A 288,358-nucleotide genomic window follows, 5' to 3' on the forward strand; every position below is an offset into this window, starting at 1 on the left:
GTCAGGGGACCAGACCGCAAATCCTGCGAGCAGGGGGTCCGCGGGAAGAAGCGGCCCCGGCGCCCGCATAGCGGAGGAAGAGAATACGACCGCCTAGATGCCCCACGCAGCACCCTGGCTGGGGTGACTGAGGCGGTTAGATAGCTCCATCACACGTGGGGAAAATGCAGCTGTGAGCGCATCTGACTACTCCATGCACAAACGGAGCCTGACTACCTTGTTAACTGGTTTCCATGTCCTTTTGCAAAGCAAAAGGCTATTTATGTAAAAACCGGAATACCAAAGAGTCTAGGTACAAAATCTCACCTTTAATAAGTCAGGATTAGCTCTATTAATCGATTTGGCAAGAAATCCACTGAATGCTCTCCCAGCAAATTAAAATTGCCCACAAGAAATGGAAGGAAAAATAGATTTCCCATTTAAATGCTCTTTTGGTAGCCAAGTTCAATAACAGGCAGTTTAATTACCCCAATGACTAAACCCTTGAAAACTTCCCCTAACTATGTTTAAACAGGAATGGTTGTAATCACAGAATGGTCAGGGTTGGAAGGGACCTCTGCAGATCATCTAGTCTAACCCTCCTGCTAAAGCAGGTTCTCCTAGAGCAGGTTGCACAGAGTTGCATCCAGGCAGGTTTTGAATGTCTCCAGAGAAGGAGACACCACAGCCTCTCCGGGCAGCCTGTTCCAGTGCTCTGGCACCCTCAAAGTAAAGAAGCTTTTCCTCATATTCGGATGAAACTTCCTATGTTGCAGTTTGTGCCCATTGACCCTTGCCCTGTTGCTTGGCACTACTGAAAAGAGCCTGGCCCCATCCTCTTGACACTTGCCCTTAAGATATTTGTAGACATTGGTAAGATCCCGTCTCAGTCTTCTTTTCTCCAGGCGAAACAGGCCCAGCTCCCTCAGCCTTTCCTCACAAGGGAGATGTTCCAGTCCCCTAATCGTCTTTGTAGCCCTTTGCTGGACCCTCTCCAGTAGTTCCCTGTCTCTCTTGAACTGGGGAACCCAGAACACAGTACTCCAGATGCGACCTCACCAGGGCAGAGTAGAGGGGGAAGATAAAACTCCCTCAACCTGCTGGCCACGCTCCTCCTAATGCACCCCAGGATCCCATTGGCCTTCTTGGCCACAAGGGCACACTGCTGGCTCATGGGCAACTTGCTGTCCACCAGAACTCCCAGGGCCTTCTCCACAGAGCTGCCTTCTAGCAGGTCAATTCCTAGCCTGTACTGGTGCATGGGGTTGTTCCTCCCTAGGTGCAGGACCTTACGCTTGCCTTTGTTGAACTTCATGAGGTTCCTCTCCACCCAACTCTCTAGCCTGTCCAGGTCTCGCTGAATGACAGCACAACCTTCTGGTGTATCAGCCACTCCTCCCAGTTTAGTATCATCAGCAAACTTGCTGAGGGTACACTCAGTCCCTCCATCCAGGTCATCGATGAACAAGTTGAACAGGACTGGACCCAGTACTGACCCCTGGGGAACACCAGTAGCTACAGGCCTCCAGCTGGACTCTGCGCCACTGATCACAACCCTCTGAGCTCTGCCATTCAGCCGGTTCTCAATGCACCTCACTGTCCACTCATCTAACCCACACTTCCTGAGCTTACCTATGAGACAGTGTCAGAAGCCTTGCTGAGGTCAAGGTAGACAACATCCACCACTCTCCCCTCGTCTACCCAGCCAGTCATTCCATTATAGAAGGCTATCAGGTTGGACAGGCATGATTTCCCCTTGGTGAATCCATGTTGACTGCTCCTGATAACCTTCTTTTCCTCCACGTGCTTCAAGATGACCTCCAGGATGAGCTGTTCCATCATCTTTCCAGGAATGGAGGTGAGGCTGACTGGGTCCTCCTTCTTGCCCTTTTTGAAGACTGGAGTGACACTGGCTTTCCTCCAGTCCTCAGGCACCTCCCCTGTCCTCCATGACCTTTCAAAGATGATGGAGAATGGCTTGGCAATAACATCTGCCAGTTCCCTCAGCACTCAGGGGTGCATCCCATTGAAGCAAATGGATTTGTGGGTGTCAAGTTTGCTTAAGTGATCTCTAACATGATCCTCCTCGACCAGGGGAAAGTCTTCCATTCTCCAGACTTCCTGTTTTGCCTCCAGGGTCCTGGAAAACTGAGGGCCAGCCTAGGCAGTGAAGACTGAAGCAAAGAAGGCATTCAGTAAGTCTGCCTTCTCTGTGTCCTTTGTCAACAGGGCACCCACCTCGTTCAGCAGTGGGCCCACATTTTCCCTAGTCATCCTTTTCCTGCTGATGTACTTGAAGAAGCCCTTCGTGTTGTCCTTGGTATCTCTTGCCAGATTTAATTCCAAACGGACCTAGCCTTCCTCATTGCCTCCCTGCATGTTCTGACAACATCCCTACGTTCCTCCCAAGTGGCCTGTCCCTTTTTCCACATCCCATAAACTTCCTTCTGTTTGAATTTTGCCAGAAGCTCCTTGCTCAGCCATGCAGGCCGCCTGCCCCCTTTGCTTGATTTCTTACTCATAGACATCCAGCTATCTTGAGCTTGGAGGAAGTGATGCTTGAATATGAGCCAGCTCTCTTGGACCCTCCCACCTTCCAGAGCCCTAACCCATGGGATTCCTTCAAGTAGGTCCTTGAAGAGGCCAAAGTTAGCTCTCCTGAAGTCCAGGGTTGCAGTCCTACTTATTGCCCTGCTTCCTCCACGCAGGATCCTGAACTCTACCATCTCATGGTCACTGGAGCCAAGGCCGCCCCTAACCTTCACATCCCCAACCAGTCCTCCTTTGTTTGTGAGTACAAGGTCCAGGAGCACACCTTGCTTTCTTGGTTCCTCCTCCACCACCTGCGTCAAAAAGTTATCAGTGCTCTGCAGGAACCTCATGGACTGTGTGTGCCCAGCTGTGTTGTCTTGCCGGCAGCTATCAGGGTGGTTGAAGTCCCCCATGAGAGCCAGGGCCTGTGATTGTGAGGCTACCTCCAATTGTCTGTAGAAGGCCTCATCGACTTCCTCTTCCTGATCAGGTGGCCTGTAGCAAACATCCACAACAGTGTCACCCATGTTGGCCTGCCCCTTAATCTTTACCTATAAGCTCTCAACTCGTTCTGCATCCACCCCTAGGCAGAGCTCGATACATTCCAGTTGCTCCCTCACATAAAGAGCAACTTCACCACCTTGCCTTGCTGGCCTGTCTTTCCTAAAAAAGTACATAGCCATCTATGACAGCATTCCAGTCATGCGAGCTATCCCACCATGCCTCTGTAATTGCAGCGAGATCATGGCCTTGCGGCCACGCACAAATCTCTAATTCTCCCTGTTTATTCCCCATGCTGCATTCATTGGTGTACAGGCATTTCAGAGAGGTAATTGAGCGTGCAGGTTTCCCAGGAGGGGTGCAAGTGGATCCACCATAGCCACACACACCGTTGAGGTGGCTGGTCTTCTGGTACCCATCGAACATATATCACTGCTCTGGTTGCCCTGGCTTATTCCCCAGTTGGATGCAGTGGTGTGAGCATTGCCACTTTGTATGTACACACACACACAGACACAGACACAGACACACACACCCCCCCCACACACACACCCCCCACACACACACACCCACACACCCCCCCACACACACATCCACCCCCCCCACACACACACACCCACACACCCACCCACACCCACACACCCCGACACACACCCCCACACCCACCCACCCCCCTTCAGCTTAAAGTCCACCTCACCAAGCTGGACAACCAGTTGCTAAAGATTCCATTGTGTCTTCTACACAGATGGATTCCATCCCTCCCTAATGGGCTATAGTCAAAGAATGTCCTCTTGTCATAGAAACCAAAACCCTCAAAATGGCACCAATCATGAAGCCAGAAGCTGATGTGCATTATACCTCTATTTCTGGCTGCACCCTTTCCTCTTACTGGTAAAATAGAAGAAAAATACTCTGTGCACCAGAATTTTTCACTTGCACCGCCAGGGCTTTATAATCTTCCTTGGTTCTGCCCAGGTTCTGGCTTGCAGTGTCATTTGTGCCCACGTGAAAGAGTAGCAGTGGATAGTACTCCATGCTCTTGAGAAGTTGTGGCTCCCTCTTGGCAACATCTTGGATCTTAGCTCCTGCAAGGCTTTGTACCTCACACAACTCCCTGTCAGGCTGGCAGATGGGTGCCTCAGTGCCCCTTAACAGAGTCACCCACTACAAGCACTTGGCGTTTCTTTTTGCAGTAACCTTGTTGTGTGTAGTTTCTCCATGCAGACCTTGCTCATGGGTGTCTATAGCTGTTAAAGCTTCATATCTGTTTCTGGTTGTGATGCAAGAGGATGAAGACTGAAGCAGAGTCCTGCTTTTGTGGGTCACTAGGGTCCAAGGTGCCTCATGCTCTGTGGTGTCCGCTACAGAAGCATAGTTCTAAAACTACCTATTTATTCCTGTCTCAGTCCCTCTAATACTGCATAGCCTTTTAACTGTTTTTTGCAACTCAGCCACCTGACATAACAGATCATCAACCTGTGCACACCTTAGGTGCAGGTACTTACCTTTTCTCCAGGATAAGGGTCTGGTTACTCATGGCAACCTATCTCCTGTACTGAAGTCTCCTTCCTTATCAGTTCCATCTGGGTAGAAGCATCAGACATCTCAGGGGCTTTCTCTGTAGAAACACTGGCTTTAACTCTGAGGCAAGTGGCCACCATTATGGCATAAACGTAGAGCACTTTCCTGGGTTGTGCCTACAAGCAGGGTGCAGGGCCCTCCGGTGCAAACTGCCACACCACATGCTGATCGCTAGCGCTCCCTAGGGCCGGTTAACTCTGCCGCGGTTATTCCTGGCAATGCCCAAGCCGCATCAGCATAGCTTGCAGTCACCGTGTTCATTAACATGTGCCTGGTTGAACAGTGTGTGAAAATTTGACCTTATTTAGATATCAGTCCGGTAACGTTGTCCCAAAATGAGGGTTCTTCACCCAGTGTGAAAAAATCCAATCAACACACAGATATTTGCTTTTATATCAGTTCTGCAGAATTGGGTGCCAGGCATCTAACACAGCCAGCACACCCTCTTTCTGATTAATCTTTATATTTATAGTAGCAAGATACAACTGACCGGTGAATAACAATTTCTTTTACCACCCATAATTATACATTTTCATGTTTATGCATTTAACTTTGTGATTAAAGCATTTAGGGAGGTCCCCCAATTAGCATGCTCATTATTCACAAAGGGGGGTGTATTTTAGTATTATAATTACCTAAGATTAGTTAGGGTTCACTCTTATCTGAGCTCTGTTCCAAATTCATGCACATGTATCTAAGTCAGTAACTACAAAGCAGGATTTTGCAGCCTTTCTTATCTTGGGGCTTTCTGTGATGTTCTTCTTCAAGGTTAGGTTCATTCCAGAGTCTTGCATGATTGCTCACTTTGTAACTTTAACCCTGTCCTTTCAACATCAGTAACAGAACGGCATCGGTATTTCATACTGATAAAATTAATATATTTGTATGAATACAGAAAGATTGGATGTAATTGGCATTTTCTTAAATCTAATTCTTTGTTAATCCCCTTCCTGTGCAGAACCATGTCCAGACTGACTCAGCTGGAGAGACTGGATTTAGGAAGTAATGAATTCACAGAAGTGGTGAGTTTTGCCTAAGTAACAGGGCTTTGTATCTTTTATAAATCTCTGTATCCTTTAATCTATTTTTTATAAATATGAAAATGTAAAAATCAGCTTTAAGAGTTTTGCTACTGAGCAAATATTATGTATATCTTATACTACTTTATAGAGCCTGTTATAAAAATGACGTGCATATTCTTATAGATATGAGTATGTGTTCTTCCTCAATTTGAAAATAAAACACTGTGGCATAGTGTGGCTGCATTACTGGTAAAAAGTTAATGGTAATATGTGTTTGAATTATTATAAACATAATCATTTAACATAATAAATTCTAAACACTTATTGGTCATCATGTATTTAATGTTTCAAGTTCTGTATAAGCTGTGCATAACCTACTTTTATTAGTGTGTACAAACTATTTAGATCCAAAGGAAACTATATTAATTATAGGTTTGAATATTATTTAAAATAGTATTTACAGTTGAGGTGCTCAGATTTTTCCCTCAACACGGATCAGCTTGTTTCCTATTCATGATGTCAGACAAATACATCTTCCATTTATAATCACTTAACATCCCTCTGCTGTAGAGGTACTTTCCTGTATAAAGGAATTGAAATAAAGTATAGTGGAACATACTGACCTGCTGTATAACAGTCAAGCCTCTGTGTGCCACCAGTAGGGTACAAATAACACTTTCTGTAAGGATTATTTAGTGCTGTAATCAAGTTCTTAAAAGATTTTTGTATATCTAGTATGTATTTACATTTTTAAAAGTGAATTGTCTGGGTTTTATTTGATGACCCAATGAAGCAATATATATAACAGCTATAAGACATGACTTAAAGTTACAATAGATGAATCATTGAAGTTGTTTTTGCCTTTCACTATTTTTGTATGAAGTTTTTAAAAATTGTTTCCTTTACAGCCTGAAGTACTTGAACAACTGAGTGGGTTAAAGGAATTTTGGATGGATGGTAATAGACTAACACTTATTCCAGCCACCCTTGAGGTGGCTGGTCTTCTGGTACCCATCTTGGGAGGCAGCTAAGGAACATATATCACTGCTCTGGTTGGCCTGGCTTATTCCCCAGTTGGATGCAGTGGTGTGAGCATAATGGAACAGGTTGTTAATGGTTTTGTTATCACTTGACTGGGAATCTATACCATTTAAATTGAGTTTACCTGGAGATACAGTTCTTTAAAATTTAAAATGCTTGGAGAAAATGAGACTGAGCACTATGCATGTGGGAGTATTAAGGATCTAACTGCAGTCTTGCTTAGATGGTAAAGAACTGTGTATCTTGGCACTGAAGGACTTCAGTTTTCAGACATGAATATTTTAGCTTTTAAGACCTTCCATACCCCAAACCTGAACTGAGAAGGGACTGAAGTATTTTTTAAGCTATCTGGGATGAGCAGGTAGGTCAGCTGTTGTAGGATCTCCTTAGATAAGCCTGGGTAGTGCTTCCTTTATTGATGCTTAATATGTTACAGGTATTTAAGTAATTCAAAGCAATTATCAGAGATTTATTTTATTTAAAAATGCCTACGCATATGTTTCCGGTAGTACTTATTTCAATATGCTAATCAGTGCACTCATACTCTTGTATGCTTTTTCTAAGTGGAATACAGATTCCAAAAATACAAGATTTAATATCCAAGTTAAATACTTTCTTTCAGCCATCCTGATAGCTTCTTTATGAGCTTAAGCTTAGAGAAGTTTAATTGAATAATTCAAGATCTTTTGTTATATATTATGCAAAATTAAACTCTGGTATGATTATCTATAGAAACATTACATAAAGATTTTCTGTGTTTTGACTAGTACATTTCATCTGAAGATGGTTAGCAGAGGTGTAGAAGCTATTACTGCTTTGAACATTCAAGTCCTTTCTCCTTGCATCTCTCAGTGGAGGGTACCAGAAAAATGAGCTCTAAAATTCATAAATAGAAAAATTCTGTGCTGTCAGAACTGACTGGGATACCCCACCTCAGGTAAAGCCTTTAATAGTAAATATGAAATTCTGAGCTACTGGTCTCCTTCCCAAAGACAAAACAGAAGCAAAACACTGTTTAAACTTTATATTTGTCAGTCCCTACCACAGGACAAAATTAGCTTGGAAAATAATATGAAAAAAAGAATTTGGATTTCAGAACATCAAGAGAAAAGAAAGAAACAATACCAATAGCTTTGGTTCACACAGGCTGCCATTAAAATGCCAGAAGCAAACAATTAATCTGTTTTAGACAAACTGTTCAAAATTTAAAAGTATTTAAGAGCCATTCCCTCTCCTGTAATAAAAAACAGATATTGAGGAAAAAAAAGTTAAATAAAATGGGTAGACATGCAGGAGGATAATCAATGTACAAGCAGTGCCCTAACATCATCTTCTCTCTAATCAGTGGTAAAAGTGGTGCCAAAACGGCACAGAGTAACTGCTCAGAGATTAATTTTGTCTTTAAGCAGCAAAGGTATTTATTTCGTGCAACGTTGGGGAGCTAGCCGATTCACACCGGACAAACTATCTCCGAAGTTTTCAGTGAAAAGTCAGGTAATTTATACAGTTTTCATGAGAGGTTACATCTTTACATACATATTAATTTGATTTCAACATTCAACATTCTGTTCATAATGGGTGGGATCTAGGTGGAGTAAACCTTTCAACTTTCTTTGTTCAATGATTTCATGACTCATGGTCTCCTTATCTCCTTTAGGTGCCCACCTTATCTTTTCTAATTATTCAGAGTACATTCCTTTACTTTAACATCCTCAGCGGTACATTCCTTAACATAGTCAGTGGAACCTTTTCTTATTATTCAGAGTACATTCCTTTACTAACACAAACAGAGCATCACCCAGAGCACTGTACCAAATTAATCCTGACTAATCTTTATAAGACCTTGCTCTGTTTCAACAGACATGCCTTAACATCTTCTTCCAGGATGCTGTAAGCCAAGAAAAAACTTTAGCTGTGATCTATGTGCTGGATTAATACATGTAGGGGCTTCTTTTCAGTTTTGCTCACCTGTTTTTATAGTTTTAGTAACTGGATTGTTATTAAACAACTCTAAACTGGAACTCTAACCATGATTTCTGAAAGCCCTTTGCAATTGCAGAGTTATCCAGATTTGATGGGGTTCTCGAGAATCATTGCATTAAATTCTCAAAAATATGCATTAACACCTTTCCTGGAAGAGGAAAGTTATTACCTAGCAATTCCTATTCTTAATGTGTAAAAACAGGTGCAAACTATGCTTCGAAGAGAACTGATTTATCAACAACCATTCCATAGTCAAAACACATACATTCCCTTTCTTCTTTTCCTTTCCTTCAAAGTTGCTCCAGAAATTACACTGAGTGGGACTTTGCAATTCATAGGGTTCCCCTGGTGAGCAGTTTTCAGATACTGTGAAGGCAAATGATAAATGATAAACCATCCATGCATCAACAATATGACTGTTCATGAGGACAAATAAGCAATCTTTTCTGAAAACAAAAAAATGGAGTTTTTTTAGAGGTATAGGGCAAATCTCAGAATATGAAGCATTTGCTTGCCCTTACAACAACATACTTTTTTTTTCATTAATCAGCTGAGTTTTTCCTGTGTATAAAAAATAATCTTCCCCTAAATCTGCATCATTCCCTCTTCCTTTTAGCTTCTGAAAAAACAACAGCAATACATTACCCTTACAGAAATCATGAAACTTAAATTCCGTGTTTCCTATGTGTAAAAAGGTAAAGTCTTTAAACAAAGCAACTATTAACCTTTTGTCTAAGATTGTATTTCCTGGTCTTTCCACAAAGTTTAAAAAGGCTTTACTGGGAAATGTTGATTGCAAGTAGCAGTAGAAAATATTTGCAATTCATAAGGACGTTACAGTAAAATGTGTTTTAAATAATCAGGAGAAAAGTCTTTTTCTTTACAAGAAAGTAGACAGTGGGTAGTCTGTTAGAGGTGGACTTCAGTATAGCATTTACTGTACTTCCATGCTTAGGGAATGGAAATCAAATGAGGTAAGATAAAGACAGAAACATTAGAAAGCCTTCTTTAAATGGAGCCTTAAAGACTTCCAAAATAATTTTATCCACAGACCACATATATTTGATATAAAATCAAATAGTTCCAAGTACTGAGCAATTTACAAAAGGTTAAAATTTAACTTCAGATTCAACTACTCCTGGGGCACTTAAAGCTATGCAGCCTAAATACAATGACCATTAGATGGTGGAGTTTGAGTCCTGAGAGGAGGGAACAAAGCAAATAGCAAGATCACAAGCCTGGAGTTCAGAGGAGCAGACCTTTGCTTGCTCATGGACTGGCTTGGAAGAATCCCATAGGAGATAGTTATAAAAAGAAGGGCCCAAGAGAGCTGGGGGTTCTTTAAAGATCACCTCCTCCAAGCTCAGGAACAGTCCTTTCTGATGTGCAGGAAGTCAAGCCTAGATGGTAGGAGGCTTGTAGAAGTAAACAAGGAGCTCCTGACAGAAGTAAAACATAATAAAGAAACATACATGAGATAGAAGCAGGGTCAGATCACCCAGAAGGAATACAAAGACACTATCTGAGTGTACAAAGACAGGGTTAGGAAAGCTAAAGCCCATCTAGAGTTGAATAGCAACAAGACGGCCTTCTACTTACATAGCAGCAGCAGAAGGAAGACAAGGGAAAGCATGCTGCTGAATAGGGCAGGGGTCCTGGTGATTAAGTATATGGAAACAGCTAGAGTACTTCTTCATCTCAGTCTTTACGGGTAATACTTGCTTCTGGAAATTGCAGGCCCCTGAGACCAGTGGGAAAGTCTGGAGCAAGGAAGATGTACCTTTGACAGAGGAGAATCAGGTTAGGGAATATTGAAACAAATTGGACATACACAAGTCCATGGGATCTGATGGGATGTTCCTACGAGTGTTGAGGAACAATGTCACTGTGAGACCACCATTAATTATCTTTGAAAGGTTGTGGTGTTTGAGGGAGGTGAATGTCACCCCTAGATTCCAGATGGGCAAGAAGGAGCATCTGGAAAACTACAGGCCAGTCATCCTCACCTCAGTCCCTGGGAAAGTGACAGAGTAAATCCTCCTGGAAGCCTTTTTCAAACATATTAAGGACAAGAAGGTGAATGGGAGTTATGAGCATGGATTTATGAAGAGAAAATCATGCCTGACCAACCTGATAGCCTTCTACAATAAAATGACTGACTCCATGAATGAGGGGAGAACAGCTGATAATATTTATCTTGACTTTAGCAAGGCTTTTATGACTGTGTCCCATAACATCCTCCTAGAGAAACTGATGAGATGCGGACTAGATAAGTGGTCAATAAGGTGCAATGGAAGCTGGCTGAACTGCCCTGCTCAAAGGGTCGGGATCAGTGGCACAAAATCCATTGGTCAATAGTGCTGTACCCCAGGGTCAATATGGGTCCAATACTATTATATCTTTATTAATGATCTGGACAATGGGGCAGAGTGCAACCTCAGCAGGTTTGCAGATGATACAGAATTCAGAAAAGTTGCTGATACATCAGAGTGTACGTGCTGTCATTCAGAGGGACCTCAAAAGACTGGAGAAATGGGCTGACAGGCATCTCATCTTGTTGAGCAAAGGAAAATGAAAAGTCCTGTACCTGGGCAGGAATAACTCCATACACCAGTACATGCTGGAGGCCAACTGGCTAGAAAGCCAGCTGGCAGAAAAGGACCTGGGAATCCTTGTTGCAAAGAAGGCCAACAGCCCCCTGGGCTCCATTAGCAAGAGCATCATCAGCACATTGAGGATGGGTGATCCTTGCCCTCTACTCAGCACTGGTGAGGCCACATCTTGAATGCTGTGTCCAGTGCTGAGCTCCCCAGCTCAGGAGGCTTCTTATCAATGTGAATAAGTACCAGATGGAAGAGTATAAACAAGACAGCCAGACTCTTCTCAGTGGTGTCCAATGACAGGGCAAGATGCAATGGGCACAAACTAAAATACAGGAATATTAGATATTAGATATTCAAAACCTGACTGGTTGTGGTCCAGAGTAACCTGCTCTAGTTGACCTTGTTTTGAGCAGGATGGGGTTGGACTGGGTGATCTCCAGAGGTCCCTTCCATCCTCAGGAATTCTGTGATTCTGTGAGAATAAAAGGTGCTTTCCTGAACTGAGTTCACTTATTCACTGGGCAATCACCAAGCATATAAAACTTAACCAGAGCAAGTGCAAGATTCTCCACCTGGGAAGGTGTAATCCTGGTTGTACATACAAATTGGGGAATGAGAGGCTGGAGAGCAGCCCCACGGAAAGAGATCTGGGGGGTTGGGTTGATGGCAAGTTGAATATGAGTCAACAGTGTCCCCTGGCAGTCAAAAGGGCCAACCGGGTCCTGGGGTGCATCAAGCGCAGCAGAGCTAGCCGGTCAAGGGAGGTGATTGTCCCACTCTGCACTGCACTGGTGCGGTCCCACCTCAAATACTGCATGCAGTTTTGAGCACCTCAATATAAGAAGGACATCCAAGTATTAGAGAGAGTCCAGAGGAGGGCAACCAAGATGGTGAAAGGTCTCTAGGGCAAGACTTATGAGGAGCAGCTGAGGTCACTTGGCTTGTTCAGCTTGGAGAAGGCTGAGGGGTGACCTCATTGCAGTCCACAACTTCCTTAAGGGGTGCAGAGGAGGGGGAGGTGCTGATCTCCTCTCTCTGGTGACCAGAGATAGGTCATGTGGAAATGATATGAAGCTGCATCAGGGGAAGTTCAGACTGGACATTAGGAAGAGGTTCTTCACTAAGAGGATGGCTGATCACTGGAACAGGCTCCCCAGGGAAGCGGTCACAGCACCAGGCCTGTCAGAATTCAAGGAGCTCTTAGTCATATGTTTTAGTGTTAGGTAGTCCTGCAAGGAGCAGGGAGTTGGACTTGATGATCCTTATGGGTCCCTTCCAACTTGAGATATTCTATGATACTTCAAGGAAAGAGAATCTAACAGATTTTAATTTTTACTGTCATTGCCAAAAACAGCAATGCTTTGCTCAGTTATAGCTACATTGAACAGGGTTTGAAGGAATGTGATCAACAAATGAGACTAGTGTTACTAATTCAAATAGGAGAACAAGCATGAGCAATTTCTTTGTTTTTCTGTTCTCCTATAATAGAAAGGAATAATGGTTGACTTCCACCAAGATGCGATTAAGAACAAACAGCATTTCTGCAATGAAAGTCTAGCTATCAATTGCCTGGTTAATGCTGTAGCAAACTATGTTTGAAATCACTCAGTAAACCATATAAAATGATACTTTGTATTGGCCAAGCAGCATATAGAATATCAAGCATATTATTGTAAACCTAAGTACAACTGTAATATAGTCTACAAAGAGTTTTGCCTTAAAAACCTGTGGGTACATGAGAATCTCAATGTATTTGCATCACTGTCAGCAAAACCAGCTAATCTCAGAGATTTGTATCTGTCAAAGTATTTGCCTGTATGTCAAACTGCTTTTCCTACTTGTCATAATATTTTTCTCAATCACCAGTTATTCTTTGTGTGGTGTTGTAGCACCTGTTACTCACCTGACACTGTAATGCTCTATTAAACAAAGAAAAAAGACCAATAGGTACATTGTTCAGGCAAGAACTGCACATGTGGTGGTAGGATGGCTGTATGACTGATACTCCTTTCAGTGGATGTTTCTTAGCTGATTTTGGTTGTCAAATGACTAGATGTTTCAGTGTAGGCTATTTAAGTACCAACTCACAATATATTTGCAGGATGCTAAATGACACACTGTTCTGTTTTCAGTCAGGCTTTCATAATTCTGCAATTATGCACAGAACTCAAAAAAGCTAGCAGTCTTTAGGGGAAAAAATGTCCAAACATTAATATAACCATTGTATAACCCAGTTTGAATATAGGGAACTTCTGACATCTTATTGATACTTCAATAAAAGTTTGAGTGAATGGTACAAATGTTTAAAATGCTGCTATCATTTAATCATAGCTGGCAGATTTGGGTCTCATTAAAGCATTCAAGTTGTATTAAGTATACTATTTATTTAAGATGGTGAAATTATGTTTAACTTAATCTTTCAGTATATCAGATTAATTTAAATGACATGTATCAATCTGGTGAGGAGATCCAAATAAAATAAAATAAATAAAAATAAAGCCTTTTTCTTCTGAATGTTCTTTCACAAGCAAACTAGAGTGCCATGAAAAGCCAGTGTATGTGTATAGCTTTTGCTACATAAGTTTGTTTCCATACACAATAACTTTACACCCTTTTAGTATGAGAATAATGTTGAAAATGTTGCAGATTGTCTCAAAGTTTTACTGAATCTTTCTATATTTTGTGTTTGTTTGTGAAACAGTTAGCTATAGGAACATCTTGATTTTAAAGAGTTAAATTCCATGTTAGCTATGCTGCTTGTTATCCGAGACTGTGTTACTTGAAGTCCCTATTCTATAGACCATAATAACCTTAGTCCTTACTCTCTAGACCATAACCAGAGCACCTGGGTTCTATTGTGTATAGGATGAGTTATTGGACAACTTGGCAAGGCAGATATCTAGCTGTCCAATTTGGCAACAAAACTTACTTTTAAGGTGTCCTGAAGTGAACTACCTTAATTATAATACTAAAGAACACACCCACAGGTCAAGAAGACCCTTGCCCAGGTGAAGACCCTTCCCCTGCGCAAGCATAGTAACAGAAGAGGATGACACAGCAGATATAATTATATGCAAATTACTAACCAATCATTGTAACTGGGAGTGTATGACCTTGTAATTTTTGTGCATAAATGTAACAGTGAAATCTGCATAGGTGTACTTGATTTGTGTAGATGCCACCGAGCACCCAGCACTGCAATAAAGGAGTGCCTGCTTCTTAATACTGCGTTGGTGTTAAGAGGTATGATTCCCGATTTCGGTGACAATAATACACTGATGTTTTTAGCTGTTGCTAGATAATGTTTATACTAAGTCAAGGACTTTTCAGTTTTTCAGGCCCTGCCAGCAAGAAGGCTGGACAGGCACAGGAAATTGGGAGACGGGACACAGCCAGGACAGCTGACCTTGTTGCCTAAACTCCCAAATTACTGAACTCTGATTTAGTGTTTATCTATAAGTTAAACAAGTATGTGCACAAAGTTTAGGTCAAGCTGACCCACTCTCTAGAGTCCTCAGAATTGATGACTTAAAGGACTTCTAATCAAGGGAGTCAACCTTGTGAAACAAAGAACAAATAATGATAAAAACACCGTTATGTAAATTATGCAGAAAGAAGCCTCCAAGTGAGAAAGTTCTGACAAGAGGAGACAAGCTGATAAGGCGTTGCAACCCACAGAAAATTAGTTGAAAGTAGGACAAAGGTAATTGTGCTAGTGGGAGATCCTGAACTCCAACTCAAATAGCTGCTGCCCCCCCCCCCCCCAAGAAAAAAAATAAAGAGGGCAACCCCCCACTTTGGGAGCACCCGCAGTTGGTAAAAAACTTCAGTAGTGCCATCTGAGGATGTGCACTAATTTGCCTTAGGAGCGAGAAACTTGTAACCAATCCTGTGCGTTAATCAAAATTAATATCTAATGTACTGCGAATATGCAAGTACTCTACTGTATATAACGTCCAGTAACTTGTTGTGCATGTTAGGAGGAAAGATCCCTCATGCACCCAGTGCTGCAATAAACCAGTATCGGCTTTCTAAACTATCATTTGGTTTGGAGAGTTTTCCTGGTTACGTTTCGGCAACAATGTGAACTAGCCAAAGGGATATTCCATATCATATGACGTCATGCTGAGTATATAAGCTCGAGGGAGTTGGCCAGGGCCTGCTGATTGCTGCTGGGGGGGGACGGGAAGCAAGTGAGCATGGTACTTAGTTGCTGGTTGGAGTTAAACCACAAGAGCTAGAATTTGCTTTCATACCTTTTTAACCATCATACCTTTCAGATTTATCAGGTAGCTGCTCTTTTAGTATATGCCTGCCACATTAAGGGGTAAGAGTCTGATGAGTGGCTGGGGGTGGGGGAAGACAGCCCTTCCATTGAGTCAAGAGGGTCGAGGTTCGGAAAGAATCCCCTTGCTTTCTAAACTCCTTCCCAGAGAGGAGTCTAGGTGTGGCTAGATCCAATCCTAGTCTCAGACTTGGTCAACGGGTTTATATCTAAAGGATTATATATGTACAGCCACTCATCATAGTCAACGTTTGCCTGTCAGAGCCCAGTCCAAGGACTTTCACTGAAACAGTTTTGCAAAGTTGATAAAAATAGATGATTTATTAAGGCAACAGATATAACAAATTCAGAATTGCCATTGATGAATGCACTTACTGCAACAATCGAGTTTGAGTTAAGAGTTCAGCGCTTTAGATAGCGATACTTTACCGAGTAACATCCAATGCAGTCAGGGGCGCAAGTCTTACCAAAGAGGCGTCCCTGCTTGGGGAGGAGAGGTCCAGGCCCATCGACCCCTAGAGTGGTTGGGGTTCTCACCCTCAAAACAGAGGATTCTAAATGCCAGATTTATACTCACGGCGAGGTGGGACTAAGCCAATCGTGTGCCGATTGGCCCTTAGAGGTCAGTGGGGCCCGATGGTTCGGCATAGGGCAGGGTATTTGGTACAGATGTAAGGGGATCTTCCTGGCTTTTGTTGAAGCAAAACCAGGCTATGAAGCCTCCGCCCCACCCTGGGCGTCACTCAGTCAGGTTCATTGTTAGACCCGTTTACTGTTTTGTGAGATCTCAAGTCAAACACACACACACACCCCGAAGCCGCTTTGAGTCGATTACTGCCCTCAGGGACCAGAGGCATTCCTTATCACCGCCATTGGTTGGTCTTTGTTACCAAGATAGGGACTAGGGACATAGGGACTAGGGACTGACAGGGACCAGGGAAAGATTGACAGGGGATGACAGGGACCACCACAATGCCTTACTATATTTTGTTTTCTAATGAGACTGTTGTATAGTAGAGGAAAAATTTTACAGAACACAAACTTCTAATTCTGTGAAGTAATCCCTAATCTACCACATCTGTAATCTCAAATATAAATAAAAAGCATTTAAGACCACCTTTTTTCATAAAGTATGAAAGCAATTACATATCCCTACCCAAGAAAATTCTGGAAATATTTGTTTAGCATAAAATTTCTCCAGTAGTGTTGTGCCTGGTTGTTTGTTTTTTCTTTCAGGTGAAACTTGAGTTTGAAATCTTAAAGTCCTACCTGCATTGACACTAACAGATGAACACTGCATAATCAATGCATAGATAGACAATTCTGGAATTCACTGAAAAGTACTTCCTCTGCCTTCAGCCAGAGTTTGTAGGAACAGCACAAGAAGTTTAAATACATTTAGGACATTGACACCAAAGTCTCATTCCTCTAAAGCCAAATAATTTCACATACAGTAGAGAAACTGAGGAAATGGGCCTTTCTATTTTAGTGCTTGACTCCAGTGCACACAGTTCCAGTCTACCCATTATGTAGTCGACTGGCTTGCAGATTAATAGAAGGCCAGTCTGTTATTTAACTTGAAAATTAGACAAAATATCTAACTGTCTACTGAATAGTGAATGCTGTACCACTTATCTAAAGGATGACGCACCAATGTTTAGTTAAAAGTCGGGAAATGTCCAAGGACCCTTATTGCCACATGACGGATGTACAGACTGCTAAGTCCTTGGGTTGGTTATCTTTAGAAGGGACATTTGGTCTTAGATTCCTGTTGTACATGCAACGTGGCAAAGATGGAGACTTTAAACATGACCGCTAAGGAATAGAGTCTGCGCAGAGACAACTCCTCAAGGACATTGCGCAGGCACTAGATATGTAAATGAATTCTCAGAATTGTAAGGAATATGTAAACAATTTCTTGGAAAACTAATGAATAGGTATGAGTAGCTTGTATAAAGGGGGGACTGAAAAGTCCCCTCGGTGTGCATGACTTTGGTGGAGCGATCCCCCATGCACCCAGTGCTGCCAAATAAAGATAACCTCCGCTCACCTGCATATTGATGACTGATTCTTCAAATCAGTTTGGCGACCCAGATGGGACCTGCTCTGCTCGGCTGCGGGACCCATTGAGAGCGGGGACTCCCTAGGGTACCCCCGGGGATTTTCCCGGAGGGGCTCCTCATCTCATCTGGATCACCGCAGGAGCAGACAAGGACTCCATCTTACGGAGCGAAGGTACTATTTTTATTCAAATATTATATTGATTGTAAATATTATATTAACATTATATTTTAAACAGTAATGTTTTGGATTCTGTTCTGGGACCGGTCCATCTGTAAAGCTGTCCATAAGGCGTAAGATCATTGTATGCTTATGCAGGATGGCGTATACTGGGTAGCTAGCACCGCAGGTATACATCTGATTCCGTTTTGTTACCTGTTCTGATATTAAGGAAATATCGGAACCCTGATTCTGTTCACTTTTGGTACCTGTTCTGTTATTAAGTGAATATCGGAACTCTGATTCTGTTCTGTTTTGGTACCTGTTCTGATATTAAGAAAATATTGGAACTCTGATTCTGTTCTGGTTTTGGTACCTGTTCTGATATTGAGGCAATATCAGAACTGTGATTCTGTTTTGGTCAGAAGACTAAAATATATATATATATATATATATAAATTATATACAGGATTAATAATTATAAGGTTACTAATAATTGTTATACTCATTTATGCTGGAAATGTGAGAATATGTCTGTATTAAGTATATTATAAATGTTGGTATGTGGTTATTGTCTTGAACATCCGAGGGGTGAATGTGAACCTCTATATGTTTTAAAGTGTATATGGTGTAAAGAATTATTGTATGTATGGTGGGGACAAGAAATTGAATGCCCTAACTGTAAGGTTTGGACGCCTTGGGATAAGAGAGAGAGAGCTGTAAGTGAAATTAGAGTGGTCTGTGGCTGGGATAGCGATTGAGGTAATATCGGGGGAAAACAAAGTGGTGGAATAGTAAGAAAGAGTCTGTTGGGATGTGTTCTAAGTCACTGGAAGGAAATAGGAGGGCAACCTGGAGGAAGTGTGAATAAGAGGACTTTGGTTAAATACTGCAATCAGTGGTGGCCCCTGTATAAGTTAGGGGAGGGAGAGAAATGGCCCTTAAATGGGACACTGAATTATAATGTTTTATTACAGTTAATGTTATTCTTGAGGGGAGAGGAAAAATGGGATGAAGTAATGTGTGCTGATATGTTTGTGTGACAGAAGGAGTGCGGGATTAACACCACCTGATCTTTGATTATGGCTCTAGAAAAGGATAGGGAAAACCTGAGACCTAAACTAGAAAGATGTTCATGTTGAAATTTTTGTGTAAAAAAAAAAAAGAGAGCTCAGGTTGTGGTTCCTTCTGTGGAGCAACCAGAATGAAACACGTTGTAAGATAAAAACTTGTACTAATGTATGTAAGATCTGAAGCGGGGGGGTGGGGGGTGGGTGGAAAATCAAAGACCCTGTGAAAGTATTGGGGTGAGTTTGTACAAAACCCCGTACCCCCTCGAAGGTGCGGCTGAGTCATGCTGGATGCACGGCAGGGTGTTTGCTGTTTGCCTGCAAAGGCATGATATGTAAGAACACAGACTTAAAGCAACAAGGAGCAGATTTGCATTCAGGGTAAGAAAGAGTTAAAACAGAAGTGCTGTAGCAGAGGCAGGCTTGTGTAACCTGCAGAGCAGGAAGAGCATCTCCTGCTCCAATCTTTCTGCTGGTGAGGAGGAGGGGTTGCTGTTGCTGACAATTGAGCAGAAGGACCTGAAAATGTTACCCCAAGTGCTGCAGCATTTGCAGTACAACAGGACCGGTAACGGCCCCTTTAGGGCAGGCAGTGGGTATGAGGTGAATAAAGGTGGTCACAAGGACATGAATCACCTACAAACCTGCAAGACCACCACATTCCAGGCAAAGGACTGATAAGCTAATTAACATACGAAGCAAGAGTAAGGGGTTTAGGTAACGAATATTTATAGGCATTAATTGAATATTCATTTGTTTTATTGTATAAATGTGAGATGGTTTGTCACTTCCTCACTTCGGGCATGCACGCTTGTGGAGGAGCGATCCCCCGTGCATCTGCGCGCAATAAACATACCTGCTTTATAACTTTCAAGTTATAGAGTCTAATTCCGTACGTCAATTGCCCTAAGCCAGAGAACCAGCAAGGGGTTCTGGTGAACTAGGGACTAGGAAAAATGAGGTGGAATTTTTAGTGAATACAAAAACAATTTATTTGGTGTTCAACTTCAGTGAAAAGAATTTGTTACAGTTGTGGGAGCTGCTGGCCACCAAGAAAACATCCTGAAACCTTTAAAGTACAAACTAAGAAAACAAATAAGAATGCCAAATTCACCAAAATCATTGTTGGGATGAGATTTATTAGAACATCTATACGTTTAAAGAAGGAGAAATGAAACTAAAAGTTAAAAATGATCAATTAATGGAAATATTGAGCTTATCTTTAATTCAACAGAAAAGAGGACCTCCCTGAAATAAAAGAAATCTATAACCAGGCATATCTGGGAATAAATTCCAGGAAAGGTGAAAAATGCTTTACCTGTTACAGTAAAAATGATAAGCGGGAGGCTTACCTAGTTCTGGTAAAAAAAATATCCCTTGGTCAACAGGGCTGTGGGGGATATTGGCATAAAAAAATTGAAATAAAATACACTCTGTAGTAGTTCTACTAATGTAAATCTGTGTGTTTTGCCATGACAGTGACTTGTTATGGGATGTGCAGATGAAACTCTGCATTGACAACGAAGTACAAGGAATAAGGTTGGTCAGGTGCCTCCTACCATAGTCAAGGGCAAGACTGGGTTGGCCTCGGTGTTTGCCACCAAGAAGAATCTTGAGCTCCGCTGCTGGCTGCAACCCAGTAGGCGTTGAGCGGTGGGAACATATGCCATGCCAGACCTTGATGTGAGGAATGGCCCCCTCTGTTATAAGAGGGTCATCCAGGAAGGAAGAACATAAGGTGGCCCATTGAGGCACTGATTTGGAAATTGGAAACCGCCTGGCCGACCATGAGGCCAGACAAGTAACAGAGGAGGTGGGAAAGGAGGAATTATCCTTAATACCAGACAGTAAAATCCAAAATGTAAGTGCAGATCAGGAACCAAACTATTCTAAAGAAGACCTAAAGGTAATTCAGGACATGAATGCTACAATAAAATTAAATAAGTAGGCTTATTTGACAGATGGCCGTATAGTGGTACCATCCAATTTAATATGGACCACAGCCCTAACAGAACATAATAAGACTCACTGGGGAGCCGATACATTATATAAAAGTCTAAATCAAAAATTGATAGGGCGAAACTTATACACTACAATAAAGCAGATGGCTCAGCAATGCGAAGTGTGTTCACGTAATAATCCCAATATAACAAATAGAATAAAACTAGGGAACATTAGTAGAGGAAATTATCCAGGACAACAGTGACAAGTTGATTTTTCTGAACTCCCAAGAAAAGGGGGGTACCAATATTTATTAGTTATGACTGATACATTTTCAGATTGGCCAGAAGCTTTTCCTTGTCAAACAAATAAAGCAAGAGAGGTAACAAAGGGATTGTTAAATGAGATTATTCCCCATTTTGGGGGTACCGGCAACAATCTCTTCTGACAGAGGCTCACACTTTTGTGCCAAAATAATACAACAAGTGAGTACAGTATTGGGAATAGATTGACAATTACACACTCCTTATAGGCCTCAAGCAAGTGGACAAGTGAAAAAAAATGAACCATTTAATTAAACAACAAATAACAAAAATAGGGCAAGAAATAAATCTAACTTGGCCACAATCTCTCCCTTTAACATTTTTAAGAATCCAAACTAAGCCAAGAACAAAGGGAAATTTAAGCCCTTTCGAAATATTATATGGGAGACCGTACCAGTTACAATTTGCTGGAGAAGATCTAAGACAGTTGAGAGAGAATATGTGAAGGCCCTCCAGGCACAATTGAAGGTTATAAATAAACAAATATTGGGAACAAGGGCCAGGGGGTTAGATCAACCAATCCACTCCTTTAAACCTGGTGAATAAGTGTATATAAAGACTTTTTCAGGGAACCTTCAGAAGAAAAGTGGGAAGGACCCTATCAGGTGCTGCTGACAACCTTCACCACCGTCAAGATAAGAGAACAACCAGCCTGGATTCACTATTCTCGGATAATGAAAGCTCCTGAGAAATCATGGGCTGTCACCTCAGCAGGACCCATGAAACTACGATTTATTAGATCATAATTGTAATAGTAGTAATTTCTGTAATAGTAATAATTTCTTTAATTTTAATAACTTCTAGAAACACAATGGACTGTCAAAAGGATCAGAGATATTTTTGTAAAGTTATTCTGATCTTAATTTTAATAACTGTAGAGATTTTAGAAACTGAAGCATGGATAAACAATACCCATCTTCAAACACTGCAAAGAATTGTTAATGCCATGAAAGCTAAGGAATGTTGGGTATGTACCTCTCTTCCTAAGGGAGGCCTGATAACACCCCTGTATGGGGTGGCCTCCCAAAACTGGAATTATCTAGATGGCAAACGGCCTACCTGGCCAGACTTTTGGAAAAAGCCAGGCGATGGTGGAGGATATTGCCTATTTGATAATAAAACATATAAGTTGGGTCCCAGATTTGATTTACAAATATTAAATCTAACCACCACAGTAGTTATGAAAAGTGATAATAACTGTCATTGGAAAGCTCAAACAAGACAGGAGGAGCATGTCCTGGAAACCCAGGGCAAAATACTTGTTCCCAGTCTGATGGATGGAATGATTAAACAGACATCCATAAGATATGGAACACGGTGCAGATCCTGCATGAAATTACTAAAGACAATTTCTCATAGAGTTTTGAAACTATATGGAACAAACTGACTTCGTGGCTACCTAATTTGGAATGGTTAAAGCATGCTTTTGTTATAATACTTATTGTAATAGTTTTAGAAATATTAATATGTGTATTACTTCAATATTTTGTTTGGTGCTGTCAAAGAATGATCATAAGACAATGATTTTTTTGTAGTTGCAAAAGAATTTGCAAAAGATGTTAGAAAAGGGGGGACTGAATAGTGAACGCTGTACCACTTATCTAAAGGATGACGCACCTATATTTAGTTAAAGTCGGGAAATGTCCAAGGACCCTTATTGCCACATGACGGATGCACAGACTGCTAAGTCCTTGGGTTGGTTATCTTTAGAAGGGACATTTTGTCTTAGATTCCTGTTGTACATGCAACGTGGCAAAGATGGAGACTTTAAACATGGCCGCTAAGGAATAGAGTCTGCGCAGAGACAACTCCTCAAGGACATTGCGCAGGCACTAGATATGTAAATGAATTCTCAGAATTGTAAGGAATATGTAAACAATTTCTTGGAAAACTAATGAATAGGTATGAGTAGCTTGTATAAAGGGGGGACTGAAAAGTCCCCTCGGTGTGCATGACTTTGGTGGAGCGATCCCCCATGCACCCAGCGCTGCCAAATAAAGATAACCTCCGCTCGCCTGCATATTGATGACTGATTCTTCAAATCACTACAGTGAAGAACAAGAGAAACAAACTGTTACAGTTGGTGGATCATGGCCTTGGGAGAAGGAATAGACACCATAAACATGTCAAGCTGGGGCATAACAACATAAACTCCAGTAGAACCAAATGGACCAGACAGAGAATTACTTGAACTTTGTGTGAACTATCCTAATGTGATAAACGCAGTCATGATTCATGTTAAAAATAGAATGTACTGTGATAAGTGTAATTGTTGTAGCCTGTGTAAATCTGGGACCTGTATCGCAGTTGTGGTGAGTGGTTATGTGTGGTTCTCCTTTAAGACAATGTGATGGCTTCCCCTTCCCCTGAGGCAATCGCTGCTTGGAAAAGCCCGCCAAAGGAGATAAGGAAAGCGAAACCACGCCAGGGAAGGCCCGTCGAAGGAGACAAAGACCTTGAGATTTGAAAAAGCGTGCCAAAGGAGAGCCAATAGGAGGCGAAGGTGTACCCTAACGGCCCAGTGGGGAAAGAGCAGGACGAACATCCGCCGAGAGGAGATTGGTCAAGATCCGGGGATAAAAGACGCTGCTTTTAGGACTCAGGTGTGCGTGTGGTGGAACTAATTGAGTTCTCCGCGCACCCAGCGCTGTTTTTGCTTATTGTTTCTCAACCAAAATTGATTGAACACAAAATAAAATTGTTTTAATTGTTATCGTTTATAACACTAATTAGCATACTAAGAGATCCACCCTCAAGCAAACAAAGCCCCTTATTAATAAAGCCCCCTCTCCCCACAGAACATGCACGGTGAAAAAAAATAATACTGTACCTTTAAATGGAGACGAGGCTTGTAAGAGACAATGACAATTAAGTGTGTCTAAGCGTAATTGTAAACAATTGTTCTGATATGAAGAAATAGTGTGAAATGGGGACAATGGACATTAATTGTGATTGTATATGTCTGCTCAAGGAATGTGGGTATGGTGACTGGTCATGGGTGTGGTGTCTGGTCACATAGGCACACAGCTTTGAGGAGACGCCTGCCCTTCTTCCTCTGACAAAGGGGCTATTTATAAAAAGGATGAGAAAAGGATAAGAGACATTCCAATGTTATCTAGAGGGAGGGAGTGCTTCTTGCTGGAGAAGATCAGATGGTCACAAGGACATGAATCACCTACAAACCTGCAAGACCACCACGTTCCAGGCAAAGGACTGATAAGCTAATTAACATACGAAGCGAGAGTAAGGGGGTTTAGGTAACGAATATGTATAGGCGTTAATTGAATATTCATTTGTTTTATTGTATAAATGTGAGATGGTTCGTCACTTCGGGTATGCACGCTTGTGGAGGAGCGATCCCCCATGCATCTGCGCGCAATAAACATACCTACTTTATAACTTGCGAGTTATAGAGTCTAATTCCGCACGTCAGTTTGGCGAGCCAGGCAGGAGGATTTCTGCTCGGCTGAGGGACCAGCTGCGGAGCGGACGCTCCTAGGCGCGCCCCGGGAGATTTCCTCGGAGGAGCCTCCTCTTCTCAGCTGTTCACCCGGGAGCAGAAGAGAAACCCCTGGATCCGCGGATAAAACGGTATGTTTAGAAACGGGGCGGCTGGTGAGACGCACGGAGACGTCCGGCGCGCAGCGTAGTCCCCAGGAGGAAAGGTACCTTGGGAGGGGGTTTGCTGACCAAGGGGTGGCCGCTAGCGATCTTGAGGGCAGATCGAGCAAACCCGAGGTTACTGCCAGATCCTAAAAGCCCGGAGGCCTCGTGACGGAAAGCGGGGGGCGGGACGGAATAAGGCGGAATCTCACAGGAACAAGAGGGACCTCACAGCAGAAGTAAAAGGGAAACTTTTGCGTAGGAAAAAAAGGAAAAAAAAAAAAGGGCGAAGCTAAAAACTTCCTTTAGGTTGTCTTAAGAATTGGGGAATTCCTAGAATGTAACAACTGAAATAGCGCTCTGTGTCTTGTTTGTTCTATGTTACATGTTCAAAACTTGGAGTTATGAAATGTATGTTGAAAAATAATATTCTGGTAATTCTAGGCAAATAGCGGAAAACTTAACACTCTGCTTAAGACCAGGAAAAATTTGGGTTTTTGTTTGTTGTTTGTTTTTTGGCAATTGTTCATTGAAATGCATACTTTGTGAGCTGTCAGTGTTCCTAAAAGTTGTACATAAGTGCACGGTACCGTATAACATACTGCTTGTGTGACTGAGGGCTGCCCAGAGAGTGTGAATAGTGTGATTGAGATGCGCATTTTGATTTTCCATGTATAGCTTAATTATTTTGACTGAGTGTGAGTGCAAGAGTGCTTGAGACACGTGTTTGAGTGCAAAACGAGTAAGGAGCTCTATCCGCGTTTCCGACCTTGGGTGGCTAAGGCGGCCAGAGAAAAACAAAGTAATTAAAATTGCGAAATGGGAAATGGAAGGAGTAAGCCCTGTGAAAATCGCCCTTGGGCTGTATATTAAAACACTGGAGGGATATCGTAGGACAGGGTGGCACCGAGGATAGAAGGAAATGGATTAAATATTGTAATCAGTGGTGGCCTTTGTATAAACTGGGGAGTGATGCGAAATGGCCTCAGGAAGGAGGAACGTTAGATTATAACACTCTCCTGCAATTAATGTTGTTTCTGAGAAGAGAGGGAAAATGGGATGAAGTATCATATGCAGACATGATCTTCGTCCTCCGGGACAAACCCGAGTGGCAAAAGGACTGCGGATTAGTACCCCCTCGGGATCCTATGGTACTAGCACTAGAAAGAGTGCGGGATTAACATCACCTGATCTTTGATGGCTCTAGAAAAGGGGGGTGGGGGGTGGAGAATCAAAGACCTTGTGAAAGTGTTAAAGTATTGGGGTGAGTTTGTACAAAACCCCATACCCCATCGAAGGTGCGGCTGAGTCCTGCTGGATGCACGGCAGGGTGTTTGCTGTTTGCCTGCAAAGGCATGGTATGTAAGAACACAGACTTAAAGCAACAAGTAGCATTTTTGCATTCAGGGTAAGAAAGAGTTAAAACAGAAGTGCTGTAGCAGAGGCAGGCTTGTGTAACCTGCAGAGCAGGAAGAGCATCTCCTGCCCTGAACCCTTCTGCTGGTGAGGAGGAGGGGTTGCTATTGCTGACAATTGAGCAGAAGGACCTGACAATGTCACCCCAATTGCTGCAGCATTTGCAGTACAACAGGACCAGTAACGGCCCCTCTAGGGCAGGGAATGGGTATGAGGAGAATAAAGGTGAATCTTTGATGGGAAATTTAGATGTTTGAAAGTTGGTTATGAAAGATTTGTCAGGATGATCTAATAGGACTAGATAAAGGTTCGAGTTACTAGGTAAGCGTGATATAGAAAAGTTGATAGAAGGAACAGGGAACATGTACAGAAGGTAAGAGAAGAAGAGCTGGGTCGTGCTAAACTGGCAGAGACAGGAGGAATGTCAGGCAGAAGTGAAAGAGTGAATCCCTCTCCTATGGGATCGGATCACTGTGCATACTGTAGGGAAAGTGGACACTGGAAGTGAGATTGCCCTAAGCTAAAGAACCATCAAAGGGTTCTGGTGAACTAGGGACTAGGAAAAATGAGGTGGAATTTTAGTGAATACAAAAACAACTTATTTGTTAAACTTCAGTAAAAAAAAAAATAAAAATTGTTATAGTTGTGGGAGCTGGGAGCTGCTGGCCACCAGGAAAACATCCTGAAACCTTTAAAGTACAAACTAAGAAAACAAATAAGAATGCCAAATTCACCAAAATCTTTGTTGGGATGAGATTTATTAGAACATCTAGACGTTTAAAGAAGGAGAAATGAAACTAAAAGTTAGAAATGATCAAGTAATTGAAATCTTGAGCTTATCTTTAATTAAACCGAAAAGAGGACCTCCCTGAAGTAAAAGAAATTTTTAACCAGGTGTATCTGAAAATAAATTCCAGGAAAGGTGAAAAATGCTTTACCTGTTACAGTAAAATGATAAGGGGGAGGCTTGCTCAGTTCAGATAAAAACAATATCCCTTGGTCAGCAAGGCTGTGGGGATATTGGCAGAAAAAGTGAAATAAAATACACTCTGTAGTAGTTCTACCAATGTAAATCTGTGTGTTTTGCCATGACAGTGACTTGTTATGGGATGTGCAGATGAAACTCTGCATTGACAACGAAGTACAAGGAATAAGGTTGGTCAGGTGCCTCCTACCATAGTCAAGGGCAAGACTGGGTTGGCCTCTGTGTTTGCCACCAAGAAGAATCTTGAGCTCCGCTGCTGGCTGCAACCCAGTAGGCGTTGAGCGGTGGGAACATATGCCATGCCAGACCTTGATGTGACGAATGGCCCCCTCTGTTATAAGAGGGTCATCCAGGAAGGAAGAACATAAGGTGGCCCATAGAGGCACTGATTTGGAAATTGGAAACCGCCTGGCCGACCATGAGGCCAGACAAGTAACAGAGGAGGTAGGAAAGGTGGAATTATCCTTAATACCAGACGATAAAATCCAAACTGTAAGTACAGATCAGGAGCCAAACTATTCTAAAGAAAACTTAAAGGTAATTCAGGACATGAATGATAACAATAAAATAAATAAGTGGACTTATTTAAGGGATGGTCGTATAGTGGTACCATCCAATTTAATATGGACCACAGCCCTATTAATAAGATGCATTGGGGAGCTGATACTTTATATAAAAGTCTAAATCAGAAATTGATAGGGCGAAACTTGTATACTGTAATAAAACAGGTGACTCAGCAATGTGAAATGTGTTTACGCAATAATCCCGATACAGCAAATAAAATAAAACTAGGGAACATTAGTAGAGGAAATTATCCAGGACAACAGTGGCAAGCTGATTTTCCAAACTCTCAAGAAAAGGGGGGTACCAATATTTATTAGTTATGTCTGATACGTTTTCAGGTTGGCCAAAAACCTTTCCTTGTCAAACAAATAAAGCAAGAGAGGTAACGAAGGGATTGTTAAATGAGATTATCCCCCGCTTTGGGGTTCCGGCAAAAATCTCTTCCAATAGAGACTCACACTTTTGTGCCAAAATAGTTCAACACGTGAGTACAGTATTGGGAATAGATTGGCAATTACATACTCCTTATTGCTTCAATGTTCTGTTCGGTGCTGTCGAAGAATGATCAGAAAGCATAATGATCAGAGAGCATAATGATAGTTTTTAGAACAGGGGGGATTGAATAATGAGCTACGCACAATGAGTGATGAGTGGTATACTACTTTTTTAGAAAATGATGTGCTTATATATAATTATCCAAAGTTGGGAGGTGTTCAAGGACCCTTATTGTCAACATGATGAATACACCAAGACGCTTAAGTGTCAGCACCACGGATGTACTAGACACAAGGTCCTTGGATTCATTATCTTTATAAGGGCCATCTGGTCCTAAGTTTCAGTTGTGTATCTAACGCTACCTAAACAAGGAATTTGAATCATGCTCATTAGTCTATCGAGGAACAGAGTCTGCGCAGAAACAAGAAGGTAAAAAAAGGTTCACTAGAGGAAGACTCCTGATCTTCATCCTGAAGACCCCCAGATGACCACTCCACAAGGACATTGCGCAGGAGCGAAATATGTAAATGAATTCCCAGAATATGTAAATGATTTCCTGATGGAAACCATAATTGGTGGGATACTCTCTTTGGCTGGTCACCTTCTGCAACAGGAATTCTTAACGCTATGGTACACCCCATTGTGATCGTATTGATCAGTTTAGGAATTTCCTTAATACTAACCATTATGTTATATTTGTGGGTTTGGAGAATGTTTAAAAGGGTAACACTTATGTATGATGCTTTATATCATTCGGGAAGACTGCTTAAGTAAAAGAATTTACTTAGTTTGATAGAAAAGGGGGGATTGATATGGAGAAATAGTGTGAAATGGGGACAATGGACATTAATTGTGATTGTATATGTCTGCTCAAGGAATGTGGGTATGGTGACTGGTCATGGGTGTGGTGTCTGGTCACATAGCCACACAGCTTGGAGGAGACGCCTGCCCTTCTTCCTTTAACAAAGGGGCTATTTATAAAAGAATGAGAAAAGGATGAGAGATATTCCAATGTTATCTAGAGGGAGGGAGTGCTAAGGCTTCTTGCTGGAGAAGATCAGATAGTCACAAGGACATGAATCACCTACAAACCTGCAAGACCACCACATTCCAGGCAAAGGACTGATAAGCTAATTAACATACGAAGCGAGAGTAAGGGGGTTTAGGTAACGAATATGTATAGGTGTTAATTGAATATTCATTTGTTTTATTGTATAAATGTGAGATGGTTTGTCACTTCGGGCATGCACGCTTGTGGAGGAGCGATCCCCCGTGCATCTGCGCGCAATAAACATACCTACTTTATAACTTTCGAGTTATAGAGTCTAATTCCGTATGTCAGTTCAAAGTCTATAAAGTGTTTCACTGTGTTAAGAGGTGTGCTCGCTTTGTGGATTTACCACCTAGCACCCATCTCTGCATAGACAAGCAATAAATGATGGCTCTGTGAGATTGGCTCTGCACACTGGGTAATGAACTCCGTTTGTGAGACATCAGCAACTGAATGAGAATTTCTTTGTAGAGGATTTGGTTCATCTGCTACTGATGGGAGAAAATATAGTGAAAAACTTAAAATACTGCTGCAGACAGAAGCTGCATAGATAACAGAAACATTAACACCTAAGGAAGAGCGAAGCAAAGGGCTGGAGCTGGGCCCAGTTAGCACTTTGAGAAGGGACAATTAGTACCAATGTAGATGAGCTCAACAAGAATGTAAATAATGAGCCTTCTGAGGTGCTAACTGCTAAAAGAAAACAAACCAAGGAAAAATAATTGTGGTAATAGGAGATCAGCGACCTCCTACTCAAATGGCCCCCACCTCGAAGAGGGTGGATCCCCCCGCCCTGGGATCATGCTGCTATAGATTAAAACCAGCCCAGTTGTTACCGATTTGTTAATAAGTTAAAATTGATTGATTTTATTTGATTAATTAATTGATTTTATGAAATCATTTAACAGAATTAAAATATAGAAGGATAAGGGAAAAAAAATTTATAGGAAACTTGCAGCTACGCAGTAAGAGTTGTTATGGAATCTTTTGTACGTCTTGTACCAAGGCTAGAAGAAGGGCCTGGAACTATTGTAATAACTCTAGGGTTGAAAGGTTCCTTTGTATTTAACCAGTCTTCTGTACGCAGAGGTGTATTGAAATGTCAGAATATGAGATTAATGGGAACTGGGGAGAGTCGACTGGAACAGCTTGTAGGTGCCTGCCAAGAAACCGTGAACTTTAGTAAAAGGTAATTCCGGCAGGGGGAGATCGCGACCACCGACTCATATACCACCTACCCAAATCGTACCCTAGACCCATTTCTAGACCTTTCTAAGCTTTACTGTGCATAATCGGATATAGGAGGAGAGTATGAAAATTATTTACGGGAAATGTTATGATTATGCATGAATAACTGATGAATATGGATGAATAAGTTCTATATATGGAATCTGATTTTGGGACCTGGTGTGCGTTGATCGTGAGAGGACTCGCTCACGCACCCGGCCGTCAATAAAGAAGTGTCTGCTTATCTGCATCACATTGGTGTCGATAAGTTTTTCATTCCGAGATTTCGGTAACAGTTTTGGCGACCCAGATGGGACCTCGCTGAAGGAGACCGGAGGAGCCGGGGACCTGATCGGTTCCAGCCGGCACCGAGGATTTCTCGGGGACACCCATCAATCCCCGATCTGTAAGGCTCTTCGCGACATTCCCTGGATATTTGGTAAGACACTTCTTTTTTTAATTGTAGTAAGTGGGTGGGAGTCCCACTAAAGTAAGTAAGTGCACTACAGAAAGTGGGGGGGAGTCCCACTATAATAAGTGTATGGTAAGGAGTGGGATGGAGTCCCACCAGTGGGTTGGAGTCCCACTGAGTAAGTCTACCTGTCAGACGCGGTGAAAGAGCTGCGCAGGGTAGGACTAGGAGTCTGCCCGTAAGACATAAGTGAAAGCTATTGCAGGGTTGGACAAAAGTGTAGACAAGAGAAACTATATGCTATAGTGTTCTCTAAGGTAGTGCCTCTAACAAGAAGTTAGAAGTTTTTGGTGTTCTTTGCTGTTTTGTGAGTTTGTGTATTAAGAAGAAAATTAAGAGGTATAGTATTGTGTTATATGTTTGTTTAAAGTAACTGTGGGAAAGTGTGAGTGTGGCTGTAAGAGTGAGACGTATAATTGAAAACGAAAGCGAGTGTGCAGTGTGGATCTGCGGATCGGAGTGACAGAGTTGAATAATTGTGTATTGTACTGTGAGTAATTATACCATGGCACCTAAGTTAACTCAGTTGTTTAAAAGTAAAAGCATGGGTAATCTTGCTGTAAATGACAAAATCCTGAAAAATTCTTTGTTGGGATGTTTATTGGCACATTGGGGAAATTTACAGGATGATCTGCAAAAGAGCCAGATGATTGAGTATTGTAATAATTTGAGTATTGTAATAATTGGTGGCCTTTGTATATATTGGATGATCAGGAAAAGTGGCCCACGAATGCGACACTGAATTATAACACTATTCTGCAGTTAATGCTGTATTGTAAAAGAGAAGGGAAATGGAATAAAATGCCAGATGTGGATTTGTTTTTTTACTTAAGACAAAGAAAGGATTGGCAGGATGAATGTAAGCTAACTATTAGAGATAATTTGGTAATAGCTATAACTTCTGATAATAAGAAAGTGGAAAAAAAAATGTTGTTTAAATTGTGAGGTTGGGAGTGGATACAGGAGCAACATTTTTTTATTAAATACCTGTAAAGGAAAAACTGGAACAAAAACAGGCCATTCCTGCAACCCCTGGATTTGAAATTTGGAAATAAGATAATTACACATGAATTTTTGTATGTACCAGAATGTCCGATACCCTTCTTAGGAAGAGATTTGTTATCCAAGTTAAATGCACAGATTGTTTTTGACGAAGGAGAACTTTTCTTGAAAATATCTGAGTCAAAAAAGGGAGAAATCCTGATGATACAAGAAAAGGTAAAGGAACAAGAAATTCCACCGGAGGTGGATTTGGCAGTGATCCCTACTGTATGGGAAACAAATATTCCTGGTAAATTGAAACTAGCAGAACCGGTTAAAATAGATTTGAAGGAAGGCGCAGGAACAGTGAGAATTTAAACAATATCCAATCAAACCAGAAGTGAGACAGGAATTGAAGAAATTGATTGATAAATTTTTGGAGTATAAAATTTTGGAAGAATGTGAATCTGAGTATAATACTCCTATTTTACCAGTCAGAAAACCTTCGGGTGAATATAGGCTGGTACAAGACTTGAGAGCAGTAAATCAAATAGTTAAGGATATTTATCCTGTAGTAGCAAACCCTTATACACTGTTAACAGCATTGAGGGAGAATTATCAGTAGTTTACAGTGCTTGATTTAAAAGATGCTTTCTTTTGTATACCTTTGGAAAAGGAAAGCAGAAAACTGTTTGCTTTTGAATGGGAAAATCCTCAAACCGGGCGAGAGATGCAGCTGACATGGACTAGATTACCCCAAGGATTTAAAAACAGTCCAACTATTTTTGGAAATCAATTAGCAAAGGAACTTGAAATCTGGAAACAGGATAAATCAAGACCTGGGCATTTACTCCTACAATATGTGGATGACATACTGATAGCTACAGAAGAAAGACTTACCTGTATACAGGTGACTATTGACCTTTTGAATTTCCTGGGACTAAATGGGTATAAGGTATCCAGGAAGAAAGCCCAGATAGCCTGCCAGACTGTGATATATCTGGGCTTTGAGATTTCAAAAGGACAACGGCAATTAGGAAAAGATCGCAAAGAAGCTATTTGTGGTATACCCGAGCCGAGAAATATTCATGAACTCAGAGCATTTCTGGGAATGACTGGGTGGTGTCGCCTTTGGATCATGAACTATGGGCTAATAGCTAAACCGCTGTATGAGGCCCAAAAGAACTCTCCCTTTGTATGGGGCCCACAACAACAAAAGGCTTTTGTAGAGTTAAAACATGCCTTAATGTCTGCACCTGCTTTGGGACTGCCGGATCCAACCAAAGATTTCCAGCTGTTTGTACATGAAAGACAACACCTTGCACTGGGCGTGTTAACCCAGAGGATAGGAAGCTGGAAACGACCAGTCGGATATTTCTCTAAACAACTGGACACAGTGAGTAAAGGGTGGCCAAACTGCCTTCGAGCAGTGGCCGCAACAGTGATGCTCATACAAGAAGCTCGGAAATTGACTTTGGGAAGAACAATAACAGTCTATGTTCCACACATGGTGATAACTGTCCTAGAACAGAACGGGGGACACTGGCTGTCTCCCAGCCGAATGATGAAATACCAGGTGGTATTGACTGAACAAGATGATGTGATTCTAAAAACAACTAACCTGGTAAATCCTGCAGTGTTTTTAAGTTCCATACAGGAAGAAGGACGACTGGAACATGATTGCTTGGCTACCATCGAGTATGTTTATTCCAGTCGTGAAGATCTGAAGGATGTACCATTGGAGCGACCAGACTGGGAACTGTATACTGATGGAAGCAGCTTTATGGAACAAGGAGTCCGATATGCCCGATATGCGGTAACAACAGAGACTACAGTTATAGAAGCAGGAGCATTAGGGAGTACCACATCAGCCCAAAAGGCGGAACTCATCGCTTTAATTCGAGCCTTAGAGATAAGCAAAGACAAGAGAGTAAATATCTGGACTGATTCAAAATATGCCTTTGGGGTAGTGCATGTCCATGGAGCTTTGTGGAAAGAGAGGGGGTTATTGTCCTCTCAAGGATCAAACATTAAGCATCAAACAGAAATTTTACGATTATTGCAAGCAGTTCAAAAGCCAGATCAAGTAGCAATCATGCACTGTAAGGCACACCAGATTGGGAATACAAAAATAATAGCTGGGAATAATTTAGCTGATAGAATATCTAAAAAAAAAAAAAAAAAAAAAAAGTAGCAAAGAAACAAGCATTGCAAATGGCAATAATTCCTTCTAAAACAGTAACCCTTCCTAGGGAAAAACCGAGATATTCAGAGGAAGATGACAAATTGGGTCAGTTATTAAATGCTAAGAAAAACTTAGCTGGATGGTGGATAACTCCTAACGGGCAAGTAGTAATGCCACCTCTTTTGATGGGAAAGATAATTCAAATGAGACATCAAGAATGTCACTGGGGGGCAGAAGCCTTAGTAACATTTTTACGAAAGCAAGTAATATCAGTTAAGATGTTAGGAATAGCTAAAATGGTAACTGCAAAGTGTGAAGTATGTTTGAAAAATAATCCAGTGATTAAGAAAAAGGTTCAAATGGGTAGGCTGAAGTCTGGTACAGAACCTGGAGATTATTGGCAAGTAGATTTTTCAGAGTTGCCTAGATACAATGGGTACCAGTACATCTTGGTAGGGGTTGATACTTTTACAGGATGGCCAGAAGCCCTTCCCTGTCGCACCACACAAGCAAAAAGAGGTTGTGAAGTGGTTATTACAAGAAATAATTCCGAGATTTGGAGTTCCTATTGGAAATCCTCTGACAGAGGGTCCACACTTTGTTGCTGAAGTAGTCCAAAGTGTTAGCAAAGTATTGGGTATTAATTGGGATTTGCATGTGTCTTGGAGACCACAATTTAGTGGAAAAGTGGAGAGGATGAATCAAACTTTGAAACGACAAATAAGTAAAATTTGTCAAGAAACCAGTCTAAAGTGGCCTCAGGCACTTTCATTAGCATTATTACGAATCAGGGTACAGCCAAAGAGTGGAACCTCAGTCAGTCCTTATGAATTATTATATGGAAAAACATATGAGTCTCCAGAACCAAATCTAAACATACATGTAAAAGGAAAACAAGATGTGTATTTGCTTTTTCTAAGGAAAACTTTGGCTGTGATTTGGAGTGTAGTAATTTGAAATAGACCTTTACCCCTAGAAAATTCAGTGCATGATTTCCAACCAGGAGACTATGTCTATGTGAAGACTTGGACCTCCGAACCTTTGCAGGAGCGCTGGAGGGGACCTTTCCAGATACTGTTAACCACTTTTACAGCTATCAAGATTTCAGAATCAGATGCTTGGATACATTATACTCGAGTGAAGAAAGCACCGTGAAGAAAGCATCTACTCCGTGGAAGATTGTTAATCGTGACCCAGAGACTTAAAAAAATTGACTTTGAAACATGTCTAATTTTTCATATCAGGTTATGATTGGCTTTTGGATTTTCTTTTGGTTGGTAGTGTTGGTGGGATCATGGGCTGACTTGGTGGACAGGAACAAAAGACAAATAGAAACAGAACAAGTGATTGACATTCCCAAACAAATGGCTGAGGAAAATTTGATGGTAGGATTGATTAAAGAATTTGCCAATTTACAAAACGTCACGCAGATCACTGCTTGTTTGCCAATACCGAAGGCAGTAGGTGAATCTATTCCATGGGGAATCTTAACTATGAATTTGACTAACCTGGAACATAAAAATGAAACCACCTATTGTGAACAGAGGCCAGTGACTCAATGGTATGAGCAAGTGAAAGTCACTAGAAAACAGTGGAAAACTCCAGGTAGTCTGGCGGATTGTGAAAAATTGTTAAATCATGTTTTTACCAAAATAGGGAGATTTAAGACTGTGGGATGGTGTTCTTATGATGAACAATTTAAAATCAACGTGAGCAAAAGTGTTATGGAATGGAAGTGTAACGAAACTGGCCAGAGCACCCAATTAGTAGACCAGTGGGACTCTATATGGTCTATGTCCATATTTTCCCATTTTCAGTATATAGCAAGAACTTCTTGGTGTTTTACCTGGGATGGAAAGGTTTTTTTCAGTATTACCCTGGGTAGATGATAGGTCAACTACATTGGGAGAGAAGGAAAATAAAATAGTGCCATAGTGGAAATGTGAAAAAGTGTATGATTGCAGTAATGCAGACTTAGTAATCCAAAGAATTCCTCCGTAGGCCACTGTTTTAAAATATGGTTATTTTTGTCGAGGTCTTAAGAACACTCTCAATTTAACGAGCACTTTTATAGTTAGGAAAGGAACTTTGTTTAGTTGTAGAAAATCTATTATTCGAAGTCCAGGACATTTAGTTTGGGCATTAAGTGATGGAACCTGGACCACACATTTACCATTAGATGGTAAGGTGAAACAAATTATTTTAGGCATGCCAACATTGTGTCCAATTTGAAAGAAATCACCATTTAAAGGATCCTTAGAGAATTTAGAATTGAAACGAATAAAGAGATCTGAGATAAATGATGATATTTGGAATGAACCATTTACAGGAGTGAAAACTGGTTGGGCACTTGAATCACTTTTTAAATCCTATAGCTTCATATAGAAACAGAGCATGGCTCTATCAGTTAACTGGCCAAGTGGAAAAATTGGCAAACGTTAACAAAAAGGGGTTTAAGGAATTGAATATACAACTACAGGCAACTTCCAGAATGACTTTACAAAATAGAATGGCACTAGATATGCTCCTACTTAAAGAACATGGAGTATGTGGATATCTCAAGGATAAACTGGACCACTGTTGTATCCACATTCCAAATGTCACTCAGGATGTGGAACATGATCTAGACCTATTGGGAAAAATTGAAAAAGAAACTGAAACAATTTAAAAGGATATGTCAGAAGATTGGCTTGGGAAAATTTTTAACAAACTGGGATGGAAATTGAGCTCTTGGATACAATCTATAATTAAGACTTTGTTTCTGTTACTAGTTGTCTTTTTGATGAGCATGCTAGTATATGCATGTCTGAAGAAACAGTTTACCAATAGAATTGCAGTGAGTTGTATGATTATGAGAGAAGTACCAACTATTTCACCAAGACATGATCCATTACCCAAATATGTTGAAACAAAAGATATATGAATAATGTGAAAGTATTGAAATAATGATTTTCAACACTTTCAAAGGGGGGAAATGTTACCGATTTGTTAATAAGTTAAAATTGATTGATTTTATTTAATTAATTGATTTTATAAAATCATTTAACAGAATTAAAATATAGAAGGATAAGGGAAAAAAAAATTTATAGGAAACTTGCAGCTACGCAGTAAGAGTTGTTATGGAATCTTTTGTACGTCTTGTACCAAGGCTGGAAGAAGGGCCTGGAACTATTGTAATAACTCTAGGGTTGAAAGGTTCCTTTGTATTTAACCAGTCTTCTGTACGCAGAGGTGCATTGAAATGTCAGAATATGAGATTAATGGGAACTGGGGAGAGTCGACTGGAACAGCTTGTAGGTGCCTGCCAAGAAACCGTGAACTTTAGTAAAAGGTAATTCCGGCAGGGGGAGATAGCGACCACCGACTCATATACCACCTACCCAAATCGTACCCCAGACCCATTCCTAGATCTTTCTAAGCTTTACTGCGCATAATCGGATATAGGAGGAGAGTATGAAAATGATTTACGGGAAATGTTATGATTATGCATGAATAATTGATGAATATGTATGAATAAGTTCTATATATGGAATCTGATTTTGGGACCTGGTGTGCGTTGATCGTGAGAGGACTCGCTCACGCACCCGGCCGTCAATAAAGAAGTGTCTGCTTATCTACATCACATTGGTGTCGATAAGTTCTTCAGTCCGAGATTTCGGTAACACAGTGGGCATGTATTACCTTGACATGTTTAGAGTGGACAATAAGGAAGGGCTCATCCTTAGCTAGCAGATGTTTTACAATTGAACAAAAGTTAGATAATGAATGACATATAAAGAACTATAGTAGATTGAAATTAAACAACAAAGACTTCTAATGTATGCAAAGATAAACAGGAACATCAGGTAACTGCCCAAGAAGGTGAAAAGTACATCTTGAAGAGATGCCAGAGGGAGGAGATGCTGAATTCTTGGAAACCTTATGTATATGCATGACTTTGTATAATAAATATCCGGCTGCTCGTTTAAATGGTGTGCAAGTTAGGAGGAGAGATCCCCCTTTCACCTGGCGCCGCAGTAAACATACCTGCTTTATAACTCTCCTGGAGTTGTAGAGTTCGATTCCGCATGTCACTACCAGTTTCTCTACTGAGACAGTCCTTAAGAATTTATCCAATTTGGTATTTTCACACATCTAGCAAACGAGCAAATATTCCCTCACAGTTTTTCATTAATTTTAATACTTAAACATATTTTTTTCAGCAATTTGCAGTGTCCAACCATGTCTCATGAAACATATATAGTGCAGAGCCATATTCCCTTTGTGTTATGCAGCTGCAAAAATAGAAGTTGCAGAGTACTGTAATTGGAAATGTAATTCCTGATGCTCAAAAGTTCAGGCCATGTAAAAAATCTACATAATTTCAGTAATATGCCTCTTAACATGGAACTGTTCTTGGCCATCTTGGGACCCTTGCTAGCCGAGTCACATGATAATTCTTCTCTTGTATCTTCTTACATCTCTAAAACTTTTAATCAAGTATTCATATAAGTGTGAGTGGCTGAAAGTGTTCTCACTCAGCCATTAAGATACACAAGCTATATGTTGAATCTTTCACAGCTCAATAATATTTTTTTAATAGCTACTTAATAAATTTTTCCCTTAAATGGGATAATTGCAACCCACTTTTAAAACACACAAAATCTTGTGCAGAGTATTTCCATATTTCCAGCACCATATATAATGCTCCTGCTCTACCTGCAGTTTATTGCCTTCAAAGCTGAGGAAGACCTGGGGTGCTTTCAAGCAAAGCATCTGGATAGAGTGACCTGAGCCATGCCAGAAACCTGGAGGAAGCAGAGAGTGATATAGTGGGTGACTCCCAGCTGTGGGGCACAGAGGCACCCACCTGCCAACTTGAGCTGCTAGCTAGAGAAGCTTTTGCCAGGGGCCCAGATCTGGGGTGTTGTGGAGAGACTGCCAAAGTTTGTCCAACTCTCTGAGTATGACCCTTTGCTGTTTTTCCATATGGGCACCAGCAATACCTTTGGAGCAACCAGGAGAGGACCTATCCCCTCCCAGTCTTGGGGGGGGGGGGGGCAAATGGGGTCCCAGGTGCTCTTCTCAATCTTGCTAGAGAGGGCAGGAGGAGGAAGGGACTGATACTGAGTGTCAACAATTGGTCAGCAACATGGTTTTGGTTTCTATCACCATGGGACCCTCTTTGAGGATCAATCCACCTAACTAAGCACTGGTGGGGATGTAGCAACTCTTAATATTCACATAATTAAGTAATCATTTCATTTCTATGTCACAGGTGAATTATTAAGAGAAGTCATCTGCGGCGAATGAAGAGACGGGACGCAGCTTGATGCAAGCAAATGTCAATTTATTGTACAGAAGCACGAGTTTATATACACTTTCAGAAGCTGCGCGTTTTAAACAGATTGGTTCTTGAAGCTAAGCACTGCATACTAGGCAATCCCTGATTGGTGGTTAACTGCCATCAATTAACCACAAGGTGTTACCTTTCCTTGGCGCCATCCTTGGCGCCATCCGTCTCCCACTCCCCTGTGCTCTGTAAACATGCCTCATCATGTTAATTGTTGTCTAGACAAGCTCGAGCACATTCCCCTCAGCTAACTGATTGCCACGTGTGGTCCTAGTTTCCAGCCCGCTCCTGCAGTCATCATTGTGGGATTAACTAAAAGGGGTTTTATTAATGATTAAATGATGATCAAATGGTAATTAATTGATGAATGAATGAAAATCAAATGGTGATTAAGCAATAATTGAATGGCAATTAAACAGTGATTTGAAAATGATGTAAATGATGATTTAGACAGCAGTCATACACTCTACTTACTACACTTCTAATAATTAAGCTATAGCTGGATATATAAATGTTGCTAGCATACAGTGTACTTCTAGGCCTAATGTAAAATGTCACTTACCTCATTATAGATATCAGATGCCAGGTAAAGGGTCTCAACCTCAAGGCATAACGTTGAGAGGGATCCCTGCTCAAGGGGGAGATCACTGCCATGCAGCCTGCTGCTGTACAGGAGAGCTCAATGGGCTCAGATGGGCTACAGATATTTATAAAGTGATTGACTTGTAGTCAACCCCCCCTTTGGTGTACGTGCAAGTATGCAGCCATAGCAGTTTTAGTTTTGTCTAGTCACAGCTCAGGCTGGTACTGTTAGCTCCTGATAAGATGTGGCCTAGGCCCCTTGTCTCCTGAGAAGATATGGCCTAGCACAATTATCAAGGTTTGCACAGAAAGGCTGATTTTAGTCAGGCCTACTTGTCGATGATGCCTGAACCAAAGTACTGTTCACTCAGTCAAAGTGGGTGCATCCATCACACTCTAGCCATCACTTTCAAAACTGTGACAATTCTAGAAATTTAGTCTTTTCCCTATTGGAACATACATCTGTACAGAAATGGTATGTGCACCTCCTCTGTATAACCTGAAAGCTTTGGCTACTGAATGAATAACATGGATAGCTGTAGAAAGCTTAATTTCTTAAACAAAAATAAATTACAAAGACAGCAATATGTGAAATGTGATATGAAATTGATTTTTATCAGTTTCCAGTGGCTTTTTTTCTTATCATTATAAAAGCTTCCTCTCCCTGCCAACAGTCATCACTAGTTTTCTTTAGTTTTCATAATTGTAAGAACCAGATGGAGTCATGTCACAGAAAATTAAATCATGTATTTTATTGCTTACTTGTTGAGGATGAATAAGAACATGAATTACAAACAGTGGGTTCCTTAAGCCTAGAATCAACTGCCTCATAGATATATAATGCTTTTATCAGCTTGTTGCAGTAATGCTTCTGTACACTGGAGATCATTCTGCTTAGTGAAACAGTAACATTTAGCATTTCAGGAAAACTGTCAGTTCAAGAACAAAATTATAAATTCTTAAAGAACTTTCATTGTTATATGGGCAAAGCAAGAACTACGTAAATGACCTCTGCTGTAATAAGTATGCATCGATGCTTTAGCGGAACAGCACATTAGGTTCATTTACTCTTGACAAATGTGAACATACCCATAAACTTTCTTAACTGGAGTGAGAATATACAAGATGTCACTTAAAATACAATTCTGTGGAACGGGTAAAGACAAACCCAGTTTTTCAAAAATCACCTCCGGTGGCAGGACAGGATTTTTTTTTTATGTTTACTTTCAAACCCAAGTCATAAGGCAGAACTTAACATTCATTTGGCATTAGCCAATCATTCAAGTAACTCTTCACTTTCTTTACCACATAACCCTTGTATATCTCATTAGAGCACTCCCAAGATGCTCTTAATTTTAACCCTACTTGACTTAACCAACCCCATCTACTATTGAAACTTCTTAATTTGCATCAGACAAAACCTACTCATCTCTTCAGGAGAGCAGCCACTGGCTGCCTTATCTGATTTCATTGCAAGATTGGGTTATGCACAAAGGTATTTCTTCTGAATAACCTGGTCTTGCAATGAAATCAGCTAGAGCAGACAGACCCCTAGGCACTGAGATACACAGAGCCAGAAACACAAATAAGTCTTTGCTAACAGATATTGATAGAGGACTAAGTTCTACAGAAACTATAGAAGAATAAAATCATGTCATGGAGAATTTCCTATAAGTTAAAGAAGTCAATTACACACAGCTTTAAAGAGCATTAATTTATTATCTATTCTCTGTGTGCTACCTCAGAAACAGTCTAATTATATACAAAAATTTGGAATGTTGAATAAATGCTGATCAATAAAAACATTTCATAGCTGTTGACAAAGTAATATTACTAAACAAAACCAAAATAACTATAAGGGTTTGATTTTGTGTGTTGCTTATTGCTATACATGTGTTCATAGAATGCTTTCAAGTATATACACATTTTTAACTCTAGTCCAAAAAAGAAACTAAACAATATTTACATAAAAAATATGTGGGAGACTTAATCTTTTCATTACAACAATTGAACTGATTCTTTAATGACCTATTAAGAATAGAAAGAATTAACAGAGTTTGCATCAACTCATTGGCATGCTGAGGAGCTTAGGCTGCTGATGGATTTTATTCTATTAAAAATGTAGTTTAAGATGCATTCAAAATGAAAAGTGCTAATATTGTCTCTCCTCCTGTTGTATCCTGGCTGGACTAGTTCAGGAGACATCTTTCTCCTACTCTGCAAAATCATCTAGTTTGACATGTTTACCTTTACACACAGACGCTGAAGGAACAAGCACATTTCAGTCCACTGAAAACTCCAATGTTTACCGAATAATCTATATTTTATTAGATAGTTAATTTGCTAATTTACTGAAGACAAGCTTTGGCCAAGTATTTATATTTTTAAAGTACGTTAATAGCAAAAAGAGGTCAAAGGAAAACATTAGCCCAATACTCGTTGAAGATAGTCACTTGAAAAATAGGGATGAAGAAATAGTAAAGGCATTCAATGTGTTTTTTGCCTCAGTTTAATAATACTGATAGACCTTGGGCTGCCTGGTCCACTGAGTCAGAGGACCATGACTGCAGGGACAGTGACTTTCCATTAGTGGACACTGAAATTGTAAAGGAACCAGCTGTATCAGCTGAATGTTCACAAGTCCATGGGCCCTGATGGGATTCATCCCAGAGTACTGAAGGAGCTAGTGGATGTTAAGGCAGGACCCCTCTTGATCACTTATCAAAGATCTTGGGAGTCTGGGGAGGTCCCTACTGACTGGAAGCTAGCCAATGTTATTGCAATTTACAAGAAGGGTGTGAGGGAAGGAAGACCCAGGAAAGTACAGACCTGTTAGTCTAACCTCAGTACCTGGAAAAATTATGGACATGATTATATTGGGTGCTATTGAAAGGCATTTATAGAACAATGCAATCATCAGGCACAGTCAACATGGGTTCACAAAGGGAAAGTCATTTCACTAATTTGATGGGACAAGGTCACCCACCTAGTGGAGGAATGGAAGGTGGTGGATGTAGTTTTTCTGGATTTTAGTAAGGCTTTTGATACTGTCCCTCACAGCATCCTTCTGGACAAGTTGTGAGATGAGCAGATTCACAGTGCAGTGGGTGAAGAACTGGCTGAATGGCAGAGCTCAGAGGGTTGTAGTAAATGGGGCTGCAGCTGGCTGGCGACTGGTCTACCAGCGGTGTTCCTCAGGGTTCAGTTCTAGGGCCAGTTCTGTTCAACATATTTATCAACGATCTGGATGCAGGAGTTGAATGCACCATTAGCAGGTTTGCTGATGATACCAAACTGGGAGTTGCTTTTGACTCTCTCAAGGGACAAAAGGCCTTGCAGAGGGGGATCTAGGTACATTGGAGCATTGGGAAATCATCAGTGGCATGAAATTTAACAAGAGCAAATGCTGGATTCTGCACATGGGATGGAGTAAATTAGCAATGGTATAAAGTGGGAGAGGAGTGGCTGGAGAGCAGCCCTGCAGAAAGGGATCTGGGGGTGCTGGTTGACAGCAGGCTCAATATGAGTCAGCAGTGTGGCCTGGTAGTCAAGAGGCCAAACTGCATCCTGGGGTGCATCAAACACAGTATAACCAGCTGGTCAAGAGAGGTGATTAGCCCACTGTATTCAGCATTGGTGTGGCCTCACCTTGAGTACTGTGTGCAGTTCTGGGCCCGACAATTTAAGAAGGATGTGAAGGTCCTTGAATGCATCCAGAGGAGGGCAACAAAGCTGGTGAAAGGGCTGGAAGGAATGTCCTATGAGGAGCAGCTAAGGACTTTGAGTTTGTCTAGTTTGGAGCAAAGGAGGCTGAGGGGTGACCTCATTGCTCTCTGCAGCTTCCTGAGGAGGGGAAGTAGAGAGGGAGGTGCTGATCTCTTCTCCCAGGTATCCACTGACAGGATGAGTGGAATGGCTCAAAGTTGTGTCAGGAGAGGTTCAGAGTTAACGTTAGGAAGCATTTCTTTACCAAGAGGGTGGTCAAACACTGGAACAGGCTTCCTAGAGAGGTGGGTGATGTTCCATGCCTATCAATGTTTAGTTTAAGAGCATGCTTTAATTTTTGGTCAGCCCTGAATTGGTCAGGCAGTTGTACTACATGATCATTGTAGGTCCCTTCCAACTATTCTATTCTATTTCCACAAAAAGTACTAAACTTCTTGCTATAAATCTCTACTTCTACAGTTCTACCAGAGCCAAACAGTTGTTGGTAGATTTTTCCTGTGATATATAAATCTGAAAATTAAGTATAAAACTTCTGTTACCATTAAAGGAAAATACAATACTGTATAATTCCTCAGTGATATATTTAAATGTACTGCAAAATGTATACAAAGTCAGTCCAAGATCAATAAAGAATCAGTTCTGCATTTTGGACTTTTCCCCTTCCCAAAGATACAGGTTATGTAGAAGACCAAGTTAATTTAGGACCTGTCTGTATGCATTCCCTTTAAAAGGCAATGTGAACATTTTTCATTTTCAATTAAAAAAATAGAAACTAAACAACAAAAAAACACATCTTAGAAGGGGAACATTGACTCCTGCCATTCTATAGCTATGTTTTTTGTTCTTTTCTTTGAATATTAACAGCACATGGAAAATAAATGAATTTTATCAAAATACAGCACATTTCCGCTAATATATAAAAAAATAATTTCCTATGTAAATATTATCGAAAATCAACTAAAAAGTAGTAAAATATCCAAAGAGCTGCTAAAGGGTTTCAATTAAAATTATTAGAACTATACACAGTACAATAAGCAATAGTTAACATCTTTGAAAGAAGTGCAATAATATTGGAGTTCACTTATTTAAGTACTATCTGTTTATTATCACTATCTATGTATATTCCTCTCTCTTCCCGCTCATTGTCCCAAAACTACAGGAGGCTGGTGGTTTTGCTAGCTTTATTAAAAGCATTTATTTTTGTACACATGGGTTGAAAAAAGTAACTTATACCCATTTCAAACTACCAACTTATATGTAATTAAAAATGAACTGCAATAGCTGAATATTGCTCCAATGACAGGCTAATAATTGGCCCTGATTAAAAACAGTTATTGGTCTTCTATGGCACTTTTCCCTGGTCCATAACAACTGTGTATTAATTATCACTGCAGATTATGCAGTCTATTCAATTACAAAGGAGAAAGAGAAAAAGAAAGTTAATGCTTCTGGTAAACAAAATTAATATAAGCATAATTTAATATTTTATACAATAATAAGGAACAAAGGCAGTCTGTGGTAAATCACTTACATTACTATAGTTAGAAACCCTTTAATGACTCTGAAGTGTCTAGTTCACATTTAATATTACCTGTAGGAACAGCTCTTTAAGAAACATCATTACCAACTGGTAGGTTGTAAGTCCACCCTCCCTTTGATCTCCATCTCACCACAGCAATTCTCCATCACTGTTTAAAGTTTCACAAACTTGCTTTGGTTACCTAGCTCCATACATATGGTTTCCTTTTTGATTAACAAGGCAATGCAAAGGCCAAACAAAATTGAAATGACTTTCATAACCTTTCTTGCATCATTTACTTTGTGTTTAAATATATATTACAGGCAACAACCTTAAAAACTGGCCATTTCAGTTTCATTTTTAAAATCTAGAAGGTTGAAATGGAGTATTTTTTATAAAGATAAGTATCACCATTTGCACAAAATTTGGGATTTCCATGGTAGAGAAAAACCTCTGGGCACAGTTCCACAGTACAGTTGAAAAAATTCTGTATGCAAGAAAACCCAACTAAACATGAATCACGTGGCAAATGAATATTCAATGACTACATTAAGAAAAAATCCTGTAGAATATCACAACTTTGTATTTACAGTCTTCCTAAAAATGTGTAAGCTTTTATTGCATTTTCTATTGGTAGACATACACTCCAGAACTAAACACTTTTTCTTCTTTCTTGATTCCAGATTTAGACAGCAGATAGTTGTTTCACCTGACCTTCATTCTGTCCAACCAGCGCCACTTTCCATCTACCCACTCATCTATACAATGTGCACACAGCAAAGCCAACATTTTGTATCTTCTGTCCATATCTACAGAAGTGGTTTCAGCATAACACATTAATATCTGATGAATAGAAATAAAGGCAATAAACAGCTACAGGACAGACAGTCCTGCCATCTGTCCATTGGCTATAACCAAGGCTTTGCAAAGCATTGAACAAAGTTTAGTGATGTGTATGAATTATCCAAAAATAAACCTACCATCTGTACAAAAAAACAACACAGGTTTGTTCTTGGAGGAGTGATCCTTAGATTGCTACAATGCTTAAAAACAAGTTTATTCACCATATGAATTTCCAAAATGATTTCTTGAACACTCTATACAGTGGCTTTTCCCCCTTTAAGCACAAGTTCAGGATTTAATTTTCTGTACAAATTTTGATCATAATTCTTTTCCAGTTCCTTTTGTGTATAAAACCAGGCAAAATATTCAGTTTCCCATAAGTCTTTCAATGAATTCTGCTGGCTTTTCCCCTCAATCCACAGTATTTATGAAGAAACTTCTCGTACAATAATAAGTTCCACTGCATTCTGGAAAGTCTTTAGCAAAGATACTGCTAGTCCATGATCAATACTGATGAAGCTGTATCCATTAGCCTAAAAAGAAAATTTAAAATTTGAAAATGATAGCCTCATATTTCATATTAGTTTAAGCTTGAACCAAGTTTAAAATAATCAAATTTTATATGAACGCAGACAATAAGACACTGCAGATTTGCAGATTACATTGTTGATGTGAGTTGAACATGTACCTATACGTTACAAGAAATTAAACTATTGTGTTAGCCTTGGAAGAATTTTGCCCCAAAGTTATTGAATATATTTACAAATAACCAAAAGAGAAAGCTGAACTTTAAGCCATTAACATCAGACATTGAATTCATCAGCCTTAATACAGCCATGCCAAAAAAAAAAAGAAAATGCAGTACAAATGATACCTCCCAGTTTAAATACTAGAAATGGCATTTGTGATAAATTAAAACTATTGAGGCCTTTAAAAAAAAAACATTAATGGCATTGGGAGCCATTTTAGTAGGCCTTTACTCCCCTTTCTAGCACTCCCAATTTCTCCCCATGCTTTGAGTGTCCTGCTCTATGTTCCTCTCTATCCTCAAAAATCCAGTACCTTTAATTCCGTTTTAAGTATGTATTTAGAGGAATTCTCACCTTTCATGTGAGGGGCTGATGTCACAAGGAGAGCATGTTATCGTTCAGCAATTAAAGCCAGACAATTTAAACAGGCAATCTGGTAGGAACTGATCCAACTTACCACAAGTCCTGCTACTATAGCTTGGGAGTTGAGACAGTAGTAATAGGAAGTAGAAAAGAGCTTAGAATACTTGTTACTAACGCTAAAACCATTATATTGTGACACACTAATTTCACACCCCCACCAGTCTACCCCTTTGTGGAACACAGTTCAGACTGGATGTAATGAAAATTCCTGTCTCCCTGCCATGTCTAGCAGTGGATCAGATTGCTCTGAGAGGTTATGCACTCTTTGTCCTTAGAAGTTTTCTAAGACCTTCCTGGAAAAATCCCCGAGTAACCTGTTCTGACCTACTAGCTGACCCTGCTTTGAGCAGGAGGTTAGGTGTGAGACCTGAGGTCACCCCCAGATTGAATTTTGCTGTGATTCTAAGCAACAATGTAATTCTTGGGACAGGTTTGGCTTGGCAAATGCAAGCAAGCCCAAGTGGCCTACAAGACAGGGAAAACATGGCTATGGTTCAACTTCTCAGGGTGTATTACTGCTAATTCACATTCTGTCTGGGTGGTAAAATCTTGCAGAATGGCAGATTTGTCCAGTTTAAACTGTTACTGCTTCCAGTTGTGCATCCCACCTTTCTCCATGAGCTACTGCCCTTTATATAGCAACAGAGAGAACTAATCATGCACTCTGCGGCTTAGCTGTGCCATTTTGGAGTTGCAGCTGCTTATCCCATCACCAAATGCTCTTGCTACCAGCTGAATCCTTTGTTGTAAAGGCAGTAATTTTAAATCTGTCTAGGGTTGCAGAAAAAGTTTTACATATAGACTGTTCAGAAAGCAAGTGGGAATAACCCTTCCAAATCATCATTTGTACAGAATGTCCTACTCCTAACCTAATATGCAACAATCTTAACTTACATGCAATTATCTAGTCACTATAATTTAGAATATTATTAGACATGCATTATAATATGTGCCTAATGCATGTTTTACAGAGAATGTTGCAAAATCAAGCATAGCAAAGTCATTTTGTGAGAGATGATACTCAGTCAAAAACTGCAGATGTCTAAGTCTCAACAAGACAGTAGGACTGTCATTACATTGTCACTGGGATTCTCATGAGTATAAAGAACATGCTGTTACACAAAACCCAACACTGTTAGTTATTAGAAATGAAACATGTCTAAGCATGCAAATGCAACTTCTTCAGCTCTTTTTCAAACTATGAATTCCTCATTAAACAAAAAGCAAAATCCAAGCAAAGTGCCAGCATGACAAAAGGAAACTTCATTATAAATGTCACACGGACAAATTAAGTTCCATAAATACAGGAACAAACCATTAAAACTAAAGTTTCACACACATTCCACTCTATAAATATGTAACAAACATGCTGCCAGTATTTTCAAAGGTTTAACATGCTTCTTGTTCCTGTATGGAGTGTTGGAGGGTTCCCCTCCTTCCTTAAGGTTGTCTACATCAGTAAGAGAACTAGGATTTAGCGCCAGCTTTCTCTTGCCCCAATAAGGAAGAACAAGTACAGAACTATTTGCCATGCTCAAAACAAGCTATCTTTTAGTTCGAACAGCTTGATCTTAGTTTTAGTTGGGTTTTTTTTTCTGTGTGCTTGTTGGGTTTTTCTTTTATTGGAAGAATTATGCTGTGTATTCAGTTTGGCTTTGTTTTAGAAAGTTCACGAGGTTGTGGTTTAATTGAGATAATAATGGTTTTTTTAAATTATTTTTTTTTGTGGGTAGTTTGGGTTTTTTTTGAGAAAACAGAAATGCAGCAGAGTTGACTCTATAAGCATTCTCAAACTAGTAATGTGGTGAATAATTAATAATTTTTAACAAGCTCTGCAATTTTAAGGGTGGCTACAGCACTGTTCAAATGTCCTGTTAGCCTGTTTCCCTAAGAAAGTAAGGCTTATAATCCCTTTGCCCATTTTCTTGACCCCTTCCCAAATAACTTATGAGCCCATCAGACAAATTTCAAACAAATCTGATACAATAGAGGTCTGAAAAGTACCAACTTCCTACAGAAAAGAAATGCACAGCTGCAGCCCAGAAGCCATGGCTCCTGAAGCAGATGGAGCAGCCAGGAGGTACATGCTGTGACCAGACAGGTATCAGCCAGTCAAGTAGTAGCTTCTGCCAGTGCTTACACGTCCAGCCTGTCAGATGGGGGAAAGGCAGCAAAGACTAGCAAGAACTGCAGGATGGAGGGGGATGTAAGAGTTGCAGCTGGGGAGAGGGGTTGTGAGAGGCAACTGCTAATGTTCAGACAATGCATTATTCAGGAAACTACATGTGAATAACCACAAGTTAAAAAACTGAATGATAGCAAAGCCTAATGAAAACACTCATGTTCCATCTTGAATGCCAACATTAGGCTTGGTTTTTGTCTTTAAAGTGTGAAAAATGTCCAGAATTTGAAAAATGATCCAGCTGATTAATGCTTCAGCCTGTATCACCTATCCTAATGTTAAGTGGAAGAAATTTAAAAGCATCATTCCAGAATATAAGAATGCTTCTGGAAATCTATATAAAAATTAAATGTTCTGCTCTTAGAAAAGGTGCAAACTAAAAATGAACTGGTATATTACACAGACTAGTTAATTAGATGACTACAGTACCTGAATTATTTTATCTCCGGGCTGCAACAACTTAGATGCTGGTCCTTCTGGTTGCACTCTGGTTACAAATATACCCTTGAAAAACAGAGGTGGAGAACATTTTTAACAACTTGTTTCATAAATACTGTGGTAGCATGAAACAGATGCAATTCAAAACATCTCAATTTTCCATCCTAAGTAGAAGAGAATGCGATATTATTCTACAGATCTACTGGCTTTTGTGACTGCCTTCCTTTTCTGATGTTAAATCCAGGAGAATTGTCTTTAAAAGAATATTGAAGGGCAAATTCTGGTCTGCCTTTGTTTAATTTGGCAGATGTACATGTAAAGACGAATTACCAAGCAGCAGAAATAAGGCTGTAGGCTAAATCATGTTCTCTTTTAAGAGGTTTTCTAATTGTAAACTCCATAATTCACGATCTCAAATCTGTTGACTGATATCTAGAACAGCACAAGAAACACCCAGAATAATCCTCTGCGTTTTTATGTGACCACAGTGGTTGCCTACCACCCTGATCTTCCATAATAATTTGTCAATTTTCTCCCATCAAGCCCTGGAATTTAGTGGCTTGGGTTTGGGAGATATACATGTTTTTTAATTTGGCAAATACTATGAAAAAAATATTAATCAGAATGATTTTAAGACGCATTAGTATAAAATACTCACATCATCTTCAGGTCTGAATGGATTCCCTCTACCACCAACTCCTCCTGATATACTAAATCCAAGTTCTGGATCCTTGTCAATTCTCACTTGGATCTAGTTACAACCAAAGTTAGAACTGGCTGAAAATTTGCATCCAAAGCTACTGTAATGAAATTATTATTAACAAATTCACCTGAACAAAAGCTTTTAAAAAGAAAAAAAAAACTCAAAAACCCCTTTTATCACAATTAGAGAGTATTATATCTCATAATATTAATTCAGAACAAGATTCCAATACAACAACATCTTGTATCATTGTACACAAGTTTTAGTTCAATATTGCTACGATTATAATCATAGTAGTCCATGTAGGCTTTAAATTCAGAGATGTCTAGATATTGTGTAAATTAATTTAATGCCACCAACAAATACACATGTTCATATGAAATAACTGGTTCTTCTTATTTCCTTGCTACTTCTAGCTGAATTTTAAAAATCAAACCTAGTTCCTACTTTCACTTTAAGTTCTACACAGCCAACACTGTCATCCCTTTCTCTTGCCAGAAGAGTTGACTAGAAAACTTATTTTACACAGAAAGTGGCTGTTCTCATTCTAGCACAGAATGAAAACATAGCTCTCAGTATTTCCTCAAAAAAACACAGAAAGTTGCCCACAATGAATGAGCCATTAAATTGTATAAGAATTTTTTTACCCACATCTATCGTAAATAAAACTGATAATTTATCAGGCATGCATCAGATGCGTACACTTTTTTTTAATCTTGGTTTTTGTTTAGGGCTGCACGCTTCTACATTTGCAGGTTTTTGAAACACTCTGGATAGCAACGAATAGATGCAAAGTACTCTAAGTTTGTATTTTTTGCAGTTACTACATCAATAATTAGTTGGTGATCAATAAATGTACATAAGAAATAAATTTCTCTCAGTATAAAGATGCAAGCATAAGTTTCTGGTACATTCTGTTAAGAAACTACTGCATTTCTCTTTTAAAATGTTCACATTAAAAGGAAAAAGCTCAAAACTAGAAGGAATGTGTGATTTCAGTAGGACAGCACTGAGATAACATTGTCTTCTGCTGGAGATAAAGTCCTATATGATTTCTGTAACCATCTACAGAGAAACAGTAATAAATGAAAACAATGTAACAATTCACTGCCACTGACAGACAGATGTCATATATTCAAGTTAGATTTTATCCTTACCTCTTGCTTTGCCAATTCATGGCTTTGTCTGGGGGAACACTGAGACTGGGTATAGGGAGGTTGGTGGGCAACTTTCAACATCAGATAATCAATTAGTTGTTCTCTAGATGGATGTCTTGCTACTGATGATTGGGGAGGGAGATTATGAACTTGGCTGTAGTTTGCCTGAGGTCTTTGAGGCTGGCACATTTGTCCATTTGTAAAAGGTATCTGAATAAAAAATAAATACCTAATATCATACATTTTATAAGCAGCAATCCTCAATGCCTCCTTTATTGTTTCAATATTTCTCATGCTTGATTAATTTTAATTCTAGGAACATCACCAAAACTACTCTTCTGGATCACGTACAATTGCACGCAATTTTCATTATATTCATCAGCTCTGACCTCCTGAGAAAAAAAAATTTAAAACCAAAAAATTACTTTGAGTGATAATCTACTACAACAGACTGGACAAGGTCTTTGTTTTTAGCACTTGCTTCACTGAGTTATCTCAATGATTATTTTCTGGCAGTGCAACTGACAGTATTGACGCTTGGTTTATATCATTATAGTTTGCACTTTTATTGCATAAAATTCAGAGATTTTTGTAACAAACCCCAGTAGATCATACACAAAATAAGAATCCTACACAGCTAGTAGACAGAAATTATATACTCTCTGAGCATCTTTTGGTGACTACTTCACAAGAAAACCTGACTAAATTCACATACAAGCTCAAGATTTTAATATGAAAACTGTAATGATATTTTCAATAAATGATATTTTGTTAAAACATATGTCACTGATTTGATGGGTATAATGATGAAAAACAGCAAGCAGTAAGGTACACAACTGTAAAGACATGCAGCGTATTCAAATAATTTCATTAAGAACGATACTGGAGGTGGCAACATTTCTTACTGAAGCCTCAGAGTTATTGTTCAGCTCTGTGGCTGTATTGAGATGGGCAGCCTTTTCCCTCCTTACCCGTATGCCTCATGCTCTTACCCAGCCTAAGTAGTCACTCATCCATCTGTATGATTCCCACATTAAAAAAATGCTACAGTCTTGAGTCACAGATTTTTCTGCCTACCACCATTATCCCACTAGTTATAGGATACAAAGATATTAAAATACTCTATTTGTCATTATAAATAACTGAAATGTGCAAATTTCAACCTTTAACCATGCTGTGAATAGACACACAACAGAACCTATTCTGTTGATTTTTATGCCAAAATGATTCTGAGAAATGGTAATGTGTGTGCGTAATTTTTTTTAGGTTATTTACAGATCAGATGCATTAAATTTACATGATTTTCTACTGCCTTTTCTGAAAATCTAAAGCATGACAGGAAAACTAATTTTTGTTGCATTGCCAGAGGTAGAGTTTACATAGGTAACATGTATCAACTATGCCAATTCCCAATATCCAGGGTCTGTAGAAATGCAACTGAAATTACTGAAGTTATAAAGATAAAATAGATTGCTGCACCGTAATAACTTACAAGCATCTGTTTAGTTTCATTGTAGTAAGTCCTGCCTGTATAGATGGTTCTTAGAGATGAATACAGAATGTCTCCTACAAATTCTAATTTATCATCAGAATTTCATCACAACAGATTTCAAGTTTGTTTAAAAGGTTTAATCAGCTTCAATTTGCTTTCCTGAAATCATCTGACATATTCCAATTTCCACTTGCAATTATGTCTTTTGCTGCAAATGTCTTCTTTCAAAGCTTCACTGAAGAAAAATGAAAACTATTCCCTTTCATATAGTTAACTATTTTATCTTCCAAAAAGAGGATGCTATTTCAGTTACAACACCTTCAATACCTGGGTGAAAGTCAAATCCTGTTTTACATTTTAAAGAAGCCCCAGTTCCAACTGCTATCCCAGCATATGTTTCTACAAATAATAATAAATATATTCTATCCATGGTGTCATGTAGATAATTACCTGCACAGCTAATTTCTTCATGCTGTCCAGTGGAATATCTTTGAGACTAAGCATGGCAGATGAGTAATTCTGCTGTCCTGAAATGAATACCTCATCATGGCAGTGGTCTCCTGGAGTAGAAGCCTGGGGATGCTTTGAACAGAACAAAGCAGTAAAGAAGAATGTCTTCATATTATTCAAATTTAAAAAATCTCATAAGAAGCCCAGAATAAAACATTTTGAGGCCTTTATCATTCTTTATCTTCTTTGATTAGCTAGTACATTGTTTATGTAGAAAAATCTTACTAGCCAAGACACCACACCCATAAAATATTGCTGGATATTTACAAAAACTAGCAACTGTAGAGGTGTCTTTGATCACCAATACATTGATAAGTCAACAAATGCTAAAGACTGCCTATTCAAGGATTCACAAGGTTAAAAGAAGTCTTCTGTTGACTTTATCCTGCTCACTATGGATACCATAACATCACTCAGGATGCTCAGAGTTAAGGAATCATTTCCTTGCATTTTCTTACAAACTAAAATATTAATTTTCTTGAATGCCTAAAGTATCTTACAGTACAGTTTACATCATCAGATTTTGTTTGGGGGAGGAAAAAGCATAATAAAAATTAGTTCAAACCTTCATCAACCTAGATTAAATTCAGAACAGTAATCTCTTGTTTACATATCTCGTTTCCTTTACAAGGAAACCAGACAGTTTTACATATGTTCAACCATCTATAAAAGCCGATTAGAAAACTCAACTTCATGACATTAAATTGAAAAGCCTTGCAATAAAGTTAAAGCATATGAAGTGAAGGCAAAGTCTTTGATTTAATGCCTATAAAAAAAAAATCCAGCACAGAAATTGTATTCTTTTTATTGAAAGCTTTGTCCATATATAAAAGGATAACTCTATCAATTTAAGGATACCTCACAGTTTATTCTTTCCCCTTCTATATATTGCAATAGCCTCCTGTAGGTACTCACTCGAACAACGTGCACACCAGAACCTCTTCTGTCTGCAACACTCAAGGCAACACTACCCTGGCTGCCATGCAGATCCCTAGAGCTGCCATACTGAAAGCTGCTAACTGCAGCATAATTGGAATTAAAGGACCTAGACAGCATGCTCTGAATAAAGAGGGGACAGATTTAACACAGATTAGTGCAGCATGCATAAACCACAAAACATGTTATATATAGATTAATACAAACACATTCCATTGTCATGCAAGAACAGTGCCACTGTGATGTATAAAACAGTTTACATGCAGAATTACATGTAAATAAAGTAATTAAAAAGTTAACGTATCTGGAGAAACAATAAAGGTGCACAGCTTATCAAAATTTCTAGGTTTTCATTAAATTTGCAATATAAAAAATGTTGTAGGCAGAGAAGCTGGCGGTCAAGATACACACCTGTGGAAAACCATCTAATTACCAGTTATTTTGTCTCACCCCCCCCCCCATTACTGGTACAGTACAAATAAAAATTTACACAGTGCCAGAGATTTGACCGTTTCACTGGGTTTTCTTGCTATTGCAATGCTGTCAACATCCAAAATGCATTCCAATAACACTTCATTCAAGAATGTGAACGAGCCTTATTTAAAGAAAAAGCAGCTGGTAAGAAACCTTGGAGTCCATCCCTGTGCCACTGTAGGCAATCAAACAGGTAACATGAGCTCAAGGACATAAGTGATAGTGGTTTGGATTTGAGCTTCATTACCTTGCAAACCTGACCTCTGCAGCATTGGCAAGGGTAATAGAAAGAAAACAGTAGACATTACCGTCTTGCCACCATGGACTTTTGTAGTTATAACAAAACAAAATAAAAAGACTGCACAAAAGAAGAAAAGGAAAATCTCCCATGTGCCACCTGAGAAATGAAACAAACCTATCTTAAAACAGTGACAAAGATCCATGAAAAAATATCATAGTAAAAGATATACCACAAAGCATCAAAACCCAGCAAATCCAAAGCTTGTGTGTTTTTTTTTTTAAGTTTCTAACTTTTCCAAGTAACAAAAAAGTTCAGAATATATATAATTTGACTAAGATACTGCAGCAACTCTTACATGAATAAATACATTTTGCTTTTTGTCTGTTGACTACACAAACTAATCTGATTTTGAAAATAGTCACTAGTCCTCAGGCAGACATTTGTTCTTTCATAATAGCTTTATCTTGTGAAATTAAAACTAGTTTAATAATCAGTCATATGCCTCTGCATATTCATACTCTTCAGATGCTCTGGTAGCACAGTCATTTGAAATCCATTTGGAAAATAGCATTTACTGACAATACTTGGCTTTTCTTGGTCAAGGCTCTTGGATAACCTCTCACTCAATGTGAGCACAGTGAGCTTTCTTCATGCTCCTCTTCTACACCTATCCTGTTCTCTAATCAAAGTATTTTTCAAGCTTCCAGACAAGTCTCCAGAAGTTTTTGCCCTCTTGGGAGGGGAAAATTATACTCAGCATTCAAGTCTCTCTTTACTAAACATTCTATATAAGCTTACTGCTCCTCTAAGTTTCAGTCCAAACACCCAGATGAAACTGCTAAAGCGAGCTTTCCTTAGCTTCTTAGTGTCTCAAAGCATCTTCCTACAACTCTTCTCAAAATACTCTATATAATTAGCCAGGTGGCCTTTTCCCCACTTGTACAAGCAACTGCCTGAAGTCTCCTTACAGGAAGCTCCTCTCAGAGGCTCCTAAATGTCTACATCTGTAAATGGCAAAAAGACAAAAATAGAAGGGATGCATGGTGAGACTAGAAAGACTTCTGAAAGTGTCTCTAGCAGACCATCTTACTATAAAGATCCTTAGAACTGTTAGATTAACTCTTCTCTTAGAAGAACCAAAAGAGATGGTCAATAAATAGTGACAATCTAAGGTAGATCTGCAATAGGAGGTAGAACTTTCCTACAATTTGTAGAGGCATGAACTTCTCCATAAGGAATTAAGATTTCAGTTAACTCAGTTTAGTGAGCTTCAAGGTAATAATATAACCTGTGAGCAGTTTTATTCAAGGGTTTATAAAATTGCCTTTCTTGGTAGAGATTTTTTCCAAAGTACAAAAACTGATTGTGCAATTGATGTAGGGAAGACATGAGAAGTACTGCAAACACCGTTTTTCTCCTCTACATTGGGCACAGTGTCTTAACACTAAATTAGAAGGAATCCACAAGTAAACTGTATAGAACAAACACTTTTAAATTACATGGAGTTGTAAGAAAGCTTTAGTTTAACACAAGAAGATATTCCCAGTGACAAATCTAGGAAGTATTCTTCCTCTACCTATTTTTAGCTGGGAAGAGAGAAACTGAGGTGTTTGGAGAGTGAACAGTATCCCTCTTAATTTTGCTTCTCAACACAAGCACAATGAAGGTTGTACATTTTCTAGGAAGATTTCTGAAGATTGCTGCACCAGAGAAGACACTTCCAGAAATATGAATATGCAGATGCCACAAAAAAACCCTAATTTGAACTCCAATTTGTTAAAAAATTAAATATGGAATAAATGTATGGTCTAAACTTCAGATTAAATATGAATGTTAATTCCAATTACCAACTGCATTCTTTACATGATTTCCTACAGTGTCTTGGGGCATAGTGGCCTGCAAAAAAATAATTCAAATATTTGAGGCTTGAGAAATCTCATTTCAGCTACTCTAAACTATGTACGCTAACCAATATACATGCCATGTTCCGTTATTTTTTTGTGAAAGCTAAATTTACTAGAACTCAGATATTCAACTGTGAAGAAGACATAATAAAAGCTACAATATATCAAGAAAAAAAGGCTATGTATAAAGTAAAGAAAGTATTTGGCATATAAATTAGGATTTGTAGTCAAAATCGGCCTCTAAATGAATCAGTTTAGATGCAGGCAGCCAGTAGCATAGCTTTGGGGTTTATTTACATTCTTTTTCAATGCTAAGAATCAGAACATATTCTCTATTTGGCAGCTTACAAGAGAATTAACATTTTCAGATTTCAAATGTGTGTCTTTCAGGAAATGAAGCACCTTAAAGCATTTACTTAGGTGCAAGACAATAGTGGAATTTGCCTAAAATAATTTCTATTGGATAATGTTGTAATTTTAAGAGTGGCTGGAGTCTCTCATGGCCATTGATTAAATTTTGGTATAGAAAAGAACTAATAAAATTAAAATATCTGCAGGGAGCAAGACTCTACATTCTACTTATCTTAGAATAGCTTTAACTGGTAACTTAACTTCTAAGCTTAAGTATTAGCCTTTTAAAAATTTATTTATATTACAGTACTTAGAATCAATTGCCAGCTAAAGGTGGACATAAATAATCCTTTGAGGCTATATTAAATGTCTGGAAATCCCTTCACTTTTCATTCCACCCTATCTAAAATTCATTTGTTAAATTTGATTGGAATAAGTTTGCTCAAAGTATTTTGGAACACTTGAAATGCTTAAAATTGATGCTTAAAGCCTCTCTGAATAAAAGCACGCAAGCTAAAAATGCTTTGAAATCTTATAGAATTCTAGTAAGATACCAGTTTATCCCAATGAAGAGGAATCTAAATATTATGAAACTATTCTCCTTCAGTAATGTGGAAGGGGAAAAAAATATTAGGATTCTGGTTCTGAAAAAAAAAAAAGGTATCTTCAGTAAGTGACAGCATTATTATTGAAGAGTTACATATGGAGAATTACATATAATTTAAATTCTACTGTCATAAAATGTGTGCAGGGTCAGAACTTTTGTTTACATTCAAAATAAACAAGAACTGTATTCCTTTTGAAGTGTGATGTATTGATTTCTGAACTCCACAAAATATCATTATAACACATTGACGGTTCAGTAGTCCATTAAAAATGGAGAAACAAAATAAAACTGAAATAAAAATTTAAGCTGACAGCTACTGAATAGATAGCATTCCTTTAATTTATTACTATCAAAATATTCTTCAGGCTATGATCTTACAAACACTTAAGAACTTAATTTTATGTGTGCATAGACCCACTGAAGTAATTTCCCTTGACATATTTAAACAAGCTTAACTTGGAAAGAATCTGAGGCTGTACCAATCAAAATATTTTTCTAAATTAGGTATGTTGAGGAAAAAAAAAATAATCAAACTTTGATTAAAACTGCAATTCTATATCAAGTGAAACACTTTTTTTTTTTTTTTTTAATAAGGCACCATACACTGGCAACTTTGAGAATAAAACCACCTATTTTAATTTCTGAAATGGAAAGTAGCAATCTAACTTTATGAGCTCTTCTCTGAAAACTCTGCCATTCTAGATAAATAGTAGATAAAGTAGATAAAAAATAGAGCACTTAATTCCAGATGAAATTAGAATTGAAAGCAAACACACACCTGATAAACTCCCAAGAGATCCGCAACAACAAAAAAAGAAAATATACATGCAAGGAAAGGATAGAATCAGACCCAGCAATTGTTTCTGCCTACTCAGCACACAGAAATATAATAGATATTTGCAGATAACCATTGCAGACATTTATTATTGCAGTTTATGGATGATAAATTCTACCACACAATAAAATGTGTGCCTCTAGTGTTTTACACAGGCAATAATAGCTTAAATTCCTAAATGAAAACTTTCAACAAGACTACTATAGAACACTACTGTAACATACTGGTTAGTAAAATTGGCAAGTCATACTCTAAAAGAAACCATGTTGAAAAATCTTATTGTTCTTAAAATCTCACATATACACTAAATTTATAAGGTTGGAGGGTGGGGCAAAATTTATTGCATACTTTCCAAAAAGCTTATGTATATAACCAGGGCAGCTTGACATTTAAAGAAGTCCTTTTCACTATTCCACAATAAAATACGCTTTGTATCAAGTAAGAAAATAGTTTCTACTAAATATATGCAAAATTTCTATTTACAAATAGTTTCATGAACTGTTTTCACCTTCAACCAGATGGATAATTTTAGTTGATCAGAGTATGCCCCCTTACATCTTGTCAAAGGTTAAAAATGCTGGTTACTTGGCTGGAATCCATTGTTATTTTTTGCTGGACTTAAAACTATCCTGTATCTATCCTCATGCAAATTAACCTCTTGAAAGTTTGGTTTGTTTTTTTTTTTCCCACCTGTATCAGGTAAAAAGGGCTAATAAAACCCCCAAGAACTAGCTTCTCCAAGTTTGGCCAATAAGGAGACGCTATTTATTTATGTAGGTTCACTGCTCCTCCCTTACTAAATTTTATAAAAACAAACAAGTACTTCAGGACTTTCACACACAAAAAATAGAACCAACAAAACCAACCCCCAAAACTGCACTACACACTCCTCCTAAGAAGCACAGCATAGAAATAATAAATATGATTAAATTCAATAACAGACTCTGAAGAGTCACAGCAAAGGTAATATATACTATTGAGTATAACCACAGGCAAGAAGATATGAATTAAATATTCATCATAAAGCTTGATTTTGTATACCTGTTTTTGTCAGTGTTTTATCTTATGCTTTAAAAAAAGAAACGCCATTTTAAATCCATGAAAGCTTTCTCAAAGCAATTTCCAATAAATGCTTGTTCCTTAAATAAGTTCTGTAATTACTGAAAATTTTTTTCAGACTTCAAAACATTTCATAAGTCTCGTTTATATATTAAACTGCCGCCCCCCCCCCGCTAATTTTTAATTACACCCCCACGCCCCGGCTAATTTTTAATTACAAACAGAAAAATCTGAAACCATTACTTTAAAAGAACAAAGAAATATCCAGTAGATCCTGAGATTTTCCACGTTATCATATTTGCAAGCTGCCTTATAGGACCATATATACATTTTTCATAGTTGGTTATTTTTTTTTAAAGAGTCAGTCATATCTCAGAGAATATAAAGTAGACAATTATATACATGTTCACTTTTAAAACCATAAATAAGTCTCAGATTGCTATGTAAAAGCTACTTAAAAATTCTTCAAAACCAGAACAAAAGAAATACATACATAGAAAACACATTGCTAAAGATCTGTTAAATTAGATGCACAGCTAAGAACTCAATAACAGCTATTCCATATTATTCTAGTAGGAAAAAAAAAAATTAAAGTTTACATATAAAGCATGATAGAAAGTAGGGACAGATATAAAAGGAATCACGTCAGGCAATCAATTTCACTTCAGTCAAGGTGACTACACTGCTACAGTATCTGAACAGATCTCACTGGTATATTAAACATCATTCCTAACATGTCAAATGTAGATGATAAAGGAAGGAGCTATAAACAAATTCCATTATCAGTATGCTCAAGTTTTTTTTCCCTCTCCATTCAAGTATTGCTGGGATTTTACTCTTCTCTATTGTTTCATGCAAGATTTGACATGTGTGTCCAGGAGAACAGAAGATCAAAGAATGCACTATTAGGGTTGGAACATGGTGAGGCTTGTGATTGCCCTGTGGGACAAAGGGTTCCCACACAACAGCAGAGTACTGTGAAAGTTTTAAAATATTTTATGTTGCACCTGACTCAAAATGGATCAGAAGAACAGGTGTGGCTGTTGCACAGGCCTCTTTAAAAACAAACAAACCCCATCCCTTTCTATCAACAGAAGTTATGCAACTTAAAAACAAACCCATCCCTCCTAATACTTGGACTTTCAAGGAAAAATCATAAATAAAAGTATTTTTTTCAACCAACTCCAATTAAATTTATTTAGCTATCAAGGATAACAAGGGCAATAAGAAAAGCTTTTATAGATACATTGGCGATGAAAGGAAGACTAGGGAAAACATGGACCCTCTCTGGAAGGAAATGGGAGACCTGGTTACTTGGGACATGGAGAAGGCTGAGGTACTCAATGACTTCTTTGCCTCGGTCTTCACCAACAAGTGCTCCAGCCACATCGCCCAAGTCGCAGAAGGCAAAGGCAGGGACTGGGTGAATGAAGAACCACCTGCTATAGGAGAAGATGAGGTTTGAGACCATCCAAGGAACTTGAAGGTGCACAAGTCCATGGCACTTGATGAGGTGCATCTGCGGGTCCTGAGGGAACTGGCAGATGAAGTGGCTGAGCTGCTATCCATCATATTTGAGAAATCATGGCAGTCTGGTGAAGTTCCCACTGACAGGAAAAGGGGAAACATAACCCCCATTTTTAAAAAGGGAAATAAGGAAGAGCTGGGAAACTACAGGCTGGTCAGTCTCACCTCTGTGCCCAGTAAGATCATCCTCCTGGAAACTATGCTAAGGCACGTGGAAAATAAGGAGGTGATTGATGACAGTCAACATGGCTTCACTAAGGGCAAATCGTGCCTGACAAATTTGGTGGCCTTTTATGATGAGGTTAAAGCGTTGATGGATGAGGGAAGAGCAACTGACGTCATCTACCTGGACTTGTACAAAGCTTTTGACACTGTCCTGCATGACATCCTTGTCTCTAAATTGGAGAGACATGGATTTGATGGATGGACCACTTGGTGGATAAGGAATTGGCTGAATGGCCGCACTCAAAAGAGTCAACGTGGTCAACGGCTCAATGTCCAAGAGGAGACTGGTGACAACTGGCATTCCTGGACGGGGGATCAAGTGCACCCTCAGCAAGTTTGCCAATGACACCAAGTTGAGTGGTGTGGTGGACATGCTGGAGGGAAGGGATGCCATCCAGAGGGACCTGGACAGGCTAGAGAGGTGAAGTTCAACAAGGCTAAATGCAAGGTCTTGCACATGGGTTGGGGCAATCCCAAGCACAAATATAGCCTGGGTGGAGAATGGATTCAGAGCAGCTCTTAGGAGCAGGACTTGGGGGTGTTGGTAAATGAGAAGCTTGACATGACCCAGCAACGTGTATTTGCATCCCAGAAAGCCAACAATATCCTGGGCTGCATCAAAATAAGGGTGGCCAGCAGGTTGAGGGAAGTGATTTCCCCTCTACTCTGCTCTTATGAGACCCTACATGGAGCGCACTGTTCAGCTCTGGGGCCCACAACATAAGGACATCGACCTGTTGGAGTGAGTCTGGAGGAGGGCCACAAAGACGATCAGAGGGATGGAGCACCTCTCCTATGAAGAAAGGCTGAGAGAGTTGGGGTTGTTCAGCCTGGAGAAGAGAAGGCTCCAGGGAGACCTTATTGCAGCCTTTCAGTACTTAAAGGGGGCTTATAAGAAAGATAAGAACAGACATTTTAGTAGGGCCTGTAGAGATAGGACAAGGGGGAATGGTTTTAAATTAAAAGAGGGTAGATGTAGACTAGATATTAGGAAGACATTCTTTACTGTGAGGGTGGTGGGGCACTGGAACAGGTTGCCCAGAGAAGTTGTGGATGCCCCATCCCTGGAAGTGTTCAGGACCAGGTTGGATGGGGCTTTGAGCAACCTGGTCTAGTGGAAAGTGTCCCTGCCTATGGCAGGGGGGTTGGAACTAGGTGATCTTAGGTCTATTATTAGATCTATATTAGATCTATATGAACTTATATGACCTTAGGTCCCTTCTAACCCAAACTGTGCTATGATTCATGATTTTATGATATCGAAACATTTAGCATAATAATCACAAACCAAACTATGTTCTTTCAAAAGAAAAAGAAAATCCATCTAGCTGGCATAATCAAAATGTATTTTTGGCTGCTTTGCTTCCCCTCCAAGGAAACAGGACCAGGTAATGACATTCTGCCCAATATTTAGTGATGATATTTTAAATTGGTTTAACTGGACAGCACAGATTACACTCTTCTAGTCTCAAATTCTTTGAAGATAAATAATTGTTCAGCTCTACGTATCAGCTCAAATTGTTGATAGCATTTACAGTACATAAAGAATGCTTTTCATCATCTCTAGTTATATCAAAACCTCCTGTGATTTCCTGAAATGAACAAGATTTTAAGTGTTCTCATCTCATAGCAATAAATATTTATTGAACAATCTGTCAAATATCCAGCTTCAAAAGACAACTGGCTTGGAGGCATATATATGTTAATTATGGTTTTTGAATTCTTCAGCAACTGAAGCTGTAGACCTATACTTTCAAATAAATTTTATTCATATTTTTTCCTTGTTCTTAAAGTGAAGAAATAGGGAAAAAAGGCAAAACAGAAAAATCAAGAAGTGTAAGGGAATATTTTAGTATAATATGAATACAATGCTACAACAATAAAAATTACCTGGCCTAAAAGAGCTGGCCTTGCAGTCCAGCAGGTCAATATGACATTATTTAATGCATTCTAAAGTAATTGGGCTAAGCTGGCAAGTATGGTGTAAAAACAACAGGGACTTTTTTCTTTGGGAGAAAAGTTCATTTACAGTCTACCATTTGACTGTTTCTCACATATTCAGCAGAAACATGTTTATCCTTTTTAAGGCAGTATCAGAAGTACGTTTTCACTGGTAATTAAAAGCAGTTCAAAACACAGAATATTTAAGTTATTCCACATCCAGATAACAGGTAGAAAAGTTTAAAAAATATTATTTTTACCTTTTCTAGCTTTTTAGCCTCAATATGTCGCAGCACCTGTTCCCTCCAGTCATGAGGGACTTGACTTTTTCCTGGAGGGTCTAATAAAGAATGGTCAGAGTTAACCCTTGGGTTTGATCTCTTTGAAGGGCTAGTCCATGAGTAATTAAAGTCACTAACTGACATAGTTCTTTCTGGTATTTCATTCACCAATGGCCGAGCACTCTGTGGTCGGGGTATGTTTGGACCATCAATGCTATATGTCCTGGCAGAAAGAGGTCTCTGTTGCCCAGACATTACTGGTGGAGCTATTCCTACTGAATGCAAGTCTCTGTATGTTAAATAGTCCCCCTCAGGAACCCGGGCCCACCTTGAAGGTCCAATATCCCCAAGATTTATAGAAGCTGTAGAGGATATGCTGCTCTGCCTTTGAAGAGTATGTCTGGTTGCTCCCAGGAACAGTCTATCATTTGGTGGAATAGCCCACACATTTACATGTCTCCCAGCAATCTGTTGTTGAGTGTTATACACAGCACTGGCTCGGACATTGTTATGGTTGGATAAATTCATATTGGCAGAATGCTTTACATAGCTGGGGATTTCTGTGCTGTCAGACCTAAGCAGACATGAAAGAGGTAAGCTGCCTTGTTCTACTTGGGTGTTTTGTTTCTGGGGCCGCAAGGTATCTTTCGTTGTTGGACTGCTGCTGTACTGAATACTATACTGGGGAGTGCAAAACATCTGTGCACCACTTATCGCTGATCTTACTACATTAGCACCTTCAGGACTGTGATTTGAGTCAAACTTGAACACAGTTTTTGTAGAAGATACTAAAGCAGATGACGACAATGGCCCAGGAAAAACCTGAAAAGGCTGATCATACAGAAGAGTAGTGGATTTACTTCGGACTATGTTTTTTCCATCTGCACTACTAGATGTTGATTTTACCACTGAGTTTGGCTGTTGAGATCCATCCTCATTAACAATATCATAGATTTCCAGACTGGTGTCCATACTGGTGATGCTGTGAGATTTCATCACAGGACCACTTCTCTGTGGGGACAAATCTTCAGTGCTTCTTGAAACAGACAGCTCAGCAGAAGAATCACCATCAACTGTAGTGCTTCTTGTCAGTTCATCTTTACTGGGAGACTGCAGTGCATCCTCAGGATGTCCATTTACTTTATTTATAGGATATTTATTTCCATTTTCCAAGTACTGGCTTTCTTCTTTCATATTGTTATTCAAAAAGCCCTTTACTGAAACTATTTTCTGTGTTTGTAACCTTTCTACAGGAACTGGCACTGCTGCTTCACTAACCAGTTTATTGATATTCATGTTTATTTGGTCTGTTTTGTGAGACTCCTCTGTAGGAGTGCTTAGATCAACACCTTTTCTTATCAGGCCTAATCTTTCTTCAATGCTTAATTTGTATTCAGACAAATTTGTAACCTCTTGCACGTAATTTCTTTCTTCTACTATAATGCTCAATTCACCTCCATTTTGCAAAAGATTATTCAAATTTTCATCTTCTTGCCTGGAAAAAAAGATGGCTCTTAAAAGAAATTCCAAAATGGACCAACATATTCCTTTAAGAACTGTTTTAGAAAAAATAATCATTAACATGCAAGACAGCCATGCTGTACACACAATACAGGACAAAGACCAATATACAACCAAATTTATGATTTGCTACCTTACCATTACAAAAATATATTATACAGAGGGCTCATTTTGGCAACTCTTGTGTCATCAATTTTGTTGATCATATTTTGATGTCAGAAGTTTAATTAAATTCAACAGGAACTGAAGACAGTTTAAAAGTGTCAGAAAGTACAAAGTGACAATAACTGTATTTTATCAAATACTTGACATTTCCATGACAATTTTGGCCAAATGTCTTGTTTCTATTGGCAAATTTAAAAAAAAAAAAAAAAAAGGCACCTTTTAACTAGAACTACAAAAAGATAAACAATCTGTAAGTACATTCTAAGTTTCTAAGTGCTTTTTATAATTTAGTAATAAAATTTATTTTCAACATTATGCAAATAAAAACATAGAGCTTTTAAAATGGTGTATTGAAAGTATTTTTCAGGCATAACAAATTATTAAGGGTGAAATTATTATACCATATTAATATTACAGATGGGAACCATGTCTTTTATACTAAAATTGGCCTCTCAATTTTATTGTCCTTTTTTTTTTTGGTTTTGGGTTTGGTGGTTGGGGTTTTGTTGTTTTTTTTTTTTAAAAAAAACCCCAAACACCCAAACCTATTCCATTATTTAACATTATTTTAAAACATTAAAATTTAAATTATTTCACGAATGATAAAAGAATCATTAACTAAATAAAGGAATGGACGTGTAATATGAAAGATTAAGTAACATTTTTCTATTATATTTGTTCAGTGGTATACAGTATTTTACAAACCTGATATTGGATAATACAGCAGCATGCATTTCTTTGTCTGGAGAACAGAGAGAAATATCTTGGCTACTATCAGTATTTAAGGAAACAGAATCTGACATTTGAGAAGGAGAGGAACAGTTGCTGTTATTTTGATTGCTATTGTGGGTAGCTTCATCTGAGAAGGAATCGGCATCTTTTGAATCATCTGAAATAAAAAATTGCCAATTTAGTTAAACGGCTATTAAACAGATGTCTGTAATGTGTGGATGTTACAGTGTTTAGAAACAGTATCTTGTTCTTCAGTAATACTTATTACTGGAAGCTAACATATAAGCTAACACATTTGCAAACTTTGTATAAACTTATAAAAGACTGTTGGCAACAGCTCCTATTTTTAAAATATGTCTCAATGTAAAAAGCCCTCACCTGGTAATGAAATTTACCTTGTTGCTTTATTCCAAGTTTCCTTAGCATAAACTAGTGTACTACATTATGCAGTATTTTCCAAAAATATCTATCAAATCATATTTCTGTTTTTGTAATGATTCCCAAGTTTTCAATTACAAGTCTATTAGCCCTTATGAATGCAAAGTACACTGCTTCACATGAAGGATTTTGAAAGTGTGCACAGTTCCTGCTTTTGAACATTCTGTCATTGTTAAATAGCTATTTATTAGATCAAACAGTCTGGAAAGACCTAGACCTCTGGTTGAACTCTATATAGTTTTATACATGTAAAAAACAGGAAAGAAAAATGTTCTTCTGCAGAGCTGGAACCAATGCATTCCCATGCTTTGCAGATCACCTAGGACAACATTTTCAGTCATTTACACCTGTGCACATTGATTCTTAATGCATGCATACTTACATCCTACATCCATGTAAAAATCATTTATCTGCGGGACTTCAAGCCAGCCACGATTTTGACATGGGCAAACATAAGTGTACAAACAAATGCATTTAAATGTTTGCTTCAAGACACAGTTAAAGTTGCCAAGCGCATAAATTTTGTGAAGCTATTTTCTATCTCCAGAGACAAGAAAGAAGTTTTGACTTAGTACTTTAGCCAGGCATAAACCCCCAAATATGACATTGATAAACGTCAGTCTCTTCACCTGCATGTGATCCTCAGCAGACTCTCTCTTGCTACCTCCATGTGGTTTTCCTTCCTCCTCACTAAATCTTACCCTTTTACATGTAATGTCCAGAAAAGCCTTTCATCCTGGAAAGTACTGGACTAGGATATCATATGAAGCAAAATACAATTTTCTCTTCAACTGTTAAATTTTGTTTTCTCTGAATCCTAGGTCATTCCCTACTCTTAAGGAAATGGTTACCCAGACTGAAACTATCTTTCAGAGAATATAAAACTTAGTTAACAAAAAAAAAATTTCTGAAGTTTCCTATGAGAGGAAAGAAGAAAAAAATGAGTAAAGTGACTCTGGAGGAGTTGACACAAGAGAAGTTTATTCTCAAACCTTAGGAAGAGAGCACAACTTCTCTGAGAAATTTGAACAAGTGATAATTGCTGCCAAAAGCAGCAGCAGTCCACAAAATTGGAGGGGGGGGGGGGGAGGGAGAAGAATATGGAATATTTCCAAGGTAAATACCACATTCTGCAATCCTTTTCTTAAACATATCAAGAGTGTGTTCAAGCTAATGGTCCCCCAAAACACAAGCACCTCCTTTCCCCCTCTGCTTTTAAACTAATGACAAGAATCAAGAAAATTAGGATGTGAACACAGCTTTCTCTACCACACACTCAAATATAAGATAATGCAGTATTTTTTTTCTGCTTTCATTACTTAGCAGTAACAAAAAAGGTTAGATACCATAGTTAAGAGCTACCACTTTTGGTTGATTTATGGAGGTTTCTATCAGCGGTGGTCGCATTTCTGCCATTTTCATCTCTTCATCAGAGGAGAGTTCTTCTGATTCCTGCTAAAGGAAAACCAGCTTTATTATGCTGTGCATATTTTAAAAGCGCTTAAAAGGTTAAGTAAAAGCTATCTAAACTGTCACCCACTGAACAATAAAGGGGAAAAGATAAATAAGCAGCACAGGCATAACAGCAACTGTGTAGTGCAAGTCAACTGAACATAGTAATACTTGCCACTGAATTAATTTTAAGAAGCAGCATAGGCAGACTTGCATTGTCACTGATGAACAGTCAAACCGGTATAACTTCAACCAAAAGAATCTACTTGGAGCAAGCAGATGCAGCCTCTGTTCCACCACTGGAAAGAACCTCCAGTTGAGTTCAAGTCAGAAAGTTATCACTGTACCAGCGAACACTCCAGACTGACTAGCTGGGTATTGAATTTGCAGAAAAGAGTTCAAACTGAAACAGTTATGGAGTAGCATTACCAAGACAATCTTAGGAATGGAGAGCTATGCTGTGATAAAAGACTGAATGACTTTGGCTCGCCTAGTTTAGCAAAAAAAGAGCAAGCGTGGCTTGGGTTGATACCTTTAAGTTTACATTGGGGATAAATTCCAAAAGGAACAGAAGTTATTTATCTTCAAGAACAACTGGCAGAGGAATAAAGTGATGCTGAATACATTTCAGCTACAAATCACTAGTTCCTAATTATAAGATGGCACTCAGTGCACTTATGAAAGAGATTAACTGACAAAGCTGCTGCAAGAACAGCCATGTGACTGATTCAGTATCCTACTGCCAGGCCTGTATAGCTATTATTTTCAAAACCCAATTGTTTTCAATAATATTTTGAGGAGAAAAAGCCTTCTTTCCCTAAAGTAGAAACTTCTTTCTAGTAAGCATGCTTCCTCTTTCAAATGCTACAGAAATCTATGTCACAGATTGCAAAAATAGTCTATCAATGTTCATTTTTTCTTACAAGTTTCAGAACATTTAATGTATAGAACCTACTGGAGTACCACCTTTCCCATGATACTAAATACTTGGCCAGTTCTTTGGACTGAAGGAAGGACAAACCTGACTGAGATGTAGCAAACAATGTATGATAGTCTTCATTAAAAAAAATCCACCTGTTTCTCTGCAATCGGAACAAACCACCTCTTCACTGCCTCTGCAACATTTCCTTTGCCCTTGGATGTAACATACAACAAGCGTAATCAATGTTGAAATGAAAAAAAAAACCCCACAAACTTAGAAGCATGCATAGTTTAGATACCTGGATTCAACTGCAACAGAATTACCAGCATGTTATAACATGGAAGTAAGGAATTCAGTATCCCTGATCAACTATGCACTGCTGCCTCATTTACTTACTGACAAACAGCCAGCTTCAAAGAATTGCTGTCACTATCATTAGACAACTAATATGATTTTCTGAAATTATGTATTTAAACTAAAGAAAAATGTCAAACCCAATATTTTCAGAAAGGATGTAGAAACAGGAACACACTAGCAGGGAAAAAGCCAGCAACAGCCATAACTGCTTATCAGAAAGCCTCTTCAGCAAAAGCATGATATACACATGTTCCACTGCTTACACAACACAGGCAAAAATAATCTGCTTGAGAAATGAAAAAAGCATTTTACAGGTTGTGATTGGCAACTAATGAAGTGACAGGTTCCAAAATTTGTCATATGTCTGAAACACTAAATAAAAAATGAATACATGTTGTTTATCACAGAGACGTACAAAGAGTTCAGAAGTTAAAAATCTCTGTCTCTTTACAAGGAGTAGATACAATTTCAGTCATATTCATGACAGCTCACTAATAAATGTAGAGGAATACATTTTTTTTTAAACCCAACTTTTACTTTTTATTCCAAATGAATGGGCACAGTCACTTAGATATAAAAGTTTTTGATTGCTCCCACTAATTAGATATACTGATGTTTCAGTGACAATTATAATCAATTATTTACTAAACAACTGACAATCAAGCAAAAACTGGAAAATCCTATCTAAGAATGAGTATTTTCACAGTTTGATACTTAGGTCAACTTTTAATTGAGCTTGCTTTATTTTTCTTTAAATGTATATATCTTTCATTATGAACTTTTTATTAGCTATTTCAAATTTTACTTAATATAGTCTGAAGTGAGAAAAATATTGCATTACAAACCATCTGTACTTACAGCACTTATGGATGACAGTTTTCTATTGTCAACATAAATTTTAATCTCTCAGAGTAACAAATTCAATACAACACCAGCACAATTTTTTGACTGCTATGATGTTCATCACAATGCCATACCTTGAGTGTGTCTTCATGGTTGACAATTGTTTTCGTGTTCTGCAAGGTTTTAACAAGTGCAGTCATCTGTGAATTTGCAGTGCTGTGCTTAGCTTCTGGCTCAGTAGGCTTCTGCACAGAGCTTCCTGCTGAATATTGCTTTCTCTCATCTGCTCTGTTCTTTATTGCAGCAATTTCTGAAGTCTACATGATTAAGAACATTAGTAGAAAAAACATCCTGAAAGGTTTTCAGTAACATGATAGTTAGAGTTAACATATATTTTGGGAAACTATGGAATGGAAAATCTGAGCTTTGAAATGATAAAGTATGAAATGCACCAGGTAGAGAGAGATGTCTGCAGATTACTGAGGTACAGTCCCTACCCTTTGACAATCAGTTTGACTCTCCTCCTTATTGGAGTCAATTTGTACCATTAAATTTCCAGTTAAATAAAAAATGGCCAAGAATATCTACAATGAGACATGTCAGCACCAAACAGTAGTCCTATCATGCTACATCAACCTGTTAGTGATTCCTGTGCCAACTTGCTACAATTACCTTGCCAACTTATAGTGCAAAACCTTCAGTCATGAGGGCAGCGGCAAGATCCTTAGAGATTATCCTGATTTTTATTGTAAAGTCTGGCAGATAAAGGAGGATCAGAGGGTGACAAAGATGCCATCCTCCAGAAAATGAAGAAGCCAGCTTCTTAACACATCCATAGTTTGTATTTGCCTGAGAATCAAGTCACTTTCCTTGTTCTTAGTGTCAGAGGAAAATTGTTACTGCAAAACAGACATTTATTACAGGCTTCTTCAGATGGTGAAGAGGTAAGTTCTGTTCTTTGACATGCTTTCCTGCTAAAGCATCATTGCTGAGAAAGAAGAGAAATAAAAGGAATCAATGACACTCTAGATCTTTGGAAGTTCTTGCAAAGTCAGAAGAGAATAACCTTTACCCCCACATCTTTTACAGAAACTGTCTGGCCTTCTCGTTTTGACTCCCTGGCAATATCTTCAGTAGATTCTTCATCCTTTAGTCTATGTACAATTGTCTGGACTGTTTTAACCATATTCTTCAGTTCATCAGGATATGGAGTTGGATATCTCTTTAGGTTTCCTTCCTGTGTAACAAAAAGCAATAATGTTGTGAATTTAATTAAATGCTATAATTAAAACATCAGTTTTAAAACAGACAATGATTTAGGACAAAACATTGAGCGGAGCAATCAAGTATTTCCACTTCACTGTTTGGTCTATCTGGATTAACTCAGACTTCAGTCTATAAAACCCAGCAAGATTACAAATCACTGTTATTTTTTTTTAATTTGTCCATTAATTGCAAGCTGGAAGAATTATTACAGCTGTAATTAACTTAAAGAAAATTAAAGATTAATCATTGTTTCCCCACAGCACCATCAGTCTAATAGTCTTCTAGTTATGCCTTACATTGTCTTACATCAGCTGAGACTTTTCCCCTTGTGCTTCACTTTAAACAATGGGCATGTCTGTCAGGAAGTATTTCATCCTGTTAGATACTCTTAAACTAACAACTGAAGACTTGATTTCTTCAGCAGAGTGAAATCCACAGCCAGAGTAAGGAAAAGGATGGGAACTGGGGGTAGAAGGAGAAGAGGGAGCAAAGCCCCAAGTATTAAAAATAAATTCAATACTAACCCGAGGTGGTGCCTGCCTCTCATCTTTGTCTTCATCACACTCAAATGCCACCTGAGCACGCTGTTTCCTCTGTTCCTCCCACAGAGATGGATTGAAACTTTCATTATCAGATATGAACATAACTAAATAATAATAAAAAAAGATTCTTGTAAGAATGGGATACATTATACTTTATTTTTCCTGGATGGAACTGATGTGTTTTTGTATGTATTCTTAAAAGATAAGAGACTAGCAGCACCATAAATTGATGACTAGCTGCACTGCTACTGCTTTATGAACTTGACTGTATTTTCATAACAGTAAAATCCCTTTTTGTAAAGTAAAAAAATAATTCATACACACAGCTGTAAACTAGTCTGAACACTCCCAGTTGCAGATTTTCAGCAGAACTCTGATGCAAAGTATTTTTATTCATATATATACACATATGAAAATATGTATTTTATATTAAAAAAGTAAATTATACTTTTATATATAGCCTGACTTCAGTGACGTGGTCTCATTAAGTATGTATAAAAGCATTCACCTGATTTCACTTCATGAAAAATAAAAAAAAAAGAATAAATTACTAATCTTGAAAAAAACAAAAGCACCTAAAACTTAATGTAAACACATGATTTTGCAGAAGTTATATAAATGACAGGACTGTTACAAAGTATTACTTGCTTAATTTTACAAAAGGAAAAAAACAAAACAAAAAAATCTTTTAGTTACTCACTGTCTCTTATTCTAGCATGTCTCCATGCCTTGTGTTACATTACTCAGGTTCTACTCTAGCATGCCAAGTAGTCTAATAAATCTGTCACCACCACCCCAGCAAATCTATATACCTCACTAGCAATGCCAAGACTGTTCATATTAATTATATCTGAAATAGAAAAATCCTTAATTATAGGGCTCACCAAGTGCATTGGAATATTTGTTACACTGTGTTTATTGGGTAAACTTACAATTTTAACACATCTGAAAAATATTCTAATAGACTTCAATATCGCTGAAACAGTTCCTGGCACAATAATAATAAAAAAACTTTTTAAAGAATTTTAAATTTTAAAAAGGTTATATATTAAATTTTAAACCTTCTGTTTGGAATGACTGCCTCAGAGGGAGGTATTTTGTCAACTTAAGCCAAACAAGCAGCCCTTTCCTCATCTACAGAAAGAAACCTTGCCACTGGAGTAAAATAAAATTCAAATTGAGAGAACACTTTCAGGAACTATCTTCAGCTTCACTGACAATCTCCAAATGATTTTATAATTCTCACATTCTATCAGAAGTATTGCACATGTGTTATCTGCATTAGAAGGTGCTAAAAGTAATGTACTATTTTCTGGTTTTGCAGATATTTTTTATTACTCTGTATACTAGACATTTGTGCCATGTAACAGAAAATGTTGCCACTTGTCAATTTTCAGTTATTCCCACTGATACCTGTCCTCCCATTTCTGTTAAAGAAGCACAAGCTTTTTCCATTTGCCTGCAGAAAGTGGAGAAATATAGAGACTTTACTCTCTGTCCCTACCTCCTGATGGGGTTACTCATTTTCCTAAATATTTCACAAGTGTACAGAAATTAAGACCTCACCAGAGAGTCATGTTCTGGGCCTAACCTTTTATAAAACAGTTTGAACTACATGTGAGCAAAATGCATTTTTTCTGGACTGATTTTTTTTCTTTTAAAATAAAACACAGAATGCTATGTACTTTTAAAAAAATACATATTCGGTAATAGATGAAACATTTTGTCTAACATTTTTTTAAAATAGTCAGTCTGAAGCAGACACCTGGCAAGGAGAATTTCAACCCAATCCATTAAGCTTTGCTGGAATGAAATGGTGTCACACTGGGAAGTGGCAGCCATCAAAGAATGTTACTCCACCAGTCCATTCCTCACCTCATTCCCCATACATGCACACTTCCAATTGGAACAGTTTCACCCAGAATTTACTAATATGTGGATCACATTTTTAAGTTACTGTTCTCATTCTTCAGATATAACTCGTCATCACTTACAAGTTTACTTCAAACTTGTATCTAAGTATTATCTAGTGAAAATTACATTAGCTGGACTGTCTTCCCATTATTATTTTCAAAAGTGACCATTCTGACAGGGTATTTCAGAAATTCTTACCATCCTCAGTCCTTGGTTGCTGGGGGAACATGTAATTAGTAAGCACTGTTTTCTGTGTGTCAGGGTCAGCTTCTTTTTGAAGAGGGATAAGTGGTTTAGACTAAGCAGCAAATGAAAGAAGGGTATGTTATGAGAATATATATGTGTAAAAAGTAAACATGATCTACATATCACAGAGCATGCCTGTCCCATTACTTTGCAGATTACTCTGCCTTGCATTAAATCATTTCACCTCTGAATAATTTTCACAAAATGAAATTATTAACATGTCTGTCTGTGACAACTGGCTTTGACTGAGAACTGAAACTCAGTAACAGCTTTAAGAGAAGAGCAAACACTAGATATTCTAAGAGTAACCCAGTTTCTTGTTAGGACTTATTACTATCCCAAAGGAGGCTGATGTAGAATACACAAATATATTTAGCCATTTAAAGCTGTAGACAATCATATATAGAGAAAAAATTTGTAATCAATTTTTTACAATGACACCAGATTGATTATCCCCCATCCCTTACATAAAAGGGCAGGGGATTCTTGAAATTACCGTATTGGTAAAAGTGCTTTCATTATACTACACCTGAGGCTAGTGGGTTTCTGGCAGCCCTGTATACCTTAATGCATTCAGGAAACTGGAATAGTACAGAAGGCTATGTACACAGGAAAAATACAAGCCACAAGTGCACAAGTTTCTTCTCAATAGCTTGAAACTTGGAGAGTCACAGAGTTCAAAGGTGGGACAAGAAACCCAGCACAAAAAGGCATGCTAAGTTTCCTCAATGGTATATCTGTGGAAGAAACAGCATGCTACACATTCAAGTACTAGCTTATCAAGCATTACCTTTCCTGTGTAAACAAGTCTGAATTAAGAAAAAACAAAAACCAAAAAAATCCAACATCAGTTAAATTGCATTTCTTAATGGCACAGAACTTTGCCAGAAATATGCAAGTCTCCAAAGTCAGGTAGGCTCAGTGTTGTTTGTTTCAGGAGAACTGACACAGCAATAATGTCAAGGAAGTATTGATGTATATACACAGTACTACATCTTATTAAATAATAATTATTATTTAATTAAATAAAATAATTATTTAATAATATTATTTAATAATATGCATTATTAAATAATAACAGATGGCTCCGTTCTTGTCAATTCCATTAAGAATAAGGTCAACATCATTAATTTTTAAAAACTTAACCTGATTGTCTGATAGCCACATAGCAGTAAGCTGTTGCAGTTTTGTAAAGGTGAATGGCAAATTCTTCAGTCTGTAAATCATAGCAAGAAGAGTTTATGTAAGTACACTTATCATTAAATACTGTTAAGAAAAAATGCTGCATTAGCCTGTAAAATGTTTAAAGACATTTACAGACATAGTTAAATAAAAAAACTATTGACAGTTGAAAGTTAACAGCTTTTATTATAGATTCAAAGCTATACTCAGAAAAAAAACCCAAACCACATTTCTGATCAGTTTAGCAAGCAGATTAAAAAAAATGAAACTTGAAGACACTGACAGTGACTTAAATACAATTTTGAAGACAATCATTGTCATTATGTGTATATTAACTATCCAACTTAAAATCAAGACTATTTTCATACTTGAATCTGAATCCTCAGCATTTTTATCTTTCAATACACATGCACTCCAATTAAGAAAAAAGTGCTACACCTGAAAAAAGTGCCGTTTTCCCCCAAGAAACATATATAAGAATGGAGTTGCCCTGATAAATGAAAGCAGTGGCATTAATGGATAATCAGGCTATAGATGGAGTACAGAGAAGCTGGATTGGCAAAACAGGATGGAGAGTTCAGACTTATCTCTCCCAATACATTGAAATTCTACAAATTGGCAATTCCCAAAAGAGAAATGGTTTGTCAGTTTTTAATTACTAGCTCTAATAAAACACAACTCTTTTTTCCCCCTTCTCCAGCATACTCAAGTGTTTTACATACAGTATACCATGATATTGTTTTGTGTCTTCTAAATGCAATACAGGAAGCTATATATTTTTAAGTAAGAATCAAAGTTTTTTATGAAAATAACCAATCAAATTCCCTAAAAAATACATGCTAACAATCATCAATGTTTTGAAGCTGTACTTCAATGCATGTGCTTAAGTAATTAAAATGAATACAGCTTAATACTATGGAACAGCAAGATCTAGAATACAACAATAATATATTAAATACATGCATCTCAGCTTCTAAGCTGTGGGTGAGATAAGGAAGATAGCACAATATACCTCTACTTACATTTTGGGGATAGACATCAGTTACAAGACACTATATGCAATGATATTGCATTTTACACAACTTCTATTTGAATTAATGTATTCACAAACCTATTGTCACTCAAATTGATGACTTTTAATTTCTGCATATCACCCACTTCTTCAGGGAGAAATTCAAGCTTATTAGAATGTAGAAACAACACTGTTAAATGCTTCCAGTTTCCAATCTGAAAAAAAAAAGAAAAAGAAAAAAAAAAAAAAGAATTCATCTTCACAACTCTACACAAATTTTTACTGTTTTAAAACAACTAGTATTACTGATATTTTTACTTGTAAAGCACAATTTTGATTTATTTTTACATATTAAATCTTCTTTTAGTTTCAATACACTAGCAACAAATTTCTACTTTTGCTTAAAAAAAAATCAGAATTTAATTAAAGTTTGTATATTTGTATACCCTTGCTTTTAAAAACACATACAGAAAATCTACTCAAGAATTATTAACTTATCCAAAAGTTTTACAGACTATATAGTTTAAGATACATCAAAATGTTAGTTTTGTAACTGAATACATACCTCTGATGGCAGCTGTGTTAAAAAGTTATGATCTGCAGCAAATGTCCTTATGTTAGAAAGTTGCCCAACAGACGAAGGCAATGTTTCAATCTCATTGAAACTACAGTCCAGTTCCTCTAATGATAGTAACCTGAAGAAAGAAAAAGAAAAAATTACTCCTCTATACAGGTTAATTCATCCAACATTAATTTAATACTTTAAGTTTAAATGAGGTTAATACCACTATCAATTACAAATCTCAAATTAAATACAAAATAAAACTCTGAAACCCAAGGGAATTCAAATCCATGAGAAATCCTTTACTAATTGCCTAAATTGTGTTTGGGTTTTGGGTGGGTTTTTTCGTTTGTTGGTTGGTGAGATTGCTTTTTGGTTTTAAAATCTCCTTCACACTATCCTCATAAGAGAGTTTTCAGCAAAATCAGGGGGGTCAGCAACATCAAATGTTTGTGTACTACATGAAAATGTGCTAGTGCAAGGAACTGAAAACATTCAGAGTGGGACAGATCATAGCCAAACAGTTGAGTGCAGTTTCTGAACAATAAAAGAATGCAAATAGTTAGACAGTGAACCTAAGACTTTGGCAGTAAAGAAGTATTTTGTAAATTCTGACAACAAAATGCAACCTACATTCATTATAATAGGAGAACAGAAATTGGAACAAATGCCCCTTATTTGCATAGCACTTAATTCTGAATCAATTATTTTTGCTGTCATTTGTGAGTTTCAAATTAAGTTGCTGAACACCAAATTAAACATTAAAAAATCCTGGTGATTAACAGGTGAAAATTCTCTTTATAATATAAAAAAGATAAATGTATGTGTTAAGATTCACTTTTTACAAGCTTTTTGATATCGGTTCAATCATTTGCAATATTTACCACAGCTATGTTACTGCCAAAACCCCCAGTCAGACAGCTGACTGCCTATTTAAATATCTTTTCTTTCACATTCAATTTTTCTATTATAAATTGGTGGCTGCATTAATGAGTGAGGAACATAGTGATATCAAATGATTAATAAAACTGAATGCATTGTTAGTAGATTGACTTTAAGACAATTAGAGTGAATAAGTTGTTAAGGGTTAATTCAGGTTACAAGCATTTTGTATGTCCTGCTAATCGCTTCTTAAAGCACCAGCAAAACCTTGTTTAGAAAAGGAACTTCACAAAGGAAACACTCCCACAAGATAGATGAGCTGATAGGAAGCTCATCATAAGCAAGGAGCTCAGCAAAACTAGGGGAAAAGTAATTCCGGCAGGGGGAGATCCAAAAAGAAGTTGAGATTGAGCATGCAGACAAATTAACATAGGAAATTAGAGAATTGCTTAACAAATAGGAAACGGAGTACTAAGTAATGAAGGAGTTGTGTAACTTGTACCCAATGAAAGCTGATGTCTTCGTTTGTTGAAATGTATAAGTAGTGTAAAATTTTGACAATCAGGGAGCTAGGCATTTGTGGGTTACCACCTAGCTCCCTACTTTGCACAAACTAGAATAAAGAATTAAGGAATACCTCGACTTGGTGTGCAAATTGACACTGCGCACCGGGTAATGAACCCGCCTATGGGAAAACAATAGGTCTTTTGCTATTAAATAATACATAAAGAACATAAAATTGAAAGCAAGTGCTTTTGTATCTTCCTTCTATTTCACAGTGTTTAAGACGTTAATATATAGAAAAAAATAAATCAAGTAGGTGTAAATACATTCAAAAGATAAGCCTCTATTACAGAAAAGTGTGCAGAAAGACAACGCAACCTTTTATTCAGGTGAAATACCTACCCTCCTATGGAGTCTGGCAAAGAAATTAATTGGTTTTCATCAATTTTAAGTGTTGTTACCTTCTTCAGGGAACCTGTAGTAAAATGAACAAGTAAATCAAAACAGGCACTTGTGTTCATTACATTTAGCTTTAAATTTAAATTAAGGGGGAAAAAAACCTATGGGCAAGGAACCACATCTTCTGCATTCCCTGGCATGCCTATGGTGCTATATATCTACTAAGGAAATAAGCAGACAAGCTTACAGAACTTATTTGACAGCTTACCATGGGCCAGCCATGGGTGGTGGAGGGATTTTTTTTACTCTCTTACAGTCAACAATTTCTCATCCATTTACAAACTACTGTATGAAGTCAAGAATGCTCCAAAACAAATATAAATGTTATTATTCAGCTACACATTACAGCTTTATCTAAAACAGAAACTTTAAATCAGGGGTCCTCAAACTACTGCCCGCGGGCCAGATACGGCCCCCCAGGGTCCTCAATCCGGCCCCTGGTATTTACAGAACCCCCCCGCCGGGGGTTGGGGGGGGGAAACCAAGCAGCCACAGATGACTGCCTGCCACTTCATCCGCGCGCCGGCCCCCTGGTTAAAACATTTGAGGACCCCTGCATTAAATCAATTGAAACTTCGATCTAAAATGCCATTTGTCTATTTTCAAGCATCCTGTGTTGAAATTATAAGCTTTTAAGAACATGAATTAACTGAAAATACAAACCAATAGACTTTGGCAGTTGCTGAAGTGAATTACTGGATAACAGTAGGTCTTGTAGGCTTCCACAACCTGAAATACCTTCTTCAACTACTTCAATGTTGTTTTTAGAAACATCCAAGTAGGTGAGTTGTTTCAAAGTTCCTATGAACTAAAAGCAAGAGAAAATAATGCATTCTAGGAAATAACAAGTTGAAAACAAAAAAAGCCAGGAGATTTGACAACAAACTGTCTCTCAAGTGTAATGTCACAGGAAAAGAGAAAGCCTATTTATAGTGCTAAAATACAATTTTATGCAAAACATCCAAACTTTGTAATGAAATATTTTGTACAGATACACACAGTTGATGTTTTTACACACACACAGATACACCACAGTTATTCTACAGGTGTCTCTAAAGTCAGTCGGCTGTAAATTCAACTGTTTGATCAGTTATCGTGAATCAAGTGACTGAAGCTTTAGAAGAAACTTCAGAGATGTAACACAGTGTAACATAAAGATATAATTAAGGCTCCAGTAAAGTCTTTTAATGCTTATTTTTGCCTTTTGTGTAAAACTGCATCCTACTTAACCTCAAAACCAACAATAATGAATCCTTAATTATACTAAACCGAAAAAACCAAGTCAAAATATATGCTTGCATTACATTTCCATATGAACCAAGAATAAGCTTAAAGATTTGTGCACACTACTAAAATCTTCACAGGGAAGATGCAGTCACTTTCACAAATACAGTTTTACTGTAGGATAGAAAGGTTTAATATATCCACTCAACTCTTCTTCAAAGAAGAATTAGCTGAAATGAGGAGACAATAGAGAAGACTACTGATCATGCAAGAAACCCTCACATCAAAAGACTGCTAGTGATTTAAAGTCTGAAAACTGACTGGCTGCTTCCCAAATACTAGTTTACTCAATCATAAACACAGTTTCACAAGTGCTGCAGTAACAGGTCATCCTGGACCTCATGTAATGGAGATGTCAGGAAAACCTGGTATAGTCAACAAAACATTTTCTCAGGAATGGCTATACTCCATGTATACACTGGCAAAAAATTCTTTACGGTCGTTGCTTGTTTTACAGCCGTGACCGGTAAAAATTCACACAACATATTTATCCTGTAAATTCCTGCTTGCTATCTAACACAAAATAATCCCTTTTTGGAAGGACCAGTCAACCCTAAATTTCATCCAAGATTTGATGTAGGACTTTTCCTAAATTTGAACATAATCTTTAGATGAGAGGATTATAACTTTCAATTAAAGAAAAGCTGTGTACTCATCTACCGTGATCAGTGACAATTTCTAAATATAGTCAAGCATTTAAGTGGCATTTAGCATTTTGGCTTTAAGTAACATTAAAATTATACAGCAACTTTAACATATATGATAGTTGACAAAGCAAATACCACTGTAAATTAAAATACTAAATGTTTAACACAGTAAAAAGATTTACCCCTGGAATAAGTGTTAGTCTATTACCATCCATCCAAAATTCCTTTAACCCACTCAGTTGTTCAAGTACTTCAGGCTGTAAAGGAAACAATTTTTAAAAACTTCATACAAAAATAGTGAAAGGCAAAAACAACTTCAATGATTCATCTATTGTAACTTTAAGTCATGTCTTATAGCTGTTATATATATTGCTTCATTGGGTCATCAAATAAAACCCAGACAATTCACTTTTAAAAATGTAAATACATACTAGATATACAAAAATCTTTTAAGAACTTGATTACAGCACTAAATAATCCTTACAGAAAGTGTTATTTGTACCCTACTGGTGGCACACAGAGGCTTGACTGTTATACAGCAGGTCAGTATGTTCCACTATACTTTATTTCAATTCCTTTATACAGGAAAGTACCTCTACAGCAGAGGGATGTTAAGTGATTATAAATGGAAGATGTATTTGTCTGACATCATGAATAGGAAACAAGCTGATCCGTGTTGAGGGAAAAATCTGAGCACCTCAACTGTAAATACTATTTTAAATAATATTCAAACCTATAATTAATATAGTTTCCTTTGGATCTAAATAGTTTGTACACACTAATAAAAGTAGGTTATGCACAGCTTATACAGAACTTGAAACATTAAATACATGATGACCAATAAGTGTTTAGAATTTATTATGTTAAATGATTATGTTTATAATAATTCAAACACATATTACCATTAACTTTTTACCAGTAATGCAGCCACACTATGCCACAGTGTTTTATTTTCAAATTGAGGAAGAACACATACTCATATCTATAAGAATATGCACGTCATTTTTATAACAGGCTCTATAAAGTAGTATAAGATATACATAATATTTGCTCAGTAGCAAAACTCTTAAAGCTGATTTTTACATTTTCATATTTATAAAAAATAGATTAAAGGATACAGAGATTTATAAAAGATACAAAGCCCTGTTACTTAGGCAAAACTCACCACTTCTGTGAATTCATTACTTCCTAAATCCAGTCTCTCCAGCTGAGTCAGTCTGGACATGGTTCTGCACAGGAAGGGGATTAACAAAGAATTAGATTTAAGAAAATGCCAATTACATCCAATCTTTCTGTATTCATACAAATATATTAATTTTATCAGTATGAAATACCGATGCCGTTCTGTTACTGATGTTGAAAGGACAGGGTTAAAGTTACAAAGTGAGCAATCATGCAAGACTCTGGAATGAACCTAACCTTGAAGAAGAACATCACAGAAAGCCCCAAGATAAGAAAGGCTGCAAAATCCTGCTTTGTAGTTACTGACTTAGATACATGTGCATGAATTTGGAACAGAGCTCAGATAAGAGTGAACCCTAACTAATCTTAGGTAATTATAATACTAAAATACACCCCCCTTTGTGAATAATGAGCATGCTAATTGGGGGACCTCCCTAAATGCTTTAATCACAAAGTTAAATGCATAAACATGAAAATGTATAATTATGGGTGGTAAAAGAAATTGTTATTCACCGGTCAGTTGTATCTTGCTACTATAAATATAAAGATTAATCAGAAAGAGGGTGTGCTGGCTGTGTTAGATGCCTGGCACCCAATTCTGCAGAACTGATATAAAAGCAAATATCTGTGTGTTGATTGGATTTTTTCACACTGGGTGAAGAACCCTCATTTTGGGACAACGTTACCGGACTGATATCTAAATAAGGTCAAATTTTCACACACTGTTCAACCAGGCACATGTTAATGAACACGGTGACTGCAAGCTATGCTGATGCGGCTTGGGCATTGCCAGGAATAACCGCGGCAGAGTTAACCGGCCCTAGGGAGCGCTAGCGATCAGCATGTGGTGTGGCAGTTTGCACCGGAGGGCCCTGCACCCTGCTTGTAGGCACAACCCAGGAAAGTGCTCTACGTTTATGCCATAATGGTGGCCACTTGCCTCAGAGTTAAAGCCAGTGTTTCTACAGAGAAAGCCCCTGAGATGTCTGATGCTTCTACCCAGATGGAACTGATAAGGAAGGAGACTTCAGTACAGGAGATAGGTTGCCATGAGTAACCAGACCCTTATCCTGGAGAAAAGGTAAGTACCTGCACCTAAGGTGTGCACAGGTTGATGATCTGTTATGTCAGGTGGCTGAGTTGCAAAAAACAGTTAAAAGGCTATGCAGTATTAGAGGGACTGAGACAGGAATAAATAGGTAGTTTTAGAACTATGCTTCTGTAGCGGACACCACAGAGCATGAGGCACCTTGGACCCTAGTGACCCACAAAAGCAGGACTCTGCTTCAGTCTTCATCCTCTTGCATCACAACCAGAAACAGATATGAAGCTTTAACAGCTATAGACACCCATGAGCAAGGTCTGCATGGAGAAACTACACACAACAAGGTTACTGCAAAAAGAAACGCCAAGTGCTTGTAGTGGGTGACTCTGTTAAGGGGCACTGAGGCACCCATCTGCCAGCCTGACAGGGAGTTGTGTGAGGTACAAAGCCTTGCAGGAGCTAAGATCCAAGATGTTGCCAAGAGGGAGCCACAACTTCTCAAGAGCATGGAGTACTATCCACTGCTACTCTTTCACGTGGGCACAAATGACACTGCAAGCCAGAACCTGGGCAGAACCAAGGAAGATTATAAAGCCCTGGCGGTGCAAGTGAAAAATTCTGGTGCACAGAGTATTTTTCTTCTATTTTACCAGTAAGAGGAAAGGGTGCAGCCAGAAATAGAGGTATAATGCACATCAGCTTCTGGCTTCATGATTGGTGCCATTTTGAGGGTTTTGGTTTCTATGACAAGAGGACATTCTTTGACTATAGCCCATTAGGGAGGGATGGAATCCATCTGTGTAGAAGACACAATGGAATCTTTAGCAACTGGTTGTCCAGCTTGGTGAGGTGGACTTTAAGCTGAAGGGGGGTGGGTGGGTGTGGGGGTGTGTGTCGGGGTGTGTGGGTGTGGGTGGGTGTGTGGGTGTGTGTGTGTGGGGGGGGTGGATGTGTGTGTGGGGGGGTGTGTGGGTGTGTGTGTGTGGGGGGTGTGTGTGTGGGGGGTGTGTGTGTGTCTGTGTCTGTGTCTGTGTGTGTGTGTACATACAAAGTGGCAATGCTCACACCACTGCATCCAACTGGGGAATAAGCCAGGGCAACCAGAGCAGTGATATATGTTCGATGGGTACCAGAAGACCAGCCACCTCAACGGTGTGTGTGGCTATGGTGGATCCACTTGCACCCCTCCTGGGAAACCTGCACGCTCAATTACCTCTCTGAAATGCCTGTACACCAATGAATGCAGCATGGGGAATAAACAGGGAGAATTAGAGATTTGTGCGTGGCCGCAAGGCCATGATCTCGCTGCAATTACAGAGGCATGGTGGGATAGCTCGCATGACTGGAATGCTGTCATAGATGGCTATGTACTTTTTTAGGAAAGACAGGCCAGCAAGGCAAGGTGGTGAAGTTGCTCTTTATGTGAGGGAGCAACTGGAATGTATCGAGCTCTGCCTAGGGGTGGATGCAGAACGAGTTGAGAGCTTATAGGTAAAGATTAAGGGGCAGGCCAACATGGGTGACACTGTTGTGGATGTTTGCTACAGGCCACCTGATCAGGAAGAGGAAGTCGATGAGGCCTTCTACAGACAATTGGAGGTAGCCTCACAATCACAGGCCCTGGCTCTCATGGGGGACTTCAACCACCCTGATAGCTGCCGGCAAGACAACACAGCTGGGCACACACAGTCCATGAGGTTCCTGCAGAGCACTGATAACTTTTTGACGCAGGTGGTGGAGGAGGAACCAAGAAAGCAAGGTGTGCTCCTGGACCTTGTACTCACAAACAAAGGAGGACTGGTTGGGGATGTGAAGGTTAGGGGCGGCCTTGGCTCCAGTGACCATGAGATGGTAGAGTTCAGGATCCTGCGTGGAGGAAGCAGGGCAATAAGTAGGACTGCAACCCTGGACTTCAGGAGAGCTAACTTTGGCCTCTTCAAGGACCTACTTGAAGGAATCCCATGGGTTAGGGCTCTGGAAGGTGGGAGGGTCCAAGAGAGCTGGCTCATATTCAAGCATCACTTCCTCCAAGCTCAAGATAGCTGGATGTCTATGAGTAAGAAATCAAGCAAAGGGGGCAGGCGGCCTGCATGGCTGAGCAAGGAGCTTCTGGCAAAATTCAAACAGAAGGAAGTTTATGGGATGTGGAAAAAGGGACAGGCCACTTGGGAGGAACGTAGGGATGTTGTCAGAACATGCAGGGAGGCAATGAGGAAGGCTAGGTCCGTTTGGAATTAAATCTGGCAAGAGATACCAAGGACAACACGAAGGGCTTCTTCAAGTACATCAGCAGGAAAAGGATGACTAGGGAAAATGTGGGCCCACTGCTGAACGAGGTGGGTGCCCTGTTGACAAAGGACACAGAGAAGGCAGACTTACTGAATGCCTTCTTTGCTTCAGTCTTCACTGCCTAGGCTGGCCCTCAGTTTTCCAGGACCCTGGAGGCAAAACAGGAAGTCTGGAGAATGGAAGACTTTCCCCTGGTCGAGGAGGATCATGTTAGAGATCACTTAAGCAAACTTGACACCCACAAATCCATTTGCTTCAATGGGATGCACCCCTGAGTGCTGAGGGAACTGGCAGATGTTATTGCCAAGCCATTCTCCATCATCTTTGAAAGGTCATGGAGGACAGGGGAGGTGCCTGAGGACTGGAGGAAAGCCAGTGTCACTCCAGTCTTCAAAAAGGGCAAGAAGGAGGACCCAGTCAGCCTCACCTCCATTCCTGGAAAGATGATGGAACAGCTCATCCTGGAGGTCATCTTGAAGCACGTGGAGGAAAAGAAGGTTATCAGGAGCAGTCAACATGGATTCACCAAGGGGAAATCATGCCTGTCCAACCTGATAGCCTTCTATAATGGAATGACTGGCTGGGTAGACGAGGGGAGAGTGGTGGATGTTGTCTACCTTGACCTCAGCAAGGCTTCTGACACTGTCTCATAGGTAAGCTCAGGAAGTGTGGGTTAGATGAGTGGACAGTGAGGTGCATTGAGAACCGGCTGAATGGCAGAGCTCAGAGGGTTGTGATCAGTGGCGCAGAGTCCAGCTGGAGGCCTGTAGCTACTGGTGTTCCCCAGGGGTCAGTACTGGGTCCAGTCCTGTTCAACTTGTTCATCGATGACCTGGATGGAGGGACTGAGTGTACCCTCAGCAAGTTTGCTGATGATACTAAACTGGGAGGAGTGGCTGATACACCAGAAGGTTGTGCTGTCATTCAGCGAGACCTGGACAGGCTAGAGAGTTGGGTGGAGAGGAACCTCATGAAGTTCAACAAAGGCAAGCGTAAGGTCCTGCACCTAGGGAGGAACAACCCCATGCACCAGTACAGGCTAGGAATTGACCTGCTAGAAGGCAGCTCTGTGGAGAAGGCCCTGGGAGTTCTGGTGGACAGCAAGTTGCCCATGAGCCAGCAGTGTGCCCTTGTGGCCAAGAAGGCCAATGGGATCCTGGGGTGCATTAGGAGGAGCGTGGCCAGCAGGTTGAGGGAGTTTTATCTTCCCCCTCTACTCTGCCCTGGTGAGGTCGCATCTGGAGTACTGTGTTCTGGGTTCCCCAGTTCAAGAGAGACAGGGAACTACTGGAGAGGGTCCAGCAAAGGGCTACAAAGACGATTAGGGGACTGGAACATCTCCCTTGTGAGGAAAGGCTGAGGGAGCTGGGCCTGTTTCGCCTGGAGAAAAGAAGACTGAGACGGGATCTTACCAATGTCTACAAATATCTTAAGGGCAAGTGTCAAGAGGATGGGGCCAGGCTCTTTTCAGTAGTGCCAAGCAACAGGGCAAGGGTCAATGGGCACAAACTGCAACATAGGAAGTTTCATCCGAATATGAGGAAAAGCTTCTTTACTTTGAGGGTGCCAGAGCACTGGAACAGGCTGCCCGGAGAGGCTGTGGTGTCTCCTTCTCTGGAGACATTCAAAACCTGCCTGGATGCAACTCTGTGCAACCTGCTCTAGGAGAACCTGCTTTAGCAGGAGGGTTAGACTAGATGATCTGCAGAGGTCCCTTCCAACCCTGACCATTCTGTGATTCTATGACTGTCACACAGAGTACACTGCAAGACATGTACAGATTAATTTACAAAAAGCTAAAGATCACTAGAGTCATCCTTATTATGATAAATAGTAACTCTGAAGTTACTTTTCTTTTGAATGCCTTTCACCTCCAGTCATAATCAGCTTTTTCAGTAGCCACAGGCTCATTAACTACATGTTTTTCTCCTAAATAAAGACCACTACCTAATGATTAGATAAAACAGAAGAGACCGCTGTTGAATCACAATAACCACCAATGCCTTTCTCCCTCTCCAGGCTGCTGACAAAGTTGTTTCCATATGATATGGTCTGGAATCCTAATTATTCCTCAGGTCCTACAACAAATCAGATGACTAAATTTGATTTCATGACACATCAATAGGGCAAAGATTAAATCAGTGACTGAAATAAAGTAAAATCCATTCTTTCAAGCTGTGTTTTGGCAATTTTCTCTCTCTCTCTCTCTAATATCTCTTTGGTTTTCTGTATTGTTTAAGAGCAACTATACCTTCAGACAAAATGCAAACAAAGCTTTTCATACAGTGAAAATGTAAAACAAGAAAAGTCAATGCTAAAGAAAGAGGAATACAGGACTGGAAAGAAAAATTTACTAGATCGCTGAGTTACACCTATTTCTATCTCTGCCACAGCATTATGTAATCCCTTTCATAAACTAAAAAAATTGTTTCATAATCCATATTATTGAATTTGCTGTCAAATCAATCCAACACTAACAGAACAGGTAGTTTAAATTATGCCTCAGATTCTGATGCTGTAAATAGTCAAATTCACTAAGGGTAACAATACCACTTACTTCAAGTAGCATAAAATTCAAGAGGTGTGAGTGATAGGCAAGATAAGTCCCTGAATCATTGCAATTACACCTTCAAATAACTTGCTCCTTTCTAAAAAGGTTACTCTATTGACAATTAGCCAACAGACAGAAGCTTAAAAAAATAATCAATGAGATACCTTTTTATATTTGCATCAGACCATTTTCCCAACTTCCAGCTAAGGTCTCTAAAACAATCTCTGCATATTTTTGCTTTCCTTTCAGCAGAAATATTTTTATTAAGATGGTTTGCATTATAATACTGTCAGTTTTGCATTCTCTAGCTGTGGATAAGCTCCAATCAAAATTATGCATTTGGCACAAAGCAAGGTTCATTTAGTGTGTTGGCATTAATTACCCATTTTTATTAACAGTCTTTCAAGTGCTTTATGCTTTAGTGTTAAAAATTATGTGCATGTTTAATTCAGCAAGAGAGCTAGCTGATTTTGTAGAAGTTTATCCAAATATACCTCTCATTACAAATAAGAAAAGTAGCAGCTAAAAGTATGAAAATATTATGAAGGAGAGAAAGACAGGGAAAATATTGGTATTCTATAGCAAAAATATTAGCACGCACTGCTACATCTTATTAGCTTCAAAACCTTCCCTTTGGATTTTCTACACTATCTAAACTGTAAATCAGGTTCCTTTTAAAACACATACTCAGGTTTGGGAAACTGTAAGTTCAAATTTCCCATTGGCTTCTGTTCTGACATAATAAAGGCAGGCAACAGATGCCTTTGTTGGCCAGGTCAACTGCTACACAGTTGTATCATCCTGAAAGGCAGATTCACGTCTTGCATGCTATGGACACCACAATATTTTTTTTCTCTCCAGTGTACATCATACATAATCGATATATTTTTCCAGTGCCTCACTGTAGCAAAATGCATATTAATGTGTTTGAATCAATACATTTAAAAAGCAGTCTCAAAAGCTTTAATTTCCCCTAATTGAACCACAAGAGTACCAGAAGAGAATAATAAAGGTGGCAGCTCAGCATGTACTGTATGTAGATCGTTATGGAGGTGCTGCAGAGGACATCATCATGACAGCTGCTGTTTAGTTTTTAAGCAAGGATGAAACCCCTGAAATCAACAAAAAATTTTCCAGCAACTTCAATGGAAGTGTTTGGCTTAAATACATTACAGCATTTGTTTAAGTGTCTCTTATCACTACAAGAGACCTCCATAAACTACTCTTTTTAAAATACTGCATGCAATTAATGCTATTAGTGTTAATTGTGGCAATTAAGGTCAGAGTAATTTTATAAATTTTAATTATTGCTACTGTTTCACAGTTGGGAGTAACTTAATTTACAGAGCTTCTACCCAAATTACATGTCCTCTAATTTTTTCTACTGAAAAAAAGAAGGATAGAGAGTATTTATATAACATGAATGAGTAGAATATTTAATACTTGGAAGATTTAAATTCACGCATTCTGACGTTATACATTTCATTCCAGATGCGAGTTTTGGCATTTTTATGCACCACAGTATGGTATCTAGGCACATAAAAAAGGAATTCCAATGGAACATACCCCTTGTTCATGTCTTAGGCACATAGTTAGCTAGAGTCACTAGAAAAGTTGGCTGTTGTACTTAAAGGGCTGGCAACTCACACTTCAGCCTACTGCATGGAAGTCTCTGCTAGCATATGAGCTGGACAGAAGAAATATTCAATTGATAGGACTCCTCTTTTCCACCAAAACATCTGAAACCAATACCTCTCTTTACCAGTGTCTGTTGCCAGAGGAGGACTCCTTTCATTGCACACTACAACATATTCAGGACTCTACAGCTAGTTATTCACATCCCATCTTTGGGATCTCTGTTTCTCTCTTCACTGATCTTTTATACCTCTGATAACCCGCTTAGACCTCCAGGGTCCAAGTCAGAAAATTCAGAGCATTGCTCTAGCTCACAGAAAGTTGCAGGAACTGCAACACCATCAACCTGGGTTTCTTTGATGAAGCAAGTGAGAGTTGCAAGGCAGGGCTTAGAAAGGTGTTAGATTTTAAAAGATAAGTACAATTGCATTTACTGTTAAAAGAAACACTATAACAATTTCCATAACTATTTGACACAATTACAGAAAACATGGCTGACTAATATGCTTTCATTATGTTAAACAAGCCTGTTGCCTTATAAAATACACACTGCATAACAGACTGCAACACAGGAGTTTTTACTTTCTTCAGCAGTGAAGTATATTAAACAGGAAAAAAACTGTTCACATCACGTGAATCTTATTCCCTCAGTCATTCTGAGCAAGCATCTCAAACTCCAGATTTGATTTAGAGATAATGCCTAAGTTTCAGGCACTCAGCCATCAGAACAGTACTCAGACAGGCATCTGAGCACCAATACAATGCTGTGTGCAAAAAGCATCAGACACCTCAGAATGATCATCCTGAAGTGCTTACAGGCTGACTTAAAAGCCTGATAGGTGGGTCAGAAATACAGAGCTGGAGAGGGACAGAAAATTTTCAAAAATCTCTGAATAGGCAAACAACTGAATAGGAAGACCAGGGAGCCTGAAAAGAGATATAATTTCAGCAGTATGAGGGGAAAGTTCCTAGCTTAGTCCAATACTTAGCTACACATTTTAAGCCGTGACCTACTTTTCGATATGCACTACATTATTAGTATAACTACAGAAAAACTCTTCCAAAGTATTTTAAATAAATTTCATACATACTTACTTTGGCAATATTTTTAACTGGTTTTCTCTAAGTTCCAATATCTGTAGTTTAGTTAATCTGTAACAGAAAGGCATAACAATTTATCACAATATACTGTATTCGCAAAATATGACAAACAGAATGGACAACCTTCTCTAGAAGGGAAGAATAGTAGTCCTTTCTCTTTGGAGACTGCAGATGATGCTTTTTATAGTCCTAATGATGAACTTAAAACATCAACAGCAGAACTGTAGCTCTTGGCCGCTTTTGGTATTAGATCATCCCCATTACCAGCTCAGATTAGGGGAAGCCTCTGAAAAGGTAAATAGTTCAACAACCCTGGAGAACAAGGAAGAAGATCTGCCTAATAAGATACCAATTCTTAACATTAAGAAGAAATTATTCACCACCACCACCTTTCTGATGTATCGCACAACTCTGGATACCTGCTCAGCTTCTTTTTTTTTGTAGTAGGGATCTTTTTGAACACTGGTCTAAAAATAAAGTAGCACATTCAATCAACTCCAAACCCCTTTATTTTGAGAAGGCTTCAACATTCAAACACTGCATTAGGCTCCAGTTGGTGTTTTACATTGGTGACAGGGAAAATAGCTAGACAGTTTGTAGTTTCTCTTCACAACGTGTATGCAGCCAAATTTCTCAGTTGAAAGCAGTAGAAGCAAATCTCCATTCATATGCTAAACTACACATATGTATGCTCACACTTCGTTGACTTTAGCCAGAACTCACTGTACTACACTTCTAATAAGCTAATTCTGTAAACTTAAAGACTGCCTTTGGTGACAGAAAGGTTCATAGCTTTGTGACCTTGTTTCATGTTCTACTCACTCCAGCTAACCCTAAGAGATTGGAGATACAAGTATCCAAGTTCTTATGTGTAGAGCTACACAGAGGCTACTAGGGAAACATTTTCAACCTGTCCTGGCTGGGAGATTCAGGCTATATCTAAACTAGTAATTTTCTTGCAGTAGTTGATGAGAAATATTGGCCTGAAGCAGTTGTCACCTCTTTCATTATGACTGGGAGAGTTAATTCAAGTTTAATATAATAGTACACATGAAATAGCCTAGCTGCTCTTTAAATTGCTGGTGTAAATGCCCATGCTAAGCATCTTGAATTGCTATAATGGAACTGAAAAAACTGGGGTTTAATTCAGAAAAGAAATACAGACAGATAATTAGTCTGCCTATACTAAAGGATAAATAAAAGTCATAGTGACAGAATGTATATTTCCTCTGCCATTCTATCACAAAGATTTGTTATACTCATATGGAAACATTTCATTTCTCAACTGTAAAAACCCATAACCACAGAAATATGTATACATCACCTAAACACAAAGATATAAGGGAATATTATTCAACTTTAAGTATACCTGGTATAATGGTCTCAACAAAATTACTGTTGTAGGACTGTTATTTTATGTAACCAACTTAGGTTGCTTTTAAAATGTAGCTCAACTTTTATTTAAAACAAAATCTCTACATGAACACTTTGCCAGAATAATATCAATATTCTTCCTAAATCTGATTTCCTTAATTATACAATCTGTAAAACTGTAGAAGAAATATATAGCAGGTATACTTAGAAACTCACTGTTCAACAGCAGTCATTCCTTGGAAAGCTAAAAATATTCCAGAGAGAGATATTCTTTATTTTTCACCTCCCTTGAAGTTTTGCTAATGCAGAAATATTTTTAAAAAAATCATAACTAAAATATAAAGGCAACAGGACTGAAACACATACATCCTATAGCAGGTTGCATTTTGCAAAAGTTTCAGCAAAATTGCATATATTTAACTAAATTCAGCCCCAAATTTGATCATCATTGTACATTTATGTACAAAGATATCCCAAAGTAGATACTACTAAAAATATCTACCACTGCAAATACTACTGGCAAACTGTTGAGAAACAAGATTAAAAGTAAATTCATTGCAACATCACAGTAAAAAGTCTCTGGAAGCAATACCTCACTAAAGGCAAGATTCTCAAAGTTCTTAAAATTTCACTGAAGATAAACTCTTTGCTTATCTTAAACATCCATCAGTAAATAATGTTTCCCATTTAAAGCCCTGTCTCAACATTAGCATGCAGTGAGCTTAAAGTTTAGAATGCTCTGCTTATATATTTGTATATGTAAATGCAAATATACATGATGCATTTAGATACAGTAGATACAGCTTGCTTAGGTAAGCACAAGCAATTCTCAGACTTCTGTGCAATGGCATAAAGGCTAATTCTAGGATCTGGGCCAATATTAATACATTCAAATTAGAATTTGGGAGTAGAAGAAAAAAATAATCAATCAAACAAAAAAACCCCAACCCACACTTTATCACCTCAGAATTTCAAAGGAATTGGCATATTTAGTCAAAAAGTCTGGTGATTTTTAATAAGTCTAACAGGTTGGACTGGTACAACAGCACTGAAGGACAGCAAGTATGTAATGCTCATAAAGAAGGGAAAAAAATATTGAATAACCACAACCACAAAATTATGCAAAGCTTTAGCACAAATTTTGAAGGAGAGAACAAAACATGGAGGTAAATGTAATAAAATGCTGCATGTATATACTAAAAGTAGTTTGCATTACACAAAGTTTTCTTTCCTAAGCAACAGGCTGAATATTACTAATAGAGGTGCTCAAAGACCCATTTTGGGACTATCCTAAACAATATTTTTTAACAGCAACTTTAAAGGACAGAAAAATGTTTAAGTTGGTTGATGCCATAGAGGACAGTCACAGACAATACAGTGAATTATTAGGACACTAGGGGAAAAAACTGTAAAACCTTAAGGACTGAAAAATATAGAAAAGGGTCAAGATGTCACAGTACTAAGTCAAGTACTTATGATTTCCTTGTAGAGTCATCAGTCATTTCTAACTGAGCTGTCCAATGCATTAGTCAATTGTGGGAAATGACACAAGGCAGCTGCAAAAAGGGCTAGTGGAACACTAGACTATAACCGGAGACATTTCCAAGAGAAACAAGAAGATAAACATGACATTGTACAAGCCATGAAGAGATCTCAATTTGAATTCTAAATATAGCTACAAACAATGCCATCCGAAGAAAAAAAATAATTAAAATTACAAGTAGTTCCAAGATCTATTAATATGACCAGGCACAAAGGAAAACCTGCCATACCAGAGGGAAACAATTTTGTTTAGTCTAACAAAAAGAAGTATATGGTAACACTATAAAAACAGTAGGTGAGAGAATGAGGGACAACACTTATGAGGACAGCAATTAAACTGTGGAACAAATGAATATAAACGGTCAGAGAGTAACTGATGTGGGAAACCAGGTTTCTAACCTGAACTAGTGGAACAGAGACCGTGACACATGGACCAGAAAACTAGCTACCTTCAATATAGCATTGGCTTAGTTTTTAAGAGGCATTATTGCCTATACTTGCCAGTAAAAGCAGGCAACAGAACTCAGTTACTTCATGCGTTCCCATCAAATGAAGAGAAACAGCTATAAAGCTATATACAAAACAACTGATGCACCAAAGTGAAAGAAGCTGAAGGCTTGTCCTGGATGGGAATAATTAACAATGCACTAAATGTCTCAAAAGCTTCTACCAGAGTTAATTCTCATATTCCAAAGTACAAGCTGTATATCAGACCATTTGCACTAGCAAGTGTTTATACTTAGTTTTAAAGCTGCTGGGGTGCCAGAGCAGTCTGATCACTTAGAAAAACAAAAGTAGTCAAAGGGATCTGAACCTTACTTTGAATTGACATGTTACCAAATTCATTGTTTTCTAATATATTTGATCTAAACATTATCTTCCTATACAATAGTATTTATTTTGTGCATTACTGTACCATTAAGCAGGTAAACTTATATAAATACCTTGAATTAATTTAAAAACTGATAAGAAAAGTCTTAATTTCAGGTTCATTCTCCTGGCTAAAAGCTAGGATGCTGCAAGTCACTATTTCTGTTTAAAAAAACACGGCTGAATACTTCATAGCTATTAAAGAGAAACACTACACTAGAGAACTGGCTTTCAAGTTGCCTTCATTAACTAATTTATTCTTAAGCAGTTAGTAATATAATGACTCCACCATTTACCTAGCCATTAAGCAAGAGAGAACAGGACAGTGAAGAACAAAAAAACTATAAGTAATGAGGATTTTTAAAACTGCATGTAAGATTAACTTCTTTGAAGACCAGCTGTGTGTATTGGCTCTGGCTGAGATGGAGCTAATTCTCCCCACAGCAGCCCTCACAGTGCTGTGCTTTGTATTGGTAGCCAGAAAGGTGGTGATAACACACCAGTGTTTTGGCTACTGCTGAGCAGTGCTCCCACAGCATCAAGGCTGTCCCTCCAACCTTTCCCCCTCACCAGTAGGCTGGGGGTGGCAAGATCTTGGGAGGGGACACAGCCAGGACAGCTGACCCAAAGTGACCAATGGGATATTCCATACCCCATGACACCTGATCAGCAATAAAAGGTAAGAGAAAGGAGGGGGGGGGGGGGGGGAGGGGGGGGGAAAGTGGGATTAATTATTGAGGCATTTCTCTTCTGAAGCAACTGCTATGCGTTCCCAGGAAGTGGGTGGACATCGCCTGCTGATGGGAAGCAGAGAATAATTTATTTTTGTTTTCCTTTGCTTTGGTGCACGGCCTTTGCTATTGCTTTATTAAACTGCTTTTATCTTGACCCATGAGTTCTTTTCCATCTTATTTTCTCCCTCCCCTGTCCTGCTGAGGAGGGGAGTGACAGAGCAGCTTGGTGGGCACTTGGCAGCCAGCCAAGGTCAACCCACCACAGTCCTTTTTGGCACCTAACATGGGGCACAAGACAGCAGCAGTTTTGTATTGTGTGCTATAGCTATAGTAATCATTAAGTGGCAAGCTTCTGTGTGGGTCATGGAGTTTGCTGGCTGCCCTGCTTGTCTATTTTGCTGAGCTTGCGAACATGCTAGTACAAACAATGGCTGTGTGCTTCTTTGCCTTGGCATTGATGGCCTTACTGTGCTGGGGGAGGTATCTCGTGGAGAGGATGATGGAACACATCCTCCCGCTCTTCCTACCTGGCATCTCTGTGGGTGGTGTTATTACACAGGCTCCTGAGGTCCTTGTTCACCCTTACGTGAGCTGTTTAATACTAATTAACACAGTTGGCATACTATGGGGTTTGTGGAATCTGATGTCACCCTGGTGTAAGAGGAGACAACTTTTGGGTGAGGCAATACTGAAATGTGCCTCGAGGTGGCCAGTCCCTGGGTGGCAGGGTGTGTGGAAGGATTTGGGGAGGTATGTAGGACAGTTATCACCTCCCATAGCCTGGGACTTTACACCTGAACACGCAAGCAACCCTGGCAAACTGACACGCCACCTGATAGAAGGGTGCTTTGCCTGCCCCAATGAAAACCAGCAGCTTCTGGCACTGTACTGGGGCCTGACCTGTGCCTATTGAGCCACAGTTCAGTACTCTCAGAAGACTGTGGTTAAGGCACGGACCCAAACCACCTCTGAGAACACGTTGACTGAGACTGGGGTGCAAGCTACATCTGAGGACATGATAGTAGAGCTAGGGACCCAAACTGCATTTGAGGACACCATGGTTGAGGTAGGGACCCAAACAACAACAACTAGAGTAATTGCCCCCAGTAGTGAAAAAGAAACAGTGGACAAGGAGAACAACAGGTCCATATCATCGATTACTAAGGGAGGAGGAAGAAGAGGAAAGGTTTGATCAGGAAGCCAGTCCTTCGGCAGAGAACTGGGAGGAATGAGTGAGATAATTTAGGCAGGAAGCAGAAACTGCCCGGTCCCTGACCTCATCGGAACTTTGAAACATGTAGAAGATGTCCACAGCCGCCAGCCAGGTGAGAGGATTGCTGTCTGGCTGCTCCGGTGCTGGGATAGCGGGGCCGACAGTCAGCAACTGGAAGGTAAGGAAGCCCAACAGCTGGGATCCCTTGCTAGAAACCAGGGTACTGAGAGAGAAGTTGGAAAAGAGGCCGCAATTTGCAGTCTCTGGAGACAGCTCCTCTCAAGTGTGAGGGCAAGATATCCTTTCAAGGAAGATCTTGTGAACTCCCCAGGAAAGGGGACTACCTCAGACAAAGGTATCCAGTACCTGAGAGAATGAGCGGTGCTGGAAGTCATTTACGGTGATCTAGACAATGATGAGGTCTCCAGAAATCCAGATTACATCCTGTGCATACAGGCCATGTGGAGGAAGGGGGGTCCAAAATGCCCAGATACAGATGCACCAATTGTGGAGAAAGTGTCTTCTTGGCTCCAAAACTTTGAAGAAAATCTCTGTCCCTCCTCATCCCTATGGGCCAGCACCTCAGCTGTCAGGGGCACCCCAAGAAATCAGTCCCCTCCTGCCCCGGTCAGAGGGAATGGGAGACCCAGGCGCATGCTGCGTGGCGCACAATGGTTCTTCCAGTGTGACCGGGGGGAGGACATGAAGGAGTGGGATGGTGAACCCACCTTTAAGCTGGAAGCTCATGTACGCTAACTGAGAGGGAAGACAGCTGTTAGGAAGGGGTCACCCAAGACGGCTGTCAGCATAGTGGCTGTAGAGACACAAGAAGGCAATCAGCAATATCTCCCAGACACGGAAGAACTGAGATCACCTCCCTTGATCCTGACAAGGGGACTTCTTGTCTGGCACTGCAAGGGTCAGACAGTGAATACTGTGACCAGGAACAGAGGGCCCCTGCCTCGGGCCAGGAGGAGGAAAGGAATGGCTGGGTATACTGGATCGTGTGGATTTGATGGCCTGGCACATCAGACCCACAGAAGTATAAGGCTTTGGTAGACGCTGGTGCACAGTGTATGCTGGTGCCATCAGGGTATAGGGGCACAGAACCCCTCTGGATCCCTGGAGAGACAGGGGGATGCCAAGAATTGTCTGTATTGGAGGCTGAAGTGAGCTTATAAGGGGACAAATGGCAAAAACACTCTACTGTGAGTGGTCCAGAGGCTGCTTGTATCCTTGGCATAGACTACCTCAGCGGAGGGTACTTTAAGGACCCAAGGTGGTACCAATGGGCTTTTGGTGTAGCTACTGTGAATACAGAGAAGGTCAAACAGCTATCTACCCTGCCTGGCTTCTCAGAAGATTCCTTTGTTGTGGGGCTGCTGCAAGCTGAAGAACAACAGGTGCAAATCGCTACTAGGACGGTGTACCAGTGGCAATATCACACAAACCAAGACTCCCTGGCTCCCATCCATGAGCTAAGGAGAGTGATCAGCAAGACTCACTCACCTGAACAAAGTCACACCACCACTGAGTGCTACTGTACCAGACATGTTAGAGCTCCAATACAAAGTGGAGTCGAATACAGCCAAGTGGTATGCTACATTTGACATTGCTAATGCGTTTTTCTCAATCCCTTTGGCAGCAGAGTACAGGCCACAGATTGCTTTCACATGGAGGGGTGTCCAACACACCTGGAATCGGCTGCCCCAGGGGTGGAAGCACAGCCCTACCATTGGTCATGGACTAATCCAAACTGCACTGGAAAAGGGTGATGCCCCTGAACATCTACAATACATCGATGACATCATTGTGTGGGGCAACAAGGCAGAAAAAGTGTTCGAGAAGGGAAAAAGAGTGATTCAGGTTCTTCTGAAAGCTGGTTTCGCCACAAAGAAAAGCAAGGTCAGGGGACCTGCACAGGAGATTCAGTTCTTGGCTATAAAATAGCAGGATGGATGCCATCATGTACCTCTGGATGTGGTCAACAAGATAGCAACTATGTCTCCACCAGCTAACAAGAAGGAAAAACAAGCTTTCATAGGCCTTGTGGGGTTCTGGAGAATGCACGTTCCAGGTGAAAGTCAGTTTGTGAGCCCTCTCTATCGAGTAACCTGGAAGAAGCACTATTTTGAGTGAGGCCCTGAGCAACAACAAGCCTTTGAGCAGATCACACAGGAAATAGCTCGTACAGTAGCTCTTGGGCCTGTCTGGACAGGACCAACTGTGAAAAATATACTCTACACTGCAACTGGGGAGCATGGTCTCACCTGGAGCCTCTGGCAGGAAACATCAGGAGAAACCCAAGGTCGACCATTATGGTTTTGGGGCCAGGGGTGTTGAGAATCAGAAGCCCACTACACCCTGACTGAAAAAGAGACACTAGCAGCATGTGAGGGCATTTGAGCTGCTTCAGAAGTTGTTGGTACAGAAGTGCATCTCCTTTTGGCACCGCAGATGACTGTGCTACACTGGACGTTCAAAGGAAACATCCTCTCTACACATCACACATCTAGCACTACATGGAGTAAGCGGGTAGTGTTGATTATGCGGCAAGCTTGACTGGGGAAACCCAACCGCCCAGGAATTTTGGAAGACACCATGGACTGGCCCGGGGGCAGAGATTTTGGAGCACTGCCTGAGGAGGTGGCTTGTGCCCAAGAGGCATCACCATAGAATGAGTTATCAGAAGATGAAAGGTGTTATGCTTTGTTTACTGATGGATCCTGTCTTGTGGTAGGAAACTACAGAAGTGGAAAGCTGCTGTGTGGAGTCCCACGTGACAAGTCATTGAGGCCACTGAAGAAGATGCGTCAAGCCAGTTCACAGAAGTGAAAGCCATCCAACTAGCCCTAGAGATTGCTGAATGAGAAAAGTGGCCAGTACTCTATCGCTATACTGACTCCTGGATGGTGGGTAATGCCCTATGGGGGTGGCTACAGCAGTGGAAGAAGAATACTTGTCAGCACAGGGGTAAACCCATCTGGGCTGCTGCACTGTGGCAGGACATTGCTGCCTGGATAGAAAACATGGCTCTAAAGGTATGTCATGTAGATGCTCACATGCCCAAATGCCGTGCCACTGAAGAACATCACCACCATGAACAGGTAGACAAGGCTGCCAAAACTGAAGTAGCCCAGGTGGACCTGGACTGGGAGTGTAAGGGTGAGCTATTTGTAGATTGATGGGCCCATGAAACATTGGGACATCTAGGGAGAGATGCAACATACAGATGGGCTTGTGATCGAGCAGTGGACCTGACCATGGAGGCCATCACACAGGTCACTCATGAATGTGAAACATGTGCTGCAATCAAGCAAGACATGAGTGAAATCTCCCTGGAATAGAGGGCGGTGGCTGGCTTCTTCCTTTTAGCAATATTATCCTTTTACTTTTGTTCCCAAGATCTAATCTGTTTTAATTAGGTAGGTGTTTAGTCTTTGTCTCTTAGTCAGCGCACCATAAATATGCTGTCTCTCAAAGATTCCTGACAACAAGGCAGTCGAGAATTATAGATGTGCATGAAGGAATCTGTGCATCCAGGAGAGGACAAGTGGAATTACATATGTCATTATTTCCTCCACTGCAACTACTAAATGATTACCAAGCCATTTTTCAAAATACTAGTCTCCCATACTTATCAGACTTGTTTTGTAGAAGGAGCAAGTATGTACACGAGGTTTAGTTCTTGGGTCTTTATAAGCATTCTGTCTGTCCTTCAAAAGTCCAATTTAAAAAATGTTGATAAAGGTTTGGGTTTTTTTATAACTAATATGTGGCAAAAATGGATTGGCAATGTACACTTCTTCCCCTCCTCCAGTTCACGCTTTGCTTAACAAGCAGCAGAAACTGCTCTGCATAATTTTAAAAGTAAATATAGATACTAAGTTTCAAATTCAACTTACCTGCCAAAGTTGGCTGGCAAAAACTCAAGAAAAGCATCATTCAGGTACAGCTGTGTTAGGTTTAACAGTTGGGAAAATCCATCTGGAAGCCTATATAGAAATAATGTAGTACCTTTGTTTCAGTTATATTCAGGGCATTAAGTCATATTTTCTTAAACAACAGTTTAGTATTGAAGTCCTACATACTGATAACATTAAAATTAAGGTTGTACCAGAATTTCTACAAAATTGCACTAGATACCTGTTCACAAGAAAAATAATTTTGAAACTAATCTTAAGTATTGAGGACAATATGTACAGGCAATAAAAACTACAAACAAATGTAGTATCGTATTTGTGATTTCCTGCCACCTGATGTGGAGGTGGCATTCATTAGATAGATAAATTAAGATAAATTAAAACCTATGCAACAACTTTTCCCCCAGAAGAGTTACCTTGTGCAAAGTTTATATTTCTGGCAATGCTACTTCCGGCAAATTATTTTTCTCACTATAGAAGGTGACAGGAAAATCTACTCACATAAGCTGAGATTGAAAGAAGTCGTACAGGTTTTAGAGTAAAATTTATTAATAAGAAACAAAACTCTGTGTATTTCTCTAACTTCACAGAGAAGTGATGGACTTAAAGCTGAGAAAGCCACATGGCATGATGTAGGATTGCTCACATAGCCTATTAACTTGGGCAAAATATTTTACTGACAGCTATATACTGTATCACAGTGCAATGAGGTTAATGAAGATACTTCTCAGGTAATTCTGCTCCTTGTCTCCAAAGGTTGGCTCACAAAAAGTTGTCTGGGCCATGCTTGAGACTTGGTAGTGTTTGCATAAAATACAAAAAATGACAAAATTTACAAACTTACTTTGAAATTGGATTTACACTGGCCTCAACAACTGCCAAGACTTTACAATTTTTTATATTTTCTGGAAACTCCTGTATGCCTGCAAGATAAAGGGAGAGGCGGGAAACATTCATTTAGCAACCAGTGGACTGGTTCTCTGATATTTAATTTTAGATACAGTTTTCATTAAAAAAACACTCTTATACAATATCAATTCTTTTACTATTTATTCCTAAAGCAATTCATACTGTCACTTAGCAGGCAGCTCAAACAGCATTATAGACACACAGTACACTAACAATTCCCACTGCTCATTACCAAATATTAAAGTACTTGAGCTTTGTAATGTGCTTAAGATCAGGCCCTCAGTCTCAAGTATTTTATTATTTTTTTTAAAGGCATTCATACGCATGGTAGAACAAAGTCAAATGCATGGCTTGTATGACGTTTAGGTTAAATGGTAAGGCTTCAAATCCTAAAGTAGGTTTACAGCATTCGTGGTTCTGAACAGATCTCCCAAAACTTGATATATGCTTGGTGTTAGCTTCAAATTATTTGTAGAGAAGGAAAAAAAAAAAGCTGCAGACACATTTATATCTGAAAATTAAAATAATAAGGAAGCTCCTCATATTCTAAGGTTATCTCCAAAAATGTCAGAGTGAATTTGCAACCTACATATCTGCCAAAATTTGTATTTGTCAGAAGCTGACAAAATAGATCTTGAAAACAAAGACAAATATTTGCCATGCCAGTAAGAAACCATTCTGCTGCCCAAGACTTTCACCTCAATCTTTACTATAATAATAAACCAAATAAAACTATGGTTATCACATCTGCATTTGCTTTTGCAATGTATCACTACATTGTTCTTATGCCCTGGGGACAGGTGTATTTGTTTTAAATAAACTCATCTTAAGTATAACAAACATTCATACTGCAATCTCTTCACTTGGATTAAGAATACGCTATTTTTTTCAAGAAATACCCATATGCTAATAAAACAAAGTTGGTTTAAAAACAACCAGATTTTCAAGTAACAAATCTTAGCCATTTGTCTTTCAATTATGGCACACAACTGTGTCTGCTTCTAGAGTGCTTTATGAGGTATGTGGAGAGGGCAGCCTGAACCCAGGGAACAAGACCACTAAAGAACTATGTGCATACTCTCTTTTAGACTAGTGACAGTGTGAAATTTCATGCTGCTCCAAGCAACGTTAACTCTTTTACAGTCCAGCTACAGAGAAAGACAAGGGCAGCATGTCTTCTAATTGAGAGTAGCAGGTGGAACTTGGTTTTGTCTCTTCATGTGTGTGTTATGAGAATACCAAAGCAGAAAAAAATGTGGTGAAGCATCAACTGCTAAGTAATGTTTTTAATTACATACTTTTAATTACACAATTTCTAATGCTAGCTTAGAGTTTGGTTCTTCCTATGTTTGTGCAGTAACAAGACTGAACTGGTATACTGCACCATGAAAGGTGACAATATCACCTGACAAGAAAAATAGCCACAAAATAAATGCTTTCACAGTAAGTCAATTGGTGATGTTGAGGGGGAAAGTCACTATGCTGACTTTTCTATAAATTCAGCTTGAGTAGAAACTCCAATTCAGCCAAAGTAGCCTTTTAGGTCTTTCTTGACAGGAACCTGTTTGTCATACCAAATGGTTGAAACTTACTTTTGATTCATATCAGGTGTTGTACTCTGTTATTGAGAGGTGAAAGGCAAGAAAAGCACACTAAGCCACACAGTTAATCCAGGTGTTCAAATATCTCTAAGTATCATGGATCCTTTGGGGAAATAGCTTGTTGATCTCAAGGACAATAAAATACAGAAGTGGAGGGGGCTAGGAAGAATTGAAGCATCAACTGTAATATAGGCCAAGATTTCTGACACTTCTGGTTTACTACCATGTGATATTTTTCAAGTCCAACGGTAGGTTTAAAGAAAGATTAGAAAAGTACCATAGAAAGACTAAAAATATACCTTACCTATTGCTTTTATAGTCTTTGTATTAAGAGAAACACATTTCCATGAAATTTAAATATGTATTATCTTAATTCCAGTTGTAGCAAGAAGCCTCTTTCAACCAAGCAAGAATATCCAAACATGCAGATAGAAAGCATCTAACATGACACAGAATCCTGAACCATGGCAGATGCAGAAAAATCTAGCACATAAGAGGCCTGTATAGATGAAGCTATGGACATTTTGTATGAAGTGGTCTTGCATTGACTAAAAATTATGTCAAGACTCCTTTATTGCTGATGATATAACTTTGCCTTCTTAAAATAAATGTCTACAATAATCAAAGTAAACTGCTGCTAAGCTCTTCCTTGGAGTCAGATTTGTGTTTCAGATTCACTCTGTGCCATTAGTTTTGCTGTTTGAATCACATCAAAAGATCCTCTAAGCTTAGTTGTTCTGAAAAATGGTCATACTACTGGGCCTTGGTTTGGTCCTTGGATGAAAGACTGCTCTGGTCCAACGTGTTAAAACTCATGTTTTTAATATTAATATTAGTTTCCACTGCCTGTGTCAAGAATTTATTGAAACACAGAAGACTTAAATCTGTGATAACTACCTAGAAAACAAAACACACAGCACATCTGCTAGAGAGAAGAATGTCAATGTAAACTTACTCTCAAAAGAACAGCCAAATAAAATACTAGCTATCCAAACACAGACATGTTAAATTAGCATGCTTTTGTACATAATCAGAGGACTCTACAGTAGTCTCTTCTTTGACTATGCCTTGGGTAAGAGGCAGCAACAGTTTTAACAACAAATTAACAACAGAAATTCAATCTGATGAGAAAGTCAATGACGAAGGAGCCCATTAATTTAATTCTGCTTGTTCTTAGAGCCAGGATTGTTACATTATATATAGTCATTACCAACTTCACTCAACACTTCAGTATGGATAAGTGGCAGCCATCATTTTAAAAGAGCAGTAAACTGGGAATGACAGCATGAAATACACCTAATGTATGTAAGTACAGATTCAGAAGATAGAAGGAAAAAAAAAAGGAGACTGCTTCTCTCTACCAGATGCATTTACTAACTGGCTATACAACCACCTTCAGACACTCACTTTTCCTCAGCTATATCCCTCCTGCATACTAGAAACATGCAGATACAGTTGGATTAGTATTCTTTCAGTTCTCTCACCAATAAAGCAAATTCAAAAAGCAAGTAAGAAAGAGAGAAGGCAGAGAGACACTAGAGAAAGATGAGAGACAAAGGGCTGTAAAGAGCACTTTATAAAAGGAGCTGTTCCTCCTCTGCTTTCCATATACCCTTAGTGCCCTGAATCTTCTTCCCCTGTTAAGAAAGCTCAGGAAATCTCAAGGATCTCTGTGACCACATCTTTCTACACTCCTTTTGTAAGACGTGGACAGGTTCTTCATCCTGCTGTTTCTTACTTTACATGATAACAACCATCATCCCCAACCCATTTCAGTGCTGTAGCTGATTTACAGATCATGCTTACTGTTTTACAAGAAAACCACAAACCCGCCACACTTGTAGACTATGACCATTTGCAGAGCACAACAGGAGAAAACTCGATTTGCTGGTAATCTTTAATTCTAACCACCAGATCCACAAACTGAATTGAGAGCAAAGTTATTTTTGTTGTAATTTCCCACAGAAATGAGATTTGTATAATAGCATTTAATATTTACTTGTCTGTTTCTTTCTCCCTGTTTTCCCAAATTTCAGGAACTTTTAAACTCACTAGCTAGTTTTTACCAAGAACAATACTTTAAAAAAAGGGGGGAGTGGGGGCGGTGGGGGAATGAAGATACAAAATGACAGTTGGAAGACTGTTAAGGAAAAATTGGCAGTAAGGTAAGGAAGAACAATCCAAAATTCTTGTCTGGACTGAGCCAAAAGCAGAAAGCATTAATCATTCAGAACTCTACTTGGCAAAAACTCACCAGCTAACCAGCCTAACCTACAGAGTGGTGTTTAATCAGGATCCCAGACCGCATGCCCAAAGAGGATACCAAAAAGGTCATATAGGGATTTTGGGTCAATGGCCATAAGTCTGAAGGTAATCAACTTCAGTTCTGGATCACACAGCATGGTTGAAGTAAGGTATTTCACTTGATCTTTAACTCTCTCAGATTTTTCACTCAGAAATACTGGCAATTCCAGATTTACAGAAAATTGTGCAAGTTACATCCACTGCTGGCAGAAGCCTTCACTGCAATGGATCCCAGAGCTGACACCCTAGTACACTGCTGTTTCAGCCCTACTGCAGATGGGGGCTTGCTCTGCTGTTCATACTCTAGTCATGTAGTCATATTTTTCTTCACAGTCAAATGCTAAAAGTAGTAGGCCCAAACTTCACTTCAGTTATTCAAACCATTAGTGCTAGACAGCAGTGGCAGTGCCTCTAAATCAAGTTCCATCTCTTCTCACACAGAAACGTTTTAAACCAGCTTGCCATAAAAAAGTATTACCTCAATTTCCAAAAAGCACAGAGAAAGAAAATCACTAACAAATGAGACCTGCGGAAGCCATATGGGTGATGACCCTAAAGGAAAGGGTTTACAGATGGATATTTCAATTTGTGGGGAATGTGAGGAAAAAAAATTCTCTCCAAACAACAGGCAGAGCGCCCCACACCAAAAAGCCTTCTTACTGCAAGACAAATGAAACTATAGCCCACTGTACACCCTTCCTACTCTGTACCCCTTACAAGTGTAGAGGGGACAGAGGAAAACATACAGGCTCAGTTTGCATGAATACAAAAGCAACCTTAATTAAGTACATTCCTCCCTCAGCTAATCTATTCATCCTGGTCTCAACTTCTGGGCAAGCAGCTATTAGGAAGCAATCTGTTCTTCCACTCAGGCCTCTGCTACAACTGTCCTTCCAGCCACTGTGGATCAAATATGGCAATCAAAATATTTTCAGAGCTCAAAAAAATACACCACAACTCTCCCAAAGATTATGTAAAAGCTGAAAGTTTAAACTGAAAACAAACTAAAGTATCAGTCACAGTCTGTATTCTTATACATTTATATAGTTTGCTTAAATTTAGGATTTCTGCATATCTTCTGAATTAAAAGCAGCATTTTTCATTATTGAAAGTAAGCAGTGTGTTCAAGCCCGATCAATTCACTGCACAATGCTGACTCATCCATCCTTCCTTTTGAAGGTTCATTACTCTTTCCAAAATTCTTAAAGGAACCCCTGCCACAGCTAGTTTCAGATCAACCAGGATCTCAGGTTTTCAGAAGACACCTAACCAGGTTGTAGGGCAGCAGTAACACCTTCCTGCTCAGAGCTGGAGTTGCAGCTCAGCACAAGGTTGGCCTCCGTGTACAAGGTGGTACTCAGTATGCTAGTAGTCTCCAAACAGCTTAGGAACCTCTGGCTTATTTAGTGAAAACCTATCCTAAATCAATCATTTAAAGGAGCAACTATTGCATATATACTCCTGTTTAGTCCTGCAAACAGATATCCCAAAGCTTTTTGAAACCTGCTATTATGTCACATCAGTTGCTCCTCTTGCACTCTTGTAAGGAAGATGGTGACAACTACTGGAGCACTAAAACTAGTAAAATCCCTTGCAACTTGGTTTTCTTTGAATATGAGCAATACAGAAGTGTGGTTTTCTGTCTTTCTCTTACTAAATGCAAAAACATATAAGCTTGGAGACACGTGGAAGAAACCTACTTTTCTCAAGAAGTACAACTCAAATAACAAATCTGTCATAGGTTTAACCTATAATTATTAAACTTGTTATAGATTTAATAAAACACAGATTTTAATACATTTATATAGCTTTTCATTCTCTACTATTTCTACTTTGTTTACACAGAAAAATTCCCTTATTAAAACACATTTGCTTTTATCAAGGAAATCAATAATCTAAAAAAAATCTTACAAAATGTTTACAAAATTCTGAAAACAAATTCTATTGGATTTCCTGATTTTTATTTGAAGCAACTTTGCTTGACAAGTATCTACTTATAGCTTAATAAGCAGATTCACCTCTCCATCTTCACTTTACAAAGACCTTTTCTCCAGTTCTACGTGTTCTGAAAGTTTTAAAGTTCCCTTTCTCATTTGTCTTCCCTTTAACAATGGTCACTTTCAGGTTTGTAAGGTATGACTAAACTGGGGGCTGCTTTGTTAAGTTTATACAATGAAAAATAGAAGCTGAATGTTTATTTGGAGGGTTCTTTGGAGTTTTTTGGAAGGGTAAAGTACTGAGGCCTGAGCAACAGGTCCTGAGACAAAGTTGACCTCTAGATGAACCTGCCAACCGAATGTTTTATTTTTATATATATTTTTATATATATATAGTATCCAATCATTAGCAAAATATGCATGATCATTAGTGAAAGACATAGCTTAGACAGAATATAATCATTAGCAAAGATATAGTGCATCCTTCCTTGCTTAGAGACAGGTAGTCAAGGCTATGAAACCAGATATATGGCCTTGTTTGCAAACCAGTGGTTAAAATCAAGTAGATAAGGGAAAGTCTCTTGGTTCCTCCCTGAGCCCTGGCCAGGCTTCCATGAGTTCTAAGAGGAGAGTGAAACTAGATGTTTCCACATTTGAAATTAGGTGAGCTTGTTTATTCAACAGTATAAAAGCTGGATCCTCTTATAGTGACTTTGGAGACCTCACCTATGAGTGGATGCACTGCGTAGGACCTCCCAATTGTTGGGAAAGGCTCGCCAAATCCTTGCTGTGACCGGGGCTCCCCAGCAACTGTGGATCTGGATGATGGTAAATTATTAAGGCAATTGGTGATGTATCTTTCTTAACCACTATAGTCAGTCACATGTGGTAGTGATTAGGTGCATTACCTTGTCTTGGTTTATTCTTGCTGTATTATTTCACTTACTATTCTATTGCTTTAAATGTAAGTAAAGAACATACAACCATTACAGGTTTGTACTCTAATTCAGCACATGCCTTGAAATATCCATCACTTCATGCAAAGACTAGATATATTGACAGAAGAGTCAAATGAAGACTACTGAATAAAACCTCCACTCTGTCTGGCTCAAGAAGGCCCAATAATAAAAGGTGCTGGACACTGGAAGCATACAGAGAAACATGCACGTCTCCTGGCTTTTCTGTACTTTGCTAAATCTTCCCTAGGATTCTGCTTTTGGCTACTGTTGGAGACAGAACACCAGACTAGGTGAATCTTTGTTCCGATTAAATATGATTAAATATTATTAATTATCCATATTTGCATACCTGCCATGCCTCTATTATACAGTTTTATATATTGTATATTTTAAATTAGACATTTAAATCTGAAATTAAAAAGGCAAGACATATTATGAGCTATTAAAACATCATAAAGATCACTTTCTTAGACTAATACTTTTTATGTAAAGCACCTGCTATCTTGAAGAATTTTTGCAATTTTGATTTTTCATCTAAACATCAAAACAAATATTATGCATATATGTGTGTAGTTCTTCTTGAGAGGCTGGATGCTCTCCTGTGCAACAGGTCTCCCTCTGTCCTGTGAGCTAGCTGCAGAGCCAAACTCTGCAATTAATGAGATAACCTGACCACATTTTAAAATCAAAGCTTCATTAATTTTTCTATCAGCTGTTTAGAAGCACTTCTCTTTGGTCAATACATTACATTATGCCTGTGCCATAAACAGCTCAACTATCTTATATGAAAACCCTATCATATTTCATGTCTATTGGTATTTGAAAATTAAAGTCTAACTATCCTTCTGTTGTGGTTTAACCCCAGCCAGCAACTAAAGTACCATGCAGCTGCTAACTCCTCCGATGGGGAGGAGAATTGGGAACAAAATAAACCAAAAAAAACCCCAAACAAACAAACAAAAAAAAGGTAAAACCTGTTCATTGAGATAAGAGCACTTCAATAATTAAAGTAAATAATGATAATAATAATAATAATAATAATAATAATAATGGAAAGGGATATAACAAAAAGAGAAAGAGAAAGAGAAGAAAGTCAAGGAAAAAACCAAAACAAGTGATGCACAATACAATTGTTTACCACCCACTGACCGATGCCCAGCCAGTCCCCAAGCAGCAACTGCAATCCCTCCCCCCCAACTCCCCCCAGTTTATATACTCAGCATGACATCATATGGCATGGAATATCCCTTTGGCCAGTTCAGGTCACCTGTCCTGGCTGTGTCCCCTCCCAATTTTCTGTGCCCCTCCAGCCCTCTCACTGGCAGGACCTAAGAAACTGAAAAGTCCCTGACTCAGTAGAGACATTACCCAGCAACAACTAAAACCATCAGTGTGTTATCAACATTATTCTCATACTAAATCCAAAACACAGCACTGTACCAGTTACTAGGAAGAAAATTAACTCCGTCCCAGCTGAAACCAGGACACCTTCTAAAATGCAACCTTTATGATTAAATGCATATTTGATCTGAAAGCATCTGCACTCCATGATTCAGCTCCATCTACATCAGAAGAAAACGCTTAAGCTATATTAATACTATAAGAAAAATACAGGAACTATTGCCTTAATTTGTCACAACTGCAGGAATTTGAAAAACACACTCTTAGAATTTGACATTTCTCATCATCCTTCACTAAGATTGGTGATTAATCCCCTGCAATTCTTTTTTAATTAAGAGAAAGCAACCCCGTGCTTCCCACAAAGTCCACTGCTTCCACACTGTATTATTTCAATATTTAACAAAGAAAAAGGAAGAATCAGAGATGCTTAATAAGTTTTGCTAGTTTTGGAAAACGCAAAAAAACTTGTATTTGGCTCTATTATATAGGAACATCACAACATTAATGGACAGTGAGAAACTGAGCTGTAAATTCTTACCAGGAGAAAAGGGAGACACAGGTGAAGAGAATAGGCTTGCAGTCATCAAGAAAAAAAATAATTTTGTGGTTGCAACAGTAGATAAACAGAAAAGGCACTTAAGTCAACAAACAGAAGTCTCAAATATTACCAAATGTATTAGAAGCCAGAACAACACTATTTCTTACTTTGCCCAACAAGGACAAACAGGGACCCTGATTTGCTTGGTTTGTTTTGGTTGTGTTTTTTTTTTTAATTTTACAGAGCTTTCAGGAATGGTGGGAGACAACATGTCCCAAGTAAATAAGCATGTGACCGCAGGACTATTTTTGATGTGCAACAATAGGCAGAGTAGCTATCCAAGCAGTGATAAGACTGGGAACAGGCACATGATAATAGTTTAAATAAGTTTGTGACCTATCATTTCTCTGATAAGTGTTAAAAACAAAACAACCCCTCAAAAACAGAGCTTCACAGTTTACTGAGATAGTGTATCATTCAGCTATTGCCTCCTTAAATTCTTCATATGCCTCAGAGAAACAAGTGCTCTTTCAGCAGCTCTTTGAAGGCTTAGCTAAAGGTTATGCTATTTTGGACAGACAACTAACTCTCTAGCTGGTAAGTGGCCAGCTGCCTATTTATGTACATAGGCTAAAGAATTTGCCAGCACTAGAACTCAAAACCCCTTTTGCTGCTTTCAAGTCTTCTGCATTGTGAACTTGTGTTGCAAACAGTTAATCCTTTTAACAGTTCAGCCTAGGACAAAAAGATGATTCTTTCTCTGTTGTGTGTCACTATGAAAGTTTAAGGCCAATGTTCTTTAAGACAGACTATTAATCCACTTGTACCAGGAACAGAGCAATGACAATCAGGTCAATTTATCACACTAAATGCTGCATTCATTAAGCAGAAATAATAAAGTAACACTTTAAGTACAGATTAGGCTACAATGGACAACAAAGGATAATGCCAATGCCTCAACAACTGGAATACTTTCTTAATAAAGCAGAACTTAGTTTTGTGGAGTCATAATTAGCTAGTTGTCCAAATAAAACAATGAATTTGATACGATAAAATCGTTGGCATAGTTATATAACCCTTATTTTCAAATAAGATTTCAAGGAGAGGTCCTCTAATTTCACTTTGAATTAGTAAGATGAGACTATTATATGCTCATTAATTAGCATGACTGAATTCCCCTCCCCCCAAATAAGCCATGCAAACAAGTCTGATGACAATATAAGTTATTTCAATTTCCTCAGTTGCAGACACCTGCCAACTTGCCAAAACATCACCATTAACAGACCCCATGCGTACAATACTTGGCTGACAACATTTCATAATTTATAATAGGTAACATGTTAAAAATCTATCATGCTGCGCAAGTCAGACAAGCAATCCAGTCATCGTCCATAGTCACTAGTTCTCCCCATGCAGAGGTTACCACCTGACAGCATAGCAGCCAAGCCCTACTACAATTTTCAGACAGCTCATTAAAATAAACAGAAAACGATTTTTTAATGAAACCAAATAGAGAATCCAGCAAAATTTTACAAATTCTTGTGCAAACTCTCTTCAGTATAGTAAAACTTGAGGAAAGCCACTAAAAGTAATACATTTGAGCACAAGCATTTTTGAAAGAACACAGAAATATTTTCACCTCAAAGTACAAACCAATTTAATAGAGATAATTAAAAGCAAATATCACGGATCATAAAGAGCATCTTTTATATTAAGCAGAAATTTAGAGTAGTAATTTAAAATTTATTAGCTATGCAGCTTCAAGAAACTACACTTTCACTAGTATCTTTGTACAGTCAATGGTGATTTGCCTTTTAGCTACCCAAATACAATAAGTGACTTACCGTTCTTGCTGACATCCAGTTCCCTGAGATTAATGAGATTTGCAATGGATGCTGGCAATGTGGTTAGATCATTGTCTGGCAAACTCAGCTTGTGCAGAGACTGGCAGTTAAAAAGTTGCTGTTGAAACACAGAAAAAAAGTGAATGCAACTTTCACTTAGTTTCCTCTATATAGCTTTTATTTTTATTCCCTTTAAACTTCTGACATTATGGTTTAAAGGCTAGACTATTTAAAGTCTTTGGCTACAAAAACTTTATTTAACTAGTTTCATTCAAAATTGACTAAGTTTTTGATGCTTAGGAAAGCAAAAAACTGCAAATGGTCACAACAAGCCAGCAGCTATGCTTAACACTTCCTACAAATTCCTTCCAGTATCTCAGAAATTGTGACCCGTAGTTACACATAGTCCTGCAAACATCGCAAAATATTTTCCATAATAAACATGCCATGTGATACCCCAGAAGTAATTAGTTTCTTAAAAAAAGAAAAAAAAAAGATACATTTTTAAAACTCTGATAGTTCTGGAACACAGAATTTGATCTTCTCTAAAAGTTTAAATTTTATTCCATTAAATCTTACAAGTTTTGGTTTTTTTCCCTTCCATGTTTCCTAGCTTAAGTCCACCAAAATCCAACAAAATTTTGATCTAAGGATACAGCAAACTGTATAATCTCTTCTGTATATATATATATTATAATTTGTATCAAGTATTAGCTCAGAACCAGATCTCTTCTTATATGCAAGGTACCTTGATATTCTTACCCAAAGCTTTACAAATTAACAAAATAGGGCAAGTAATAATACTGGAACAGAAGAAAAAAAAATAATCCTCAAATGATCCTCAAAGCTTACAGAGAGTACAAAATAAATATCTGTAAGAAAGTGGATGAAAAGGTTCCTCTGAACAATTTATGATGAAATATTCTTTTCCCAAGAATTTTGGATAAGTTCATTCATAAATACCTGGGCTTAATGTTCTTTTCTTATGGAATTCTGAGAAAAGATCAGACAAAACCAGGAAGTCTTCTATGACTAAAAAAAAATATTTATCCCAATGTCCTAGCAACCAGTTTAGTTCAACTGAAATTTCTTGGGTCTTTCTCAATTATGAGGCCATTATTTAGACTACAAACCACTGAACAAGCCCCATTCATTTAATGTTTGCATGTACCACCCCAGAACAAAAGCAGACAAATTAGCAAGATGGACAGCTCAAGGAATGAGCTTGAACTCCTCCACTGATGTTTTTAATTCCTCAGAAATGCACACCTGTTAGAACCAGTTGATATCATTAAAGCTTTGAAGAGTTAAAGCTACCTTAGGATATTAGATGGGAATGAGAACTTTGATGAGCTCATGTGTTTTGGAGCCATTCCTTTATTTTAGTACTTCAAGAAAGAATATATACTTAAAACTCATCCCTGAAAACAATAATCTGGAATCATTAGAAATTTCCCTGATTGGTCAGGTGAAAACAAATGCAACACAAGGAATTGCAAGATCCCTAAAGGAAAAAAGGGGGGGCAAGTTTTGTAGGGTGCTGACTTTGTAGTTGTTCCCTTTTGCTGTTGTTGTTTTTTAATAATGCTTACATATTCAGTGACTAATTAGATCATCATTACTGGTAGTAAACATGAGAAGTCATATAATTAAGCTCTATTTTACTACAGAATTCCAATTTCTTCCAAACAGCAAAGTGAGCAGGAAAACTATAACTGCTGCATTTTGAGCTTCTCAGCTCAAATGTAGACCATGGCACTTGGGATAAACAGAGTACCTTTTCAGATGTGATTTAGCACACAAGATGAAAGCATTTGAAATGCCCAGTCACTTTTGAAACTGAGACATCACCACCAGTTTCAGGTAAAGTGAAGTCCTTTCTCTACCACCATCTTTCTCCCCATTGCAGTTTGCTCATGCTGCATCCTTAGCCAGTCAAATTAATTGAGGAGCTATACTGTAAGAACCAATTTTTGAAGTACATTGAGGTTCTGAAAAGATTGGGGGCAATTAAAAAAAAACCAAAAAAAAACCCAAACAAAAGCCCAACCACATACACAGACAGGCTACTTCAGCAATCAGGTTGACAAGACAGCCCAAAACCAGTTGTGTTGTGGTATACAAAGGGCAGCAAATTGCAAAAGAGGAATAAGAACACATCACCGGGGCAAAGAGTAAAGGGGAAGAATGAAACTTTCTTAATCAGGCTTCACAAAGCTGGAGACAGCCTAATAAGTACCACACCCTTCATCTGAGAGGATGGCTTAATTAGAAGCCTTCTTCAGAGCTGAAAGACTAAGTAAGCTTGGGTTAGGGCAAAGGCATACACAGCTTGAAACTCTGGCTCCAAATCGGATAGGATCATTTCAAACGTTACAGGCCTCCCCCTACAGCCCTTCTATGGATAGTTTTAATATTACAGTTTCTATCAAATTATTAAATAAAACATTTTTACTATGTCTTTACTATTCCTTAATCTCTCTTCTTCATTTCCTTTACAGTATTTATACACATATATAGACACATGTGTTTTCTTTCTTATGAAAATTGAAAAGGTAGTTAAAAAGTGACTAAAATCACTTAAAAGCTGAAAAAAATGCGTAGCTTCTCAAAAATAAGCCTATAAGGATGATTTATTACAATGTACAAATACATTAACATGAAGCAAGCGTAGGGTATTACAGGTCCCTGCAGTCCTGCAAAGAAAAGCAAAAAGAAATAATACACAAATGTTCAATCAGTCTTTCTAATTGTGTGGCTAATTTAATTTTAGACTAGATCAAGGCAACTGGTAGACTGCACACCTTTCAGTTTACTCACGTGCCAAAACTGGATTTCATATAGGAACTGATTAATGAAATCAAATGGCATGTAACAGAAAAGGAAGACAAAGCAGACTAACAGACTTCTGGTCTAGAATGCCAACATGCATTCATTTGATCACTGCAGTACAGTCCTTCTTCCTCTTTTAAAATTACTAAAGGGAATTTTTTTGAGAATTATCAGTTTGGAAGATGTTTGCTTAGTTCTTATGATTTGGGAAAAATTAGAAATTTAATGCAAGAAGAGTCCAGAAGATTTAATATTTTAGCTAAGAAAGGTATTTTATTCTGTTTTTTAAGCATTCGATTTTATTCTTTAATAAAGAATGAGAGACAGGAATGAAGTTCTTAAATAATCTGAAAAAAATCTCAAAGACTGATACAAAGTCTTTAGAAGCAAGCTAATAAAACCTAAAGTGTCTAAGTAAAGAAATATCTGCTTGGGAGGAGACAAGAATAATATAGTGGAGGTTCTAAACTGTAACAGACTTTGACAAAATGTCTAGTTTTAACTAATATGTTATTAGCTCTATTCAACGTACAAATATAGATTTTCATTGATGACTTCTCAGGAGCATTTAAAGGTGGAGTTTCAAAAGCACTCAGTTGGTTTAAATCAGTTTTACTGGAATCCAGGGCTTCCGATAAAGCAATTTCAGGACAGTAATTTGACAGTTATTTCCTTATTAGTTTCATTTATCTTTCAAAAAATCCAAACCAGAAAAACCTGAAGCAGTTATAGGAAACTTTCAAACAATCTAACAAAGCATTCTATGGTTTTTCTGCATGACAGTGAAGATTTGCACATAATTGTGACAAAAGAATTTTAAATATTAAGTCTTTAATTCCATCAAGGTAGGACCTAGTAATGGAAACAAGTCTATTGTAATGATCACTTTGTACTTCCCAAAAGTCTCACTGGCAAAAATTTTCATTCTTTTCTCTAGTATACTGTTAATTCAGCGTGCAGTTTGTCCTCAGATTTCAGAACAAACAACAAATATTAATTTCTATAATAAAGATGTAATCAAAGTGGCATTCCAGCTCTCTGGTTTTTGAACTTGAGTAATTTGAGATACTTCAGAAAGTCTCTTCAGTCACTCAAAGAAGAAGCAGGACTTCAAGTGAATACATACTTTGGACTGTAATTGTCTTTTGTGGGCACAGAGATCTGAACAAGACATTAATCTTGATTCTTCTAATCTTCATGTGTTATCAGAGATTCAAAATAATGCAGCAATTTGTTGAATACAGTCAGTCAATTTGAGCAGACACTGCTACAGAAATAAATTAGCCTGCCTCCTGCTAGGTACCTCTCTTGTGCTAGATCAGTTATTTAAGCAGTTTCATCCCAATTCAGCACAGCAAACTAGTCAAGCTGGAATACATAAACATTCTTTCTACCAGGGTTGCTTCTTCTGGGACCATTTACTTAAAAGTATTTGGCAAACTGCGGCCTAAAAGCTAGATACTATCAGCTTCTACAATGCTGACAAAGTAAGAATTAATAAATGTAACTGAAAGGGAAACCACCCAACATACCTTTGGAAGCTCTTCAATTTGATTAGCATCTAAATAGAGCTCTTCCAAGGTCTTTTCAAAAGTAAAAATCTCCTTAGGCACCTGTTCCAGGCTGCAGTGAGAATAATCAAGCATAGTGACCACTTCCTCCTCTCCACGCAGACAACGGCATGGCACCAGCCGCACAAACAAATTCCGCTTTGTTGACATTTTCAGGCACTGTAAAACAGAAACTGGTCTATTTAAAAACCAACTAGACAACTTCAGAAATACTTATGTGGGCAGATTTTCAAACTTCCCCTGGCTGCTAAATGCTTAAAAAAGAAAGAAGTGTATACATACCTATGTGTGTGTGTGTATACACATAAATGAGAGAGGGAAGGAAGAGAGAGAATTTATTTCAGCATAACCTCCTCCTGCTTCTTCCACAGGAGCAGACTCCAGCATGGCATCCTCCAGCCACCCACAGCCAGATGCCGAAGATGCTACTGAAGCTGACGTACTCACTGAATCAGAGCTACCCATGCCTTCTCCAAGCCTCACAGGCTGCACATAAAGACACAAGAGGAATTCCACTGCCAACATTTACAAATGAAAAAAGCCTTTAACAAAAAGGAATATTGTCTCATTTTGTTCTATCTCATTTTGTTCAGTGATCTGCAAAGCCATGGAAAAACACACCACTTCAAAAAGCAGCACCAACAGCGGTCTCTTCAAACAGGAGTATAAACAGAACAACACATGCCTTGGAAACAATAAAGACTGGAAGCAGAGATTGTACACGTGAGTTGATGTGCTGGTTTTGGCTGGGATAGAGTTAGTTTTCAGGGATGTTTTAGTTATTGCTGAGCAGTGCTTACACAGAGTCAAGGACTTTTCTGCTTCTCACACCACCCCACCAGCGAGAAGGCTGGGGGTGCAGCACAAGAGGTTGGGAAGGGACACAGCTGGGACAGCTGACCTCAACTGACCAAAGGGATATTCCAGACCACAGAACATCATGTTCAGTATATAAAGTTGGGGGAAGAAAAAGGAAGGGGGGGGGGGATGTTCAGAGTGATGTCATTTGTTTTCCCAAGTAACCATTACACATGATGGAGCCTGGCTTCCCTGGAGATGGCTGAACACCTGCCTGCCCATGGGAAGTAGTGAATGAATTCCTTGTTGTGCTCTGCATGCGTGCCCAGCTTTTGCTTTACCTATTAAACTGCCTTTATCTCAACCCACAAGTTTTCTCACTTTTACCTTTCCAATTCTCTCCCTCATTCCAATGTGGGAGGACTGAGCGAGCAGCTGCATGGTGCTTAGTTGCCAGCTGGGGTTAAAACCATGACACTGGGAATACGAACTATTTATCCCAATAGGATACTGAAGTGAACTCCATCCCCCACTAGCCACCATATCCCCCCCCTTTTTTTTTAAAACATGCAGTACAAATACCCAGAGCTACGATACAGCTAGTAATCACAGCTATCTGATACACCTAGCTGTACCAAGCTACTTCAGAACCGCTTTGCTTTCAGAATTCACTAGTTTCTACATTAAATAACTCCATTTTCTTTCATTGTTGCTGTGAAAAAGATCCATGGAAACAAACAAGTTCCTGACTTTCTAGACAAAGAAAGCAATGAAAATTAAATACACAGAACAACCAGACTAAGAGATGGTAAGCCTCTAGAAGAGGTATAAAACCATATTAAACTGCTTATACCTTCCGGTTTAGTCCTTTGAGGGATTATGTCTGGATCTACTCTACAGTTAAGTGCTGTGTATCACAAACCGTCAACATCTATTCAAGCAGAAAGGAAGAGATACTGTCTTAATTTCTTCAGTTATAACAATGTAGTCAAAAGAGATGAACCAGCATAGGGGAAGGGAAAAGCAATGCTAGTCATTTGTCCATAGGAAGCCACAAACCTTATGGAGCAGTAAGCAGAGCTGAGGCAGTGTGGCAAAAGCACAGTTTCTTAGCTCAGCAGAGAATGCCAAAGCACATAAAGCCTACAGTCTTGCAGACTACACAAAAGGCTGGAAAAAAAGCAAGCATGTGCACATGCATCTATCTCCTTAAGTTATGTGCTGTTTGTAGCAATGCCAGATAAAATATGCAGATTTTGTATGTTTTAAACTGGTATTTTATAGTAAGTCTCAAAATTACAGTCACTGAAGTGTCAATATTTATTAGCATTTCCACAATCTGAGCAGCACTATTAATAAAAATCAGAGCAGATAGAAGCTGCTGTCATGAGTTGTTGGGGGGTGTGTGGGGGTGTGGTAGGGGACACAACAACAACTCCACAGAAATTCATACAGAAGTTATGAAGACAAAAATCTTCTATTGGGCATTCTTTTTGTTCATGAGAAATACTTGCCTCTAGAAACCCTTACAATATGAGGTGAAAGCAACTTAGTGCCATCTGCACTGGCATCATTTAATAAAGAAAAAGCTGATTCTGAACATGTGTTGCTTTTCCACAGAGCTTTTAACAGAAAATTGAACTTTATTTGGCTGCTTAATACTTCTGATATTCTTAAATATGCTCTCTAGCTAAATAATGTTAATGCATCAATAAGAAGCGACATGATACGATGTTCACCTGGGCTTTAGATCAGCAAACCAGAAAACAGTAAGAGGCCCAAAAAGCATTCAAAGCATTTTTTATCCAAGTTTTTTGAAAACATGCTTATAACTGCTTTTTTTAATAATTTTTAGTTCTTAGGAAAAATAAAATGCTAAAGCTCTACAAGTCAAAACATTTAATAATTGACATTAAGCTTTAAAACAGACACTTTTCCTGCAACTTCGTTTCCCACATATTCCCCTTTCTACATATGCATACACTTATTTGTAAATACATATCATTCACTTGGCTCTTCAACAGATACTTATAACTTAAAAAGTTGCCCTCAGAAGACCATGAGAGATGATGCAGAGTAAAATTCAAGTGCTTTGGAGGTGATTATTACAACATATGAATAAAGAAAAGGATTTATATTTTAATATATTGTGCAGATGGTTCAAAAGAAATAAAAATTATGTACTTACCACTGTGTTACTTTTTTCTCCCTGCTGCTTCTTCCCTGAGCTTTCAAAGCCAACATTCTGTTTAAGACAAAGGTACAAAAATGTTAGTCAACCCTATCCCTACTAGATAAGGATAAATTGATATTTTATTGTATTAGATATTTATTTTGCTTTCAGAGTTGGGGGTGGGGTGGGTGGGTTGGTTGGTTGGTTGTTTTGGTTGGTTTTTTTACTTCATCACACCCACATGTTGCATATAATCTTTTATTAGACACTGAAATACTTTAGGGAGGGATATATCTAATTTTATTTGCACAATACTTAAGAAATATGGCAACATGTCTTATAGGGACCATGGGAGCGTATAAAATGCTGGTGACACCCAACACACTTCTATAACAAGGAGCGATTGGGTAAATATCGCATTAAACATGTTGACTCACTAACACAGATAGCCTGTTAACCTAGTATGAGAAAGATAAATATCATCCAGATACTGAAGTGAATATGACTACCAAGCAGGAGAAAGAGAAGCACACAGAATAAGAACCTTTGGCAAAGATTTTGGGCACAATATTTAACTGTATACTGAATTTTCCAATATAAACTTGTGAAACTTAATCAAACAAGTCCCAGGATGCATCTGAATGACCCTAAGATTTTCACAGTGTGCGCACTCCTGTCCTAAAATACAAATGATCTGAGATTCAAGTCCTCTTGGACCACATTTAAGTGAAGTTTTCCAACAACTCAGATGAATAATCTATTACTTATATCCCATTAATCAGATCTATAAAGGTGGTATATTTTCCTCCATTTAAAACCTACTCAAGTATACTCTGAATATACCTCCTGTATCAGGCAGACACTTTATCATTTATGCCACAGCTTATGCACAAAATTGGATCCTAGAGCTGTTTCAGCTTATTAAAATACAGAAGGCTGTGGATACATGCTACAGCAGAAACCTAGGCATAGACAGAATGCAGACTGCAAATTTTACAGACTCTGTGAATGCTTGTGGCACTCTAAATGCATGAATTTGTCTTGTGCCTGTGGCCTTTTATTGCTATTGGCTAGTCCAGGAGATTCTGCACCATAGTTTGAGCTGTTAACCATCGGAGGCTTTATATTTTAATTTATCAATTAAGCATAGAATACACTGGACTCAATTGTTAGAACCAATAATCATCTAGTAGCTGTCTGAAATTAGTTCAGAAAATAGGTATTAGGAACTTGAGGAATCATTTATATTTCCCGCATTTCAGAAACACAATGTTATAGCATAATAAAGACTTCAAATTAAAATTGTTTAAAAAATAGCAACTGTTTGATGTTAGTTTCTACTATAATTGTATATTTAATTATAGATCTCACTCTACCAGCCAAGTCATTGTTAGGGTATGTAAATTCCCAAGTTCTCTTTCTTTCCAGGGCAGAGGTGAGCAGTGCTAATTGAGCAACAATGAAATCTATTATTAGATGTCGTTTTCCCCACACACATAACATTCCAATTAAAATTGCTATTATGAACCTTTTACTTCCTTCTGCATTTATTTTGTTCCTCACTGCTTTACAATGTTGAATGAGGAGACATCACTGACCAGTTTGATTACAGATACAATTAGCAATCTGAAAACTTGCAAAGTTGCTAAACATTTATAGCGATAAATGAAGATAACCTCTGCTGTACTCTGAATATACAAAATGTTACCAAAAAATATTAGGGTGTTATTGCTTGTTTCGGTGAGCTTTTAAAGGGAAAAAAAAAGTAGTCAGATACTTTTTTTAATAGCTTCAGCTGTCAACTACTGTGCACATCAATTTGCTGTCATAACAGTATATTATTAACTCACCCTATATGCCCATTATGAAGGTCAATTCTTGAATGTCAGTCTTCTCTATAAACAAGAACAAAGGAAGAAACCAGGAGACATAATAAACTTTTATATTCAAAACAGGAATTAGATAGTAGAGCAGTAACAAAGCAGAGAAATGATTTTTTATAAATGCACTTATTTGAAGTAGGGATATACTCTCAAGGCAAATGTCCTGTACTAAAACTTTTTAATAAACTGTGAACAACTGAACAGGTGTCTTACTGGAAGCTGAAATTTCCTGTTTGAACTGATATTAAATCCATAACTAACAGCAACAGCTTCTGATTATGACTAACCATATACAACATGTATATGCAAAATGTATTTCTACTCTATTACACTTCACACAAGCATGCGCCACCTGCCTCTGAGGTATGCTCCATTTCTCCATGACATTATCACATTACTCTTGAAAAGACTAATGCTGCTGCTTAATCTCATGGTTTGAGCCAATTTACAAACACTAAGCCTTGGCTTGCTGTCAGATCTCTTCACTGCCTTCCTGAAAATCAATGACACTTTTAACCATATAACTTAAAGCTACCCAAACCCCTACTGCAAAGCTAATTTACATTCTGCAAATACTGTTCTAGAAGCAATTTGGTTTATGGACAGAATGAAGCTATAAAATCCCCTTGGATTTTTATTATGTAACAGGATCACAATCCTCTTCTAATACACAAAAACAATCCAGGACCATGAGCCACCTGAACTAAAAAGGCAAACAGCTTGTTATGGTAATAAAGACTTATATAATTAAAAATCACAAAGCCACAAGGTAATTAATCCCTAGCTTGCAAGAAAGATTAAGGAAATGAATATGCTGAATTCAACTGATTGGAAAATGGTCCTAGGTTGTTTTTTTTCTATTAAAAAAACCAAAACCAAAAACCACAAAAAAACCCCACCACACAACACTAAACCATTCTGCAGATTGAGCTTGAAATAACCAACGCACAGATAGCTTTTGAATCTGAAAAAACACAAGAACACAATTGTTATTTAAAATATAAAAAATAGAAGATGGTAGTGTCCAGAAAAGAACAAGATACAAATCTGCTGTGTTTCCTCTGATAATGAGGTTCTACTGAGGGTTGTTTTGCCTCAATTCTTAACGGCTTTTATTAAACTTGATGTGAACTAACACAACATAAGTGCAACATGCAGAAACTGCTGTTTGTGCATAGTCTGCAAATCACCAGCAAGTTTCTCCTCATTCCCAATGTCTCATTCTGTGAAGGGTCATCTTGGAGTGTCATGGTTTAACCCCAGCCAGCAACCAAGCACCATGCAGCCACTTGCTCACTCCCCCCCCACCAGGAGGGGTGGGGAGGAGAATCAGAAAGGAATGTAAAACTCCAGGGTTGAGATGAAAACAATTTAATAATTGAAACAGAATAAAGAGGTAAGAACAACAATAATAACAATAACAACAATTACAATGGAAAGGTGGGGAAAAAGGGTAAAATCCAAAGGAAAAGGGAAAAGGAAAACCAAGTGATGCACAGTACAACTGCTCACCACCTGCTGACCGATGCCCAGCCAGTCCCCAAGCAACAATCCCTCCCATCTAACTCTCCCAGTTTATATACCAAGCATGATGTCCCATGGTATGGAATACCTCTTTGGCTGGTTCAGGTCAGCTGTCCTGGCTGTGTCCCTTCTCAGTGTCTTGTGCCCTCCAGCCCTCTGGCTGGCAGGGCTCAAGAAACTGAAAAGTCCTTGACTGAGTATAAACATTACCCAGCAACAACTAAAACCATCAGTGCGTTATCAACATTGTTCTCACCTCATAGCCAAAACACAGCACTGTACTAGCTGCTAAGAAGAAAGTTAACTCTATCCCAGCTGAAACCAGGACATGGAGAAATACAGTGAATGATGGAATGCACCCTTCACATATTGACAGAAGTGCTACCAAACTGCATGCCCTGAAATGCATTTTGAAGATTATATTCATGCATCTTCCAAAACCCTTTTTACAGCAGTTGCCCATTCCAGTTCACAGTCCCTTCCAGTATTACATGAAATGGATTATTACATCTGATAAGACAAACAAAGGGGTTTTTTTTGTTTTATATATATGGCTCCATTCTCAATCCCATGGAACACTGCAGGCTTGGGCAAGAGTGGCTGGAAAGCTGTCTGGTGGAAAAGGACCTGGGGGTGCTGGTCGACAGCCAGCTGAACATGAGCCAGCAGTGTGCCCAGGTGGCCAAAAAAGCCAATAGCATCCTGGCTTGTATCAGAAACAGGGCCCCTCACTACAAGACAGACATTGAGGTGCTGGAGCGTGTCCAAAGAAGGGCAATGAAGCTGGTGGAAGGTCTAGAGAACAAGTCCTATAAGGAGCAGTTGAGGGAACTGGGGTTGTTTAAGCCTGTAAAAAAGGAGGCTCAGGGGAGACCTTATCACTCTCTACAGCTACCTGAAAGGAGGTTGTGGTGAGGTTGGTGTCGATCTATTCTCCCCAAGTACCAAGCGATAGAACGAGAGGAAATGGCCTCAAGTTGCGCCAGGGAAGGTTTAGATTGGATATTAGGAAAAATGTCTTCACCAAAAGGGTTGTCAGGCATTGGAACAGGCTGCCCAGGGAGGTGGTGGAGTCACCACCCCTGGAGGTATTTAAAAGACATGTAGACATGGCGCTTAGGGACATGGTTTAGTGGTGGACTTGGCAGTCCTAGGTTAACAGTTGGATTCAGTCTTAAAGGTCCTTTCCAACCTAAATCATTATATGATTCTATTCTATGATTCTCACTTCTGAGTGAAGACGGAATCAGAACGTGAGCTCTAAAAACAACCTGATACCTGTTTAATCTCAAATCAATTCTTCTGAATCTTTCAGATCACCTCCAACAAGCCAAGATCTGGCAAAAAAAAAAAAAAAAAAAAAAGGTCTGTATTTAAAGCTTTCATAGCAATAAAGAAAATCTCTTGCTTACCTAATTACTAAATTTTATCTTCTTAAATAAATGTCCATTTTTCTTCTCTAACTGCATTAGATGACATCTCTATGCAATATTCTTTCTAGCAATAAGACACTGCAACTAGAAGAAAACCTTTTCCAACAGGTTGGGGGGAAAAAAAAGCACTAAGTAGTTTTTCTAATAGGAAAAAATCACATTAGTAAAAATCAGTAGTGAGATTAATGGACTAATTCCAATCTAGATACCAGATTTCATTTTGATACCATTAAGGGATCAGAACTGAGACAGACTGATAACGTCATGGATAAAATCATTCAACACAGCTTTAATTCATGTGCTGCCAGACTAAGCATATAGTCCAGTTTACCCATAAAACTATACAGATGTAGAAATGTACTTGAAGTTAACAGTAGTCTGGTGTTCACACCAATGAGAGACTGGGCTGAAAATAAATACTAACAGCACGATCTATAAAAACAGAGACCAGAATAAACACTAGCAATTAGACAACAGTAGTGCTATTAGCACTCCAGTTAAAAAGAAACATTCTTAACAGCTTCAACTACACCTGGCAGGCTAGTGTCTAAACCAAAAATAGCAAAAACTAAGACAGAGCTTAACCAATTTATCTAACACCCAGTAGTTTAAGACTAATGAGTCTTAAACTTAAATCTTGCTGGATGTAAAAATGCCTGGGTAATCACTCCCTACAGAAACCACATCTCTATCTCCACTCAGTTGGTTATTGTTTGCTTTAAATGCACATTTAAAGAAAACTACAGCTGACAGGCTTCAAAAGGAGGGAAATTTAAAAGAGAAGCCTTTACTCTCAGTCAAAATTTTCTCTCTTAGAGAGGTATAGGAATAAAAAGGAAAGTAAGGAAATCCATATAAAAAAGGGAAAATAAAAACTTGGTTGGTTTGCTAACATGCCTTCTATCAGTCCAAGGTTTCTCAGACAACTAATACTACTCTTACAGGTGATGCTCCCAATGACAGTGTCCTCAATAAAGCTGACAGCGCTGAAAGAGTAATCTCTTCTGCTTCCTCATCCATTCCATTGCAATTTCTTAAACTGGTGATTAACCCATCCCCCTCCACTTCTGCTTGTTCCTCTTTTTCAGTATGTTCTTTCCCACCCCAAGTTGCTTCCCTTGCCTTTCTAACACTACAATATCCTTTCCATCTCACAGGAAAGCTCTGAATGCTGAGCACCTCCGGGGATTGCCTACTTAAAATCAGTACATATAAAACCAGAACTTTCTCTCAACCACCATCACCAACTGTTCTTGTAACATGCTTTGATTACTTCTATGGAAATCACTAGCATCCTGCTTGTTACTCTGATCCACAACTCTCCTCAGTTCTTTCTCCCTTGAGTTCGTGTAGTCACACTTCCCCCTGCCCCAAACACGCAAACCAAAACCTTAACCACACAAACTTGCTCTACTTACTATACAAATTTCTACAACTGTAGTGGTTTGACCCTGGCTGAACACCAGGTGCCCACTAAAGCCACCATATCACTCCCTCTCCTCAACTGAACAAGGGGAGAGAAAATATAATGAAAGGCTCATGGGGTCACAATAAGGACAGGGAGATCACTCAGCAATTACCATCATGGGCAAAACAGACTCGGCTTGGGAATATCAGTTCAGTTTATTACCATTCAAATCACAGTAGGGTAATGAGAAATAAAACTAAATCTTAAAAACACCTTCCCCTGACCCCTCCCTTCATCCTGGGCACTTCACTACTGATTTTCACTACCTCCTCCCCCAGAGCAGCACAGGGGAACAGGGAACGGGGGTTACAGTCAGTTCGTTACACATTCTCTCTGCCGCTCCTTTCTCCTCAGGAGGATGACTCCTCACACTCTTCCCCTGCTCCAGCATGGAGTCCTTCCCAAGGGAGAGGGCTCTCCACAAACTTCTCCAAAATGTGTCCTTTCCATGGGCTGCAGCTCTTCACAAGCTGCTCCAGCATGGGTCCTTTCCATGGGTGCAGTCCTTCAGGAACAGACTGCTCCAGCGGGTGTCCCCCACAGGGTCACAAGTCCTGCCAGAAAACCTAGTGTAGACTCCTCTCTCTATGGGTTGACAGGTCCTGCCAGGAGCCTGCTCCAGTGTGGGCTCTCCACGGGGTCACAGCTTCCTTTGGACACATCCAGTTGCTCCAACATGGGGTCCTCCACAGGCTGCAGGTAGATAGTTGCTCCACCATTGACCTCCATGGGCTGCAGGGGGACAGCCTGCCTCACCATGGTCTTCACCACTGGCTGCAGGGGAATCTCTGCTCTGGTGCCTGGAGCACCTCCTCCCCCTCCTTCACTGACCTTGGTGTCCACAGAGTTGTTGATCTCACATATTCTCACTCCTCTCTCTTCTGGCTGCTGCTGGTGTTGCACAGGGTTTTTTTCTTCCCTTCTTAAATACGCTATCCCAGAGGTGGTACCACCGTCACTGACTGGCTCAGCCTTGGCCAGCAGTGGGTCCATCTTGGAGCCAGCTGGCATTGGCTCCATTGGACATGGGGGAAGCTTCTAGCAGCTTCTCACAGAAGCCACCAAAACCTTGCCATGCAAACCAAACACAAGGACACTGCTTGACTATGTTTCTGGTTTAAGTACCCCTATTTCCCCCCTTTTCTTTTAGGGAGATAAGCAGCTTATTTCACTTTTTTTTTTTTTTTACCTCAAAACTATTTTCTCATTCAAACATCAGGAGGGAGACTCCTAATCAAAGTTAGCTTCTATCACCATCATCTATTTTTCAAAATGACGTTTGAAAGTATCCCCACACAGATATATAAAATTCACTATGAAATCCTTAATCTTATCGCTTGCCTCCACAACAATGCTTAAAAATAAAATCCTGACAGTTACCAGGCTACTGATGTGCAAATATCATTGCTCAATCAAGCTAACCAATACTTACCACCACCATCATGTGCTCCTCTATCCATCTAGGTAATTTTAACCTCTCCTGGAGGATATACATTCTGTTGTCTATCCCACACTTGGATTTAATCATGATAGGTAATTCCTGTTTGTTTACTAAAACCCCTTTGGGTTACATCATCACAAGGAGTGATCGTACTGTTTGGGGAAAAACTGTTTTTACCCATCCTGCACATTAAAATGCATTACACATGTTACATTTGTACCAACATATGCATAATAAAATCAGCACAGTTATGCTGGTACAAGTGTTTAAGCTTTCTAACTATAACATTTAAAGCAGAGATATTTATCTGGTCTGTTTCTTTACTGTCCCAAGTAGTAGCAAGCAAAACCACAAAGTTTAATAAGAACATAAAATTCAAGAGAACTACGCTATGTCCTGACTGTCTTCCCATATAACAGGGAAATGAACAAACTGTGAGAATCAGCCCACAATTCTACCTTGATATGTGCTGTGAACAATGACAGAAGGCAGTAGTCAAGCAATTTCCTTGACATCTGAAAGAAGGTTGCTTTTTTTTTTCCACCCTCATGCTCCAATTAGCCCAAATCACAGCTGTACAAACTACTACTGTGCTTTCAGAGAGATTTTCCTCTGTATTAGAGGGGAGGTGTTTCAGCTCCCAAATAAATGTGAATATAACTATGAATAGAGATACAGAATAAGTCTGGAATACTTTTTATTTGAAGTCTATATTTTAGCAAAAAAGGTAGGGAAGGAATGAAGGACCATGAGCAGCTATATATAAGCATCTAGACTGAGGAAGAGAATGGCTTGAGTTCTAAATAGCCTGGTAAGTAGCGAAAAGACCACAACAGGCTTCTTCATCTAGCCAAGGATGAAGGATGGATCAAGCAGTTTCATATCCTCAAATAGCAACAGTAACATGCAAAAGATGAGCAGTGCTCCTTTCACACATATGCAACTAGTTCAAGGGAGGGAGGAGGGGAGAATAAGAAGAAAACATTTTGCATTATATACCAGGGGAAAAAATTACTCCTCTAACCTAAAAATAGATGAAAACAAATTAATTATAGGATTATAGTAAGTGATCAAGAAATATAAAGTGAGCCACTTGCCTGTTGAACAAGCCTACAAAAGAGTCAGATTTTTAAGTTTGTACATTAAGTCCTCCTGAATTTTCTCAATTATGAATGTTCTATTTTGCCAAGTAACTGAAACATATCTGTTAAGCATATCAAAAACAAAGAGATGGTTTATTTTTTCCTCATTCTCAAACACCTTAGTAGTGCTAACATAAGCTTCCAATATATTTTGGGTGAACTTCCCGCATCCTTTACTTTCTGCAGTCTTTAGCTTTTAACCCATAACTCACTGCTGTAACTTTTTTCCTTCATTTAACTAACAGATGGACACTTTTCACTACTATGACATTACCCTGTTTTAGATTTGATGTTTTCTAAGCATCTAGTAAAACATCCTTAACTGATTTGCCTTTAAAACTGGAATTGAAATTTTTTTATACAGATTATTTGGCTGAATGGCTTCCAAGTGGTCTTTTTAAAAAGGAACAAATAAATGCTTCTGATTGTACATAATAAAAACAATTTTTAATCAAAATCATTTCATAGTCATTTATACTTTAAGAAACACAAAGAGGTTTTAAAGATGCAATTGGTTACTTGACACCTTTCAGTCAGGCATTATTCCAAATCCTTCTACAATGACTTCCAAGAATATTGCATCCATCATCTCTTTTAATGAACGTTAGCAGTATGAGACCACTTGCGCATAAAAATTAAGTTTTCTGTATGTGTCTGCAATTTGATAGTCCATAGAAAGATATTTATGCTGTGGCTTACCAGAGAGAATACCAAATAATCAAAGCCAGGTAAAGTTATTTTAATCAAAATAGCACTAACCTTTTCCCTCGCTTTGTCCTTCCTAAAACAGGCGGATATTTTCTCTCTCTCTCTCTCTCACACACACCCTCTTCCTACCAAGGGCCAGTGATATTAAACAGGTCAAGCATAAGCTTTTTATTTTTCCCCCTCAAACAAGAGTACCTAACATTTATTTCTTTATAATGATCCTTAGAATTATTCATAAGACCTTGATGACTTGTATTTTCAATATCTTGGTTTTGTATTAAAATTTTTGTCTTTCTGCACATGCTTTATTTACTATTCTGTTTGCCTCTCCTCTGTAACTGATATTCATGTCAGGTTACTCTCTTCGGTGAAAAATCTGTCATCTCTTTTTGCCCTAAAAACAAGCTAGTTTCATAACAGGAAAACCCACCTCCTTCCACACTACTTACCTAGCCAGCTAGCTCACTTTTATCATCATCTGCCTTTGACCTCATTGGCTCACTAGCAGGAGGAATGTCAGAAGGTCACCTGGACCTCTGGAAACATAGTGCACCTGCCTTTTGTCCATTTATATATTAGAGTCTTCCAATTGTCTTGGTGTAAAATCACTCAAAAAGAGTTTGTCTGTCTCTGACAGCTAAAGATCTTTATGGATGTGAAATCTGCAGGATGACAACTTGATGGCAATTGGATATTCCTAAATACATAGAACTCTTCCCATACTACCTCTTCCCTAGAAATCAAAGACAATTCATTCTTCCTGCTTTCTGGGTACAAAGCTCTTTGGCCTGAACTAGCTGCAAACTACCCAGCTGCATTTTCTGCTCCTGTTCAGTGATAGCCAATATTTCACATACTGATAGGGAGTTTTAGAACACATCAGTCTGTGCAGCTCTCCACGCCACTGTTGTATGACCCTCCAGACACAGTAACAGTACTGGAAGAAATGTGTACTTCATATAAATTTGTACAATTAATTTTGTAAACTTGTACAATTTGTACTTCATAGAAAATATTTTGGCAGAAAAAAACTATGGCACATCCACTATAGCTCCCCACAGTTGCTTATGACATCATTGGAAGTAAAGCATTTTACTAGTGTCCTGGTTTAAGTTTGTACCACAAAAACTAGGTAAGCATTTCTGCTTCATCATCATTTCTTCACATTAGTGGGAAAATATATGTTCATATTATAATGGATACAATTACATCACTGTGGGAAAATTACTTAGGGGTGGGTGGGGGGTGGATTTAGAGAAAAGTGGGACCTAACAGAAGCATAGTATTACAGAAAGCTTTTTTAGGGTAAAATACAGCTATCACCTTCAGGATGGTTGGCATACACAAAATCTACTTTACCACAGTTCTCTAAGCAACACATCCTGCCAGCTCAGCACATGCTGATAGTGATGGAGGATGGAGTGGAGTGGAGACGCTGTGGCCAGGCTCTGTAGTGCTCCCTGCAGGAACGGGAACTTGATGGTACCACACAGCTAATAAGCTGCATAGCAGTTGTCACATGAAGAATCCATGAGATGTCCATGGCTGAGTCAACCATTGTGATGGAAATGCCTCAGATGAAATAATCTCATTGTAATACCAACACACACCTCCATCCCAAAGTTACCTACCTCCAAGGTATTACCACTCCTCAGTGGGCACATACCAATCAGTAACAAAAATATGCATGACTAGAGTCACTCAAGTGCCACCTAAATGTATAAAAAAAAGGACTAGTCCTGGACTGAAATAAGTCCAAAGGGGGTAAACTGTTGTCTAAACTCCTGAATTACTATACTCTGATTTAGTGTTTAACTATATGTTAAACAAATCTGTGCACAAAGTTTAGGCCAAGCTGACTCACTTTCTAAAGTTGTTATGAATGAAGGGACTTTTAATCAAGGGAGTCAGCCTTGGGAAGGATGAGAAGATAGTGAAAAGAACACCATTATCCAAGTTACGCAGAAAGAAGCCTTCAAGTGAGGAAAGTTCTGGCCACAAGAGGACACAAGTTAATAAGGTGTTGCAATCCACTGACATCAACAGAAAATTGGTTGAAAATAGGACAAATAGTGGTAGTGGGAGATTGTGACCTCCGACTCAAATAGACCCCCTGAAAGAGGGCAAGACCCCATGCTTGAGGAGCATGCGTAGTTAGCAGAGAACTTCAGCAGTGCTATCTGAGGATGCGTACTAATTTGCATTAGAAGCAAGAAACTTGTAACCGATCCTGTGTATGATAACGAATATGCAATGAACTATGAAGTATAAAAAGTGGACAAATGAGGGGAGAAGTTAGGGAAGACTCCATCGTAACTTCTGGGATCAGTTGACAGGCTGAACCTGTCTTCTCCCCCATAGGGATGCCTATTGGGTAAGAATTTTATTCTATGACTAATTCAAACTAGCTGTTATTGTGTTGTTTTAAGCTTGCTTTGCAGTCAGTGTATTATCACCAGGAATCTTCAAACCTTACTCTGTCACAAACTCACATTTTGTATAATAAAAATCTTCAGCTGAAGTTCATTTTGTGTAAGTCCCTGGAGATCTGAGTAGTTGTTATAAGGGATTTGACTCAGTGATGCTGTCAGCAGGGGTCCCCGAGTAGGTTAATCAAATCACCCTCCGATACAGTGGGCTGTTAAAATGCAGGTAGCGAACAGACTAGTTGGACACAAGGGTCTCCTCTTTCTTGGGAAACTGACAGGCCAATCAAATATAAAGGGTTTGAGGAACCTCCCCTTCTTAACATGACAAACATTAAGAAAAACACGAAAAAAATAAATAAAAGGAGAAAACAGTCAATTAGGTCTGGATCTGAGTGACATAGAAACTGTATCTTAACTGAAGAAATAGACGCAGACATTCTTGAACCAAAAACTACATTAGCCAAGACCTTCAAAGACAACTGTCAAAAGGAAGTTTGCTTGCATAAATTAGTTAGCACTTAATTCTCTCTCCACTGAACAGTGTAGCTGGAAAAGAAGAGAGAGGAAAGAGGAAGAGGAAAGGAAGCCAGAATACGCCATACTATTTAAATGTTAGAAGTATTCTCTGCATACTTTTCCTCTGAACCACCATGTTTATGGCACTGTATAAGAAGCATTTATTTGCTAGTTGCTGAATTGACAAACAGGATCAAAGAACCGCTTATACAATGCAAGAGGGCGTTTCCTAATACCTAGCCTTTGCATAGAATCAAATAAATTTGCCTAGATGCATTCAGGATGAATACTGTTTTCCTTAAACTATCTAATTCTGGCCATGTGACAACCAGGAAGCTTATGCAAGCCAAGCCTATGATAACCTAATCTGGTTTTAGACAGACTCCATTAGCAGTGTGCACATTTTAAGTGACTAATTACTATCCTCAAACTAAAATAACATTCAGCAAAGCATTCTAAAATATTTTAGTGTTGAATGCCCATGGGCCTGAGAATCGTTTCACCTATCAAAATAGCTTGTCCATACCTCTTCTACACTACAGGGAACACCAAGCTGACAGAACAACAGGTTTCCAACATGCATTGCCAAGATAAAAAATATCTTGTGCTGACTGGATTAACCTTCACAGCTGAACCACCTGAGATATACTTGAGCAGGCACTTCATGCCAGAACTTGTCAATAGAACTAGGAAGGGGGAGATTTGGGCCAACATTTATTGCTACAAGGAGAAATGAATCAGCAAATCAAGAGGGCTCACAGAGTAAATATGTAAACCAGAGCTTATATAAGAAGCACGGAATGTGTCCAAAACCTATTGAAATAAAGAAGCCACAAGAATATTGAAAGGATGGGAATACAGGGCCCCCTCTTTAGCCAATGTTGTTTTCTTTATTCAGGTAGAAGTTCTGAAGGCAAGACAACACACACATAATTGGTATTAAGGAGCCTCTACCCAAAAGGGTTGCAAAACATCAGAAACACTTCCTAGGTCTCTTATGATACCTACAGTAAATACTTCACCATAACATGCATTCAACCATTCAAGATCTGCTTGCAGCCACAAGCATACCACAAAGCCAATATTTGCTTCCTAATCCTGTTCTTTTTAGCTAGCATATTCTTGCCTTTCATCTTTGCTAACCTGTTTTATTAAAAAAAAACCACTTTCCTCATGTATTGGGTTTTGTCCTGATTTCGTCTGGGATAGAGTCAATTTTCTTCTTGGTGGCTGTGTTTTGGATTTGGTGTGGGAACAGTGTTGATAACACACTGATGTTTTTGGTTGTTGCTGGGTAGTGTTTGTATTGGGTTTGGGACTTCTTGGTTTGTCAGGCCCTGCCAGCAGGTATGGCTGGAGGGGCACAAGAAACTGGGAGGGGACACAGCCAGGTCAGCTGAACTGAACTAACCAAAGAGGCATTCCATACCATGGGACGACATGCTCTGTATATAAACTGGGGTGGTGGTGGGGTGAGGTGTTGGCCAGGGCTGGCCAATCGTTGATCATTGCTCGATCAACAGGGACTGGGTAGGCATCTAGGCATCAGTCAGCAGGTGGTAAGCAGTGGTATTCTGCATCACTAGTTTTCTTTTCTCCCTTCCCTTTGGATCTTATTCCTCGCCCCTTCTCTCTTTATTATAACTGTTATTATTATTATTTTGGTTTTATTTCTCTCAATTATTAAACTGTTCTTATCTCAACCCTCATGTTTTACTTTCCTTTCCAATTCTCCTCCCCACCCCCCTGAGTGAGGAGGGAGGGAGGGGCTTTGTGGCAGTTACCAGCAGGGGTTAAACCACAACAGGTTAGCATGGCAAGGTTGGGGGGGGACGGGGACACAGCTACAGGGGTGGCTTCTGGAAGCCTGGTAGAAGCTTCCCCCATGTCCAATGGAGCCAATGCCAGCTGGCTCCAAGATGGACCTACTGCTGGCCAAGGCTGAGCCAATCAGTGACGGTGGTACCACCTCTGGGATAGCGTATTTAAGAAGGGGGAAAAAACTGCTGTGCAACAGCAATTGCAGTTGGAGAGAAGAGTGAGAATATGTGAGATCAACAACTCTGCAGACACCAAGGTCAGTGAAGGAGGGGCAGGAAGTGCTCCAGGTGCCGGAGCAGAGATTCCCCTGCAGCCAGTGGTGAAGACCATGGTGAGGCAGGCTGTCCCCTCTGGATTTGGCATCCAGCCAAGGTCAACCCACCATACCCCACAAACGTTTTCATATGAAAGTTGCAACATTTGTACTATCTTTTCATAATGGTTCCTAACTTAATTCTCTTAGGGCACCTGTATTTCCAAGCACATAATTTCTACAATACTGTTAAGCATTTTAGACAGTATTTTTGCTATTAAAATATTTCCCCTCTCAGAAGTCAAGCATTTTGTGTGGACATTTGCAAATATTTGTGAGCATGTTCTACCTACATTCTTGAATCAGAGCAAGAGATGGAGAGAGGAGGGTGAAAAACACATTTGTTCAATGGTCCTAACTAGAACCAAGACTATATTAATATCAATCTTATCCTACTGGAGATACTACTCCAGTCTAAGATCAAAATATACTGTGATCTATATAAAGATTTTTGCAATGCTTCAATTAAGTATACACTTACTAAAAAAACTCAACATCATTCTGGTTATATTGTTCATATAATTCTTTATGAGGAGCTATGTGCTTCTGCCATTAAATTAGGGGATTAAAAAGAAGTTTAAATAAAAAAACCTTCAGTCTCAGCATTCCCCAAAAACATACCACTAGCAACTAAACTTTTGTAGATGTAACAAGCATACAAAACCAAAACAATACATGCTTTCAACTGCAAAAAAAATTCCCAATCATATTAACCTTTTGCTGGATAGAATAAAAGCATTTAAGTTAGCTTACCCAGGGTAGAAGTATTTGTTTCAAATTGCTTTTATGTTTTGCACAGAGCTACCTGAATAGATTACCATAAAATGGGAGTTTACTGCCTTGAATACATTATGTAGCATTCAAAATAAGAGTAATGCAGAAAACTATACCAAAAGCAATGGAAGCCAGACTGCCTATATGCAACTGCTTACAAAGAACTATATGAACATGTCAAAGCTACAGATACACAGACCATGTTCTGTGACCCGAGTGTGACAGACCCATCCCACTGCAGCAAATAACCCTAGTGCTTCTTGCCAGAAAACAGCCACAACTCTTACACATCTTCCCTACAAGCTATTGTAATACAAATTCAGCAATTAAAACTTTGTCATTCTTGTATGTGAGGCTGAGAGAAGATATTAGTACACTGTAGAGTAACTGAAACAGTAAGTGCACTCAAAATATTTCTTTCCCTTTATCTCCTTCAACAGATCTGGACAGTCACCTACCCAAATCACTCCACCACTGCCAATTCACACCATAGGAGTCTCAATTTGTTTCTGAACTTGGACCACAGAATCCACCAATCAGGACACAAAACTGAGTTTATATAATCATCCACATGGACTTGTGAAAAAAAATTAAGAAGTGTTTTCAAGATGATGGGTATAAGAGTCCTTGTGAAGTGTATTGGGTCTGGCTGCGGTGGAGTTAATTTTCCCCACAGCAGCCCTCACAGTGCTGTGCTTTGTATTGGTAGCCAGAAAGGTGGTGATAACACACCAGTGTTTTGGCTACTGCTGAGCAGTGCTCCCACAGCATCAAGGCTGTCCCTCCAACCTTTCCCCCTCACCAGTAGGCTGGGGGTGGCAAAACCTTGGGAGGAGACATAGCCAGGACAACTGACCCAAACTGACCAAAGGGATATTCCACACCATACCATATCTGCTCAACAATGAAAGCTAGAAAAAAGGATACCCACATAGCCTGCTGATGGGAAGTAGAAAATAACATCTTTTATTTTCCCTTGCTTCTGCATGACTTTTGCTATTGCTTTATTAAACTGCCTTTATCTTGACCCATGAGGGTTTTTTCATCTTATTCCCCCCCACCCCCATCCTGCTGAGGAGGGGAGTGACAGAGCAGATGGGTAGGCACATGGCATCCAGACAAGGTCAACCCACCATACCAAAACAGTTTCACATCTACACATTAATTTTGTTTTAATTAGAATTAAACATAGGAGATACAGAAGTGGTAATGTAACCTTATCACAGCAACCACCACTCTACAATTATTCATTTTTGTCCTCTGCCAAATCTCAAAGTAATACAGAGAAAGCAGTGTGCCAAAACACAAAAAAGGTATATCATATCATCCTTCTATTGATATTGAAAATAATATAGCAAGAAACCTAAAACTCTGTCACAAGACCTAAAACTGTCACAAGCAGGAATTACATAGGCAATGGGAACCATCAATATACAAGCAGGAACCCCAAAGTCCAAGGAGGGAGCTGTTAGTGATAGAAAGTTTAGAAATAACTAGATTAATAGAATATGAAAAATTTAGAATAATTAAAACTCTCATTGTATGTACAAAGAGGAACTTCACAATACGACTCTGCAAATTAGGCCCGGTCCTGGGGCCCTTTGTACTGATAAGGTGGACCTGGGATGCTCTGTGTGCTGATAAGAAGACACTGGTATGTGAACATCTGTGCCTTGAGATAGGAAAACTGGATCTGTCCTGTTTTATGGTTTGGAAGAAACTCGAGACACGACTGAGTCTGCGCAAAGAGTGAAGGTGAAAAGTTCAGAGTGAGGGAGACTACTAAGCCTTCATCCTCAAAGACCCCCAGGACCTCCACCAGGAGACAGTGTGCAAGCGCAAATGGGAGGAAACTTATGTTAATGACTTCTTGGTAGACTGATTATCCTAACCCAACCTATTATCTGGCATCTATTGAATATGTATGAATGTATACTTTAAATCACACGTGTGTGGATAACTGGCTAGCTGAAAAAGGTCACATAGACATAGTCCAGCTGGCTGGACAAAAATACACATCGCTCTCAGCTTATCTGAAGTAAAGCAAAATACACTGTCTTTGGCTGTCCTTGTTACACAATAACAGGAAGATCGCGGTGGGAAAAGAATGTTGCAGGTGGGAACAGATAACTACAGAAGAGAAACTAGGGGCGGGCTTGGTGTTTAGGCAACTAACCAATAATGAGCTTAACTTTTGTAATATGTATGAGCTAATTATAAGAAGGCATAAAAGGTGACTGTAAGAGACAATAAACGAAGTCTGCTGATCACTCATATTGAGCGACTGTGTCTTCCCTCCGTCGCGACAAATGGCGCCCGAACAGGGACCCTAGAGAGGGCTGAACCTGCGAGCCACGGTTCGACGGAGATTCGGGTACCGGTCCTGAAAGCAGCGCAGGAGGCGGAAGGGCACAGTCCCCGCGCCCGGGAGCACCTACAGAGGGTCCCGCCGGCCACGCGTCGCCGGAGTCTCGCAAAGGCTGCAACAGCGCTGACGAAGGTATGGAGAGACAAGCGACGTACGATTCGCTCATATGCTTTTTAGAAAAGCGGAGCGTTCGGGACATAGACTGTAAAAAGGCATTACCCGGGTTATTAGCGTATGGGATAGCGTCCGGGTCCCCCGCGGCAGCGGCGAGCGGCGGCGCGGCCCGGCAGGCCCCTTCCCGGCCGCGGTTTCTCTCCGAGGCTGCACCCCCCCCCCCCCCTCCACCCCCCCCCCCGCTCCGATCGGCGCCATGGCGATGCAAGCGGCCAAGCGAGCTGACATCTGGCTGCCCCCAGAGGTCAATCGGACCCTTTATATTCGGAACCTGCCGTATAAAATCACAGCGGAGGAAATGTAGGATATTTTTGGGAAATACGGACCTATTCGACAAATCAGAGTTGGAAACACTCCTGAAACAAGAGGAACAGCTTAAGCTTCTGAAGGAAAAATACGGAATTGAGTGCAAACCCACCAAAAAAAGTGCTTCAGATGTCCCCTACAAGAAATGGGTTTCTGCCTTGAACTAGCAAACATCTCTGTGCTTAAAGAGAAGCCTTTTTGCCTTGATGGAGATAATTTATTCTGTATTCTGTATTTATGATGTATTCTGAATGTGGAAATTGGTTGGGACTAGGAGGCTGGCTTAAAGGCATTTTGCAAACGGGATTATTATTTTTGATCGTTATTGTAATAATAGTTTCTTGATCAAAACCAGCCAACACTATTTGTAAGCATTAGGCATATGTGGAAGAGAATGCCTTTATTTGAATCAGCAGTTAAGGTGTAGTTTAATCTGAGGCTGTGGTTTTATCTGCTTCTGGTGAATTTTTGAAGTGATGAAATCAGAGATACAAGGTATACTAAGAGTTATGAGGTAATAAGGTAATAATCTAAGTAAGGGTGCTGTCTTTTATATCTACAAGTGCAACATGCTTTTATGTAGCAGAGAGAAACTTTGACAATAATGTTGCTTGAGCGAGATGTGCATGTGACAACTTGGGAAAAGGGATATCACAACTGGAGTGCAACAGTGTTTCTACGTCTGGCAGAGTGAAATCTTTCAAGACCTGAGTTTAGACAGTCTAAAATAAATTGTTAGTATTCAGAAAACCCATCTTAGGCCTCTTTTGCTTACATAGTGTTATGGAAGTCAACTGCTATTGTAGAGAATTAATGATTTTTTAATACATATTAACGAATACTACTATTTTAACTTGAGGCAGTTGAGTGAGAAATACTCACGTGTAGCATTTGAGGGAATGTCAGCATAAATCGCACTTACAGTAAGACTGCATTTTTAATTACTGTACTCGTTAAGATTCGATGATGCCATAAAGCTAAGGCCTTTTATCACAGATTGGTTCTGAACTAAAAGGTGTGTGCACATGTAGATATGCACATTTGTGTTATTTTCCTTAATTGGCTACAAAATAATATAATTAGGTTGGGGACTAGATCTTGGGAATTTACCTATTATACTTCTGTTTGTTAAGGAACGTGCATAACACACAGCACCCATGTAGGCTTGGCTTGTGGCATAGTTGTCAAATTTAGCATAGACATTCAGACAGATAAGCAACGTACTCTTCTTGTGTGTATCACCTACAAGCCATCATGGCTTAGTGTGTAAATCTGTATGTAACTATTGAAAAATCCCCTTATGAATGTATATAGCTTAGAACTAATTTTTTCCCTTTGTTAATTCTTTGATATCAATGAGGTATTCTTCAGAAAATGTATGGACTGGTTGGTTGCATAAGGGCAGTTGTTATTTGGACAGAAAATTGTTAATGGTCAGGGATTTTCCACTAAAATATTTGCAAATATTCCTAGTCAAACATCAGTTTGGTTTCTTTTTCGGGTTTGAGCTTGCATTAGTCCATGTTCAGAACTTTAAAATTACCTTTGAATTTTTTAAACTTTTTATATCACTGGAACAGAAAGAGCATCTAAATTAAAGCTTCAAGCTAACTTTATTTTTCAAGTATTTCAGGAATTATACTTCTGAACTGAGATTTTATAAGTTGGCTGTGTATTTTCCTGTGTTAACACGCTGTTATTGAAAATGGTCGACCAAGCCTATGTCGCCCAAAATAAAAACAGGGGAATTGTGGATAACTGGCTAGCTGAAAAAGGTCACATAGACATAGTCCAGCTGGCTGGACAAAAATACACATCGCTCTCAGCTTATCTGAAGTAAAGCAAAATACACTGTCTTTGGCTGTCCTTGTTACACAATAACAGGAAGATTTTGGTGGGAAAAGAATGTTGCAGGTGGGAACAGATAACTACAGAAGAGAAACAAGGGGCGGGCTTGGTGTTTAGGCAACTAACCAATAATGAGCTTAACTTTTGTAATATGTATGAGCTAATTATAAGAAGGCATAAAAGGTGACTGTAAGAGACAATAAACGAAGTCTGCTGATCACTCATATTGAGCGACTGTGTCTTCCCTCCGTCGCAACACACGTGCACAAAGATATCGGGGCAGCAGGTGCTTTTGGAATTATCCACCCTGATACCTGCGGGTGAATTAAACATACCTGCTTTATAAGCTATCCTGAGTTATAGAGTTTAATTCCGCACATCATTAGCACTGATGCAGATGAGCTCAAAGATAGGGAGCCTTCTGACAAAAACGTGTTAACAGTGAAAAGAAACAAATTGTTGCAGAGATAAGACTCAAGGATACTAGAAATATGAGTAAAAGAAGGGTAAAGGTAATTGTGGTAGTGGGAGATCGTGACCTCCTACTCAAATGTCTGCCCGCATCTGCCCCCCCCCCCCTTCCCCCCCCCCAGGAGGTGGATTCCCTGCTTGGGAGCATGTGTAGTGAATTAAAAAGGAGCTGTACCTGTAAATCGAAGCAGGAAAGAAACTGACCAATAATTAGTTTGGGGGCACAGACTTTGGGCAGAACTAACCAACTGAACTGTATAAATGTGCACTGTGAGTTGAACTAGATGTGCAAGTTAGGAGGAGCAATCCCCCTTGCACCCAGTGCTGCCATAAACATACCTGTTTCATAACCTTCTATGGGTTGTGAAGTTTATTTCTGCAAGTCACTATGCCAGCTAAGAACAAAACATACGCATTGTTAGCAAGCTCGAGTCCAAAACAGCTCCCTTTCTGTTACTGGTATAAATGGAGTTTTAATGTAGTTATCAGGTTAACAAAATGTACCTAAATCAATAAACAGTTATGTGCAGGACCTCAACTAGATGACTTGCTCTTAAAGCACTGCTGTTCTGGTGAGTCTGAAGCACATTCTCTGAAAGATAATCTGTGCTGCCTGCACCATCACAAATACTCCCACAACCCTCGTAGGGAAATACAACTCTTAGCAAAAGATGAGGCTTTAAAAAAGCTGCAATTATTTTAATTGGACCTTCCAGCTGCCTTTCATTTAGCTTAACATGAGGTTTTATTGAAAGTCTGCAATCTTTCCATTGTAGCCCTATGTTTGGGTTAATACCTAGGTTATAGTAATAGCTTCATTGTGCTAGTCTGGTTACTTTGTATAAATAATGCATGCCTTACTAACGACTATGCCCTTGAAGAACTAGAAGACTGATAAGAAGGGAACATCTCACCCCATAAGTTGCCAACAGCCCATTAATTGCAACAAAGACAAGTAGTCAGCAGAATGAGACAGAAACTAGGGGAAAGGGAAAGGCAGCAGGGGGAGATCACAACCTCCAACTCAATTAAAGATGGAAAGACTTGCCCCCCAACCCCTGCAAGGAGCATGTGTACTAATCTACATGGCAAGCAAGGCTAATTTGAATATAACTAACCAATGAGTGTGAATTTAGGTGGGCTTTGCTAATCCTTTAACAAGACAAATAATACACTGTAGTTTGTGTGGTGTGCTAGCTTTGTGGATTTACCACCTAGCACCCATCTCTGTGAAGACATGAAATAAATATCTTGGCTCTGCATGTAGAATTGGTTTATTGCACACCAGGTACCGGACCGTGCTTGTGGGACCAACAGCAGCCATTGGCAAGAGCAGAGACAGTTGCTTACAAGTAGTCGGATCTATTTCTGAGAAGGTTAGTCTGCCTGGTGAGCTTTTGTGGAATATTGCCAGAGTGTATGTCGAGGATACAAAATTTTATTATGTAGTCCTGGCTAGTAGGCTGGAATAATGCAGTAAGTCTAAGATGTATATAGAAGATAACCATAGCCTCATCTTGACAACATTTGTTGGGGCCAGTTCACATAAGGTGCCAAAATACAGAAGATGCACACCACCACCACCACCCTCCAAAAAAAGAAAAAAGTGTCTAATAAGTCTAGGTAGGTTGATAACTAGAATCTTTCTTTCAAGAATCTGGTTCCTGAGGAACGTTTTATTTAGCATTCTTTTTTCAGAAAGGATTCACCATACAGACACAAAACTGAGTTTTGTGATTCCTAAAACTTCTAAGACAAAGAACAGCAAGAGAATCACCATTAAAATAACTGTTTCTGCCACTTCCAGAACACACTGTGACATTTAGCAAACTCTAAAATCTCCATACGAGTAGGATTGTTTAACAGATCTCAGCTACCTTTTTCCAAAGCACTGCTGGTATCAGCTTCCTACAGTGCCATGACCAGCACAGCTAGAAACTGAAGGATGCCAGGGTTGATGACTATACTGCTACTTTTCTGGCTTGCTTGGGAATAAAAAAAAAAATTGGGTTGCTGTCCCTTATGGTGGTGGATCTGGAACTTTCCCTCAAGTTTTCCTACTGCTTTCCCACCTACAGTCAAATTTTTTTATGACAAAAATATTAACGTAAGTATTGTATTAAATCAAGTTTATATCTGGCTAGCAACTCCCTTCATACACACCCCATTTAGGAACTGCTGCTCTATAACGTAATGACTGAAACAGCTTTCTTGGCTCTTAAGAGGAGAAGAATACCTTCCTTTTCCCTTGTCTTGCAGTCTTCCACAGTAGGTTAAACTTTCTGTTCAATTTCAGATTTAAGTGGCATCTTTACAGATAGGCAGTGGACTGCTGAACATGCTGAGTCCTCCAGATAACATGTCCAAGTTTGTAGCTACCTCTAGCAAGTCTCAAATTAAGTAGTACCTTCCATTAGTGCTTCAATCACTGACCTTTCCACTATATCCCAGGTAACTAGAAAAAGAATGTAGTAACCGTAGGGTTATATGAACAATTGCACACATTACATGAAAGATGATTATCCAAAGGACTGTAAAAGGGGTCTGGAACATTCCTCTGTCCTCCATTCTTTCCTCCTACTGACAAATAAGATGTTAAACAAGTTCAAAAGAAAGACATCAATTTAACTCCACTGGCAATTGCAATATATTTCCCGTGACCATTAACCATCTTCTTGTTACTAAATCAAAAATTTAAGATTTTTCTCTTTGATAAAAAATTAACTACCCAGGCATAAATGCTACAAGTGCTCAGTGTTGAGCTAGACCCCAAAAGTTAAGGGTTGGGGAGAATGAGTAGGAAAATAAGCATTTTACACAGCTTTAGAAGAAAGATCTTTTGCTCTGACACTTCTTCCTCTATTTTAAGTTTTTCCCATACCAAACTTAATTTCTAAGTCAAACTAACACTACAGCTTACTCCTAGCTTTTTCATTATCACATACTATTTTTTTTTTAATTAAAAAATATACTCTGCCTAATTAACACCAAGAACCAATTCCAACTCAAACCCCTGATGGGCAGGCCACTGTATGAAAAAACACCCATATTACATTTGAGTTATAAACTAATTTCAGAACAGCTATGAACAACCAGGACTTCTCAGAACTAATTTGCACTACTGAATGCACAAAATCATCCCTTAAAGACAATATCTGAAAAAGGACAAGTATTTTTGTGGCTGCAAAGCCAAGTATGAAAACAATCAACTTGGATTTTACTCCACCTACCGCACTTATGAAAATCATGCTGCATTTGAAAAGAAGTTATGAATTAAAAAAAAGAAGAAAATGTTTTCATTGTACTCTGTTTCTAGTCCTCTGTTACTGTTGTTCCTTTTTTCAACAGCTCCACAACATTAAAGATCAGGGTCTGCCTAGCTATATAAAGTTTTGTTTAGCTATTGCAAAAAAGAGTTAGTACTGCTATCAAACACTTCAGACTTTAAAAGAACATATCCTATAGCCCATGCTTAAATCACAGTAATATTATATTATAATCCAAGTGACAGAAACACTGAAAATAGACTCCAGTTTAAGTCTCTGACTCCTCCCCAAAAGAGACAAGACTATCTACAACATAAAAAAAAATTATCTACTTCACATTTTAAGGAAAAAAAAAAACACCAGAAAGATAGATAACTAAAAAAAAAACAAACAAACAAACAAAAAAAAAAAAACCAGAAAAAGTGAATGCAGTTCATATTCCAATCAAAAAAACCCTTGGAGTAGGAGGAAGGCATGTCCTGGCTTCAGCTAGGATAGAGTTAATTTTCTTCTCAGTAGCTGGCAGAGTGCTGTGTTCTGGATTTAGTATGTGAATAATGTTGATAGCAACAACTGAAACAGTAGTGCTTACCCTCAGTCAAGGAGTTTTCAAGTTTCCCATGCTCTACCAATGAGCAGGTATAGAGGATGGAGACAGTGGATTGTTTGATAACCTGCAGCTGTGATCCTGCAGCAAAAAAGTAAACAACTTTGAGGGAGTGTGAGAAGAAACACAGAGGAAACAGAAACAAAGGAGGAATGTGATCTCACCTCTAGAAGACAAGGAGACAGAGCGAACAGCAGAGAGTAGCCTATAGCGAACAGCATCTGGGCATGTGGACAATAGTTTGACCAATAACAAAGCTTTTAGCAGCACGTGTACAGAGTATAAACTTCTAAAAGATGTAATTAACTAACAATAAACATCTTTGCTTCACCATCCTTGCAAAGTCTGTGCCTCAATCGCCACAAATGGTGACCCCGATGTGCTGGTCAATAAGCTGTGGGCCATAAAAGCAGTTGGTGGCGACACCCAGCTGGAGCTGTTCGGTCCAGACCTCGTCACCTCTACAGGTGAGCAGCTGGGGACGTTATGGGTTCACATATGTCAAGTGAAGAAAAATCGATATGCAGTATGATAATGAAAATACTGGAGAGGAGAGGGGTGAAGTATGACAAAGCAGCTATGAAACTTTTGCTTGCCTGGCTGCACAAGCAGGGACACGCTGCAGATGCCACAACAGCATTTCGCACTCAGCTTTGGGAAGAAGCAGGAAAGATGCTTTTTGATGCAGCATCAAAGGCAGATTCTACGGCAACCTCTTCTTTGACAATGTGGGACTTAAGTGGGAGGCTCACGGAGCCCCAAACTGATGGTGTAGCTCGACTAAACTAGAATCTGCAAAATCTTTGTGGACCCATCACCTACAAAAAAAGGTAAGCAGTCGGGAACGATGGGAGGGGAGTTATCCCAAGATGAACAGCGCAACCTGGACGTATTGCGACAGCTGCTTGCAGCTCAGCAACAAGCTGTGACAGGTCCACAGCTAGTGACTCTGTTAGAATGGATCTGTAACAAAGTACCAGACTTTCCACCTGATGACAATTTGCAAATTCCTGCCCAGCAAGCGGCAGACAATTGTATGATACTGCCACAGAGGGGGACTCTATGGCGGGAATGCATTTAGCAACTTGGTGGCAAATTCTGGCTACTCTTCGCCAAGTGTCGACTAATTCTACTAACAGTGCTAAACCAGAGTGGCAGCCTCTGCAATACGAGGCTGTTAAAGAGTTAAGCAAAGCAATGCAGGAAGGGGGGAATTCATAGTACATTTGCTATGTCCCTTCTTGAAGGGATGGCAGAGCCTTATACACTCACACTGCATGATTGGATGTTATTACTTTGTATGGTACTAACTCTGATACAGTATATGATGTGGTTATCTGATTTTTGTGAGCTATGTGTAGTGGCCTTGATTGAAAACCTTAATCAGGGAATTGCTGCTAACTATGAGCAGTCAGCTGGGGAAAATAATTGTGCCGATTCCGTGACTCGGACAAGGTATCCCAGGGACAAATATTTGCAATATTTGCAAATGAAGGAGATGGCTATTAAGGCAGTCCGGATACCACACTGGAGTCTGGGCGAGCCTCTAGTGAGTCATTTCACCACAGTCTTGCAGGGTCCTAGAGAGTCACATACTAACTTTATTGATCGGCTTCAGAATATTTTGCAACAACAAGTGGAGCATGAGGAAGCTCAGGGGTTGCTTTTAAAACAACTAGCTATGATAATGCTAATAAAGATTGCAAGTGGGCATTGCAGCTCTTTTGCAATCGCAACCTCAACATGTGTTAAATATTTATAACACAGAACTCACAGCAGACTGTAACTCTCAGGCTGAGTTCTGGAATGCAGCATAACACATTTTTGCTTCTCTCATCTCTTCTGTAAGAATAGTACACGCCCTTAACTTGCTTAGTAAATTAGGCTGCTAGCTTGCTAAACAAAGTAATACTACAAATGCTACTTTTTTCAAGCTTATTAGGAGATATCAATTCTTACCGTCATATGTTGCTACAGAACTGAGTTGCTATTTATTTTTATTGTTAGCACAGGGACATGGGTGTGAAGACTTTGATGGGATGTATTGCATGAATCTGAGTGGCCACTCTGAATCAATCCACAAAAGCATACAAAACTTAAAAGCCTTAAACAAAGATCTGCAGCAAAGCCAGGGGTGGGATACCTTTGGTCTCTTCTCACGGCTGGGAAACTTTGGGCTATGGCTCAAAAGTATTACAGGATTTATTATAATTATCTTCAACCACCTTATTGATGTTTGCCTTGTCTCCCATGCCTTTTTTCCTGTATTCAGCATTTAGTTGATTGTAACATAAATCAGGTCACGGTCACCCAGCTACACACCACCTTTGCCTCATCACAATTCACAGGCAAAGAAGAGGAGGATAGAGAATGTCTGAAGATAGATGTATGAGAAGAGGATGAAGAATGTCTGATCAGACAGGAGATGAGAGAACAGCTGGGTATTGTGAAGAAAAGGAATATAAACATGGTTATCTAGTGTTTAATAGGTGCCTGCATGCTTGTAGTGATATATAGCTATGTAACTGCATGAATGGTTTCTGCCCTGAGCCTGGTGGTACATACAGCTGGAATTTGTATCCAGGCTCAGAGATATAAATATGAGCTTCTCTGTACAATAAGGTGTCTCTGGTTACTTCACAAAAAAAAACCCAAACAAAAAATGAGAAACAAACCCAACCAAGTCACAAAGCAACCAGAACATTTTGAGAAACTTTTATAGTTAACTTCTGCATTTAATTCCAGTAACAATCTAAATGTGTCCATTCAGCGGTTTGTTTAGTTCTAAGTTTTCATTGTATGCTTTCAGGTTCTCTGAAAAGCAGCAATAACAGTTGAACAATTATTTAAAGTAAAACTTTGTTCTACACAATTTCCACTTCCATGATTCAGAACAGAGGCACAGTGGAACATTCGTCCAAGTGCAAGATTTCAAGAGCTTTTAAGTAGGTTTTATCTTTTTCTTTTGGGATAGGAAATGTTTTGTAACAGCTTATATACAGAATATACAAGTCAAAAAGTTTCTCATGCTCATTTATTTGATTAACAGTTTCTGTTAAGATATTTTCATAACATTTCCATACCTTATTGCATGTTCTTATAAGTAATCATAAACCTATGTGTTGACCCCTCTGTATGAAATATGCTGATAACAGAAGTTTTACATTTTATGAACTGTAGAGGAATGAAGGCGGTGGGTTGATTAGCATTGATAATATGCAGCTGTGGCCTTGCCTCAGAGGCAGTGGGTTGATTGACATGGATGGATGTGCAGCTGTAGCTCATTCCTGCTAAGTAGTTCAATAGCCCTGAGGATTGTGTGAGAAGGGGTTGGATGGAGGAGCAGCAGCAGTGTGGTCTGACCTCTGGAGGAAGGAGAAACAGCACAGACAGTAGAATCTGACTGACAGTAAAAGCCTTGCTGCAGCACAAACTAGTAGGCTGCAACAATGAACCTGATTGAAATGTACAAATGTACACATAAAATAAGGCTAAAATTGGTAATTAAGTGATAGGAAAAAAAGGAATGAACAGTCCATAACTTAAAAACAATTTTTTGTAATTGAAAAACAAAAAGGGGGAATTATAGAGGACAGACAGCGGGTTGTTTGACATTGATAATGTGCAGCTCTCATCCTGCAGCAAAAAAGTAAATAATGTTGAGGAGTGCAAGAAGAAACAGAGGGAACAGAAACAAAGGAAGAATGTGATCTCACCTCTAGAAGATAAGGAAACAGTGTGAACAGCAGAGTAGCCTATAGCGAACAGCGGCTGGGCGCGTGGACAGTAGAGTTTGACCAATAATAAAACTTTTAGCAGCGCATGTACAGAGTATGAACTTATAAAAGCTGTAACTAACAAACAATAAACATCTCTGCTTCACCATCCTTGCAAAGTCTGCCTCAATCGCCACAAGCAGGTGCACAAGAAGCCAGGAGAGAGCAGAGCTAGGACAGCTGACCCGATCTAGCCAAAGGGATATTCCATACCACAGAAAGTCATGCTCAGTACATAAACTCAGGGAAGTTGGCCAGGGCCTGCCAATAGGTGCTCAAGGACTGGCTGAGTGGTGAGCAATTGTATTGAGTATCACTTGTTTTTCCCCCTTGGAAATGAGGAGAGAGAGGATTTTCCCCGTTACAATTACTGTTGTTATTATTTTTATTATTTGTACCTTATTTTAATTATTAAGCTTATCTCAACCCATGAGTTTTACCTTTTTCCCATTCTCTTCCCCATCCCACTGGGGGGTGGGCAGTGAGCAAGCAGCTGCGTGATACTTAGTTGCAGGCTGGGGTTAAACCACAAGTGTCCTTTCTGACCCTCAACACAGGGCACAAAGGGTTGAGATAACAGATCTGACCAGAGCGTCTTAAAACAAATTTGTTCTAAGCATTTACTATATTATTTTAGTAGTCACTGTCACAATGTTATTTGCTACATGTGATCTCAGGGTTGCGTTATGGAACGCTTGCAGTATATATTCCCTATTACACTGTTTATCATCCTTGTGTTGTACTTACTGGCTTATAGTACTTATACTTAATAGACTTGCTGGTCGAGAAACTAATCTGGTATGTGTACTCAGCACTGTCATCACCTCTGCACTTTGGGAGCCATTTAGTGGGAACTATTAATAATTACACCTTTTGCCTTTTCTCCTCAGAGAGTCAACCTATAGGGGAGACACCTTCCTTCTCCAGGCTAATCACAGAAGCATTTACGAATTTTGAAACTTTTGAATATCCTTAGTATGTTGAGACAAACCTATTGCTGGCCCTGGTCCTATTGCTAAGAATGCTGAATGTAGTTCAGATCTTGTTTAGGATTAAGCAACTATGTGCAGCTATTCCAACCCCCACAATGGGTGATGCAACTGAACCTGAGGACCAACCTGCGCCAGTATCAGTTGCCCCTATACTCAAGAAGAAACGGACACAAAACCCAGCTCCTTTAGCAAAGGAAGACGAAGCAGGGTCATCACAAGAACCAGAGGAAGAGGCAGAACAAGAGGCAACCACTCAATCCCTATCCCTGAATGAGCTGCAGGATATGCAAAATTATTTCAGCTGTCACCCAGGTGAGCACATTGTCACCTGGTTGCTCCAACGCTAGGATAATTGGGCTAGTAGCCTGGAATCAGAGGGAAGCCAAGCAGCTGGGATCACTTTCTAGGGAAGGGGGCATTGACAGGGCAATTGGAAGAGGGACACAAGTCCTCACCTCTAGAGGTGACTCCTGTCAAGTGTGAAGGAAAGGTAATATCCTCCTTGAGGGGATACATGTCACCCAGGCAAGTGGGCCACCATGGAGAGAGGTATCCAGTACCCGAGGGAATTAGCCATGAAAGAGATTATTATGACCAGGATGATCCACAGTTACCCACAGATCCTGATGAAGTACAATGCACATGACCCATGTGGTGGAAATTTGTACAGAGCGCATCATTGTCACATGCCAACTTGTTGGCAGTAGTGAGCTGGAGAGACAAAGCACCACCAACAGTGGATGAAGTGGTTCTCCAACTCCAGGAATATGAAGACAAACTCTCTCTTTCCCTCACCTTGGCTGTGGAGAAACTGGTCCAGTGACTCGATAAAGATAGATCCTACTCCCCACCTGCATAGACCCACAGCTCAGCTATTAACAGTAAGCACTCTTCTACTCAAGAGGGAGGATTATAGGGGTACACACCACAGGGTACCCTGTGGGTTTACCTGCAGGACCACGGAAAGGACACGAGGAGGCGGGATGGAAAACTTACCTCAGCCCTGGAGGCAGTTACATAAATTGCAAGGAAAAAAACAAATCACAAATAGCGGTTCTTCCAGGAAGGTTGCTGCTCCAGTCTCCCAGAGCGGAGGGGCTGATCTTACTCTCAAGTCTATGAAAAGGAATAATAATCCATTTTTGCAAGATATAACTGGGCAGGGCTGCTCTGCGCTACAGCAACTCTCTGCCCTGTTAGAGAATCCTATGACCAGGACTAGAAGAGCCCTGCCTCCAGCCAGGTAGAGGACAGGGACAACTGGGTTTACTGAACTGCGTGGATCCAACAGCCTGGCACATCAGACCCACAGGAGTGCAAGGCTCTAGTAGACACTGGTGCACAGTGTACTCTAATGCCATCAAGCTATACAAGGGCAGAACACATTAGTATTTCTGGAGTGACAGGGGGATCCCAACAGCTAACTATCTCGGGAGAAAGTATTTCAAGGACCCGAAAGGGTACCAGTGGGCTTTTAGCATAGCTGCCTTAGAGATGGAGGAAATTAAGCAGCTGTCTACCTTGCCTGGTCTCTCAAAGACCCTTCTGTTGTGAGGTTGCTGAAGGTCAAAGAACAACAGGTGATGATCACTACCACAGCAGTGCACCAGCAGCAATATCACACCAGCAGCAATATCACACCAACCATGACTCCCCAATTCCCATCCATAAGCTGATTCTTTGACTGGAGAGCCAAGGAATGATCAGCAGGACCCACTCACCCTTTAATACCCCCATATGGCCAGTGCAAAAGTCTAATGGAGAATGGAGACTAACAGTGGACTATCATGGCCTGAATGAAGTCCTCACACCACTGAGTGCTGCCATACCAGACATGCTAGAACTTCAATATGAAATGGTATCAAAAGGCAGCCAAGGGATATGCCACTACTGATATTGCAAATGCATTATTCCCAATCCCTTTGGCTGCGGAGTGCAGGCCACAGTTTGCCTTTACTTAGAGGGGCTTCCGGTACATTTGGAATTGACTACCCCAGGGGTGGAAACACAGCCCTACCATCTATCAAGGACTGATCCAGGCTGCAGCTCCAGAACACATGCAATACATTGATGACATCATAGTGTGGGACAACACAGCAGAAGTTTCTGAGAAAGAGGAGAAAATAGTCAAAAACCTTCTGAAAGCTTGTTTTGCCATAAACCAAAGTAAAGTCAAAGGACCTGCACAGGAGATCCAGTCTTCAGGAACAAAATGGCAAGATAGAGCTCATGAGATCCCAGCGGATGTGATCAACAAAATACTAGTTGGTGGAAACATTACTGTTAAGAAACAAACTCAGGCTTTCTTAGGCTTTGTAGGTTTTTGGAGAATGCACATTCCAAATTACAGTCTGATTATAAGCCCTCTTTATCACGTGACCCTAATGAAGAATGATTTTAAATGGGGCCCTGAGCAATGACAAGCCTTTGACCAAATTAAACAGGAGACAGTTCAAACAGTAGCCCTTGGGCCCATTTGGACTGGGCAAGATGTAAAGAACGTGCTCTACACCACAGCCAGGGAGAATGGCTCTACCTGGAACCCATGGCAGAAAGCACCAGGGGAGATTTGAGGTTGATCCTTGGGCTTTTGTAGTCAGGGATAGAGAAGATCTGAGGCCCACTATACTCCAATTGAAAAAGAGATATTGGCAGCTTATGAAGGGGTTTGAGCTACTTCGGAAGTGATCAGTACTGAAGCAAAGCTCCTTCTGGCACCCTGGTTACCAAGTGCTGGGCTGGATGTTTAAAGGGAGGGCTTCCTCTACACATCACAGAAGTGATACTACACCAAGTGGGCTGCATCGAGCTCATTATGTGATCAAATAGGAAATCCCAGTTGTCCAGGAATCTTGGAAGCGACCATGGACTGGTCAGAAGGCAAAGGTTTCTGAATGTCACCAAAGGCTGAGATAACAGATCATGCAACAACAATGGTGGAAGCAACCACCAGATGGTTGGAAACATACCCTGTGCCCCATGCCACTACCTGGAACACTATCATGGGCCTTGAAAGACAAGTCTTATGGCGACATAACACCCCAGAAAGAATCGAGTCAGACAACAGAACTCATTTCCAAAACAACCTCATAGACACTTGGGCCAAAGAGCATGACACTGACTGAGTATATCACATTCCCCATCATGCACCAGCCTCTGGGACTATCTAATGATTCAATAGACTGTTAAAGACTACATTGAAAGCAATGGGTGGTGGAACTTTGAAACACTGGGATACACATTTAGCAAAGGCCACCTGGTTAGTCAACACGGGAGGATCTGCCAACCAAGCTGGCCCTGCCCAATCAAAGCTTTTATGTACTGTAGAAGGGGATAAAGTTCCTGTAGTGCATCTTAAAAATATGCTTGGGAAAACAGTCTGGGTCATTCCTACTCCAGGCAAAGGCAAACCCATTTATGGGATTGCTTTTGCTCAAGGATCTGGGTGCACTTGGCGGGTAATGTGGGAAGATAGGGAAGTTCGATGTGTGCCTCAAGGGTTCTGGGTGAGAATAGCCAATGAACCGAATTGTGATGTGAATTGCTATACAACACTGTATATTATCACTTCTATGGTAGCTATGTGCCCATTGCCGCACTGAGCACCTTGTGGCACCCATCTCTGCCACTCTGGATTTGGGGATCTGAACCTGACTCCCTTTCAATCACCACATTATTAAAGAATGAACTTTGATGAGACCAGACCAGTGCAGCAGTAATGGAATCAGAACTGGCTTCAACATACAACAATCCAACACCACACACTATCTTAATTGCTGGCTGGAGTTAAACCACAACAGGGAGGAATACAAACATGAAGTTATGCAAAAAAACCCCAAACCAAAACCCAAAAACCTAAACACATACTTAGGTTCAGGGTCAATTCCTATTTATCAAGCTCTAGATTATTACAGATAGACTATCACAAATTAAGTAGACACATGAGGGAAAGAAAAAAGTTCAATTATTTCATGCTCATTTGCAAGGTCAACAGACACTTTGTTTTTTATTTCTTAACTAGACTGTGAATGCATTTTTTATAATTCCTCTCAAATATGCAGAAGATATCCTTTTGGAAACCACCTTAAGGAAAGAATTCACTGTCTCCAGATCCTGCATAGGTTAATCCCTATACTACATGGTTTGAAAGAAAGACACATTAGTTATCTTCTTGAATATAACATTCAAAGTAATTTGGGACTTCATATATTCTGCTGAGCTTTGTTTCCATCCTAGCACCATAAGAAAAGAAATTATCTTTCAGTAATCACTATTTCCTCTGATGTGCTACATGAAATACTTGTCAACCAGAAGATAAGCAGTTATTTTGCAGATTAAGGAGCAGGACATACAAATAGACAACTACTGGCATGAGAAAGTTTTAAAAACATCCTTAAGCAGGTAAGCTATTTGACACATTACCACTCCAATAAGCAGGCATCATACAGCAAGGCTTCTCTTGCAGAAGTAACAGTCACCAATACTGGCGTGACTGAAGAAGGAAAACAATGCACACAACTCAAGTATTCGTCATACAGTGCCTCTAAAATTCATTAAAGGAAACAGCAATCTAAACTCAGATCAAGAAGTTAATTTTACTTGAGACTATAGGAACTAGGATACTTTCCTCCATTATGGGACAACTACTCACTAGTGCTTTTCCACATCGCTCCCACTCTAATCTTTAGAAGCACAGTATTAAAGAGTCTTAAAATGCTGATATCAAAGCAAGAATATTTTTTTTTCTGTCTACCTTTTGCCAGTTTTCAGGGAGAGATGAGAAAAGGACCAGTAATTTTGTTACCCGCACTTTATGAGTGCGGGACAGCCAAGTGTACGTGGCCCCACGGCACAGTCACAAGACACCTTCACACCAGTGTGGTAAATTTCCCAGATTTTAGAATTATGAAACTAAATGCCTCCTGTTCTTCCATCCCCTGCCTCCTAAATTATGTTGCACCTTTAATCCCTCCACAACTGAAGGTAGTTCTGCATTACCCATCCAAGATTAAAGAGTAAAATATAATAATGTCACCCCACATTATCAGTTACAGATATTTCTAATTGCATCATTCTACTAGTGACAATACATAATATATGAACTTGTTTACTAATCACACCAACTGCCCATCACTTGTCAGTTTTCCATTCACAGTAGCCTTGGGGTCTAACTTGAAAGCAGAGCATCCCACATGCAAGCACTGTTGACCTACACATTTCAATCAAGAGATCCCTACTGACAATCAAAAATATAAAGCCACCAGAAATCCCTAGGAACTAAAGGAACTAGGTACAAAAGTCTGAAAAGCAAGTACTCTGGAAGGTAGCTTGCAGGGGAAGGAGAAAAAAAACCAAAAAAACCCCAACCAAAACCAAACACTACTTAATGCCCTCAGCAACAAAGGACTGAGCAGCTCCCCACTCCTTTCCCAATTTCAGTTCTTACTGCAGTTTGTTATTTCCCATCAATACAGCAATTACAAACTATTTTAGATAGGCATGAAATTCCCAGCCTACTGTCCAAAGTCTAGAAGTCAACATGCATATGGCAAAAAAAAGCAGGAAAGATAGAGAGCAGTACACTTTATATCTGCCCCAAAAAGAGACATAACTGGGTAAGCATTCCAGTTTTTAACTGCACTTTTGATTTTTATGGAATGATTACTAAGGAACAAATCAGTGATGAAGAAAAAGTTTAGATTTACTGTGATTGAGTAAGAATACTCTAACCCGGCAACTGGAACTCAAAAAGCAAGTGAATTCCCATTGTGCTTAATCTAAACTAGAGACCACTAAAGAAAGAGCAAGCCCTGCTTTCCCCTATTCACACCTGCCTTTTATTAAGTCTAGGGTTTGCTTAAACACACCATGAGCATGATCAGCAACTGACCCAAAAAGACTAATCCTGCAAGATATTGGGGGAGTTTTGGGATGGGTTTTTTTCCTAATTAATCAGCTTGTTAATCAACTCACTCACTGACTCTCAGTACCAAGTCTTCACAAATGAAGCAAAGGACCCACACAGGAAGAAGAGAGGAGGAAGCATACTGCCTACTGTTGAAGTAAATTCAGGAGATTCCAAGACTATATATTCAGTCACGGTCTTTCTAAATTAGGACTTCTTTAAATTAAAGGTGATAACTTTGTTATTGATCTTTTTCTCTTAGTATCAAAAAGAATCAACCAGTAAAGACAAGAAGTTTGAGGAGGGGTCAAGGGAACAATTTAAACAGAAATTAACCATGCCAAATCTCTCAGTCCTACAGGTACTTCAGGCAACTAAGAAGCAGCAAAGATACTCAGTCAGGTTAGTAAATAGTTATACTCCAGACAGTGATTACATCAGCAGTTTCAGTTCTGAACTCAATGCACAACACGAAGAAATATTTGCAGGATGTGGTCTTAAGTGGAGGACACTCTTGCTCAGCAAGTGCTATACGTATTTTTGCAAGAAGTCAATTACTTGCCTACAAAGCAATGCTTTACATCTAAAAAAGGCTTGAAGGAATGGAACTACAGTATACACTGTAGTAAAGTGAAGTAAAAAAAAAAAAAAAAGGACAAGAAAAAACCCCAGTGATTAAAGACTTATTTCTCCCCCATCCCATAACACTTTCTTTTAACCTGCTCCATCAGCAGGGCCATAATCTTTCCCTTAAGGCATCACAGACTGCTGCAAAAAACAATTCAGTAACACTAAGGTTGTGAAAGACTACAGGACATTTGAAATCTTGACGATACCACTCCCACAGATTTCTCACAGGAAAATCCAACAGAAAAGTTTGCCTGCTCCACTGCTTTTCTCTAGCAAGAGTAGCATTGCTAAAAGCACACAGGAATGCCATGATCCTCAGCACTTAAGCTTCGCTTCACTGCAGCAAGACAAAATAAATGCTCCTTGAAAAAGAGGAGCTCGCCCAGATAAATACAAATCTAAGAGTAAATTATTCTCATCTAAGTCTATCAAAATCTATTTTAAGTCTATCAACACTACAGGCTTGGGGAAGAGCAGCTGGAAAGCTGCCTGGCAGAAAAGGACCTGGGGGTGTTGGTTGACAGGCAGCTGAATAGGAGCCAAAAGTGTGCCCAGGTGGCCAAGACCACCAATAGCATCCTGGCTTGTATCAGAAACAGTGTGGCCAGCAGGACTAGGGAAGTGATTGCCCCCCTGCACTCGCCACTAGTGAGGCTGCACCTTGAATACTGTTTAGTGAAGGGCCCAAAACCAAACAAGGAAGATATTGAGGTGCTGGAGCATGTCCAGAGAAGGGCAACAAAGCTGGTGAATGGTCTGAAGCAAAAGTCTTATGAGGGGCAACTGAGTGAACTGGGGTTGATTAGTGTGGAGAAGAGGCTCAGGGGGGACCTTATTGCTCTCTACAACTACCTGAAAGGAGGCTGTAGGCAAGTGGGAAGGAGGTCTCTTCTCCCAGATAAGAAGCAACAGGACAAGAGGAAACAGCCTCAAGTGCCAGAGGAGGTTTAGATTAGATATTAGGAAAATTTTCTTCACTGAAAGGATGGTCAAGCATTGGAACAGGCTGCCCAGGAAGGTGGTGGAATCACCATCCCTGAAGGTGTTTAAAAAAAATGCATAGATATGGCATGTAGAGACATGGTTTAGTGGTAGACTTGGCAGTTCTGGATTTACAGTTGGACTTTATGATCTCAAAGGTCTTTTCCAACCTAAATGATTCTATGTTTTTATAGTATTTCTATTGTTTACTTTTTTATTTAGATTAAACCTCTGGTACTGGACCCAAAACATTAAAGTCTACATTAATAACAATACGTGGGAAGAACAGGATTTTCTAATAGCCATAGAAAGCTCCCTTCCCCAGAACACATCATTCAGAAAAAAGTATCCTAAAATAAAAGGCACAAATAAGATGTATTACAATTAAATAATAGTATACTAATAGTAAAGCTCTGATCATTTCTCCCATATTAAATCTCTGATCTTATCTATCAGAATCAGAGCTGGATGGTTTGCCAAATTCAGAGTTCCAATTGATTTCCCCTTCCTGTCACATTCCCAGAAAGGACAGAAACTCAGATATAACCATCAGTCCTTAATTTTTACCTTGTTTTTAATAGTTTTCCAACATCCATATGTGAACCAACAAAAGTGACCTTAAAGTAAAATTCTAGGTTTATTCCAAATATTATTTTCTAGCATTCTTCGCTTGATTCCCTCTGCCTGTAATTCCTCCCCAAAAAAGATATCGACTAAAGAATTAATGAACATTCTTCATTACTTATACATGATTATTTATTCTAGGTTTACTAAAGCACAACTAAAATTATATAGAGGCTGGATACCTATGAATCAGAAAGCTGTTAGCTTTTGAATTTTCTTCCTCAGTAATGAACTTTATTGCCAACCAAAAAAAAATTATAACACACCTCAGAATTTAAATGACCTGCAGCTCAAGGGTTAACATCACATATGATTATGTGACCAGAAGTAACCCAAAATGACTACATTCTCCTAAAAGGAGCTAACTACCAAGCTGACATTCCCGGTCACCACAGATTAATTTGCCACAGCAAGCAAATGGACCAGCAGCAGGCTATCAGGGCACGTGAACAGCTATCTGCACATCCATCGCCTCCTTCAGGTACACCTACCAGTGTGGCCAAAGTAGAAACTAAGTAAATTCAACACCTGCATGTAATACTCTGTAGCATAAGTATGGAAGGTGAATATTTACAGAGCATTTAAGTCGTGAAAGAGACTGCCATACTTTTCAGTCTACTTTTACTGAAAAAAACCAGGCCTCAATCTTGTAAATGCTTCTGCAGCCAAGCTTTTTGTTTGTTTTAACCACAAGCATGCATAAGCACATGCAGATTATTAGAGTATAGCATTTCCCCAGAGGAAACCCCCACACACACTATATTTTACATTAGTATAATTATTTAAGAGTTCTCTGATACCCAGTTTCAAATATAAACCTCCATCCTATCTTCAGGGTTACCTGAAAGTAAAGACGGAAGACCTGCAGTAATTGATCAAATTGCTGACAATTGGGATCATCATCTAAACTGTCATTTCTCCCCTCAAGGGGGTTAATTCCAGGATGACTACAGTCACACGTGGGGAAAAAGAACTGCAGTTCTCAAACAGTTTCTTTACAGCCTCCCACACATCTTCCAGACAAGCCTGGAAACACTTTCCACCATCCAAACACTTAAAATTATATCCATAGTAATTCTGGATGACTGAACCTGTGACTGACATTCATAGGCATCTGGCACTGCAGTTCAGACATTTGTTTAGATATATTGATGCAACTTGAAGCATCTATGCCCTCTCCTCTCCATCCTAGGAGGCTTTGAAAGTTTTAGAAGATATGTACTGAAAAACTCCAAAGACAAGGAGGACAAGGAAGGCTGAAGAATTTCTGCAACTGTACTAAACTTAGACCCCACAATTAGGGGACAGAGGACTATGGAAGAACATGAAACTTTTCTTCCAGAACTTTCCCTACACAGGTGCTACAGGAACTTCCCATGCCAACTAGACCTGAAACCTGATGAAAAGGCTCTAAAGGCAGCAGCAAGACTTAAAGCACAAATTTCAGACACCAAGACAGGTACTGTTTTTCAACCACCCTTCTGCAGCTACCTTTAACAAACTAATAGAACTTCAAATATTTTTAATTCAGTTATTAACATTGGAGATTTCCCCACCAAGGAGAATAAGCCCCTGGCCACTTCAGAGGGAGATACCATCCACTTCAAGTTAAAGTTGTTTTAGAAATGTTTTATTTCAAGTATTTGTAACTTTTAGTAATACTTCAAACCACTTCAGAGCTCCTTTACTCCTAAAGCTAGCCACAGACAACTGACACAAGTAGCAGACACTGAGCACTAAAAACTCACAGAAAGACAACTACACCCCAAGCATCTACTTCAGAAGTACAATTTGAAGTTCAAGAGAACACAAAGCTGGACACATAAAAAAAAAAAAAAGTATTTCCTTCCTAGCTGTTCCTAGAAAGGAAATTTTACTCAAATAGCTGCAGTCTCCTCCACTGGAAGTGTGAGAATCCAAAATAGTCAGACAACTCACTACCCAGACCACGTTTATGCATCTCTGCTCATTCCACCCCAGCCAACTTCATGACGGGGTCTACAAGACATAAAGCATAGCACTGTACATGTTGAGCTATACAAACCTGGAGAATTCAGTGTACTTAAACTTTTGTGATTGGAAAGGGAGCTCATGTACCTAGTGAATTCTTAACTGATCACTCTGAGGATACAGATTTGCAGTTTCTTCCAGTTATTATTCTCACAGTGTTCATCTAAATAAGAGAATCTGAAAGAATGTTTGCTTTTAACAGTTTTACTTTGCATATAACATAGCTTTATACTTGCAGAATTAAATTTTGTTTCACACTTTTGCATAAGTTTCAGAAACCATAGCTCTATTTACAAAAGATTTGAGGGTATATAATATTGGATATTTTAAAACTGAGAAGCTATAAAAGAAGTTGTGCATTTTGGAATCACCTTCTTTCTGGTAGCTTTACTATTTACAGGGACAGAAGTTGTCCTTACTATCATAAGTAATCTTTAGGGTCTATACTGTGGCTAATCATTGGAGAGATATGGAACAGAGAAAAGCACAAAGCATTCCCCCACCTTATTTAATCAACAAAGTTGTGCAAAAGACTTGTTAACTAACATTTTCTTGGCCATGCCAAAAAATAGGACAGAAAAGTATGGCTTATCCTATTCATTATCTACCGAAGGGGATAATGAGGGGAGGAGAGTACACACTATCTTTTCTAACAAGATTCAGCCTTCAAATGCAAGAAACTCTAGAGGCTTCTGACATTATTACAACTTCCAGGACAGCCACGGCAGCCAAGATAGTTCATATTGTCCCCAGACTCCGCTTACTTATCACTCCTTGTTCCTATATATAACAATCACTTAGTATCAAGTATCTACAAATTAGTTCTGTATCCAGAACTAATCTACTTTTCAACTTAAACTACCTTAGGGAAGTTAGTCACAATGCTGATGTTCTCCAACATAAGTACACTTCAGTTTGGCTTCATTAAAATGAAGAGGTTTGTTTAGTGTTATTTCTCAATCATCCAAAGTCACAATGTATTTTTAAAGGTGGAAGGTGCAATTTAATGTTGAAATATCATGCTCCTGTATCACCTTCAGGGGAAGTACAAGTGAAACTAAACAAAGAGTAATAAGCCAAATGCTCATTGAAATTTAAGCATCATAGAAGTACTTGAAAAAAAAACACTGGTAACTAATGAGGAAGAAAAGCAGAAAGAACAAAATTATCCTAATTGCCATATAATAAAAATACTATCAATTCCAGTGTAACAATATTCACTTTTTCCATTTTTCTTACGCAGAAGATGAAATTTATAAATCTCTCCTAAATCAGCATCCTCACTCTCAAAACTTAACATTTATAAGGTTTTACTCACAATACATGAACACTGTATTCTTAATTAGAAAGGCTGTATTTCAGCAATTGTTTTACAACAAAAAAAAAACTTCAGAAAACCCCATACCAATCTTGTCATTACAGCAGTCAAGTTTCTCTCTGTATCACCTGTTCCCTTATGATCTTAAGCTCAGTAGAACTGCTTAACAGTTAATTATTACTGAAACATCCTAGGCAGTATTATTTAGGTCCATTAATTTTTACTGATATTTACTCAGCAGGAGATCATGTGCCAGCTGTGTTGATACAGCAGGCTCTGCGTGCCACCTTCACAGTTGGAAACTGCAGTGGCACACTGCAGCTGCTCCAAAAGATGAAGAGAACTGTAAGGATTACGGTAAATCCATGTTTGAAGCTTTGACAAGCTCCCACCCTGCCAAAAAAAGTATTTCTTGTCCAGAAGTGGACTAGAGTCTGCCATGTGAGTAACCACAGAACTGTTCACAAGTTACCCACAACACTAAAGTTCCTAACACTAAGTTCCAAAGACACTAAGCTAGTACTTTAATAGGTTACCACAAATATTGCACTTAAGTGTGAAAAAAAAATTATTTATGGACTATTTACTACATAAACTGATAAACATGTTACCCTTAATGTTTTCATTCTGATGTGAAAAGTGTTGTCTGACATCTTGTTTTACCTAAAAGTTGACAAAGGTAAAATAGTGAGGCTTCTAAATCTTCATTTTCTAGATAATTCACATTTAACTACCTATATCACCTATCAACATCTGTATGCTCACATAGGAATACTATTTTCATATTGTCCTGCTTCCAGCTGGGATAGAGCTAGTTTTCTTCCTAGTAGCTGGTGCAGTGCTGTGTTTTGGATGTGGTATGAGAACAATGTTGATAGGACACTGATGGTTTTAGTAGTTTCTGGGTAATGTTTATACTAAGTCAAGGACTTTTCAGTTCCTTGGGCCCTGCCAGCGAGAGGGCTGGAGGGGCACTGGAAATTGGGAGGGGACACAGCCAGGACATGTGACCCAAGCTACCCAAAGAGGTATTCCATACCATATGACATCATGCTGGGTATATAAACTGGGGGAAGCCAGCCAGGGTTAAACCATGACACATATCCATAAGAGTAGCTTTTCCATCAACTAGTTACTCGTTCAGAATAGGTTAGATTTGTAATTCCTCTATGTGGAGTAAATGTCAGACCCTCCTTTAGCAGATTAGGTTATTCCATAGGGAGAATCTACAGAAAAGATGACATATCAAACGTTTAATCTTTATGTAACCATTTTCCCTAGAAGATTTTCCTTTTTGCTTGGGAGCAGGAAGGATGACAACAAAACAAGAAAACAAAGCAGACGGCCAATGATTCATTACACTCCTACAGGAAAGCTGAGTTGAGGAATTTGCTTCCATCCCCTTCTATTTTTAGAACCTACAGTAACATGGTACCTTTAACGTATGTTACACATGTGCAAGCCTTCCCTTAGCTTTGATGTTCCAAGCATTGCACTCTATGCCTAGGACCACAGACTCTAAACAAATTCCACTGAAGACAAATCATAACATTGTTTTCTTATACCACCAGCTTAATACACTAGGCAACTTTCAATCAATAACACTTTCTCCATGGAGTCCCCTAATCCATTCTATATAAATGTGATGTGCAAACAGATACCCTATTGAGTACTGCATTTATACCAAACATTATCTACTCGGCAGCTTATTCATAAGACAAGTCTATTCATATTTATACTAATATGAAAATCATTCTCATGATAATCATACTCCATAGTATGCCATATGCTGCAATTTCTCTTTGCAAGTATACTTACTTAAAATTACCAATGTTTATATGAGTTTAATTTAATTCACGCACAAGAAACAGCCAGGTCAAAAGAATATTTCCCTAATCAATCAACACATACCTATGAAAGTGTTGTTTCAAACAACATGAGCTACCATATGTATACTTAAATTATTTTATTCATAATATGACTATCAACATCATCTTGATTTTTAGTGGAGACAGTTCATCTCAAGAAAAGAACGCACTCCTTCATAACTCCTAAACTATATTAATGACATGAATGGAATTCTACAATATAACCATTAGCTGTAAAAGCAGTACTGAATTACACTTTAAACATTACAAATGGCTTTATCCACAGCTACCATGGTGACAAAACACCGATGTAAAAACTTGTGGCTCCACTAAAAGGATCTATTCTTCTACACAACATTGAAAAATATGAAGTGCATCATGAAAAATGCAAAAGGTCTAAAAAGAAACAAAAAATTGCATCCATTAAGAACATAAGGTTTACAACTAAATTTGTCATTGCTACAATCCTCCCCCTCCCCCCCCCCCCCCAAAAAAAAACAAAACAACAAACCCAACCAACCACAAACAAAAACCCAAAACCTAACACAAACCAACCTCAAGTGATCATTAAGACTGCTTTGGAAAGTGATCATTAAGACTGCTTTGGAAAGTGATCATTCTTTGTAAAAGGATTACCCCATTTAGACTTCATTGCTTTTCTGCCAAGCATCAGCCATATAAGGAAACTGAAGTTCACTGCCATTTATTTTGTTCAGCCCTTTCAGATGTCTACTAAAAATAACCTTTATTGCTGCCTGGAAAGGTAAGTCTATAAATTGCAAGCTAAATCATTTACTTCTTATCAGCCATAGAAGCCAATTTAGGTCAGTTAAACGTTAATTTCTTTCCCTCACACTATATCAAACAGATGGAGCTGGATTAATAACTTTCCTCACACACTACGTTACTTGGTGCTGTTAAAGAACTACATATGTAGGAGTGTTAAAAAAATTTGCATAAAATTACTTTGTTCGAGTCTCACAAATACCAACACATCTCAGACACTTGAGAGACTGAAGCACACACATCCTATCTGACCAACATGCTGCTTTTGAGTTTGTCAAACAGGAACAAAAATTTAAATAAGCTAGTACAGAACTATGGCTTCTGGCTCATTTTTAAAGTTCACAGTACAAGAAATTCCTCGCCTTCATGAAAAAAAAACTAACCAATAATTGCCTCTGATGCATGTGAAATGAATCTGTGGTGAGTAATACTGCATTCACTACATACAACTAGTTAGTTGGCATAACAAGCACCAACAGTACAAAACCTTACATCAAAACTTTGCATTTAGTTTCCCCCTCCAACGGCCTCAAACAAAACTCCTTTAAAAAAAATGATAAAGGAGAAAGTGGTCACCAAAACCAAACACCATGTTAACTCAGAGGTTCAACTACATATACTTTTAATAAGTCAGACCACTAGCTAGCTTGCTTTTTTAAAAAAAAAAATGGAGGTTAAGATAAACGTGCAAGGATCAAAATACAATACAGACCTCTCCTATACAAGCTGAAAAATATGCAGTCCAACTCATCTTAAGGACAGAGATAGGGTAGAGGGGAGAAAGAGAGGTGGTGGCAGCAGTGGAGAGGAAAAACTACATTTGCAGAGGAATACGAGGGTACATTTTCATAAAGAAATTTAACAGCTACCTTGAAGACGACCAGCTAGATATTCCAGAACACAAAGTGAAAGACCAACAAAGTGAAAGGCAGATACAGGGAGCGCCAAGCCTCAAGATCTTTCAATTAAATAAAAGAGACTACCTCCTTTACAACTTTCTTATTTTGTAAGAGCTTAATTATACTTGCAGGGTTATCGATCATTTCGGAAGGGAAGGAACTGAAGTACGGTCACAGAGTCCATCAGTTTCAGTTCAAAATGAACAAAGAAACTTCTGTGTCTGAGGAGCTTAAAAACTTTCGATCTCCCCAGACTCTTTCTTCAGCCTCCATGATTAGGTCCATAGAAACAGCATTTCGGCAAGAGAGAGAGAAACACAAAGGACAGCTAAACTACACAAGGCAGAAAACACAAAAAGATAAAGCCCAAAACCAGGATATCAAAGCGAAAAGTAAACTTCCTTTTTCCCCACTTCCTTAGCAGAGGAAGGATTTTTCGGTTGTTGTTGCTGCTGCTCCCCAAGCCTTTACCATTTAATTTACCTTTGTCAAGCACCTAAACCAGGTTCAGCAGGCAGGAGTTTCTTCCGACCCCAAGGAAATATATTAAATCAAATCGAATTTTCTTCTCGTTTAAGGGGAAGGGGGAGGAGGAAGCAACAGCTTTGGACAAGGACGGGGGTGGTTGCGGAGCGTGCGACGTGCGAGGACGCCAGAGGAGCCGGGCTCCTTCCGGCCCCTGCCGCCGGCAGCATCGGGGTCTGCTCCGCTGCCGCCCGACTGAAATAATACCCGGCATCAAGACCGCAGCGTTCCCCGCCACCGCCCTTCGCCCGCCTGCCTCCCCAGCGCGCTCAGCGTTGCTACTCCACCCCCAACTCCTCACCCCGAACCGCGTTGCCCGGGAGCGGCGGCCGCCGCCGCCTCCGCAGTGCCGCCTACAAGCCTGAGGGGAGCGGGATGACTTCCTACCTCACCTGCCCGCACTGCCGCCCTCTCTCCCCGCCTTCTTTCGCACGCTTCCCTCTTGCTCCCTCCGATTCAGCCTCCCACTCCCCGGCCTCAGCGGGGACCTGGAGAGACGGCAGAACTATGGAGTAGAGAAATACCCTGGGCGGGAAGGAACGGGGACGGTAAGAAGACGCCACAGCGCACACCGTCACCCAGGCTAAGGGAGGTACCGCAGCGGCGAGGGTGAGGAGCGGGAGCGGGCACGCGCAGCGCTCACGCCCACACCGATCACAACAGAAGGAGGAAAGGAACGAGCGGATGCCGCCACCGCCAGGCCTCACTAGCTTCCGCTCTCCCTGCACTGATGAGGATCTGAGTAGCAGCGGAGGCAATCCCGAACCAGGAGCGTCGTGAGGAACGGGCCACTGCAGCCAATGACGCTCAGTGGGGGGCGGGAGTACGCTGTTGAGGAATGGAGCAAGGTGGGAGCTTGGGAGTATTGGCGCGGAGAAAAGGGGCCGCGGGGCAAAAGGCAGGGAAGGGGCGGGGGCGTGAGGGGGCGGTGGGGGCCTGGGAGAGCTAACCCGGAGAGGTGGGAGTGGTGCGCTGCGCTGGGGATGTGTCCTGGGGCTACGTAACGGACCCTCCCGCCTCTGCTTGATGGGCGGCGCAGGCCAGGCCGTGGCGGGTGCCTGCGGAGCCTTTCCTGCCCCGGTAACCTCATGGAACTGGGGGACCCCTGCTCTAGGGTGTAATAAGTAACTCAAGGTAATTTGCTGATCAACCAAGTTAAGCAAGAGGAACGAACCCATTGTGGTGGTCTTAAGAACTTCCTATTTAACAAGAAGAGACATGTCCACAATGTTATCTTGCTACACCAAACATGGGAACGCCCTGTCTGACAAGAAACCACGATAACAGAAGCAGCAGAGGGGCTACTGAAGGTGTCAGAAGCGACCTCGGGGAAGATAAAAAGAGCTGCTCAGTTTGCTTGAATTTGTGTGCCGTTGGTGGAGCAGGAGACTCCCCGGCCGCCCAGCGCTGTTTTGCTTGTTGCCGCTTGCTTTAATAAACTAATTTGGCTCAATTGGCTCTGGCCCTGACCAGTTATTATCGCCAACATATATAACAAATTTGGTGCCGTGACTCGGATAGAGGCAATCTGGTGGGAAGCCCCATATGGGGAGGCACCCCGCTGAAATTCAGCGGCCCTGAGTGGGTGCTATCGCACCACATCCTCTACCGACGAACCCTAAATTCGACAACAAGCAAAAGAAAGCCAGCAAACCCTGTAATCTTTGTGCACGAAGCCCCGGATGAAGACGCAGGAGTGCGTGAGTATAGGCCGGTGATCCGTTCAGTTGGGGTTGAGTATCCCGGAGTGTGCTGTGTGAGATGTCCAATTGCGGGCGAAGCGAGTGCGAACCCCTTAGTAGTGCAGCTCCCATACCCCGTGAGCGGCTGGGTCACAAACGGGGGGCAGCGAGTGTGTGTGTGAGAGAAGGTACTCCGGAAGATGGGACAGAGGAAAAGCAAGCCCTCTGTTCCCATGGGTGGGGGACCCCAAGTTAAGCTCCCCCACATACCACCAGATAGTCCATTAGGTTTAATGAGTAAAACCTGGGATGCTTTCCCCTCTAGGAAAGGGAAAGATAAGGCAAAAATGATATATTCTTGCATGGAAAAATGGGGTGGCACGCAGATCAGGGGAGACCACCTCTATTGGCCAGGTTTTGGATCTTTTGAGGATTGGATTTGTCAAGCTCCGAATATATATGTGAATTCTAAGGAACCCTTTAGTCTGGAGGAAAGCGAGTATGCTTCCTTATGGATAGGGTCTGAAACTAGGGCCCTTTTGTTCCCGTTAAAAGAAAACAAAGGGGGGGGAAAGAAGAAGAATAATAGAAGTGAGGATGAGATCCCTACCTCTCCCCCTCCGTATATACCTCCACCACCACCACCCCCAGCCCTTACCACCTCCCTCACTCCCCTCCCGCTGCTATCCAGACCCTTGTGAAAGTGTTAAAGTATTGGGGTGAGTTTGTACAAACCCCCGTACCCCCTCGAAGGTGCGGCTGAGTCCTGCGGGACGCATGGCAGGGTGTTTGCTGTTTGCCTGCGAAGGCCTGATATGTAAGAACACAGACTTAAAGCAACAAGGAGCATTTTTGCATTCAGGGTCAGAAAGAGTTAAAACAGAAGTGCTGTTGCAGAGGCAGGCTTGTGTAACCTGCAGAGCAGGAAGAGCATCTCCTGCTCCAATCCTTCTGATGGTGAGGAGGAGGGGGTTGCTGTTGCTGACAATTGAGCAAAGGACCTGACTTTTTTTTTTTTGTCACCCCAGTTGCTGCAGCATTTGCAGCACAACAGGACCGGTAACGGCCCCTCTAGGGCAGGCAGTGGGTCTGAGGAGAGTAAAGGTGAATCTTTGATGGGAAATTTAGATGTTTGAAAGTTGGTTGTGAATAGGGTGAATACAAAACCAACTTATTTGGTGTTAAACTTCAGTGAAAAGAATTTGTTACAGTTGTGGGAGCTGCTGGCCACCAGGAAAACATCCTGAAACCTTTAAAGTGCAAACTAAGAAAACAAATAAGAATGCCAAATTCACCAATATCTTTAAGTGGAAAAGAGGACCTCCCTGAAGTAAAAGAAATCTGTAACCAGGTATATCTGGAAATAAATTCCAGGTAAAGAAAAAATGCTTTACCTGTTACAGTAAAAATGATAAGGGGAAGGCCTGCCTAGTTCAGGTAAAACAATATCCCTTGGTCAGCAAGGCTATAGGGAATATTGGCAGAAAAACTGAAATAAAATACACTCTGTAGTAGTTCTACTAATGTAAATCTGTGTGTTTTACCATGACGGTGACTTGTTATGGGATGTGCAGATGAAACTGCAGCAGAGGAGGTAGGAAAGGAGGAATTATCCTTAATACCAGATGGTAAAATCCAAACTGTAAGTACAGATCAGGAGCCAAACTATTCTAATGATTCTCGATTACCTGCTAGCCGAAGAAGGAAGTGTTTGTGGTAAATTAAATGTTTCCAATTGTTGTTTGAAAATTGATGACAATGGTGAGGGAGTTAAACAAATCACATCAGAGACAGGGAAGTTAGCCCATGTTCCCGTCCGAACTTGGAAAGACTGGAATATTGACTTGTTTTCCTGGCTTCTCGGGAGCCCCTGGGTAAAACGAACCCTATTTTATTTGTTATGTGGATTAGCCACCTTATTGTTTTTGCCATGTGCTGTTCCATGTTTTATAAGATTAATTCAACATGTTATAACTAACATGCAATTTGCTACTATGATTTCACCTAATGGTGTTAAACAAATTTTAGTATGCCGAAATGTACAGTCGACAATACAGATTAGATAGTTAACACAATAACGATTTAATAGCAAACAAGAATCTGGGAATAATTAACTATTAACAATTCATACAACAATGTAGGCTGATTAAGAATACAAGTAGACTAGCAAAGAAAACAACCGTCAGGAACGCACAGACGAGGATGTGGTAACGTCTTTTATACTTTTCCACCTCCGCCATAAGTTCGTGATGTGTGACAGTAGAAAAATGCGCCCTCTGCCTAAACAAGGAGGAAAAAAAAAAAAAGTTTTGATTCCCCTTTATAATGAACCATACAGGTTAGACGTTTAAAAAACACTCACCTTGCGGGATGTTCAGAGGGGGAAATGCGCACTCCAGACCCTTCCTCCCTGGCAGGTGACGTGGTAGTCTGATGGTGAGAAAACATTGCATTGAAAGCAAGGACCTGCCATTTGGCCATAGTGCCATAAACGTTACCATTAACAAACTTACCGGAGTGGTAAGCTTGGGAAATGGGTCCAGGACTTCATCTGGACACTCAGCAGCCATCTTTCCATCTTTTATCGTGTATGCCTTTGAACATGCGCATGCACAATTTTAAACCCCACAGAATGTATTGGAAAAATCTGGAAAGACCGTGCATGCGAAATCCCTATAGTCTAGCCATGATAGTGACGCGTATATATATATATATATATATATATATAAAAAAAAAGAATGTTTAAAGAAACTATAGTATTTATAGTTCATTTATTACTTAAGTGGAATCTATAGTTATAAGTGTTGGTTTTAGGTTTTGTTTTTGTAGGTTATTATATGTATTACCCAACCCTTTTGATTTATTTTGAAAACCGTGTGTTAGATGCAAAGTAAATTCAATGAATCATTTGACAACCAGTAAACAACAAATAACAATTTATTAACAAACATGAACTAGAAGTTGAAAAACAGAATAACAGTCCAGCAAAGTCTCATGTGACGTGGAAAACAGGCTTCTTCACTCGTGAGTCCAGCACAGTCCTGAATAATGTCGGGGTGGTAACTCCATCTGTTCCCTCCACGATAGTCTGTGTCTGGTCCTTGGTATTTTTCTTCATGAGGTAACGAAGATGAACAGAAACAAATAACAAGTCATATGGCAACTGCTGGAGATCAACAGTTTTCTTCTGTTTATATAACAGTCTCTCGCACTCTGCTTTGGTATCCCATGGGTTCCACTACTCGGGGCGGATTGCGAGGAAGAGATCCCACTCTTCTGTACCGGCGTGACCAAAAACACTCACAAAAGCACATGCTGATGGTTACTGTAGTCACGATGAGACAAAGGCTGAACAGCAAAACTGTACAGAGTGTGTCATTTCCTGCTCCCATCTTTTCCAAAATGATAAGGATTGTTTGTGGCAAGACAAACAAATTGGTCCGTGACCCTCCTGGTCAAGATTCAGGCTAATAACTGGATTAAACCACATTTATGCTGGTGAAATCAACAAATAAATGGTATAATTCTGTGGCAATTAAGGCCCAGAAGTATATTGTTATGACTTTCATAGGGTGATGAATAAAAGGTGATGAGGTTAAGAACATTGCATGTAAAAAATAAGAAAAGTTAAAATCATGGAGCAGTGTACAAAATAAAAATGCAGTCTTTGCTTTATTTTAGGTTACTCTCTTCATTCTTACCATCCATATAACTGTACATTTGGTAATTGTTTAGCAGGCCTAATTGTTTGCTTTCTGAAACTAGTATGTCCAACAGTCTTCTGTCATTAAAATACCTCAATTGTCCCTACTAATTTTTTATAGCATCATGTTGATGATTGTAATCCATCAAAAGTAAAATGCTTTCCATACTGAATAGTGAGTGACAATGAGGATGTTTCCTATACATGATGGAACAGAAGAAGTCTGATCTCCTCTGGAAGTGTAATCACATATGGCTGGGAAGGCAGTGATGTGCGGAATTAAACTCTATAACTCAGGATAGGTTATAAAGCAGGTATGTTTAATTCACCAGCGGACATCAGGGTGGATAATTCCAAAAGCACCTGCTGCCCTGACTTCTTTGTGCACGTGTGATTTAAAGTATACATTCATACATATTCAATAGATGCCAGATAATAGGTTGGGTTAGGATAATCAGTCTACCAAGAAGTCATTAACATAAGTTTCCTCCCATTTGCACTTGCACACTGTCTCCTGGTGGAGGTCCTGGGGGTCTTTGAGGATGAAGGCTTAGTAGTCTCCCTCACTCTGAACTTTTCACCTTCACTCTTTGCGCAGACTCAGTCGTGTCTCAAGTTTCTTCCAAACCATAAAACAGGACAGATCCAGTTTTCCTATCTCAAGGCACAGATGTTCACATACCAGTGTCGTCTTATCAGCACACAGAGCATCCCAGGTCCACCTTATCAGTACAAAGGGCCCCAGGACCGGGCCTAATTTGCAAAGTCGTATTGTGAAGTTCCTCTTTGTACATACAATGAGAGTTTTAATTATTCTAAATTTTCCATATCCTATTAATCTAGTTATTTCTAAGCTTTCTATCAGAAGGCATAATTTTCCATGTTGGGATGAGGGACAAAACAGCTGTAAAATAATAGTTTTGGCATTTAAAATTCAATTTTTATTTCCTAAATGCATAATGACTATCTACTATATTTAAAGAGAAGCTAAGTAAACTACCTCTGTTCAATTTAACTTTGATACAATCCCAAATTTACCTTGATTAAATATTGCAGTACACTGTTGGGGTCTGCAGCGGGTCTGCAGATAAGTTAGTTGACCTCAAAGACTTAGCCGTGTACCTTTAAGACAGCCACAGATTGTCAGGTATGTAAACAGGGTGTGAAGAACCGGAACTTAGAACCGCAGCATACGGGCACCTACAGCAACAGCAAATAGCAAGCAAGAAGGACACAAAAACCTATCAGGGTCTAACACCTGCACTGTCTAAGATATATAAATAGTTTGCATAAACAATAAAGGCCATTTTGTCCGAACCCAGCCACGCAGACATAGTGTTTCTTTTAAGCCCGCCTCAACTTGCATCACCACATTACACCATATAAATATGTTTTCCCTATATTTGGTTGCATTATTTTTTCAAATTGTCAAATCAAATAGAGCAATGAACAGAAATGTATTGTGTGACTAAGTTTTCATAGAATCATTTTGATTGGGAAAGATCTTTAAGATCAAGTTCCACCATAAATCTAACTCCATTTTGGAGTATTATGCAAGTACTAATAGAAAACCTTTTTAACACCACAACCTATTTTGTATATGCTGTGTTCCAGAAATAGTTAGGAATGTTTTAGTGCTATTTTTAAACATTTTATTGTGACTTTTTGTTTGTATTTTTCTAACTTGGTTACCATGGGTCTGCTCCTGAATTCTGACCGAGGAATACTTGGTAGTGTTTCACAGGAGGAGAAAAGACAAAAAGGTGATGTTAAGGGACCTTTACTCTTGCCTGTTTTGGACTGCTTTGCTCCTGGATAGTCTCCTTAATTCTGGCTTTAAGCTATGCTGCAGCCTCTTAGCCTAAGAGTCTGTTTTGACAGCTGATGGCCCCACATAAATCTTGCACTGGTCAAAACAAATGGAAAGGAATGAAAACTGCAGCCATGCCACGTGAGGACATGGACATCTATAGCTCATAACCATCAGTCCTTTGCTCACAAGCTCCTGCAGAGCTGCTTCTGGCCACGCTACAGACAAAGAGTTAAAAGTAAAGTTGTCAGAAAAAAGCCAACTATGAGGTTGCCTAAAATAAGCTATTTGCTCAGAATTTTGCCTATGCACTCATGATGGTTTTGAACTGCCTTTGGTAAGGTTCTTCGATCTAAAAAGGGTAACAATGAATGCTGCTGAGGATATTTGTGTCCAAAACGCAATCCTAGAAGAATACCGTACCAACTTCTAATCAGACCTGGAATAGCTTTTCTATAGGAAATCAGTTATGCTATCTATATAGTAGTTCTATACTGGTTATATTGCTCTTCCAAGGTGTGATGGGTGCACTCCTCCTGTTTGAACTAACTATACTTTGATTCAGGCAGTTGCTCAACAAGTAGGCCTAACTGAAGTTAGCTTTGTTGTACCACATCAGTGAAAACCCAGCACCAAACCACAAAACCAGTTTGGGCTGGAGACTGGGCTGATAAGTGTCAGAAACTGCATGAACACAGCAGAAAACTTGATTAAAAGCCAACCACTTTACACTATAAATATCTGCAGCCATCAGGGTCTGTTAAGCTCTCCTGCACAGCAGTGAACTGCATGGCAGTGATCTTCCCTTAAGTAGGGAGGCTTTCTCAAGGTTACTCCTCAAGGTTGAGAGATCCCTTACCCAGCATCTGTTTTGCTGATTGACTGGACACCAAGCAAAAATGAATTCAAAATAAAATATAAGAATAAATGCAGTTTATTACATTACAATATAATAAATGAAAACAACATGCAATATGATAAAAGGAAACAGTACTAGTTATTATGCACAATATGATAAAAGAGCAATAGAAGCAAAGCATCAGATTGTTACTGCAAAGTGTCACAGAGACTAAGAAAAGGATACATCACCAATCACCACCTTAACATCATCCAGGCCCACACTTTGGCTGGGAAGCCCTGTTGCAGCCTGTGCCAGGAGTCTCTCTGTAACTGGGAAAATTCCTATGCAGTGCGTCCACCTGTATGTGAGGCTTCTGGCCCAGTCCTGGAGCTTGCCTGCCTTTATATTCAGTGAAAAACAAAAATAGTTTACACACCTAGTGTATGCAAACTTTTAAGTTTAGGCTAAGTGCAAGCATGCACTGTCTCATGATTTGTAAGTTTCACACATGCCAGGGATCTTGGCCAGACACCTGAGCATGGTGGAGTTACTGTCATGACACAGCTGCACACAATATTTATTGTCTGGATGGTCCTGCTCATATCTTGCTTGTTCGGGGGGCTCAAGACAAACACCACCTGCTCATTAAAGTTGTCCTTGAGCTCCCTGTCCAAGTTAAGCGATCCCTAATTAAAGACAAAGGCTTTTTCATAAGCAGTAATCAATTTAATAAATTTTCACCACAGCATCTGATGTCTACAGTGAGGTAAGAGACATTTTTTACACATCAAACAATAGCTTAATTATTAAATGTGTAGTAAGTAGTAGAGGTTTTGGCTGCTGTTTAATCATTGTTTAATAAAACCTTTTGGTTAACCCCATGATGAGGACTCATCTCAATAATTCTCCTGAGATACAATGTCAGTAATTAGTGCTGCATCCTGTAGGAAAACTATCGCTCTTCTCTCTTCACTGGTAGGAAAGAAGAATTTCTGTGGCAAGTTTGTTTAAAATTAATTATGGTGGATTTTTTTAAGCTGATGAAAACCCATGAGAATGAGTTCTGGAGTAACAAGTTAGTGAATAGGTGATGTGTAAATAGACACTATAAATGTTATCACAAATATAATTCCAGAATTATTCTATGTAGGCACATTTATGATAATGGTACCCATCATGCTATCCATTAAATAAATACAGATTTCTCTAACTGTAGGGTGAATTGTATTTATTTTACATTTTATTACTTCCTCATCTCTATTCTGACCATTATTTTTTCTTACAAGGGGCTAACACTGATAATCCAAATCTTTTAGTAGTTTTTAGCAACACTGTTGTACATATGTGCACACTTAAATTCCTTTTTTCTTGTCATCTTATTTTCTGTGAATAATATCGGTCATGTAAAAATAAGGACTAACAATATGTGAATTCCTGGATTCAGTGTTGGCTCAATGATATTTAAGGTTGAATTTCTTATGGACTGCCATTTTTGGAACTACAGGTTAAATCCCTTTGAAGCAAGAAGATACAGACAGTCCAGTGAGATGAACTATCCTGCCTCTAGGCCTGTCAGACTAATAGATTGTACTTTAAGTAAAGAGTTTTTGTTTTGTAGAAAAACTACCATGAAATATTTTTAGTAGGGTTCAAAAAACAATCCTTTTGATTGTCCTCCATCTGTAAAATAGGGCTCATGATAAAAGATAACTTTAGTTTGCGGAAAATAATGACTTTTTTCAGAATCTGTTAAAACATTTGTAGATTTTTTTCATCATATAAGATATTCAATTTTAAGTGTAATTAAAGGAGAATCAGTTTGTTTTCCCCGTTTCTCTTCTTTATGAAGTCTTCAGTTCACTTTCTTTAGTTTTTTCCCTTTCTTCTCCCCACCTGAAAAATATGAAAGGCATATTCTAAGTGTTTAGAAACATTCTCCTTTTTTTAGTATTTTATCCCTTCTCCTTTGAACAACAAAATATAAAAGATCGCCCTTGTATGACTAGTGTAACTGAAAACCATTATAGACATTTTTCATTTTCCTGTGGGAAGAATTGTTTCAGAGTGGCTTTTTAAAATTTAAAACAGACATTTTCAGTTATATCTGTCCGGAGTTCTAAGACATGAGAGTTGCAAACAATGAAATGAAAGTATATTTTTAATGTTTTAATTCACAGGTTTCATCTACTAGTTTCATCCATCAAAAGGATATTTTAATATAAGACTTACATGGCAGATATGAGTAATATACTAAATCAGTAAGGAAATATTGACTTTTCAGGCCACAAAGGTAAAAATTATATATATTAACTTATCACCATGCCTGCAAAAAAGCAAAAGCTCTCAACAGAGAAGTGGCTTTACCAAGTGTTTCTAAGAGCACTTTTGTCTAGAGCTGCAACTACTCTTTATTGTGATTTATATAAATAAAATATTTTAAATAATTTGTTAAACTAAGGTTGAGAAAATGCATAGATTCTGATTAACCATGCTATTAGCAACATAGCAGAGTTTAAAAGTGAGCATCATGACAGCATTAACTCAACACATTTTTCATGAACATATTTCAAAGTGTTGTGATTAGACAGTGTACATTCAGATTAAACAGATACATAACTTTGGCAAGATGTGATGATTTGACCTTGGCTGGATGCCAGGCGCCCACCAAAACCACTCTATCACTTTCCTCCTCAACCGTACAAGGGAAGGGAAAATATAACAAAAAGCTCATGGGTCATGCTAAGGACAGGGAGATCACTCAGCAGTTACCATCACAGGCAAAACAGACTCAACTTGGGGAAATAAATTTAATTTATTACCATTCAAACCAGAGTAAGATAATGAGAACTAAAATCAAAACTTAAAAATACTTTCCTCCCACCCCTCCCTTCTTCCTGGGCTCAACTTCACTCACGATTTCTCTACCTCCTCCCCCTGAGCCGCACAGGGGGACAGAGAATGGGGTTATGGTCAGTTCATCACATGTTGTCTCTGCTGCTCATTCCTCCTCACATTCTTCCCCTGCTCCAGTGTGGAGATCCCTCCCATGGGAGGCAGTCCTCCATGAACTTCTCCAATGTGAGTCCTTCCCATGGTCTGCAGTTCTTCACAAACTGCTTCAGCATGGGTCCCTTCCACAGGGTGCAGTCCTTCAGAAGGAACAGACTGCTCCAGCATGGGTCCCCCACAGGGTCACAAGTCTTGCCAGCAACCCTGCTTCAGCATGGGCTTCCCACAGGTCACAGCCTCCTTCAGGCATCCACCTGCTCTGGCGTGGGGACCTCCATGGGCTGCAGGTGGATATCTGCTCCATCATGGACCAACATGGGCTGCAGGGAGACAGTTTGCCTCACCATGGTCTTCACCATGGGCTGCAGGGGAATCTCTGCTCCGGTGCCTGGAGCACTTCCTCCCCCTCCTTCTTCACTGACCTTGGTGTCTGCAGAGTTGTTGCTCTGACATATTTTCACTCCTCTCTCCAGCTGCAATTGTTGCACAGATATATATATTTTTTTTTCTTCTTAAATATGTTATCTCAGAGACACTACCACCATTGCTGATTGGTTCAGCCTTGGCCAGTGGTGGGTCTGTCTTGGAGTCAGCTGGCATTGGTTCCATTGGGCATAGGCAATGCTTCTAGCATCTTCTTACAGATGCCACCCCTGTAGCCCCCCTGGTACCAAACCCTTGCCACACAAACCCACTACAGCCCCTCTTTGAATCTGCATAGAAAAGATTTAAGCAAGAAAAAAAGATAGCCTTGTTCTTTACTGTTGGTGAGGCAAATGCACTTAAATCTTAATGCAGATGGCACAGAAACCTATCAGTTAATGGAAAGACATCCAGTGCAAAATACAGTTGCTGTTATGAAGCCCTTAATGCACTGCTTTTCAACGTTTATATAGTGATCTGTCTTTATCTGAAGTTAAAATTTATTGTATTATTTTTCTCTTCCTCCTATATCTATTTCATTTGCTGTAAAAGTAGGAGAAGTGTTTCAATTGAAAGTTTATCTCATTTCTGTGCATTTTGAGAGTGCAGTTATGATGCTGTGGCTATTATACTGTGTGATATGAGACAAGGTTTGTAGAAGAGGTGCTATCTTTAATTAGACAAACTGATGGAACTGGAGAAAACAAACAAACTTTTAGACTTGACTGACATCCATTAATAAGATCTGACAAGTAGCAAAATCCAAACTAAATACAAGTGGGACATTTTTTCTTAGTATAATAAAATTATTTTAATCAATTAAACCACTGGAGAGAAAACAGTTGCTAACATGAATGTACAGGGACGAATCAGCAAGAAAACTGTAAGCTTTTAAAACAATGTTGCTAGTGAGTCCACAGTTTGTTTTTCCACTGTTAAGAATTTAGTTCCCAGGATTATTTTTTTAAATATGACTTGTAGGTCCCCTGTGAGCATCTGGACTGTGCAAGAGATGGAATATTTTCTTTATGACAAAAATATTCTCCTATCCTTTTCTGTGTTCTGTCCTTGATCAGGTATCTGTGTGAGTTCATGAATAGTGGCTGATTAGTTTCATGCACACAATTCTCATGAGGGTATGTGATGTGTTTAGTGCAATATATCACATTTTAAAAAGTGTATGAACAAGACTCATGGAAATTAATAGTTCTTTGGGGCACTGAAATCAATTATGTTAAATACATTAGTATTTGTGAATTTTGCATTTGCTGCTCCAGCAAGGTTTGTTTCTGATGGGTGTTTGTTAGTACAGGGGAAATTTGCTTTTGGATTGTGAGTTTAATACTGGAAGCATTGTTTGAAAAGAGAAGTGGAAAAGGGCTCAAGGAAGAATTCTTCAAGGATGTGTTTTAGTAGATGCTATAATTATTTAACAATTTTCTGTATACATACCAGCATTGAATAGTATGTAATAGACAGGAACATACTGTCAGTAAGGGTTTTGTTTCTGCGTTGTTAGATTCATAGATGGTATTCAGGTGGATAATTCAAACACACAGCCTGATTCTTGCAGGGCAGTTCTAGAGACTTTTTCTAGTGTGTTGCATGCTGGCTGATTTTGTGAAGAGTGTGTTGATTTGTGGTTTCCTATACAGGGTAATTTGTATTGTCACTTTTAGTCAGCCACGTTATCTAGAATGATGATATTCATATTCTAGTACGGGAAGGGCAGTAAATATTGAATAAGCGATGGAAATCAGTGGAGAAGTTCAGGTGATAAAGATGTGTATCTTTTAGATACAGAGTAGGTTTAGTGGCACAGTTCTCTCAAACACCTTCCCACAAGCAGTTCATGAACAGGCTGACATACTGGTATGAAGGAGAAATTTTAAAACAGTTTCAAACATTGGTTGCCCCATCCTACCAATTTGCACAATTATTTATGAGTAGCAGCCACCTCCATCTGAAAACCACTGATATAGGTGTATCAGTATTTTATTAAAGGAGAGAAACAACTGTACTCTTTTTCAGTTCCTTCTCTACCTTCAGCTTTGCCTGAGTGCCTAATCAAGAGCCTGAGTGTTGGCTGGATACATCCAAGGGTACCAGGACAGGTATTCAGTTTGCCCATCTTACGGACTACTCAGGCTGGCAATCTTGAAAAAGGAACATCGGCCAGTAAATCTACTTGTTTTCTGTGGTTAATATGCTGCTACTGTGAAAACTTGCACAAGATATAGCTTGCTTCTGGTTCTAAGGTGAGAGAGTATAACTTGCAGTGTTGCTGTGGGCATTTTAAATTTCTCTGCTCCTAACAATTAGCTGCACTCCTGCAGATCTCTCTTATTTTCCTAACTGCTCATTTCAGTTGCCTCCATTTGTACATTCCAGGCAGTGATCATGCCAGAAGTTTCAAAATCTAGTTAAAAACAATGTTATGTCTTTCAGGCAGTTATTACTTTCAGAAATTATTATTTGATATTTATATTGCAGTGATGTCCGGAAGTACTGATTCAAAGCACCTTAAAATCCACTGTTCAAGTCACTACCTGAGCACTTAATGAGAAGAAGCCTGGAGGCCTTTCAATCTAATCTTGGAAAAGTAGAAACACACAAACATAACAAACAACAGTAGTAAGAATAGGGAAAAGCAGTAATAAAACCTTGTTATGCTGAAAAAAAAATATATACACTGTTCAGACCACTGGACTCTTGAAAGGGACAAACATAATGTCGCTGTCTCACCAATTGTTTTTTGTTGGGGTCTGCAGCGGGTCTGCAGACAAGTTAGTTGACTTCAAAGACTTAGCCGTGTACCTTTAAGACAGCCACAAATTGTCAGGTATGTAAACAGGGTGTGAAGAACCGGAACTTAGAACCGCAGCATACGGGCACCTACAGCAACAGCAAATAGCAAGCAAGAAGGACACAAAAACCTATCAGGGTCTAACACCTGCACTGTCTAAGATGTATAAATAATTTGTATAAACAATAAAGGCCATTTTGTCCGAACCCAGCCATGCAGACATAGTGTTTTTTCAGTCTGCCTCGACCTGCGTCACCACATTTGGTGACCCCGATGTGTCGATGTGATCCCAGTAAAGGGTACCAAAAAGAGACCCTGAGACTATGCCGATGTGACCCCGGTAAGGGGTGTCAGGAGCAGATCCTGAGACGGACCAGCGGGTTGCTGGGGAGGCGGAGCCTGGTGAAGCGGAGTAGCACAGCGAGCAGCTGCAAGATCCCGGGAGAACGTGACACCGGTAAGGTGAGCCACCAGGGACAGCATGGGGACTAAGTTATCTAAAGAAGATACCATGGTGCTATCAATGTGGAAATTAGTATTAGAGAAGCGTGGAATTACTTTAGATGGGCTTCGGTTAAAAAATATGTTATTGTGGGCCAAAACACATGGAGTGGAAGTGTCCCCTGCGACTGCTCTTAGTGTGTGGACCTGGGACAATTTAGGATCAACACTGTCAGAAGCTCTGGAGAAAGGGGACGAAAAGGCGCCGGGGCTTTTGCTTACATGGGGACTGCTTAGACATGCTGTAGGGGGCTTGCAAAATCCGCAAGACGCAAATGGGGGCTTGCAAAATCAGCAAAATGCGAGTGGGAGCTTGCAAAGTCCACAAGACGCAAGCGGGGGCTTAAAAAGTCCTCCCACGTATCCCCCTCCAGAAGAGGACAGACAAGAGGATGAGGGGGTGGGGGAGGGGGAGAGTCTGTGTCCCTTACCAGACGCCACTCCCCAATGCCCCGAATCCCCTAAATCTCTCCAACTGCATCGACTTATACTCGATACCGATTCCGAGGACGACAAGCAGAGACCTCGGCGGACCGATCCCAGCCCCCCTGACCCCCCCCAACATTTGTGCCAGCCCACACTCCTGCCTCCTCCGGATGCTCCGGCCCTCCCGCCCGCCCCGTCGGCTGCTCCGGCCCTGCCTGCGCAGGGTGGAAGTGCCGAAAACCCGGATTCGGGTCCAGCTACGACAACGTTATCAGTCACAGGCAATGAAGAAGGTGGAGGTGGTAAAAATCCAGTTTCCAGTGGTACGGTAATGACGCGCGACCCTCGGCGATTTTGGCAGGCTGTAAGAGATGGGGCATTAAGAGACGGGAACTGGGGTTTAGTAGAACAGATAGGCGGACCGCTCCTTGATCTTCCTACTCCTTCCACCGATGCGCCTCAAGCATATCCTATTGTATTGGGAGATGCGGCTGCTGGTAATCCTCACGTTCATACACCATTTGCTTGGAAAGTAGTGCAGGACTTGCAAAAAACTGTTTCTCAGTACGGGGTTACTGTGTTCTGTCATGCAGAAAAGCTGTTTATAATCTACTGTATTGCCGCAGTTGAAATGTATTTTGGTGTTTAAAAAAAAAAGAATTGTAGAATTGTACGGAACAGAGACAGTGGATTGTTTTGACATTGATAATGTGCAGTTTTGGCCTTGCTTTGACGATGTGCAGCTGAGATCCTGCAGCAAAGAGTTAAATAACTTTAAGGGAGTATGAGTAGAAACTAGGATGAGACAGAAACAAAGGAGGAATGTGATCTCACCTCTAGAAGATAAGGAAACAGCACGAACAGTAAAGAGTAGCCTATAGTGAACAGTGCTAAGGAAAGTGTTGTATGAATTTGACTGATCACTCAAACTGTATTCATAAGCAGCTCGCTGAGTTAAGAGAAAATGTACAGGCCATAAAGACTGAGAACGGGTTAACGGACTGGCTACAGAGTTTAGGAATTACTGGATGGTTAAAAGATTTTTTTCTGCACGGGATAACGGTATTAATTGCCATTGTAATCTTTTTAATGATATTGGGCTGTGTGTGGAATTGCTTTATGAGAATTATGAACAGAATAATAAAAGGGGTCTGGATTGCTCAAAAACAAAAAGGGGATTTGTGGAATGGCTGGAAGACAACGGACATATTATGAGCAATCCAGACCAAGTAACTTTGTTGTAATAGAAGGCCAAGCAGGCCGAAGCTGTAACAAGCTGCAAGTGTTGTGAAGGACATATGCAAGGCCAAGGGAGACAAAGAAACTGTATTCGCAGAGAGATAAGAGAGCTGGACAGAAAGATGAGAAAAACCAGGATGCCTGCACAAGGGGGGAGCAGCGTGTGGGCACCACACCGGGACCAATCATAGGGGAGATGGGAGCGTGTGAACAAGTAGTTTTAACCTGTCACCTTTTACATAACAAAGCCTGTGTAGCGTGTGTATTTTTAGCTGGGGGTATAAATTGGTGTGAGTCTATTAATAAAGTGGCACTAACTTAAATAAATAAATAAATAAATAAATGGGAATGAAGGAATAGACCCCAGAGGCACGATTAGAGAAAGCATGCTATGTTTTGAACTTTCTTAAAATCCCTGCTGACTATGTGGTGCCTCCCATTGTGCGACATTTTGTGTCAATTGGTGACAAGCAGCAAAAGCACAAAGGTGTCTTAGTACGCATGAAAGACCCTCGTACCAGGCATTGGTCAGGACCGCATGAATTGTTAGCTTGGGGAAGAGGTTATGCTTGTGTTTCTACAGATGAAGGTCCGCGATGGATACCTGCTCGCTGTGTGCGGCCTGAGCTTAGCGTGCCAGATTGTAGGAGCGCTGCTGCTGCCAGTCAACCCAACAACTAATGTGTGGCCTCCTTACTGAACCAGTCCTTGTTTGGTGTGCCCTTCCTTGAAGCTGACTTGCAGACATTGTTGCAAAAAAGTGAATGTATGTGGGGAATGAAGAATCTTACTGAAAGCCTTGATATTTGGGATAATTGATTACCTCTGTATAATGTTAACCCAAAAGAAGTTGATATTGTTTGCACTTTGAATGTCGATAGTTGTCTTTATGTAGATGCTAATGTAGTAGGAGGCTATGATGGGACCATGACACCCGCATAAATCAACACGTGAACATGTTGATAAGCATAATGTGCTTAAAAGCAATATAACTTTGGATGAAGCATGTAATGATGTAGTTGATTTACGGAACTGATGGGAACGTATTGCAGCGGTTCTTCTCTTATCCAGAGCAACAGCAGGGAAAGCATTCAAGAGTTAAATCACCTTATTTGTTAGGCAGTTAAGAATGTGAGTCAAATTTGCCACTATTACATACAAAACAGAGCGACTATTGGCTTTTTGTTGTTGGCTCAAGAACGTGGCTGTGAGGATTTTGATGGTATGTGCTGCGTGGATTTTAGGCGCCCCATTGCAGCAACATGTTACCAAAATCTGAGAAAATGTCAGCCTTTTTGGCATCAATTCACTCAATTGGCAGTATTGTTTGTTTGCTATTGCCTTGGTTGCCGTCATGTTTGCAAGGGCCCTGCAGAACATGGCAAACCTGGTACTAGCTGTTCAAAAACAAAAAGGGGGAATTGTTGGGGTCTGCAGTGGGTCTGCAGACAAGTAGTTGACTTCAAAGACTTAGCCGTGTACCTTTAAGACACCCACAAATTGTCAGGTATGGAAACAGGATGTGAAGAACCGGAACTTAGAACCGCAGCATACGGGCACCTACAGCAACAGCAAATAGCAAGCAAGAAGAACACAAAAACCTATCAGGGTCTGACACCTGCACTGTCTTAGATGTATAAATAATTTGTATGAACAATAAAGGCCATTTTGTCCGAACCCAGCCATGCAGACATAGTGTTTTTTTCAGTCCACCTTGACTTGCGTCACCACAGAAGACATCAATTACAGAGGCATTCATATTAATTTTGATAAAGATGCATTATTGGGTATGAGACAGGAATGATCAATTGTTCTCATGAGATAAAATATTAGTAATTTTATTATAGCACCATTACAGTGCTCTATGGTGAGAAATTCTAAATCTATTGTCAGTGCTTTTTACTTGAGGGGCTGAAGTTCTCATACTTGTCATCTTAATGGCACAGGAGCAGGCTGTCTCTACGTGCCAAAAGATGAGCCCATGGGGAAGAAGACCAGCCTAGTTGAACAGAGTGCTTTGGCTGGAACTCAGGAAAAAAGAAAAAAAAAAAGGGAGTTTATGACCTTTGGAAGAAGGGGCAGGCAGCTCAGGAGGACTAGAAAGATGTCATGAGGTAATTCAAGGAGAAAATTAGAAGGGCCAAAGCCCAAATAGAACTTAATTTGGTTACTACCATAAAAGGCAATAAAAAATGTTTCTATAAATACATTAACAACAAAAGGAGGGCTAAGGAGAATGTGCATCCTTTATTGGATGCAGGAGGGAAACATAGTGACAAAGGATGAGGAAAAGGTTGAGGTACTTAATTGAAGAGGGTCCCCCGTGGAGAGTCGGCCAAGTCACGACAATCATACCAATGCCATGCTCTACTTTATTAAACAAACAGGTCATATTTATAACTTAAACCGACCGTTCACCCAACTTTACACACAGGTGATTGGATAAAAGTTTCTGGCCACGTGGGCGTCCGTGTCGCTGATCGGTGAGCATGCTGCAGGCGCCTGATCAGAGTGTGCCGATGAGAGTGTGCTGATTCCATGGTTCCCAGGACTTGCTCTGCACCTGGCTTCTTGTTTGTGCAGAGCTTGTTTTCTTTCTCACACTGCTTGTTCCCAGGACAATTTAAAGTTGCTCTGCAGCTTCAACTAACAGGCCTGGGTTGTCCAGCCTGGACAATGGTAACATATGTCCTTGGTCCTTTAAAAATCCCTCTACAGTTTACCATAGATGCTGGGTCCAAAAGTTCTGCTAAATTTGTCTATGAGGGAAATTTGGATGACAGCCATCTCTCTGCAAGGACATAAATAACATAATATGCTCTTATTTAGCCTACTTGTTTTCCAACTGAAGAGAACTCTGAGTTTTCAGGACATGGGACATCAGTCTCTGTAGCTGGTCTGCTCGGATGCAGAGAAGCCTTTTTGTCTTTGCAGCTGTGGAGATTTATAAAGAATCAGTTTTCCCATGTTTCTCTTCCCAGAAGATTTCTTTAAAGCATGATGACCAAGACAAGTGAGACACCTCCTCTGCTTTAGTCCAATGCTTACAGATTTGGAACATGTCAGTGTGGTAGGATGACCTTGGCTGGACACCAGGTACCCACCAAGCTGCTCTATCACTTCCCTCCTCAGCAGAAGGGGGGATGGGTGGGGAGAAAATATGATGAAAAAAACTCGTGGGTCAAGATAAAGGCAGTTTAATGAAGGAACAGCAAAGGTCATGCACGTGGAAGAAAAGGAAAACAAGAGATGTTATTCTCTACTTCCCATCAGCAGGCGATGTTTGGCCACTTCCCAAGAAGCAGGGCTTCAGTACACTTAGCGGTTGCTCTAGAAGACAAGTGTCATAAATAATGAATGCCCTCCCCCCCTTCCTCCTCCTTTCTCTTAGCTTTTATATCTGAGCAGATATGGTATGGTGTGGAATATCCCTTTGGTCACTTTGGGTCAGCTGTCCTGGCTATGTCCCCTCCCAAGATCTTGCCACCCCCAGCCTACTGGTGAGGGGGAAAGGTTGGAGGGACAGCCTTGATGCTGTGGGAGCACTGCTCAGCAGTAGCCAAAACACTGGTGTGTTATCACCACCTTTCTGGCTACCAATACAAAGCACAGCACTGTGAGGGCTGCTGTGGGGAAGTTAACTCCATCTCAACCAGACCCAATACAGCCAGACAGACATGTCCCACCTGACAAAGCAATCTGTAGCTAATGTGCAGCCACACAGAAAACAGGAGTAACACGATGGCTGTAGAAGAATGGCTGCAGAAGCGTGGCCACAGAATCTCTAAAGATCTGCACAATCCAGGCCTGGTATTAGAATAGGCCTGGAATTAGAATTGTGCTGAAGTTGCTGTGCTGAAGTTAACTAGAAAGGTAGCCTTGAGCTATTCTTGAATCCTGAGACCAAGAATTATGTTGTGCCAACAGGCCGTGGCTGTAACAAGCTGCAGCTGTTGGGAAGGCAGGTGCAAGGCCAAGGGAGATAGGGAGCGGTATGGGAATATAGGGAGTAGCAAACTGCAAGGCTGAAACATAGTAACACAAATAGCTGCATGGATAGAATGCTTATTTTAGTCATGATAATTAGGGGTGTGAGAACAGCGTGTGCTTAGAGGCTAATAACCAATTATATTTTTGCTTTGGGAATATGCATGTGTATCGAGTCTATATAAATAGTATTAGAAACTAATAAAGTTGAGCAAGATGCATAACTCATATTGAGTAATTTCTTGACTCCGGCGAACCCTTCTCCCAACAGATGGCCCTTTAATCCCAGGTGTGAGGACATTAGTAAAATAATAAGAGGCTGAATGAGGACAAGAGGATGGCACAAGATGTCTTAGCCTCATACCATTGTCTCCATGTATACACACTATCAAAGTTTGATACTCAATAACATGGTTTGTTTCAGTAAGTGGAAGGATCCAAGGAGAGCAAGGCAGGCTCTACAGCATAAGTATCCCAAGAACAGAGTACATCTTTCCCTTTCCCAATACAGGAATTAGTTGTGGTTAATAAACATGTAATTTGTCAGTAAAATAACAGCAGCACTGTATTAAGTTTATTATCAACAACACTTTCTTCTTTCCCCTGCCCCCAAGTTTGCTAGCCGCCAAAACCTCTTTTTTATATATTTTCTAGAAAAGGTAGGGCCATTATTTGAGTTTCATCCTTTATTAGTATACTAAGGGTTTTGCTGGGTAGAGGACAGTATAGTTTAGTTGTGAGGTATCTCTTAGCATGGAAAAGCCCGATGAACTCAAATTGATCTTTCTTTGTTTGAAATTAGGGAAGATAAAGCGTGCCCAAGTATTAACTGTGTTTTATTTTAGATATGTAGAATTAGAAAACTGAGCCTGTGCCATAAAAGCAATGCCAAGATTAAAAGGAAATAAATAAACCAAATGCAAATACTTAAGGTCCTACATTCTGACATAAGTAATTAAAGTGCCCTGATCTTCAAATCCAATTCCTCCTTAAATTCCAAGACAATATAACATAATTTAGCTCTGATTTATCTACTGTTCTTATTTCTTTTAAATAAACAGGATAGGTATAATCTCACTGTAGACAGCAGACTTGTTCAAGAGTGAAAGTTAATATTAATTTCAGAACTGAATAAACTTTAATTAAACAAAAGAAATATATTAGTTAAAATTAAAAATTATATATATCAGCGCTAATCACAGAAAAAATTAATATATCTAGATGTTAATATTTCTAGAAGCATGGGAAAGAAATCAATACTACATAATCCTTATGATCCTTATTTGATTATGATGTCATATTTTTAATATGCCCTATAGAAGTGTGGTGACGCGGGTCGAGGCAGACTGAAAAAACACTATGTCTGCATGGCTGGGTTCGGACAAAATGGCCTTTATTGTTCATACAAATTATTTATGCATCTAAGACAGTACAGGTGTCAGACCCTGATAGGATTTTGTGTCCTTCTTCTTGCTTGCTCTTTGCTGTTGCTGTAGGTGCCCGTATGCTGCGGTTCTAAGTTCCGGTTCTTCACATCCTGTTTCCATACCTGACAATTTGTGGGTGTCTTAAAGGTACACGGCTAAGTCTTTGAAGTCAACTACTTGTCTGCAGACCCACTGCAGACCCCAACAATTCCCCCTTTTTGTTTTTGAACAGCTAGTACCAGGTTTGCCATGTTCTGCAGGGCCCTTGCAAACATGACGGCAACCAAGGCAATAGCAAACAAACAATACTGCCAATTGAGTGAATTGATGCCAAAAAGGCTGACATTTTCTCAGATTTTGGTAACATGTTGCTGCAATGGGGCGCCTAAGATCCACGCAGCACATACCATCAAAATCCTCACAGCCACGTTCTTGAGCCAACAACAAAAAGCCAATAGTCGCTCTGTTTTGTATGTAATAGTGGCAAATTTGACTCACATTCTTAACTGCCTAACAAATAAGGTGATTTAACTCTTGAATGCTTTCCCTGCTGTTGCTCTGGATAAGAGAAGAACCGCTGCAATACGTTCCCATCAGTTCCGTAAATCAACTACATCATTACATGCTTCATCCAAAGTTATATTGCTTTTAAGCACATTATGCTTATCAACATGTTCACGTGTTGATTTATGCGGGTGTCATGGTCCCATCATAGCCTCCTACTACATTAGCATCTACATAAAGACAACTATCGACATTCAAAGTGCAAACAATATCAACTTCTTTTGGGTTAACATTATACAGAGGTAATCAATTATCCCAAATATCAAGGCTTTCAGTAAGATTCTTCATTCCCCACATACATTCACTTTTTTGCAACAATGTCTGCAAGTCAGCTTCAAGGAAGGGCACACCAAACAAGGACTGGTTCAGTAAGGAGGCCACACATTAGTTGTTGGGTTGACTGGCAGCAGCAGCGCTCCTACAATCTGGCACGCTAAGCTCAGGCCGCACACAGCGAGCAGGTATCCATCGCGGACCTTCATCTGTAGAAACACAAGCATAACCTCTTCCCCAAGCTAACAATTCATGCGGTCCTGACCAATGCCTGGTACGAGGGTCTTTCATGCGTACTAAGACACCTTTGTGCTTTTGCTGCTTGTCACCAATTGACACAAAATGTCGCACAATGGGAGGCACCATATAGTCAGCAGGGATTTTAAGAAAGTTCAAAACATAGCATGCTTTCTCTAATCGTGCCTCTGGGGTCATTCCCTTCATTCCCCCCCCCCTTTTTTCTTTTTTTAAATAGCAAAATACATTTCAAATGCAGTAATACAGTAGATTATTAACAGCTTTTCTGCATGACAGAACACAGTAACCCCGTACTGAGAAACAGTTTTTTGCAAGTCCTGCACTACTTTCCAAGCAAATGGTGTATGAACGTGAGGATTACCAGCAGCCGCATCTCCCAATACAATAGGATATGCTTGAGGCGCATCGGTGGAAGGAGTAGGAAGATCAAGGAGCGGTCCGCCTATCTGTTCTACTAAACCCCAGTTCCCGTCTCTTAATGCCCCATCTCTTACAGCCTGCCAAAATCGCCGAGGGTCGCGCGTCATTACCGTACCACTGGAAACTGGATTTTTACCACCTCTACCTTCTTCATTGCCTGTGACTGATAACGTTGTCGTAGCTGGACCCGAATCCGGGTTTTCGGCACTTCCACCCTGCGCAGGCAGGGCCGGAGCAGCCGACGGGGCGGGCGGGAGGGCCGGAGCATCCGGAGGAGGCAGGAGTGTGGGCTGGCACAAATGTTGGGGGGGGTCAGGGGGGCTGGGATCGGTCCGCCGAGGTCTCTGCTTGTCGTCCTCGGAATCGGTATCGAGTATAAGTCGATGCAGTTGGAGAGATTTAGGGTGTTATAGTTTACCTGCCCAATTAAAAAATTTGATTTATTAAAGCAAGCGACAAGTAAGCAAAACAGCGCTGAGCGGCCAGGAAGTCTCCTGCTCCACCAACGGCACGCACCACACCCTCCTTTGTTCGTGGTTTTATACTCTCCTTCCGGTATACGTGTCCCTTTTAGGAGTCCTCTGCGTCTGCGCTGCCTGTTGCTAGGGGGTCTTTTCCTGCCTCCTGGTGGTCGTGGGATGAAGACCACAGTCTTCCTCTTCTGCCCTTTCATTGACTCCTCTCGCTGCTGTCTTCTGCAATCTCGTGCAGTCCCACAGGAACTCGCAGAGCAGGATGTAGGGGGTTTTCTTACTCCTCCGCAGCCTTGTGTTTCTGCTAGCTTAAGCAACTTTAAGCAAGACTTCAGTTAAATGTTAAATGCAGTTAAAATGATAAATTCATAGATCAAGTTTTAATTAACAAACTTATATGCATCCATTACATAGGGGATTTGGGGCATTGGGGAGTGGCATCTGGTAAGGGACACAGACTCTCCCCCTCCCCCATCCCCTCATCCTCTTGTCTGTATTCTGGAGGAGGATACAGGGGAGGTTTGAATGATACACCCTCATTTGCATTTTGCTGACTTTTTAAGCCCCCACTTGTGTCTTGATGATTTTGCAAGCCCCCATTTGCATCTTGCAGATTTTGCAAGCCCCCACTCGCACCTTGATGATTAAAGCCCCCTACAGCATGTCTAAGCAGTCCCCATGTAAGCAAAAGCCCCGGCGCCTCTTTGTCCCCTTTTTCCAGAGCTTCTGACAGTGTTGATCCTAAATTGTCCCAGGTCCACACACTAAGAGCAGTCGCAGGGGACACTTCCACTCCATGTGTTTTGGCCCACAATAACATATTTTTTAACCGAAGCCCATCTAAAGTAATTCCACGCTTCTCTAATACTAATTTCCACATTGATAGCACCATGGTATCTTCTTTAGATAACTTAGTCCCCATGCTGTCCCTGGTGGCTCACCTTACCGGTGTCACGTTCTCCCGGGATCTTGCAGCTGCTCGCTGTGCTACTCCGCTTCACCAGGCTCCGCCTCCCCAGCAACCCGCTGGTCCGTCTCAGGATCTGCTCCTGACACCCCTTACCGGGGTCACATCGGCATAGTCTCAGGGTCTCTTTTTGGTACCCTTTACTGGGATCACATCGACACATCGGGGTCACCAAATGTGGTGACGCAGGTCGAGGCAGACTGAAAAAACACTATGTCTGCATGGCTGGGTTCGGACAAAATGGCCTTTATTGTTTATGCAAACTATTTATATATCTTAGACAGTGCAGGTGTTAGACCCTGATAGGTTTTTGTGTCCTTCTTGCTTGCTATTTGCTGTTGCTGTAGGTGCCCGTATGCTGCGGTTCTAAGTTCCGGTTCTTCACACCCTGTTTACATACCTGACAATTTGTGGCTGTCTTAAAGGTACACGGCTAAGTCTTTGAAGTCAACTAACTTTTCTTCAGACCCGCTGCAGACCCCAACAATGAAGATTAGGCTAAGTTCTTCCATTAAGGGCAAAACATTGCTGTGAATGGAACCTCTGCTTTCAGCATAATGACATAGACCTAACTGTCTGGGTAGCTTCCTTCCAATAGAGAGCCCTTGAGATATATGCACACGAGACACATTTTATCATAGCTCGTTTCAGAGAAGACTGAGGTTTTTTCCCCCACAAATAAAGATAGGTAGGGGCAAGAGTGAAGATCATCCAGGCAGAGAGTGCTGGAGGGAACTGTCACGCCACGTGACTCCAGCAGGAAGTACTGTGGCTGCTGGGGACCGTGTTTTGCTCTGACACTCAGTTTGGACAATGATACTATCTGCTCCAAATGCTCTGAGAAGCTTACAAAATTCCTGGGCTCCCTAGATGCTACCCTGAGCCCTCCTTAATGGCTCTCATTCCCTAGAAAAACCAAGACAGCCAGAGCTTCTGGTAACAGCTTTACTTTCTTCAAATTCTACTGGCAAATTTCTTTACTAACTAGCTTAAAAAAGTTAAACACAAACAGAAACCCCACTGATGTTTGCATTAACCAAGTAATTGTCTTTAGCAATAAGAGGGTCACAGCTGATACAGCCATAGTGTGTTTCATAGGCCAGCAGAGCTACACTAGACTTCACCAGAGTTCCAAGGCAAGCACTCAAAATTTAGGAGGTGCTATAATTAAGGTACATAAGGATAGGAGATGCATAATTACATTCAACCATAATTACACCCACTGGTGACTATGCTTTATGATATAGTCTTCAATTACATGACCACCTCCTTTCTTTTCCCTATAGGATCTTCAGCTGTGTCAGGACTGTCTCCATGGCACAGTGCTGCAGAATTGCCCAAGTTTCCATTAAACATGCTGTTTAGGAAACCAGGAAGTGCAGGAACATTTGCATTGCACCACGTCCAGGACAGTCAGCAGTCATATGAAGTTAGGCTCAAGATAGAAATGTCTGAAGCATGAGAAGTCTGAGCTCACAACTTAAAATGCTCTCATGCAGATTTGAAAAAATTTACAGATTTGCATGTCTGGTTTGCATATTATTAAAGCCTGTATTTATAAATCTCTGCTGATAAGCAACATCTTTATGAGCTGCTTTCTTCTCTATAGGATAAGAAGCTACTTATCAGGACTGAACTTTTTCCACACAAAAGGCCTTATCCAGCCTCTATTGCTGTGGTAAAATTCTTATTGATAAAATGGGAGTAAAATCATGCCTCTGGTACCTGGTGGTATCCCCATCCCATGCCCCCCCCCCCCTTCCCGACTCCCAACAAGGCATTGTTCAGTTCAGCCAAACCAACAGAAAAAACTCTGCAAGAGTCGTTTCTCAATTCATAGCACAAATATATATATGCACATAGCATGACAGACTGAAAGGCTATTAGAATTTTTTACACTGAAAAAAGTGAGCTGGTTTTTCAGATATACCTGGCAAATCTTTGTGTGCATGCTGAAGAGCAGAATGGAGTGCTCATCTTTTACAGTCACATGTCAGCATCATGAAGAAATATTTACATTGTGAGCAGCTAGTAGTAATCTTTCATAATTGCTGCTTATTAACACCTCTATACTTTTGAAGCATGGTAGAATCATAGTTTCAGTGATACTTTTGAAACAATGCAATGGCAATACAGAAAATTAACTATTCATAATCTTAGGCTATGTCTGAAATGAATGTAAATAATCTATATAGCAATTACATTGGTGGTACTAAAACACAGTCCCAAAGGACAGGCCAACCTAAATCTGATTTTTAAAAAGATACCATTAAACTATATATCTCTTTATCATATAAAACTAGACAACTAAATCATGAAGTTTGGTCTATAAGTGTACTTGAAAATTCAAAAAGATCATATGCTTGTAAAGACCTTATTTTGGTTTACTTAGCAGTGTAACTATCTAACTTCTGAAACAGAAAGAATTGAAAAAGAAATTAGAAATATGCATCCATCAGACAAATATGCTGCATGTGAAAGGGGTACAGACTTACTAAGGGAGTCCAAACAAGAAGAGACCACAGGTTTCAGAATTCATTAATTTTTAATTTGCTGTGACCAACTTGGGAAACCATTTGTTATGGGCGAAAAGCAGGTGTGGATCCCTCAGGGATAAGACACAACACTCAGCAAGTGAAAACTTTGATTTTATTGAAAGCATAGCATTACCACAGTGGGAGCACAGGGACACTGACGCTAGTCAAAATGGGGACCTGATGCAGCAGAGCCCTGCTCAGGGGTGAAGCTCAAGAGAAAGCACCACAGGGGTGGATAATAAAACTTGCACTGATTAACATATGCAATCTCTTGTTTTGTTCATTAGCAAACTCGCTGATGTAATGCAGGTGCTATTATCCGAATTGTGGATCCAAGATCCGCAGCTGGCTGCCCCATTGGCACCCATGCAAGGGTATGTGCAGATAGGGGGAAGTGAACTATCTTGGATTACAATGACAAAGTCTTCTTGTGCCCTATACCATTCTATAAAATAACTCACTGAATCTATTTACCTTCCTGCAGCAGATCACTTGGCATAGCATTCTTGCTCAGCACCACAAATTCCATGAATAAAAAATGTAGCAAGATTTTTGGCAGCAGGAATGGAACAATTTCTATCTTCACACTGGACAAGCCAGATCTGTTATGACTCAGTGCCCCTGGAACAACTGGAGAAGGTTATCTGATATATTACATTGCACTAGAATAGATTAAAGATCTTATTATATATCTTGAAAAAAGCCAAGGGCTTCAAAGAAAGTTGTATTCCCTTCCTCCACGCTCCCATAGCAATAAATTTTTTTAACTTTAATCTCTTATTTATATTCTGTTTATAAACATGCATAACCTTACATTTTCTTATTAATATCTCATTTACTCTAGTGCATACTCCTGGTGATATCTTTTCATGTTTCCACTTTTAAAAAAGTTAAACATCATAATATCAGATTTCACTATTAAGGAAGGATTAACTCTGAAGTTGAAGATTACAGTCACCTTCCTGTTTACTCCTATAATTACTACCTCGCTAAAGTGTCATCTTGCTTTTAGTTTCAACACTTCTTCCAATGAAGTACACATTGTTGTCATTTGGCAAGTTGCTTTCCTGCCCTTGGCATTAAATACAATACTCCTTTCATAGTGTGTGACATCTACATTTGCATCTGTCAGCCTGACATCCGTTTATTCACATCTCCAAGTGTTATACATAGAAGGGAAGCCGCACTCATATCTAGCATGTTTTTCTTGCTGCCTTGTCAATAGTTGTTCTCACCAATAACTGTCAACCCTGACTTTGATGTGTTGTGGGTTCTCTTCTGGGAGATAGCTCTAACTTCATTCAATCTTTGAGCATACAATTGTTTGAAATAACTGCCTTGATAGTTTCCTTAGCTGAGAAAGTATCTATATGTCTTTCAGGCTTTTGTTTTACAGTTCTTTCAATAATGCAAGATTTCAGGTCTAAATGAGAACCTAGAGGTAATACTGATACATATAAATAATATGATGGCTAAAGTAAATCTAGCCTTACACAAAACATTATATTTTCTCTTTTTAAAGTTAACCACAAAGTTACCTTAGCAGACATTTAAGTATTTGGTGATCCTCACAGTTTATTTATTCTGTTAATGCAAGTTGACTAGACAGCTCACTTAACAAGCTTACCCTTGTACATCAAATTTATGTTTTACCTAAGCAAGAGTATCATTCCCCTTAAGTTTTCCCCTAAAAAAAGCCCCTGATCCACTGCATTGCAACTGAGACATCATGTTACCTTTCTATTCAGACTGAACAGACCATTTAGGAAGACCTCTTCCCTTTTTGCCTTCATGGCAGACAGGTTTCTAGGTATAGCTCTACTGAAAATTTATCACACTGGTTAGCAGGTGGTACAACAGGAGTGCTAAAATCAAACCAATTTGTGATTTATGCAACTTCTATCAGAACTCGAGCAAACATTATCATCTCTAGGGAATGAGAGAGATGAAAGACAGCCACCTTAAGCTTCATCCATGCTTCTACCAAGTACTGTGTCACTGAAAATAAGTGGTTTGGTTCTTGAGAGCCATCCTAGACCAGAAGTTCCTCATTCAGGTTAAGGAGTACTGCCTGAAGTCTCCAGCAGAGTAAATGTGCATACAGTGCAAAAAGTGCATACAAATACCTGAAGGAAAAAAAATGGCAATTTATCTGTAAATCAGAAGACCTTCAGGTATATTTTTTGTCTATATACAGATTCACACTTACTCAATCTTTCCCTTGCTCATTAAGTTCCATAAGAAATGGTGGATGGGCCTATGGCTGGGCTTACCCAGGGTTTACCATGCCTGACAAGAAAAAGAATGAGCATGTCCCTGTAGGAAGAGATAAGGCATAACCATACTTGAGCATAAGCACATTCATAATGTGAATATGTATACAGACAACATATCTACAACACCTTTTAACTTCTGATGATTTTACTTTCCTGTAGAGAATGTGAGCTTATTTGTATAAAATAAAAATTAATTCAAAGGGGCAAATGCTATTAATGCTATTAAGTTTAACTGCATTATATTCATAAATATTTTACAGACAGCTGATTTAAACCCTGTAATCTTATGGGTCTTCATTCTGAATTTTCAATAGGATAAAATTCTCTTCTTGACTAGTCTTGAAATATAAAAATATACTTTTTTAAAATTATCAAGGTGACTAAACCACATTCCTCAGTGCTTCCTCTCAAAACACAACATGCCATATACATGTGCTTTGTAACATTTCTCATTAATGTTTTAGGCCAAAACTTTCATGTTTATAGCATAGAATTAATTATTCCTAAAAACCCTTCTATTATTGACTATATTTGTAACACTTCATACAGTATATGACTATATAAATCTGACAGATTTGGGCTGTAACTTATTTTGGAAGTTGAGCCATGAGTGGTTCTTAACAAATAAAGATTTTAATGAAAGAATAAGGAAAAAATCAAATTGATCAATTCTATTCCAAGTGCTTCTCCTAGGTTTAAAGCATAAATTTGAGCTAATGTGTGGTGGGTTGACCTTGGCTGGATGCCAGGTGCCCACCAATCTGTTCTATCATTCCCCCTTCCCAGCTGGACAAGGCAAGGAGAAAATAAGATGGAAAAAACTTAAAGGCTGAGATAAGGGCAGTTTAATAAAGAAAAGCAAAGGCTGTACAAGGAAGCAAAGGGGAGGCAATGTCCAGCCACTTCCTAGGAAGTAAGGCCTCAGTACACATAGCGGTTGCTCCAGAAGACAAATGTAATAACCAATGCCCTCCCCGCCTCCTCCTTTCTCTTACCTTTTACTGCTGAGCATGAAGTCATATGGTATGGAATATCCTTTTGGTCACTTTGGGTCAGCTGTCTTGGTTACGTCTCCTCCCAAGATCTTGCCCACCCCCAGCCTACTGGCCTTTGGGGGGTTGTTTGAAGAGGCAGCTTTGAGCACTGTTCAGCAGTAGTCAAAACACTGGTGTACCAATACCTTTCTAGCTACCGATACAAAGCACAGCACTATGAGGGCTGATATGGGAAAAGTTAACACCCTCCCAGCCAGACCCAATACAATCTCCACCCTTTATTCCATACCATTTGTGTCATGCTCAGGTCCCACACAACTTCATACATACACGTATATATATATTTTCTAACCATTCCACTGTATTTAATCCTCATTACCAAAATCCCTTCTCATCAACACTTACAACTTATACTACATACTTAAACCATCTTTATACCCAACATACAGATTTATACGTTCTCATTATTTATCATCCCCTATCCTTTAACAGATAGATATTATTCTTCCATTCTATGGGCTTCCTCCACTCCTCCAGTTGTTCATAAGAACAGGCTATGACTTGGGCACCATCTGTTAAGATGGATACCCAGGACAGAAGAAGAATTATGTTTGATTGTTGGGCATCAATAATGGCTTGGTTTGGGTCACTGCTATACTTTTCTGGTTCCTTGTGAAGCTCATGCTTCATCGGTTCAGGTTGTTCCTACTACATTGCTTCCTACAACATACAACTCATATCACAGATTACAGTTTCCCCCAAGGTTAAATATCCTTGAGGCACACGCCAGGTCTCCCCATCCTTCTGTATTACCCACCAAGCACAGCCAGGTCCTTCAGTGAAGGACAATCCCATGTGTTTCTTGTCCAAGTTTATGAAGTTATTTAGGAAATGAGTCCCATTGACTGATCCAATTCTTTCTGGGATACTGTGTCGCCACAAAATTTGCCTTTCAAGGCCTAAGATGGTGTTTTGGGAAGTGGCATGGTTTACAGGGTATATTTCTAGCCACCAGTAGTTGCTTCCACCATGGTATGTAGCACTTGCCTTGATGTGTTTGTGGCAGTGGTCCAATACAGTCAATTTGCCAGGCCTCACCATATCAAAAACCCAGCCACTGCCCTCTATTCCAGGAAGACTTGTGTGGCTCACTTGATTGCAGCACATGTTTCACATTCATGAGTGACCTGTGTGATGGCCTCCATGGTCAGGTCCACTGCTCGATCACAAGCCCATCTGTATGTTGCATCTCTCCCTAGATGTCCCAATGTTTCATGGGCCCATCAATCTACAAATAGCTCACCCTTACACTCCCAGTCCAGGTCCACCTGGGCTACTTCAGTTTTGGCAGCCTTGTCTACCTGTTCATGGTGGTGATGTTCTTCAGTGGCACGGCATTTGGGCATGTGAGCATCTACATGACATACCTTTAGAGCCATGTTTTCTATCCAGGCAGCAATGTCCTGCCACAGTGCAGCAGCCCAGATGGGTTTACCCCTGTGCTGACAAGTATTCTTCTTCCACTGCTGTAGCCACCCCCATAGGGCATTACCCACCATCCAGGAGTCAGTATAGCGATAGAGTACTGGCCACTTTTCTCATTCAGCAATCTCTAGGGCTAGTTGGATGGCTTTCACTTCTGTGAACTGGCTTGACGCATCTTCTTCAGTGGCCTCAATGACTTGTCACGTGGGACTCCACACAGCAGCTTTCCACTTCTGTAGTTTCCTACCACAAGACAGGATCCATCAGTAAACAAAGCATAACACCTTTCATCTTCTGATAACTCATTCTATGGTGATGCCTCTTGGGCACAAGCCACCTCCTCAGGCAGTGCTCCAAAATCTCTGCCCCCGGGCCAGTCCATGGTGTCTTCCAAAATTCCTGGGCGGTTGGGTTTCCCCAGTCAAGCTTGCCGCATAATCAACACTACCCGCTTACTCCATGTAGTGCTAGATGTGTGATGTGTAGAGAGGATGTTTCCTTTGAACGTCCAGTGTAGCACAGTCATCTGCGGTGCCAAAAGGAGATGCACTTCTGTACCAACAACTTCTGAAGCAGCTCAAATGCCCTCACATGCTGCTAGTGTCTCTTTTTCAGTCAGGGTGTAGTGGGCTTCTGATTCTCAACACCCCTGGCCCCAAAACCATAATGGTCGACCTTGGGTTTCTCCTGATGTTTCCTGCCAGAGGCTCCAGGTGAGACCATGCTCCCCAGTTGCAGTGTAGAGTATATTTTTCACAGTTGGTCCTGTCCAGATGTTGTCGATTTGTTAAAAAGTTGAAATCAATTGATTTTATTTGTTTGATTATCTTATTTTATAGGGTTATTTTATAGAATAGAAATATAGGAGGATAAAAATATATTTTGAAGAAAGTTATGATTATTTAGTAAAAGCAGTTGTGAGACCCTTTGTACATTTTGTACTAAGGCCAGAAGAATGGGTTGGAATCATTGTTGAAACTTAAGTAATAATTTAGGGTTTGAAGGGTTTCTTTGTATCTAACTAGTCTTCTGTATATAGAAAGTATATTGAGATGTCAGAATGTAGGATTAATGGGAACTGGGGAGAATCGACTGGAACAGCTTGTAGTTACCTGCCAAGAAACCGTGAACTTTAGTAAAAGGTAATTCCGGCAGGGGGAGATCGCGACCACCGACTCATATACCACCTACCCAAATCATACCCCAGACCCATTTCTAGATTTTTCTAAGCTTTATTGCGCAGAATTGGATATGGGAGGAGAATATGTTAATGATTTATGGGAAATGTTATGATTATGTATGAATATTTAATGAATATGTATGAATAAGTTCTATATATGGTGTCTGATTTTGAGACTTGGTGTGCGTTGATCGTGAGAGGACTCGCTCACGCACCTGGCCGTCAATAAAGAAGTGTCTGCTTATCTACATCACATTGGTGTCGATAAGTTTTTCATTCCGAGATTTCGGTAACAGTTTTGGCGACCCAGATGGGACCTCGCTGAAGGAGACCGGAGGAGTCGGGGACCTGATCGGTTCCAGCCGGCACCGAGGATTTCTCGGGGACACCCATCGATCCCCGATCCGTAAGGCTCTTCGCGACTTTCCCTGGATATTTGGTAAGACACTTCTTTTTTATTTGTAGTAAGTGGGTGGGAGTCCCACTAAAGTAAGTAAGTAAGTGCACTAGAGAAAGTGGGGGGGAGTCCCACTATAATAAGTGTATGGTAAGGAGTGGGTTGGAGACCCACCAGTGAGTTTGAGTCTCACTGAGTAAGTCTGCCTGTCAGACGCGGTGAAAGCTGCGCAGGGTTGGACTAAAAGGATCCTTGTGGAAGTGGAAGCCTAGGCGTCTGCCCGTAAGACATAAGCGAAAGCTATTGCAGGGTTGGACACAAGTGGAAACAAGAGAAACTATATGCTATAGTGTTCTCTAAGGTAGTGCCTCTAACAAGAAGTTAGAAGAAGTTTTTGTGTTTGTGGTTTTGTGTTTGTGTATTAAGAAGAAAATTAAGAGGTATAATATTGTGTTATATGTTTGTTTAAAGTAACTGTGGGAAAGTGTGAGTGTGGCTGTAAGGGTGAGACGTGTAATTGAGCTCAAAAGTGAGTGTGGAGTGTGGATCCGCGGATCGGAGTGACAGAGTTGAATAATTGTGTATTGTACGGTGAGGGATTATATCATGGCATCTAAGTTAACTCGGTTGTTTAAAAGTAAAAGCATGGGTAATCTTGTTGTAAATGATAAAATCCCGAAAAATTCTCCATTAGGTTGTTTGTTGGCACACTGGGGAGATTTGTATGAGGATTTGCCGAAAAGCCAGATGATTGAGTATTGTAATAATTGGTGGCCTCTGTATACATTGGAAAATCAGGAAAAGTGGCCCATAAATGGAACACTGAATTATAATACTATTTTGCAGTTAATGTTGTATTGTAAGAGGGAAGGAAAATGGAGCGAAATGCCATATGTGGATTTGTTCTTTTACCTGAGACAGAGAAAAGACTGGCACGAAGAATGCAAGTTAATTGATAGAGATAATCTTGTGATGGCTGTAACTGCAGATAACAAGAAAGTAAAAAGGTGTTGTTCAACTTGTGAAATTGGAAAAAGTTGCTTAAAGAAGAAAACTGTTATTGAGAGTGATAATGGACCAGAATTAGATATATCCCCTCTTAGGAGAGAAAGGAATCAGAGTTGAGAATCTAGGGTGCGAGAACAGGCAATTGAACCGGATAGTAGTGGAACAGGAGATGTGGAAGAGAGATTATCAGAGATTGTAATTCATACTCCTGTTTCACGGAGAACTCGGCAACAGACACAGACTATAGCTCCCCTGCGACAGGGAGTTGGTAATGATGGACCGGTTTATGTGAAAGTACCTTTTACAGCTATGGATTTGATGACTTGGAAGCAGGCAGCAGGAAATTATAGAGAAGATCCTGAAAAGGTGGGCAAGGTGGTAGATACTATAATTAGAACACAGAATCCAGACTGGAACGATTTACAGGTGATCTTGGATAATGTGTTAGACGATACAGAGAAGCAAATGGTATTAAAAGCCGGTAAAGCACAGGCAGAGTTGGATGTGATGAGTGGAATTACAGGTGGAACAATAGAACAGAATTTTCCATCTGCGGATCCGCAGTGGGATCCAAATAATGTAACACATAGAGAAAGATTGAGACGGTATCAAAAATGGGTTTTATATGGGATTAGACATGCCATGCCTAAATCTTTGAATTGGTCTAAATTATATGAAGTAAGACAAGATAAAAATGAATCTCCCTCAGCATTTTTGGAAAGATTAAAGGAAGCTGCCAGAAAATATACTGATCTGAGAGTGGAAACAGAGGCAGCACAAATGCAACTGGCTTTGATTTTTATGGGACAATCAGCACCAGATATAAGAAAAAAAACTTCAGAAACTAGAGGGAGAAAATTCAAGGAGTTTAAACACAATGTTGGAGGTTGCATGGAGAGTATATAACAACAGGGAAAGAGAAGAAAGAAAAACAAGGAGAACAGAGTTATTGGCAGTCATGACAGGAGCAGGGGACAGAGGAAGGGGCAGAGGAAGAGGACGAGGATTTAATGGAAGGGGAGGTTGTATGCACTGTGGTAATCGAAATCCTAATACCCCCTTGAGAATAAATCAGTGTGCTTTGTGTAGAGAGGAAGGACATTGGAAAAAGGATTGCCCTAGAAACAAGAGTGTTTCTCATGACCTTGCCAAGGTGATGATTTTAGACGACTGAAGGGGACCGGAGGGGAACCCAGCTGAACCTCTGGTTAAAATTAAGCTGGGAGATAAAGAAGTTAAATTTTTGGTGGATATAGGAGCAACATTCTCAGTATTAAATACATGTAAAGGAAAAATTGGAACAAAAACAGCCAATATAATAGGGGCAACAGGGAAAGAAGAAAACAGGCCATCCCTGCAACCCCTAGATTTGAAATTTGGAAATAAGATAATTACACATGAATTTTTGTATGTACCAGAATGTCCGATACCCTTATTAGGAAGAGATTTGTTGTCTAAATTAAATGCACAAATTGTTTTTGATGAAGGAGAACTTTTTTTGAAAATACCCGAGTCAAAAACAGGAGAAATCTTGATGATACAAGAAAGAGTTAAACAAGAAATTCCACCGGAGGTGGACTTGGCAGTGATCCCTACTGTATGGGAGACAGATATTCCAGGCAAATAGAAACTAGCAGAACCGGTTAAAATAGATTTGAAGGAAGGCGCAGGAACAGTGAGAATTAAACAATATCCAATTAAACCAGAAGTGAGACAGGAATTAAAGAAGTTGATTGATAAATTTTTGGAGTATAAAATTTTAGAGGAATGTGAATCTGAGTATAATACTCCTATTTTACCAGTCAGAAAACCATTGGGTGAATATAGGCTGGTACAAGATTTGAGAGCAGTAAATCAAATAGTTAAGGATATTTATCCTGTAGTAGCAAACCCTTATACACTGTTAACAGCATTAAGGGACACCTATCAATGGTTTACAGTGCTTGATCTAAAAGATGCTTTCTTTTGTATACCTTTGGAAAAGGAAAGCAGAAAACTGTTTGCTTTTGAATGGGAAAATCCTCAAACCGGGCGAAAGATGCAGTTGACATGGACTAGATTACCCCAAGGATTTAAAAACAGTCCAACTATTTTTGGAAATCAATTAGCTAAAGAACTTGAAATCTGGAAACAGGATAAATCAAGACCTGGACATTTACTCCTACAATATGTGGATGACATACTGATAGCTACAGAAGAAAGACTTACCTGTATACAGGTGACCTTTTGAATTTCCTGGGACTAAATGGGTATAAGGTATCCAGGAAGAAAGCCCAGATAGCCTGCCAGACTGTGATATATCTGGGCTTTGAGATTTCAAAAGGACAACGGCAATTAGGAAAAGATCGCAAAGAAGCTATTTGTGGTATACCTGAGCCGAGAAATATTCATGAACTCAGAGCGTTTTTGGGAATGACTGGGTGGTGTCGCCTTTGGATCATGAACTATGGGCTAATAGCTAAACCGCTGTATGAGGCCCAAAAGAATTCTCCCTTTGTATGGGGCCCACAACAACAAAAGGCTTTTGTAGAGTTGAAACGTGCCTTAATGTCTGCACCTGCTTTGGGACTGCCAGATTTAACCAAAGATTTCCAGCTGTTTGTTCATGAAAGGCAACACCTGGCACTGGGAGTGCTAACCCAGAGGATAGGAAGCTGGAAACGACCAGTCGGATATTTCTCTAAACAACTGGACACAGTGAGTAAAGGGTGGCCAAACTGCCTTCGAGCAGTGGCAGCAACAGTGATGCTCATACAAGAAGCTCGGAAATTGACTTTGGGAAGAACAATAACAGTCTATGTTCCACACATGGTGATAACTGTCCTAGAACAGAAGGGGGGACACTGGCTGTCTCCCAGCCGAATGATGAAGTACCAGGTGGTATTGACTGAACAAGATGATGTGATTCTAAAAACAACTAACCTGGTAAATACTGCAGTGTTTAAAGTTCTATACAGGAAGAAGGACAACTAGAACATGATTGTTTGGCTACCATCGAGTATGTTTATTCCAGTCGTGAAGATTTGAAAGATGTACCATTGGAACAACCAGACTGGGAATTGTATACTGACGGAAGCAGCTTTATGGAACAAGGAGTCCGATATGCCGGATATGCGGTAACAACAGACACCAGAGTTATAGAAGCAGGGACATTGGCAAGTACCACATCAGCACAAAAAGCGGAACTCATTGCTTTAATCCGGGCCTTAGAGCTAAGCAAAGACAAGAAAGTAAATATCTGGACTGATTCAAAATATGCCTTTGGGGTAGTGCATGTCCATGGAGCCTTGTGGAAAGAGAGAGGGTTATTGTCCTCTCAAGGATCAAACATTAAGCATCAAACAGAAATTTTACAATTATTGCAAGCAGTTCAAAAGCCAGATCAAGTAGCAATCATGCACTGTAAAGCACATCAGACTGGAAATACAAAAATAATAGTTGGAAATAATTTAGCTGATAAAACAGCAAAGAAGGTAGCAAAGAGACAAGCATCGCAAATGGCAGTAATTCCTTCTAAAACAGTAACCCTTCCTAGGGAAAAACCGAGATATTCAGAAGAAGATGACAAATTAGGTCAGTTATTAAATGCTAAGAAAAACTTAGCTGGATGGTGGATAACTCCTAATGGACAGGTAGTAATTCCACCTCTTTTAATGAGAGAAATAATTCAAACAAGGCACCAAGAATGTCACTGGGGGGCAGAAGCTTTAGTAACATCCTTACGAAAACAAGTGGTATCAGTTAAGATGTTGGGAATAGCTAAAATGATAACTGCAAAGTGTGAAGTATGTTTGAAAAATAATCTAATGATTAAGAAAAAGGTTCAAATGGGTAGACTGAAATCTGGTGTAGAACCTGGAGATTATTGGCAAGTAGATTTTTCAGAATTACCCAGACAAAATGGGTATCGGTACATTCTGGTAGGGGTTGATACTTTTACAGGATGGCCAGAAGCCCTTCCCTGTCGCACTACACAAGCAAAAGAGGCGGTGAAGTGGTTATTACAGGAAATAATTCAGAGATTTGGAGTTCCTATTGGAATTTCTTCTGACAGAGGTCCACACTTTGTTGTTGAAGTAGTCCAAAGTGTTAGCAAAGTATTAGGTATTCATTGGGATTTACATGCCTCTTGGAGACCACAATCTAGTGGGAAAGTGGAAAGAATGAATCAAACTTTGAAACGACAAATAAGCAAGATTTGTCAAGAAACCAGTTTAAAGTGGCCTCAGGCACTTCCATTGGCATTATTACGCATCAGGGTACAGCCAAAGAGTGGAACCTCAGTCAGTCCTTATGAATTATTATATGGAAAACCATATGAATCTCCAGAACCAAATCCAAACGTACATGTAAAAGGAAAGCAGGATGTATATAACTATTTGCTTTCTCTAGGAAAAACTTTGACTGCAATTTGGAGTGCAGTAATTTGGAATAGACCTTTATCCCTGGAAAATTCAGTGCATGATTTTTAACCAGGAGATTATGTCTATGTGAAGACCTGGACCTCTGAACCTTTGCAGGAACGTTGGAAAGGACCTTTCCAAGTACTGTTAACCACTTTTACAGCTATCAAAATAGCAGAGTCGGAGGCTTGGATCCATTATACTCGAGTGAAGAAAGCACCTATTCCATGGAAGATTATCAACCGTGACCCAAAGACTTTAAAATTGACTTTGAAACATGTCTAATTTTTTGTATCAGATCATAATTGTTTTGTGGATTTTATGTTGGTTGATTGTGTTGACAGGATCATGGGCTGACTTGGTGGACAGGAACAAAAGACAAATAGAGACAGAACAAGTAATTGAAATTCCCAAACAAACGACTGAGGAAAATCTAATGGTAGGATTGATTAAAGAATTTGTCAATTTATAAAATGTTTCACAAATCACTGCTTGTTTACCAATACCGAGGGCAGTAGGTGAATCTATTCCATGGGGAATCTTAACCATGAACTTGACCAAATTAGAATATGGAAATGAGACTGTGGATTGTAAACAAGAACCTAGAGAAACTTGGGAATTGCAAAAGGTTAAAGTTGGAGAAGAATCACCAATATATTCAACCATGTGGGAATGTAAAGGACGATTTGTAGCTAAACCGGGATTAGAGGGAGATGTAGGGAACAAAGGATGGTGTTATTATCCTAAAATGGCTACAACAAACACCAGTGTATGGGTAACCGAGACGAAATGTGAGAAAAAGAATCGAACCCTACAAGAAAAGGAAATAGTTTGGGATTCAGTTTGGTCTATGACCTTATATTCCCATTTTCAGTATATGGCAGAAACTCCTTGGTGTTTTATATGGGAGGGAAAAGTTTTTTTAGTATTACCCTGGGTCAATGATAGGTCAACTTCGTTGGGAGAGAAGGAAGATAAAATAGTGCCATGGTGGAAATGTGAAAAAGTGTATGATTGCAGTAATGCAGACTTAATAATCCAAAGAATTCCTCCCCTGGCCGCTGCTTTGAAATACGGTTGCTTTTGTCGAGGTCTTAAGAATACTCTCAATTTAACCAGTACTTTTACAGTCAGAAGAGGGACTTTGTTTAGTTGTAGAAAATCTACTATTCGAAGTCCTGGACATTTAATTTGGGCATTGAGTGATGGAACCTGGACAACTCATCTACCATTAGATGGTAAAGTGAAACAAATTACCTTAGGCATGCCAACATTGTGTCTGATTTGGAAAAAATCACCATTTAGAGGATCCCTAGAGAATTTAGAACTGAAACGAACAAAGAGATCTGGGACAAATGATGATAATTGGAATGAACCATCTACGGGAGTGAAAATTGGTTGGGCACTTGAATCACTTTTTAAATCCTATAGCTTCATATAGAAACAGAGCATGGCTCTATCAGTTAACTGGTCAAGTGGAAAAATTGGCAAACGTTAACAAAAAGGGGTTTAAGGAATTGAATATACAACTACAGGCAACTTCCAGAATGACTTTACAAAATAGAATGGCACTAGATATGCTCCTACTTAAAGAACATGGAGTATGTGGATATCTCAAGGATAAACTGGACCACTGTTGTATCCACATTCCAAATGTCACTCAGGATGTGGAACATGATCTAGAACTATTGGGAAAAATTGAAAGAGAAACTGAAACAATTCAAAAGGATATGTCAGAAGATTGGCTTGGGAAAATTTTTAATAAATTAGGATGGAACTTAAGCTCTTGGATACAATCTATAATCAAAAGTTTGTTTTTGTTATTGATTGTCTTTTTGATGATCATGTTAGTATATGTATGTTTGAAAAAGCAATTTATCAGTAGGATTGCTGTCAATCATATGATTATGAGAGAAGTACCTACTAGTCCACCAAGACACAGCCCACCACCAAAATATGTTGAAACAAATAACATGTAAATAGTGTGAAAGTATTGAAATAATGGTTTTCAACACTTTCAAAGGGGGGAAATGTTGTCGATTTGTTAAAAAGTTGAAATCAATTGATTTTATTTGTTTGATTATCTTATTTTACAGGGTTATTTTATAGAATAGAAATATAGGAGGATAAAAATATATTTTGAAGAAAGTTATGATTATTTAGTAAAAGCAGTTGTGAGACCCTTTGTACATTTTGTACTAAGGCCAGAAGAATGGGTTGGAATCATTGTTGAAACTTAAGTAATAATTTAGGGTTTGAAGGGTTTCTTTGTATCTAACTAGTCTTCTGTATATAGAAAGTATATTGAGATGTCAGAATGTAGGATTAATGGGAACTGGGGAGAATCGACTGGAACAGCTTGTAGTTACCTGCCAAGAAACCGTGAACTTTAGTAAAAGGTAATTCCGGCAGGGGGAGATCGCAACCACCGACTCATATACCACCTACCCAAATCGTACCCCAGACCCATTTCTAGATTTTTCTAAGCTCTACTGCGCAGAATCGGATATGGGAGGAGAATATGTTAATGATTTACGGGAAATGTTATGATTATGCATGAATAATTGATGAATATGGATGAATAAGTTCTATATATGGAATCTGATTTTGGGACCTGGTGTGCGTTGATCGTGAGAGGACTCGCTCACGCACCCAGCCGTCAATAAAGAAGTGTCTGCTTATCTACATCACATTGGTGTCGATAAGTTTTTCATTCTGAGATTTCGGTAACACAGACAGGCCCAAGAGCTACTGTACGAGCTATTTCCTGTGTGATCTGCTCAAAGGCTTGTTGTTGCTCAGGGCCTCACTCAAAATAGTGCTTCTTCCAGGTTACTCGATAGAGAGGGCTCACAAACTGACTTTCACCTGGAACGTGCATTCTCCAGAACCCCACAAGGCCTATGAAAGCTTGTTTTTCCTTCTTGTTAGCTGGTGGAGACATAGTTGCTATCTTGTTGACCACATCCAGAGGTACATGATGGCATCCATCCTGCTATTTTATAGCCAAGAACTGAATCTCCTGTGCAGGTCCCCTGACCTTGCTTTTCTTTGTGGCGAAACCAGCTTTCAGAAGAACCTGAATCACTCTTTTTCCCTTCTCGAACACTTTTTCTGCCTTGTTGCCCCACACAATGATGTCATCGATGTATTGTAGATGTTCAGGGGCATCACCCTTTTCCAGTGCAGTTTGGATTAGTCCATGACCAATGGTAGGGCTGTGCTTCCACCCCTGGGGCAGCCGATTCCAGGTGTGTTGGACACCCCTCCATGTGAAAGCAATCTGTGGCCTGTACTCTGCTGCCAAAGGGATTGAGAAAAACGCATTAGCAATGTCAAATGTAGCATACCACTTGGCTGTATTCGACTCCACTTTGTATTGGAGCTCTAACATGTCTGGTACAGTAGCACTCAGTGGTGGTGTGACTTTGTTCAGGTGAGTGAGTCTTGCTGATCACTCTCCTTAGCTCATGGATGGGAGCCAGGGAGTCTTGGTTTGTGTGATATTGCCACTGGTACACCGTCCTAGTAGCGATTTGCACCTGTTGTTCTTCAGCTTGCAGCAGCCCCACAACAAAGGAATCTTCTGAGAAGCCAGGCAGGGTAGATAGCTGTTTGACCTTCTCTGTATTCACAGTAGCTACACCAAAAGCCCATTGGTACCACCTTGGGTCCTTAAAGTACCCTCCGCTGAGGTAGTCTATGCCAAGGATACAAGCAGCCTCTGGACCACTCACAGTAGAGTGTTTTTGCCATTTGTCCCCTTATAAGCTCACTTCAGCCTCCAATACAGACAATTCTTGGCATCCCCCTGTCTCTCCAGGGATCCAGAGGGGTTCTGTGCCCCTATACCCTGATGGCACCAGCATACACTGTGCACCAGCGTCTACCAAAGCCTTATACTTCTGTGGGTCTGATGTGCCAGGCCATCAAATCCACACGATCCAGTATACCCAGCCATTCCTTTCCTCCTCCTGGCCCGAGGCAGGGGCCCTCTGTTCCTGGTCACAGTATTCACTGTCTGACCCTTGCAGTGCCAGACAAGAAGTCCCCTTGTCAGGATCAAGGGAGGTGATCTCAGTTCTTCCGTGTCTGGGAGATATTGCTGATTGCCTTCTTGTGTCTCTACAGCCACTATGCTGACAGCCGTCTTGGGTGACCCCTTCCTAACAGCTGTCTTCCCTCTCAGTTAGCGTACATGAGCTTCCAGCTTAAAGGTGGGTTCACCATCCCACTCCTTCATGTCCTCCCCCCGGTCACACTGGAAGAACCATTGTGCGCCACGCAGCATGCGCCTGGGTCTCCCATTCCCTCTGACCGGGGCAGGAGGGGACTGATTTCTTGGGGTGCCCCTGACAGCTGAGGTGCTGGCCCATAGGGATGAGGAGGGACAGAGATTTTCTTCAAAGTTTTGGAGCCAAGAAGACACTTTCTCCACAATTGGTGCATCTGTATCTGGGCATTTTGGACCCCCCTTCCTCCACATGGCCTGTATGCACAGGATGTAATCTGGATTTCTGGAGACCTCATCATTGTCTAGATCACCGTAAATGACTTCCAGCACCGCTCATTCTCTCAGGTACTGGATACCTTTGTCTGAGGTAGTCCCCTTTCCTGGGGAGTTCACAAGATCTTCCTTGAAAGGATATCTTGCCCTCACACTTGAGAGGAGCTGTCTCCAGAGACTGCAAATTGCGGCCTCTTTTCCAACTTCTCTCTCAGTACCCTGGTTTCTAGCAAGGGATCCCAGCTGTTGGGCTTCCTTACCTTCCAGTTGCTGACTGTCGGCCCCGCTATCCCAGCACCGGAGCAGCCAGACAGCAATCCTCTCACCTGGCTGGCGGCTGTGGACATCTTCTACATGTTTCAAAGTTCCGATGAGGTCAGGGACCGGGCAGTTTCTGCTTCCTGCCTAAATTATCTCACTCATTCCTCCCAGTTCTCTGCCGAAGGACTGGCTTCCTGATCAAACCTTTCCTCTTCTTCCTCCTCCCTTAGTAATCGATGATATGGACCTGTTGTTCTCCTTGTCCACTGTTTCTTTTTCACTACTGGGGGCAATTACTCTAGTTGTTGTTGTTTGGGTCCCTACCTCAACCATGGTGTCCTCAAATGCAGTTTGGGTCCCTAGCTCTACTATCATGTCCTCAGATGTAGCTTGCACCCCAGTCTCAGTCAACGTGTTCTCAGAGGTGGTTTGGGTCCGTGCCTTAACCACAGTCTTCTGAGAGTACTGAACTGTGGCTCAATAGGCACAGGTCAGGCCCCAGTACAGTGCCAGAAGCTGCTGGTTTTCATTGGGGCAGGCAAAGCACCCTTCTATCAGGTGGCGTGTCAGTTTGCCAGGGTTGCTTGCGTGTTCAGGTGTAAAGTCCCAGGCTATGGGAGGTGATAACTGTCCTACATACCTCCCCAAATCCTTCCACACACCCTGCCACCCAGGGACTGGCCACCTCGAGGCACATTTCAGTATTGCCTCACCCAAAAGTTGTCTCCTCTTACACCAGGGTGACATCAGATTCCACAAACCCCATAGTATGCCAACTGTGTTAATTAGTATTAAACAGCTCACGTAAGGGTGAACAAGGACCTCAGGAGCCTGTGTAATAACACCACCCACAGAGATGCCAGGTAGGAAGAGCGGGAGGATGTGTTCCATCATCCTCTCCACGAGATACCTCCCCCAGCACAGTAAGGCCATCAATGCCAAGGCAAAGAAGCACACAGCCATTGTTTGTACTAGCATGTTCGCAAGCTCAGCAAAATAGACAAGCAGGGCAGCCAGCAAACTCCATGACCCACACAGAAGCTTGCCACTTAATGATTACTATAGCTATAGCACACAATACAAAACTGCTGCTGTCTTGTGCCCCATGTTAGGTGCCAAAAAGGACTGTGGTGGGTTGACCTTGGCTGGCTGCCAAGTGCCCACCAAGCTGCTCTGTCACTCCCCTCCTCAGCAGGACAGGGGAGGGAGAAAATAAGATGGAAAAGAACTCATGGGTCAAGATAAAAGCAGTTTAATAAAGCAATAGCAAAGGCCGTGCACCAAAGCAAAGGAAAACAAAAATAAATTATTCTCTGCTTCCCATCAGCAGGCGATGTCCACCCACTTCCTGGGAACGCATAGCAGTTGCTTCAGAAGAGAAATGCCTCAATAATTAATCCCACTTTCCCCCCCCCCTCCCCCCCCCCCTCCTTTCTCTTACCTTTTATTGCTGATCAGGTGTCATGGGGTATGGAATATCCCATTGGTCACTTTGGGTCAGCTGTCCTGGCTGTGTCCCCTCCCAAGATCTTGCCACCCCCAGCCTACTGGTGAGGGGGAAAGGTTGGAGGGACAGCCTTGATGCTGTGGGAGCACTGCTCAGCAGTAGCCAAAACACTGGTGTGTTATCACCACCTTTCTGGCTACCAATACAAAGCACAGCACTGTGAGGGCTGCTGTGGGGAGAATTAGCTCCATCCCAGCCAGGACCAATACAATGTATTGGCTAAATTTCCGAAGAGAGCAAGACTTTAATAGAGAGGGATGGGGAGGGTATTACTTTTTGGCCTGATAGTGAGCCCAATTAGAAAGTATGAGCTCTGCAATAAGAAATCACCTGTTAAAGCTTAACTGAAATCTGGAAATCCATAGGGGACAAGTCAATGAAGCAATTAACTTTGGCTAGTTAAAAATCCTGTTTATGACAATAACTTGGGAATATTACTCAGTTTGTACTTTCTGCAGAGTAAAATACTGCTGCCTTCAACCAGAAATCAAATATCCTCTGTCATGTGGAAAAACTTTTGTCTGCTCAGTTTTCTTATAAAAGCTTGTAAATCTCACAATTATTCTTTGAAAGGAAATCATATCAGGTTAAAATTTGTTCTTGATTTAAAAGTATGTTGTGTGTTTGCTTTTGCTTTCTATAAGTGGCTTCAAAGGCTAGAACTCCTCAGCAGTGAATTACATTGGGGAGTTTTACACCTCTGCCCTGCATAAATATGCAACAAACATTTTTGCTAAGACAGTATTTATGGAATCATAGAGTTTTAAAGGGAAAATGACCCATGAAATCAATCAAGTGTATATTGCCAGCTATTCTATTTCACCCAGTTACTCTGAATGAAGTCTAATACATTGTGTTTGTTAAAAGCTTATCTCCTAGAAGAGCTTTCACTTTTCTTGATTTGAAGACATTAGGAGCTGACAACTCTACCAATTTTCTGAGCTGTTTGGTCCAATATTTAGTCTCCTCTTCTGTTAAAAATGCTGTTATTTTCTCTCAGCAGTAGCCAAAATACTGATGTGTTATCATCACCTTTCTAGCTACCAATACAAAGCACAGCACTGTGAGGGCTGCGATGGGGTAGTTAACTCCATCCCAGCCAGACCTGTTGCATGCATGATTCTATTTGTATTCTCGGGAACAGAATTAAGACTCAAAATGGAGTCAAGAGCCAAGGAACTTTATTTGCCCAACAATAAATCTACGAATGCAAAGGGAGAGAGAGCGAGAGATAAAGAGAGAAAGGAAGGAAAGAAAGAAGGAAAGAAGGAAAGAGTTCACAGTGATAGCTACCACCCCGGAGCTGTGGCGTCCCAACAGTCTGATTCGTTTCCAAGTCCGGTGGGGGAACGTTCCGTCCGATGTTAGTTGGTTCTGTTTTTATAGAGTTGTTACAAGCTGTTCTGCTTAATCACACCTTCCACCCGACAACAGTGTACGTGCCCAACATTCCTCAGTGGCCTCCAGGCACCTTGATCCCCCTGACCCCAGGTCTGGGCACATGCACAGGGGTTTGGTTAAGTTTTGCAGGATCAGCCTCCCCCGTTGCTCCATGGCATCAGTCGGTTTCCTCCTTTAACAATGTATAGATAAATCTCTTCTGTGGCAGTGGTGTTATCTTCCTGCCTTAACAATGTATAGACCATTCACTGTGGTGATGGCATGAGTTTCCTGCCATAGCAATGTTGAGACAACACATCTGCTGTGGCGATGGTGGGTTTCACTGGCACAGTTTCTCACAAGACCCAATACTTCTCATGCTATTAAGTAAAGAAATACAACATTATGAGTGCGGGGAGCTATAGAACTTAAACTGGACTTTAATGCCCAACTATCTCAAACTACTTCTGATAAGAACTTAACACACTACAATTTTCTGTAATCACTATAGCTTTTCCAAGAGACCTTTAGGTTTTTTCCTTCAAGATTTGCAGTCTCTGTATCTTCAACACACCTTTGTTTTGCCTCCCCCCACACTGTTCTTTAATCTCTATACCATTCTTGCTAGCCTTGATAACGTTTTCTTAACTGCTTGGATGCCGTACTGTGGCAGTGATCACCAAGTGGAATTTGATGCACGGGAGCAAAACCGAATCTGATACATTGCATTCATTAAATCTCAGTATGCAAAGCCAATTAATTCTAAATCTTTCTAAACACTTCTGCTATGCAAACTTCTATTTGGTTCCCTCCCAGTAAGTCTCCAATACTCTGTATCAGTCTAACAAGCCCACAATTCCCATTCAGGACAAGAACCATTACAGCAGATGCAAACACTTTCTAAGAACAATGCTCCACAATGCTGCAGCTGAACCCTTCGACAGACAAAACCAGAATTTTCACTTCAGCCCTCACTACAGAAGCACTCAAACTATACCTCCTCCAAAAACCCAAGCAACTGCAAAGCACAGAAACAAATTAACCTCCACCCAGATACGACAAGCTTTTGTATCCACAACAGTTTACTGAACACAGTAGACAATTCTGATATTTGTTGTTTTACTAACTGACACTAAATGACATTTAATTTATTTCAGAGTGACAAATTTTTGTATTCTAATATCTTATAAAGGCATTCCACCAATTCACCTTGACTGCTGACTTGCTAGACATTAATTAGAACAATTGAAAACAGATACCAGTCTACTAGAAGGAAGCAAGGACAAGTCAGATGGGTCCTGTAAGGTTAAATATGTATAAACAGGTCAAGTCAGAACCAGGTGTGGGCTAAATTTTATATAGGAAACACTGAAATAGTATGTTTTCAATAAATCCATGTTATTGATTATTTGAGGATTAAGTTGGGGATTTCTCTACTAGGTAGAATTATAAAGTTTTAAGAATAGTTTCTATAAAAAGAAAACTGTAACAACTTTTCCAGCTGAATACATAACAGGAATTTGATCTTTTTAATCAAGCAAAGAAGTACAAAACTACAGTTACAGACCACTCACTAACTGCAATGCTTTTATCTCATAAAATCATAATACCAAGAGTTTCAAAGTCAAATATCCTGAATATGAACATACCTTTCCCCTGCTGTGTCAATTGTGTTCAGTTCTGCAACACTATACATAACAGATGGCTCTAAAGAAAATTCCTCCATAAACATTGAAGAGGTAGTGATATTCTGAATCTGAGTTTCCAGAAATACTTCATCTATCTGAAAAAACAAAAGTGCAAGTTCATGAAAATGTGATTAGTATTATTAAAAAGAGTAAACAGTCCTATTGTTAAAAAAGTCAAGGTTTTAGTCCATGCTTGCAAATCAAATTAATTAATGCAAGAAAAGAACCCTTAATCCCAGTAACAATAGGAGCAAAAGTGTTTGTCAACAGATATCTTGCCAAACAATGGATGTGGGATAATTTTGCTATGTTCTAGCTATTGCTTATTTGTAACACTTCAGATCACCACTTACTAAGACTTTCACCAACTCAATTGCAACTCAATTTTTAATCCAAATTATTTTAAAAAAATAATATAACAAATGGTAAGGAATTGCACTGCACATTAATTACATACAATGCTGAATTACTAGTAAATCAAACTGTACAAAAAAAATAATGTGTGTGTGTTTTTCTTGAACTTAAGTATAATAGTTCAGATACATTTTATTATTATTATGAAACACTGATGTACTGGATAAAAAGCAAAAATCAGCCTCCTGTCTCACTCAGCTGCATCATGCCAATGGTTACCAATATCATATGCATCCAACAATTTAACTGGTGCTCTATCTTCAAAACATCCTATAAGACATATCTGTTAAATGAAGCTAATGTCTGAGGATGGTATATAAGGACCAATTCAAGTACAAGAATGAAAGCTACAGACTGTTTAACTTCACAAGCTGAAAAAAACATGAAACTAGAGGTGGTTTTCCCTCATTGCTTCTGTGGAATTGCAGACCAGTAAAGTCACTTTGCAGCTCTAAAACCTCAGGGTAGAAAAATTACTGAATATACAAGTGTCATGGTTTAACCCCAGCCAGCAACACAGTACCACAGAACCACTCGCTCACTCCACCCCTCCCTGGTGGGACAGGTGAGAGAATCAGAAAAAAGCAAAACCTTTGGATTGAGATAAGAACAGTTTAATAACTGGAAAAAAGTAAAATATAATAATAATAATAATGAAAAGGGAGATGACAGAAACAGAAATAAAACTCAAGGGGCGGGGGGGGGGAGGGAACCAAATTAAAAAAAACAACAAGAGATGCACAATACAATTGCTTACCACCCACTGACTGATGCCCAGCCAGTCCCCGAGCAGCAATAACCCTTCCCTGACAACTCCCCTCCCCAGCTTATATACTCTGCGTGACATCATATGGAATGGAATACCCCCTTGGCCAGTTAGGGTTGCTATACTGGCTGTGTCCCCTCCCAAATTCTTGTGCCCCTCCAGCCTTCTTGCTGGCAGGGCCTGAGAAACTGAAAAGTCCATGACGTAGTATAAACACTACTTGGGAACAACAAAAACACCAGTGTGTTATCATCGTGGTTTAACTCCAGCCAGCCCAGCCAGCAACCAACTACTAAACAGCCACTTGCTCACTCCCCCTCACCCGGAGGGATGGGGAGGAGAATCGGAAGAGAATGTAAAACTCCAGGGTTGAGATAAGAACAATTTAATAGGTAAACCAAAAGCCATGCACGCAAGCAAAGCAAAGCAAGGAATTCATTCACTACTTCCCATGGGCAGGCAGGTGTTCAGCCATTCCCAGGAAAGCAGGGCTCCATCACATGTTACGGTTACTTTGGAAGACAACCGCCATAATGCCAGATGTCCCCAACTTCCTTCTTCTTCCCCCAGTATATATACCAAGCATGACGTCATATGGTATGGAATATCTCTTTGGCTAGATTGGGTCATCTGTCCTGGCTGTGTCCCCTCCCAATTTCCAGTGCCCCTCCAGCCCTCTCGCTGGCAGGGCCCAAGGAACTGAAAAGTCCTTGACTTAGTATAAATGTTACCCAGCAACAACTAAAAACATCAGTGTCCTATCAATGTTTTTCTCACACCAAATCCAAAACACAGCACTGCACCAGCTACTAGGAAGAAAATTAACTCTATCAGATCCAAAACCAGGACAACAGGCAATAACTGCAAGTATTTGAGTTCACAGGAATGCAGAAACTATGCATAAATTTACAGTGAATTACAATAAAGTCCTGATGTGTCTGCCTTAGATACCATCTGTTTTCCTCTTCATCAAAAATATATTTTTAAACTGATATAAATCTACTAATTTTTTCCCTTTAGAACAGATCATATTTCTAAGAAACTATGTACTTTAGAAGCTCTTTGAATTCAATCTAACCACCTAATGTGAGGTAATAAAAACCCAGCACACCAAAACAAACCAAATACACGCAGCTCTCACGTCAGCATTGCAGAATCTGGTTTTCACATCCAGTGGTTTAAGAACCTGATTAAAATGAAGAAAAAAAAATGACAGTTGGTTTTCTCAGACAATTTGACAACTTCAGCATAAACTGTTTATAAGTACTAGAATCTTTACTAAATTGTTATTTTTATCTTAAGCAGAGCAGATGCATAATGGAATATAATAGAATCAACTCAGCTAAAACCTCAGAATTCATAGTATATGCTAACTGCTTCTTATTTGCACACTTTACTCCTTTGCTACTGAGCAGTTTTCTTAGACTGATAATAAGCACTTTTCCACCTAAGCACTGGCCTCTTACAAATACCAGACAAATCCAGTGCACTAAGTAGATCAAGGTCTTTAAAATAACATCACATCCATCTTGTATCCTGAAGTGGTCTGCACTTGCTTTCAAGAGGGAGCAAGAACCATGTAATATTTACAAGTCCTTCAGTGTTTTGCAGCAAAGAAAAGCTACTGAGGGCTTCTCTAAAATTAAATGAAATAGATAACTATTCATGTTATCAGCTTAAGCAAGAAAACATTACTAGCCTTCACTTCCTTCTTAAAAATGCAACTGTTAGAAGAATTTTTTTTAAAAAAAACAACAAACCCACCACACCACACACAAAACCCCCAACATTTTAATCACATAACATTAAATCAGCAAGAGAGAACAATTTCATGACATAAAAAGTGATAATAAAATGATGGTTCTTAAGTGCTTTAATTTTGTGCATAAAGCCCCTATAGGTAACACATTCAAATAGGAAATAAATATACATTGATATAACTCAGAAATAATTTTCTATTATATTTGTAAGGAAAAAAATTATCTTGCTGAAGACATCTATTTTCCTTTACACAGGGAAGATTTTTTTTGGTGTACATATAAATGCACAGCATTGTTGTCCAGTACAGGATCTCATTGCCTGGTGGGCAGTGCCAATTCACACACCAAGTGGATGTATTTCTATTCCTTGATTCTAGTTTGCACAAAGTAGGGAGCTAGGTGGTAACCCACAAATGCCTAGCTCCCCAATTGTCAAAACTTTACACTAATTATACAGTTTAGCATACAAAGACATCAGCCTTCATTGGTTACAAGATACGCAACTCCTTCATTACTTAGTACTCAGTTTCCTATTTGTCAAATAATTCTCTCGCTTCTCATGTTAATTAGTCCTCGTGCTCAGTCTCAACTTCTTTTTGGGTCTGGGGGATTTCTTGAGTTGGTGGTCACTGAGTCAGCCGTTTTGATCTCCCCCTGCCAGAATTACCTTTCCCCTAGTTTTTGCTGAGCTCATTCCTCATGGCGGACTTCAAGTCAGCTCATCTATTTTGTGGGAGTGCTTCCTTTTGAAGTTACTCTTTTGGACAAAGGATTTGCTGGTGCTTAATGAACTGCTTAGCAGGATATACAAAATTACTTATATCTTGAATTAACTATTAACAACTCATTTGTTTCAATCATCCTAAATTCAAACTTCTAACAATACATTTGATTTTATCAATCATTCCCTTAATCGTTTGATTTATTTATTTATTCCTTTTAGCTATCATTATGTGAATCTCTAGAGCTGACTGCACAATTAGTCTTTTAACACAACTCAAAGCAATACAGATTATAACAATGAAAATTACTATTATAATTATAGTCTGAGGTAGGTTTGCCAACAATCCAGTAAGAGAGAATCCAGAACTATGGAGTATTTTATTCAGCCAGTTTTCTTCCATTGATTTTTTAAGATCTCTGCTAGATTTTGCCACTTGTTTTATCTTGTTAATTTGATTGTCCAAATATTCTGTAACATTAGGGATGTGGACACAACATTTTTTATCATTCAGGTTTAAGTATCTGCATAATCCATGTTCTCACAATAACAATAAGTCTAAGGCAAATCTGTTCTGAAGGATCATTTTTGAAGTCACTTGGAGTTGAGTATTTAAATCTTGTAATCCAGCACCGGTCGCATTTGCTAAAACTTCTACTTGTCCGGTCAAATTGTGCAACTACATATGGTTCCAGTAAGAAGCAATTTGTGGACTGAATATAGATTCTAATATCCACCCTACTTGGGTTCCCATTGAGGGATGTCTCCATGGGTTAACATTGTCTCTTTTTAACTTCACCCAGAACTGAGGTTCCAAAGATCTTTTTCTTCATAAGGGCCATAAAGTTAACACTCCTAATGTATGACTTCTCAATTCCCCTTTCAAGGGCAAGTGAGTTCCATCATCACTCACCCATACTGTATGTCCCATAGAGGGTATTGACATGCAGAATCAGACTCCACAATCTTATCAGATTGTAAAGTAGGTATGTTTATTCAGCACTGGGAAGCAGGGGTGGGGTGGGGGTGGGGGGTAGTCCCACCAAAGCCGTGTGTGCCTGGGGCAACAACTTGCCTCAATTTATATAATCAAATGTTGCATATACATAAGTTTCCCAAATATGCCTATACATATTCATAACCTAGCCCCAGCTTCATACTGCTTCATATTAAAATTAGTTCCAAGAAGTCATTTCCATAAGTCCCTCCCAACTGCGCTTGTGTGGTGCCTCTTGGTGGGGGTCGTGGAGGTCGTGGGGATGAAGGCTTGGTAGTCTCCCTCACTCTGAACTTTTTACCTTCTCTCTTCATGCAGACTCAGTTATCCTTGGTCTTTGTCCAAACTATAGAGTTGGTTTTAGCTAGTTCTCATTAGGAACTGTCCTTCAGGAGGAACTGTTGACTCCTTGCTTCAGTTAATTTACACAATAGTTAGTAAAACAAAGCATTATTTATCAACAACAATCTAGGTAATCGTTAAGCAATTAGATCGACTAAAATTTCTTTAACCCCTTCCCTCAGTATGGTATCAGTATCACATTTAGTGGAAACGTTTTTCATAACAGTGTTTGTCCAGATATCTCTTATATTAGTAGTATAATTTCTGCATAAACAGCCTAAGTACAAGGCTCATGCAATTGGTCCCAGTCTCTGAATCTCTACTTCTGTTGTTGAACAATTAAAAACCTGGGCACAATTCCATCTAGGATGTTTCACTCCATTTCTAAATAGCATTGACTACCTCTGTTAACAAAACTTTTACCTGTTCTTTCCTCCCTCCTAGTCTAATCAATACACCAATACATGTTTTGCATATAATGCCAAATGCCTTCTTCAGGACCAGTCCATACCTGAGGTAGATTTAAACCCCATGGGAAGTTTTCACATGGTTCGGGAAGGCTTAAAAAGGTCTTATATGTTGGTTGAGTATCATTTACATGCCAACACTGATTAAGTGTAGTACTATCAATCCACACAAACCACTTTCCCAATCCAAACACCTTTTCCCTTTTCAGTGTTGACGTGCGGAATTTGACTCTATAACTCGAAAGTTATAAAGTAGGTATGTTTATTGCGCGCAGATGCACGGGGGATCGCTCCTCCACAAGCGTGCATACCCGAAGTGACGAACCATCTCACATTTATACAATGAACAAATGAATATTCAATTAACGCCTATACATATTCATTACCTAAACCCCGCTTCGTATGTTAATTAGCTTATCAGTCCTTTGCCTGGAATGTGGTGGTCTTGCAGGTTTGTAGGTGATTCATGTTCTTGTGACCATCCGATCTTCTTCAGGTGATTCATGTCCTTGTGACCACCCGATCTTCAGGTGATTGTGACCACCCAATCTTTCCAGCAAGGAGACTTAGCACTCCCTCCCTCTAGATAGCATTTGAATGTCTCTCATCTTTTCTTATTCTCTTTTAAATAGCCCCTTTGTTAGAGGAAGAAGGGCAGGCGTCTCCCCTTTGTTAGAGGAAGAGGGGCAGGCGTCTCCTCAAAACTGTAGTTGTCACCGCACCCATGACTAGTCACCATACCCACATTCCTTAAGCAGACACATACAATCACAATCCATGTCCATTATCCCCATTTCACATTATTTCTCCATATCAATCCCCCCTTTTCTATTAAATTAAGTAAATTCTTTTACTTAAGCAGCCTTCCCGAATGATATAAAGCATCATACATAAGTGTTACTCTTTTAAACATTCTCCAAACCCACAAATATAACATAATGGTTAGTATTAAGGAAATTCCTAAACTGATCAATAAGATCACAATGGGGTGTACCAGAGTGTTAAGAATTCCTGTTGCAGAGGGTGACCAGCCAAAGAGAGTATCCCACCAATTATGGTTTCCATCCTGTTCTACCTTTTTTAAAACTTTCTTGATCCCCTCTACATCATGATGGATCATAAGAAGAGTTTCGTGTCCCTTTTCTTTGATTTCTTCCAGTATACGTTGTAAATCTGCATGTTTTAATAGTTCTTTTATACTGCTTATATTTAGTCCTATGGGGGTAGGAATTATTATCTGTGATAGGGTAAAATTGGATTTTAAGAATTGATGAGACACTACTGGGGCTGAGTAACTAAAATCGCATCCTGTGATAGTAGTAAAATTACAAATACAATAATTTGAATATTGTGCAGTCTCTTTTACCTCCCCATCTATGGTTATTGTGTTACACTTAGTTCTCAAACACGCACATCCCTTCCCTGCATATATAATTACTGTTTTCAAGTTTGCATTTGGTCGGGCCTCGAAATGACATATTTTCTGATCTGTATCTAAACAAGTATCCTGAGCCATTATAGCATTGCTTTCACAGAGGAAGCCCTGCTGTTCTCGCATAATACAAGATTCTAAATCTACTGTTTGCCACTTGTCGCCTATCTTTCTGGCCCATGTTCTATGTTCAAAAGGGTATAGGAGCACCCCATTATGGTTAATTCCAAGGGCTACAATGGGGTGTATGGTAATTATTACTGCATTATGTATGGTTAACACAAAAGCTGTGATGGTGTGTGTGTTGGGGTCGTAGGTAAAGTTCACCATATTCCACCATGACTGGAGTTTTCTTTCTACCTCCGTAGCACTGTCCCAAACCATCTTTCGAATTTCTGTAGGAAATATGCCTTCCTCTCCTTCTCTTATTATGGATGCAGCTATTGATTGCATCCACATTTGGGCTTGGATGCAACTTAGAGCCAGGGCGACGTCGTCCTGTAAACCACCTAACGCCTTAGTGATGAGTTGATGATCTTCCATGTTTATTTGTTCCCACCTGGGGAGTACCTTCGATATCAACCATTGATGTGCCCCTAATGCCAATAATGAAGATTTTAGTGGTTGTTGTAGTTTTGATAGATCGGCCGTGGTGGCGGCTAGTTTATTCATTATCACCTCTGAGTCTATGGAATTTAATACTCCGAGTCCTGTTCCCAACATTCCAGTTACATCTCTCACTATTCTGTTTCGAGAAATATTTCCCCTTTTTCTTAACCAAGTTGTCCATCCCTCATAAGAGGTTCGTAAGAAGGGGGAACAGGATGGCTTAACATCAGAAACATTGACTTGTATCTGTAATTCTATTCTTTTCAGAGACCATTCTGGGTTAAACAACATTTGTTGCTGACCTGTATTTCTGATTACATATGGTCCAATTGTATAAATTTTTGGATCTGGTTTAGTTAATTTAAGATCAAGTGTTAATGGGGTTGTTGTAACTGTGGTGGTGGTAGGAACAGTGGTTAGCATGATTGTTATTTTGATCTTATAAGTCAGAGCTGTTCTTGGGGATTCCTTTCCTAGGCATATTATAAAGATGGGCTCAGTTAAGGTAAAATTGTGCCAACATTCCCGTGAATTAAAGCACATGGTTGTATTTAGAAGGGTAAATTCCTTATCTACCTTTCTGACATTAATCTGGGTGTCACCCGAAATCTTGATGTTATCCTTTTCATTATAGGTTTGACATCCTACTTTTATCCTATCTCCTAATTTTCCCCATAATCGGTCGATTTTGTGTACATCCTCCCGATCCCATTGATTCCTTTGGTACACCTCATTTTCAGAAAAAAATCACCATAGCTAGTTTCGTCTTTGAGTCCACCTTTCCCATTATTCCAGTGTGTTTTTTCTGGGCATGATTCCAAGGCCAATTATCAGGCTCTTGGTTGTAGGCAAGAGAGAGGGTACAAAAAACCACAAATGGTTTAAACCCACTATTGATCATTTTAAGAATCTAAACGTTAAAATCTGTTTTGATCAAAAATATCTTTGTTTGAGTTGGGGCTTACTAATAACAAGTTGGGCGAGCCTGGCCACTGGCTCAGTCCCCGACTCTTGTTCTATATTGTTTGTTGTGGTGCCCTTCCCATATGGTGGATCCGCAACCGCTCAGGTTCACTTACTTGCCACCCACATTGTTCCCATTTGTCCGAGTAAATTTGAGTTTCAGTTCTTTTTTATCTGGGGTTACTTTCCAAGAAGTTGCAGGGGCTTTCTTAATCCGGGTATGGTGAATCCAAGAATTCTGTCCCTCAACCTTGATTGCAGTGTAGGTGGTGAGTAGGACTTGAAAAGGTCCGGTCCACTGTGGTTCCAGGGTTTTATCTGCAAAACACTTAACGTATACATAGTCTCCTGGTTGTATATCGTGAACAGGTCCATCCAGACCCCTACTGCGTGTTCCCATCACATGCTTCTCAATTCTTGTTAATTGTTTGTTTAGTGCCACCATATAGGAAGTCATTGTTTCTTCACCAATCTGTGAAGACGTCCCCTTTTGTACCCCATAGGGTCGTCCATATAAAATTTCGAATGGGCTAAGCCCCTCTTTTGCTCTCGGTCTAGTTCGAATTCGTGTAAGAGCTAATGGCAAAGACTGGGGCCAAGTTAGATTTGTTTCTTGGCCTAACTTGACAATCTGTTGTTTGATTAGATGATTCATCTTTTCCACCTGGCCACTCGATTGTGGTCAGTATGAGGTATGTAATTGCCAATCTATTCCTAGATGGTGGCTGATCTGTTGCACTATTCTGGACACAAAATGTGGTCCTCTATCCGAGGACATTACTGCTGGGACTCCAAACCTAGGTATTATCTCTTGGAGTAGTATTTTGGTCACTTCCCGGGCTTAAGCAGTTCTGCATGGGAAGGCTTCTGGCCAACCTGAAAAGGTATCCATTAGTACCAATATCGATACCCCCCTTTTCTAGGAAGTTCTGAGAAATCGATCTGCCAATGTTGCCCTAGAACATTCCCTCTGCTAATGTTCCCTAGTTTTATTTTATTTGCTGTATTGGGATTATTGCGTAAACACATTTCACATTGCTGAGTCACCTGTTTTATTACAGTATACAAGTTTCGCCCTTTCAATTTCTGATTTAGACTTTTATATAAAGTATCAGCTCCCCAATGCGTCTTATTAATAATAGGGCTGTGGTCCATATTAAATTGGATGGTACCACTATACAACCATCCCTTAAATAAATCCACTTAATTTTATTTTATAATTCATGTCCTGAATTACCTTTAAGTTTTCTTTAGAATAGTTTGGCTCTTGATCTGTACTTACAGTTTGGATTTTATCGTCTGGTATTAAGGATAATTCCTCCTTTCCTACCTCCTCTGTTACTCGTCTGGCCTCATGGTCGGCCAGGCAGTTTCCAATTTCCAAATCAGTGCCTCAGAGTGGGCCATGCCTCGCATCAAGGTCTGGCATGGCATATGTTCCCACCGCTCAACGCCTACTGGGTTGCAGCCAACAGCGGAGCTCAAGATTCTTCTTGGTGGCAAACACAGAGGCCAACCCAGTCTTGCCCTTGACTATGGTAGGAGGCACCTGACCAACCTTATTCCTTGTACTTCGTTGTCAATGCAGTTTCATCTGCACATCCCATAACAAGTCACTGTCATGGCAAAACACACAGATTTACATTAGTAGAACTACTACAGAGTGTATTTTATTTCACTTTTTCTGCCAATATCCCCACAGCCTTGCTGACCAAGGGATATTGTTTTTATCTGAACTGAGCAAGCCTCCCCCTTATCATTTTACTGTATCAGGTAAAGCATTTTTCACCTTTCCTGGAATTTATTTTCAGATACACCTGGTTAAAAATTTCTCTTACTTCAGGGAGGTCCTCTTTTCCTCTTTTCTGCTGAATTAAAGATAAGCTCAATATTTCAATTACTTGATCATATTTAACTTTTAATTTCATTTCCCCTTCTTTAAACGTCTAGATGTTCTAATAAATCTCATCCCAACAAAGATTTTAGTGAATTTGGCATTCTTATTTGTTTTCTTAGTTTGTACTTTAAAGGTTTCAGGATGTTTTCCTGGTGGCCAGCAGCTCCTACAACTGTAACAATTTTTTTTTTTTTTTTTTTTTTTTTACTGAAGTTTAACAAGTAAGTTGGTTTTGTATTCACTAAAATTCCACCTCATACCCATTCCCTGCCCTAGAAGGGCCGTTACCGGTCCTGTTGTACTGCAAATGCTGCAGCAATTGGGGTGACATTGTCAGGTCCTTCTGCTCAATTGTCAGCAATAGCAACCCCTCCTCCTCACCAGCAGAAGGGTTCGGGGCAGGAGATGCTCTTCCTGCTCTGCAGGTTATACAAGCCTGCCTCTGCAGCAGCACTTCTGTTTTAACTCTTTCTTACCCTGAATGCAAATCTGCTACTTGTTGCTTTAAGTCTGTTGTTATTACGTATCATGCCGTTGCAGGCAAACAGAAAACATCCTGCCATGCATCCCAGCATGATTCAGTCGCACCTTCGAGGGGGTACAGGGGTTTGTACAAACTCACCCCAACACTTTCACAAGGTCTTTGATTCTCCACACACACACATCCCTCAGGTTTTACATACATTAGTACAAGTTTTTATATCTTACAACGTGTTTCATTCTGGTTGCTCCACAGAAGGAACCGCAACCTGAGCTTTTAAACACAGAAATTTCAACAAGAACATCTTTCTAGTTTAGGTCTCAGTTTTTCCTATCCTTTTCTAGAGCCACAATCAAAGATCAGGTGATGTTAATCCCGCACTCTTTTCTAGTGCTAGTACCATAGGATCCCGAGGGGGTACTAATCCACAGTCCTTTTGCCACTCAGGTTTGTCCTGGAGGACGAAGAACATGTCTGCATACGATACTTCGTCCCATTTTCCTTCTCTTCTCAGACACAACATTAATTGCAGGAGAGTGTTATAATCTAACGTTCCTCCCTCCTGAGGCCATTTCGCATCACTCTCCAATTTATACAAAGGCCACCACTGATTACAATATTTAACCAATTTCCTTCTATTTTCGGTACCACCCTGTCCTACAATATCACTCCAATGTTTTAATATACAACCCAAGGGCGATTTTTCACAGGGCTTACTCCTTCCATTTCCCATTTTGCAATTTTAATTACTTTGTTTTTCTCCGGCCGCCTTAGCCACCCAAGGTTGGAAACGCGGATAGCTTTTTACTCGTTTTGCACTCAAACGCCTGTCTCAAGCACTCTTGCACTCACACTTAGTCAAAATAATTAAGCTATACACGGAAAATCAAAATGCGCATCTCAATCACACCATTCACACTCTCCGGGCAGCCCGCAGTCACACAAGCAGTATGTTATACGGTACCGTGCACTTATGTACAAACTCTTAGGAACACTAACAGTTCACAAAGTATGCATTTCAATGAACAATTGCCAATAAACAAACAACAAAACAAACCCAATTTTTCCTGGTCTTAAGCAGAGTGTTAAGTTTTCCGCTATTTGCCACAAATTACCAGAATGTTAATATTTTTCAACATACATTTCATAACTCCGAGTTTTGAACATATAACAAGACAACACATAGAACAAACAAGACACAGAGCGCTATTTCAGTTGTGACATTCCAGGAATTCCCCAATTCTTAAGACAACCTAAAGGAAGTTTTTAGCTTCCTCTTTTTCCTACGCAAAAGTTTCCCTTTTACTTTTGCTGTGAGGTCCCTCTTGTTCCTGTGAGATTCCGCCTTATTCCGTCCCGCCCCCCGCTTTCCGTCACGAGGCCTCCGGGCTTTTAGGAATGGCAGTAACCTCGGGTTTGCTCGATCTGCCCTCAAGATCGCTAGCGGCCACCCCTTGGTCAGCAAACCCCCTCCCAAGGTACCTTTCCTCCTGGGGACTACGCTGCGCGCCGGACGTCTCCGTGCGTCTCACCAGCCGCCCCGTTTCTAAACATACCGTTTTATCCGTGGATCCAGGGGTTTCTCTTCTGCTCCCGGGTGAACAGCTGAGAAGAGGAGGCTCCTCCGAGGAAATCTCCCGGGGCGCGCCTAGGAGCGTCCGCTCCGCAGCTGGTCCCTCAGCCGAGCAGAAATCCTTCTGGCTGGCTCGCCAAACTGACGTGCGGAATTGGACTCTATAACTCGAAAGTTATAAAGTAGGTATGTTTATTGCGCGCAGATGCACGGGGGATCGCTCCTCCACAAGCGTGCATACCCGAAGTGACGAACCATCTCACATTTATACAATGAACAAATGAATATTCAATTAACGCCTATACATATTCGTTACCTAAACCCCGCTTCGTATGTTAATTAGCTTATCAGTCCGTTTCCTGGAATGTGGTGGTCTTGCAGGTGATTCATGTCCTTGTGACCATCCGATCTTCTTCAGGTGATTCATGTCCTTGTGACCACCCGATCTTCAGGTGATTGTGACCACCCAATCTTTCCAGCAAGGAGACTTAGCACTCCCTCCCTCTAGATAGCATTTGAATGTCTCTCATCTTTTCTTATTCTCTTTTAAATAGCCCCTTTGTTAGAGGAAGAAGGGCAGGCGTCTCCCCTTTGTTAGAGGAAGAGGGGCAGGCGTCTCCTCAAAACTGTAGTTGTCACCGCACCCATGACTAGTCACCATACCCACATTCCTTAAGCAGACACATACAATCACAATCCATGTCCATTATCCCCATTTCACATTATTTCTCCATATCAGTGTAAGTTTCAAAATCCCAGTGCCATTGCTCAGTATAGCTGCAAAAATTTGATTCAATTCCAAAGTTAAAATTCCCCAGTCCAAAGGATTCTCAGCTGATTTTGGCAATGGTAAGCAAACTGTAATGCTACTCACGTTGTGGATCCTCCCAAATGATTGAACAAGTTGTAAAATCAAGTTTCCCCGAACTACTGCAAAACAACAATAAAAAAATTTAAATCTAACATTTGAGGTAACTTTATAATCAGTTTCACTGTTTAAAGTATCCCTTTTCTCAGCTTAAGTACAATTTCACTTATAGCTTCTTAGCCAGCTGTAGTTTAAGATCCCCAACTTCTTGTGACATCCACTGATTTTGTCTGGTCAAGGGAGCCCTTTTTACTCAGGTATGATGAATCCAGGAGTCAATTCCTTCTATTTTCACTGCTGTATATGATATGGAGAAATAGTGTGAAATGGGGACAATGGACATCGATTGTGATTGTATGTGTCTGCTCGAGGAATGTGGGTATGGTGACTGGTCATGGGTGCGGTGTCTGGTCACATAGGCACACAGCTCTGAGGAGACAACTACAGTTTTGAGGAGACGCCTGCCCCTCTTTCTCTAACAGAAGGGGCTATTTAAAAGAGAATGAGAAAAGATGAGAGACATTCAAGTGCTATCTAGAGGGAGGGAGTGCTAAGTCTCCTTGCTGGAAAAGATTGGGTGGTCACAATCACCTGAAGAAGATCGGATGGTCACAAGAACATGAATCACCTACAAACCTGCAAGACCACCACATTCCAGGCAAAGGACTGATAAGCTAATTAACATACGAAGCCAGAGTAAGCGGGTTTAGGTAACGAATATGTATAGGCGTTAATTGAATATTCATTTGTTCATTGTATAAATGTGAGATGGTTCGTCACTTCGGGTATGCACGCTTGTGGAGGAGCGATCCCCCGTGCATCTGCGCGCAATAAACATACCTACTTTATAACTTTCGAGTTATAGAGTCTAATTCTGCACGTCATATATGTTTTCAACAAAATGATGTAAGGTCCCTTCCACTTTTCCTGTAGTGTCTCATCCTTCCATGTCTGAATATACTATGTTCCCGGGTTGAAAAGGATGTACAGGCGTGTTCAGGGGAAGAGGTGCTCTTTGATTTAAGTACCTATGCAGTGAGGATAAAGTTTGTGAAAGAGAAATCAAATATTCTTTTAAATCTGCTTCTCCTTGTATATGCATCTGGTCTCCCTGCCCAGTTAAAAGATTAGACAGGTATACCTTCCCATTCACTATCTCAAAAGGGCTCACTCCTTTTACCCTGGGAGTAATACAAATTCTCATAAGAGCTAAAGGTAATGCCTCTATCCATTTCAGATGAGCTTCCTGACACAATTTTGATACCTGTCTTTTAATTGTCTGATTCATCCTTTCTACTTTTCCGCTAGATTGTGGTCTCCACAAACTATGTAATTCCCAATCAATCTGTAAAAACTTAGACACTCCCTGCACTACTACTGCTGTAGAATGGGGTCCATTGTCTGAAGAAATTCCCTCTGGTATATCAAACCTAGGTATTATTTACTTTAATAACACCTTAACTACTTCTCTAGCTTTGTTGGTACAACAAGGGAAAGCCTCGGGCCAACCAGAAAAGGTATCTACTAATACCAGTAAGTATTTGTATCGATTGCATCTCGGTAGTTCTGTTACAGATTTGCTAATAAGTTAAGATTGATTGACTTTATTGGATTGATTATTTGATTTTATAAAATTATTTTATAGAATAGAAATATAGAAGGATAAGAAATATATTTTAATGAAACTTATAGTTGCACAGTAAAAGCTGCTATGAGATCCTCTGTACATCCCATACCAAGGCCAGAAGAATGGGCTAGAATCATTGTTGAAACTTAGGTAATAAATTTAGGGTTTGAAAGGTTTCTTTGTATTTGACCAGTCTTCTGTATGTAGAAAGTGTATTGAAAGGTCAGAATGTAAGATTAATGGAAACTGGGGAGAGCCGACTGGAACAGCTTGTAGTTACCTGCCAAGAAACCGTGAACTTTAGTAAAAGGTAATTCCGGCAGGGGGAGATGGCGACCACCGACTCATATACCACCTACCCAAATCGTACCCCAGACCCATTTCTAGACCTTTCTAAGCTCTACTGCGCAGAATCGGATATAGGAGGAGAATATGTTAATGAGCTACGGGAAATATTATGATTACGCATGAATACTTAATGAATATGCATGAATAAGTTCTATATATGGTGTCTGATTTTGAGACTTGGTGTGCGTTGATCGTGAGAGGACTCGCTCACGCACCCGGCTGTCAATAAAGAAGTGTCTGCTTATCTACATCACATTGGTGTCGATAAGTTCTTCATTCTGAGATTTCAGTAACAGTTCTGTAAAATCTATTTGCCAATGTCCTCCAGGTGTTCTTCCTCATTTTATGTTTCCTCCTTGTAATTTTTTTTCCCCATTTTAGGATTATTAGCACAGCAGACTTCACACTTTTTGACTACTATATCTGCAAAGCTTTGTATCCTGGGCCCCAAAAAATTTCCTTTTTGCTTAAAGTAACAATGCATCCACTCCTGCATATGTCTCTTGATGCATCCTTTTAAGTACAGCTTCCATCATCTTCTCAGGAATTAATAATTGTTTCTCAGAGGTTTCCCACCATCCATCCTTATTTCTATTACAGTCCAATTGTTCTGCTAATTGATCATCTTATTGTGTATAATTTGGTGGAGATAAATCTATGTGAAGTTTTGGGACTAATGCCCCTTCAAAGCTTGGTTCCCTTAAAACAGCTTCTTTAGCTGCTTGATCTGCCCTTTGGTTTCCTGTTATGTCTGTATCTCCTTTCTGATGTGCCTTACAATGTATTATTGCCACTTACTTTGGTTGAAGAACTGCTCGCAATAATCTCATATGATTTCAGTCCCATATTTCACTGGGGTTCCCTGTGAAGTCAGTAATCCTCTCTCTTTCCAGATTGCCCTATGTGCATGGACTACTCCAAAGGCATATTTCAAGTACGTATAAATGTTGACTCTTTTTCCTTGACTTAATTCCAAGGCTCAAGTGAGGGCTATTAATTCAGCCTTCTGGGCAGAAGTGTTGCTAGGTAGCAATTTGCTTTCTAATACTTCTGTGTTAGTTACCACTGCATATCCAGCTTTTCATTTTGCATTTGACATATAGCTGTTTCCATCAGTAAAAAGTTCCATTTCTGCCTCAGCAGTTCATCCCAAAGATCTGGCCTGCTGGAGTGAACTTGTTCAATAGTTGTTAAACAATCATGATGTAATTCTCCAGTTTCTGAGGTTGGCAGTAGAGTAGCTGGGTTAAGAGTAGAGGTTTGAGAGAGCATCACATCATCTTGCTCCAGCAACACTGCTTGACACTGAGCTAATTGACTTGGAGAGATCCAGTGATGTCCTTTATTTTTGAGGAGAGAGATCACAGCATGGGGTACATACACAATAAGGGGTTGGTCCAGTGTCAGTTTTTGAGACTCTTCATTCAGTTACGGTCACAGCTACTGCTTTCAAACAAGCAGTCCACCCTCTGCTTACTTCATCCAGTTGTTTGGAGAAGTATCCCACTGGTCTTATCCAGCTTCCTAACATCTTTGTAAACACTCCCAATGCTACTTGCTGTTTTTCATGCACATATAATTGGAATAGTTTCTGCAAATTTCGGAGTCCCAATGTAGGGGCTTCCATCAGCTTTCTCTTTATCTCATCAAAAGCCTTTGGCATTCTGGAGTCCATTCTAGCACTGTTTCTGGTCCTTTTGTAGCAGCATATAAGGGTTTGGCTATTAAGCCAAAATGTGGAATCCAGAGCTGACACCATCCAGCCATTCCTAGAAACACTGGCAATTGTTTCTTTGAGGTGGGAACAGCAATTCTGCATATTTCCTCTATCCTGTCAGCACTCAAGTTTCTCTGCCCTCTCATAATCTCAAAGCCCATATAGTGGATTTCCCTCTTTCTAATCCGGGTCTTTTTTCTTGGTACTTGGTATCCTGCTAGGCCCAAGAAACTGAGTAAACTAATAGTTGCCTCCAAACATTCTTCCTGAGTATCTGACCCAATCAGTATATCATCTACATATTGCAACACTGAAATTATTTCATACTCACGATGCCATTGTTCCAATTCTTTTGTCAGAATATTACCAAATATTGTGGGGCTATTCTTGAATCCCTGGGGCAGGACAGTCCAGCACAACTGCATCTTTTATCCTGTGGTCAGATTCTTCCATTCAAAAGCGAAGGTAAGTTGACTCTATTCATCCACTGGCATATGAAAGAAGGCATCTTTCAGACCCAATACTGTAAAATACACGTTAGTCTCTGCTATGGAGGTGAGGAGAGTATAGGGATTTAGGACTACCAGGTGGACATCAACTGTCTAGGTACTGACTTCTCGTAAATCTTGTACCAATCTGTATTCCAAGGATTTAGGTTTCCTTACTGGGAGGACTGGAGTGTTAAATTCTGGCTGACACTTGTAACAATCCAAATTTCAAAAAAAGTGTCTATTAATGGTTCCAATCCTCATCGGGCCTCTAACTTTATAGGATATTGGTTTTTTTCTTACCAATTGGACTCCCGGTTTCAGTTCCATTTTTTACTGGATCCATATTTTTTACTCATCCAGGAATTTCCAATGCCCAAACCACTGGTATACCTGGATCCAAAACTTTGTTAGGAATCTCCTCCTTCATAGCTTTTTCTTTGGCAAGCAGGCATATTTGTGCCTTCAATGCATTTTATGGAGGGATATGCAACTGGACAGATGTAGAGGAATGAAGCTGGGTTAATTAACATTGATAATATACAGCTGTGGGCTGGCTTCTGGGGTGGTGGGTTGGCTGATGTAGATAAGGTGCAGCTGTGGCTGGTTCTGTTAAGAGGTTGGGCAGCCAATGAAGAGGGAGCAGCTAAGGAAGAAAGATGAGTAAAGAGCAGAGAGAAGAGAGAGAGAATGTGAGCCCTGGATGAGGAGAGATTAAGAGAAGGCAGCAGAGGGACTGGTATAAAGACTATCTTGGTATGAGATAGTAAAAGACCTTGTTGCAGCTTGATAGTTTTGAGAGTGCTGTTGTTACCAAAATCTTGGAATGAAGAACTTATCGACACCAATGTGATGTAGATAAGCAGACACTTCCTTATTAATGGCCGGGTGCATGAGTGAGTCTTCTCACGACCAACGCACACCAAGATTCAAAATCAGACACCATATATAGAACTTATTCATGCATAATCATGATATTTCCTGTAAATCATTAACATACTCTCCTCCCATACCCGATTCTGCGCAGTAAAGGTTAGAAAGGTCCAGAAATGGGTCTGGGGTACGATTTGGGTAGGTGGTATATGAGTCGGTGGTCGCAATCTCCCCCTGCTGGAATTACCTTCTACTAAAGTTCACTGTTTCTTGGCAGGTAACTACAAGCTGTTCCAGTCGGCTCTCCCCAGTTCCCATTAATCCTATATTCTGACATTTCAATACACTTTCTAAATACAGAAGTCTAGTCAAATACAAAGAAACCTTTCAAACCCTAAATTTATTACCTAAGTTTTAAACAATGATTCTAGCCCATTCTTCTGGCCTTAGTACAGGACTATACAAAGGATTTCATAGCAGTTTTACTGTGCAACTATAAGTTTCATTAAAATATTTCTTATCCCTATATTTCTATTAAAAATGATTTTATAAAATCAAATAAAGTCAATCAATCTTAACTTATTAGCAAATCTGTAACATTTCCCCCTTTTGAAAGTGTTGAAAATTATTATTTCAATACTTTCACATTACTTACATATCATTTGTTTCAGCATATTTTGGTGGTGGACTGTGTCTTGATGGAATAGTTGGTACTTCTCTCATGATCATGTAATTGACTGCAATTCTATTGGTAAACTGTTTCTTCAAACAAGCATATACTAGCATGATCATCAGGAAGACAATCAGTAACAGAAACAAAGTTTTGATTATGGACTGTATCCAAGAGCTCAAATTCCATCCTAGTTTGTTAAAATTTTTTCCCCAGCCAATCTTCTGACATATCTTCTCGAATTGATTCTATTTCTTTTTTCAATTTTACCTAATAGGTCCAGATCATGTTCCACATCTTGAGTGACATTTGGAATGTGAATGCAACAGTGGTCCAGTCTATCCTTGAGATATCCACATACCCCATGTTCTTTAAGTAGGAGCATATCTAATGCCATTCTATTTTGTAAAGTCATCTTGGAAGTCGCCTGTAACTGTATGTTCAATTCCTTAAACCCTTTCTTGGTGATGTTTGCTAACTTTTCTACCTGACCTGTTAAATGATAAAGCCATGCTCTATTTCTGTATGAGGCTATAGGATTCAGAATTGATGCAAGAGTCCAGTCATTTTTTACTCTTGTTCAGGGTTCATTCCAAGTATCATCATCTGTCTCAGACCTCTTGGTTCGTTTTAATTTTAAACTTTCCAAGGGTCCTTTAAATGGCGATTTCTTCAAAATCGGGCACAATGTTGGCATGCCTGAAGTAATTTGTTTCACCTAATGGTAATTCATCTAATGGTAAATGAGTTGTCCAGGTTCCGTCACTTAATGCCCAAATTAGATGTCCTGGACTTTGAATAGTAGATTTTCTGCAACTAAACAGAGTTCCTTTCCTGGGTGTAAAGGTACTAGTTAAATTGAGAGTATTTTTAAGACCTCGAAAAAAACAACCATATTTTAAAGCAGTGGCCAGAGGAGGAATTTGTTGAATTATTAAGTCTGCATTGTTGCAATTGTACACTTTTTCACATTTTCACCATGGCACTATTTTATTCTCCTTCTCTCTCAATGAAGTTGTTCTATCATCGACCCAGGGTAACACTGAAAAAAACTTTTCCATCCCAGGTAAAACACCAAGGAGTTCTGGCCATGTACTAGAATTGAGAAAATATCGCCATGGACCATATAGAGTCCCATTGTTCTACTAATTGCGTACCTTGGCCAGTTTTGTTACACTTCCATTCCATGATACTTTTGTTTACATTGGTTTTAAGTTGTTCATCATAAGAACACCATCCTAACTGGGGATTTGGACCCCCAGGAAGAAGAACTTGAGCTATGGCACCAGGTCAGGATCCTGTTATAAAATCATAATTCAGTAGTTTTTTACAATCTGTTTCTTTATCTGGCGACTTCCACTGTTTTCTAATAACCTTTACTTGTTCATACCATTGAGTTACTGGCCTTTGTTCACAATAGGTGGTCTCATTTTTATGTTCCAGATTGGTCAGATTCATAGTTAAAATTCCCCATGGAATATATTCACCTACTGCCCTTGGTATTGGTAAACAAGCAGTAATCTGCGTAACATTTTGCAAAATGGCAAATCCTTTAATCAATCCCAACATCAAATTTTCCTCAGACATTTGTTTGGGAATGTCAATTACTTGTTCTGTTTCTAGTTGTCTTTTGTTCCTATCCACCAAGTCAGTCCATGATCCTACCAGCACTACCGACCAAAATAAAATCCAAAGGACAATCATAACCTGATATGAAAAATTAGACATGTTTCAGTGTCAGTTTTAAAGTCTCTGGGTCACGATTGACAATCTTCCATGGAGTAGGTGTTTTCTTCACTCGAGTATAATGGATCCAAGCATCTGATTCTGAAATCTTGATAGCTGTAAAAGTGGTTAACAGTATCTGGAAAGGTCCCCTCCAGCGCTCCTGCAAAGGTTCGGAGGTCCACGTCTTCACATAGACATAGTCTCCCGGTTGGAAATCATGCACTGAATTTTCCAGGGATAAAGGTCTATTCCAAATTACTGCACTCCGAATTGCAGTCAAAGTTTTCCCTAGAGAAAGCAAATAGTTATACACATCTTGTTTTCCTTTTACATGTATGTTTGGATTTGGTTCTGGAGACTCATATGGTTTTCCATATAATAATTCATAAGGACTGACTGAGGTTCCACTCTTTGGCTGTACCCTGATTCGTAATAACGCCAATGGAAGCGCCTGAGGCCACTTTAGACTGGTTTCTCGACAAATTTTACTTATTTGTCTTTTTAAAGTTTGATTCATCCTTTCCACCTTCCCACTAGATTGTGGCCTCCAAGACGCATGTAAATCCCAATTAATATCCAATGTTTTGCTAATACTTTGGACTACTTCAGCAACAAAGTGTGGACCTCTGTCAGAAGAAATTCCAATAGGTACTCCAAATATTGGAATTATTTCTTGTAATAACCACTTCACTACTTCTTTTGCTTGTGTGGTGCAACAGGGAAGGGCTTCTGGCCATCCTGTAAAAGTATCAACCCCTACCAGGATGTACCGGTACCCATTTTGTCTAGGTAACTCTGAAAAATCTACTTGCCAATAATCTCCAGGTTCTACACCAGATTTCAGTCTACCCATTTGAACCTTTTTCTTAATCACTGGATTGTTTTTCAAACATACTTCACACTTTGCAGTTACCATTTTAGCTATTCCCAACATTTTAACTGATACTACTTGTTTTCGTAAAGAAGTTACTAAGGCTTCTGCCCCCATTGACATTCCTGATGTCCTGTTTGAATTATCTCTCTCATCAGAAGAGGTGGAATTACTACTTGTCCATTAGGAGTTATCCACCACCCAGCTAGGTTTTTCTTAGCATTTAATAACTGACCCAATTTGTCATCTTCTTCTGAATATTTTGGTTTTTCCCTGGGAAGGGTTACTGTTTCAGAAGGAATCATTGCCATCTGTAATGCTTGTCTCTTTGCTACCTTTCTTGCCGTTTTATCAGCCAAATTATTCCCAGCTATTATTTTTGTGTTCCCAATTTGATGTGCTTTACAGTGCATGATTGCTACTTGATCTGGCTTTTGAACTGCTTGCAGTAATTGTAAAATTTCCTTTTGATGCTTAATGTTTGATCCTTGAGAGGACAATAGCCCCCTCTCTTTCCACAAAGCCCCATGGACATGTACTACCCCAAAGGCATATTTTGAGTCAGTCCAGATATTATTACTTTCTTGTCTTTACTTAATTCTAGGGCTCGAATCAAAGCAATGAGTTCCGCTTTCTGGGCTGATGTGGTACTCCCTAATGCTCCTGCTTCTATAACTGTAGTCTCTGTTGTTACCGCATATCCAGAGTATCGGACTCCTTGTTCCATAAAGCTGCTTCCATCAGTATACAATTCCCAGTCTGGTCGCTCCAATGGCACATCCTTCAGATCTTCATGACTGGAATAAACATACTCGATGGTAGCCAAGCAGTCATGTTCCAGTTGTCCTTCTTCCTGTATGGAACTTAAAAACACTGCAGTATTTACCAGGTTAGTTGTCTTTAGAATCACATCATCCTGTTCAGTCAGTACCGCCTGGTACTTCATCATTCGGCTGGGAGACAGCCAGTGTCCCCCCTTCTGTTCTAGGACAGTTATCACCATGTGTGGAACATAGACTGTTATTGTTCTTCCCAAAGTCAATTTCCGAGCTTCTTGTATGAGCATTACTGTTGCTGCCACTGCTTGAAGGCAGTTTGGCCACCCTCTACTCACTGTGTCCAGTTGTTTAGAGAAATATCCGACTGGTCGTTTCCAGCTTCCTATCTTCTGAGTTAACACACCCAGTGCAAGGTGTTGTCTTTCATGAACAAACAAATAAAAATCTTTGGTTAAATCTGGAAGTCCCAAAGCAGGTGCAGACATTAAGGCACGTTTTAACTCTACAAAAGCCTTTTGCTGTTGTGGGCCCCATACAAAGGGAGAATTCTTTTGGGCCTCATACAGCGGTTTAGCTATTAGTCCATAGTTCATAATCCAAAGGCGACACCACCCAGTCATTCCCAAAAACGCTCTGAGTTCATGAATATTTCTCGGCTCAGGTATACCACAAATAGCTTCTTTGCGATCTTTTCCTAATTGTCGCTGCCCTTTTGAAATCTCAAAGCCCAGATATATCACAGTCTGGCAGGCTATTTGGGCTTTCTTCCTGGATACCTTGTACCCATTTAGTCCAGAAAATTCAAAAGGTCAATAGTCACCTGTATACAAGTAAACCTTTCTTCTGTAGCAATCAGTATGTCATCCACATATTGTCCTGTTTCCAGATTTCAAGCTCCTTTGCCAGCTGATTTCCAAAAATTGTTGGGTCTGTTTTTAAATCCTTGGGGTAATCTGGTCCATGTCAACTGCATCTTTCGCCCGGTTTGTGGATTTTCCCATTCAAAAGCAAACAGTTTTCTGCTTCCCTTTTCCAAAGGTATACAAAAGAAAGCATCTTTCAAATCAAGCACTGTAAACCACTGATAAGTCTCATTTAATGCTGTTAACAATGTATAAGGGTTTGTTACTACAGGATAAATATCCTTAACTATTTGATTTACTGTTCCCAAGTCTTGCACCAGCCTATATTCACCCGAGGGTTTTCTGACTGGTAAAATAGGAGTATTATACTCAGATTCACATTCTTCCAAAATTTTGTGCTCCAGAAATTTATCAATCAATTTCTTTAGTTCCTGTCTAACTTATGTTTTGATTGTGTATTGCTTAATTTTTATTGTCCCTGCTCCTTTAAGTCTATTTTGACAGGCTCTGCTAGTTTTGATTTACCAGGAATATTTGTTTCCCATACAGTAGGGATCACTGCCAAATCCACCTCCGGTGGAATTTCTTGTTCCTTTACTCTTTCTTGTATCATCAGGATTTCTCCCGTTTTTGACTCAGGTATTTTCAAGAAAAGTTCTCCTTCATCAAAAACAATTTTTGCATTTAATTTGGATAACAAATCCCTTCCTAACAAGGGTATCGGGCATTCTGGTACATACAAAAATTCATGTGTAATTATCTTATTTCCAAATTTCAAATCTAGGGGTTGCAGGAATGGCCTATTTTCTTCTTTCCCGGTTGCTCCTACTATATTGGCTGGTTTTGTTCCAATTTTTCCTTTACAGGTATTTAATACCGAAAATGTCACTCCTGTATCCACTAAAAATTTAACTTCTTTATCACCCAGCTTAATTATAACCAGAGGCTCAGCTGGATTCCCCTCCGGTCCCCTTCAATCATCTAAACCCATTACTTTGGCTATCTCCTGCTGAACATTTCCATTCCATCAATTTCAGAAACAATTATCTTTTTTTTAAACAACCTTTCCCGATCTCACAAGCTGAACAACACTTTTTTTTTTCCTTTTTTTTTTTTTCACTTTCTTGTTATCAGAAGTTATAGCCGTTACCAAATTATCTCTAATAGTTATCTTACATTCATCCTGCCAATCCTTTCTTTGTCTTAAGTAAAAGAACAAATCCACATAAGGCATTTCACTCCATTTCCCTTCTCTTTCACAGAACAGCATTAACTGCAGAATAGTGTTATAATTCAGTGTCCCATTCATGGGCCACTTTTCCTGATCATCCAGTATATACAAGGGCCACCAATTATTACAATACTCAAATTTTTACAATACTCAATCATCTGGCTCTTTTGCAGATCATCATGTAAATCTCCCCAATGTGCCAATAAACATCCCAATGGAGAATTTTTCGGGATTTTGTCATTTACAGCAAGATTACCCATACTTTTACTTTAAACAACTGAGTTAACTTAGGTGCCATGGTATAATCACTCACAATACAATACACAATTATTCAACTCTGTCACTCCAGTCCGCGGATCCAAACTCCACACTCGCTTTCGTGCTCAATTGCACGTCTCACCCTTACAGCCACACTCACACTTTTCCACAATTGTTACTTTAAACAAAGGTATGAAACACAATATGCAGAAGAATGGCTGCAGAAGCGTGGCCTTAGAATCTCTGAAGATCTGCACAATCCAGGCCTGGTATTAGAATAGGCCTGTAATCAGAATTGTGCTGAAGTTGCTGTGCTGAAGTTAACAAGAAAGGTAGCCTTGAGCTATTCTTGAATCCTGAGACCAAGAATTATGTTGTGCCAACAGGCCGTGGCTGTAACAAGCTACAGCTCCTGGGAAAGCAGGTGCAGGGCCAAGAAAGATAGGGAGCGGTATGGGAATATAGGGAGTAACAAACTACAAGGCTGAAGCACAGCAACACAATTAGCTACATGGATAGAATGCTTATTTTAGTCATGATAATTAGGGGTGTGAGAACCGCGTGCGTTTAGAGACTACTAACCAATTATATTTCTGCTTTACGAATATGCATGTGTATCGGTTCTATATAAGTAGTGTTAGAAACTAATAAAGTTGAGCAAGATGCATAACTCATATTGAGCGTCTTCTTGACTCCAGCGAACCCTTCTCCCACAATTGGTGCCTGAACGACAGGAAAGCTGGTAATTGCTGGAAAAACTCTGCCTTTGCATCGTGACAGTGGGCTTTGCAAAGTTGGGAGTTGCTGTGAAGAGTTCGAGCAGGAAGACGTCCATAAGGAGTAAAGGCATCTGAATCTGGCATTGACGTCGTGCGCGGACCTGCACTGGTAAGACCGTTTTTTCCTCGATGATGGAAAGGGAGGCGGCACTCACGCTATCACCTGATATTCTTGCTAAGCGAGAGGCTAGCGTGAGCACTAAGAAGCTCCATGAGCTCTGTAGGTGGGCAGCTGAACACGGACACTTAAAAGACCCGCAATTGCTGTTTAGTGTGACTGAGTGGCGAGAGGTCGGGGATTCCCTTTGCGATGCGATCCTTAGCGGCAGCAAGTCGGCCAAGGACTTGGGGACTGCCTGCCGGGAGGTCATAAAGCATTTACGATCCCTAGTTGTGGAAAAAAAAATGGCTATGGCTGCCTCAGACCTCCTCAGTCAGGAAGCCAAGTGGCAGTCTTCCCGATTGTTTAGTCTCAGCGCTCCGTCTGCAAAAGGCATAATTGTGCCCATTAAAAAATCTGTGACAGAGCTGTTACACCTGACACCAGCTCCGGAGGGTGCCGCCACAATGGGTGCTCCGCGCCGCCCTGAAAGCTACCGAGAGCCTCCCCCCCTGTTAGATGAGGACGAGGATACTACGGCGGGTCCGAGTGCACCTCTGAATGAGAATGCAGAGTCTGATAAAGAAAATGAACCCACCCCACCTGCACCTGCCCCGATCCCCCGTCCCCGAACCAAACCCTTCGACTGGCCCCTAAACCGCTTGCAGCAGCAATTGACTGAACGCCATCTGCCTACTGCCGGTCGTGATGTTCAGATCCTGACCCAGGAAGGTGTTATCCTCCACCCTGCCGCTTCCCAAAGTTGTTGGTCTGGGGTTGTAAGAGGGATTGGAGGGAATATATATTCCCTATATATTGGAGGGAGAGTGGGAAGCTGCTTCTGCTGTTGCTTGTCCGGTGTGGACTACTGCTTTACCTGCTGGTTCAGCGGCCGCTGTGTGGAAACCTTTAGATTGGAAATTTATGCAGCAGCTGCGACAAGCCATTACACAATATGGATGACAATCTGAACCGGTCAAACACTTGTTGACTTATTTGTTTGACTCTGAATTATGACACCCGGTGACTGTGCTTCGCTGGCTAGGTTGCTTCTTACTCCGGCGCAGTATTTACTTTTTGAAAAGGAATGGGAACGACAAGTGCGTAAGACTTTGCTGAAGCCCAGGGCTCAGGGGCATCCCCTGTGCTATGTTAAGGAGAACATGCTGCTAGGTCGGGACATTTATGCCGACCCTAAGGTACAATTAACGTTTTCTATGGAAATGCATAGTGCCTCTGCCCTGACTGCACGGCACGCCCTGATGCTTGTTCCCTCAGACCGTAAGGCCCCTTCCTTTACGGCGGTGAAACAGGGAGTGACGGAGCCCTTTGATAGTTTTGTAAACCGGCTAGTGCAAGCCTTAGACCAAACCTACAATATGACAGAGGACCTTAAGGTACAAATGCTCCGGATGCTAGCTTTTGAAAATGCTAATCCACGGGCCAAAACAGCCACGGTGGAGGACATGCTGGAGCGGATGGTACACAGTGCATCTGCCCAGCAGGCTGCCTTCGTCTCTAATGCTGTAAGTTCTGCTGTATCCACAGCCATGCAAAACCATACCCAGGCACTGGCTGCTGTACTTAAACCTACTGTGCGACCGCGAACTCCGCAAAAGTTTTATATGGGACCTTGTTTTCGCTGTGGGGGGAGAGGTCATCAGCGCCGTAACTGCTCGGCGTCTGTATGGTGTGAACATTACCGAACTACTACTCATGCTACTAAATTCTGTTGGCGTCCGGGAAACTACAAGCGCAGCGCGAACGGCGGCCGCGTGCAGACAAAAGTAGTTCCGCCACCGCAGACCCCGGTCTCCCAGCAACCCGGGGAAGCTTGGGACTCGACTTGGCAACAGCAGTAGATGTCACTCTGTTTGACACAACACCGCAAAAGATTCCGACCACGACCTTTAGCCCGTACACTCCTCGCGTCACCGATTTGGAGCTCTCCTCTTAGGCCGATCTTCGGCTGGACTAAAGGGTATCTTTGTAATTCCGGGGCTTATTGATGCTGATTATACGGGACAGATTATTATTGTGGCTTACACATTGTATCCGCCTCTCCACATACCGCGCGGCAGTAAAATTGCTCAATTAGTTCCCATGAGAAATTTCACTGATAGCGTATGTGCGCCACCTTGTGACTCTTTACCGAATCGTGGCAATAACGGCTTTGGCTCTACAAACGAACTTGTATGCTTCACTATGTCAATGAACAACCGCCCAGAAGCCAGAGTCACGTTACGGAGGGGAAAAGAAACTTGTACTTTTATTGCACTTTTTGATACTGGAGCTGATGTTACTATCATCACCCGCCATGTATGGCCTAGACATTGGCTTACTAGACCGGCTGCAGAAGGAGCGAGCGGCGTCGGAGGCGTCTCTCTCCCACATTCTAGCACGGAGCCGATCATTATTCAAGTGGAAGACAAAATAGCATCAGCACATGTACTGATTTTGCCTTTACCAGATGGCATCTCTGCCCTCATCGGCCGCGAAATAATGACTCAGTTGGGAGTTGTGTTAACTACCCCGGTACGGTTTTCTGGCAGCGGCCCCTGCGGGGCAGCCTCCCATCCTGAAACTCACCTGGCTTACAGATGAGCCTGTCTGGGTGGAGCAGTGGCCTCTACAACAAGAGAAGCTGCAGATAGCGCATCAGCTGGTACAAGAACAACTGAATGCTCACCATATTAAGCCATCCACTAACCCTTGGAATACCCCCATCTTTGTTATACCGAAAAAGTCTGGAAAGTTTCGCTTACTTCATGACTTACGCAAGGTGAATGAACAAATGCGAGCCATGGGAGTGCTCCAGCCTGGATTACCAACTCCTACTATGATACCTAAAGACTGGGCCTTATTAATTGTAGACCTAAAGGACTGTTTCTTTACCATACCTCTACATCCCTCAGATACACCACGCTTTGCCTTCACCTTGCCAGCAATTAACAAGGATCGGCCAGCTCACCGTTATGAATGGGTGGTCCTTCCACAGGGAATGCGCAACAGTCCTACCATGTGTCAACTTTTCGTCGCTGCAGCATTACAGCCCTTACGTCAACAGTGGCCGCATGCTCTCATTTATCTTTATATGGACGATATTTTGGTAGCTCAACCACAGCCCTTTACAGAACAAAACCTACAACACCTTATGCAAACGCTTAGATGGGCGGGATTACAAGTGGCACCAGAAAAGATTCAAAAACAATCTCTGTTCCGATACCTGGGATGGAAGATTAATGACAGCATAATAATGCCACAGAAAACCACCATTGCCACTGAGATTAAAACCCTTACTGATGCGCAGACGCTGATGAGGGATTTACAATGGGTACGCCCCCTTCTGGGCATTACTAATGAAGATCTAGCTCCCCTACGGCCTCTTTTACAAGGCACAGATGCAGCTAAGTCCATTCGCCTCACTAATGACCAACGGAAATGTATACAGCATCTTGGGCACCTAGTCTCAGTGCGATGGGCAGCTCGATGAGACGCTACCCTCCCCCTTCGACTACTGGTGGTTTCTCGCCCTGTCTCTGTTTTTGCTGTTATCATGCAGTGGCAAAAGAAAAAAGGGGGAGATGACCTCTTCTATGTCTTGGAATGGATATTCTTATCCCTTCAACCTAAGAAAACGGTTCAAACTCGCATGGAAGCAATAGCTGAAGTCATTCGCAAAGGTCATGACAGGATGATAGCTATTTCAGGGGAAGAACCATTTAGTATTCACCTGCCAATGAAGGGAGCAGACCTAGAATGGGCCTTGCGGAACTCTGTTGCTTTACAATTGGCACTCTTAGGCTATTCTGGACAGATATCACGAGAACAGCTAAAGGGGAAAGATATCCACTTTTTGAGAGCGTATTCATGGATGGAAATACCTAAGCATTCATCTGTTCCGCTTCGGGATGGTCTTACAGTGTTCACTGATGCAGGCAAGGCTACTAGACGGGCTGCTGTGGTCTGGAAGGAAAAGGAACTCTGGCAGCAACATATTATTGTTGCCCACCCTACAGATACTTTACAGACATTGGAGCTGCTTGCAGTTTGTTGGGCTATGGCAAACTGGCGCATGGTGGCATTGAACATTGTCACCGATTCACTATATGTGGCAGGAGTAGCTCAAAGGATAGAGGATTCACTTTTGACAGAGGTAACCAACCCACGACTAAATGAATTATTCCAGCAACTTCAACGAGCTACAAGGCAGAGATCTGCGCCATACTGTATCATTCATATCAGAAGCCACAAATGGCAGGAAGGCTTAGGAGAAGGTAATCACAGAGCAGATCAATTGGTTAGCCTGACACGAACTGCACCCGTCAATCAATTTGAAGCCGCACGAATCTCCCACACTCAGTTCCATCAAAATGCTAAGGGATTAAAAAGACAATTTCGGCTGACATATGCTGAGGCACAGGGTATTGTTAGGAGTTGCCCGCAGTGCAGCCACCATGGCCCTGGCCTAGGAATGGGGGTCAATCCCCGAGGCCTGAGGGCATTAGAGGTCTGGCAGATGGATGTCACTCATGTTCCTGAATTTGGCAGATTGAAATATGTACACGTCATGGTAGACACCTATTCAAAATTTATTTGGGCAACTGTGCAACCTGGGGAAAGAGCCTTGCATGTGTGTAAACATCTAACAGCCTGTTTTGCCATCATGGGAGTTCCAGAACAGATTAAGACGGACAATGGTCCTGCCTTTGTCAGTCAAGTTCTGCAGAAATTTCTTATTACGTGGGGAGTACAGCATAAAATTGGAATATCTCATTCTCCTACGGGACAAGCCATCGTTGAAAGAACAAACAGGACATTGAAGGACTATCTGCAGAAATTTGCGGACATTACAGATCCAAAGGAGCGTCTACACAGAACCTTGTTTGTTCTCAATCATTTGTGTGTGTTTGGGGACGATTCAGAACCCCCAGCTATCATTCATGCTACTTGTGTAAATACTGCAGCCCCAAGAACTGAATTATCTGTTTATTATAGAAATCCGTGGTCAGGGGAATGGGAAGGTCCTGCCCCTGTTTTGTTTAATGGTCGAGGTTATATGTGTGTTTCCACCCATACAGGTCCAGTATGGGTACCCAGTAAATGGACACGTGCTGATATCAGTAATCATAAAACTGGTACCGGAAGCTTGCCAGCAGGAGCTACATCGGCGGCATCTAGCCACACAGCCTCCAGTGTTGGAGGCATCGCTGCTGTTACAGAAGAGGACAATTTGGGCCTCCCCTAGGAATGCATGTGACCGGCTACGGGCAGAACTAGAGAACAGGACTCTGTACTATTCCTTACATGCCTGTGACTGTGGACAAAGGGAATGTGGCTGGGTTCTATTACTTTGTAGCTTCTGTAAACTTGTATGGTGGGTCTCTGTATATACCTTGTGAACAGATTTAGGGTGTTTACAGTGTCAATGGAAAATTAGAGAGAGGAATCCTTTTGGGGAATTGCAAGAAGGCATTAGAGGAGACCACCGGTTTGCTCAAGATCTGTTTGCCCTGTTTGAAGCTACTGAAAGTGCGAATTGAGCACAGTGGCAGCGGCAGGTTTGCAGATATTTGGACGGCCTTGGGCTGCTACGTTAGACTAAAATTATAAGTAGGGAGTGTGGTAAAGGTATTTTTATACCCCGACAATATGTTGCCCCTGCCAAAAGGTGGGGGAAGGCTCAGAATGAGTGGGCAAGGATAGCTCACAGAAAGTAATGTTTCTGTAGAATCCTACATGCTCAAATGGTGGATTCGGTTTATGGTCTTGATGAATATGTTACCCATTGGCCAAAGTATTTTTGACATCTTGCCTAGAACAAAGATATGGGTGACATGGGCGAATATCACGGGGGTAACAGACTTTTGTTTAGGTTTGCAGCAAGCAGACAACCCCTTTAGAACTTGCTTAATTGGTATTCCCCTGCAGGACAATGAAGCGGACTTTGATGGTTTTTGGAATGTCAACACAGTGGATCTGACTTCCAATGAAAAGGGAACATGCCTGAGTCTGAACGGGCAATTTGTTTGGCCTTCTATGCGTAATGCAGCGTGGAAGAAAAGGGTTATTGAAAATTTGAATCGACCATATCATTTGCCATTGCAGGAGTTAGACGCCCGTTAAGTACATTAACGTGACTGCAACGGGAATGCCAGAATGCGAGGACACGGTACCACCACTTCAACCTGTAAATGGCACTGGAGTAATTTGGTTTGGTGAACCGTGGCGATTTTGGCTAGCACGACAAGGTGAATGGGAGTTTGATACAAGGTTTCAAAATTTAATTGGTTTACCTAATTGGGGTGAACTGAAAGCTGGAGGCTTACATGTAAATGTATCAGGGGGCTATCAGGTGCCACTGGGAGTCTTTTTGATATGTGGAGATAGAGCATGGCCAGGGATTCCTTTGAATCCTGTCGGTGGACCATGTTATTTAGGGCGTTTAAGTTTGTTTGCTCCACGTATGAAAGACTTATTGAAAATGACTCCACAATTTCATAGATCACGGAGGGCACTGCACACCTTTGATGAGACATGTAACGACCAAGTCGATCTGCAGTCTGTAACAACAAATGTCTTAGCCTCCATATTTATGCCAGGAGCAATGACTGTATTAAACGCTAAGAATATACGAAGGTTAGCGTGCTGGGGAGATAAGCAATTTAATCTTACATCACAGATTTTAAGTTCGTTATTGCTTGACGTAGATAGTGTTAGGCATGCTACATTACAAAATAGAGCTGTAGTAGATTTTTTGTTATTAGCACATGGACATGGTTGTGAGGATTTTGAAGGGATGTGTTGTGTGAACCTTTCCGATCATTCCATATCTATCCACAAGAAGTTGTCACAACTGCAGGGAAACATGAAGGGAAATAATCTTCTTGATGATAATCCCTTTGATGAATGGTTGAGAGGACTGGGGATAACAGGATGGTTAAAGACGTTATTGATGGAAGGAATACTCTTTGTTATAATCATTATTGTAATGCTTTTAGTTTTTAGCTGTTTATTTTCTTGTTTAAAGAGAATAGTTTTTAACATAACCAATCAGGCCTGGCTTGTGCAAAAGAAAAAAGGAGGAATTGTAGAAGAATGGCTGCAGAAGCGTGGCCTTAGAATCTCTGAAGATCTGCACAATCCAGGCCTGGTATTAGAATAGGCCTGCAATTAGAATTGTACTGAAGTTGCTGTGCCGAAGATAACAAGAAAGGTAGCCTTGAGCTATTCTTGAATCCTGAGACCAAGTAACTTTGTTGTGCCAACAGGCCGTGGCTGTAACAAGATACAGCTGCTGGGAAAGCAGGTGCAGGGCCAAGAAAGATAGGGAGCGGTATGGGAATATAGGGAGTAACAAACTACAAGGCTGAAGCACAGCAACACAATTAGCTACATGGATAGAATGCTTATTTTAGTCATGATAATTAGGGGTGTGAGAACCGCGTGCGTTTAGAGACTACTAACCAATTATATTTCTGCTTTACGAATATGCATGTGTATCGGTTCTATATAAGTAGTGTTAGAAACTAATAAAGTTGAGCAAGATGCATAACTCATATTGAGCGTCTTCTTGACTCCGGTGAACACTTCTTCCAACACCCCACAATTTTTGTAAACCAATTAGCAAAGGATTTGGAGTTATGGGAACCACCATCAGGAGAAGGGAAAGTGTTACAATATGTAGACTATCTTATTGCAACCAGAACCGAAGAATCTTGTATTATTTGGACTGTGAGTCTGTTGAACTTTCTGGGACTACAAGGATATCGGGTTTCTAAGAAGAAGGCACAGGTGGTGTTACAACAGGTCACATACCTAGGGTACGAGATCAGTGCCGGACAACGGGTCCTAGGGAAGGCCCGAAAAGAAGCCATATGCCAACCCCCCCGACCACAAACTGTAAAGGAACTGCAAACATTCCTGGGAATGACAGGGTGGTGCCGACTTTGTATATGTGATTATGGCTTGCTTGTTAAACCATTATGTTCCCTGATAGCAGCTAATCAGAAGGATCTTCAGTGGGATGCTGAATCAGACAGAGCTTTCCATGAATTGAAGAAAGCCTTGATGTTGGCACCAGCACTAGGACTTCCTGATGTGAGTAAGCCATTTTTCCTATTTTCCCATGAGAAACAGGGAATGGCATTAGGAATATTGGCACAAGATTTGGGACCATACAGACGGGCAGTGGCATACTTCTCTAAACAGCTGGATGCCACTGCAAAAGGATGGCCTGGTTGCCTGAGAGCAGTAGCAGCTGTCATCCTAAACATCCAGGAGGCCCGGAAGTTTACCCTGGGCCAGAAAATGACTGTCTTAGTATCCCACACAGTGTCTGCAGTCCTTGAAGCAAAAGGGGGGCATTGGCTCTCCCCACAGAGATTCCTAAAATACCAGGCCATAATGGTAGAACAAGATGATGTTGAGATCGTGACTATAAACATCGTAAATCCGGCCTCATTTATTAATGGGAATATCGGAAAATCAGTTGATCATGACTGTCTAGAAACGATCAAAGCCACATATTCTAGTCGGACAGATCTCAAGGATGTTCCTATTAATGGAGCTGAACATTGGTTCACGGATGGGAGCAGCTATATGCTAAACGGAAAGCGACATTCCGGATTTGCCGTTACAACCTCTGAAGAAGTGATAGAATCGGGGCGGCTACCAGCTGACACTTTGGCACAAAAGGCTGAAATCATAGCCCTTACTCGAGCTCTGGAGAAAGCTCAAGGAAAACCTATAAATATTTGGACTGATTCTAAATATGCTTTTGGAGTGGTACATGCTCATGGAGCAATATGGAAAGAAAGGGGACTGTTAAACTCTCAAGGAAAAATCATCAAACATGCGGAAGAAATTTTGAAACTCCTAAATGCTGTCCAGCTTCCTGAAAGGGTGGCAATTATGCACATTAAGGCACACCAGAAAGTGAGCACAGAATTGGAAAGAGGAAATGAACTGGCGGACAGGGAAGCAAAACAGGCAGCCAGAAAAGCAATCAAGGTAGAGGGTGCGCTAATACCCGATGGACAAATATCTCTAGAAGGTAAACCAGACTATACAAAAGAAGATCGCAAACTGATTTCTGACCTAGAGGGATCATATAATAAGGAAGGGTGGGCTATAATCTCACATGGGAGAATAGTGATTCCTTCCTACATGGTATGGTCAGTAGTCCGGGAAGAACATAGAAAAAGGCACGGGGGGGCAGAAGCTCTATATAAAGATCTCACTAAAAACATAATAGCACGAAATTTGTATACTACTATTAGACAAGTAACCCAACAATGTGATCTTTGTCTCCAGACTAATCCTAAGATTACCAAGGGGCCAAAGTTGGGAAAAATTGGGAGAGGAAATGTTCCGGGGCAACATTGGCAGATCGATTTCTCGGAACTTCCTAGAAAAGGGGGGTATCGATATTTATTGGTACTAACGGATACCTTTTCAGGTTGGCCAGAAGCCTTCCCGTGCAGAACTGCTAAAGCCCGGGAAGTGACCAAAATACTACTCCAAGAGATAATACCTAGGTTTGGAGTCCCAGCGGTAATGTCCTCGGATAGAGGACCACATTTTGTGTCCAGAATAGTGCAACAGATCAGCCACCATCTAGGAATAGATTGGCAATTACTTACCACATATCGACCACAATCGAGTGGCCAGGTGGAAAAGATGAATCATCTAATCAAACAACAGATTGTCAAGTTAGGTCAAGAAACAAATCTAACTTGGCCCCAGTCTTTGCCATTAGCTCTTACACGAATACGAACTAGACCAAGAGCAAAAGAGAGGCTTAGCCCATTTGAAATTTTATATGGACGACCCTATGGGGTACAAAAGGGGACGTCTTCACAGATTGGTGAAGAAACAACGACTTCCTATATGGTGGCACTAAACAAACAATTAATAAGAATTGAGAAGGATGTGATGGGAATACGCAGTAGGGGTCTGGATGGACCTGTTCACAATATACAACCAGGGGACTATGTATACGTTAAGTGTTTTACAGATAAAACCCTGGAACCACAGTGGACCGGACCTTTTCAAGTCCTACTCACCACCTACACTGCAATCAAGGTTGAGGGACAGAATTCTTGGATTCACCATACCCGGATTAAGAAAGCCCCTGCAACTTCTTGGAAAGTAACCCCAGATAAAAAAGGACTGAAACTCAAATTTACTCGGACAAATGGGAACAATGTGGGTGGCAAGTAAGTGAACCTGAGCGGTTGCGGATCCACCATATGGGAAGGGCACCACAACAAACAATATAGAACAAGAGTCGGGGACTGAGCCAGTGGCCAGTCTTGCCCAACTTGTTATTAGTAAGCCCCAACTCAAACAAAGATATTTTGATCAAAACAGATTTTATATGAGGAACGTTTAGATTCTTAAAATGATCAATAGTGGGTTTAGACCATTTGTGGTTTTTTGTACCCTCTCTCTTGCCTACAACCAAGAGCCTGATAACTGGCCTTGGAATCATGCCCAGAAAAAACACACTGGAATAATGGGAAAGGTGGACTCAAAGATAAAACTAGCTATGGTGATTTTTTTCTGAAAATGAGGTATACCAAAGGAATCAGTGGGACCGGGAGGATGTGGACAAAGTCGACCGATTATGGGGAAAATTAGGAGATAGGATAAAAGTAGGGTGTCAAACATATAATGAAAAGGATAACACCAAGATTTCGGGAGACACCCTGATTAATGTCAGAAAGGTAGATAAGGAATTTACCCTTCTAAATACAACCATGTGCTTTAATTCACGGGAATGTTGGCACAATTTTACCTTAACCGAGCCCATCTTTATAATATGCCTAGGAAAGGAATCCCCAAGAACAGCTCTGACTTATAAGATCAAAATAACAATCATGCTAACCACTGTTCCTACCACCACCACAGTTACAACAACCCCATTAACGCTTGATCTTAAATTAACTAAACCAGATCCAAAAATTTATACAATTGGACCATATGTAATCAGAAATACAGGTCAGTAACAAATGTTGTTTAACCCAGAATGGTCTCTTAAAAGAACAGAGTTGCAAATACAAGTCAATGTTTCTGATGCTAAGCCATCCTGTTCCCCCTTCTTACGGACCTCTTATGAGGGATGGACAACTTGGTTAAGAAAAAGGGGAAATATTTATCGAAACAGAATAGTGAGAGATGTAACTGGAATGTTGGGAACAGGACTCGGAGTATTAAATTCCATAGACTCAGAGGTGATAATGAATAAACTAGCCGCCACCACGGCCGATCTATCAAAACTACAACAACCACTAAAATCTTCATTATTAGCATTAGGGGCACACCAATGGTTGATATCGAAGGTACTCCCCAGGTGGGAACAAATAAACATGGAAGATCATCAACTCATCACTAAGGCGTTAGGTGGTTTACAGGACGACGTCGCCTTGGCTCTAAGTTGTATCCAAGCCCAAATGTGGATGCAATCAATAGCTGCATCCATAATAAGAGAAGGAGAGGAAGGCATATTTCCTACGGAAATTCGAAAGATGGCTTGGGACAATGCTACGGAGGTAGAAAGAAAACTCCAGTCATGGTGGAATATGGTGAACTTTACCTACGACCCCAACACACACACCATCACAGCTTTTGTGTTAACCATACATAATGCAGTAATAATTACCATACACCCCATTGTAGCCCTTGGAATTAACCATAATGGGGTGCTCCTATACCCTTTTGAACATAGAACATGGGCCAGAAAGACAGGCGACAAGTGGCAAACAGTAGATTTAGAATCTTGTATTATGCGAGAACAGCAGGGCTTCCTCTGTGAAAGCAATGCTATAATGGCTCAGGATACTTGTTTAGATACAGATCAGAAAATATGTCATTTCGAGGCCCAACCAAATGCAAACTTCAAAACAGTAATTATATATGCAGGGAAAGGATGTGCGTGTTGAGAACTAAGTGTAACACAATAACCATAGATGGGGAGGTAAAGGAGACTGCACAATATTCAAATTACTGTATCTGTAATTTTACTTCTATCACGGGTTGCGATTATAGTTACTCAGTCCCAGTAGTGTCTCATCAATTCTTAAAATCCAATTTTACCCTATCACAGATAATAATTCCTACCCCCATAGGACTAAATATAAGCAGTATAAAAGAACTATTAAAACATGCAGATTTACAACGTATACTGGAAGAAACCAAAGAAAAGGGACACGAAACTCTTCTTATGTTCCATCATGATGTAGAGGGGATCAAGAAAGTTTTAAAAAAGGTAGAACAGGATGGAAACCATAATTGGTGGGATACTCTCTTTGGCTGGTCACCTTCTGCAACAGGAATTCTTAACACTATGGTACACCCCATTGTAATCTTATTGATCAGTTTAGAAATAGTGTGAAATAGGGACAATAGACATCGATTGTGATTGTATATGTCCGCTCAAGGAATGTGGGTATGGTGACTGGTCATGGGTGTGGTGTCTGGTCACATAGCCACACAGCTTTGAGGAGACGCCTACCTTTCTTCCTCTAACAAAGGGGCTATTTATAAAAAGGATGAGAAAAGGATAAGAGACATTCCAATGTTATCTAGAGGGAGGGAGTGCTTCTTGCTGGAGAAGATCAGATGGTCACAAGGACATGAATCACCTACAAACCTGCAAGACCACCACATTCCAGGCAAAGGACTGATAAGCTAATTAACATACGAAGCCAGAGTAAGCGGGTTTAGGTGACGAATATGTATAGGCGTTAATTGAATATTCATTTGTTGTATTGTATAAATGTGAGATGGTTCGTCACTTCGGGCATGCACGCTTGTGGTGGAGCGATCCCCCGTGCATCTGCGCGCAATAAACATACCTACTTTATAACTTTCGAGTTATAGAGTTTAATTCTTTATATCATTTTGGCGAGCCGGGCAGGAGGCTTTCTGCTCGGCTGAGGGACCAGCTGCAGAGCGGACGCTCCTAGGCCTGCCCTGGGAGACTTCCTCGGAGGAGCCTCCTCTTCTCAGCTGTTCACCCGGGAGCAGAAGAGAAACCCCTGGATCCACGGATAAAACGGTATGTTTAGGAACGGGGCGGCTGGTAAGACGCACGGAGACGTCCGGCGCGCAGTGTAGTCCGCAGGAGGAAAGGTACCATGGGAGGGGGGTTTGCTGACCAAGGGGTGGCCACTAGCGATCTTGAGGGCAGATCGAGCAAACCCGAGGTTACTGCCAGATCCTAAAAGCCCGGAGGCCTCGTGACGGAAAGCAGGGTCGGGACGGCATAAGGCAGAATCTCACAGTAACAAGTTAAGAGGGACCTCATAGCAAAAGTAAAAGGGAAACTTTTGTGTCGGGGGAAAAAAAAAAAAAAAAAGGGAAAACATGGGAGTAACAAAATCTTAAATAATTCATAAAGATTTGGGAAGCTAAAAACTTCCTTTAGGTTGTCTTAGGATTTGGGGAATTCCTAGAATGTAACAACTGAAATGGCGCTCTGTGTCTTGTTCTATGTGTTGTCTTGTTACATGTTCAATCTTGGAGTTATGAAATGTATGTTGAAAAAAAAAAATTCTGGTAATTCTAGGCAAATAGCTGAAAACTTAACACTCTGCTTAAGGCCAGAAAAAAATTAGAATCTGTTTTTTGGCAATTGTTCATTGAAATGCATACTTTGTGTGATAACGCGAACTGTCAGCGTTACTAGAGTTGTATGTAAGCACACGGTACCTTGTAACATACAGCCTGTGTGACTGTGGGCTACCTGGAGAGTGTGCAGTGTGTGAGTGTCACTGCGAAGTGAGTGGGGAGTCCCGGTCTGCGTGTCCGTGTTCCCCGCGAGGGGCCGGCCAGAGACGGACCGAGCGATTGAAAAATCAATTTATGAAGTGCTGGAATGCATAATTAGAAATTAGAGTGGGAGACTGTGGACAAAACATTAGAACTAACATCATTTGGATAAAGCACGAATTCACCTCTGCCCTTAGTGTCGTAGGTGCTGTCTGTATACTCGAACAAAGGGTGGCAAATGTCCAAGAGACCAAGAAATAAGGCTAAATAACTAATAAATTGTAGACAAATATATCAGACTTATTAGGAAGATGAGGGGCAAACCGAGCCAATAAATAAATGCCAAAATACCCCTGGGATGTATTTTGAAGCATTGGAAAGAATTTGTCGGAATTCCTGGAGGAAATTTGAACAAAAAAGACATTTTTAAAATATTGTCAGAATTGGTGGCCTTTGTATACATTAGGTGATGGTGAAAGATGGCCACCTGAAGGAAGTCTTATATCACAACACAATTTTACAGCTTATGCTGTTTCTTCGTAGAGAACAAAAGTGGGATGAAATAATGTGTGCAGATATGTTTGTGTGGCAGAAAGAGTGTGGGATTAAAATCACCTGATCTTTGATTATGGCTCTAGAAAAGGATAGGGAAAAAAAACCTGAGACCTAAACTAGAAAGATGTTCTTGTTGAAATTTTTGTGTTAAAAAGCTCAGGTTGTGGTTCCTTCTGTGGAGCAACCAGAATGAAACACGTTGTAAGATAAAAACTTGTACTAACGTATGTAAAACCTGAAGCGGGGGGGGGGTGGTGGGGGCGTGGGATGTGGAGAATCAAAGACCTTGTGAAAGTGTTAAAGTATTGGAGTGAGTTTGTACAAACCCCCGTACCCCCTCGAAGGTGCGACTGAATCATGCTGGGACGCATGGCAGGATGTTTGCTATTTGCCTGCGAAGGCATGGTATGTAATAACACAGACTTAAAGCAACAAGTAGCATTTTTGCATTCAGGGTAAGAAAGAGTTAAAGCAGAAGTGCTGTTGCAGAGGCAGGCTTGTGTAACCTGCAGAGCAGGAAGAGCATCTCCTGCCCCGAACCCTTCTGCTGGTGAGGAGGAGGGGTTGCTATTGCTGACAATTGAGCAGAAGGACCTGACCATGTCACCCCAATTGCTGCAGCATTTGCAGTACAACAGGACCGGTAATGGTCCCTTTAGGGCAGGCAGCGGGTCTGAGGAGAATAAAGGTGAATCTTTGATGGGAAATTTAGATGTTTGAAAGTTGGTTATGAAAGATTTGTCAGGATGATCTAATAGGACTAGATAAAGGTTCAAGTTACTAGGTAAGCGTGATATAGAAAAGTTGATAGAAGGAACAGGGAACATGTACAGAAGGTAAGAGAAGAAGAGCTGGGTCGTGCTAAACTGGCAGAGACAGGAGGAATGTCAGGCAGAAGTGAAAGTGAATCCCTCTCCTATGGGGTCGGATCACTGTGCATATTGTAGGGAAAGTGGGCACTGGAAGCGAGATCGCCCTAAGCTAAAGAACCATCAAAGGGTTCTGGTGAACTAGGGACTAGGAAAAATGAGGTGGAATTTTAGTGAATACAAAACCAACTTATTTGTTAAACTTCAGTAAATAATAAAAAAAAATATTTGTTACAGTTTTGGGAGCTGCTGGCCACCAGGAAAACATCCTGAACAAACTAAGAAAACAAATAAGAATGCCAAATTCACCAAAATCTTTGTTGGGATGAGATTTATTAGAACATCTAGACGTTTAAAGAAGGAGAAATGAAACTAAAAGTTAAAAATGATCAAGTAATTGAAATCTTGAGCTTATCTTTAATTCAACAGAAAAGAGGACCTCCCTGAAGTAAAAGAAATTTTTAACCAGGTGTATCTGAAAATAAATTCCAGGAAAGGTGAAAAATGCTTTACCTGTTACAGTAAAAATGATAAGGGGGAGGCTTGCCCAGTTCAGATAAAACAATATCCCTTGGTCAGCAAGGCTGTGGGGATATTGGCAGAAAAACTGAAATAAAATACACTCTGTAGTAGTTCTACTAATGTAAATCTGTGTGTTTGCCATGACAGTGACTTGTTATGGGATGTGCAGATGAAACTCTGCATTGACAACGAAGTACAAGGAATAAGGTTGGTCAGGTGCCTCCTACCATAGTCAAGGGCAAGACTGGGTTGGCCTCTGTGTTTGCCACCAAGAAGAATCTTGAGCTCCGCTGCTGGCTGCAACCCAGTAGGCGTTGAGCGGTGGGAACATATGCCATGCCAGACCTTGATGTGAGGAATGGCCCCCTCTGTTATAAGAGGGTCATCCAGGAAGGAAGAACATAAGATGGCCCATTGAGGCACTGATTTGGAAATTGGAAACCGCCTGGCCGACCATGAGGCCAGACGAGTAACAGAGGTGGTAGGAAAGGAGGAATTATCCTTAATACCAGACGATAAAATCCAAACTGTAAGTACAGATCAGGAGCCAAACTATTCTAAAGAAAACTTAAAGGTAATTCAGGACATGAATGATAAAATAAAAATAAATAAGTGGACTTATTTAAGGGATGGTCGTATAGTGGTACCATCCAATTTAATATGGACCACAGCCCTAACAGAACATAATAAGACTCATTGGGGAGCTGATACTTTATATAAAAGTCTAAATCAGAAATTGATAGGGCAAAACTTGTATACTGTAATGAAACAGGTGACTCAGCAATGTGAAATGTGTTTACGCAATAATCCCAATACAGCAAATAAAATAAAACTAGGGAACATTAGTAGAGGAAATTATCCAGGACAACAGTGGCAAGCTGATTTTCCGAACTCCCAAGAAAAGGGGGGTACCAATATTTATTAGTTATGTCTGATACGTTTTCAGGTTGGCCAAAAACCTTTCCTTGTCAAACAAATAAAGCAAGAGAGGTAACGAAGGGATTGTTAAATGAGATTATCCCCCGCTTTGGGGTTCCGGCAACAATCTCTTCCAGTAGAGACTCACACTTTTGTGCCAAAATAGTACAACAAGTGAGTACAGTATTGGGAATAGATTGGCAATTACAAACTCCTTATTGCTTCAATGTTCTGTTTGGTGCTGTCGAAGAATGATCAGAGAGCATAATGATCAGAGAGCATAATGATAGTTTTTAGAACAGGGGGGATTGAACAATGAGCTACGTACAATGAGTGATGAATGGTATACTACTTTTTTAGAAAATGATGTGCTTATATATAATTATCCAAAGTTGGGAGGTGTTCAAGGACCCTTATTGTCAACATGATGAATACACCAAGACGCTTAAGTGTCAGCACCACGGATGTACTAGACACAAGGTCCTTGGATTCGTTATCTTTATAAGGGCCATCTGGTCCTAAGTTTCAGTTGTGTATCTAACGCTACCTAAACAAGGAATTTGAATCATGCTCATTAGTCTATCGAGGAACAGAGTCTGCGCAGAAACAGGAAGGTAAAAAAGGTTCACTGGAGGAAGACTCCTGATCTTCATCCTGAAGACCCCCAGACGACCACGCCTCAAGGACATTGCGCAGGAGCAAAATATGTAAATAAATTCCCAGAATTGTAATGAATATGTAAATTATTTCCTGATGGAAACTGACGTACAGAATTAAACTCTATAACTCGAAAGTTATAAAGTAGGTATGTTTATTGCGCGCAGATGCACGGGGGATCGCTCCTCCACAAGCGTGCATGCCCGAAGTGACGAACCATCTCACATTTATACAATAAAACAAATGAATATTCAATTAACGCCTATACATATTCGTCACCTAAACCCGCTTACTCTGGCTTCGTATGTTAATTAGCTTATCAGTCCTTTGCCTGGAATGTGGTGGTCTTGCAGGTTTGTAGGTGATTCATGTCCTTGTGACCATCTGATCTTCTCCAGCAAGGAGACTTAGCACTCCCTCCTTATAGATAACATTGGAATATCTCTCATCCTTTTCTCATTCTTTTATAAATAGCCCCTTTGTTAGAGGAAGAAGGGTAGGCGTCTCCTCAGAGCTGTGTGCCTATGTGACCAGACACCACACCCATGACCAGTCACCATACCCACATTCCTTGAGCAGACATATACAATCACAATCGATGTCCATTGTCCCTATTTCACACTATTTCTCCATATCAATCCCCCATTTTCTATCAAACTAAGTAAATTCTTTTACTTAAGCAGTCTTCCCGAATGATATAAAGCATCATACATAAGCGTTACCCTTTTAAACATTCTCCAAAACCATAAATATAACATAATGGTTAGTATTAAGGAAATTCCTAAACTGATCAATAAGATCACAATGGGGTGTACCATAGTGTTAAGAATTCCTGTTGCACAAGGTGATCAGCCAAAGAGAGTATACCACAAATTATGGTTTTGATATGGAGAAATAGTGTGAAATAGGGACAATGGACACCGATTGTGATTGTATATGTCTGCTCAAGGAATGTGGGTATGGTGACTGGTCATGGGTGTGGTGTCTGGTCACATAGCCACACAGCTTGGAGGAGACGCCTACCCTTCTTCCTCTAACAAAGGGGCTATTTATAAAAAGGATGAGAAAAGGATGAGAGACATTCCAATGTTATCTATAAGGAGGGAGTGCTAAGTCTCCTTGCTGGAGAAGATCAGATGGTCACAAGGACATGAATCACCTACAAACCTGCAAGACCACCACATTCCAGGCAAAGGACTGATAAGCTAATTAACATACGAAGCCAGAGTAAGCGGGTTTAGGTGACGAATATGTATAGGCGTTAATTGAATATTCATTTGTTTTATTGTATAAATGTGAGATGGTTCGTCACTTCGGGCATGCACGCTTGTGGTGGAGCGATCCCCCGTGCATCTGCGCGCAATAAACATACCTACTTTATAACTTTTGAGTTATAGAGTTTAATTCCGTACGTCATTTTGATAAGTATAACTTCATCTCAAGCTCCCATTTTAGAATGGCCATGGTCTGATGCGCAAATTATCGAATCACTTCCATGGGTTGGCAGACCACTCTGGATGAACCTAGAGCCTAACCCAGGTCTAACCATTTAAGTTTTATCTAACAACAAATCGTATATGCAACAAGACAGGAATAAGACTCAGAATTCATTAAATAGCATAATAGGAAAAATGGAAGATGAGATTCAGGTGGGTTGTAAAGGTAATAATTTAATAGGACAAGAGACAAAACATGTCAAGCTAATAGTAACACCTATGAAGAACTGGTCACTTTACATTTAGTCATATGGAAAATATAGACAATAATGTTTGGCTAAAAAAGGAAGGACCAGTTTCTTGCCTGTGGGATAGTGTTAAAGAGGATAAAATAAACAAAGCCCAATGTGAGCTTAAACTATTGTTATATCGATCAGTTTCAGTTATGTGTTTATGGGCTAGCAAATACAGAGGTGCTTCGGATATGTTTATCATTAAGCTTGAAGAAAGTCCTACTACTAAGCTACCTATTCAAACAACTGTCAAACCATTTATTGGGGCAACTGATGCACCTACAACTCCTTATATGAGATGTGAAAGTATCCATAATCTAACCTTCATTGAACCTTATGTAATTAGACAGTCAAATGAGCAAAAGCTACTATTAGATCCTACATATTCACTAAAAAGTGTTCAGATAAATGTCCAGAAAAATATATCTCATATACAGAAGAGTTGCCAACCCTACATACAACAAAGTCTTAAAGGATGGAATGCCTGGCTAGCAACTAGGTCTCGCCACACTAGAACTCAAAGAGATATACCAGGATGGATTGGCACAGGATTAGGTGTGTTAAATACCATAGACCAAGAAGTATTAGTCAACAAACTCAGTGCTGTCACTTCTGACCCGGGAAAGCTTAAAGTTCCCTTGAGATCATCTAAACTCAGTCATTGGCAGTCAGATTATTAACATTAGTAGCTAATCACACAGCTGAAGATCTCACCAAAATTAAGGGAAATAATAGCCAAAAACAGCCTCACCACTCTGAAAAAGATCACCAGGCTTGGTGGCAACTAGTAAACTGCACCTACAACCCACAACATGAACAAACTGAAGCATATGTGTTCACAATTAGTGCAGCAAAAGAACAGACAATCTTTCCTGTTTTGACACTAGGAGCCATACACCAGGAAGTCATTGTCAGACCCATGAACCATAAAGTTTGGGCAAGTTATGATTAGACCGAAGGCAAATGGCAGTCGATTAGCATTGAGGCATGTATCCCCAGAGAACAACTGGGATACATCTGTGAAAATGCAGTAATAGAGAATGAAGATCTATGTCTAGATATTAAAAAGGGTATGTGTACTTTTGAAATGTTTCCACATATTGAAGCCCAGTCACAAGTGTTTTATGTAGGAAATGGATGTGCATGTGTTAGAACTTCTTGTGTTAACATTACTATTGATAATTGTTATGAAATAGCGAATGGTACTAATTTTTGTGTATGTAATTTTACTAGAATTTTAGGCTGTGACTTTGATTATGTTGTTCCTGTAACTACTAAACAGTTAATTGAAGCTGATTATACTCTGTATCACGATGTACCTAAATTACAGATAGCCATGAACATTAGTCTCTATAAAGCAATGCTCAGACACCCCGACATAGAAAAACTGGTGCAAGAAGTAAACAGAATGGCCTAACGCATTCTTTGGCAGGTAAAACATGACTCTGAAAATATAAAATCTATCTTAGTCAATGCAGAACAAGTAGGAGAACATCATTGGTGGGACATCTTCGCAGGACATTCCCCTAAAGCAGCACTATTTAATACATCCCATACTAATCACGTTGGGAGGAATGATCCTGTTATCCCTCTTGAACATCTGTCTGTGGTATAAACTAAATGCCATAGTTAAAAGAACGCAAATAATATGGGCAATGATGCATGTCTACCAAAGCCCTTTGTCTTTGCAACTTGATGAAAGAATTCATAAGTCTTAAGAAAAGGGGGGAATGAAACAGAGCAAGGTCTTAAAAAGATTAGTCAGGATGAGTTTGGTACAATGCTCTGGGTGATGCTCTGTTTGTGTTGAGATAAGATAGAGACAGCACAGCCTGTTCTGTTCCGCTGGTGATGTTAAAGTAAAGGAATGTACTCTGAATAATTAGAAAAGATAAGGTGGGCACCTGAAGGAGATGAGGAGACCTCGAGTCAGGAGATCATTGAACAAAGAAAGTTGAAAGGTTTACTCCACCTAGACCCCATCTATTATGAATAGGATGAATAGATGTCGAAATCAAATGAATATGTATGTAAAGATGTTGTAACCTCTCATGAAAACTGTATAAATTACCTGACTTTTCACTGAAAACTTGGGAGCTAGTTTGTCTGATGTGAACCGGCTAGCTCCCCAACGTTGCACAAAATAAATACCTTTGCTGCTTAAAGACAAAATTCATCTCTGAGCAGTTATTCTGTGCTGTTTTGGCATCAATAGTGACAGGGCAAGAGCCAATGGTAATTTCAAAGAGAGTAGATTTAGATTGGACTTAAGGAAAATTTTTTTTTATATAATGAGGGTGGTGAGACACTGAAACAAGTTGCCCAGGGAAGTTGTGTATGCCCCATCACTGGGAATGTTCAAGGTCAGGTTGGACAGGGCTCTGAGCAACCCGGTCCAGTTGAAGACGTTCCTGCCCATGGCAGGAGGGTTGACTAGATGACATTTCAAGGTGCCTTCCAACCCAAACCATTCTATGATTCTCATTCTATTGATAGCATTTTGGCAATACCAGGATTTCTGATTTAAGGCTCTAGTCATGATTATGAGCCTAATAGGGGTGGCTTGGGAAGGGGTACTCTCATACAGGGGTACTGTCTTCACTCTTGACTCTTGTACCTCCTCCCCACTCTGAGTGGCATGGAAGGGATGGAGAATGGTGGTTGAGGTCAGTTCATAAGACTTTGTCTCTTCTGCTCCCTCCTCACGCTTTTCCCTTGCTCCAGCATGGGTCCCTCCCATGGGATACAGTCCTTCACAAGCTGCTCCAGTGTGAGTCCTCTCCATGGGCTACAGTCCATCAGGTACAGACTGCTCCAGTGTGAGCTCCTATCTATGTGCTGAAGTTCCTGCCAGGAGAACCTGCTATTGTGTTGGCTTCCTTCAGGGCACATCCATTTGCTCTGGTGTGGGGTCCTCCATGAGCTGCAGGGGGATAACCTGTGTCACCATGGTCTTCACTATGGGCTGCAGGGGAATCTCTGCTCCCTTGCCTGAAACACGTTCTCCTCCTTCACGGACCCTGGTGTGTGCAAGTTTTTCTCACACTTTTTTCCTCACTCCTTTCTCATAGCTGCTGTGCAGAATTTTTTTACCCTTTCTTAAATCTATTTTTATAAAGGTGCCACCAGCTTTGATTTGCTGACTTTTGGTCAGAGATGGGTCCATTGTGGAGCTGGCTGCAACTGGCTCTGTCCTATATGGGTGCAGCCCCTGGTCGCTTCTCACAGAGGCCATCCCTGAAGCTGCCTCCCCTCCCCCCCCTCATTAAAGTCTTGCCACATAAACCAAATACAGCCATACAGTTAGATGAAAGTATAGATGTGTCGCGACGGAGGGAAGACACAGTCACTCAATGAGTGATCAGCAGACTTCGTTTATTGTACCTTACAGTCACCTTTTATGCCTTCTTATAATTAGCTCATACATATTACAAAAGTTAAGCTCATTATTGGTTAGTTGCCTAAATACCAAGCCCGCCCCTAGTTTCTCTTCTGTAGTTATCTGTTCCCACCTGCAACATTCTTTTCCCACCGCGATCTTCCTGTTATTAGTAACAAGGACAGCCAAAGACAGTGTATTTTGCTTTACTTCACATAAGCTGAGAGCGATGTGCATTTTTGTCCAGCCAGCTGGACTATGTCTATGTGACCCTTTTCAGCTAGCCAGTTATCCACAATTCCCCCGTTTTTATTTTGGGCGACATAGGCTTGGTTGACCATTTTCAATAACAGCGTTTTAACACAGGAAAATACACAGCTAAGCACTACTAAAACTATTACAATAATGATCAAAAAAAATAATCCCGTTTGCAAAATGCCTTTAAGCCAGCCTCCTAGTCCCAACCAATTTCCACATTCAGAATACAGCATAAATACAGAATACAGAATAAATTATCTCCATCAAGGCAAAAAGGCTTCTCTTTAAGCACAGAGATGTTTGCTAGTTCAAGGCAGAAACCCATTTCTTGTAGGGGACATCTGAAGCACTTTTTTTTTTTTTTTTTTTTTTTTTTTTGTGTGTTTGTAATCAAGTCCGTATTTTTCCGTGAGAAGCTTAAGCTGTTCCTCTTGTTTCAGGAGTGTTTCCAACTCTGATTTGTCGAATAGGTCCGTATTTCCCAAACATATCCTACATTTCCTCCGCTGTGATTTTATACGGCAGGTTCCGAATATAAAGGATCCGATTGACCTCTGGGGGCAGCCGGATGTCAGCTCGCTTGGCCGCTTGCATCGCCATGGCGCCGATCGGAGGGGGGGGGTGTGGGGGGGTGCCGCCTTGGAGAGAAACCGCGGCCGGGAAGGGGCCTGCCGGGCTGCGCGCCGCCGCTCGCCGCTGCCGCGGGGGACCCGGATGCTATCCCATACGCTAATAACCCGGGTAATTCCTTTTTACAATCTATGTCCCGAACGCTCCGCTTTTCTAAAAAGCATATGAGCGAATCGTACGTCGCTTGTCTCTCCATACCTTCGTCAGCGCTGTTGCAGCCTTTGCGAGACTTCGGGGACGCGTGGCCGGCGGGACCCTCTGTAGGTGCTCCCGGGCGCGGGGACTGTGCCCTTCCGCCTCCTGCGCTGCTTTCAGGACCGGTACCCGAATCTCCGTCGAACCGTGGCTCGCAGGTTCAGCCCTCTCTAGGGTCCCTGTTCGGGCGCCATTTGTCGTGACGGAGGGAAGACACAGTCGCTCAATATGAGTGATCAGCAGACTTCGTTTATTGTCCCTTACAGTCACCTTTTATGCCTTGTTACAATTAGCTCATACATATTACAAAAGTTAAGCTCATTATTGGTTAGTTGCCTAAATACCAAGCCCGCCCCTAGTTTCTCTTCTGTAGTTATCTGTTCCCACCTGCAACATTCTTTTCCCACCGCGATCTTCCTGTTACTGTGTAACAAGGACAGCCAAAGACAGTGTATTTTGCTTTACTTCAGATAAGCTGAGAGCGATGTGCATTTTTGTTCAGCCAGCTGGACTATGGCTATGTGACCCTTTTCAGCTAGCCAGTTATCCACAGTGGATGACAGGTAGACCAGAAGCGAGCAGCGTGCCTGAGCTGGTCCGAGGGATTGGAATGCGAGCTTAACATTAGCCTTGAACAGATACCTGTGTATCCTTGAAGAGCCTGGGAAACTCCTGAGAAAAGCTGAGCCAACAAGATAAGGAACTGCCAGATGCACAAGTAGAAGTGTATCAAAGATGTAGCAAAGAAAAGGTCATCCAATCATGAACTGGTGGTCTGTGAGTGAACCAATCATGTATAGGCACCTGTTCTTAAGAAATATATAAAAAGGCTTGTTAGAACAATAAATGGGGGCCTTTGACCTTTTGGCTTTTGTGCACAATCCTTTGTGTATTGTGTCCGTCTCAACAGCAACATGTGCCCTCATGACAAAGGCAGTCAACTGATGTGAATAAGCTCTAAATAATATGGTCAAGTTTGTATTCATAAACCAATATTCATTTTAATGCATAAATAAGCTTGTAATTGTATAGCGACAAAGGGGTTAAAATGTTTGAAAGATCATATAGACTGTTCTGGCAAGAAAGTTGCAAATCTCTGAAAGGGGAGCTGTCCTCCTTATCTGCAAAGCAAGCTGCCCTACCAAGGAGATAACGGGACAGCAGGATGGCCTTGAGTAAAATTACAAGGAGTACTGTAAAAACCCTGGGAAAGATTTCTACAAGTCTGCCAACTCATCACTTTTGAGAACTAAGGTGAAAAGTACACCATGAGGAAGACCTACGGCCTTCCTCCCATAGACCACTGCCCACATTCTAAAGACCCCGGCCCACAATTTTTGGAAGAATCTGCGCAAGCGTGAAAGACTGATAAGCTAATTAGCATACGAAGCGAGGGTAGGCGGGTTCAGGTGATGAATATGTATAGGCGTTAATGGAATATTCATTGTTTCATTATATAAATATAAGATAATCTGCCCCTCTGGGTGTGTACGATTGGTGGAAGGATCCCCCGTACACCCGGCGCCGACAATAAAGAATACTTAATCACTAAGAAATTCTGAAGACGTTCTTTGAAACAATCTATATACTGGACTGTATTAGCAAGAATGTAGATGTCCAGTCCACAGAAATGATTCTTGCAGTCCATCTGGCACTTGTGAGACTGCACCTGGAGTACTGTGTCCAATTTTGGGTTCCCCATTACAAAATGATGTTGACACACTGAAGCAAGTCCAACAGACCTGCTAAGACGGTAGTCAAACATTGGAACAGATTGCACAGAGAGGTTATATACTCAGAAATCAACTGGTCACAGCCTTGAGTAAACTGCCCTAACCTTGAAATCAGCCTTGCTTTGAACAGGGGGTTGGACCAGATGACCTCCAGAGGTCTCTTCTGATCTAAATTATTATATGATTCCTTGACACAGGTTCCTCAGTTACAGCCAGACTGTGAAACTCAGGAAGAAGAAATCTTGAAAACTTAGTTGGGTTTTTTGGGAGTAATTAAGAAGAGAGGGAAGAAACTACTAACAATTATGCTGATGCTTTAGTAGTGTTAAGAGAATGCTTTAGTAGTGTAAACACGAGAAGGATAACAAGAAATTTGCCTTTACTTGGGAAGGTATACAATACACCTTTAACAGGCTCCCACAAGGGTATAAACACTCACCCACAATTGCTCAAACTGTGTTTGCTGAATTTTACAGTCTCACTTCCTCAGAATGTGAAACTGTACGAAAATATAGATGATATTCTAATCGGAGGAGATTCCTCTGAAGGGGCAGGGGAAGCAGCAACAGCAGTATGGCAACGACCAAATAAAGCAGAAATTGAGATCCCACCTGAAAAATGTCAGGGACTGTCATGGTTTTCGTGGGGATGGAGTTAATTTTTTTCTTAGTAGCCAGTGCAGTGCTGTGTTTTGGCTATGATGTGAGAACAGTGTTGATAACCACACTGATGTTTGTAGTTGTTGCTGGGTAATGTTTATACTAAGTCAAGGACTTTTACATTTCTTGGGCCTTGCCAGCCAGAGGGCTGGAGGGGCACAAGAGAGTGGGAGGGGACACAGCCAGGACAGCTGACCTGAACCAGCCAAAGAGGTATTCCATACCACGGGATGTCATGCTTGGTATATAAACTTGGAGGGTTAGCTGGGGTAATCGGTGCTCAGGGACTGGCTGAGCATTGGTCAGCGGGTGGTGAGCAGTTGTACTGTGCATCACTTGTTTTCCTTTCTCCCTTTTCCTTTGGATTTCATGCTTTTCCCCACCTTTCCATTATAACTGCTATTATTATTGTTACTATTGTTATTATTGTTGTTCTTACCTTTTTATTCTGTTTAAATTATTAAATTGTTCTTATCTCAAACCTTGAGTTTTACATTCCTTTCCAATTCTCTTACCCACCCTGCCAGGTGTTATAGATTTGCTAATAAGTTAAGATTGATTGATTTTATTTGATTATTTGATTTTATAAAATTATTTTATAAAATTGAAATATAGAAGGATAAGAAATATTTTAATGAAACTTATAGTTGCACAGTAAAAGCTACTATGAGATCTTCTGTACATCCCGTACCAAGGCCAGAAGAATGGGCTAGAACCATTGCTAAAATTTAGGTAATAACTTTAGGGTTTGAAAGGTTTCTTTGTATTTGACCAGTCTTCTGTATGTAGAAGGTGCATTGAAATGTCAGAATATAAGATTAATGGAAACCGGGGAGAGTCGACTGGAACAGCTTGTAGTTACCTGCCAAGAAACCGTGAACTTTAGTAAAAGGTAATTCCGGCAGGGGGAGATCGCGACCACCGACTCATATACCACCTACCCAAATCGTACCCCAGACCCATTCCTAGACCTTTCTAAGCTCTACTGCGCAGAATCGGATATAGGAGGAGAGTATGTTAATGATTTACAAAAAATATTATGATTATGTGTGGATAACTGGCTAGCTGAAAAAGGTCACATAGACATAGTCCAGCTGGCTGGACAAAAATGCACATCGCTCTCAGCTTATCTGAAGTAAAGCAAAATACACTGTCTTTGGCTGTCCTTGTTACTAATAACAGGAAGATTTTGGTGGGAAAAGAATGTTGCAGGTGGGAACAGATAACTACAGAAGAGAAACCAGGGGCGGGCTTGGTATTTAGGCAACTAACCAATAATGAGCTTAACTTTTGTAATATGTATGAGCTAATTATAAGAAGGCATAAAAGGTGACTGTAAGGTACAATAAACGAAGTCTGCTGCTCACTCATATTGAGTGACTGTGTCTTCCCTCCATCGTGACAGTGACCCAAGCTAGCCAAAGGGATATTCCATACCATATGACGTCATGCTGAGTATATAAACTGGGGGAAGAAGAAGGAAGGGGGGGACATTTGGCATAATGGCGTTTGTCTTCCCAAGTAACTGTTACGTGTGATGGAGCCCTGCTTTCCTGGGGATGGCTGAACACCTGCTGCCCATGGGAAGTGGTGAATGAATACCTTGCTTTGCTTTGCTTGCATGTGCGGCTTTTACTTTACCTATTAAATTGTTCTTATTTCAACCCTTGAGTTTTACATTCCTTTTCGATCTTCCTTCCCATCACTCTGGGTGGGGGCGAGTGAGCAAGTGGCTGTGTGGTGCTTGGTTGCTGGCCAGGGTTAAACCACGACAAAAGGTTACTTTCTGAGTAATCTTAGTGTTCAGCTATGTGGTGTGAGCTCAACCTCAGTTCCTGCTTTGCAAATTTGTCCTCATGCTTTGTCTTTCAGTTGAAGTATTTGACTTATGGAAACTAATGAAAAATTACAAATAACTTGTCACCAGCATTCCTAGCTCCTGTGTAAGTTTAATTGTAACTAGTGGATGTCTTAAAGCTGCAACTTACAGAATTATGTGATTATTTGGGGGAGGATATTAAAAAAACAACCCACCTATATGCTTCTGGAGAAAACTCTGGAGTATGATATGGCTTTAAACACTGAAATCTGAAAGCCTACAAATTGTCCAGAATGTAAGGTTTGTTAATTAATCTTATTTTGAAAAATTAAACTCATTTTTACAGTCTGGGGAATGTTGATACTGTTCATAATTGGACATCCATTTTCTGGACTCTTGAAAGTGAGCATGTCTTGGAGAGGATGTGAGCTGTTTCTGAAATCTGCATATGTGGATGGGGGAGTATTTGGGTCCTAGAGAATCTAGTACAGAAGTTGGTGGTTTGCATGTATGACTTTAATGTTGGGAGCTTGTTTTGGTGCTTTTTTGTGCTGTGAATAGAGTACTAGGGTTAAGTCCTGTGTGTGGAGTTTGTTGGTGGAGAAAAGCTGTTCGTGGGTTCATTCCTGTGTAAATAAGGGAGTTGGTGGCCTGTGGCAGTAAGATCTTTCCTTGTATGTTGCAAGAGTGTTTGTCTTCCCAATATGTTAGGGAGACATTAGAAGGGTCATGCAGAAAATGTCTGTCCCTGTTTATCAGTGATGAGTCTATCTGTTTGACAGTGATGAGTGTCCCTGTATGTGGAAATATGCAGGTTTGGGGAGGATTATTCTGGGGTGCTTGTCTTTGCATGTGAGGAAGGTACAAGTTTTGGGGAAGCAGCGTCAGGAGTGCCTGTGTGTCAAGGCTAAATGGGGCAGGGGAAAAGCATGCATTGCAGAAAGGCTATTTCTGGGTAAGTTCACCCCTCACCCAATCACTCCCATCTTGACAAAAAGATAGCATACAAGGATGCTACCTGAAAAAATTGTGCATGAATGAAGGAGCAATACCGGGCTGGGAATCCCACAGGGGCCACCCTAGGGAGAAACAGTACAGCAGAGAGGTATCTTCCACCCCAAGCTTAGGAGGAAACCGGAAAGACATTGCTCCCCTTTCAGCACACGCATAACAGAATGGGATAAAAGGAATGGATAACGCAAATCCAATCCCATATCTCGACAGAGGCAAGGATATAGATCTGAGCGTATGCGTGCACACAGTGCGCATGCGCTATATGCATGACATGCTCACTCGGTTTCATTCGGTCCGCACTCGGCTATTTCCGTCTCTTTGTTTTAAACTCTGAGTCGGAATATTGGGGGGGGGGAGGAGGAAAGACGGGAAGTATTTTCTTTCTTTTTTTTTTTTTTTTTTTGTGAGGGTAGGGAAAAAATAAAAGGGGAACTGGAAGGAAAAGGGGACGGGAATCAATCCCCTGAAGAGAAAAGATTTTTGCTCCTCCTCCTTCTCTTAGTTGCTCATTTTCTGTTGCTGTCGTTGCCGTTTGTTTGACAGGTCAGTCTGCCGCCCTCCGGTGCTGGGGTGGGAGGGACGACAGGAGCGACAGCGGGTCGGGTGTCGGCAGGCTGTGCTTGAACTTTTTGTGATGCAGAAAATGCACGTTATTGTCTCTGTGGGTTCGATGGTATTTTAATAGATAGTGGGGTTTTTTTTGTGGGTTTTTTTCTTTTTTTTTTTTCTCCTTAAACCCCCTTCCTTTTTCGTGCTTAAGGGTAGCTTTTGCCCACCAAGGGGAAAGGTATCTTTTCCTTTAAAAAAAGCCCACAAACTTATTCTCCTCCCACCTTTTTTTCCTCCCTTCTGTTTTCACCCCTCCCTTTCTTATTCCAACTATTAAGCTTCCTGGCTTCTGGAGGAGTGGCAATGCTTCTTTCTTTCCGGTTTCCTGGTTAATGTGCCCCTGCATCCTGCCAACAGACTTTCGTCCTCAGGTTTGCATGGAGACCTCGCGTTACTGTGGGTTGGCTTAGGTGTGTAGCTTAGCAGGGTGATAAGGAACGTTTGTGTAGAGGTGGTGGTGGTGGTGGTGGTGTTTGGATTAAAACTGAGTCGCTTACAGAAAGCTTCCTCCACCCCTACCAATGGTTTTGCATTCATTAAACCCCTACTGTTGGGAGGGGGAGGAAATCTGTCTCTAGTCAGAATGGAGTAGGCTATTCCTTGCTAAATGACCTCAATTATACAGATGCGCGGTTTTGCTGCTGTGGATGGCTTAGGTTTTCGGGTCCTGTGAGAAGTAGGCATTGAAGTAGCACTGGTAGATTTGTGGTTTGCATTGCCCACCCCCCAGTATTAGTCGAACAGTGTAGTCCTCTACAACCAAGTTCTGTTTATTTTCTACAAATGTTGCATTTTTCAGTGAGTTGTGGTGCTATGGAATAACATGGCAGTCGGTCTCTTGTTGAAAAGTAAATGATTTTGCTTTAGAATATCCTATGAAGAAACTGCAGGAGACTTAATACTTTAACACTATGGTTGTGTAATACTTGGATGCTTTTTGCTAGTTCACATTATGGTTTTGTTTTGGGAAATGTTGTATACTCCATAATTCTGCATAAGTGTAGTCTCAGATCAGTTTAGTAATTTTTTTTCTCCTGAATGTGAAATATGGGTGACTGAGAAACCTAGATCTAAAAATTCTGTTTGATTACCCATGTGTGCTCTAGAATGTTCCTTTAGAAGTGTTTTGTTTTGGTATTTTTCAGGACTCCTACATAATTGTCTACCTGTGTTTCCTAGAATTAAAGTTGTGGATGAGAAGGTTAAAATTAAAAAAAAAAAAAAAAGCTATTTAAGCACAACATTGATTCTAACTTTGAAATATCATGTGCATAATGATCCTTCTGGACTAAAGCAATATTAGACAAAAATGTTGGACTCTCCAGAAAGCTACTTCAGGAATATGTTAAATACTTGCATGGAAACTTTAAGCTAGATATGATCTGTAAAGTGGATGTACATTTTGAAAAACACTGCAAATGTAATGAGAACTTGCAAGAATGTGGTTGGTAAAATATTCCTGGGGTTTTTATATGTGTATATATAACTCTTCATTCTTTTATATTGGGAGAGTGGTCTGACTGGTATGTAGTTTGAGACAGAGATACTAAATAGAAGCCTTTATCATCAGTATTTGGTGATACAATGGATTTCAGAATGTTTATATTCTTAAATGTCCTGTGGTTTAAACGGTTTCCCTTTTGATATCACTAGTAAAAAGGCTTGAGTAACAAACAGTTCAAACTACCCCTTTGTGTTCTGATAAGTACTGTATCAGGTTTGAAGGGAGGCCAGAGAAAACTGATTTAGGAATGTCAGAATGTATGAAATAAATCAACAGCTAGAAAGACACTGCCCAATTCCAGAATCTGTTACTTGGTACAAGTATTGGAGTCCTGTCTCAAGGGTAAACTTAAAAATCTGTCTTTGAATAAAATTATTAGGAAGATGAAAGCAGACAGATTAAAAAAAATGGAATTCTTATGTGTTTTCTTTAATAATAATAAAAAAGGGGTGAATAAAGGTAGAGAAGGGACCTAAATAAGCGTGTGGGAGAGTGGTGAGCTCAAGACTTACCTGTTCTGGTTAGCTTTTGGCAACCAGTGATGTAGCAATGACTGCCTCTTACCCAGCTTATAGTTAGGCAATGTGGAGTCAGCTGGGGAAAGTGTTGAGGAGATTTGGGTGAGAACTGGAGGTATCGATGGTGGGTATGTCTGTGTTACTATGATCAAGGACAGCAAAGGCACAAATGCAAAGGAAACCAGGCTCTGTTAGTTTTAGCACAAGTTAGTTCCCTCCCACTATTAACTATTTTACGTTTTAACCTTGTGGCTAACGCTAACATTAACACTGACAATATGTAAAAATGCTTATTTTAGTGGCAGTAACTACCATTATTAGGTGAAATCGAGGGTGTATTTGCTTTGTGAATAGCATAGTATGTTGGGGAATGTGTGCTTGTGCAGTAGGTGTTTAAGAGCAATTTTTTTCAAATTATTGTAATAAAGATTTAACTACTGACTTGTGAACGATTATTTAGTTCATAAATTGAACTCAAAAATTAATATTTTTTCCCACCCTTATGTATTGCTGTGGTTTAACCCTAGCTGGCAACTAAGCACCACATAGCTGCTCATTCACTCCCCCTCTGCTGGTGGGCTGGGGGAGAATTGGAAGGGTAAAAGTAGAGAAACTTGTGTGTTAAGGACAGCTTAATAATTAAAAAGAAATAATAATAAATTGTAAGGAAAAGAGGAGAAGAAAGAGACAGAGGAAAATAAAACCCAAGAAAAGCAAGTGATGCAAATAGTGAGCAATTGTTTTCACCAACTGATGTCCAGCCAGTACCTGAGCAGCAGCCCCCCTGCCAACCTCCCCCCTAGTCTTATTGCTCAGCATGACATCATATGGTATGGAATATCCCTTTGGTCAGTTGGGGTCAGCTCTCCCAGCTGTGCCCCCTCCCAACCTCTTGTGCACCCCCAGCCTACTTGCGGGTGGGGTGGGGTGAGGAGCAGAAAAGGCCTTGACTCTGTAAGCACTGCTCAGCAATAACTAAAACATTCCTGTGTTATCAACAGTATTTTCATCACAAATCCAAAACATAGCCCCATACAAGCTACTATGAAGAAAAATAACTAACTATCCCAGCCAAAACCACTACATGTATAATGAGGCAAGTGTATGATATTCTGTCTTCAGTGGATTGTTTATCTATTATAATGTTGCTGGATACACTAAGAATCTTATGACTGAGATTTTGATTTAAAGACACTAGCCCTATTAACTTGGCTATCTTCTCATATTGTGTGCATGCAAATATTAATTTAAAAGTATAAATGGTTCCTATTTGTTTTTGTAATAAAACCCCACCATAAAAAAAAAAAAAAACAAACCAAAAAAACAACAAACCAACAAAACCCCACCAACCAAAAATCCTGCAGCCTGCAAACACTACAATGACCAGGGTTACTCTTTCTGGTGGGTGGTTTGTTTTTTTGGTGGATTTTTTTGGTAAGGTGTTGTCCTTATACAATCCCTCTCCACCTCCAGTTTGGCACCTGAAAGAACAAGGTTAAAAGTATGAGCCAACTGGCTAACTACAAATGTTTGTTACTTAGTGTATTATGTGTAAATAGCATTTTGTGGTGAGTGGGAGCCATTTGCTAGTTTAAATATACAGACTGATGGAAGCTGTGAGCCAATTGATTACTTGGAATAATTTTGGCAGTACAGTGCTCTTTAACTTATTAGGAGAATTTTTTTGTAGCATATAACTTTTATTACACCGAGTTTATTTGTTGTACTTAACAGTAGTTATCTGTAGGCTTGACTTGTGGAATGGAAACTTCAAAATCTTATGGCATATTTGTTCGTTTGGAATGGCTTTACCCACAAAATGTTAAGGCATAGAGATTATTTGAAGTCAGGATTATATTCTCTGAGTTTAGGGCCAGAATGGACTGAGACTTTTGTCTGCCTGTTTATCAAACCATTAACTTCAGCACAGTTGCTCTTGCATTGAACATAACTGCTTCTGACTAAATCATGAACTGTCCTAGATGCAAGGAATCTGGTTTTGATTTGAGGATTCTGAGGATGCAGGATCTAAGGGTTTTTTGTTTGCTTGTTCCAATGGTTAAAAATGTTAACTGCTGAAAACATATCCCTATTTTCTAATGCAAATTGGCATCTGTCATGGTTTAACCCCAGCCAGAAACTAAGCACTACACAGCTGCTCACTCACTCCCTCTAAAAAAGGACATGGGGAAGAGAATCAGAAGAGTAAAAGTTAGAAAACTCGTGGATTGAGATAGAGACAGTTTAATAGGTAAAGCAAAACAAGGAACTCATTCACTACTTCCCATGGGCAGGCAGGTATTGAGCCATCCCCAGGAAAGCAGGGCTCCATCAGATGTAATGGTTACTCAGGAAGACAAATGTTATAATGCCAAATGGCCTCCCCTTCCTCCTTCTTCCCCCATCTTTATATGCTGAGCATGATGTCCTATGGTGTGAAACATCCTTTTGGCTAGTTTGGGTCAGCTGTCCTGGCTGTGTCCCCTCCCAATTTCCCATGCCCCTCCAGTCCTCTCACTGGCAAGGCCTGAGAAATTGAAGTCCTTGACTTAATATAAAAATTATCTAGCAACAACCAGAAACATCGGTGTCCTATAACATTGTTCTCACACCAAATCCAAAGCACAGCACTGCACCAGCTACTAAGAAGAAAATTAACTCTATCCCAGCTGAAACCAGGACAGCATCTGATTCAAAACCCTAATTCCTGTTGACATGCGGAATTAGACTCTATAACTCGCAAGTTATAAAGTAGGTATGTTTATTGCACGCAGATGCACGGGGGATCGCTCCTCCACAAGCGTGCATGCCCGAAGTGACGAACCATCTCACATTTATACAATAAAACAAATGAATATTCAATTAACGCCTATACATATTCGTTACCTAAACCCTGCTTCGTACGTTAATTAGCTTATCAGTCCTTTGCCTGGAACATGGTGGTCTTGCAGGTTTATAGGTGATTCATGTCCTTGTGACCATCTGATCTTCTCCAGCAAGGAGACTTAGCACTCCCTCCCTCTAGATAGCATTGGAATATCTCTCATCCTTTTCTCATTCTTTTATAAATAGCCCCTTTGTTAAAGGAAGAAGGGCAGGCGTCTCCTCAAAGCTGTGTGGCTATGTGACCAGACACCGCACCCATGACCAGTCACCATACCCACATTCCTTGAGCAGACATATACAATCACAATCGATGTCCATTGTCCCCATTTCACACTATTTCTCCATATCAATCCCCCCTTTTCTATTAAACTAAGTAAATTCTCTTACTTAAGCAGTCTTCCCGAATGATATAAAGCATCATACATAAGTGTTACCCTTTTAAACATTCTCCAAACCCACAAATATAACATAATGGTTAGTATTAAGGAAATTCCTAAACTGATCAATAAGATCACAGTGGGGTGTACCATAGTGTTAAGAATTCCTGTTGCAGAAGGTGACCAGCCAAAGAGAGTATCCCACCAATTATGGTTTCCATCCTGTTCTACCTTTTTTAAAACTTTCTTGATCCCCTCTACATCATGATGGATCATAAGAAGAGTTTTGTGTCCCTTTCCTTTGGTTTCTTCCAGTATTCGTTGTAAAACTGCATGTTTTAATAGTTCTTTTATATTACTTATACCCTATGGGGGTAGGAATTATCATCTGTGATAGGGTAAAGTTAGATGTAAAATTACAGATACAGTAATTTGAATATTGTGCAGTCTCCTTTACCTCCCCATCTATGGTTATTGTGTTACACTTAGTTCTCAAACACGCACATCCCTTCCCTGCATATATAATTACTGTTTTCAAGTTTGCATTTGGTCGGGCCTCAAAATGACATATTTTCTGATCTGTATCTAAACAAGTATCCTGAGCTATTATGGTATTGCTTTCACAGAGGAAGCCCTGCTGCTCTCGCATAATGCAAGATTCTAAATCTACTGTTTGCCACTTGTCGCCTGTCTTTCTGGCCCATGTTCTATGTTCAAAAGGGTATAGGAGCACCCCATTATGGTTAATTCCAAGGGCTACAATGGGGTGTATGGTAATTATTACTGCATTATGTATGGTTAACACAAAAGCTGTGATGGTGTGTGTGTTGGGGTCGTAGGTAAAGTTCACCATATTCCACCATGACTGGAGTTTTCTTTCTACCTCCGTAGCACTGTCCCAAACCATCTTTTGAATTTCCGTAGGAAATATGCCTTCCTCTCCTTCTCTTATTATGGATGCAGCTATTGATTGCATCCACATTTGGGCTTGGATACAACTTAGAGCCAAGGCGACGTCGTCCTGTAAACCACCTAACGCCTTAGTGATGAGTTGATGATCTTCCATGTTTATTTGTTCCCACCTGGGGAGTACCTTCGATATCAACCATTGGTGTGCCCCTAATGCTAATAATGAAGATTTTAGTGGTTGTTGTAGTTTTGATAGATCGGCCGTGGTGGCGGCTAGTTTATTCATTATCACCTCTGAGTCTATGGAATTTAATACTCCGAGTCCTGTTCCCAACATTCCAGTTACATCTCTCACTATTCTGTTTCGATAAATATTTCCCCTTTTTCTTAACCAAGTTGTCCATCCCTCATAAGAGGTTCGTAAGAAGGGGGAACAGGATGGCTTAGCATCAGAAACATTGACTTGTATTTGCAACTCTGTTCTTTTAAGAGACCATTCTGGGTTAAACAACATTTGTTACTGACCTGTATTTCTGATTACATATGGTCCAATTGTATAAATTTTTGGATCTGGTTTAGTTAATTTAAGATCAAGCGTTAATGGGGTTGTTGTAACTGTGGTGGTGGTAGGAACAGTGGTTAGCATGATTGTTATTTTGATCTTATAAGTCAGAGCTGTTCTTGGGGATTCCTTTCCTAGGCATATTATAAAGATGGGCTCGGTTAAGGTAAAATTGTGCCAACATTCCCGTGAATTAAAGCACATGGTTGTATTTAGAAGGGTAAATTCCTTATCTACCTTTCTGACATTAATCAGGGTGTCTCCCGAAATCTTGGTGTTATCCTTTTCATTATATGTTTGACACCCTACTTCGGTCGACTTTGTGTACATCCTCCCGGTCCCATTGATTCCTTTGGTACACCTCATTTTCAGAAAAAACCACCATAGCTAGTTTCGTCTTTGAGTCCACCTTTCCCATTATTCCAGTGTGTTTTTTCTGGGCATGATTCCAAGGCCAGTTATCAGGCTCTTGGTTGTAGGCAAGAGAGAGGGTACAAATAAACACAAATGGTTTAAACCCACTATTGATCATTTTAAGAATCTAAATGTTCCTCATATATGTATAGAAAATCTGTTTTGATCAAAATATCTTTGTTTGAGTTGGGGCTTACTGATAACAAGTTGGGCAAGACTGGCCACTGGCTCAGTCCCAGACCCTTTTGTTCTATATTGTTTGTTGTGGTGCCCTTCCCATATGGTGGATCTACAACCGCTCAGGTTCACTTACTTGCCACCCATATTGTTCCCATTTGTCCGAGTAAATTTGAGTTTCAGTCCTTTTTTATCTGGGGTTACTTTCCACGAAGTTGCAGGGGCTTTCTTAATCCGGGTATGGTGAATCCAGGAATTCTGTCCCTCAACCTTGATTGCAGTGTAGGTGGTGAGTAGGACTTGAAAAGGTCCGGTCCACTGTGGTTCCAGGGTTTTATCTGCAAAACACTTAATGTATACATAGTCTCCTGGTTGTATATCGTGAACAGGTCCATCCAGACCCCTACTGCGTGTTCCCATCACATGCTTCTCAATTCTTATTAATTGTTTGTTTAGTGCCACCATATAGGAAGTCATTGTTTCTTCACCAATCTGTGAAGACGTCCCCTTTTGTACCCCATAGGGTCGTCCATATAAAATTTCAAATGGGCTAAGCCCCTCTTTTGCTCTTGGTCTAGTTTGAATTCGTGTAAGAGCTAATGGCGAAGACTGGGGCCAAGTTAATTTGTTTCTTGACCTAACTTGACAATCTGTTGTTTGATTAGATGATTCATCTTTTCCACCTGGGCACTCAATTGTGGTCAGTATGGGGTATGTAATTGCCAATCTATTCCTAGATGGTGGCTGATCTGTTGCACTATTCTGGACACAAAATGTGGTCCTCTATCCAAGGACATTACTGCTGGGACTCCAAACCTAGGTATTATCTCTTGGAGTAGTATTTTAGTCACTTCCCGGGCTTTAGCAGTTCTGCACGGGAAGGCTTCTGGCCAACCTGAAAAGGTATCTGTTAGTACCAATAAATATCGATACCCCCCTTTTCTAGGAAGTTCCGAGAAATCGATCTGCCAATGTTGTCCTGGATAATTTCCTCTACTAATGTTCCCTAGTTTTATTTTATTTGCTGTATTGGGATTATTGCGTAAACACATTTCACATTGCTGAGTCACCTGTTTTATTACAGTATACAAGTTTCACCCTATCAATTTCTGATTTAGACTTTTATATAAAGTGTTAGCTCCCCAATGTGTCTTATTAATAATAGGGCTGTGGTCCATATTAAATTGGATGGTACCACTATACGACCATCCCTTAAGTAAGTCCACTTACTTAATTTTATTTTATCATTCATGTCCTGAATTACCTTTAAGTTTTCTTTAGAATAGTTTGGCTCCTGATCTGTACTTACAGTTTGGATTTTATCATCTGGTATTAAGGATAATTCCTCCTTTCCTACCTCCTCTGTTACTCGTCTGGCCTCATGGTCGGCCAGGCAGTTTCCAATTTCCAAATCAGTGCCTCTATGGGCCACCTTATGTTCTTCCTTCCTGGATGACCCTCTTATAACAGAGGGGGCCATTCCTCACATCAAGGTCTGGCATGGCATATGTTCCCACCGCTCAACACCTACTGGGTTGCAGCCAGCAGCGGAGCTCAAGATTCTTCTTGGTGGCAAACACCGAGGCCAACCCAGTCTTGCCCTTGACTATGGTAGGAGGCACCTGACCAACCTTATTCCTTGTACTTCGTTGTCAATGCAGAGTTTCATCTGCACATCCCATAACAAGTCACTGTCATGGCAAAACACACAGATTTACATTAGTAGATCTACTACAGTGTGTATTTTATTTCACTTTTTCTGCCAATATCCCCACAGCCTTGCTGACCAAGGGATATTGTTTTTATCTGAACTGAGCAAGCCTCCCCCTTATCATTTTTACTGTAACAGGTAAAGCATTTTTCACCTTTCCTGGAATTTATTTTCAGATACACCTGGTTAAAAATTTCTTTTACTTCAGGGAGGTCCTCTTTTCCTCTTTTCTGTTGAATTAAAGATAAGCTCAATATTTCAATTACTTGATCATATTTAACTTTAATTTCATTTCTCCCTTTCTTTAAATGTCTAGATGTTCTAATAAATCTCATCCCAACAAAGATTTTGGTGAATTTGGCATTCTTATTTGTTTTTTTACTTTGTACTTTAAAAGTTTCAGGATGTTTTCCTGGTGGCCAGCAGCTCCCACAACTGTAACTTTTTTTTTTTTTTTTTACTGAAGTTTAACAAATAAGTTGATTTTGTATTCACTAAAATTCCACCTCATACCCATTCCCTGCCCTAGAGGGGCCGTTACCGGTCCCGTTGTACTGCAAATGCTGCAGCAATTGGGGTGACATTGTCTGGTCCTTCTGCTCAATTGTCAGCAATAGCAACCCCCTCCTCCTCCCCAGCAGAAGGGTTCAGGGCAGGAGATGCTCTTCCTGCTCCGCAGGTTACACAAGCCTGCCTCTGCTACAGCACTTCTGTTTTAACTCTTTCTTACCCTGAATGCAAATCTGCTCCTTGTTGCTTTAAGTCTGTGTTATTACATATCAGGCCTTCGCAGGCAAATAGCAAACATCCTGCCATGCGTCCCAGCATGATTCAGTCGCACCTTCGAGGGGGTACGGGGCTTTGTACAAACTCACCCCAATACTTTAACACTTTCACAAGGTCTTTGATTCTCCATCCCCCAGCCTCAGCTTTTACATACATTAGTACAAGTTTTTATCTTACAACGTGTTTCATTCTGGTTGCTCCACAGAAGGAGCCACAACCTGAGCTTTTTAACACAAAAATTTCAACAAGAACATCTTTCTCGTTTAGGTCTCAGGTTTTTTTTCTATCCTTTTCTAGAGCCATAATCAAAGATCAGGTGATGTTAATCCCACACTCTTTCTAGTGCTAGTACCATAGGATCCCGAGGGGGTACTAATCCACAGTCCTTTTGCCACTCAGGTTTGTCACGGAGGACGAAGAACATGTCTGCATATTGTTATAAATTGAGACCACAATAGATCATAATCCAATTAAATTTTTTATTAATTATAGCAAGTAGAATATGAGCAAAACCAGCGCTGGACGACAGGGGAGTCTGCGCTCCGCCAACTGCCGTCCTGAGCAGTTCAAACAGTCCCTTTTTATACCTTTTTTTTACTTTCCTGTTCATGAAGTAGTGGAGGTGTTCACCCTTCATTCATATGCACAAGCGGCATCCTGGACACCTGGCGGTTATCTTATCTTTCTCAAGCCCCATCCTGGACACCTGGCGGTTATCTTATCTTTCACAAGCCGCATCCTGGACACCTGGCGGTTATCTTATCTTTTGTTGCCTAATCTTTACATTGGGCTTAACATAAATCTTAATAAACAATACCCTAGTCCATAGTTTCTTACAATCCCCCCCCTTTTTTTTTTTTTTTTTCTTTTTATCCTATTATTGTTTATTAGATGCTGCTTTCATTCTCGGCACTGCAAACAAACCTTTTTCCACAATCCCAACATTTATCATAACACTCACAAGGTAATACCTCACAATTACAATAGGCATAGTTCTCACGTGGCATAACGCATTCACAACAATCTTCATCCTCATTAATAGATACACTCTTATATTTTGCCCTAGACCTCGTAGTTAAAATAAGCAATTTAGCTATGTCAAACCGTTCTCTAATAAAGTGTAGCGTAATATACAAGGCCCAAATATAAGTCCCAGAATCAACATAATAAGTGGTCCTGCTAAAGCAGACAACAAAGTGGTTAGCCAAGGTGAGATATTAAACCAGTTTTCATACCATGACCTGCCCGCCTCACGATCTTTCTTACGTTGATCTAACCTTTTCCGGAGTTCAGACATGGTGTCCTGGACTACTCCAGTCCTGGGGAAGTTCGGCCATTGTTGCTTTAGTGTCCCATTGTTCTGGTTCTTTTCTCCACAGTTTGTTCCTCCTCTGCCTTGCCCGTCGACTCGGTTGCTTCGAGCCACGGGGTATACCATCTTCTCGGCAGCAAGGGAATTCTTCAGGAGAACGGCTGCTTCGGGCTTTCTGCCTGTTTACATAGGCTTCCCACTTTGCAGCTTTAATTGCCACCCACATTGTTCCCATTTGTCCGAGTAAATTTGAGTTTCAGTTCTTTTTTATCTGGGGTTACTTTCCACGAAGTTGCAGGGGCTTTCTTAATCCGGGTATGGTGAATCCAAGAATTCTGTCCCTCAACCTTGATTGCAGTGTAGGTGGTGAGTAGGACTTGAAAAGGTCCGGTCCACTGCGGTTCCAGGGTTTTATCTGCAAAACACTTAACGTATACATAGTCTCCTGGTTGTATATCGTGAACAGGTCCATCCAGACCCCTACTGCGTGTTCCCATCACATGCTTCTCAATTCTTGTTAATTGTTTGTTTAGTGCCACCATATAGGAAGTCATTGTTTCTTCACCAATCTGTGAAGACGTCCCCTTTTGTACCCCATAGGGTCGTCCATATAAAATTTCAAATGGGCTAAGCCCCTCTTTTGCTCTTGGTCTAGTTCGTATTCGTGTAAGAGCTAATGGCAAAGACTGGGGCCAAGTTAGATTTGTTTCTTGGCCTAACTTGACAATCTGTTGTTTGATTAGATGATTCATCTTTTCCACCTGGGCACTTGATTGTGGTCGGTATGGGGTATGTAATTGCCAATCTATTCCTAGATGGTGGCTGATCTGTTGCACTATTCTGGACACAAAATGTGGTCCTCTATCCAAGGACATTACTGCTGGGACTCCAAACCTAGGTATTATCTCTTGGAGTAGTATTTTGGTCACTTCCCGGGCTTTAGCAGTTCTGCACGGGAAGGCTTCTGGCCAACCTGAAAAGGTATCTGCTAGTACCAACAAATATCGATACCCCCCTTTTCAAGGAAGTTCCGAGAAATCGATCTGCCAATGTTGCCCTAGAACATTCCCTCTGCTAATGTTCCCTAGTTTTATTTTATTTGCTGTATTGGGATTATTGCGTAAACACATTTCACATTGCTGAGTCACCTGTTTCATTACAGTATACAAGTTTTGCCCTTTCAATTTCTGATTTAGACTTTTATATAAAGTATCAGCTCCCCAATGCGTCTTATTAATAATAGGGCTGTGGTCCATATTAAATTGGATGGTACCACTATACAACCATCCCTTAAATAAGTCCATTTACTTAATTTTATTTTATAATTCATGTCCTGAATTACCTTTAAGTTTTCTTTAGAATAGTTTGGCTCTTGATCTGTACTTACAGTTTGGATTTTATCGTCTGGTATTAAGGATAATTCCTCCTTTCCTACCTCCTCTGTTACTCGTCTGGCCTCATGGTCGGCCAGGCGGTTTCCAATTTCCAAATCAGTGCCTCTATGGGCCACCTTATGTTCTTCCTTCCTGGATGACCCTCTTATAACAGAGGGGGCCATGCCTCACATCAAGGTCTGGCATGGCATATGTTCCCACCGCTCAACGCCTACTGGGTTGCAGCCAGCAGCGGAGCTCAAGATTCTTCTTGGTGGCAAACACCGAGGCCAACCCAGTCTTGCCCTTGACTATGGTAGGAGGCACCTGACCAACCTTATTCCTTGTACTTCATTGTCAATGCGGTTTCATCTGCACATCCCATAACAAGTCACTGTCATGGCAAAACACACAGATTTACATTAGTAGAACTACTACAGAGTGTATTTTATTTCACTTCACTTTTTCTGCCAATATCCCCACAGCCTTGCTGACCAAGGGATATTGTTTTTATGTGAACTGGGCAAGCCTCCCCCTTATCATTTTTGCTGTAACAGGTAAAGCATTTTTCACCTTTCCTGGAATTTATTTTCAGATACACCTGGTTAAAAATTTCTTTTACTTCAGGGAGGTCCTCTTTTCCTCTTTTCTGTTGAATTAAAGATAAGCTCAATATTTCAATTACTTGATCGTATTTAACTTTTAATTTCATTTCTCCCTTCTTTAAACGTCTAGATGTTCTAATAAATCTTATGCCAAGAAAGATTTTAGTGAATTTGGCATTCTTATTTGTTTTGTTTTTTTTGTGTTTTTTTTTTTTTTTACTTTGTACTTTAAAGGTTTCAGGATGTTTTCCTGGTGGCCAGCAGCTCCCACAACTGTAACAAATTTATTTATTTATTTATTTTTTACTGAAGTTTAACAAGTAAGTTGGTTTTGTATTCACTGAAATTCCACCTCATACCCATTCCCTGCCCTAGAGGGGCCGTTACCGGTCCTGTTGTACTGCAAATGCTGCAGCAATTGGGGTGACATTCAGGTCCTTCTGCTCAATCGTCAGCAACAGCAACCCCCTCCTCCTCCCCAGCAGAAGGGTTCGGGGCAGGAGATGCTCTTCCTGCTCTGCAGGTTACACAAGCCTGCCTCTGCAGCAGCACTTCTGTTTTAACTCTTTCTGACCCTGAATGCAAATCTGCTACTTGTTGCTTTAAGTCTGTGTTCTTACATATCAGGCCTTCGCAGGCAAACAGAAAACATCCTGCCATGCATCCCAGCATGATTCAGTCGCACCTTCGAGGGGGTACGGGGGTTTGTACAAACTCACCCCAACACTTACACACACACACACACGCCTCAGGTTTTACATACATCAGTACAAGTTTTTATATCTTACAACGTGTTTCATTCTGGTTGCTCCACAGAAGGAACCGCAACCTGAACTTTTTAACACAAAAATTTCAACAAGAATACCTTTCTAGTTTAGGTCTCAGTTTTTTCCTATCCTTTTCTAGAGCCACAATCAAAGATCAGGTGATGTTAATCCCACACTCTTTCTAGTGCTAGTACCATAGGATCCCGAGGGGGTACTAAGCCGCAGTCCTTTTGCCACTCGGGTTTGTCCTGGAGGACAAAGAACATGTCTGCATATGATACTTCGTCCCATTTTCCCTCTCTCCTCAGAAACAACATTAATTGCAGGAGAGTGTTATAATCTAACGTTCCTCCCTCCTGAGGCCATTTCGCATCACTCTCCAATTTATACAAAGGCCACCACTGATTACAATATTTAACCAATTTCCTTCTATTTTCGGTACCACCATGTCCTAAAATATCACTCCAATGTTTTAATATACAACCCAAGGGCGATTTTTCACAGGGCTTACTCCTTCCATTTCCCATTTTGCAATTTGAATTACTTTGGGTTTTTTGTTTTTTGGCTTTTTTTTTTTTTTTTTCCGGCCGCCTTAGCCACCCAAGGTCAGAAACGCGGATAGAGCTTCTTACTCGTTTTGCACTCAAACGCCTGTCTCAAGCACTCTTGCACTCACACTCAGTCAAAATAATTAAGCTATACACGGAAAATCAAAATGCGCATCTCAATCACACCATTCACACTCTCCGGGCAGCCCGCAGTCACACAAGCAGTATGTTATACGGTACCGTGCACTTATGTACAAACTCTTAGGAACACTAACAGTTCACAAAGTATGCATTTCAATGAACAATTGTCAAAAACCAAACAATAAACAAAAACCAATTTTTCCTGGTCTTAAGCAGAGTGTTAAGTTTTCCGCTATTTGCCACGAATTACCAGAATGTTAATATTTTTCAACATACATTTCATAACTCCGAGTTTTGAACATATAACAAGACAACACATAGAACAAACAAGACACAGAGCGCTATTTCAGTTGTTACATTCCAGGAACTCCCCAATTCTTAAAACAACCTAAAGGAAGTTTTTAGCTTCCTCTTTTTTTTGTATGTTAATTAGCTTATCAGTCCTTTGCCTGGAATGTGGTGGTCTTGCAGGTTTGTAGGTGATTCATGTCCTTGTGACCATCCGATCTTCTCCAGCAAGGAGACTTAGCACTCCCTCCCTCTAGATAGCATTGGAATATCTCTCATCCTTTTCTCATTCTCTTTTAAATAGCCCCTTTGTTGGAGAAAGAGGGGCAGGCGTCTCCTCAAAACTGTAGTTGTCTCCTCAGAGCTGTGTGCCTATGTGACCAGACATCGCACCCATGACCAGTCACCATACCCACATTCCTTGAGCAGACATATACAATCACAATCGATGTCCATTGTCGCCATTTCACACTATTTCTCCATATCACTGTTAGCTCTTGATTTTTTATTTTAATTTCTAATTGCAATTCAACAATTAAATCTCGTCCTAACAGATTAAATTCTGCTTCAGGGACGAGCAAGAGTTCACCCATTCCAAATTTATTTTCAGTTTCGAATACCACATTTTTGATTTTGCTTACTTTAAAGGGTTCTCCTTTTGCCCCAATTACTTGTACTTTTTCAGGGGAAACTTTACATCCCTCAGGTATTTGCTTAATAGTTGATTTTTCAGCCCCAGTGTCTACTAAAAAGGTGAACTCTTGTTTATGGGGACCTATTTTTAATTTTATCAAGGGCTCATGATGACTCCGGTCCCCTAAGATATAGAGCCCCTGACTCTCCTATTTGCCACAAACTGAGTTTTGAGGAGCGCTTACCCTAAAGGGTCGTCTGGATTTACCCCAGAGTACAGCTGAAGGGCTTTCCTCAGTCGTTCCAGCCACTCAGTAGGGCTTTCATCTTTCTTTTGCATTTCATTAAATGCTTTATTGATATTCTGGCCACGGGGTACTGCTTCCCTAATCCCCTGAATTACTATAGTTCTCAGGTCCTGCATATGAGTTCTATGCACTGGATCCTGATTATCCCAATTAGGTCTTTGGAGTGGCCATTTAATATCTGCTTGGGGTTCCTAGGCATGCTGAGCATCCCACAGTCTCATTCCTGCTCGTCATCATATCTCTTTCCTCGGTAGTAAATAATTGACCAAGGATAGATTACATCTCATCCCAAGTATAAAGGTTTGGTCCAAAAAAATTGATTTAATCTTTCTGCCACTCCGAGTGGGTCCTCAATTAAGTTTCCCATCTCAATTCTTTTAAAATCTCGTAGGTCAGCCGAGTTTAGGGGTACGGAAATATATCCGATCACAGGTTGAGGTCCCCCCATGGGTATTTCCCTTAGGGGGTACATCTGAGCTGCCCCTTTCTGACTTCTAGTTATGCGTCTAGGAAGAGGGGGAGACCCTTGTTCCGACTCTGGTGGGGGAGTGGGCGCTCTGGGGACCTCTGCGGGAGCAGGAGGAGGAATGTAAGGAGGGGGGGTTAGAAGGGTTTCGTCCAACTCTTCCTGCTTTTTCTTTTGTTTAGTTTTTATTTCATTCGGTGGGTAAAGTCTAGCTCCCGGTCTTTCTAGCCACACTTCCGCATATTGAGTCTCCTCCGGGTTAAGGGGTTTTTTATTATTAACCCAGAGGTTTAATTGCTGTCTTACCCAATCTTCTTCTGACCCATAGACTGGCCAAAAGACATTTTTAGAAATTTTCTTCCCTCCCCATATCTTAGTACAATATTCTATCATCTTCTGCTTATCTTTCCCTAGAGTTCCAGGGAAATATCTCCAATTGTCTAAGATATATGCCAGAGGGGTATTCTTAGGTACAATGGGTACCCTTCCCATGGGAGTCGAAGGCTTGCTGCCCTTCGCCCCCATCTTCTGGAATATCCACAAACATACACTCACTCGTTATATTCCAGGAAACCCAATCCCGCCCGAACGGCAAACCCGCGAACAAATTCGCAATATACTTACGCGTCCTGCGTCTTCGTCCGGACTCCCGTGCACAGAATTTTTATGGGATTTTACCGGTTTCTCCTTTGCTCATTATTCTAGAATTTAGGTTCGTCGGTAAGGTTGGAGTAAGCTGTTGGTCGCGGGGCCGCGAAATGTCGCGGGGCGCCTCCCCGGAGGACCAAAGCCCACCACCGTTCCTTATCCGAGTCACAGCACCAGAATTGTTATAAATTGAGACCACAATAGATCATAATCCAATTAAATTTTTTATTAATTATAGCAAGTAGAATATGAGCAAAACCAGCGCTGGACGACAGGGGAGTCTGCGCTCCGCCAACTGCCGTCCTGAGCAGTTCAAACAGTCCCTTTTTATACCTTTTTTTTACTTTCCTGTTCATGAAGTAGTGGAGGTGTTGACCCTTCATTCATATGCACAAGCGGCATCCTGGACACCTGGCGGTTATCTTATCTTTCACAAGCGGCATCCTGGACACCTGGCGGTTATCTTATCTTTTGTTGCCTAATCTTTACATTGGGCTTAACATAAATCTTAATAAACAATACCCTAGTCCATAGTTTCTTACAATATGATACTTCGTCCCATTTTCCCTCTCTCCTCAGAAACAACATTAATTGCAGGAGAGTGTTATAATCTAACGTTCCTCCCTCCTGAGGCCATTTCGCATCACTCCCCAATTTATACAAAGGCCACCACTGATTACAATATTTAATCAATTTCCTTCTATTTTCGGTACCGCCCTGTCCTACGATATCCCTCCAATGTTTTAATATACAGCCCAAGGGCGATTTTTCACAGGGCTTACTCCTTCCATTTCCTATTTCGCAATTTTAATTATTTTGTTTTTCTCCGGCCACCTTAGCCACCCAAGGTCGGAAACGCGGATAGAGCTCCTTACTCATATTGCACTCAAACGCGTGTCTCAAGCACTCTTGCACTCACACTCAGTCAAAATAATTAAGCTATACACGGAAAATCAAAATGCGCATCTCAATCACACCATTCACACTCTCCGGGCAGCCCTCAGTCACACAAGCAGTATGTTATACGGTACCGTGCACTTATGTACAACTTTTAGGAACACTGACAGTTCACAAAGTATGCATTTCAATGAACAATTGCCAAAAACCAAACAATAAACAAAAACCCAAATTTTTCCTGGTCTTAAGCAGAGTGTTAAGTTTTCCGCTATTTGCCTAGAATTACCAGAATATTATTTTTCAACATACATTTCATAACTCCAAGTTTTGAACATGTAACATAGAACAAACAAGACACAGAGCGCTATTTCAGTTGTTACATTCTAGGAATTCCCCAATTCTTAAGACAACCTAAAGGAAGTTTTTAGCTTCGCCCTTTTTTTTTTTTCCTTTTTTTCCTACGCAAAAGTTTCCCTTTTACTTCTGCTGTGAGGTCCCTCTTGTTCCTGTGAGATTCCGCCTTATTCCGTCCCGCCCCCCGCTTTCCGTCACGAGGCCTCCGGGCTTTTAGGATCTGGCAGTAACCTCGGGTTTGCTCGATCTGCCCTCAAGATCGCTAGCGGCCACCCCTTGGTCAGCAAACCCCCTCCCAAGGTACCTTTCCTCCTGGGGACTACGCTGCGCGCCGGACGTCTCCGTGCGTCTCACCAGCCGCCCCGTTTCTAAACATACCGTTTTATCCGCGGATCCAGGGGTTTCTCTTCTGCTCCCGGGTGAACAGCTGAGAAGAGGAGGCTCCTCCGAGGAAATCTCCCGGGGCGCGCCTAGGAGCGTCCGCTCCGCAGCTGGTCCCTCGGCCGTGCAGAAATCCTCCTGCCTGGCTCGCCAAACTGACGTACGGAATTAGACTCTATAACTCGAAAGTTATAAAGTAGGTATGTTTATTGCGTGCAGATGCACGGGGGATCGCTCCTCCACAAGCGTGCATGCCCGAAGTGAGGAACCATCTCACATTTATACAATAGAACAAATGAATATTCAATTAACGTCTATACATATTCGTTACCTAAACCCCCTTACTCTCGCTTCGTATGATAATTAGCTTATCAGTCCTTTGCCTGGAACGTGGTGGTCTTGCAGGTTTGTAGGTGATTCATGTCCTTGTGACCATCTGATCTTCTCCAGCAAGGAGACTTAGCACTCCCTCCTTCTAGAAAACATTGGAATGTCTCTCATCCTTTTCTCATCCTTTTTATAAATAGCCCCTTTGTCAGAGGAAGAAGGGCAGGTGTCTCCTCAAAGCTGTGTGCCTATGTGACCAGACACCACACCCATGACCAGTCACCATACCCACATTCCTTGAGCAGACATATACAATCACAATCGATGTCCATTGTCCCTATTTCACACTATTTCTCCATATCACTGTTATGCCTTTATCTGCTAGCTAGAGCTTTTTAATACTTTGCTTTCACTTTGTGAAGGTGTTGACACATGACAGTTGACCTCCCAGTTGTCTTTTTTTTTTTTTGTTTTTTTAATATAACTAAATGGATGGCTCTCTGTGAGGCATTTTGAGTCCCTGAATTTTATTTTGAATTTTTTTCCTTCTGTGTTTTTGTGGTTTGTCTTCTTTTTAAAGTATGGATTCCAGAGCCGAATATATAATCTGACTGATTCTGTCTGCACCAGTGAGATGCCTTTCTCTTGACTTGTTATTCCCCTGATTAATCAGCCAGCATGATGCTGAAGCAAGAAGGGCTAATTTAATTATTGGCTGTATAAATCTCTGACATCTAAATATTTTTTTCATACATGATTTTTAAAGCTTAATTGAATCCTCCTTTTTTTGGGGGGGGGAGGGGGCAGGCAAATATAATCTTGCCACTTGTTAAACGTGTTAAGTGCTCACCAATCCTAGAACATATTGTCCCCAAAATGCAGGTGCCTGTTGCTGTGTGTGTGCTATGCCTACCCCCACCCCCAATCCTGCACTTCAGGGGAAAAGTTTTACTACATCCATGAGGAAGCTGGGTGGTTAAAGTATACATTGCAAGTAATAGCTGTTTGGTATAAAGCTAAAATATTTAAGTTGTTTTGGAAGGAAGAAGTGTGGGTGTTTTCTTTGTTGAATGATGTGTGCAACTGCAGTGGGTTAACCTTGGCTGGCTGCCAGGTGCCCAGGAAGCCACTCTCTCATTCCTCCTCAACAGGAGAGGATGAGAAATAAGATGAAAAGCTAATTGGACAGGATAAGGACAGGGAGATCACTTGCCAATTACAGTCATGGGCAAAACAGACTCATCTTGGGGAAAGATTAACTTATTGCCAATTAATAACGGAGTAGGATAGTGAGAAACAAAACTAAAACCACTTCTTCCCCCCCCCCTTTCTTTCCAGGTTTACCTTCACTTCTGACTCTTTTACCTCTTCTTCCCATTAGTGGCATGTCAGGGTGGGGGTTGTATTCAGTTAGTAACACTTCATCTCTGCTGCTGCTTCTTCCTTGCACTGTTCCCCTGCTCTAGCGTGGGGTCATTCTCACAGCCTGCAGTACTTCATGAATTGCTCCAGCATGGGGCCCTTCCCATGGGGTACAGTCCTTCAGGAACTGACTGCTCCAGTGTGGGTCCTTCACAGGCTGCAGTTTCTGGCAGAAAGCCTGCTCCTGCATGGGCTTCTCTCCATGGGCTGCAGTTCCTGCCAGGAGCCTGCTCCAGCTTAGGGTCTTCCATGGGGTGCAGTGTAGGTATTTGTTCCAGTGGAGTGTTTGGTGGACTGCAGGGGGACAATGTGCATCACCATGGTCTCTTCCACGGGCTGCAGGGGAATTTCTGCTTCAACATCTAGAGCACCTCCCCTTTCTTCTTCACTGACCTTGGTTGTCTGCAGAGTTGTTTCTCTCATGCTTTTCTCACTCCTCTCCTTCACAGCTGCTGTATAGAGTTTTTTTTACCTTTTTAAAAAAATGTTATCACAGAGGTGCCACTGA

The 288,358-nt window shown here is 40.3% G+C and overlaps 2 protein-coding genes and 2 long non-coding RNA genes across 29 annotated transcripts in view; 3 read left to right on the forward strand and 1 right to left on the reverse strand.

The window, feature by feature from the left end:
* Positions 1–40,706: 40,706 nt before the first annotated feature.
* LOC130141885 (erbin-like) lies at positions 40,707–164,673 on the reverse strand. 21 transcript variants are annotated; one of them, XM_056323168.1, is made up of 29 exons: positions 164,552–164,650; positions 143,831–143,926; positions 121,204–121,248; positions 119,369–119,425; positions 116,344–116,541; positions 111,980–112,097; positions 101,331–101,409; positions 100,469–100,558; positions 90,825–90,881; positions 82,193–82,256; positions 81,210–81,284; positions 79,760–79,904; positions 79,040–79,112; positions 77,255–77,384; positions 76,789–76,904; positions 75,642–75,711; positions 74,448–74,547; positions 72,318–72,439; positions 71,600–71,764; positions 70,662–70,844; positions 68,300–68,405; positions 66,489–66,672; positions 64,077–65,592; positions 54,632–54,775; positions 53,657–53,788; positions 51,715–51,924; positions 50,513–50,605; positions 49,846–49,920; positions 40,707–46,595 (listed from the first exon to the last, which is right to left on the reverse strand). In XM_056323168.1, exons 5-29 carry the CDS (start codon positions 116,530–116,532, stop codon positions 46,488–46,490), a joined length of 4,344 nt encoding a protein of 1,447 aa, XP_056179143.1. In that variant the 5' UTR covers positions 116,533–116,541; positions 119,369–119,425; positions 121,204–121,248; positions 143,831–143,926; positions 164,552–164,650; the 3' UTR covers positions 40,707–46,487. The 21 variants fall into 21 exon arrangements, with proteins under 21 accessions (XP_056179143.1, XP_056179130.1, XP_056179132.1 ...); XM_056323155.1 differs by having other exon boundaries at positions 68,300–68,408; XM_056323157.1 differs by having other exon boundaries at positions 68,300–68,408; positions 164,547–164,632.
* Positions 164,674–187,790: 23,117 nt separating this feature from the next.
* Positions 187,791–193,958, forward strand: LOC130141875 (uncharacterized). Its single transcript, XR_008819219.1, has 3 exons — positions 187,791–189,393; positions 191,793–191,879; positions 191,990–193,958. It is a non-coding gene; the product is annotated as an uncharacterized LOC130141875 (long non-coding RNA).
* A 62,477-nt stretch (positions 193,959–256,435) lies between these two features.
* On the forward strand, positions 256,436–263,258 carry LOC130141877 (uncharacterized). The gene is made up of 2 exons (XR_008819221.1): positions 256,436–256,499; positions 262,640–263,258. It is a non-coding gene; the product is annotated as an uncharacterized LOC130141877 (long non-coding RNA).
* Positions 263,259–267,234: 3,976 nt separating this feature from the next.
* Positions 267,235–288,358, forward strand: part of LOC130141873 (polycomb group RING finger protein 3-like) — a 145,253-nt gene continuing 124,129 nt past the window's right edge. For 2 of the 6 annotated variants that reach the window (XM_056323138.1, XM_056323139.1), the window contains exons 1-2: positions 267,236–267,470; positions 267,815–267,907. The gene's annotated coding sequence lies outside the window, so the exon portion shown is untranslated. Of the gene's footprint in view, positions 267,471–267,814; positions 267,947–288,358 lie in introns of those variants that run through there. The other 4 variants (XM_056323141.1, XM_056323140.1, XM_056323142.1 and 1 more) reach the window with 4 other exon arrangements.

Source organism: Falco biarmicus, chromosome W, assembly GCF_023638135.1.
Source record: "Falco biarmicus isolate bFalBia1 chromosome W, bFalBia1.pri, whole genome shotgun sequence".
NCBI classification, from domain to species: Eukaryota; Metazoa; Chordata; class Aves; order Falconiformes; family Falconidae; genus Falco; species Falco biarmicus.

Bases quoted from the DNA above. Each gene is read 5' to 3' on its own strand.
- LOC130141885 (XM_056323158.1), bottom strand. From the start codon at position 116,532: ATGTCAACAAAGCGGAATTTGTTTGTGCGGCTGGTGCCATGCCGTTGT. The intron at 65,593-66,488 runs GTTTGTAAAATA...CTTTTTTTCCAG, and splicing joins GCTGTATTATCCAATATCAG to GCAAGAAGATGAAAATTTGA. The intron at 49,921-50,512 runs GTGAGTATTTTA...CTGTTTTTCAAG, and splicing joins CATTCAGACCTGAAGATGAT to GGTATATTTGTAACCAGAGT.